This window comes from Ictidomys tridecemlineatus, chromosome 3 (assembly GCF_052094955.1).
Source record: "Ictidomys tridecemlineatus isolate mIctTri1 chromosome 3, mIctTri1.hap1, whole genome shotgun sequence".
NCBI classification, from domain to species: domain Eukaryota; kingdom Metazoa; phylum Chordata; class Mammalia; order Rodentia; family Sciuridae; genus Ictidomys; species Ictidomys tridecemlineatus.
Window position 1 is genome coordinate 157,320,278 of NC_135479.1, and position 217,578 is coordinate 157,537,855.

A 217,578-nucleotide genomic window follows, 5' to 3' on the forward strand; every position below is an offset into this window, starting at 1 on the left:
CTCTACCTAAAATGGCAATCCCAATTCTATTTACCTAACTAGTGTAAATTCATCTTTCAAGGCTTGGTTCCAATTTCATTACAACTTTAAAGCACCTCTCTGCTTGAAGCCCGACTTCTCTCAAAGGACCTATAACACCGTAATGCACTAATTGATGTCTTAAAAAAGCCCATCAGTGTGGAAGAAATTGCGTATTGCCTCCCTTAGTCTCCTTGCACTTTCTCTCTGATCTGATTAGAGAGATTGAAAAGCTAGAAACTGCATTTGGATGCCTTAGTAGCATCTAAATCCTATCAATTATGGTTGTACCAACTTCTGTGAGAAGACATTGGATGCATTTTCCCCTTTTCCTTTACTTCAGTGCTCTCTCTCCTTCTCTTTCTTTTTTTGGTGCTTTGCTGCCCACATGCAGGACACAGAAACGAGTGTTGAAAGGCAATGGGCAAATTTTGCTGTCCATCACCGAGAAGCTTCCTCCCCAGGAAGTGAAGAAGCTCCAGCAGTGGTATCAGCAGACTGCTGCCTTTTACTCTGCTGCTTCCTGATGGGAGTCTGAGTTCAACTGTCCAGTGGTGCGTCCCTCATTTGGGCGCTTATTCCATCCCAGAGGTTTTGTGCTTCCCTGTATTTTATCTCTTTGCACCTTACACACTTACAATGTTTTTTTTTTTCCTACACTGAATCCTGATATGATTTGTTTCTATTAAACTATAACTGCTTTGAAAGTAAGAACAAGGTGTTTCTATTTTTAAATTCTTGTGGACATAGTGGACTTTCTTCAAATAAATGACTGATTCACTGAATGAGCCAATAATGACTGTAAATTATGTATCACACTAAACATGAAATTCACCCTGAGACACAAATCCCTTTTCTAACACTCTTATTCTTTCCTGGCCAACCTGGTCTCAGGCTGTCCTGTAATTCAGTCTGATGATTCTAGTTGTTACACTTTGTGCAACTATGTTTTGTATCGTTCTCTACCTTCTTGTTCTGATGGCTGCTCCTGTCTACAATATCTTCCTTCCTCTCTGCCACCACACATTCACCAGTATGGGAAAGAGAATACCTAAACATCACACTCCATAATAAATACTCCTCTGCTGATGTCAGAATTAATGGAAAGAAAGTATGTTTTTTTTGGGGGGGAATGATGGTTTGCCTCTCTCAGTTAGAAATAGTTTGGGCTGTAGGTACAGGAAAATACAATTCTAATGACTTAAATAAGGATTAATTTTAAATATTGTTTCATTACGAAAAACCAGGAACTTTGGGTTAGTAATTCAGAAAGGTTTGGGATGCCTTCATATGACTCTCTTGACTTTTCCCTCATGGATGCAAATGACAACCAAAGATCCAGGCATTGTGCTTGTTTTCAAGATAGAAAGAAGGGACTTGGAGCCAGCCCTGTGTGTGCCTTTATCAGGAGAGCAAAGGCCTTCCTACAAGCCATTTAGTAAATGAGTTTGCTTCTATTTCATTTATGATATTCTAGTGGCCATCCCTTACCACGAAAGTCCAGGAATATAAGTTTTCAGCAAGTTTTCCTTTGTGAAGGAGAGAAAAGAGTTGGGAATGACTGTTGGATTATCTAACTGGAAGGCAACCATATTTTCAAAATCATGTAGTACTTTTAGCATTCTTTTGGAAAGCTCTAGGCCTCATATTTTCCAAGTCTCCAGAGGTACTTATCACTCTGCCGCGTACCTGGGTGTAATGAAAACCTCACCATTGTGGTACATGGAGTAAATTAGAAGAGAGGAAAACACATTACCCACACTCAGTCTTGCATGAGTGCAATAAAATGAGCAGGAAGGTCATATGTTGCTTTCAGAGACATTTTACTCTTCTCAACTGAGCATCACTGGTCTCTTTCAAACATCAACAATTTAATAGCATTCACTTTCTGTGTTTATTACAATATGCTAAGATCATTATTTAATTCTAGTTCTAGGTCTATGGCATACCAGTGCAGATAGTTGGTAGATTCAAACACTAAATTTTCATATTTATAAACTTTATCTCAATTTAAATATGAAGAGTAATGAAATGTTGGTTCATGCTTACGTCAATAAAAGGGAAAGCGTAGTTTGAAAAGTTTAAGCCATTATTTATGACTAGAATGTGTGTGTGTGTTGCAAATCTGAAATGTTTAGTTAGGAAGAACTGAAGAGTCTCTTAACCCAAATTGACTCTCCTTAGAATCAGGATCAACCATATGATGATCAAAGGGCATTCTCATTTTAATTTTCCCTCCCTGTCATTAATGTAGTATTTTTGTCATGAAATAATGTTGAAATGAATCTTGAGGGAGGTGAGTCAAACAAGAAATCCCAGAAGCACATCTTGAAGAGGAGTGAGCTTGTCTTTTTTGGTGGGAGAGTAGCTGAACAGAGCTGAAATAGGGAAGGGGAAAAGGCTTTTGGTGGATTTGTGCAGTGACTCTCCGGCCTCTTTTTTAGTGGATTCTCCTCAGTGTCTGTCAACCAGGCCAACCGGTACTGCCTAGTGCTTTGGGGCTGGCCACAAGCGGTAGGAAGGCTCTGTTCAGATTATTAGAAGGAGTGCTTCTGTTATAATCACATCCTTCCCTTTGGTAGAAATTAGATATTACAACCTCTACTAATTACAGGCTGGTGGCTCTGGTGCCCTCCCAGAAGCAAATTGCTTTGAGATAGCAGCTGGAAACTGGGGTTATAAAATAAATCCAGAAGAGGGCTTGTCAAGCTTTTCTTGCCCATAAAATGAAAATAAAATATCATATTTGTGAAGTTCCATGGGAAAAAAAAATTGGAAAGATAGCTTAAGTTGCTTCGTAAAGAGAATCTTGCTATCAAAACACCACCATAGCAGCCACTGTTAAAAACAAAAATGCAATCAGGAAAATTACTTGAAATGTTTATGTTTACTTCCAGTCTTCAAATTAAAGTAGAACATCATGTTCCTTTGGGTTGCCATTCAAATTCTCTCTTCCTCTCCTGATTCCTATAAATGTAGTAGCTGATAAATTTCTCTCTTTTGAAGTAGAATGACTCCTCCAAATTTAACATTTTTTTTTTCTTTTCTGAGAGCTTTCTTGCCTGTATGATGCCCGAAATCACAAACACATCTAGTTCAAGTTCCCTGTAAAATAAATGCTTCTTTCTGACTTTAAGACTATCCTGTGGGGCTGGGGATGTGGCTCAAGCGGTAGTGTGCTCGCCTGGCATGCGTGTGGCCCAGGTTCGATCCTCAGCACCACATAGAAGCAAAGATGTTGTGTCCGCTGAAAACTAAAAAAAAAAAAAAAAAAAAAAAAAAAAAAAAAAAAAAAAAATTAAAAGTTCTCTCTCTTCTAAAAAAAAAAAGACTATCATGTAAAGTTTTTGCTGAGTATTATTAAGCTATCTTAATTTCCCAATCAAATAGTTATAGACATTGAATCAGAGTTTGACCTCTTTTTAGAGGTTGGCTAGGTCAACTATTTTCCCATCCCAAATAGGAACTTTCCATTTAGCATCTTTGACAAATTCTATTTCAGCTTGGATTTTGGTGACTCAGTGTAGAGTTAAAAAAAAAAATGTGGATAGCTACAAGGTGGAAAGAGGCCTCTCTCCACCTTGCACCTGTCCAGTTATGTCTTTTGGAACATTACTGAATGTCTAATCCTTGAGCCAAGTCAACGCATCAAATAGTTAAATGTCAACCAACAGGTGAAGATTTAGTGACCCATGCAGATGGGAACAGCTGTTCTCATAGAGGGACAGACAAGCCTCCACATTGCAGCTAAGTTCAAATTCTGTTCTCATTGTCTTCAGCTTTTCTTTCAGGTTTATCTCTTTTTTTTTCCTTTTCTTTCTTCCAAATGGCAGAAGCATGATTAAACTCAAAAGGCACAGTAGGGTAAGCCGACTGCACAAGCAAAGAGAAACTGCCTATTTATCCAACAGGAACTCACAAAATTTTAATTTTCTGCAACACAAAGCAGATTCTCTGCGTTCGTGTGTGTGTGTGTATGTGTGTGTGTAATTTCTGATCAAATTTTAATCCCACAATTTCCAACCAGAGAATGACTGAAAGGGACAGCAAGAAGAACAACTGTCTAGGAAGGTTATAGAAATCTCAATTCCTTAAAAGGGACCTAACTCTGATGCCTTATTTTCCAAACAAAGGACTCAAGACCAAGAAACTAAGAACCTGGCCAGATACCTGAATCCACTGCGCAGGGTGAGCTTTGTGCCGCGGCCACAGGGGGCGCTGGTGTTTGCCCACCCGCGGATCCGCGCGTGGGCGTGGGCGTGGGCAAGGGCTTGGCGAACAGCTGCGGTCAGGCGTCGCTGTCCCCTCGGGCTGCGCGGGTCGTGTTCGAGGACATGAGTCACAAGTATGCTACGTTGCGTCGGGCCCAACTCCATCTGGATTTCATCCATGCCAACTCGTGAGTGCCTAGCTGGGGTGGGAGAGGGGTAGGGTCTCCACGCAATGGGGAAAAGTTTTGTCCCCGTCAGAATCAAACACCTGATTGAAAAACCAAAAGAACTTGGTGTGGTTGATTTATGGATTTCTTTATTTATGTTGTATATGTGTTTCTAAATCATTGAGCAAGGGATAAAGATGTTGATATTCTTCAATTAACACCAAGTGGTAGAAAGGCTTCACACTTATCTTTGAAGGAAACTATTTAACTATTGGTCAGCAGGACGCTTAATTCTACCGATTCTGCCTGCTGCAGTCTGACCCCCACCACGATGTAAAGATCCAAGTTACCTTTCAAACACAGTAATTTGCATTCATTGATTTCAACCTCTTTGGTCTCCTGAGGTTTTCAGAAACCTCTCTGAAGATAGGAATCTCACTTTTCATTTGTTATTCTGGCACTTTTTCTGCTCTTTCCAGGCCCAGATGCCTTTTTGGGCTTCTCACCAGGCGTTATTTGGAATACACTGTTCATGGGAGTGCTGTACCAAGGCTCTCTAGTGGATGCCTGAAATTGGGAGTCATACTAAACCGTGATAAATTTATAAATTAGGTACAAAAAGAGATGAACAATCACTAATGATAAAATAGAACAATTTCAGCAACATACTGTAATAAAGGGGAGACGACTCAGTGTTTCATCATGCTGTTCAGAATGGTACACAATTTAAATTATGAATTGTTTATTTCTGGAACTTTCCATGGAATATTTTTGGATGGAGATTGACCAGTAACAACTAAAACCACAGAAAGTGAAACCCTGGATAAGGCGGAACTGCTGTGCTCAGATTGTAGAGGCAGGTGATGGAATATTCCATGTCATTTGTCGGTTCTAGTACTGCAAAGTATAGTGATGAGTGCTGTGTAATTCCCAGTGGTATGTCAGTGTTTGGGAATCTTTTAGTAATTTATGTTTACTAAAAGTAGCAGCTGATAGAATGGATGTATCAAAGTAGAAACCACAGAAATGGAGGAATAAAGAAGGCCAGGGAATGCCAGCCTTGTTATGTGGGACAAACTGTGCAATTTTAAGATAATAGAGTAAAACAAGCAGTATCCAGTAATATTTAGTTTTTATATCTCTTTGGAGAATGACTTCTAGCTGGTGATGGTGGAATAAATACTTAAAAGGTGGCTGGAGTAGAAGAAAAATGAAGAAATAGCAGTTCTGAGTGATTTTAAGAAAAACCATAAGTCCAGGACTGGAATGACTGTGAACTTTATTTTGGGAAAGTTACTCAGTCTCCATTTTGTATCATTTCTGCAGCTATTACTTTCCAGCTTCCCTCTCCTCTGAACCACTCTGTGATACCCACTTCTCCAGCTTTTCTCCTCCTCTTTTTTTTTTTTTCTTTTTTTGAGATACTGGGTATTGAACACAGGGGACATAGTCCTGCCACTGAGCTATGTTCCAGCCCTTTATATATATATTTTGAACTTTGAGACATGGTCTTGCTAAACTGCCTAGGCTGGCCTTCAGCTTGTGATCCTTCTGCCTCAGCCTCCCGAGTTGCTGGAATTGCAGGTATAGACCATGGGCCTCTCCAGCCCCTTTTCAATTGGTGAGTATTAATATTAAAAATAATACCTTTTAAAAAAGACAGCTGCATGAAGCAACAAAAAATCAGGTACAAATTGACATCTTCTCAGCTGTTCAGATAAATGTCGCTTTGAGACTTCCATGTATAAAAGAGAAGTATTTTTAAAATATCTGCTTTGCTTCACTGGGCATTCTGCCTACCAAGGGTATGCTTTCTCTAAATGTGTCTTACATTCATCCATTTCTCTTTGACTCCACTGCCATTGACCTTAGGGGAATCCACCACCATGTCTTCTAGACCACCCTCCATACAACCTTTTTCTTTCTTTTTTTGTTTTAAATTTATTTTTTACTTGTAGTTGGACGCAATACCTTTATTTTATTTACTTATTTTTATGTGGTGCTGAGGATTGAACCTGGGGCCTTGCACGTGCTACCAGGGCCTTGCATCTTTGCAGCTCCTGTTCTTGCTGGAAGGTTTTTACTCTGTCCCTGCAAGAGACCAGGTTCTCATCCTTCAAAGATCAGTTTAAATGTCTTCTATCAAGAGAGGTTTCCCTGGGCACCCTGCCCTCCCCCAGCAATTACTCTGTCCCATTATTGCTGTGAAGAAAGTATTTAACCACCACCTGTGAGGTCATCATTGTGCATTTACTTGTGTTTTTCACATACCCCACCACCTTGATCTCCAAGGTAGCAAAGACCCTACCTGTACAAATGGTTACAAGGTGGGTAGTTACAAAAACTCTTGAATGAACTAATAAAAAAACTCATATGGCATTTTTGGTCTTAGTTATTACAATGACTTTCACAAAGGATATGTATATATCGAATTGTTGTGTACTGAGTCATTCAGTATACAAATTTTAAATTCACTAGAAGGGCTGTGGCTTAAAGTGCTGATTTTATAAAACATGTCACTTATATTCTCTTTGATAGAGTATAAGATTTTTATACCAGCTGTGTGTGTTTGTGTGTGTGTGTGTGTGTGTGTGTGTGTGTGTGTGTGTGAGAGAGAGAGAGAGAGAGAGAGAGAGAGAAGAACATTTTTTAAACAAAAGCATTATTTAGTAATTTCTAGATTTTTTAATAAACTTTAAAGCTGACCATACTCAAGAGACCTTTCATTAGTATCTGTTTAAAGTTTAAAATCCCCCCAAATGAAGACACATGCATGTACAAACACACACACACAGAGAGAGGGGGGGGGAAGAGAGAGAAATGTAATTTTTAAAATAAATTTTAATTTAAGGTGTTGTCTCATGTCCTGAGGTGTCTGGAGATTTAGACATTGCAGTTGATGCTTTCTCTTATACAAATGGTAAATGGGTTTCTTGCTTTTGCAACCTGCTTACTAAACATAAAAAGGAAATTGCAAATATTGAATTTTGAATTTTCCCTTGATGCCGTGATAAGGTTGCTAATTGAAATAGCCACATCAGAAAAGGAAAAGCAAACTTGGAACTGCTGAAAGCAACCTATTCACCCACAGATATCCCTTTAGCCTTCCAAGTGTCATGAGTAGTGCAGGCTGTTCACCATGTTCTTTCACCAAGCAACTGGTACTGAGGGGTACAGGAGCAAGGGACTACAGGTAATCCATAAGGTCATTTAAAGAGTGGGCTTTTCATAGCTGGAAAGCTTCTACAGAGATATGGAGATTGGTAGGGTGAACAGCAGCCTCCTGCCAATTTCTTAGTCAACCAATGGAACCCTATGGTTTTTTAGTAGATTAAGGTCTTGATCAATATTGTTCATTATTTATTTGGTATTAAGTAATACAATTTTAATGAAACTTCTTTAGAAATAGTACTTGGATATGTACTTGTAAAGAAAGTTTAAAACATGAAAGTTTGTTCCTGCAACAGTAAGATCCTCAATAGTCTTCATTATATTAGAAGTAAACAACATACTTTGCAAATGAGATCTTACCTTGGCTTTATAATATAGTATGTCCTTCAGAATCTCGGCCACGCTAAGCACACTGTTTCTGGAAAAAATTCAACATTTGTTGTCTAGAACTGGGGAACGTTTGTGTGTTGAGTGTCTTAAGTTTGCCCTGATTTAACTTCCTGTTTTCCCTTTCTCTCTTCTCATCAGCACAACCCACAGTTTCCTTTTTGGAGCTCTGGCTGAATTGCTGGACAATGCCAGGTAGGTTTGGCTGTTGTTGGAATTCCATGACATAAATCTAGTCCCGTTATCTTTGAAGATAAAGATACACTGTCATTTTCCCCCATTTAGAATGTTTTGCTCGATTTCTGTTTTAGTCAGTTTTTTTTTTTTGCTCTGACTGAGGAACCCCGCCAGAACAATAGTAGAGGATTAAAGGTTTATTTAGAGGCTCGAAATCTCAGAGGTCAATCCACAGCAGCAGGCTCCACTACTCATACATCAAGGTGAGGAAGGATATCATGGCAGAAGACTGTGTCAGAGGGAACCAGCTCACATGATGATCAGAAAGCACAGAGACTCCACTCTCCAAATACAAAATGTACACCCCACAGCCATGCCTCCAATGAACCACTTCCTCCAACCACACCCCACCTGCCTTCAGTTACCACTCAGTTAATTCCCATCAAGGGATTAATTCACTGATTGGATTAAGACTCTCACAACCCAATCATTTCTCCTCTGAACCTTCTTGCATTGTCTCACACGTGAACTTTTGGGGGACACTTCACATGAACAACCATAACAATTTCCAGCATAATCAAAATACTATGGGAAAAAGAACAGATGAAAGAAGGAATTAGTCACCTTTGTTTAATTTGCCTTTATGATTAAACTTGAAATGAAGGCAAACTGGACTTCTGCGTTAGTGTTGATAGCCATGTAATAGTAGACGTTTGGATGTTTCTTCAGTTACAGATCAGTGTACACTTTGTCTTGAGAAATGACATTTGGGTTTAGCCTTTATTGAAGGCTGCCTTGAGGTGAATTGTGTGGTTAGTCAGAAAACAGCTAACTGTTCTCCTCCACCTATGTGAGTGACATGCGCAGTGTTCCCTCATTCGTCCTATGACATCGCGCTGAGGGGGGAATCGTTACCCTAGTTTTACATATGTGGAAATCTGTGCATAGAGAAGTTAGATGTTTTATTCAAAGTTCTATAATTACTCTTTGGTAGAGATAGAGTTCCGATTTGTACCATTTGGCTACAGAACCCCAGTACCCTATTTCACTGTCTCTGACAAAAGGAATGAAGGTTTAAAGAACCTCTTTAATAATTTTAGTTCCACTCAATAATAGATGTGTGGAGAATTGGGAGGGACTCAGTTATCTAGCTAAACTGAATATGGCCTTTGATGGTTTTTATACTTGTACTTCACTGTTGCACAGATTTTTTTTTTTTTGTCCCTTCTCTGCAGAAAGCAAAGTCTATCTAGAAAATAGTGTGCCATTGTTAGATCAGAGATCCCAGTAGGGGCACTTAAATTTCTGCAACTGGTTGGTTTATAGCATATGTTAGTTTTTTGTGTTTGTCCTCCATTTTTGGCTTTCAAAGGGAAATGACCTTTCTGACAGGGTGTGGTCAGTTAACCAGCCATCCACGAATTTCTACCCAGCACTGTGCCCATTGCTAGGTAAAAAAGTTACTAGTTCCTCCTTTTATGAAACACTCTGTAGGGATAATGCAATCACAAAAAGGGAAGGAAAAAGGAGAAAAAAGCATAAAGTTGATTGGTCAGGGAGCCATGAACCCAAGCAAATTAGAAGGAGCTCACAGGGAAAGGGCCTGGGCAGATGAACAGTCATGGTTAGTTTCTTTGTGGGAGATAAGAGTGGCTGCTGTTGTTTCTGAAGCAAGGCTTTCCTACCTTTCCCCAAGTGCTCCTTTTCAGCAACTTGTTCTCAAAGAGCACATTTGTCCACAGCGCCATCTGTCTTCTCCTCTGAAGTTGTTTCGTTCATTCATTCATTCATTCTACCAGGCACAGGAAATCAGCACGTAGTAGAACAATGGGAACACTTTACATGGTTGGGGTGATTGGGTGACTGGGGAAGAAAGATTAACTTTGGACTTGAAGGAAGGAGAGAAATGTGATCAATAAAGCAATTCTTGGGGCAGCATTTGTAAACTGGCAGCCCCTTGACCAGGTTTAGCTTGTCTCATGTTTTTCTCATAGTGAAAGTTTACACAGTGTTCAGAAACAAAAGGAAGAGAAAAGGTAATTGTAAGGTTTAAGACACAAGAGGCACCACATACACAATCGGGTCCCCTATATTTCCTGAAAGATGAGAAGGAGAAGCATCCTTGAGAGTACACTCCTCTGGGATCAGGGCTAGAGGAGGAGTTGGGGCTTTGGTGGGACCAGCCTATGCCTTCAGGTATGTCTCAGGACCAGTGTTACTCCAACAGCTTGAACCTCTCAGTTTTTCTGTCTTCTGTGGATACCTCAGTTCTCTGCCACTGCTTAGATGCTAATATTTGACAGAAAATGAAACTATTTTGCAGACTTATTCAAGATGCTCAGTTGGTCTTATGTGTTATTTTAAGAATTTTCAAATATTATTGTGTTCAAAATTTTGGTGATACCCTGTAGTTGTGAAAATTATAACTGAAAGATATTAAAAATATTGCAGACAGGAGAAAAAATGTGATGGTATAGGAATGGACGATTAGGGGCCTCCTCCTAATACCTTAGCTATTCAAAAAGCAAGTATCTAGGGCTGAAACACAAAGGACATGATAAAGTGTCTTAATATGATAAAAAGGTGAGTCCTTATGTTATGCCTCAACTGTAAAAAGAAACTATTTCTTTATAAACTTTCTTTTCCGTATATTGGCATTTACTGAGCACATACTATACAATGTGGTACTTTGTACAAAGCATAATTTCATAATAGAGATATTGATACATGCATGTCGTGGGATTGTGGTAAGGATTAGAAGAGAATTTTCAAAAAGACTTCATTTAGTGTTTAGTTGAGACGTGAAATGCTCTAGAAATGGCAGTGGTAGCTCTAGAACTTCTGTGTAAGGAGGACTTAGAAGCATCAACTGACTAGAGGAACGATTTATAAAGAACTAACTTCTAGGGTCATAGGGCAAATACAGTGTTACTACTCAAATTTGTTTGGGATAGTTTTAGCTTGGGACTAAAGGAAATTTGGGGAAAGACTCAAGTTTCCCCATCAGAGTTGCACTCATTATCTTACCGAGCTTCCCTTTCTAAAAGGATCTACCATCCTTCCCTTCCATACTTTCTTCCTCATTAGCTATACCTCCTTTATCTCATACCTATGAAACATATCATGAAAACCATTCTATGACTTCTGGATCATTCTTTGGCCAGTTTTTTTAAAAATACAAAATTCATGTTCATTCTAATGAGCTTTTTGTGTAACTACCACTAGATTCCATCTCTTTTTTAAAATGTCTGAGTTTTAGCTTTTGTAATATTCTCAAATCATCAGTGATGATAGTTGTTAGTATATAAATGCACAGTGAAACATTATAGTAATTGATTTTGAAGCAATTTAAGTGGCTTTTTGTATTGTTTGATATCTGACAGTAGGTTATACTTCGCATAAGCAAGTTAGATTAATATAATTTTTTAAACATAATTTCAATTGAAGCTGTGATATTTTTATATTGTTTTCAGAGATTCAGGGGCTGCAAGACTTGATGTGTTTTCAGGTGAGTAGACTTCCTTTCTTCTTTTTTCTTCTTTTTCTAAGGGAAAAGCTTGTAGCTATTTTGCATGTATTTTATTTCATGGAATTGAGTCACATTCTATAGATTTTAATGTAATCTAAGTGCTTTGTGAACGCAGGAACCCTATGGGGAGCCGGGTCGGGAAAAGTACACCCTAAGAGTCAAATTGTTCTTTTATTAGAAGACCCATTTACAAAATTAGGCCTTCCAGAGTTTTGTGAAAGAACCAGAGTGGTTTAGAGCTGTAGATTTGTTTGCTGTGAGAAACAGTTTTCTTTCAAAAAGCAGATTAACTTAATGGTTATTCATAATTAAGCAAACATTATTTTCAACTTATCATAGTTTTAAAATGCACAAGTGAATGTGCAGTATGAATATTTTAGTGCTGCAAAATTCAAACCAAATGTTTTCTTCATTGACTTCATTTTGTAGTTCTAAATTTTTATTGCACTTATTAGTTAATCTCATTTAATATGATGCCAGTGACAGTAGGTTCTGCGATCCTGCCCTGTATGTACTCAGTGCCACCCAGAAAATTGCCCCTAATGCTAACACCGCTTCTCTACCCTGATTCTGTCAGCTGCTCTGTTATATTGGTAATTGATCACAAGTGAGAGGATATTGTCCATGATGTTAATCCACGTCGGCACTGAAAAAGCAACTCAGTTCTGTTTGCTTTTCTGTGCATTTAGGATTCTGAGCCAGATGAGTGCCATGGTTCATGAAGGAGATAGATGTGGATGCCTTGAGGTATCTGAGGAAACAAGAAATGACACTCTTTTCCTTCTTCTACTCTCCAAGTCCTGAAAAGTCTGAGAAATAAATGCAAGAATCATCCTCCATCGCTGATAGATGTTAGGTTGGAGTGTCTGGCTTTCATGACAGAGTGAAGGATCCAGGATGGGGCTGCTCACAGCCGGGGAATCAGCTTCCATCCCAGACTGGTCCACTCTGGGATGAAGGGAGCAGACTTCAGGCTGTCTGTAGGCAGCTCTCTCCCAAGAGGAAAAGGGGTTTGAATTGAGCCTTACCAGGGGTTCTTCCCTCAGGGACCAATAAAAGGAGGGAGTCTATATTGACAGGGGGAAAATGAGTCAAAGAAAGAGTGGGCCTCCTTCATGGGGGAAAACTAGCCTTTCCTTTCATATTCAGTTACAGATGCTCCTTGACTTCCAGTGGAAACCCACTGTAAGTTGAAAATACCATGAGTTAAAAATGCATTTAATGCCTCCAAGCTACTGAACAGCAAAGCTTAGCCACACAGGATTCTGTAGAGTGTTGATTTGTTTTAATCCTGAAATTGGCTGACTGGAGACCGTGGCTTTCTGCTGCTACCCAGTATTGGGAGATAATATTCCAGGATCATTGCTAGCCCAGGAAAAGTTAAAAATTTAAAGTTTAAAGTATAATTTCTACTTTGTTTGTATCATAGAGTCAAAAAGGTTTTAAGTTAGAAACCATCATAAGTTAGGGAACTTTTGTGTATAGCGTAATATAAATATCTCCTGTCTGGGAAAGAATCAGAGTATGGTGGAAACAGAAAGAAGACATTAAGTTCATATTATGGATCTAGAGCTTGAAATATGGAGGTGATTTTTCTCAAATAATCTAGAAAAAGAATCAGAGTATGGTGGAAACAGAAAGAAGACATTAAGTTTATATTATGGATCTAGAGCTTGAAATATGGAGGTGATTTTTCTCAAATAATCTAGAAAAAATATTCTTGTCTGAAGAATTATTTTGAGAAAAAGAATGGAGGTAGAGTAGTTGAGGGATTTATTCATTTATTCAATGACAATTTATTGAGTGTCTGTTATTGTAGGTGCTGGGGATAGAGTATTAAACAAAATGTCCTGTGCTCTCATGGAACAGGCATTCTATTGGGGGAGAGATGGACAATAAAGAAATGAACAAATAAATCATATTCCAGCAATAAGAAGTATTAAAAGGGAAATGACAAGAGCATATTTGGACAATTGAGAGTGATGGGAAGATTATACAGTTTTACACAGGGGGCGGTTCCCTTAATAGGTGAAATACCATTGAAGACCTGCATGATGTGGGAGTGAGGCATGGAGATAAGTGGAGAAAAAGCATTCAGGAAAGAGTGACTAGGCTCCTTGGCTAGAGCTAAGGGTTAGAGACAATTGGATGAGTCTCTTGAATATTCTGCACAGTGTCATTACCCTAAGTAGATGTGTCCTCTTTTCCTCTTTTTAAAGAAAGATACTCCAGTAATAGCATAGAAAGTATTCTGAGGGAATATGAAAGCAGGGATCACAGGGAGTGTGGCTATGAAAATTAAGCAAGATTTCATGAAAATTTGAATTAGGGCAAGGGTCCTGGAAATTTGAGAATAGAGACGAATGTAAGCGACACTTCATTCAGAGCATGTGTAGTATTGGCAAGGGCCAGGAAGACATCCAGAATCACAAAGTACTACAAATTTCATTAGAATGCACATGCTGCACTCTGAGTGTGTGACAGGACTCCAGGAGGGGATGGGAGTGCTGATTTCACTGCACTTTCCTGAGTGCTCAGTATTATCATATGCAAACAAAATAGGATCTAGGCTGATTAGAAATGGAGGTGGTACTCGTTCTTTCTTTAGGTTATGCGGATTTTGTGAGAAACTGAATTTATCATTTTCAGTTTTAAATTACCTATTCATATTGTAACATTTTATATGGCAGCAAACCATCATTCATATCGCTTTCAACCTAGTAAAATTGATTTTTTAAAAGTGAGGGCCAATGCTTAATACTCATAAATAGAATTGTTCTGGGCTTGCATAGTTAATCTAAGATTGGACTAATTTTCAAATGATTTACCGAGGCCTTGAATTACTCCCCAGTTGGTTTCCTTCAAGTAATTTGAGGTCTATAAAATTCAAACTAAATATGTTTCACTGTGGTGTTTAAATGCCTCTGTACATCAATTCTAGTAAAGATGGATATGCATCGAATAGATTTTTTTCAGTGCTCACCAAGTGCCAGGCACTGAGCTAAGTACTGAGTATACACAGTGCTCACTTTTAAGGAGTTGACATCCCTGTACGGAAAATGTACTATATATCTACATGGGTGGAGGATGCATAGATTTTGTCTATCTCTGGGGTAACTGTGATCCTTGAAACTAAAGGAACCATTGATCTGGAAGAGAAGTAAACACCTGAGTAGGTATTTTAACTTTCTATGAAAGTGGGAAAACACAAGTTAGGAAGAGAACATTCATTCTGGGCACACAATGACATTGCAAGATTAAGAAACCTTTCTAGGGGCTGGGGATATAGCTCAGTTGGCAGAGTGCTTGCCTGGCATGTGCAAAGCCCTGGGTTCTATCCCTAGCACCACACACACACACACACACACACACACACACACGCGTGCGCGCGCGCACAAAAGAAATCTTCCTGGGAGAAGTCTTCTATGAACCAGTCCACAGGGACAGTAGGCATCCACCTGTGAAGAAGGCATGGGAAAGATGGGGGCAGTGCCTGTGACGCCTTGACTCTTAGGAGAACTGTGAAAACCTGCGATGTTCAGGATTAGTTCAAGGGAAGTGTTTGTGTGCAAGAGGAGGGTGGCAGCATTGGCTGGTCAGGAATGACAAGAGATGGGCCTGGAGAGGTGAGAGGGCCAGATCATAAGGGGCAAGCATTTGCTAAGTGGTTTGTGTTTTATCCTGAGAGCAACAGGAAGCCATAGAAGGTGTTGGCAGGAGAGTGGCAAAATGCACAGATGACTGCAAACAGGCTGCACCTTTCGATTTAGGGATAGAAGTTAGGGAACAGTTTTCATAATCCAGAAAAAAAAAATGATGTCTTCCTAAACCAAAGCAGAGTACTGGGGATAGAGAAAGTGGTCAAATCAGAGAGGTGGGGTCTACTGGGAGATAGTTAGGTCCTTCGAACCACTGCCCTTGGGAGGATTAATGCTGGGCTCATAGAGTAAGTGAATTCTCACATAAGCGGGTTGTTATAAAAGACTGAGGGGCTTGGGTTGTAGCTCAGTGGTAGAGTGCTTGCCTAGCATGTGTGAGGCACTTGGTTTGATCCTCAGCACCACATAAAAATAAATAAATAAAATAAAGGTATTGTGTTCATCTACAACTAATATATATATATATATAAAATAAATAAATAAAACTGAGTCTGACCCCTAGGTCTCTGGCTTCCTGTTTTTCCATGTGATCACTCTAGCATGTGCTCCCACATGCCTTTTGCCAATGTGACACCATTTACCATAAACCCATCACCAGAGCTGAAGTCCATGGAGGTCTCAAACCTCCAGAATTGTGAGATAAACCTCTTTTCTTCACAAATTATCCAGCCTCAAGTATTTTGCGATAGCAACAGAAAATGGGCTAACACACTTAGATATGACTTTTAGATATTTATTCATAGGCTATTTTAAACATTATTTAATTTTTAAACGTGAGTGAATGAATTTTAGTTAACCTTTCAACAGAAAGATTTGCTTAAATGTATTAGAAAGCACTCCATGGAGACAAAGCAGATTATGGATTGCCTGGGCGTGAGACAAGAGTGAGGGGCCATGAAAGCAGAAGAACGGAGGGAGTACTGAGGGCGAGGAGGAAACATTTGGGGTGATGACTATGTTCACTGCCTTGATTGTGATGATGGGTTACTGATTTGTCAAAATTTATCAAATTATGTACTTTAAACATATGCAGTTTTTTGGCAAAATTTATTTCTTAATAATAGTTATCAAAAAGGAATGTTCTTGAACTCATATATCCAGCTGTTTGAAATTATCTTCAGAGTCAGTTTACAAACTGTGCACTGAAATTATTCTCATTAGTTTTAGTTCCATCTTTAACATTTTTAAAGCCAGAGATTATATTATGTAATTTAATGGTGTCTTTTAATTATCAAAACTGATTTCAGATAACTTAGCCATTTTCAAAAACCCAAATGCATTTTCAAGAGGCAAATATTTGCTGCCACAAAGAAACACTCACAAAAGACTCTTGTGGGAATTAACTACTTAGAAGGGAGCCTGATGAATTTAATAAGAATGTGCTAGATTTATTTTAGAATCAGTGCTTTGGTGGAAGGGCATAAAGGTCGATCAGTTTGACAGAGGGATCCTGGGGTCACATTGCCATCTCCCTTTTTCCTTCCCCTCGGGAAGAAATACCTGAAGTTGAAGGGATTGGTCCAGTTCCAGAGCAGGGTATGTCCTGCTGCACACATAATTCCTTAACATGTAGATGTTTTATGTTAATGTAAAGCCTTTGTTGCATGGTTGTTCTTCCCCTGCAGTTTCTTATGAAGCTGTAGCCAGGACTCCATTCTGAGCTTCCTCATTGTGCCATAACTCTGTCATTCTGTGACTGCAATTGAAAAGGACGAATAATTATGCGAGCAGCATGACTTTCTGACGAACAAATTAAGCCCAATATTTATTAGTAATAACTGCTTTCTCTTACAGTGGATAATGAAAAACTGCAGGGTGGATTCATGTTATGCTTCCTGGATGATGGATGTGGCATGAGCCCTGGTAAGTTAATTATCTAGATACCTAACTGGCTGTTAAAGGGAACAGCCTGAAAACCCATAAAATAAATAAAAATAAATTGAGCTCTCTATTGAAAAACAGGTATGGAGCTATTAGGGAAAATAAAGCCCAGACTTATTGTCAAAGTTTTCAGGTTTAAATATTCCAGCTGGCAGAGTAAATTCATTACAATCATCGAAATCAAGATAAAAAAGTGAAAGTAAATAAATTTTGTCAGAAAAATGAAAGACAAATGGTACTGATTGCAAGACAAAGCATCTTACCTCTAGTATCTGAATGGGCTTTAAGATTGTTTTAGTCTATTCTTTTAGCTATTGTTTGCAAGAGCCCCAAGGCAGTTTCCAGTGCCTGTAGGCTATTTTAAATTTTCCCTGTAACCCTGAAGAAAAGGTCACTTCTCCTTGTCTTTAGTAGTTTGCATGGATTTTTTTTTCCTCTGAATGTTCAAAAGTTTAGTTGTTTCAGATAAATTTTCTCATCATAACAAAGACATCTACAATATATTGTATGACTTATCCTTAGATATTTAATGCTACCACAAAGCCAGCACATAGTAGGTGTGTTCAAATGCTGTGTTGTTGAAGTTATCCCCTCTAATAAAAGCTTTGCATAGTTTTAGTATTCATATTCCTGAATTCTTATAATACTTTGTGTATCACAGGCTACAGTCTTGGCTACTATGCTTAAAAAATGCTGAGAGAGTTGAGATGTATTATGGAAATGTCCTGGTCGGCTGCACATCTGAGGAAAGGGTGATAATCAATGCTGAGCTGATATAAGCTGAGAATACAAAGTAGAGCAATTACCTTCTTCCAAATCTGAAGTCTCCCCTTGGTCTGAATAGTCAAAGAATATTTATTAGAAAGCTTAGAAAACGCTCAACTATCCCACCCAGTTCTTGTTCTGACTTTGTTGTAATAATTTTGATTATCTCAGTTCATTTTGATTAAAGTATTATTGATTCCACAGTGTTTAAATATGAGAAGGTAAAGAGGCTGTAAGAAAATCATGCTGAAAATGTCTTATTTTTCACTACTAGCCTGAATGCTAAGTGTTTTCCTGAATTCTTAAAATAAATGACAGAATATATGTGATATGGTCTAAGGGAATGCTTTACAAAACGAAGCAGTTTTAAAATATAGGTCATGAAGAAATCATTAAAGCACAAACAAATTTTCAGACCTTCAGAAGGAACTCATATCTCAGTAGACATACAGATGGTCCCTGTCTTAGGACCATTTTTTGACTTTACCATGGTACTGCAGGGATATGCATTCAGTAGGAAATGTACTTTGAATTTAGGTCTTTTCTTAGATTAGCAGAGTACAACTGTTAGGCTGTACTAGAGTACTCTTTTGTGATGCTGGTCTATGGTAGGTAGCCAGAGCCCCAAGTCAGCCTCATGATCGTAAGGGGAAAGTAGCACAGTCCAACATGTACTGTGTAGCTGAGGTATTGATAGTGTTAGGAGTATTAAATGAATTTTATACTTTCTGTATTTCAATTTATTATGGATTTAGCAGGGATGGATTTAACCTCATTGAAAATTGAGAAGCATCTGCATGTAGTAGGACAAGCACAGTATTATTGAGAAAGCACTTCTTAATGAATATTGGAAATCAAGTATTAAGTTTGAAGGAAGAGTTTATCTTAGGTGACTGAATATAGAACTTACCAGTTGTTCAAACAAAGCTTGACCCATAGAAGATGACTACAGAAATTTTCAAATTTTGGTTTCTTATTTTCCTCCAGTGTTTCCCATCATGGTCTGTTCCCTATACATCAATCTTTCTTTTTTTTTTTTTTAATACCTTTTTATTTATTTATTTTTATGTGGTGCTGAGAATTGAACCCAGGGCCTTGTACATGCTAGGCGAGTGCTCTACCGCTGAGCCACAACCTCAGCCCTCAACCTTTCTTTAAATATTATATATTTATCCTGTTGAATCAGTGATTTTTCCATTGCATAAGAATAAAATTCAGTAACTCTCCCCAGATTAACTTGTGAGATCTTGCTTATTTGACTCTGCCCACCTTCCTGGGCTTTTCTAGTTCTGCTCATTTCCAAGCTCTGATTACATTCCAGCCATTCCTGGTTGGACCCTCATCATTTGGATCTCTCCCCAGACGTCAACTTTCTGAAAGTGGCCTTACCCCTGAAGACCATACCCCTGTTAAATCTTTAACACATTTTCCTGGTTTTGTTACTTTCACTTAATCCTCTCAAAAATTATCTTATTTTCTATGTATTTCCATTTCTTTCTCCTATAATGACACAATGCAAATCATAATATCTTCCTTGTAGATTTATTATAAATATTAAATAGGAACAATGAATGCCAATTAATCAATATTAATCAATCAATCAATCAATCAATAACAGTGGCTAACATTGTTATCATGGATCCCTTCCTCATAAGGCTCATCCCTGTATAAGAACGTCCAGCACACACCACCTACCAGTTGTCCCTGAACTGTAAACATGTCTGTTCCTGACACAGGGTCCTCAAGACAATTCTAAAACACGTGTCCAGGTAGGCTAACACGAATATTCTTGGTTCTAGAGATCAGAGTATTCTTAAATCCAGAAGATTCCTCTCTAGAACTTGGGGACTTCTGGGAGAGATCAGGAGAATGACTCTGGAGGTCTGAGATGGTTAGCCATTTTCCCCTACCTAGGTGGTGTCGAAGCAGAAGCCATTCTGTCCTGAGTCTCACCTGGGCCTGGATAAGGGCCAAATTTATGACGAAATTATTAGTAGTACAAATAATTATGACACTTATAATCTCTTAATGCTTATCAAGTGCCAAGTTGTGTACCCAGAGTTTCACAGATACGTCTTCTTATTTAATGTGTTTTCTTCATCTTCATCAATAACTGTGATAGAAGTGCTAGCAGTTCTATCGCTTTTTTAAAAATACTTTTTAGCTATTGATGGACCTTTATTTTATTTATTTGTATGTGGTGCCAAGAATCGAACCCAGTATCTCACACATGCTAGGCAAGTGTTCTACCATTGAGCCACAACCCAAGCCCCAGTAGTTCTCTTTTAAAAACAAGGACATCGAGGCTCAGAGTTTTAAACTCTACCCCTACCTGGTGAGGTCACAGGGTATGGTCTGTCTGACCTCCTTCATTACAACTGCTTTAAGATCCTGAAGTACACAATTTGCAGTAGATACATCAATTTAAAAGAGGCTTATATAAAATTAACATAAATTAATCCCAGAAACCCAAACCAAACTTTTTCCATTCCAGTATATTGTTAATGTAATTCTGATATTTTCATAGCACTATAGCATCCATGGAAATCCTTCAATTCAATCACTATAGATATTTGAGGATAAATGTTCAAGATTATTTTCACATTTTTATTATTATGACTAATAAGACAGTGAACAGTCTCATATAGCTATCCATCTCTTTACCTGTGTGAGAATTTTCATGGGATTCATATCTAGAAATGGACTTGCTTTGTCAAATTAAACTTGGGCTTTGAAAACTGAAGAAAAAAAAAGGTTCTTCTCAGAGATTATGGGTCCTGACATGAATCTTCGCCTTTGACTGCCCAAGAGCTGTGGACTTGTCCCAAAGTCCTGTGGTATGTGTGGGGTCCTGACAACTGGGCCTCAGGCTAGTGTCAAAGTGTCTTCTTAAGCACCTTAAAAGATAGTCTTTTGTCAATTACAGAGGAAGCTTCAGACATCATTTACTTCGGCACATCCAAGAAACGTTTATCAACCTTGAAGTTCATTGGACAATATGGCAATGGTCTTAAAAGGTGAGAATTTTCCCCCTTAGGGCATGTGTTATTCATACTGGAAACACAGAATGTAGAGCTTTTAAAAAAAGAGCATAAGTCCTGGGAGGGAGTCTTGTTTTGGAATCTCCAACCCATAACTGACTAGGATCTTTAAAGCATTTAAAAAACTAATTCTCACATATATTAAGATGAGTCTTGCAGGCACTTCCTGAAGCAGTGACTTTGGAGTTTCATGTTCTGTTATTTCTCAACATTCACTTTAGCCAATATGTTGTGTGTCAGCTTTTTCTTAGTTTGCCTCAGTGAGAGGTGAGGACATGGTGCTTACCTGAGTGGTTCCTGCTTCTGGGTTGATCTTTGAACCTTGGATGGAACATTATCCCAGTAGCCATGTCTCAAACATGAGTTGGGGCTGCATCCATTCAAATTCATTGTCTCTGCTTTGAGAAATAATACTTGTGCTCTCTTGGTGATGGGTCCGTAAGACCAGTTGCTAAAAAGAACAAACCCATGCCCACTTATTTCTTCTTTGTTTAGTGTTTGAGATATAAATCATTATGTTATTTATCTTTGATACAGTGGGTCCATGAGAATTGGAAAAGACTTTATTCTTTTTACGAAGAAGGAAGAAACGATGACCTGTGTGTTTTTCTCTCAGACATTTTGTGAAGGAGAAGGTCTTAGTGAGGTAAGATTTGGGGATTTTTCTTCCATTCCCATGGCAATAATGCTGTTTTCATTTATGCTCTCAGGAGGTGAAGTCTGTTATGACTGAAGGTGCCTGTGCACTCTTGGGGGGTCACTGGAAGCCATTGCTGAGATTCCAGGACACAGTCTCACACATGCTAGGCAAGTGCTGTACTTCTGAGCACCATCTCTAGCCCCTGGAAGTCTTTCTTGAGAACTTTATTTTCATTCTCCTTATGTCCAGTTCTCCCAAAATAGAGGTTTCCTTGCATATAAGGAGATTTCTAGAAGAAGCTTGCAAAATCTTTCTACTGCTTGTGGCATAAAAGTATTATTGCTTTTAAAATAAATAAAATATTAGGGGCAAAGACTTAGAAAACAAAATGTAGAAAAAAAATTGAATGCAAAATAGATTTAAAACCATAATTCTTGTGGCCATACTTTTAACTCAGCATTTGCTGACCCGGAAACATTTTATTAATGTCAGTTATGATTCAGAACAACAAATGGGTGCTGGGGAGTGGCTGTGTGCTCAGCACCCTACAGACTGTGATGGGCAGAAAGCCAGCTGAAGACCATGTGACCATCAAAAAGCTTTCAGTCTTGTTTGGAAATAAGGTAGACATGTGATTGGACAAATGACAAAACGAGGCTATATAAAAAGAACATTCGTTGTTGAATAAGTGCGTGTGTGTGTTATGAAATTGTCCAAAACTGTAATAAAAAGAGAGGATGAGAGAGCTTTGAGTGGCCAGTGAGTGTTCTATAGAGAGAGCATGGCTCGAAGCTGGACAGGCTGGTGTGTGGAGAAAAATGGTCCACAGCCAGTCTTGGGCTTGGAGATGCACTGGAAAGCCAGCTAGAGGTGTGAGCCTGCCTCAGGGTGGGGTGGGGCTTGACAACACAGGTGAGGGTCAGCTGTAAGGAGTGGCTTACGGGAGCCTTATAGCAGGAAAAGAGGTGCTGTCAGTGGTTATGTTGAATCCTGTACCTGTGAAGAGCCTGGGGTTTGGGCTAAAGCGCTGAGGTCATAGCTCCCCAAATGGGGCATTTCCCTTTTTATTTATTTATTTATTTATCATTTGATCTTATTATTTTTTTAAAATACAGGACAACAGTGGAATGCATTACAATCCTTATTACACATATAGAGCACAATTTTTCGTAAAAAAAAAAAAAAAACCTTAAAAACACTCATAACTTTTGCATCCACAGAAGCAACTTCTTCCAACCGTGTTAAATGATTTCGTTGAGATCTGCCTGCGTGTCTCTAAGGAGCATGCTTGCACTTGATGTTATTTAGGTGTTCTCCACTAACCTCCTCCTGTGGAAGGGGATTTAAACCTATCTACCTTCTCTTCTGTGCTCCTGTCACCCCTGGACTTCCAGCCCTCCACCTCACTGGCGCCCTACTAACTTTGGTTATGCCAGTGCTCGGTGTGTTCATTTCAGACTGTGTATACACTATTCACAGGAGCTCATGTCATAAACTGTTTTGTTTTTCCTAATGTGCACAACTTTTTATTTCTCTAGAATGACTGACTGCTTTCTTTTCTGGACACTCACCACTGTCACTGAAAACTGCCCTGCTTCTCTGTTACAGGGCGTGGTTAACCCCAGTCTAGCTTGCTCTCCTCAGCTCCAGCTTCCTTATGCACTCTGTTCAGAGCCCTGTCATGTGCTTCAGCTCCCACTCCCGCTCTCCATGGCCGGAGGTCAACAGGCATCCTAGGATCTGCCCTTGCAGTGGTCCTGGGTGTCATCTCTTCTCTGTCAGATCCCAGATCCTAAAGCTCATGTCTTCTTTCACAACTTGTGTAACATAGTCTGCCATTTTATCTTGGGATGGGAAGCAAGATCTTCTTAGACCACCACACTTTAGAATGCTGTTATTCTTCCCCAACACTCAGTTATAGTTTGGGTTGTTATCATCTTTGAGCTGAAATTCATTTTCCTTCAAGATTTTATCTTTATACCTTTTCATTTAGCACAAGTGATTGAACCCTGGGGCGCTTAACCACTGCGCCACATGGCCAGCTCATTTTTATTTTTTGTTTTGAGACAGACTCTCACTGAGTTGCTTAGGGCCTCACTAAGTTACTGGCTTTGAACTCATGATCCTCCTGCATCAGCCTCTTGAGATGCTGGATTACAGGTGTGTACCACTGTTCCTTCAAAATTTACTGAGAAAACTGAAGCCATTTAATTTTATTCCTTCATCTCTACTTTTTGAAGGTCAAAAGCAACTTTGTCCCCAATGTTCTGAATTCAGAATTTTACCTGTCTGATCTATTTATATCCATTGTCCTGGGCACATACAGAATCTTTTCAACCTAGAAATCATATCCTTGTAAATCTGGGGTAACCTCCTGTAACACTGATAAATTTCTCTTCCTCCTTCCCTCCCTCCCTCCCTTCCTTTTCTTATCTTTCTCTCTCACCCATTTCCCTCCCCCTCCCTCCCTGTTTCAGGACTGAGGTCAGGAGTGCTCTATCACTAAACTACATCCCCAGATATTTAAAATTTTTAATTTGAGGGAGGGTCTTGTTAAGTTGCCCAGGCTGGACTTGAACTTGTGATCCTTTTGCCTCAGTCTCTCAAATAGTTGCGATTATAGTTGTATGCCGCTGTGCCCCGCAACACTGATGATTTTCTTTCATCCATATTCTCTTTACTCTCCTTTTGCCACTGTTTTTAGCTCTTGGACTTCTATAAGTGGTTCTTTGATTTTCTTATTTTTCTCTTCTATTTTCTGTCTTTCATAGTTTTGTTTTCTGGGAGATTTTTCAACACTTATTTTCCAATTCTTTCATAAATTCCTTTTATAATTATATTTTTAATTTATAAGAAGTCTTTTTAAAAATTCTCTCAGTGATCTTTTTCCAAAGATATCTGATTCTTATTTCATGGATACAGTATTTTTCTTATAGCACTGAAGATTTTAATAAATTTTTTAAAAAAATCAAAATTGTCATCCTCCTCTTACGGTTTCTATTTCCACTGAGTTGCTTAGTTTCTATTTGTTGACCTGGTTTCTGTTTATCGTATTAGAGGCTTTTCTTAGATGGCTGTTATTCCTAAACATTTAAAAAAGTAGTCCAACAAAATGCTGATTGAGCTGGGTGTGGGAGTTTCAGTGATATGATCTAAACAGGTTGTTTTATTGGGGGATTCTTGATGTCATTTTCTTTAGATCTTTCCTTCTGAGCTGGTCTGATTTGTAAGAGAAGACTCTTGCAGTCTTCTTCCTGGAGGCCTAGCTGCCAGCCTTCTGGGGGCAGATGAGACAAGATGCTGAGATTTTCAACATCCGGCATGTACACTTTGACTCAGTCCCTTAAATCTCAATAGGCTTCCCCTAACAACTCTGTGTCTTCTCATCCAGAAACACATTGTTCCAGTCTTCAGAGAGTGAGCATCCAGGGGCTCTGGGGTTTGGAGGAGCTGTTGCCAGATGGGGATCTAGATGCTGCTTCTGGCTTTCATGATGTCAATCTGAATTGTAAATCAGGCTGACTCTTCTCTTTTCTGGCAAGGGCTGTGGATTGTATTTCTTGGTATGCTGTCATCTGCTTTTCCATTTCTAAAGTGCTGATACTATTGTTTCCTCTGCCATTCCATCCATCTTTCAAAAGGGCATGGAGTTGGCCTCCATCTGTCGGCACATTCCACAAGTATACAAATTTGTTATCTGTCTCTTCTTTATAAAACTAAAATATGGGAGGAAAATAAACTTTTAACTTTGTATTTTATGATTTGTTTGAAGAGTAGAATAAACTAGGATCAGACAAAAAGATGGTGGATCTTGTGTATTTAATAATAAATCAATGTGGGCTGGGGATGTGGCTCAAGCGGTAGCGTGCTCGCCTGGCATGTGCCGGGCGCTGGGTTCAATCCTCAGCACCACATTAAAAAAATATAATAAAGATGTTGTGTCCACCAAAAACTAGAAAGTAAATATTAAAAAATTCTTTCTCTCTCTCTTAAAAAAATAATAAATCAATGTGTATGTGTGTGTGTTTGTTTATTTTTAAACAGGTTGTAGTTCCAATGCCTTCATGGCTGACAAGAACCAGAGACTCTGTCACAGATGATCCACAAAAATTCTCAACAGAATTGTCTATAATTTATAAATACTCCCCATTTAAAAATGAAGCTGAATTAATGCAACAATTTGATGTGATCTATGGAAAATGTGGTAAGATCATCAGAATTCTGAAATTTGATGGAAGTTTTTGTTTTAGTGTCTTATGAAAGTCACTCTACATATGTTTTTATGTTAATAACCTCATGTGAATTATCACATGGGGGCAGCCATTCATTTTAGCCATATGAATTTTGTCTTAAGAGAATTGATACAGGAGTTGCTGTAAATCCCTGGCACAAAGAGGAAGGTTCATTGTGCTTGCAGAGCTTTGTGAAACTGAAGGAGAAGAGGATGATGCAGACCATGACCCAGTCCTTGTACCATGCATCAGAGTTATTTGTTATTTGCACCATGTAGCCAAGATGCTTATTACAACATCTGAGATTATGAGTTACAAGGCTGATAAGACTTACAAATTTATAAAATAATGAATCTATGCTTCTGTGGCTGAGAGTTAGCAAGAGCTTTGTTGCTATTCTTTTGCAGGATTTTCAGATTTTCCCTCATTCTCTCCATCTCCTCCAACTTTCTGCTCAACAGGTAGAATGTACCATCTTTGCTGATGCTTCCCGTGCCAGTCTTTCTCCAGATTCCCATATTTCTCATATCTTGCTTTAAGGAAAACTGTGAAACTCTTTGATTTATGTATTGTTTGTGATGAAATTTTATTAAAATTATTTCAGACTTGATTTGATTTACCTCAAAAATTTCTCCTCTATTCTGTAGCATTTTGTTTAAAAATTATGTTTTAAATCTCTTTGTCTCAGCGGAAAAATAATGGCAATTAAGTTGGTATTCTTTTTATTAATATATACACAATATATTTTAAGAACAGTGATTCACTTCCAATTGTGAAATGCAAACATTAATGAAGAGTTTCTTTTTGAATACTTTCCCAAGTGCTTTCTAAAAATTAAGTTATTTTATTCTCAGAACAACTATATGTGGTAGGTCCCTCGTGATCTCCATTGTATCGAAAAATTAGGGATAATAAGAAATTTACCTGAGATTACTGTACTAGTAAATGGTTCACTCAGTATTTAGACACAGGCAGTTAAGCTTCAAAGTCCACATTCTTAGCCACTATACTCTTTTTATCTCTACCAACAAAAAGTATAATTAGCTTTCTTTTAAAATTTTTCCAACAGCCCGGTTTGTCAGGGATCCAACTTTATAAATGATTTGGACTTCTTTGATATAAAAAGTTACTTAGAGCAGGGGTCAGCAAACTGTGGTGACATACCTGTTTCTCTAAATAAATAGAACACAACTACACTCATTCAGTCATGTCTTCTCTGTGGCTGCTTTCATGCTACAGTGGCAGAGTAGGAGTTATGAGTAGATGTGACAGAGACCATATGGCCTGTAAAGCCTAAAATATTTACTGTCTGTCTCTTTGCAGAAAAAGTTTGCCAATACCAGCAATAGAGTCTAAAAGCAACACTTTGTACAAATTACAAAACTCGCCTTTGTTCTCTTATGCATTGATTTCAAGCTCACCAATGAGAGCTTCGTTTATAATACAAACTTGGCTCAACTTCCTAACACTTTTCATAATGCAAATTATGATGAGTGCTAAAGTTTGAAAGACTTATAATGAATTGAATTAGTAATAAGAAACACCATATTGTAGCAACTCAACATTCTTTGGCAGAGAGTAGAGTTTGCTATAAGATATGAATTTTGGAACATAGTCAAATATATTATTTATTGAAGTGCAAAAGGAAGCTTGGTTATAGCATATTTAATTATTGCAAGGATGAGATGGTAGCACAATACCTAGCATTTAGTATGTTTAAAATACTGGCAAGTCAAACATCTCCTTTTTTTTTTTTTTTTTTTTTTTTTACTAGGTACTTTGCTGGTTATTTATAACTTGAAGCTGCTGCTTAGTGGAGAACCAGAATTGGATGTTAAAACTGACAAAGAAGATATACTGATGGCTGGGGCTGATGAGGAGTGAGTAATGTGTGTGTCTGGAGAATGTCTTTCCACAGTGGCAGTGAGCTACAGTTAGGATACTTTGCATCCGGGTTCCAGGTCTGAGGCCCCTGGGCCTTACAATTGGCACATAAATTTTACACAAATTATAGAAATAAGTGGGCTACACCAGGTTCCAAAACCATGTCTAAGTTTCAAAGGGATCTTAAGGCTTCTCAAAAAATAAAGGATCTTGGGCTTCATCAAGATCTACTAAGTCAGAATATCCAGAAAGCAAGCTTAGAAATCAATACTTTTTAGATATTCCCCAAGTGATTCAGAGATATCAGTGTGTTTGAGGATTACCAGGTTATAAGACTTCTGAAGTTCTATAATACCATAACTCCCTTTTATTTCTTACTTTTATTGGTTATTCTTAGTTATACATGACAATAGAGTCTATTTTGATATAATTATACAAGCATGGAGTATATCTTTTTCTAATTAGGACCACAGTCTTATGGATGTACATGACGGTATATTCTCTGTGGTGTATGCATATATGAACATAGGAAAGTTATGTCAGATTCATTCCACTGTCCTATTCCTATTCCACTTCCCTTTCCTTCATTTCTCTTTGTCTAATTCACTGAACTTCTGTTCTTTTTTTTAATTAACAAAATTATCTTAAGAGTACTTTCGATTTGCATTTCTCTAATTGCTAGTGATTATGAACATTTTTTCATATATTTGTTGATTGATTGTAGATCCTCATCTGAGAAGTGTCTGTTCAGTTCCATGACCCATTTGTTGATTGGGTTATTTGTTTTTTTTTGTTTGTTTGTTTGTTTTTTGGTGCTTAGCTTTTTGATTTCTTTATATACCCTTGAGATTAGTGCTCTATCTGATGTGTGAGGGGTAAAGATTTGCTCCCAAGATGTAGGCTCTCTGTTCACCTCACAGATTGTTTCTTTTGCTGAGAAAAAAACTTTTTAGTTTGAGTTTATCCCATTTATTGATTTTTTATTTTAATTCTTGCACCAAAGGTGTCTTATTAAGGAAGTTGGGGCCTAACCCCACATGACGGAGATTAGGGCCTACTTTTTCTTCTTTTAGATGCAGAGTCTCTGGTTTAATTCCTAGGTTCCTGATCCACTTTGAGTTGAATTTTGCACATGGGGTGAGAGATAGGGGTTTAATTTCATTTTATTGCCTATGGATTTTCAGTTTTTCCATCACCGTTTGTTGAAGAGGCTATCTTTTCTCCAATGCATGTTTTTGGTGCCTTTGTCTAATATAAAATAATTGTAGTTTTATGGATTAATCTGTGTCCTCTATTCTGTACCATTGGTCTACAAGTCTGTTTTGTTGCCAATACATGCTGTTTTTGTTACTATTGCTCTGTAGTATAGTTTAAGGTCTGGTATAATGATGCCACCTGCTTCACTCTTCCTGCTAAGGATTGCTTTAGCTATTCTGGGTCTCTTATTTTTCCAGATGAATTTCATGATTACTTTTTCTATTTCTATGAGGAATGTCATTGGGATTTTGATAAGAATTGCATTAGATTTGTATAGTGCTTTTGGTAGTATGGTCATTTTGATAATATTAATTCTGCCTATCCAAGAGTAAGGTAGATCTTTCCATCTTCTAAGGTTTTCTTTGATTTCTTTCTTTAGAGTTCTGTAATTTTCATTATATAGATCTTTCACCTCTTTTGTTAAGTTGACTCTCAAGTATTTTATTTTATTTTATTTTATTTTGAGGCTATTGTAAATGGGGTAGTTTTCCTGGTTTCCCTTTCTGAGGATTTGTCACTGATATACAGAAATGCCTTTGATTTGTGGGTATTAGTTTAATGTCCTGCTACTTTGATGTATTCATTTACTAGTTCTAGAAGTTTTCTGGTGGAACTTTTAGGGTCTTCTAGGTATAGAAATCATATCATCAGCAAATAGTGCCAATTTGACTTCTTCTTTTCCTATGTGTTTTTCTTTAATTTCTTTCATCTAATTGCTCTGGCCAGTGTTTCAAGAACTATGTTAAATAGAAGTGATGAAAGAGGGCATCCTGTCTTGTTCCAGTTTTTAGAGGGAATGCCTTCAATTTTTCTCCATTTAGAATGAGGTTGGCCTGGAGTTTAGCATAGATAGCCTTTATGATGTTGAGATAGGTTCCTATTATCCCTAATTTTTCTAGTGTTTTGAACATAAAGGGTGCTGTATTTTGTCAAATGCTGTTTCTGTGACTGTTGTGATGATTATATGATTGTTTTTTTTATTGGTTATTCAAAACATTACAAAGATTGCAGAATCACATCGGTTACACATCCACTTTTTTACATAATGCCATAATAGTAACTGTTGTATTCTGCTACCTTTCCTATCTCTACTATCCCCCCTCCCCGATTATATAATTCTTATCTTTGAGTCTATTGATGTGATGAATTATTTTATTGATTTCTGTACGTTGAACTAACCTTGCATTCCTGGGATGAATCCCACTTGATCATGGTGCACGATCTTTTTGATATATTTTTGTATTCAATTTTCCAGAATTTTATTGAGAATTTTTACATCTATGTTCATTAAGATATTGGATGGAAGTTTTCTTACTTTGATGTATCTTTGCCTGGTTTTGGAATCAGGGTGATATTGGCCTCGTAGAATGAGCTTGGAAGTGCTCCTTCTTTTTCTATTTTCTGAAATAAATTGAGGAGTATTGGTATCTGCTGAGATACAAACTGGTCTTCTTTAAAGGTCTTGTGTAACTTGGCTGTGTATCCATCTGGTCCTGGGATTTTTTTTGGTTGGTAGACTTCTGATAGTGTCTCCTATTTTGTCACTTGATATTGATCTGTTTAAATTGTGTAAATCATCTTGATTCAATTTGGGCAAATTATATGACTCTAGAAATTTGTTATTCTATGCCTTTGATATTTTCTACTTTATTGGAGTACAAGTTTTCAAAATAATTTCTAATTATTTTCTTATTTCTGCAGTGTCTGTTGTGATATTTCCTTTTTCATTATGTATGTTAGTAATTTGAGTTCTCTCTCTCCTTCACTTTGTTATCATGGCAAAGGGTCTGTCAATTTTATTTTTTTCAAAGAATCAACTTTTTGTTCTGTCAGTTTTTTCAGTTGTTTCTTTTGTTTCAATTTCATTGATTTGAGCTCTGATTTTAATTATTTCCTGTCTTCTACTGATTTTGTGTTGATTTGTTCTTTTTCTAGGGCTTTGAGATGTAATGTTAAGTCATTTATTTGTTGACTGTTTCTTCTTTTAAGGAATGAATTCTATACAATGAACTTTTTCTCTTAGAATTGCTTTCGTAGTGTCTCAGAGATTTCAATATGTTGTATCTGTGTTCTCATTCACCTCTAAATTTTTTTTTAATCTCCTCCTTGATGTCTTCTGTTCATTCAGTAGCATATTTAGTCTCCAGGTGTTGGAGTAGCTTTTATTTTTTATTTTATCATTGATTTTTAATTTCATTCCATAATGATCTGGTAGAATTCAGGGTAGTATCTCTACTTTTTTTTATATTTGCTAAGAGTTGCTTTGTGGCATAATATATGGTCTATTTTAGAGAAGGATCCATGTGCTGCTGAGAAGAAAGTGTATTCTCTCGTTGAAGGATGAAATATTCTATATATGTCAGTTAAAGTCTAAGTTATTGATTGTATTATTGAGTTCTATATTCTCTTTGTTCAGCTTTTATTTGAAAGATATATCTAGTGATGAAAGAGGTGTGTTAAAGTCCCCTAAAATTATTGTGTTGTGGTCTATTTGACTCTTGAACTTGAGAAGAGTTTGTTTGATGAACATAGACGCTCCATTGTTTGGGGCATATATATTTATAATTGTGAAATCTTATTGGTGTATGGTTCCCTTGAGCAGATGTAATGTCCATCTTTATCCTTTTGACTTTACTTTGAAGTCTACTTTATTTGATATGAGGATAGAAATCCCTGCTTGTTTCCACAGCCTAAGTGAGTGGTATGATTTTCCCCAACCCTTCACATTCAGTCTGTGGATGTCTTTTCCTATAAGTTGAGTCTCTTGAAGGCAGCATATTGTTTGGTCTTTTTTTTTTTTAAATCCAATCTTCTAGTCTATGTCTTTTGACTGCTGAATTTAGGCCTTTAACATTCAGGGTTAGTATTGAGACATGATTTGTATTCCCAGCCATTTTTGTTTAATTTTTGGTATTTAACATGATTTGGTTTCTACTCTGATTAGGTTTTCCTTTAGTGCAATACCTCCCTCTGCTGATTTTCATCATTGTTTTTCATTTCCTCTTTGTGGAATATTTTGCTGAGGATGTCTTGTAGTGCAGGCTTTCTAGTTGTAAATTCTTTAAACATTTGTTTATCATGGAAGGTTTTTATTTTATTATCAAATCTAAAGCTTAGTTTTGCTGGATATAATATTCTTTTTTTAAGAGAATTGGATTTTTAATTTTAATTTTAACTTTTATTATTAGTTGTTCAAAACATTACAAAGCTCTTGACATATCATATTTCATACATTTGATTCAAGTGGGTTATGAACTCCCATTTTTCCCCCGTATACAGATTGCAGAATCACATCGCTTACACATCCATGTTTTTACATACTGCCATACTAGTGACTGTCGTATTCTGTTGCCTTTTCTATCCTCTACTATCCCCCCTCTCCTCCCCTCCCCTCCTATTTTCTCTCTCTACCCCCTCTACTGTAATTCATTTCTCTCCCTTGTTTTTTTCCCTTTCCCCTCACTTCCTCTTGTATGTAATTTTGTATAACCCTGAGGGTCTCCTTCCATTTCCATGCAATTTCCCTTCTCTCTCCCTTTCCCTTCCACCTCTCATCCCTGTTTAATGTTAGTCGTCTTCTCATGCTCTTCCTCCCTGCTCTGTTCTTAGTTGCTCTCATTATATCAAAGAAAACATTTGGCATTTGTTTTTTAGGGATTGGCTAGCTTCACTTAGCATAATCTGCTCTAATGCCATCCATTTCCTTGCAAATGCCATGATTTTGTCATTTTTTAGTGGATATAAGATTCTTGGTTGGCATCCATTTTCTTTCAGAACTTGATATATGTTGTTCCTTGATTTCTTGGCTTTGAGGGTCTGGGTTGAAAAATCTGCTGAGATACAAATTGGTCTCCCCCTATATGTAATCTGATTCTTCTCTCTTGTGGCTTTTAAGATTCTATCCTTATTCTGTATGCTAGGCATTTTCATTATAATGTGCCTTGGTATAGATTTGTTATAATTTTGTACATTTGGTGTCCTGTAAGCCTCTTGTATTTGGTTTTCCAATTCATTTTTCATGCTTGGGAAATTTTCTGATATTATCTCATTGAAGAGATTGTGCATTCCTTTGGTTTGAAACTTTGTGCCTTCCTCTATCCCAATAACTCTTAGATTTGGTCTTTTGATGCTGTCCCATAATTTGTGGATGTTCTGTACATGGTTTCTTACTGTCTTCACTGTGTGATCAACTTTGTCTTCATTATCTGACTTTCTTGCAAGTGATCTAGTCTGTTGATTATGCTTTCTATTGAGTTTTTTATTTGGTTTATTGCATCTTTCATTTTGAGGATTTATGACTGTTTTTTTTTTTCAGAAGCTCTATCTCTCTCCTGAAGTAATCTTTTGCTACCTGTATTTGCTTTCTTATCTCTTTGTTGGAGTGATCAATTTTTGCCTGTATTTGCTCATTTAGGACATTCTTTAATTCACAGATCATTTTAATTATGAACCTTCTGAACTCCTTCTCTGACATTTTATCAATCTCATTGTCCATGGGTTCTGTTATTATAGTATTCTGGTTTGTTTGGGGCACTTTCTTCCCTTGCTTTTTCGTGTTGTCTATGTGTCTTCCTTTCTTGCAGTGTGGACCTGAGATATTACAGTTTCTACCCTACATTCTTGTAGTACTTGTGCAGATTGTCTGTACCTCACCTTGGTGTTGGGTTTCCAGACCCTGCTGGTGTCCCTCAATGTATGCTACTGCATCTAAAGGTGGTGGCAGCAATAACTGAGGTAATTCGAGATAATAGTTGAGCGACCCAAGATGGAAGCAATGCCTTACAGAGATGGGGCTAAAAGAGTGGGCTTTACACTCTCTTTGGGATGCCTGCTCTGAGATGCACATGCTTCTGGGCCCTTTATATTGTCAAAAAGTTAGGGACTACTGTGTGTGGAAGGCTATGGTGGTGACCAGAGTGTCCCAAGATGGAGGTGGTTTAGGCTTAGTCTCCAGGTGGGGAAGGGGGGAAACTCAGACCTACCCTGGACCTATGGGGTGGATCTGGGTCAGGCCTGGGCTCCCATGGCAATTTGCTGTTCAGAAGGGGGAATCCTGTGCCGGAGTCTGGGCTCAAGTAGTTGCCTGCTAGTGGAGGGGATGGACCTGGGCCTACTGTGAGCCTGGGTTCCTGCAGGCTGATGTCTGAACTCCTATTCTTACACTTTCCCCATTATTGTGGGTTAGCTTCTGCACAGGAAAGAAAACATTTGACCTTTATTTTTTGAGGATTGGCTTATTTCACTCTATCCATTTACTGGCAAATGTCATAAGGTCATCTTTTAAGTAGATATGAAAACCTACAGTCCAAAATTTATTGTTCATTACAAATCATCAAAAACAGACATTAGCTTGTATGAGAATTTATCGAGAAATTAAAAGGAATATGACCAAATGGAAATATTTTTATTTTGCCAGGATAGCCTTATGAACTTCCATTTGAAGTTTTCAAATAAATAGACGCATTCATTCTTCTTGACTATTAGAGATCCATGGGAAAAAGAAAGAGAAGGTCCTGAGGGGCCTTTATGACAAAGTTTGGAGAAAGAACCAAAGAGTGACACGAGCCAGGTTTCTCATTAGAGACCTATTAACTTGTGCCTGCTGTTTCTTAATGTCAGACCTGTAGATATAGAAAAGATTTTTAAAGGTAATTTAATTCTCCTCAATTTATTTTATATACTACTGTTTAATAGTAATGTAAGAGCTACAAATAGGAGTGACATACCTAATCTTAAATTTTCTAGTAATCACATTAGGTAAAAGGAAGCAAATGAAATTGATTTTTAATAATGTTTCAATCTAGTATACCCAAAATATTACCATTTCAGTTTCAATATGAAAAATATTAATGAGATCATTTGGGTTCTTTTTTTTCAGTCTCTGAATCCAGTGTGTGTTTTACTCATACAGTACACAGGAATTTGTACTAGCGTCCAATAACCACTTGTTACTATATTAGACAGTGGATCTTTAGACTGAGTTATTGAGAGACCCAAGTGAAGAGACCAAATTACTGGACACCCTCTTTTCTTTTGCCTTTGAAGTGAAATTTAGAACGTCCCTTTGACAGATAATTAAATGTTTGACAACACACCCTTGGATTATTGTTTCTACTTCATTCTGATGTATTTTTCTCATATTCCAACATGTGGATTTCTGAATATACATAGATAGGATGTTTTTGTTCTTTTAGAAAAAAATACATTCAACCTAATTTCTGTTGTAAAAATGCTGGGAACCCTGTTGCCCACAGTAAAATGCCTTATTTCAGGAAGGAGGTTCAAAATTGTTACCGGCACCTCCATTACTGTCTTCTCCTATTCCCACTGCCACTGCCCTCTGCCGAACAGCTGGTTCCAAAACCAATATTTCATGCTATTTAAAAGCTCTGAATACAAAGTCTCTAACAGTTATCTGTCAGAGTGTCTTGGCATTTCAACACCAGTGTCAGAAAACAATGCGTTATTAGAGGAATAATTTGACACAGCTAAGTTTTGAGGAAAGTTTTTGCTGTTTCTAGAGTATTAAATGAAGCCAGAATTTCTCAAGCTATTTAAGCAGTTAATAAGAAAGAAAATGAATCACATCTATGACACATACAGTTTCACTCTGGAAAACTGACTGCTAGAATTTTTTTTTCAACAAAATATTTCATCATTTAGTCACAAGAAAAGTCTTTCCAAGACAGGGATAGGGTTTCGTGAGGAAGGATTGTTATCAATAGGAGACATAATTTCTGTAATAAGGATTCTGTACTTCACGGCTCTGATGTGAGTACTTTCATGGGTCCAAGAAGCCACTGTAGCTTCTTTAGTGGTAGTAAAGCCACTCCTGTTTTCTCTGCTGTCTCCTGCCTGTCGCTCGCAAGCACCTTTCAACTAAGAGCCTGCATATTTTAAATTTATTCACATACAGCAATTTGCTGCATACGGTTACCAATTATGGGCTGATCAGTTGTTTCTGACCCAACTCCTCCTCACTAAAGGACTAGATAAAACATAGCTCTTAGGGCTAAAAGAGTAATTAGTTCTAATCCATTATGGGTCTTTTCCTTGGTCCTCCTCTGTTTATAGCTTCTGATATTTAAGCTTCTAATTAGGTGAAGTTTTCATATTCTCAGTTTTGAGAAGCGGTGGTGTGTAATATAACAAATCCTCTATATTCCTTTTTCTTGTTATCCTGTCTCCTGATAACCACTGGGCAGGACTCTGAATCTGTCCAAAATAGATTTCCAACCTTGAAACTATAATTTTAAGGTTTGGTCTTAAATGGGGGTAGTACTGAGGATTCTGTGAAAATAATTAAATTGTATAGAATTATAAAAATTAAAACTTTTTAAGCTCTTATTGTCCTCAGAGAACAAGTTTTTTTGGGTATTATTTACTTTCCTCCCATTTTTTTATTGTAAAATCTGTGAAAAAATAATATTTTAAAATTTTTTAAAGAAAATGAATTCATGTGTCATAATTGATAATTAATTTTATTATTGCAGTCTAGTGTTTTCAAGTGCCATTTATCATTTTTATTTTTTCACTTACGATTTGCTGCTAAACTGTCTTTTAAATTATTACATAGTTTTGGTAAGTTGAATTTCGTAATGATTTTGTAATAAAAAGCTACTCATAAAGTAGCTTTATAAATAGTCCTTTGAATTGATTTGCCATAATTTACATAACTATTCCTATGTTTTTGGGTAGTAGCATTGGTCCTGATGCTTCACATTCTTCGGATAATATTGAAATAAACATTCATACTGGTAGTTTTTATTTATTCCTTTGGATTATTCTCCTATGACAAATTCCCAGGTAGGAAACTACTGCATCAAAGAGTCTAAATTTCACATAGATCTTATGAATATTTGACATTGATTTTAAATATAGAAATCAAAATCCTTTATCATTCTGCTTTAGGCGAAGGCTCTAGCAGCAGTCATCAGTCAGTGGGAGGCAGAAAGAAGACAGTGTCTTCTTTCACAATGACAGTGACATTATGAAGATTTCCGTAGCGATGATGTTCAAGCACATAATCAGTAGTATTAAATAATTTGGCAATTATCACTCTCAAGATGACCCTGTTTACAATTAAAAATTTTAAAATCTCTTTAGGTAGATAATACTCAGAAGACTTTTAGAATGCACTGACACAGAAGTTTGCATTTTATGTGTGATACACTAAATTGGATTTTGAAACTGAGAATATGGTACCTGGACAAAGCCAGGAAATCACACCTAAGTTCCAGGCTGCAGGTAGAAAATGGATTGTGCTTTCAGTGTTAAGAATCATCTTAAATTGAATGTCAGGTTAAACTTAGACACAGTTCCTTGAGAGGGGAAAAATACATGAAAATGAACTTCATTAAAAAAAATCAAAAGAAAATCAAGAGTTTGAAATGAGAAAGGAAAGTGCTGAGGATATTGAATATTGAAGAAAATAAAAATGCACTGATAGATAACAGAAAAAGAGATGGTGTTTTTGCAGAGCTGCACTGTGTATGTGTATTATTTTTATGTTGTAGTGATTTTTTTGAAACTCTAGACTTAAGCCCCATAGCTCAAACGTTTGTAAACTTTTTTCCCTATCAAGTTGTGCATGTTTCTCCTCTTTTGAAGGAGTTCATTTTCAGAAAACAAAATTTTGAGTGAATCTTTTTCTCCTCTTCTTCCTGGTAGATGTTCGTAACCTTCAATCACAATCACATAGATGATTAAAACTTACAGTCATTTTCAAAGGTCCTGTGTTGATTGGGCACAGTAGGACTGAGAAAATGGAAAATGGATGGCTGGTGGAGGGTTTTAAAATGCGTCTGTGCCATCATTACCTCACGTGTTGTTAGCATGAATTTTCATCTGCAAAATCCACAGGATTGTGATTTTACTTCCACATTCTTGCCAGATATGGAATCACAGTGCTACAATTCAGATGTTTTTAATTTCATTCAAAGGACATAAAACCTTTTATGTGAGTACAGATGTGGAATTATAATTTCGTGGTTTGGATTTGCAATCTCACGTAAGAGATGCCTTTGAATGCTGGATCTAAGCATTGGTTTTCTTTACTCTTACACCTCACTTTCCTCTCCCCTGCTTTCCTGGCTTAGCACCTGTCCCAGGGGCATTAATCTTTGGATCAGAGGTGGAGTGGGAGTGAAGGCATTTATTGAAAAGTATTCCAACTTGCATGAACATAAAGCAATGTAAAAGTGCCTCTTGATTCACTCAGCTCCCTCAACCTCCCTCTCCTAACCATAGAAATTATTCTGCCACCTGAGTTTTAAAATGCATCATCTAGATTTTTCAGTATCTGTCGTTCACGTTAGATTTTACCCACTATTTTTTTTTCTTCTTTTTATTTTGAAATAACTTATTCAAATATTTTATGTCTTTCTTAAGATCATCTTCTTAATAACTCAGTTTCTGGGAGCAGTCTGTTTGGATCTTCTTCAACATTTAGGGCTTGTTCGTATTTCTTGCATTTCTTCTAGTTTTGGCTATTTATATTTCTGAGTCATTAAATTTGTGACTTATATATCATTTGCAGGGAGGATCGGGATGGGGGGGGGTTACTGGAGACTTAACCACTGAACTAAATCCCAAGGTCTTTTTATTTTTTATTTAGAGACAGGGTCTCATTGATTCACTTAGGGTCTCACTGAGTTGCGGAGGTTGGCTTTGAACTTGCCTTCCTCCTGCCTCAGCCTCCTGAGTTATTGGGACCATAAGTGTGCACCATGCCTGGTATAACTTGCATATCATCTTACCTGAATATTTACTAATGTGTAATATCCTTATATGTCCCAGTTAATGTTTCTCCCTTGTTTCCATTTTGCTGAATATTAACCTCTACACTTGCTTTTTTTGGTTAACTTTCCTTACTCTATATGTTGCCCCAACTTTGTTTCCAACAGTGATATTTTGATTTTGGCTTGTCTCTTATAAACAATATTTAAATTTCCTCTCAATTTGAGTGTATTTATATTTTATTTAATTTAATTTACATTTATTATGACAAATGTGTGGTCAGACTCACTCTCTCATATTATGTTTTGTATTCAACTTCTTTTGCTGTTTGTCTTTTCTTGTTTTTCTATGTTTCCATTTTATTTTGTTCTTTATTTTCCCTCTCTTTCTCTTTGTGAGAATGGTTGAACTGTGAATTTTTTTCACATTCCATTGATTTGAAAATTGCTTGTTCCATTGTATTCTTTCAGTGGTTTACTTTTACATTTTTATAAACATGTTTTAACTTGCAATTTTATCAGCGTAAGTTAGTTTTTACTATATTGTCTCACAAATAAAACAACACCTTATTATGCTTTCACTTCTTTAACTCCCCAGTTCCACCATTTTGTATTGGTTTATTTAGAAGTTTAGTTACACATTTTTACACTGTCTCATCATGCAAAAATAACCATTTAGCCTAAATCTTGAGATTTACTATTTCCTCTACTTACTACTCTATCTTCCATCCCATTCTCTTGTTTCTTGAATGTATTGGTTCATTTGCTGGATTATATCCTTGAGTGATTCTTTCAAAATATGTTAGAAATGAACTTCAGGGAACTTTGTATTCTAAGAGTATTTTTATTTTTCTCTTTCATTATGAAATTGTTTAAATGGATATAGAAATATTGGTTCCAAAATACTTTCCTTTAGAACTTATTAATCTTTTGACTTCTTAAATCCATGTTGGTAATGAGAATTCTGATGTAGATGTGCTAATTGAATTTTTATAAATGCCTTGTTTTCCCCTTGAATAGCTTTTTTCTCTTAACCTTTAAGAATCCCCACAGTGTGTGTATCTGTGGGTTTTGTCTATTTATTATTTTTTACATTAAGCCATTGGAGGGCTCTGATGGGCTTTGTTCATATTGGTTCTGCCTTAAAATAGATCCAAATCCAACCATTTATCATCTCTACTGCCACAATCCTGCCACCATCATATCTCACTTACCTGGTGTATTATAGTAGTGCTCCATTGGTACACTGGTCTCTCTGCTTCTACCCTTGGCCCCATCTAAAAACTATTCTGCCATTGCCCCTCAGTAGCAGCCAGAGCAGTCTTCTAAATCCTCTGTGTAGAAAGTCTTCAACGACTTCCTGCTTCACTCTGCGAGAGACTTGAAGTGTTAACAGTGTTCTGCAGCAGGCTGCGTGATACGCTGCCTATCATCTCCTAGACTGGCTTTCCTGGCTCTCACTCCTCTCTAGACTCACAAGTGTCATTAATATTCTTCCTTGGTTGTCACCAGGAGACTAATGTATTCCCACTCTGCCACACTGATTCTGTCTTAATTTTTCAAAACATGTTCCTTTACCTGGTGGCATGGTTTGCCAGCAGAGATGTTAAGATTAATTGAATGGCTGGGGGCTGTTGGTTGTCTAATGTCGCATCATTTACTCTGTGTATAGTAAGGTATGTATAGAATTAGGAAGCAGTAGCACCAGATCCCCATTTGTGGTAACAAGTCGAAGAGACCAGAGTCCTCAGCTTATTGTCTATCAGCGGCTTGAGTTCTGTTGGAAGAGCTGTTTTAGTGACAAGTTACCTATGGTCTCTGAACTTCTCTGGTTTCATCTATAAATTCAGGCAGGAACACTATCTATGGGCTGGGATTGTAGCTCAGTGGTAGAGCACTTGCTTTGCATGAGTGAGGAGGCCCTGGGTTCAATCCTCAGCACCACATAAAAAAATAAACAAAAATAGAACACTATCTACTTCCTAGGAGTGCTATTGAAACAGAATACACACAGTACCCAGCACATAGAAAACCTCAGTGCATTTTACTTCCAGCTCCCTGTAGCCATTCTGCTTTCCCCTACATTTCTTTCTAGCACTTGCTAGAATGTTTCTTAGCTTCTGTAATAGAAAACTAAGTCAGTGCTGGTGCATAGCAAACAATAAATGGACTAACTTCAGGTAAACTGAATGAAGTGTCAATGTCTGGGTGATTTTCTAAGGATATGGCAAATCACTCTCAGTGATGAAATTCGTGTCTTCCATCCCTGAAGATTATTGGTGGTATTTATTAGGCTGGAGAGGGGTAGTTTCAGAAGTTTTGTAAAGTGTTTCTGTCACCTTCAGAATCTCTTTAATCCCAATAGTGTTTTTCCTAATTCCCTTTTTGGGGGTCAAGATCATCTGTCCTTTTCAGCTGGCCAATATAGGCAGGCACACGATTTCCTTGTGCTCTTAGTGCTTTCCGTTACTTAATATCTTCTCAACATTGTAAATATCATCTATACTGAACTTTGTAAAAAACAAAGAAAGTGCAGATTCTAATTAAAAAAAAGAAGCATATTGTAGAATTGGCTGTCATCAGAGGGGCCTGCCATGTCCTTGGAATCCACATGGCTGAGGAACTCAGGCATTTAGAGAGATCGATCCAAACAACAGTTCTGAGACTGATGACATAATACAGATTAATGGAGTTAAAATTTTGCCCTAAGTAATGTTTTGAAATTAGGTGCCACGGCCAACATGTTTCTTAATTGACAGTCATTGGGCAGCATTCCATAATGTCTGTAGTTGTGTCTTAACTGAGCCGGCTGGGAACACCTCGAGTTACAGCCTCAAACTGTCTTACTGTGCTGCGTGCCATACCATAGTTGTCACAAAAAGACTTGCTTTTATTACTTCGAGGAGCTTATAACTTTTCTTTTAGATTACCTTTTTGAGTTGCCATTTTTCTTAGATATAATCTACCCTTAAGATTAAATTTAGATAAACCTTCAAAGTTAAAAAAATTTTAGGTAAAATTCAGAAAACAACTTATATACAGTATTTTTATGAATAAAACAATTTATATACAGTATTTTTGTGAATAAAACTTCTAAGATATTACAAAAGGGACTGTTTCAGTGCCTAGAGTTAGTGTCTCAACTAAGCATCTAATAAGGTGTTTTACTCTGTTTTCTGTTGCTTTAACAAAATATTTGACTTCAGGATATATCATAGAGAATAGTTTTATTCAGTCCATGTGTCTGGAGCCTGGGAGGTCCAAGGTCAAGGCTCTTCTTCTGACAAAGGCCTTTTTGAAATTGGAATTTTCTGTTAATTCCCAAAGCAGCAAAGGACATCAGTAAGAGGGGCCCATGCAAAAGACAAGAGTCAAATGGAGCTTTTTATAATAGACACACACTTGAAATAACCTACCAACTCATTAATCTGTAAGGCTATGAATGCATTATTCCTTTCAGGAGAGCAGAGCTCTTGTGACCTCTTAAAGATCCCACCAGGTCCCTCTTCCTACTGCACAATGGGGGTTAAGTTTTAATTTGAGTTTTGATGGGGACAATCAGACTGTAGAATAGGGGCAGCACAGGTGTTGGGCTGGTTGGGGGTCTGTTGTCTTTGTGTCCAGTGTAGACAAATGTAGAGATGGTATCAGGTCTGAAGACCTGCAAGGTTTTAGGCAACATGCCTTATATAGCACCTATCCTCTAGGTCTGCGGGGCAGTGGTCTGTGAACCTGGTAGAGTTAAAGGAGTCTTATGGGTACTTTTAACAAACTCACATTCTCAACTCTACACACAGAGCATCTGAATCAGTAAAGGAGATGTGACATTGATACAGAGCCTCACCTTCTAGCCCTGCAGCACCAGCCCACCCACCATATGCCATGCATAGAGCAGCATTTTAAACCACAGTATAATAATGTGGAGAAGTTGGGAGAAGAAAGAGACCACACGGAAGGTACAGCCAGAACTGAAGGGTACAGTGGGGAGTGACTTAAGAAACCAAGGCTGAATAGGAACAATAACATTGATTCTACTCTGTCTCCCTTTATTATATTACACAGACTCCAAAGCCACTTACAGCCATAAGATACTCTTCTTTTTTTTTTTTTTATGTCTATCATGTGACTCTGTGTGTCTATCTACATGTTGGGGAGTTTTCCTCTATCTTCTTTTGTTCATTTCTTTGTCATAGACACTTAAGTAGAAAGTAAGAATGATACACATGATAGAGAGGTGTAGATTTCTGGTAAACTGTAATGAGACTGAAAAAGAAAGACACTTAGGCGGAAACAAGACAAGAAAAAGCCCCGAGGAGCATATATTAAGTGGTTCCTTATGAATGGAGAATAACAGTATTATTTTCTTTCATCTTCTGAAGATGTCCTGACTACTGAGCACATTAATTTTTCAGTTTCCCAAGTGAATGGCTTTATTTATAAAGATGATAGTATCATCATTGAAAATGATTTTCCATCAAAAGTCCTATAAAGAAAATTCTCTGCTGTTTTTTTCTGAAAGATTGCCATTCATTCAGCAGATATTAGCCTCACGGAATTTACACCCTGATGGGGAGACACATATACAGGCAGGTGCAATGCTGAGGGGTAGGTGATGCAGGAAAGGAGCCCTGAGGAGAAGGCTTCACCATTCTTGGGAAGTGATGGAGGACTTGGAAAGGAAGTGAGATCTCAAAGCCATATCCTAAAGGGTGGAAAGAGCTAACCAAGAGTGACCAAAGAATTGACTATGCCATGCCTTGGGGCTGAGAAAGCAAGATCCCTTGTCTGGGAACTAAGAGTGGTCCTAAATGGCTCCACTGAAGTAGACAAGAAGAGATGAGGCTGAGAGCCAGATCACGAAGAATCTTATGCATTATCCAAAGCAATTTGAAATGTATACTCCATTCCATATACAGTTTTCTTTTAGAGAGAGAGAGAGAGAGAGAGAGAGAGAGAGAGAGAGAGAGAGAGAGAGAGAATTTTTTAATATTTATTTTTTAGTTTTCGGTGGGCACAACATCTTTATTTTATTTTTATGTGGTGCCGAGGATCGAACCCAGCGCCCCCCGCATGCCAGGCAAGCGCGTTACCGCTTGAGCCACATCCTCAGCCCAACAGTTTTTATATTTAACCTTCTTTTTTTTTTCTTTCTACCACAGACCTCACAAGTTAGAGGCATTACCATTCTGTTTTTCACAAGTAAACAGACACTTGGAGAAGTAGGCATGTGAGCAGAAACATAACTGGTGTCCAGGCTTGCTTGCAAGGTTGGTCCATGGCTAGATTTGGGGAACTTTAATAAGACACCATTCCCAATACGGATATAAAACTTTTCCATACTGAGAAGGGTGGATTTCTATGTCTAGACTGTGCAAACAAGATTACATGCTAGAAATCTACTTTCCTTCTGTGTTCCCGGAACTTTGATACATCCTAAAGCAGAAGATGCCTAAAAAACTTTAGTAATTGAGTCTCTGGGGGTCTTTCCTAGACAGATACATCACACATATGTTGCTGTATTTTTCATAGTTGAGTGGAGAGTGTGTTCTGTGTGATCCTTCTTGAGAGGAATACAACTTAAGAAAGCTGACATATGGATTCCTCCAGTCTCCATGTATTTTTTTCCTCCCATGAACCTCTGCATGTTCTTACTACAACTCTGTGATAAAGCTTAGTCATGAATTCAATTACATAATAAGAAACATGAGTCCTTCCAGGAGTCTTCTAACAGAGCGAGGACATCCAATATGCATGCTATGAATATTTACCTATCAACGTTTATAGAATGAGAAGATAAATTGAGCTTTCAAAAGGTAGAGGTATTATTCAGATATACACACAGGTATACACATATTCTGTAGGTATACACCAAAATTTGTTTAATCAGTTTGATCTCTCACCATATTTCTCAAATTCTCAAACACCACTTTGACTTACTTTTAACTCATCCCTTCAAATTATAGATATTTGCTAGCTTTAGGAGAATATAAAGAAGGAGCCACTCACTCTTAGGGTAATTTCCAATCAGGAGATCCAGAAAGGGCAGAACTCCAAGATATTTTTTAAAATGAAGGTGAATCCATAAGAAATCCAAGGATTTCCTGGTTAGATGTGAGCAGTCCCTCTTAGGTAAGCCTTTGGGATCCTCTCCACCACGTTTGTCTTGCTCTGGTCCAAGGAAGAATTGTGAAAATGATGCATTTACTGGTCCCTGCTCTCTATTTGACCTTGGAGCCCTTCAAATCAGGAGGTCTAGAAAGGGTTTCAACAATGGCACAAGCCCTATGGATGCTTATAACATCCCAGGAAAGCTTTCTTCTTTTATAGGTGAAGAAAGAATTAATTGTACAACTTCTGGTGCTCTAAAAGAAACCACATTATTGTCGTGTGTCACTCTAATGCAGACGATTTTTCTGGTTACATTAAAAAATGCATTAGTGTTGATGAAGTAATAGCCATGGACTAGATTCTTTTATTAATTTATATTGGGAAAATTCTACTCCTGGCTTACTTTAAAAGAATTTCTCTTTAAACAATTAAAAGAAATTCTTGACCTTTTAATTGAACTTTGGATAGCATCTGAAGGAACTTACATTCAATCAGGAAATCTTGGATTTCTTATGGCTTCATTTTCAAAAATACCTTGGAGTTCTGTCCTTTACTGAGAACTGGCAATGGGGTAACCGTATTGAGCAGTCCTTCTTGGGTGGGCCTTTTGGTTCCTTTTCATAGTCGTCTCACTCTGGTCCAAGGAAGAATTGTGAAGCAATGGGTTTACTGCTCCCCACTCTCTATGTGACCTGGAAGCCCTTCATGATAGCCAAGTTCGTCTGCAGTCTGGAAGTAGAGAGCATCACTTCCTAAGTGTGTCTGGGCTGGTTTTTATCTTTATTTCTTGTCTAACTCCTTGTTTGATGTCAGGTCTTGTGTAAGCAAAGAGGACTTACGGTCCGTAAGTGGGCTTTGATACAGAAGTCCCTAGAGCTCGTCTACGTGGTGATTTCCAGCAATGTGCAGCTTCTGAGGGAAGTTTTCTTCCTAAGCCTTTGCACTGTTTCTGCTCCTACTTTGTTGCCTTCCATCTTTCACTTTTCTCTCTTCTCTTCTTTCACTGGTTGCATTGTCAGATGTCTCCCCTCAGCTGGTCATAAATGTTTATCTTCATACTCATTGCACTTGCAAAATGTAGTGTTGTGAGTCTTGCTCATAATTCTAAAAACAAATGAAGCATTTTACTGTATTTACCTCTTTATAGCAGCTTAATAGAAATGCCCTTTATTCATGTGAGCCTAGATTCTTTCAGTCATGTTTGAACAGGGGATTGTTTTGTTTATTTGACTTCATTGTGTCCTTCTGGGTCAGTTGCTGCAAGGAAAGTATATTTCAATTGCTGATACGTACGCCTACCTAGAACCAATTGAATGCCAGTAATAGTTGGGTTCTAACCAAAGTGTAGGTTATGTATGCAGGCCCTTGTGTTCAGGGGATTGATTAATGAAGCGAGTGTTGGGGGATTCATTGTTGCTTATGGCATTGTTAGTTTCAGAAGAAAAATTTCCTGAGGATTCTAGTAGTATAAAATCTGACTTTCTTAATTCTCAAAAAGAAATAGTTATTGTATTATGTACATTGTGGCCTTTTGTATTTTCCTTTTCAGTTTTCCAGAGAGATGGTCCTTCAGAGCCTACACATCTGTTCTATATTTTGACCCCTGGATGAGAATATTCATTCAAGCCAAAAGAGTTCAAACAAAACACCTATGTTATTGCCTCTACCAACCCAGGTAACTCGCCCTCCTTCAATTATATTCCTAGAGCTTTAATTTAGAAAATTGATATACTCCCCCAAATTGTCAAAGTGAGGGCACTAGCTTTGATAGTAAGATTTTTATTTTGTAAGCAAAATTAAAACTGCATTCAGGAAGAATCTCTCTAGCAAAGAGTTTTTGCTACAGAGTGCTCACATATGACAATATTTGTCATTAATTGGAACACACTGAAGTGAGCATTCAAGGTTAGATAATCACCCCAAAGCAGGAAGTTGTTTTTCACTTCAGTGAATCTCATGTGCTTTTATTATGATTGATTCCATCAAGAAATCACAGTTCACTTATAATTTCTCATATAATATATTTGAATTATTAAATAATATGTAGTCTGTGCTCACATAATGATGTTTTGTTCAATGATGGACTGCATGCATGATGGTGGCCCCTTAAGATACATGCCCCATCAGGAAGCAATGATTGAATATATGTATTTACGTATATTATACATATAGAATGAACATCTATTCATACACACTTGGTTTATTTATATTTAATTTACTTTTTTGTGTTTTAGTGTGAAAATTTTTAAATTTATATTTTCTTACCAAAAAATATATTATCCAGCTATTCATTAAGTCAGAATGGTCATGTTTTGTGCAGTTATTCACTTATATGCCAAATAATTATAAAAAATCAGAGAGTCTGATCATCCTCAAAAGAAGAAATACAAATGGCTGACAAATGTATGAAAAATATTCACTATCATTAGCAATTAGGGAGATGCAAATCAAAACCACACTGAGATTTTATCTCATATCAATGAGAACGGCCACCATCAAGAAAACAATAATAAATGCCAGAGAAAATATGAAGGAAAAGAAACACTTTTACACTGTTGGTGGGACTATAAATTAGTACAAGCACTATGGAAATCAGTATGGAGGTTCATCAAAAGACAAGGCATGGAACCCCATATGACCCAGCTATACCACTCCTTGGTATCTATCCTAAAGAATTAAAGTCATCTTAACTACTGTGATACATTCATATCCATGTTTATAGCAGCACAATTCACAATAGCCAAACTGTAGAACCAGCCTGTTTCCATCAATGGATGAATGGATAAGGAAAATGTAGCATATAAACACAATGGAATTTTCTTTAACCATAAAGAAATACAAAATTAAGTCATTTTCAGGAAAATGGATGGAACTAGAGACCATGATGTTAAGTGAAATAAGTCAAACTCAGAAAGTCAAGGGTTATATGTTTTCTCTCATGTGTGGAAGCTAGAGAGGAAAAAGAAAAAGAAAGGTGGGACTGGATCAGTAGAGCAAAGGGACCAAGGTTGGAGAATGAGAGGGAAGGGAGAAGTGCTGGAGAGTGATAGTGGCCAGATTATATTGTTCTATTGTGTGCACGTATGAATATGTAGCAACACATCCTATCATTATGTCAACTACAATGCACCAATAAAAATGTGGGGGAAAAAGAAAAAAAATCTGTATGAGATTGTACTCTACAAAGCATAAAAAAGACAGGGTTAATTCTAATTCTAAGGAGTTTAATATCTACTAGGAGAGACATTTACTTGCACACTGTCTATATATGTGTCTTTGTACCTGCATTAGCCTTTGATTTCTTCAGTGATCCTGTGGATTGGTTTTCAATCACCATTTTAGACATCAAGACAAGAACTCAAATAATCTGGCTCCAGTTCTTTATCTTTCCAAATTTGATGCTCCTTTTCCTCTATCACATTCACTCTTTATAGTAGACCAACATTTTTCATGTTGTCTTATTTTCATGAAAAAACATTTGCTGACCTGGAGCTTTGCAACCATTAGTGTAAGTATTAAAATAAAAAAAAATAGACCTCTGTGTTTTCCTCATGACAGTTTTACTGATTCCTCAACTGTTTTACTTTTTGTTTCTAATTATACCAAAGATCATCTTTTGAAATTAAAGTATACACAGCTGAACTTTCCCTGTACACCCGTTTCTGTGTTCCTTAGCAAATATCAAAGCAATGTTTCCTTTCAGTCTCATTCTTCTGGAAGGGACCCAGGATCTCTTGGATCATTCAGGAGAGCTGATTTTTTCAAATTAATCATTCTTCTCTTAGAGGACATAGGTAAAAAATAGCTTAAACCAGTAGAAAATGTGAATTTGTCTCTTTCCAAGGGAATTTTAGTAAATTGAGTTTCATCCAGCAAAATTACTTCCCTCAAGTGATAGGTGTTTCCAATTCTAGTATGTTTTTTATTCTCCTTTCAAAGTAATATTCTTAGATATATAGTACCATGAATAGAAACTATGATGTACATATATATGTATGTTTGTATGTATTTGTTTGTTTTCATAAAAGAAATTCAAAGAGGCTTAAATCTTTGCCAAGTTTTATTTAGAGTGCTGATGAACTGTTAAATCTGATATTTGTTATCTACCTTGTAGAAGGATGTATTTTGTGACCTTATACCTTAGGGTTTGCCTCTCTATTTGCTTGCCATCTTTACTTATATATAATTTCCATCAGATTCTCTGGTGGCAGAAGTCTTGCATAAGAAATATGTGGAATTCCCTAATGGGACAACCCCTATTTTTCTCTTTTCTAAAAGACACTGTAGCTCCAATGTCTGCATTAAAATATAATAAGAGCTGGGATTGTCCCTGTTTGACCAAAGTAGAGGCATTTAAAGGGTATTAAAAAGTGATTGCTCTGTCCACTTGGCCATTTCTGGAAATGAAATGGGAAACCAAGGTTGCCCCTAAAAGAACTCTGTCATCCTGAAGTTTTATTTACAAGAATATGTGACTACTCTTCATGATCAATTATTCTTCTACACTTTTGTAATAAGCAGGAAAATGTCTGGATCCATATGGGTCTGTAGTTGCTTTATCAGTAGCCCTCAAATATGCTTAACAAGTTCAGAGGAGGACTGGAGGGGAATTTCTGATGTCATGTCATTGGTTTCCTTCCATATTCTGTTCAGTATTTTTATTAGTGACTTGGATAAAAAACAAATTTGTGTGCTTCTTGAATTTGTAGTTGACCCTGATCTAAGAGGAATGTCTTTTATCAGGTATAACAGAAAGAATATGTGCAAGAGTTGAAGTCCAATAGATATGTGTGATATAGACAATGTATAGATCAGAATTATTATGTGAATAGATTTGACAATGATTTACATGAAAAATTGCATGCACACTTTAATTGACCACAAGGTCACTACTAGCTGATAGTGTTTCGGGGTTGCTAAAACATGGTTTTGGAATACCAATAGGATAGAATACCAATCCACCGTGTTGTGCTTACACTATGTTTAGAGGGAGATGCCTAGACAGGAATCCTTCAAGAGGGACACAGACTTACTAAAAAGTTTCTAGCTCATAGGAAAGTAACTATCTGGTGAGAGAATAGCGATGGAACTGAGGCTTATCCATGGAAGAGAGAGAGTTTACAGCTGAGTGGAAACATGAAATGCTATCATGTGATAGTTGGAATTCCAGAAGGCAGAACTTGAAAGCTAAATGAAAGTAGAAGACAGTTACAAATGGCTCCTCATGGAGTGTTAGGCTGTTTTTACAAGGAAGAGACAAATGGATTTCCTTTTTCCATTGGTGTTTAATATAAAGATAGTCCTAGGAGTCATGCAGTAGGGAGTGTTAAAACTGCCTCACCGTCAACATTGACTCAGTGTTTCAATGCCTGTGATGTTCTGGAGAACAGAAATGATAGACCAGTGTTGCTCAGGATATATGTTAGTTCCACGGACCTCTTTGCTGAGTATACGCAGCATTTGGTCCTCTCAGGGAGTTTTCAACCATAAAATTCAAAGCTTCTCCATTGGGTTGAATTTGGGGACCAGTCACTTGAGAAGGGCTTTACTGCTCATATGGCTTCCTTAGGTTGAGCATGCGTCCCTAGTCTATTTAGCAGATTAGGGATTCAACTACTAAATCTAGTGTGTCCAGGATAGCAGATTAATTTCTGTGGACACCCATGGCACAGGGTATAGCAACTCATAGAGGGCTATGAATGTAGCATGAGATCAATGAAATGCCTCATGCCCTCCAGCACTAGAATAAAGTCCCACCCCAAAAGAGCAGTAGATATTTGTCTTTTGAGGGATCTAGATTGTGGAGGGGATTATTAGCTTAGGAAGAATTTTAGCAAGATGATTTCTAGCATCCCTTTTAACTTACAATTTTATAGACCTCTAATTCCTCTTTTATAAACCTCTACTTAAATAATACAGAGAGGTTCAGAAGTTCAGAACTGTACTTGTCTTGTAATCTTTTTAAACTTAAATTTTAAAAAATATTTTCTACTAGCCAAATTTTTTGGACAAATGTATAGCTATACAAATTAAATGTCAATAAATTTTAAATTTCTGCAAGTTGTTTTGATCAATCAGTCAGTCAGAATGATGTATCATGCTGTACTCCACTTTGCCAACAAAAAGCCTTAAAAGTTACTCAATGTTTCTTTCTATTTTTAAATTCTCTTGTGGGAGAGAGTTATGTTTTGTTCTTAAAATAGTAAAATGAATAAAATTTCAAAAGTAAAGAATTAGTTATGGGGGAAAAAAACTCAAGTAACAAAGAGCTTCCTTTATAAACACATTTATTCTGTGTTCTAACAATCCATTATCTCTCCAAAAGGAGAACCTCTGCTACGAGTTTACTAAATACGATTGCAGATTATTTTCTACACATTAGCATGCATACTCAGTCCTTTTATTAAAAAAATACAGCCTACTATTTTCACTTAAAATTAATCTTGGAGATCTTTGCCATCATTAAATATGTCATAGTATTCTGTGGCTTAATTATTTTCTTATTGATGTACATTAAGAATTTTTAGGGTTTACTCTGTTATAAACAAGGCTAAAATGGACACGCTTAGGCGTCTTTGAACATATGTATTTATGGTCATATGCAGTTATTTCTGTAGAACAGATTATAGAAGTGAATTTCTGGATCAGAAGGAATACATACCATTAATCTTGATGGCTGCTATTAATTTATCCTCTAAGAACTGGGAATCACTTTGTTCTTATACCAACAGTGGGTAAGACTGCCCTTTGTCTCATTTCAAATCAACACTTAACAGCCAGACATGGTGGCGTACACCTGTAATCCTAGAGTTTAGGGAGGCTGAGGCAGGAGGATTGAAAGTTCAAAGCCAGTCTCAGCAAAAATGAGGCACCAAGCAACTCAATGAGACCCTATTTCTACATAAAATACAAAAAAAAAAATTAGGGCTGGGATGGCATGGCTCAGTGGTTGAGTGCTCCTGAATTCAATCCCTGGTACCCACCGCATCCCCACTCTCCCCTCAAAAATCAACACTTAATATTAACAGTGTTTTCTTTTTTCATATGTGCTTTATCCAAGGAGCAAAATTTTTTTATATTGTTTTAGTTTTTATTCTCTTCAATATTTTTCATTAACCATGTTTTCTAGGTCTTTGGAAAGAAAATATTGAATATGCTGTTTTATGCTAAAAGCAAACATAACCAAAATATTTAAATTCAGTTTCACTGGTGGAAAACAGAAGGTGAAATATATGAGATGAAAAAGAGTGGAGGCCTGAGATATGCCCAAAGACACGGAATTTATAGAGAGATGATAGAAAGATGGAGGCAGAGGCTGCGAGCTGGCTTTATGGACAGAGAGGCAAGTAAATGCAGAGGGTGGACACATGATGAGTTTGAAGAAAAGTCCAGCCACTGAGGCACGGAAGGCCTGTCCTGGAGAGGACACACTTCCCTTCCCCTCCACTGCAAAGACTGAAGAGTTGAGAGCTGACTGGGTTCTCTTCGTTCTCCTCCATGGATGCCTCACACTGGCCTTTTATCTTCAAGAGTCCAGTTGTAGGAAAAATAGAGGAAGTGCCAAGTTTACGCAGGCTCCCAATTCTGGATGTAGATTTCAACAAACATTCTTTCATTTATAAGAGGCAGATTCGTTACTCTGGAATTATAGAAGTGAGTGAGTACATACACTTAATTAGCTTGTGTGAATGGTAGTGAGCAATTGTAAAATTCAAATTGCACACGGGCATGCAGATCATCTGGGATCAGGCCACCTCACTGACGGACATGGGAGACAGCACATTTTGGGGACTTTGCTATTTAAAATTAAGCACTAATACAGAGTTGGCACCTTTTGTGCCTCCTTTCCTTTCTATAAAAAAATACTTAAATAGGTTAACTCACATCATTTTGAAGAATTACCTCATTGTTCAGTCTCCTCTTGATTTCCTCCTGATTCTGAAAAAAATGATTTGATCTAAATTAAATGATTCAAACCAGATAAAGCATGAGATTTGAATGTGTTTTCTTTTTAAATGATAATTCTACTATGTAGTAACTAAATTTTTTTTATATTTAAACTTAAGTTTTACTGTTTTCTTAATGTAATAGAGACTAATTTGGAATACACATAGGATATTACTTAACTGAATAATGTTCATTGTAAAAGAAAACCAAGGAAATAAATTGATAATTATTTTACGTTAGACTTTATGGGTATTTCTTTCCTGTAGTTACCCATATAATCATCTCTGAAATGGTCTTAAATTTAGCAATAACAAAAACAAAGTTATTATAACTTGCTTTATTAAGCCACTGAAGTAGATGACTATAGGATGATACGTAAGGTTTTTTTGTTGTTGTTGTTGTTTTATTTTGGGTTTCGGGAGTAAACTCAGGGGCACTTGACCACTGGGACACATCCCCAGCCCTAGTTTGTATTTTTATTTAGAAATAGGGTCTCACTGAGTTGCTTAGCGCCTTGGTTTTGCTGGCTGTGAACTCGTGATCCTTCTGCTTCAGCCTCTAGAGTCGCTGGGATTATAGGCATGCGCCACCATGCTTGGCTATAGTTATTTTTTAACATTAGCCTTTCTATGTTTTAACTCAGCAAATTTCTGTAAGTCCTTCCAACTCTTAGAAGAAAAACAATTCATCCACTGACTCATTTCATTTTCCCATCCGCAGTGCACTTCTCCAAAACACTTATAGGGGAAATTAGATAATAATGAGGTATAATGAGCTCTTACTGTGAACCAGCTTTGTTCTAAGTTCTCTAGCTGTATTGACAGCTTTGCTTCTCATAACAGCCCTGAAGATAGGCACCATTGTTATCACCCACTCAGAGATCAGGAAGTAGAATCATTGGAAATACCATCTTACACTACAGTAAGGGGTACACCTCACCTTGAACCCAGGTAGATGGACTCCAGACAGTTCTACTTTTAACATCTAATCATGAAGTGTTTTCTGTCTAGAGTATATCTTTACTGTTTCTGTTGAGATAATGGAAGAAATTCTTAAACTATAAACAGATTCTAGCTAAGAAACATTTAAATTATGTGTGACCTGTTTGATCAGCAATCAGCGAAACATTTGCATTACTGCTTACATTGTTTAAAAGTCAGATCATATAAAGGCAATTCTAAATCGAGCTATCATTTAACAGCGATTACTATTAACATAGATTCCAGAGGTTGGCAAACCTTTTCTGTAATAGGCCTGATAGTAAATATATGTGTGCATTCAGTCCTCTTACATAATTTTATTTTTTTGTCCTTTACTTTTAGAACCATTGAAAAATGAAAAGCCGATATAGGTCTGAGGCTGAACCAAGAGAAGTCAGTGGCTCAGTTTGGCTCATAAGCTGGTATAAATTTATTGGTACATATGGGTTTAGACTCCTGCATCTGCCTGAGCACACACCTGTTTTATACATCTTAAAACATTTTGGCTTCAAGAAAGATCTATAGGTCTTTACCTGCCTCTTGCTGAAATGTTGATATCTTTATTAGGGTTCTCCAGAGAAACAGAACCAATAGCATATAGTCAGTGACTTTATTGTGGGAATTCTCCCTCAGGATTATGGAGGTTGTGAAGTCCCACAGTCTGCAGTTTGCACACCAGCAGACCAGGAAAAACCGGTGGTACAGTTCAGCCTGAATCCAAAGGCCTGAGAAGGTGGTGCAGCTTTCATTCTGAGACTAAAGGCACAGGAACTAGGCAGGGAGAGATGCTGATGTAAAACCTGGAGTTCAAAGGCCTGAGAACCTAAATTTATGATGTCCTGGGTCAGGAGAAGATGTATGTCCCAGTTCAAACAGAGATTACCTTATCCTTCCTTTTTTCTATTTTGGCCTTCAGTAGATTGGATGATGCCAATCACATTGATGAGGGAGGACATTCTTAAGCGACTTACTCAGAGGCTAGTCTCTTACAGACATCCCCAGAATGTTTTACCAGCTATCTGAGCATCCCTCAGCCCAGTCAGGTTGACACATAAAGCTAACCATCATATGCCTTGTAAACATTGAAGATGTCAGAGAATTATGCACTGCTGACATTCCCAGAGTTTGAGAGTGAACGCCGCTGCTTTAGGAGTTGCAAGGGACTAGACTGGGCCACAGGTTCCACAATGCCACTTTAAGGGACTAGCAGAGGTGAAGACAAGAAGGAGCCTTCAGCAGTGTGGCTGCACCGAGGAACTGAGAAAGGTCGATGGATCTAAGATCTGTGTTCCAGGGGCTGACAAGTACTTTGAGGCTACAGAAAAAGGGAACAAAAGGAAGGGTGGATGTGTTGCATAGCTGGGATTTTTCATAGCAGGCAAAACAGACACTGTTGATCAGACAGTTATCAGATTGATCATTATCTCAGGACTGGTTCCATAAAACTCCAGGGAAGTCAGCATCCCCTGAGAGGCCAATTTGGTTCCCACTGTGAGATGATTGCTCTTGCTTAAGGGAACAGCCTTGGTTTCCCTCATGGAGTGACTGCCCCTGCTTAGGGGGTGAAGTCATCATGGGGTGATCTTTCTTCAAGGCTTGCTGCTGCTTTGGGGTCATTTTGGTTCCTTGTCATAAAGATGCTTATATAGAGATCTGTTGTTCCTGGATCCAAGCTAAAGAACAGCAGAAGAACTCAGGAGGAAAAAAAAAAATGTCAAAAAGGCAATACAAAACCAGGGATGGACAAGATGGAGCTAGTTAAGTCAGTGCCTGGACCTTCCTTCACTGAGTCCGCAAAACAAATATTATTCCGGAATGTTTCTTTCCATGATGGTTTAAACAAATATTTAGAAGCCTAGTTCCAAGAAAAGTCCTCTATAACAGATTCAGATAGTGTCAACTGTGTTCATGGAGCCTCTGTTCTGCAGAACTCTTCTAACTCACACTTTGTTCTCTTGTGTTTATAGAAATATACATTTTTCTTTTTCCTTGATTGCTCTAGAGCTCTTTGCTGTCACTAAAACAATGGACCTTGAAAATAGGTTTTTTGAGCAATAATGTAGAAAATGTGCTCTTAGTAGCTTTAAGATGATATGAATGTATGTTTCTGCGCAATTCAGTTAGAGATAATTGTTTGGAGACTGGGAGAAGAATTTTATCCAGTGCCAATGATGATCTGAGCAAGAGGGCTGTGCATATTAACCAGAAACTTTGACAATGGAGCACTAGCATAATTTTTTTTCTATTTAAGAAAATGACCATTTTATATGTACAAGTGAACATGTGTGGGGGCAGAGATTTTCTTACCTTGTTCCTGAAGTTCCCTTACAAAAGTACCATTACCAAGTATTAAAAGGCAAGGGATTACTTCTTAGGTATAAAGTTTGCTAATTTACCAGCTGGATGTAACTTACTTGATGAATCTTCCTTAATAATTGCCTATCTCTGGAGTATGTAGTAAGTTAAGGAATATTCCCTTATTCTCTTACATTACTTTAAAATGACATTATGACTTGATTAGGTTCTTTTTTTTTTCTTTCCAGAAAGTATCTGTATGTCACGTGTTCTTTTAAAGGAACACTTAAAAATGAAGTAAAAAAGGCAGAAGAAGCAGTAAAGATCGGTATGTGGTTACCTGTGGCCCACGACACTACTGTTCATTCACTCAGCAAATGTTAATCAGGCACTTATGAGACATTCGCTGCTGTAGGTGATGCTGGAATTGAATGTCATTCCTACCTCTGAGAAACTTCATAACACATTCCTTTATCTTTATCCCTTTATCTCTGGGTTTGTTTAATTGTGATCTGATTTGTTATTTTAAGCATGATCCTGATTATACTTGGAACTCGTTGAAAACCTGGTGGTCGTGATGCTGTGTTAGATCACAAGTGAGACCAGCATCACATCTACTTTAAAAAGGCTCTTCTGCACATTCAGTCCTCCCACAGCAAGGACAAAGCCATGCTTCCCCTGTCATCTTGGGGTAGAAATAGCTCTCCATCATATTTCATAGATTTTAGAGCATTTTCAGTCAGCCAAAGGTTGACACATACTTTTGAATTTATGTGTAAACTTAGGTTCTATAAATTGTCATGCCTAAGAAGAAGCCCAATAGAAGAGATTTAAAAGGCGTATGAGCTATGAAAGGTTTTCTGAGATTATAATCAGTATGCCATCATCTCTGGTCATGACTGTGTGTATAGAAAACGCTCACTTAAAAATTGCTTGTAAGAATCTCACTGTATTATAACTAACTATTAAGCTTCTGCTTGTAGCTGAACTTTCACTGAAAGAAGCACAAATCAAAGTAAACCAGCCCGACATAACTTCTTCATCCTCTGCCAAGGTATGATGTGGAAAGAGTGATCTTAAATGGCAAACAACACCACTTGCTTTTTCCTGGGCATAGATGTATGTCCCTTATCATTTACTTCCTAAACTCTTAAACACAGATGAGCTCCAAAGATTAAGTTGATTTAAACACATACAGAAAAGTTGAATTCAGAGAAAAAAGAGACCCAGCACATAGGGGGATGGCTGAGACAGCAAAGATGAACGAAATGTGGGTGAATTTGATATTTGGGGAAGAGCAACTTATTTAAAAGGAAAGTAATAACAAGAAAAGGAGAAAATAATGAAAAGCTAGCAGGAAAAAACTAGCCTATCCAGTCTCCTTGAAAATATCTATTCAACTTTCAGCTCTCCATGGACCCAAATAAATGGGGAAAGCAAGAAGAGGACTAATAAGCAGTCCTTCTTTCTAGTGCTAGGAATTATATCCCATAATTATGAATATTAATAACAATGCTTCCAGCTTACAAAGCTCTTTTCTTATGAGTTGCTTTGCACAGTTCATAAACATTCTTTGTAATCCTTGCAATATGCCCATGAGTAAGATAAGTTATAAAGAACTATTATTATTAATTATAGTATATTGCAGCTAAGAGAAAAGGAATATTGCTGCAGGATATGTATTGTAATCTTGCTAACTTTTACAAAAATTATGGTACAAAGCTTTCCTCACTATGACTCATTGAGCAGAATATCTATTTGCTTGAATACAAAGGGATGAGCAGGAATATGGGGGTTGGGGGCGGGGAATGCTTTTCTTCACCACCTTTTTCTTCCACTGGCTAAATGTCTGAACCTTTTCAATGACTTGCCCTTAAGCTTTCAAGGGCCAGGGTCGGATCTGAAAAAGCTCCCTCCTAGCTAAGGGCTGGGAGTAAGGGATCAAATCAAAGAGCTGTGCTTGGTAATGCCTCCAAGCTAAATCTATCTAGGTTTTCTCAAGATTCTCTTACCTTTTCTTTTCTTTCTTTCTTTCTTTTTTTTTAAGTTAAAGGTAAACCTATCTTATTGTTATTGATTTTTTCATAGTTTAAGCTTTTTTAATTTTGTATCTAAGAAATCGATTCCCTTTGCTTTCTGTCGTTGAGAGTAGAGAGAAACAGATTCTAATAGGCCAGACCCTTGCTTTGCTGCCTCTGCCTGCTTCTTCTCACCACCCCTTTGCTCTGTGCTGATACCAGGAAGGGTGGGGATGTCTTTGACTAGTTTGCTTTGTTGCTCTGAGGTGCCCTGGTTACTTTTAATGCAGAGAAGGGAGCAAAGCAGAATGACCTGAATTTTTGACCTTTTAAATACTTCCAGGCAGTTGAATTTGAAATGAAATACTTACCAACCATTTTTCATTGTCTTACTTGAAAGACAAGGAAAATAGTATCTGTAGGTGGTATAGCCATCAAAAGAGATATCCATCTTTTACTTCTGGTGAATGAAACTCATTAGAAGTCATTTCCTATTTGTGAGAATGGTAGTGACCTGTTTTTTTTTTTTTTTCTTTTTCTGCCTGGGTTACAGCATACTTGAGATAGGGTACTGAAGTAGCCAGTATATGAAATCACTGGCATTAGAGCAGTCTGAAAGGGAGAAAGCCTTCAGATGGGGTATTCTACACAGGGAAATTTGGGGAGTATTTTTCAAAGGTATCTAACTTGATAGGAAGGAGACATTTTCTTCTGGCTATTAGCAACATTTATTAATAACTACATTTTCTGTTCCCCAAAGCCAGAGCCTAGATACAAGAAATAACTTACCCACGTTTTTCATGAAGTTTATGACAGAGGCATTGTGGCACTATGGGGTGTACAGATTCTTTCTCTTTCGAGAGAGGACATCTGAATATGTACAAAAAGAGACAAGTGGGTTAGGACTGGTTTTATGTTTAAGCTATTGGAACTTGAGGGTTTCTCAAATATCTACTGAGTATCTACCATGGTAAATTGCATTAAGCAGGGTGATTAACCTTGAGATATTTGGATAATAGGATAATAGTACTCACCTTTCTTTAATTTAATGGCTTTATATTCTTTCCCAACCAAATGTACTTCTCTAGGATATATTACAGAAAGCTTTGGAAGATGTAGAAGCCAAGCGTAAGAATCTTAAAGAGAAACAGAGGTAAGACATGAGTTTTTCTGTTTGAAAGAACCCTCTATGTTGTGTTAAAACAAAATCTGATTTCTAAGTGGACAGACTTGGTGGTTATTGTAACAATTTCTCTTTTTCAGCTTGTGATATCTTAGTATATTCATCCTAATATGATCAGCATTCCCCAACCAAGATAAAAACAGTGTAAAATATCTGTAACTATGCATTGGTGTGTGTACATATGTATCTACATAATGTTCAAACTTCTGAAAAATAGTGAGAAACGAGTTCAGCATTGGTAGTTGAATCTGCCATTATGTCGGGATAAAGAAGTGCACTGCCCAAGAGATCCACAGCTTTCCTGTCCCTCTGTTCTTTTTACTTAACTCTGGAGGGTTGGTCCCCATTACTTCCTTTGTCTAGTGGACTGAAACTTAGATAGGAAATAATGTTTCAAGTAAGTGTATCATTTATATGTGCCTAAAGTAAAATTAACAAGATTATGTAAAAAAGAAGTAAAATATTTACATTTGTAAGGCTGACTGTAGCACAAATACTGATCAAATTAATTTGGGTAAAGCCACTGCCACCCAAGTAAGGTCAGATTTTGAAAATTGATATTTTTGGGAAACCCATTTTTTTAGGAAAAAATGATTCATTTTGGTTTTCAACATTATTTTTTGGTGAATCAGCCACTGTCGTATAACTATAATCTTCTTCAAAACTTAAATTTGAAATGTTACTTATGCATTTATAAGATTAATTAAAGCAATGTCATAGAAATTTTAATTGAAAGGCAACACTTTCTCTAAAGTCTTCAGAGTGAGAAACCTTGTGGATGACTTGTTTATAATCATAGTGTAATTTATAAAAAGTGAATGTCTATATTTCACTACTAATTATGCCAATTTTCTTGAACTTGTTTATGTAGAAAAAATGATACTTCAAAAAAAAACTTGAACATAATCAATTTGTCACTTACTACAGAGTGATATATCATGTCTTCTTTTGGAGTCCCTTAAACAGTCAGTACTCTTGTTTAGAGTTCTGATCTCCTAGTTGAGTAAAGATTTTTGAGAAAAAGTTCAATCCCTGTTTACCTAAGATGTACATGCATTTAATAAATGCATGGTATGTTGACCATGCCTACAACTTCTCATTGAGTCTGTGGTACTCTGTGATACCTTATTCACAGAGGTGGGCAGATGGAACTTCATTATTTCCTTGAATTATCCCAGTAGGTCTGTCGTGTCTGTTGTAATAGTACATGGTCATGAACCTGGAGAGAACAGCTATATTTGTGGAGGGAGGGAGGCTATAGAGGGAGTACAAGGAAAGAATTCTACTAGTTGTCATTCTTGGTTAGAAAAGGAAAAAAATATTTCTTATGTACTTCATTTGTTTCAGATTAATATTTTAAAATTATCTTCTTTAGTCCTCATGACATCCCAAGGGACTAAGGGATGTGCTATTCCCATAATTTTGGTGAGATGGAATGTTTTAGTAGTTCCTCTGTAGTTGCCCAGTTGTTACAATGGTAAACTTGTGTTTGAAGTCAAGTCCACCGCTTCATATGACACAAACTTTTGATAGTTCGCAGCAACCTCCTCAGACTGTAGTTTTTTTTTGTCACATTCTTCTATTTCTCAATTTCTGAGAAACATATATATATTATATATATATAATATATAATATATATATATTATATGTACATATATAATATATATATAATACTTTTAATAGAAAAATCACACAAAACAGAGTGCAGGACAGAAAAATAGGAGCTCATATCTGTTGCTCTTGTAAACTTGCCTTATTAACTTTTATTTACCTTTGATATTTAGAAAAGGTTAGAGAGAAAGCTAAAGAACATCTTTTGGCACATTCTGATCTGTATCAGATATTTGGAGACTTGAGAACAGTCTGAAAGTTAGAAGTGACATCCAGTGTAAGAAATAGCTAAAATTTTGAAAAAAGTCAAATTAACATTTTCCAAAAATGCTAAAATGTACATATCTGATCAGTTAACATTTCAGAACTCTTTTGGCTTTTTCTGGCTTTTCTAAGTTTAAATTAACAGGTTTGTTTTTGAATCAAAAAATACTTATGTTATTTGCATCATATGTATGCAGAAAACTTGGCTATACAGATACTGAGTATACCCACCAGGTTTTGCAAAATATCTGGAAATGTTATATATCATTCCTTTTATGTGTACCTTCTGAGTTTAACTATTAGCAGTTTTGTAAACTGTGTATTTTATTTAATAAAAAAACTTTTCTACATATAACTCTAGAGAATTAAAAAAAGCAAGAACGCTCTTCCTGTTCTTTGGAGTGAACATAGAAAACCGAAGCCGAGCTGGCATGTTCATTTACAGTAATAACCGTTTGATCAAAATGCATGAGAAAGTGGGGCCACAGTTGAAACTGAAGTCCTTGTAAGTATGGTTTTGTTTTCAGATGCACAAGCAGGAAAAGGGAGGTTGTATTAAGGGTTTGTGGAATGAGATGAGTGATTAATCCTAATGGGGGCAGGTGTCATATTCTCTGTTCACCCTTCCTGTCAATGGGCAGGCATTAATTTGCCTAATTTATATTACCAGTGAAGCTGTGTCTTGTCTAAAGCAAAAACACACTTTTGGAAACATTTTTTTTTTCAATGCATTTCTTAAACAGCTTGATGTTTTAACCATACCTCGAGCCATCTCTTTGGGTTTTTAATGTTTCACCAATTTAAAAATAATACAGACGCATTAAAGAAATTTTAGAAGAGAAAGAGAAGAAATATCCACAGGCTTGGAGAGCAACCATGTTTAACATTCCGTACAGCCCCTACGTGTGTGAGGTCTTGCCAGTGACCTTCATGAGCACATGTTTTTTGAAGACTCCAGCCCCTTTAAATTCCAGAGTATTACATTCTGTTGTTTTCCAATGGTCTGTACTTCACAGGCGGCTTTCATCAGTCATGTAGAGGCCTGAAGAGACACCATACAAAAGGACAGAGTCAGACAGAATATCCACGCAGAGTAGAAAGGGTCAGGAGAGCACTTATCACCTTCCTCTTGAGGAATTAGCAATTCATTTATTATTCATGCATTATTATTCCTGTTTATGTGCCAGGCACTGTACTCAGCTTTGAGGACAAAATGCTCAAGAAGCAATATCTTTTGCTAAAGAACATGTAGTCCAGGGAAAGAGACAAGCATTTGAATATGCTTTTTTTTTTCTTTTTTGATGCAAGCAAGCACTCTACCTACTGTGCTATGTCTCTAGCCCTTCAAATATGCATTTTTTTAAAACAGCAGTAATGAACTTTAAAACCTGAAATAATTGATTCTTTTGCTTAAAACCCCAGAGCTGTTTGTAGAAATGCCTACTACATCTACCAGGGATCTGGCCTCTGCCTGGCTGTGAGCCCTACTCCTTTGCCCATCCCCAAACTCTTTGCATTCTGTTCCTCCCATCACCTAAGCTCATTTCTGCTTCAGGGTCTAGGCATTTGCCCTTCCCTGGACCTTGAGATATGTGTCCTATTAGACCTTCCTACTGTTGGTCCTAGTATGTCATTCAGAGCTCTAAAGTTCCCTCTGTAGGAAGGTCTTTCTTCATTGAATAAGTAACTCAGCTGCTGCTGTCACCTTTACCTGCCACTGTTTGCATATTACAGCACCTACTGTATTTTCCTCATACCACTTATCACCATCTGAAATGACCTTGTTCACTTATCTTTTTTTAGAATCATACCAGTCACCCTTTAGTAGATGGGAGAACCTTCCTAACCAGGACCTTGTCTTTCTTGTTATTAACTATATTCCTAGTTCCTGGAATAGGGCCACGTATGTTGCTTGAATGAATGAATGATGGAGTAAATGAATGAGTACTCTGTTAGAGGTGAACATCAACTACAATAAAAAGCATTTAGGAGAGGCAGTAAACCAAACTGGGGGAAGTCAGGTCAGGACTCCTGGATGAAGCGATGCCCACATTTAGACTTATAGTATGAATAGTGAAGGGAAGGCAGGTGGAAGAGCAAGTGATGAGAAGCACAACAGACAGGCTCATTGGTCTGGGAAAGTGACATTTGTGTTCCAGGGTTGGGCAATGGGGAGCCTCCAAAAGTGCTAGACAACCAAAGCTTTTTCCCAGAACAAATATGACTGGCAAAGTACCCCAGGTATTTACAGTCTGTGCCACTAAAAAAGTGGAGCAAGCAAACCCCAAAACCCTCTGTTCTGACAGTCAGATTCTGTTGCCCTTTGGGATAATGAAACTCTCTGTTCCCTAGTAGAATTCACTGAGCACCCCACGGGACTCTGCAAGGAGTAGAAATTCAGCCTGACACATGAAATGGGGACAAAGAAAGTGATTTTCTGCCCGTATCATTCAAAGGATCATGCTGGTTTGTTCAGTAAGGTCCTCCATCACTGGTGTTTATGCTAAAAGGCTTCTTCCAACCAGCCCTTACTGTCCATGTAAGGAGATAGATTTGGAAGAAGAGTTGCATTGATTCAATAATGATGTGCTGAAGGGATTTCATATGATGTGACGTCTGGGATAACCATTGATTAATGATAATAAAATACAATCATAAGATAACTTGTTTGACATGGTCTAAATCAAGAGAATGAATTTATTATTTTTTTAAAGTTGATTGCACCCAATAACCCCATCATAAGTTGAATGTGTCATAAATAAAAAATGCATCTAACACACCTAACCTATCAAACATCATGGCCTAGCTGACCGGCGTTCTGTAGAATGGGGATTATTTTCTAATTGGGAGCTGTGGCTTGCTGCCCGCTGCCCATTGTCACAACAGAGTACCATACTGCATGTCACTAGTTCAGGAAAAGATCAAAATTCACAATTTAAAGCAGTTTGTTTCCTTCCTTCCTCCCATCAGCCCACCCGTCCTTCCTTTCCAGTACTGGGACTGGAACACAGGCTTGTCAAAGGCTTTACTACTGAACTACGTCCCCAGCCCCGTTTCTGTTGCATCTGAACAACTTCTACACTATCAAAAAGTTGGAAAATTATAAAATTCAAGCTATCATAATTCAGAGACTGTGCAGAATATGTTTGGTCTTTGTACTTCATTCCTAACACAAAGCCCCTAAAATTTATAATTTCCTGAGAGTTAGGAGTATCTCTTGATCCAGTAATGTGACTCTTGGCAGGATGGGTGTTGGTCACTAGAAAGACAGCACCTTGAATCCAAACCTAGTATTTTCAGTACTACCACCCCTGAGGGAATAGAAGACAGGAGAGAAGCCAGAGACAAGTCAATCACGAATGAGCTTCTGGGCTCATGAATGCATCCACATGTGGGGAGGGTGGCACACCCCAACTCCGCAGGACAGAAGTGATCCTTCCAGACTTTACCAATGTACCTGTTCATCTGGCTCTTCATTTGTATCTTTGATAAAATCCTTTATATTAAATTGGTAATCATAAAAAAAGTTGATTGCAAATGACCAGCATATATTTGATATTTCTTTTTGTGCAGCTAAATTTCATAAAATTTATATGTGTGTTTATTCCATCAGACTTGGTGCAGGCGTAGTTGGAATTGTTAACATACCCTTGGAGATCATGGAACCATCCCACAATAAACAAGAATTTCTCAATGTCCAAGAGTATAATCATCTACTGAAAGTCATGGGACAGTACTTGGTTCAGTACTGTAAGGACACTGGGCTCAGTGAGTATTCAATGCTTACAGTAAGAGATGCTTAAAAGGGTTCAAACTGTGTGATTTCTTTAAGCTGAAATGATTATATAAGTATCCAGTAACTTAAAGCCCCAAAATAGTTCCAACTTTAAAAACAGAGAGAGAAGGGATGGGGCATAGCTCAGTGATGGAGTTTTTGCCCAGCATGCTCCAGACTCTCGGTTTCCCCCAAACACTGTAGAAAAGAAAGAGAGAAGAAAAAAAAAAGGTGAGAGAGGAACTAGTTTTAGAACTTTTAGCAGAATATCATGTGAAAAACAAATCAGCAGACTCGAAATTATAAGAGGGCAGCCAGAGAGCGGAGTGTGGTTGTGTCTAACTATGAGGAGGGAGACAGAAGGTCTCCAAACACATTGAGAAGCCACCAGAGGACACTGAGACTCCACAGTGCAGAAACACATGAGCCTGCACAGGCCCTCATAGACCTTAGTAGCTCTTAGAGCATTCCTACATCACACCATACAATAGTAATTATTGTCCCTGGGTGGTACGTTAAACACTATTATGTATATTTAACATTGATTACGAATGTCAATTCCAGAAAGATTTCACAAAATCAGTATGTTTAGAAACTTTGAAGATAAACTTTAGTTGTCTGGAGAATTTGACCAACCCAGGTCACCTCATTCCTCAGTGATACTTAAACATTTAGGTGGTGTGCTGCTTATTAAAAATGCACCTAACACATTTAACCTATCAAATATCGTGGCTTAGCTGACCAGTCAAATAGACACTTGTTTTTAACTTACTCAGATGTAGGACTTCATTTATGGAAAGAAATTGACAAGCTACTGTGTATTTGTTATGAATTTGCTCAGTGATTTACATGAAGTATGTATAATTCATTTGTGTCCAAAAAAAAAAAAAGTCTCTCCTTGAAACAACTAAAAATCTTATTGCTAGGCTTAATGTTGGAAGTTTAGAATATTTTTTTTTCTTTTGTACCCACCCTATTTGGATCTAAAATTTTCTCACCAGTGAACCAGAGGGAAGAGTACAGGAACTCAGGGGGAAAGTTAAAACGGGGAATGAGATTACATGGCCTAAAACCTGCTAAGTGTGTGATCTGTGCCTCAGCAGGCATTTGTCCACTTGGAGGTTGTTAGAAAGCAGAATGAATTTGAAGCTCCACTTGAGACCTACTGATTTAAAATCTACATTTTCACATGATCTCAAAGTGGCTTCTCTGCACGTTCAAGTTTGAAAAGCACTGCTCTGAAGAGCACACTCATGAAATTTTTCTTTGGGTAGACATACTTTTTTCACATGTGCTTTTTTTTTTTTCCCTCAGAGAGATGTTTGAAATTCCAATATAGGAATGACTCTATTGTTTGATAGTGTTTGTTTAAAGCTGTGGAAAATGTAAGACAATATAAATGTAAAATATAAATATAAACAGGGAAATATAAATCACACATCCATGTCCTGGTTTTTAAAGGGTGTCATGACATGGTACTAAAGGAAAACACTATGCATTGGAAAATTGTCTAACTCCCCATTATTTTCATATCTTCACTATGATCCCATCCTTGTCTTCCTCACGAAGATGAAGGTATTGAATATAAGGTCAGAGGAGTCATCTCCATCCAGCACACACTTAGGAGAGGTATCCTCCACCCTTTTCATGGGTGGACCTCTCATCCCCTTTCCCTGTGTCTAGGTACAAACCCTGAAGTTGTCTCTCCAATCTGGGTATCACATGCCAGCCTCTCTACACCAGCTCTATGTAACTCCTTGTCCTGATCCTATCTATTTTTTTTCCAAACACATCTCAAGGGACATAATAGAGTTCAAAATAAATATATTTATATTTTTATTGTTACTCATTTATAACATCTTATTTTCCTGTTTCTATAATTGTCTACAAGTTGATTTAGGGCTAGCAGATTCTCTCACAAAACTGTTCCTCTAGAAGGAAGGCAGAGAATGGAACAGGGATAGCAAATAGCAAGCATGTGTAGTTGTTCATACGTCTCACAACTTCATTCCCAAACTTCATTATCAACCTGAAACAAATCATGAAGGTCAGGATTGATAGTCTCAGTAACTTCTGAGGAGCTCCGTCTTCAAGGTCTTTGCTTATCAATTCCTACAGGGGTGCGGGACAGAAGTCATATAATGCTTGACTAATACTCTGAAAGCTAGTATTACAGGGCACACACTTTTAATGAAAAGTATTTGGGTAGGTTTTTTGCCTTATAAATAAAAGATGCAATCTTTGTATTTGCTGTAAATCTGATCTGATTCTGTGGAAAATTGGGCTCTTGTAAAAATCGAATCAGCAGAAAGGGAAATGGAGAGGTAATGACTTTGTGTCATTTATCAAATCTGCATTTACTTTTGGCACAGTGGATGCTAAGAATCTCAGAAATATTTTTCTTGACTCTGAATCTGACCTCAGCTCGCTGTCTGCTACTGTTTTCTAAAGCTTTATGCTTCGTTGCAATAAGATGGAATTATTATTTCAGCTTTGGGGAATAGGGAGAGAAGAAGACAGAAAAGATGGGGAGAAACAGCAAATGAAGTTTGGGTTAGAACAGAAGCAATTATGTAGAAATGTGTTACTAAACTTTTCCAAAATGGATCAGAATTGAGCTGATGTGTTAAAATGAAATCTGTGGTATAAAATTATAATATATTTTTTCTAGCAGAATTCAAATCATAGGTCCTCAGTTTACAAAGAGGCTAAATTACATTTACCCAATCACTCTAATCCCCTGCACCTCACAGTCATTAAAGCCTGAGCAAGAAGGGCTTCCCATAAGGAAAATCGCTACCTCTTGAGACGGGCCATGAATCTTGGCACCACTCAGAGGCCACCCTGTCTGGGAACTTCCAGTTCACAGGACATGGTGGTCTTGAGTGCTTGCATTTGCACAAACTGATAAGTTGAAATTCTTCTAAGAGGATGGTTTTGCTAGGAGATACCTTTGGGATAAGTCATGAGAGCAGAGGCCCCCTGATTGGGATTGGTGCCATTGTGAAGGAGACACAGGGAGGCTCCTCACCATTGCACCAAAGTGAGGTCAAAGGGAGACATAACTCTGTGAACCTGGAAGTGAGCACTCACCAGTCTCTAAATCGACCAGGACCTTGATCTTGGGTGCCCATCCTCCAGAATTATAAGAAATAAATTCTATTGTTTATAAGCCACCCAGTCTAGGGTATTTTGTTAGAGCAATACAGATGGACTAAGATGACTTGACAATTAGAAATAGGATAGGTTCCTAACAGAGAAGAATGAAGCCGGAAGCCAGTTTCTGGGAAGCAATGAGTTGTTAGCCAAGCCAACTTGATCCTTCCCTTTTGGGGCCCCGGGATATATGCCTAAAGCCTTTCCAGAGGACAGCCCGTCAGGTATTTAAAGACAAGCTGATCTCCCTCTTCAGTCTTGTTTTATCCTGAATAATATTTCTTTTTTTTCATTTTTAAAATTTTAATTTCTTACATGTGACAGCAGAATGCATTACAATTCACAATACACATATAGAGCACAATTTTTCACGTCTCTGGTTGTACACAAAGCAGCGTCACACCATTCATGTCTTTATACATGTACTTAGGGTAATGATGTCCATCTCATATCCTAATAGTTCTACGTCTTATTATTGTTCTTCATTTGACATGGAATTGAATATATTTGCTATTCTAGCATTACAATAAGTTTATTGCCTAGAAACAAAATGGTCCCAGTGAAACCTGGACATCCTCAAGTGAAATGGTCTCATCATTTTTCTTCTGAGATTTTGTAATGTTGATGGTGTAGCCTAATCATATACTAACTCTCAGTAAGCACATTATTTGACCCTTAGTGTCTTTATTACCAAAAAATTTCAACAAAATTTCTACTGCGTGTTCCTATAAAGCTACACTTCTCTCTACACTTCTCTGCACTTCTCTCTGCTTATAATTTTCCAGTTAGTGTTTTTGGGCCTTACTGTACCATGATGCACTTTTCCTTATTAAATTTTATCACCTTATTTGGTTTCATTCATTCAAATTGTTAGGACTTTTCTTTGAATCTAGTGCTGACGTATAACTAACGTATTGTTTTCCCATATTTGTGCAAGGCCTGGCTAGCATTTTCTCTGTGATTTCACATAAATCCTATTGCATAGAGAAAGAAACACAAGCTCTGTGATCTCTCCTGATATAGAAATGGGCACATAGTACATGATTGAGGACAGTGAACCAATTATAGGTTTTCCTAGTGATGCTGTCATCTAACTCTTGTCAATTTCCCAGTTTATGCACAATATTCGTAAGATGAATATTTCTGTTAAGATAATGTCTAATCCTGGATATAGCTAGCTTCTCACAACAAAATTTTCTTTCATTATGTATTTAGTCTCTAAGATCTCAAAAGTACACTGTCAGAAAATGAAATATGGGCTAGGGGTGTGGTTTAGTGATAGAGTGCTCACCTAGCACTGGGTTCAATCCTCAGCACCACATAAAAATAAATAAGTAAAAGTTTTGTGTCCAACTACAACTAAAAAAAAAATATTAGAAAAAACTGAAATACAACTTCTCGGCTGGGGATATATGTTGAGTAGAAGAGCTATATAAATATTAAAAGGCGAAAACATGAGACAAGTTTAAGATATAGGCTGAGAAACAATTGATGTCTTGTTAATTTCGTTTTCCAAGCTATAGGTTTTTTGTATTTATTTTACTTTGTCTTAAAGCATTGTGTTACAAATACTATATTCTATGGTTTATCTAGATTTTTGTATGGTGTTCTGGGTAGAATCATGTCCCTCTCAAATGCATATCTTGAGGCCCTACTTCCAGTACTTTAGAATGTGGCTGCATTCCAGATGGGCCCTTTAAGTAGTATTTAAGTTAAAATGGGCTCTAATCCCCACTGACTGGAGTGTAAAGGGAAGAAATTTAGATACACAAAGAGATACCAGGGATGGGTTGAACAGAGAAAAGATCATGTGAGGCTGCAGCAAGAAGATTGGGACCCTCAGAAGAGACTCTGCCTGCCATTATCTTGATCTTGGACTTCCAGCCTCTGGAACAGAAAATAAATTCCTATTGTTTAAGCCACCCACTCTGTGGCATCTTGTTATGGTAGCCTTAGTAAACTAATCAATATGGGAATTTCAAAATTAGAAATAAAGAGAATGTTGTACAGAAGCCATATAAACCCATCATCTAGTTTCAACACTTATCAATTCATAGTGAAGCTGATTTCATCTATATTTCTCACCTCAATGAAGAAGACAATTCCAAAATTATTTCTGAGATTTTAGCACATATTTCTAAAAAAGTAAGTGCTCTTTGAAAACCACAGTACAAATATCACACCTAAAAATTGTCAATACCTCTTCAGTTTAATAAAGTACCCAATTGTTATTGTTCCTATTTCTAATGATCTCCTGTCATAGTGTAATACATAGGCCCCTCCCTCCCTTCTGACCTCTTCGTCCCCACTTGCTTATACTTCCTGTTAATTTGTGGGGCTGATTGTCCTATGGTTTCCACACAGTCTAGATTATCCTGCAGTATGGCACATTCTACCAGTCTGTTTATTATTTTTTTTTTGTAAATTGGTAGATTATGGACTAGCAGTTTGATCAACTTCAGGTGTAGCTTTGTGTGGAGTCATATATGATCCAATCATCTCTCTTTTAATGATATTAGAGAAATTAACCATCAATGCTCAAAATCCATAGAAGTTAAAAAAAAAACTTGTAACACATTTTATTATTTCACTAGCTCTAATACTTCTATCAAGAAAAACTTTCTTACATATACTATTTGGTTATACATATTAGTTGGTAATTTGACTATGTAACAAAAGCAACAGAACTATATTGCTAAAAACTTGCTTTGAATAAAAGCTTAATGTAAGAGGAGTTAGAGACAATTAAAACATTAAGACACGATTGACTCCAGTTGTTTGTACGGGATCAATGTATGCTTTAAAACCACTATTTCATGTCAGCTCCCAGCAAATAACAGGATGATTCAGAAGTTTATCAGATTGATTTTTCTTGGGGGGAAAATCACATTTTCAGATTTGATCCATTTACATTGCTTTCACCTGGTAATTGGAATTATCACCATTGATAGCACTTATGCTTCCTATTCTTTCTGACTACACTTGTATTATAATGATAAATGACATTTTTTACATCTACAGTCAAGTTTCTTGCTAAAATATCTCATAGGATCTCACCCATGTTGCAAGTAAAATAGTAAAAAGTCTAGCACTCTTATTTTGTCTGGGAATTTGATACCATTTGATTCTCACAGTTCAGTTTCCCTCTCCAGTTTTGAGCAAGACTTCAAAACTCTCTTCACCAGTTGGCTAATGTATACCTTAGTAAAGAAGAGTAAGTTATATTCAACTACTCTGAACTTAATGCAACCAGCAATCTAATATACATCATAAAGACTATAGGGAATAAAATTGTACTATATATAGATTCATGCTAAATGAGTATATTTTATCAGCTATTGCCAAAAAGACAAAGAAAAAAAGTAACTGTGAGATGATGGATAAGTTCAACGGTGTCACTATATATAAAGTAACCTTTATATTAACTATACGTGTCACATAAAGTCTTGTATACCTTAAATAGGTAGCACAGTAAAATTTATTTGAAAATATTCTTCCTATTCATGAAAAATAAAGCGATGAATCAGAATTGAATATAAATTGTATTAATGGGAAGATCAAATATGAATCTTTAGCATTTTAAGAACATTAACTAATTCAGCAGGCTTCCTATATGCCTGAGTAATGTAAGGAGAGTCCTTGTAGAAAGTTAATCTGTCCAGATAGTAGGGAGACACATATCTGACTAGGCTATTATCCTCGATAGCACAGAACTCTAAGAATGTGTTTTTGATTATTAAATTAAGTTTTGATTTTCACATTTTAGAGAGAATAAGAGAATGAATGTATCCAAAGGAAAACAGTGATAGTACTCAATAGAAATATAGCCTAAGTACAGAAGGTAAAAGTTTTTTCTTCCTGAGAAAAGAACCAGAGGAAGCACAGCTTTCCTCAGTCTTGCTTTTGAGGGTTAACAAGGAGGTCTCTAGACCTTCTCCTGTACTTTCCATACCCATGTGGTTGTCATTTGGGAGCCAAGTGGCCCTGGGGAACCTGGAAGTATACTAGGCAGTTCTTGAGTAACTTGGTCTGCCAGTTATTGTCTAAAACGGCATTATACATCATTCAAAAATATGCTACAGATGTTCAAGCATATGTAGATGTAGTTGGGGGTAGTAAAATATAAACTTTCTCATAAGTGTTATTAAAAATGGTGCTGAGAAAACTGGATGTTATTTGTAGAAAATGGAAATTTGACCTCTGTCCCTCACCCTATACAAAAATCAACTCAAAATAGATTAAATACCTAAAAGTAAGATCTAAAACTACAAGAAGAAAAGAGAGAACACACTTTTAGACATTGATTCGAGAAGTGACTTTTCTGGATGCGGCCTCTACAGCATACCAAACAAAATTAAAATAGTCAAGTAGAATTACAGATAATCTGTCAAACGGAAGAAAGTATTTGCCAACTGTTAATCAAACAAAGGACTAATATCTAGAATATAAAAAGAACTCAAAAAGGTTAACAACAACAACAACAAAACCCCCAAATAATCCAATAAAAATGGGCAAATAATCTGAATAGACACTTCACAAAAGAAGTACAAATGGCTAACAAATACATGAAAAAATGCTCAGTGTCATTAGCTATGAGGGAATACAAATCAAAACTTCAATAATATATCATCTCACCCCAGTTAGAATGACTATTATCAAAACAATAATAAATGCTGGTGAGAACCTGGAGCAAAAGCAGCTTTCATACACTGTTAGGGATGTAAATCAGTGCAACCATTATGGGAACAGTAGGGAGGGTCCTCAGAAAAATAAAAATAGATTTGCCATATGACCCAGCTGTCCCACTTCTAGGTATATATCTAAAGGGAATGAAATAAGTATAGCAAAGAGATACTGTATGTTTACTGTGGCACTGTTCACAATAGCTAAACTATGGAATCAACCTCAGTGCTCATCAACAGACAAATGGATAAATAAAATTTTATATATATGCATATATATATACACATATATATACATGCACACAACAGAATATTATTCAGCCATAAAGAATAATGAAATCCTATCATTTGCAACAAAAATGGATGGAATAGGAAGATTAATGTTAAGTAAAATAAGCAGGACATAGAAAAACAACTACTACGTGTTCTCTCATATGGGGAAGCTAATGTGTTGTCCTGAACATAGAGTGATTATTAGAGGTTGGGAAGGGTAGAGGGATGAATAAGGGAAGGCTGCATTTGTCAAAAGATCACATTTCATTAGTATGTAAAATTTATGCATATTAATAAAAATAAAGCACTAGAAAGTTATTAAATTCATAGTTTGTATCATGTATTTTCTTAGGTTGGGGGAATGGTTCTGAATATTTTTGCAGCTTTAAGAAGTCCTCATATTTAAGGTGGGTAACCACTGGTAAGGAGCTGTAGAGTGACAGTTCCCTTTCAGCTCCCTTGCCAGGTGAAATGATGTGCGCTGGTAACAGAGTGCGCTGGGCCAACTCTGCAGATGCCTGGAGATTTGCTCTGCAGCATACTGTGCTACAGTACACTGTGTAATGGAAAAGCAACTACCACATGCTTCTACCACTGACTGTACCCATACTACCTGACTACCAAACCCCACTCGGCCAAACCCAAGATCCAAGAGAAAGAATGGGAAGGGGGACTGTGGCACTTCACCACCACATTTCTTGCCTTGCTTCTCTTCCATTCAAGTAGACTGATGTAGAAAGTGAAAAACAAGGGGAACAAACCTGCCTCAGATCTCGGGAGCTTTCTCGTATCACATGAACCATATCTAAGCCATCACAGTGTTTCCTCCTGAGGCAGCAATACCCTGGTGGCTCTTCTGAAGAGTGGTCCAGGCATCATCATCAATGGACCGGAGTTGGCATTATTCTCTGAAACCACTTTGGCCTCTCTGATCCAGAGTTTCCATTAAGAATATAGAGGATAATCAATCACATCTTGGACATAAATAAGAAGGGTCAAGCGTCTGCCCATTATATTAGCCAAAAGTGAGAGTGGCAAGAAAAACAGGACTGTATCCACCAGAGGAGGAACTGTGATTGAACAGTGCCCTGAGAAGAGAGATAATTTCTATCCCAGGAGAACCTCAAAAACAGAATATCATTGTTGACTTAGATGCAGCACCACCTGAAGGCATCACCTGAAGGCAGGAACCCGATTTAAACAGCTTCCCTGGTTTATGATTTTCCTGGTGCCTTGAGTTTATAAACTGTTATAGGCTCTTTATTTTGATGGAGACCATCAGAGCTTCGCTTAGTAGTTTACTATTGACTTTTATTATTATTGTTTTTCTCCTGACTGATTGATTCCCTGGATGTCACTGTACACCTATAAATGAATATGAAGCTCATGTGCTGGAGGATGTTGCATTTATCCTATTTTTTTTTAAGAGACAGAAATTAACTGTGTGAACTACTCGTTTAGTTACTGAATTTTGGTAAAATTTGAGTAAGTTATTGCAGTATTTTTGATTATTTTTTCCTGTTCTAAAAGGCTCCTGAAAAATTAATCAGATTAATTTAAGCATTAAGAATCCTCTGAATAAAGTATTCCAAACATAGCTAGCAGTAAATTAACCTTTCACAGTTTTTCTCAAATACTTATTCTAGAAATTGAGACTTTAATTCTGTGTGCATTAATCCCAGATTATCCCATTAATTTAATGAGTTTGTCGAGTTTTAAAACAAAAGTTTCAAGATACAGATTATTTTATAATTCTAAATATTAGCTGTGTTTGCTTTCATCTGTTTGCACTGTACAATAGTAAACTGAATTTTTTTAATCAGCCTACCTCAAGGATGCCAAAATAATTGGGAGTCAATAAATTGTGGATTAGCTGCATGGCTTGTTTCATAGGTGCCCTGATATATTTAACACATTTTAGAAAGTCAATTACTCTTTGAGTTTTGAAATTTAGCTCTTGATTTTTTTATTCACATTGAGGTGAAAGGGCAATTTTAAAACCTTTGTTAAGACACATTAACACGAATATCAGATATTAAAGCCCAATGTTAAAAACATCAATAATTACATTCCACTGTATTTGTGAAGGCCAACCTCAAACTAAGAATAATTATTGTTATTCGTTTTGTTATTTCTTGCAAGAGAAGGTCAGACAAGAATTTTTATAAATGTAAACTCTCAGCCTGTTTCCTGAAAATACAGTCTGGAGAATTTCAGTAAGTATACACCTTCCAACGTCAGTCATCACTATCATTTTGTAATATGTGGATTTTGAAGAAAACAAAGAGTGGTGCTATAAAACTGCGTAGACTGAGCACTGCATAAACGAAAAGAGAAACGATGTGATACTTTTCCTTCCACTGCCATCCCTCTGCCTTCTTACCTATCTGCTTGCTGAAGCACCTCCCTAAACCTCCAGAATCCACCCCATGGAAAACTTGTTTTAATATCACAATAAGCACAAATGCAAGTTGTGCATTTTGGAGTCATCTTTATTCGAAGGAAAATAGTTGAGTTTCCATGGCTACTTGTCAAAAACTATTTCTAAACTCTGCCCCCCAATAACTTGATTTCTTTACCCTGGCAACTGCCTCAAGTTACTAATATTAATATTAATATTGTCAAGTCTTTTATTAGACCTCGTCTTCAGATGTTTGGCTAGTGAATTTTCCATTTCTGCCTTTCATAGGCAACACTTCTTCAAGAGTATTTACTCCCTTAAGAAAATGGGACTGTGAGCCAGCTACTATAAATAAGATGCGATGAATAACCCCTGTCTTCAAGGATTTCACTATTCAGAGGGGAAAATAGAGAGTAAATAAGAGCATAATGTGTAAGTATTTAAGGGTGGTGTGATCACAGAGCAGGAAGGAGAAGATCACTGTGCCCTTGAGGAACACATGCTTATGTTTTTAACAACCTACTAGTTTTACCACTCTTAAACTGTTTGTGTTGGGATCACAGTGGATGTTCATCTTGCAAGTTAGCTGTGTTGTATTAACTGTTTTAATGTTTCTGATGTTTTTCTGGGAGAAAGATTATGACACTTTATTTTACCACAAACAACAAATTATCAAGGAATTTTGTCAAGAATAGCAACAGTAACATTTTTTGAGGGCCTTTGAGGCGCAAGATGCTGAGCTCTGTGTGGAAGATGCACCAACAAGAAATCATGGCTCTTCCTTTGGAAAGGTGTGGTCTTCCTGAGGAAGTGATGTTTAGAAAGGGGACAAATACAATACAGCAGCAAGTTAAATTTCTGCAGGGTTCTATTCTATCCCCCCCTATTTTTTTTTATTGTGGTAAAATCCACACCACACAACATTGACCATCTTCACATAGTGTATAATCCTTTCTATTATGCTGATTGAACTCAGTTTGCTAGTATTTTGTTGAGAATTTTTGCATTATTCTCATAAGGAATGTTGATTTGTAGTTTTCTTTTGTTGTAGTGGTTTTTTGTTTATTTGTTTGCTTCTGACACTGACATAGGAGTAACGCCAGCTTCATAGAATGAGTTAAGGAGGAAGATTTCTTCCTCTTCCATTTTTTCTTCTTGTTGATTTTAAAGTTTGAGAAGAATTGACATTACTTTTATCGAACATTTGGTAGAATTCACTGGTGAAGCCATCAGTCCAGGACATTTTTGCTGGGAAATTTTTGATTACTGGCTTAATGTTCTCATTAGTTACAGGTCTATTCAGAGTTCGTATTTATTCATAGTTTAGCCCTGGTAGGTTCTGATTCTAGGAATTTGGCTGTTTCATCTAAGTCATCCAGTTTGTAGTGTGTAATTGCTCACAGTACTGTCTGTCCCGAAGTCCTTTATTTATATAAAATTGGTGGTAATGTTCCCAGTTTCATTTCTGGTTTTGGTAATTTGAATCTCCTCTTTTTTTCCTAGTCCATCAGCAAAGGTTTATCAATTTTTTTCGTCTTTTTGAAAAACTAAATTTTGACTTTGTCATTTTACCCTATTATTTGTTTATTCTCTATTTATTTCTTCTCCAATTTTGTGTGTCTGTGGTACTGGGGAATGAACGAAGGGCTTTGTGCATGCTAGCAATTGCTGAGTCTCTAAGCTACATATCTCAAAGCCTTTTAATTTTTTTTAAAGATTTTGAGACATGATTTTGGTTAAATTGTGCAGGCTGGCCTTGAACTTGCATTCCTCCTGCCTGAGCCTCCCAAGTAGCTGCGATTATAGGCCTGCACCTCCACACCTGACTGCTGCTCTATCCTTTATTTTTTTTCTTTCTGAAAGCTTTGCATTTGTTCTTTTGTTTGCTTGTTTCTTACAGTGTAAAGTTAGATTTTTAAATTTGAGGCCTTCTCTTTCTTTATTTTTTTTAATTATAGCATTTGTAGACATAAATGCCCCTGGAAGCACTGCTTTTGATGTGTCCCATAAGTTATTCATGTGGTGTGTTTTTGTTTTCTTTCATCTTTAAGTATTTTCAGTTTCCAATTGTGATATCTTCCTTGATTCTTTAGGCTGTTTTTAATAGTACATTGTATAATTTAAATCTGTGAATTTTCCTATATTTCTTTCTTTTATTTGTTTATTCATTTATTTTTTTTTCCTCAAGATGGTTTCTGGTTTTGTTGTCCAGATGGGTCTCAAACTTCTGGGCTCAAGAGATCTTACTGCATCAGCCTTCCTAGTTCTGGGACTACATTTTACTGTGATCAGAGAAGATGCTTTCTATTTTATCTGTTGTTTATTCTGAATTAGATGGTTTATTATGTTTAAATCTGAGAGAGTTTCTGTAGCTGAGCATAACAGGCCAAAAGACAGCCATGAAATGAATTGGGAAACAAGGGTGGAGACTAGACAAGAGAAACCTTGAATGCCTTGTTAGGGGATTGCATTTCATTCTTCATATTGTGGGAAGTCATTAGAAGGGTTAAAGGAATTATTTAATCATATTATTTAACCATGTTACTGTCATGTCTGCGTGAAAGTGGACTGTGAAGAGGCAAGAAGGAAAGCATGTCCAGGGGATTATTTACAGGTAGAGATGTCAAATGCGATGTATTAGGTTAGGCTGTTGTAGTCTGGTTGACTTAAACAATAGACATAATTTTCTGGCAGTTCTAGAGGTTGAAGAATCCAAGATCAAAGTGTTAAGATTTTTAACTATCTCCAGTCAGAATGGAAATTATCAAGAATACAAACAACAATAAGTGATAGCAAAGATGTCGGGGGAAAATGTGTACTTATTTATACATTGCTGGTGGGACTGAAAATTGGTGTCACCACTCTGGAAAGCATTATGGGATTCTTTAGAAAACTTGGAAAGGTACCCACCATTTCACCCAGCTATCCCACTCCTCAGATTATACCCAAATCACTTAAAATCAACCAGCATACTACAGTGATGCAGCCATGTCAATGTTTATAGCAGCTCAATTCACAGTAGCTAAACTATGGAACCAACCTAGATGCCCTTCAATAGATGAATGGATAAAGAATCTGTGGTCTACACACAGTGGAATATTATTCAGCTTTAAAAGGCAATAAAATTATGACATTTGCAGGAAATTCATGGAGTTGGAGAATATCATGCTAAGTGAAATAAGCTAATCCCTAAAAAACCAAAAGTGAAATATTTTCTCTGATATGTGGATGCTGATTCATAATGGTGAGGGGACGGGCAAGGGAAGGGAAGAATGAACTTTGGATTGGGTGGAGGGGAATCAGTGGAGTGGAGGGGGCATAGTGGTGGGAAAGATGGTGGAATAAGAGAACATCCTTATCCTAAGTACATATATGATTGCACAAATGGTGCGACTCTATATCAGGTACAACCAGAGAAATGAAAAGTTGTGCTCCAGTTGTGTACAATGAATTGAAACGTATTCTATTGTCATGTACAACTAATTAGAACAAATAAAATTTTTAAAAAGATGCTGGCAAGGTAGAATTCACTCTGAGGCCTCTTTTGGAAGTTTGTAGCTACTCTCAGGAGCTGTTTTTTTGTACACATACATGTAGGGGAAGAGAGAGAGAGTGCAACTGCACACGCCCACAAACTTGCTGGTGTTGCTTCTCAAGATTTTGAAAATAATATTTTCAACAATAAAATTAGTAACCAATTGAATTTTTATTTTGCTACATGAAAACTGACAAAGTGATTTATCAGAGGAGATTCATTTTTTAGACATAACATTAATATTAACATTAATGCAGGCTTTTTATATATTTTTAAATCTATCAACTCTTAACTTTTAGATCTGGTCAGTTCATTGTCCTGTTTAATTCCCCTGTCTTCTTACTCTTACCTATTTTCTGTCTTACTTTTCTAATCATATTGAGAGTAAGTTATTGAAATCTCTATTTACTATTTTAAAACTGTTTCTCACTCCAGTTTTGTCAAATTTTTCTTCCTAGGTATATAAACATTTATATTTGTTTGATCTTCTTGCTATACTGAACCTTTGATTAAATATAACATCCTTCATTGTCTCTTATAATGATTTTTTATTTGAAGTTTGTCTTGCCTGTTATTAGCATAGCCCCCCTACCCTTGTTGTATTTCAGTTACTTTTTGCAAGAAATACCTTGTTTCATCATCTCATTTGCAAATAATTTGTGCCTAGACAGCATATACTGGGATCACTTTTAATCCATTCTGCTAATCTACCTTTTGAATGGTGAGTTCATTCCATTTATATTCAAAATAATTACAGATAAGCACTTTGGTCATGTTACTAATTGTTTTCTATGTGCTTTACAGTTTTTTTGTTTCTCTTTTCCTGCATTACTGTTTCTTTTGTGTCTAGTTGATTTTTTTTGTAGCAAAACATTTAAATTCCCTTTTCATCTCTTATTGTATCTATTCTTCAGCCATTTCTTTTGTGGGTATCACATTTAACACACTAAAGTTAGAACTTCTAATTTGAATTTATATCAGCTTAACTTCAATAACATAAAAAGGTCTCCTTGAAAAGCTCTTCTACCCTTTTTGGTTGTGTCACAAAATGATACATTTATACTCTGTCTATAAAAAAACATGAAATAATAATCTTTTAATGCATTAGTCTTTTAAATTCTGTAGAGGAAAAAAGTGTAGTTTTACACAATTGCAACAATACTACTATTGTGTTTACCATGTATTTACCTTTAATTATATCTGTATTTCTTTATACAGTTTCTAATTATTATCATGTATCCTTTCATTTCAACCTGCAGGACTCTCAGTAGCTCCCATTAGCATTTCTTGTAGGACAGGTATAGTGGTAATAAAGTCTCTCAGCTTTTGTTTATCTATTTATGAATGCCTTAATTTCTCTCTCACTTTTGAAGGATTTTTTTTTTTTTTGCCAGAAATAGGATTCTTTTTTGGATGTTTAATTTGTTTGAGCAACTTTGAATACTGGATCACTGCTTTCTGACCTCTAAGGTTTCTGATGAGAAATCTGCTGATAACCTAATGGAGCATCTCCTGTATGGAATGAATTATTTTTCTCTATGTTTTCAAAATTCTTTTTCTCTTCACCTTTCAACTGTTTAATTATAATGTGTCTTGATCTGAGTCTCTTTGACTTTATCATACTTGGAGTTGTTTAAGTTACTTGAATGTTTATGTTTTTAATCAAATGTGGTACATTTCAACCATTGTTTAAGTAATCTCTGTCTCTTAATTTTCTCTCTTCTCCTTTGGTGGTTATTGAGACAAGGCATATGTTGGTTCCCTTGATAAAATCTTCTTGGTCCCTTAGACTCTGTTCTCTTTTCTTCAGTTGTTCTTTTTATTATATTTTCTTCAAATTTATTGGTTCTTTTGCCTATTCAAATATGCATTTGAATCCTGTCAGTGAATTTTTTTTCATTTCATTTATTGTATTTTTTTTTGCTCCAGAATTTCTTTTTGATTTTTTAAGTCTTCTATTTCTTTATTGGTATTCTACTCTCTCTCTCTCTCTCTCTGTGTGTGTATACACACACACACACACACACACACACACACACTACACACATACATTTACCATGATTTTCTCTGGTTCTTTTTTTCTTTTTCTTTTTTCTTTTCTTTTTAAATTTTCTAACATTTTTAAGATTATTGTTTTAAAGACTTTGTGTGGTAGATCTGCCATTATTTCTTTTTCAGAGACAGTTTCTGTTGGTTTTATTTTTTTTCTTTTGAATGAACTCTATTGCCCTCAAATATCTTGTGTGTTTTTTGCTGTTATTTGTAAGCTGTACTTTGAATCTGATAAGTTGTAACTCTGGAAATCAGATTCTCACTATTCCATACTAATGTTTGCTTTTTTGTTGTTATTAAAAAAAATTATTATAGACAATCTCTGTGTAGCTTGAGATGTAAACTCCAGAATTCCAAAACAGTTATATTAAGTTCTGTTCATTCACTTTTTGTCTAGGTGGTGAAACACATTTCTGGTGTCTCTTACTCCCAGAATCCTAGAGGTTCTGTTTTTTAAAGTGCCTTCATATTTAGTCTATAATGATGTTGATCCTGTAAGTCAAGTTCTTGTCATCACTCACTCTATGGGTAATAAAACTTGGTGGCTTGCCCACTACAACTAATGTGTGACAGAGCCAACACTCATTTCCATATGTCTTTTAACTCGGTAGAACCCCTGCCTTGATGTAGTAAAGACCAAGGGTTAATATGGAAGTCAGGGAAGCAGAGCCTCAGATTCCAGAGTAGTGCACCAGCATCTGCTGTGCAGAGAGGGGAAGTGTGAGGTGGACTAAAACCAAATACGGAGCCAAGAGCTGAAACTGAGAGTTGGAACTGAAAGCAGAAAAAGCAGAATACAAAGGAGAATTTGGGGCCAAGAGCAGCTTGGAATTCTCTAAGGAGACAAGACCAGAAGAAATTTGTGAGGTTTGTTTTCAGTCCAGACCAACAAGTATGTCCATTTTGAAAGCTGAGATTTTCCTCTACTGGTCTTAAAAGTACATAGCATTCTGGGCCTGAATTTTAGCAGGAATAGGAAGGTCACTTATTTGTGTTTTTCATGAATTACACAGTCATATATCAAAGTATTTCAATGGTGACACAATTTTATGTATTTCTAGGTTTGCCTTTCAGAACACACTTTTGAAATTTGGACATTGATGAAAATGATCTGTATCTATCACATTTCAAGAGCTCGGTAGCCACATGGCTTTGTGGTTAGTGGTTACCATATTGGATAGATCAGCAAAGATGGATTCTCTTTGTCTAAAAAAAAGAGGGGAGGGAAGCTTTTTCAAGTAATACATGCACGTGTAAAATTACTGAAAATATTCAAAAAAGTGAAAAATAAAAGTGTTTTCCCTTGACTTCTCTTAGCTTCTTTTTTTTTCTCTAATGATATCTACTATTAAAACTTTCTTTTGTATATCAGGTGCATACATGACTGTGTAACAATGAATTCCACTATCAGGTATAGTTAATGCACTAATAAAAGAAACTTTTTTTGCATCTCTTTAGGAAAGTATATTCATAACAATTTTTTATGTATATGCTTTATCTATGTGTGTGTATGTACACACACACACACACACACACACACACACACACACACACACACGGGATTGAATCCATGGGTGCTTTACCACAGAAGGACATCCCAGCACTTATTTTTTATTTTGAGACAGGGTTTCACTAGTTGCCCAGACTGGCCTCAAACTTGGGATCCTTCTGCCTCAGCCTCCCAAGTTGCTGGGATTACAGGCGTGCACCACCTTACTCAGTTTGTATATGCTTTCCATGAGTTAAAAAAGTTTATTATGTTGGGAATAGTGTTTTATATCTTGTTTTAAAAAATTTAAACTGTATCTGGAAGCTTTTGGTGCAGTACTACACATATTGTATCTTCCTCTTATTAAAGGGTGCCCAGTGTTCCATTGTTTGGAAATGGAACGTATCAGTTCTCTATTCATAGGCTTTTATAATATTTCTAGTTTTTCCCCAAACAATGCTGTAATATATTCCTAACTGTAAACTTGTTAGATCAAAGGATAAGAGCACAGCTTCTCAAAGAAGTCTCTACAATGGTCTTGTAAAGTGTGATGTTTCTAAGCAAGGAGGGTATATAGAGTTTGGGACTAGGGTAGGGCACAAATAATGAAAACTGGAAAGAAAAGGAACCAGAGTTAATAAAAGATAAAGAAACTCTGGCTCTGTGTGGGAATAATAAATATTTGTATCAATAATTTTAAAAGTGGCCCTTAAAATTTAATTAGTACATTCCTTCCTAGGAATGACTAAGAATAATACTTTAAATGTCAATATGCTGAATTGTAATTCAGTAAAAAAATTGTAACTGCTATTGTCTTTAGTTTTATTGTAAAGACAGTGTACATTCCTTGTAAGTAATTTGAAAAATTCAAAAAAGTATAAATTAGAAAACATTTCATCTATAACATCACCACTTAGAGAACCACTATTAGTATATGATATTTTTGCCTGTGTATGTTTTCACAAAGCTGAGATCATATGTGTTTATATCCAAACATCTTGATAATGTTGATTTTATTTTCTTTCGTTATTCTTTGCCTGCTTTCATTGTTTTAGGTAACAGAAATCTAACATCATTTTGGAATGAATTTGGATACCAACGTAGCAAGGACATGGAGACATCTTTAGATTCTCTTCAATATCAAAGAAGACAAGCCATGGCCATCCCATTCATGGTACAGTGTGGTATGTATTTAATTCCATTCTAGTTAGCAAATACTAATGAATATCTAAATACGCAAGTCATGGTGTTAAGAAATGGTGGATTAGGGAGACGAAGATGGGTAAGCCATGGTCTTTGCTCTCAGGGAGGTTACAGTCTAGAAGAGAGGTTAAAATAATTGTAGTAGGGGAAAAGTAAGTTGGACAGTTGGGTCTTAAACCTCAACTAAATCAAGCTAGACAATACCAGTGCCTTGCTGGCCTCAGCTCCAAGACTTCTCCCTGGTTGGGTACTTCCTCCTTCACCATAGACAGGAATTAGTATCAGGTATACATTTCATCTTGAATATTTATGGTGGAGTCATAGAAACAGCCATTTTTCTATTTTTAATATGTAGTACTCAGTCTAATTCACAACAAGGACTACTTTGTAATTGTCAGCTAGATGCATAAATAATGACTAAATAATCAAAGACAAAAATATTATGTTGGATAGTATGTTATAGGGCCTTGAATTCTAGGATGTTTTAATTTTGATAAGTAATAAGGAAGTATTGGGCATTTTTCAATGGAATAATTGAATTTTCAATGGAAGAATTTTTCACTGAGCACTTGGTCTGCTTTCTAGCTATGAACAAAGTGTTATGGAATTGAGGACAGTATATATTCTTTGGCAAACAGTTCGATAAAGAAAATAGACAAGCAAACACTAAAGACCCCGATAGCATGTAAAACTTCATAGAAGTCTTGGCACAGTGCCAGGGGCACCTCCCCCAAATCCTTTGCCTGGGTGGACCCATCTAGCAAGGTGGAACTTGTGTGTAAGTCACCTCGGTAAAGGGTGATTTGTGGAGGGTCAGACAAAGGGAAGAGTCACATCTCTGAGGATCTTTTGTAATCTAAGATCCATATGAGAAATTGTAAATGTATGAATAAGACTTTAGAGGAACACATGAAACAGATATTTAGAAGGGTCTGACTGAGGAAATCAATGAAAGTATCTGACAACCTATCAGATGATAATAATGGCTAACAATTACTTTATATAGTTTTGATGTGTCAGGTACTGTTAGAATTTTACTGTAGTACCTGAGGGCTGGATGCAACAGGGAAAATATTTGTCCTCTCAAAGGCTCAGTTTCTTCATTTATAGAATGAGACTAGTACTTGTAGTTCCATTTTGGAGGTGTTGTGAGAATAATATGCATTAATAAGTGTGAAGTTTCGTAACCCTTAGGAAGGTCTTTAGCAATGTCAATTTTTATCATCAACATCATTATGCCATTTAACCTTTAATAACCTTTTTGGATAGGTGCTAATGTTAATCCTTTTCACAGACCACCATACTGAACATAGAGAAGTTAAGCCATTTGTCCAAGATCATAGAAATAGTAAGAGCTGGAGCTATTCAGGTTTTAAACCACCATGCAAACTGTCCCTGCTGTAGATGAACAAATACAGGTTATTAATCCAATAGCAAGTAGCACTGTGTCAAGAGGGAATCCAGGTAGATTTAAGTGTAACCTAGAGAGAGTGATGTACCCTGGCCTACAGGCCAACAGGGTCTGTTAGGGGATATGGAGAATCAGAAACTTCATACTGAGACTGGAATAAGAACAAAGGAAAGTACAGAAGAAGAAAATGCATAAATGACTTAGAGGCCTTGATTTTCCTTTGTTAGTCTTGTGGTTGGCTACAGCAAGTGGTGGTGTCAACAAATGGGGAAGAGGCCGGAGGAAATGGGAGAGTCAGGGTCACTGGGATTCGTAATGTGGTTTAAGAAGAGGTAGAGTGGAATCTATTAAGGTTCTTCTGGCTAAAAGTAGCAGAATCCAACTGGAAAGAACTGAAGCCATAGTATTAATAGTAATAACGACAGTTCTTGATAGAAGCTTAAAGTAACTCATAGAATTCATCAAGCAAAGTGATGTGAGATGAGGGATTCTCTACTTTGGTGGATGTAAACTTGACAGATTTCTGTGACAGATTCATTTCTGATATGGTCTCTTGTGTGTGTGTGATTTTGTTTTGCTTATCAGATCTTTGCCTTAAATGGAGAGTCTTGCCTTCCTCTATGAATTATCAGGAAAAAGAATTTCATGACATGTGGATTTGTGCTAATAATCCTAACCTCTTGGAAAACAGGTAGTTTTTTTTAAAAAAGTTCTTTGTCCCTGTTTATTTCCTGAAGTCCATATTATGAAACTGGAAAATGTCAGTGATAGATTTTAGCTTAGAAGCTGGTCTCTCGTTGAACTCTTTCTAGCCCCTAGCTACTTGTGAAAAGATTATTTTGTTAAGTGTGCTTTTCTACTGGATGAAAGCGATCTGGATGTGGCAATCTGTACATGTCGGGCATGCAGTTCTGCACTTCCACAGGCAGAGGCTGCAGGCTCCTGAGTTCTGCCTTCCAGTTCATTTCCCACACAGCATACAACCTGATCGCACAGGAGTCTGACCCAGGGTGTGTATCCAGGGACATTAAACTGATAGACCATGTGCCTTTCCTATTTAAGTCGTATATTGATTTCATTGCTTCATGCTCTTAGAGAAAGAAGTTTAGACTAAAACAGGAAAAAGACTGATTAAATATTGATGAATGTCAATGTTATTACAAGCCCTTTTAGATTAATATTCTTTCCCTAGGGGAGAAAAGAACTAGTACTCCCCTTTAACAAAGGCACCCCTAACTCAAACATTGCTTCCACACAATCTAAGTCCACATAAGTGGATCAATATTGCTAATATAGACATTAGGGTAATAATTCCTGTGTGGTTATTTTTATCCAGCTCTGAAAAAAAGAGCAAATGTTTTTTTTAAAAAAATAGTACATATCTAGTAACTTCTGTTAAACCCTTTCTGCCTAGAGTCTCCTGGTTCGTCATGTTTATAGAATGAAGGAAAATGTCAGGGGGTACAAGGGCTTTTATATTTCACATGACCTGGAAGTTTTTCACTCTCCCTTTCTTGTTTTGAAAATTGACCTTTGTTTTCCCAAGTAAAATTTGTCACAGAACTGAAATACATACAACAGATAGATGCAGAACTAGTTGAATGGGAGGCTGGAAACTGAGGACCAGAGGTAGCCACTTCCCATTTCTGTCCCCTACTCTCTACAGAAGGCTGAGTGCTCCAGGGAACATGACTCTGAGACACACATCTAGTTTCACTTCTTCATTGAGAAACTTCAGAATCAAAGCCCAGACTTGTGCCTAAGACAGCTGTTCATGTGCCCTGACCAGGATCCTTTGACTATTATTCTACTCTGAGTGTGCATCCCCCTAAGGAAGGTGACCAGGATCACCATCAACTTGACCATCAACTTGACTCCATCCCTAACTTGACACTTAAATGTCTCCTAATAACAACACAGCATTGGCTCAGTTTCAATATTTAGAATAATTAATGATATTAATCACTTGCCATGAGCTAAGAACTTTTCACAGAGCCTACGATTATATTTAGAGTCCAAACTCTGGGGCCAGACTGCCCAGGGTTCGACTCCCAGCTCCACCGGCTCATGAAACCTGATCAAATAAAATAAGGAACCTCTCTTTATCTTGGCTTCCTCTTTCTTAGAATGGGATATAATAAAGAATCTCAGTGCATTTTCTCCAAGTCCTGTGATTCACTTATCAGGACAATCTACTGAACCTGGCCTTTTGCAGGGGACTCGGAGAGGGGCTTGATAACAGACGGCCAGGATTGAGGCTGCTCCCACAGATTTAACCCCGTAGCTGTGACTTTGACCAATCTGGGGTGTTGCCAGCCTCACCGAACAGTCCTTTACAGCTTCCTTTATTTACAGTTTACCATGGTCCCTGAATTGGCTCATTCTCATCCTCTTCTTTGAAATATAGGAATGCCACTGCAGAACTTTGTAGAATAAGTTTCAAAGCTACATTAATCGTCTCTTACACATCAGAATAACGCCACTTGTGAAGAGAGAGGCAAGACAAATTTAGTTGTGTTGACAGAAAACTAACAGACTTTAAAATATATAAAATGCAAAAGTGTTTATAATTTTTAAAGTTCTTGTTTCTTTAAATACACCAACATAATATTGACCATCTGTATTTCATTTCCACTGAAGATTGTGATAAAAATATTCATAAAGTGGCAGAAGAGATTTAGGGGAGATGTAAAGAAAAACTGATTCGATTCCATTGTATTCATTCAAAGATTCGGGGATATAATGAAATTTTAGTATACAATACAACCCATACATATTTTTAAATATCTTTTTCAAAATTACTTTTGAAGTTAATTGAGAGCACTTAAATGTCTCCTGGGGAGAAAAGAATTAGTCTGGTGCCCTCAGTCAGTCCTCTATTTCAATATGGTAGACTGGGCCTTGCTTCTGCTAAGGTATGCCTTGAAATATTCCCTGAGTCATATGTACCATTAGATTTAAATAGGTAATGTAAAATAAGTGCATTAAATTGATGAGGAGTGAAGTAAAGCTGTTTATTAGACAACATTGTATGAGTACAGGAACAGAGTAATGAGGTGAAAAGTGGCATTGTCTGTATTTACAGAAAATATAGCTTGTTGTCAGTAGTTAATTGCCACTCGTCACAGGCTCGGTGGGAATAAAGAGCATTTGTTTTTTTTTTTTAAGCAATACAAAAAGTTTATTAAATAATAATAAAGAGCATTTGAATAAACAACGTCCATGTTGTTGGAACAGAACTTGGATCAGAAACAGAATAAGTTCTTTTATAAGTCTATGAACTTTCTCAGAGAAGAAAACAGGTGTGCTGAGAAAGGTTCAGTGCCTGGCCCAGGATTCCTCTTTAGCGCTGGACTGGAAGCCAACGTTCCGATGCAGAATCTATATATACTCTTTCTGCCTTACCAGTCTCTCTCAGAAAGCATCCTTTTACATTTCAGGAAGCCCAGTTCCATTTAAATACTTTCTAGTGACCAAAATACACCATTTTTACAAGTGGTAGTATTCAGGGTCAATAACCTGGACAGGGTAAAACGGAGACATTCTTTTTCAAACCACCAAAGCCTCATTTTGTTTTCTACTTTGAGCACAGAGCAAGGCTGGGTATTGTTATCACAGTGCCTGAGAAATAGGTATCAGTACACTTTCATTACGTTCATGCTATGCATTTATTTGCATTGAAAATAGGAATCATTTTACCAGCAGGGTAAAAATGATGCCTTTTATTTGGCTGAACCAAAAAAAAAAGTCTCATTTTTGAAAAGGATGTTAAAAAACATCTGTGGGTTGTATTGCATATCCCAAATTATATTATTTTCAAAAATAAATTTTAAATGAAGACAATTGAATGGGCTTAATTTTAATAAAATACTTGAGTTTTTCTTTTATGAATTAAAACTTACTGTTGCTGCAAGTTTCTTTTCTCAAATGAAATAGAAGTTTATGTAAGTACCACCCCACAGATGTCTTCAAATCCACACTATGGGTGGCCGTATATATAGTAGTTGTCCCTAGAATTTGTTTACCTAGCACCTTTCTTTGAAAGTAACAATAATAGCAAACACCATATGTGGGTGAACTAAGTGTTTGGTTTTTTTTTTTCACAGTAGTACGTGAATTTGATTGTCATTTCTCACTCTTCTCAGTTGGTAGAGGGCAAGAAAAATATATGCTGTAGCCCCGAAAAACAGAGAAATGGCAGTTTTCATTTGCTGAAAGGCCTTCTTCCTGTTCTCACCATCTTCTTTCCTAGCACAACATACATGCATTTTTCTACAAACTTTGACCTTTCCTCCTCTTTTTGGTAACCAAGTGAACCTCCCACCACCTCTCACCTATCAATAATAGAAAACTCCTTAACCTAGAATTTGACCAAGACCTGACCTCAGCATTTTACCCTCCTCCTGCTCATCCCCTGCTATGCCCTGTGTCCAGTGGGAAATGAACTTGCTGTCCATGTCAAGCCTTGGTACCAAGGTGAACAAAATAAAGCCTCTTGAACAGTTTGGCTAATTCAGTTTCCCAGAATATAGTCACAAAAGCAAAGGTAAGGAGGAAAAATGGCCTCAAACCTCCCAAACATATGTCTCTCTCTCTCTCTCTCTCTCTCTCTCTCTCTCTGTCTGTCTCTCTCTCTCTGTCTGTCTCTCTCTCTCTCTCTTTTGTAACCATAATGAGGAAAGTACTTACACACAGAATGCTACCTGAATCTAGTACAGAGGCTGGGAGGTAGGGTGACTACCAAGTGCAGACACTGACAGCAGCAGAGTGTTAGAGTGTTAGGGAAGCATGCTGTACCCAGGCCATCGGAACCATTTGGTGACAGGTCTGAAGTCTCAGGACACCCCCACACCCTGCCCTGCCCAGACTAACATCTCATACTGCGTCACAGGTCTTCTCAGTGATCCTGAGTCACCAAACAAAGGATTCGTGTGTTTCATAGGCAGAATTAATTGATATATTTTAGAGAGAGATATATATTTCTACCCTCGATTTTTTGCGGGGGTGGAGGAAGTGTTTGGCAGTAATGAGATAAAGCTCAATGATCCAAAAAACATTTTTGTAAAAGCCCTCATTTCATAATAATGTGGGATAAGTGAAGCATTAGCAAAATAATGAATAGTCTCCCATCTTCCTAAATATATGCTACCCTCCTCCTTTTCCATTTAGCTTTTTTCCATGTGAATTGGGAATATAAGGTCCTATGTTACCTAAAGTCATCAATATAGTGATCTTTGTTTGCATTTGATCTTTGAAGACATGACAGAAAATATAATTCCTTGCTGAAGTAAACCATCTTTCATAGACAATAGAGAGCTTTGCATTTTCTCCTGATGTTAATTTTTTACTTGTTGATTCTGAAGTTGTCGGCAGGTAGAACGTCTGCCTTGCATCCCCCTGGGCACCATGAGCACAGTATTACCATCAAAAAATGAGAAAGAGAAGCAACTTAGAGAGTCGGTCCTAAGGTATCAAAATAAACTGGCAGAACAGCAGTCACAGGTGAGCTGTAATGAACTCTTTACAAATTCAAGTGTGACTCTTGAGCTGTTGGTTTCATATGTGCAAATTGACTAGTGTGGTTTATTCAAGAAAAATGTGTAGGCTCTTTTTTTCTTCCTTTTGTTATTTTCTTTTAATTTTTGATCTAAGAACTATTCCAGAGAGTGAGCCCAAAGAAAGGTAGAGAGTTCTATAAAAAAAAAAAAAAAGAAACAACTTTGCACATGTGATACCTAAGCTTCTCTATGCAACAACAATGCCTGTGAGGAGCAGGAACATTTATTTTTACTTTGTAGCTGCAGGTGAAGTTTCATAGAGTTCAGCCAGCATGTCCAAGGTCACCTGGTCAAGATGGGGACATGAATCTGTATGATTCCAAAGGTTAGGCTATTTCTGTTTCACTAAGATTCTTTCCTGAGGGTGGACATTTTTAGGTAAAGAGCTCTTTTAAACAATATTAGCCTATTAACACAGAAAGACAAGGTCATATTTATTTGTTAAGAAATCTCAATAAATAAAACATTAGTATTAATAAACATGGGTAAGTGTAATAGTTTCTGGTGACATGTAGAAAAATTGTTTTGTTTTCTTAATAAAGTAATTATGTCTCTGTTTATTTTATAGAGTTAGCATCCAAATTCAGTGTTTTCAACTTTATTATGTATAGCCTGTCAGCTTTTTCAAATAGCACTTGAGCTGGTCAGCAGCATATGTCCAAACGTGTAGACTCCTCTGCAGAGGTCAGGAAATAAAAGGCTCATTAGAATAGAAAATTCTGTGATGGAGCTGGAGTCAAGGCCCCCAGTCTTTCTGGACTCTTCCAAGGTAAAGAGTTCTACCTTCATATCTCTTACACCTGGTGAGAGATCTGAGGTGCAGGTCAGACACACCTGACCCTCCTTTAGCAGGGATCTTGGTCTGTCTTGGAAAGATCCTGAGAACCTCTTTGGAAACATTTTCTGAGCACTCCCACATCCAGACAATAGCTAAACTTTCTATACGAAGTGGACATTGGTTTGGTAACAGAAGTCAGAGGTAAAGTTATTACAGCCTGAGATTATTGTAATAAAAAGGCAAGTAGCTCAATTCAGATCTTCCCATTCTGGAACATCTTACTTATGTGTAGTTTCTTGTGTGGCTTAGCACTCCTTGCAGCTTTGTAAAGGCATGCAGCCTATCCAGAATTGATTTTACCTTTTGGCTGTCTCTGGATTTTGTTTTTTCCTTTCCTCAAGAGGTCAGAGCGGACCCTTGGATATTAATAGTGTCAATCACGAAGTCTTAATTAGCTTGTTTGTTAAGGTTTGAATGTTTTATTCATCATTGAGGTAGAAATTTTGATGGCAGCTGATGGAATAACAGATTTGGGCCTTCAGTTCCACTCAATCTTTCTTGATAGTTGATTTTTCAGTAAAAATGTAAGCCAAGGTTATAGATTCAGTTTGTTTCAAATGTAACAGTTCAGTTCAAATGTAACAGTTCAGTTACATATCAGTTATGTCCTAGTTCAGAGGACATAAGAATCCTCACTATCCTTCCTTTTCCTTTTGTGAATAAAAAATTTCACAAAATCCATTTGTGAAGATAGCCCTAAAATCTTTAAATACTTTCTCATAATCATTGCCCATAAGTAACCTACCCATAGGCAATCAACTAATTTTGAGGTGGTCACTGATTACAAACTTGTCCTTGTTCCAGGAAAGGCATTGTGGGGAATTCAGAGTAACCCTAATATCAGATTGTACCTTGAGAACAGGGATAGTCTCACCTATACTTACTGAGACTCTGTGTTACCTAAAACAATGCCTGGCACATAGGTAAAACACACATCGGGACAATATACCATCCTCAAAGAAGTTTAAAAATGAGCAATCGCTAATAAGGCAATCTTAGTTCCATACTTGTCTGGTCATACCCGACACTGTAATAGGAATTTGTTATAAGATAGTAAGGGTGCTGTCAAAGAAAGTTCCATAGAGGAGATGGACAGGAACTTATGCCTATTTAGGGTATTTAGGGTAAATAGTCTATTTAGGGTAAATAGAGGGAAACAGACTGAGCTTTCCAGTTGACAACAACATAAAGAAAATCTTGGAAATGAGCACTGATTTTTTTCCTTCATGGAACCAACCTTTCAAATTACCTGCCAAGCTTAAGTGTTTTAAAAATAAACCCAGTACTTATGTGGTGGATCAATCTTTTTAAAACAATGCAATTCTTTATTAAATATGGTCGTTGCTGTATAGGAGATTCTGAAAGGTCACCTTAGTTCCCCTTCACCAAATCTATCAAACTGTTCAAAAACTCTATTTTGATGCTCTCCGCCTGATGCTAGCAAGAGGACTCACAATTATCTGATGCCGTGTGTGGATTTACCATGTTTCTGACTGTCATTCAGGAGAAGTGTTCTTAGGATGTGATATAAGAACAAGTGGGGACGCCAAAAACGTAGAGCTCTGGTTCCGTTCAGGTGCGGTGTAGACAGGTTCAAGTATGGACGAGATGCCTCTGGAAGATCAACCTAGCTCATCACTGTGATCCACTGTGTTTATTGCCCATTCTCTCAAATCAGGAGACCATAAGTTTATGCCATGTATGTTTTGCCCACCTCCACTTCTCTCTTCCTGACTCCCACTACCAGTGACCGCTGGGGAGCGAGCAACAGAAATGACTTAAACCTGCTCACTTTATTGCATACCCTCTTACATTTCAGCTCTGATGGCAGCTGGCATCCTGATTTGGAAAATAAAGGTGGGGTTAGGTAAATCCAAGGTCTTTCTGGATCTCAGGCTTTGTGCTTCTAGGTGTTGTGTCACCAATGCTCGAGAGAGTAGAGTGATGAGAGGAATGGTACTATGGTAATGGGAGTCCCAGCTTGCACACACCTTACCCAGGTGTAGGGATAAAGTCTGACTTCCAGCAGTACCCCCTAAACGCAAATTTAGGATTTGCTTCCCCCCCCCTTTTTTTTGCCTCATTCCAGCCCAATTTGTTCCTAGTCTCACAGGATAAATTCAGACAAAAGGACATAAGAACGTTTACAAAGCAACAAACTAATTTATTGCAAATTGTATTTGTTAAAGGAAATAGCCAAGTTCAGTAAACCTAACAGGAGAGGGCAAACTCAAGAGCTATCACCTGTAGTGCATTTCATAGAGTAAAGGGCTGCCCTCATGCAATTGATAAGCTGTGTCGACAAGTCAAGACCCTCATTATGGGTTGTGCTGCTGAACGACACATTCCAATCTTTCTTTTTCTGAATAGATGACGGAGTAATCTGTGCCTGACTCCACTCGGCTACATTCCTCATTACAAGCCGTTTCTATACTGAGTGACAAGTGCCACCTGCTGGCCAAATAAAGCGTTTCCCTTTTCACTGCGTCACTTGATTGCCTGGCTACTAATTGGCAAATTAACTGGATAATTGTTATTCTGTTTTTCAGTGTATCCAGACAATAACTTAAAAACCTTACAGTGAGTTATAAAACCAACACCTGTGCATTTGAGGACTTTCTCAGTTTTGAGTCACAATTAAGATTTCTCTTCTGCCTTCCATTGTATGACGAGGATGACTGTGCACACAGATTGCAGTTTTAGTCACATTTCATTCAGGATTTTTTTGGTACTACTTAAAATGCATTCGATACTCCTCATCCCAATGAAAAGACCGATCATAACTTCATTTCCTGAATTAAATTACACTATATTGACCCCCATTGAATCTAGGTGATGTTACTAAGTATATATTTGTATAATCAGTCAGTTTGTGCAGAGAATACCTTATTGCTTAGGTATCCCCTAGGCCTTTCTGAGTTAATAGTTCCTAATTAATATTAAGTTGTTATTCCAGTGTTCAGCTCTAATCTGACACACCTTGCCTTTCTAGCTTCACTTTCTTCCACTCTGCATGGTGCTTTTCTGAGCTGCTTTGTGTCCACACACCCCCACACCCCCACCCCACTCCCACCCCGTGATCTCCACTTCTACTCTGAGTGCCTTTGTCCCCACCATTCTTGTCTGTCCTGGCTTCTGGTCCTCCCCAGTCCCTCAAGATCCAAAACCAAAATGCCAAACCCTTACGAAATCTTCTATTTTCCTGTCTGAAAAAACATTTCCTTCTTTTCAATTCTCTTCGTCCTGTGTATGCCCTTCTTAGAGCATGTGTTTACCTTCTACCTGGTATATTATGGCTACTTATGTATCCAGTCCATCTCCTACATTAGACTATAATGGCCCTTTCTTTGAAAATAAAGAATGATTTGGTGGGGGGTGGTGTACTGGGGATTGAACTCAGGGACACTGGGTCAGTGAGCCCTATTTTGTATTTTACTTAGAGACAGGGTCTCACTGAGTTGCTTAGTGCCTCACTTTTGCTGAGGCTGGCTTTGAACTGAGATCCTCCTGCCTTAAACTCCCGAGCCACTGGGATTATGGATGTGTGCTATTGTGCCTGACAAGAATGATTTTTTGTTCATCTGGGTTTTCTCATCAGAATATAGGCCAGGATTTTTCATGTAATACGATTGACCAAACAATGAATGAAGGGTGGAAGGAACAATTTGGTTCATAAAAAATTTGCTTCACAAGACAAACAATTTTTACTTGATCAGATTGGCTGACTACAGGTTAAAACTTACTGACTTTTGCATATATTATTGGAAACCAAAATGTTCTTACATTTGTTCACAATAAAAGAGTTATGTTTGGGATTACAGAGGCTGAATTTGGATTTCATTTGTTATGTTCCCAGCCTTCCCATCAAACGAATATCCCTCATAAAATCCCATGCCTATGGAAAAGGAACTTCAGCAATAGCATCTGATTCTTTTACAGTGCTTATATGGACTCACAAAAAGAAAAATGAAATGGTATAATCTAGCAATTCCCATGTCGGTTGTTTTAGCAGTAAAATGTAGAGCAAAGGCGGCTTGCTGAACTTTTAGCTGTGTGTTTCAAATTGAAATTGCATATTGAGTACAACTTTGTAATGAAGAATGTGAACACATTTTTCCATTTTAGAGTTTAATCTTTTTAATGCGTCATTATTGTGCAGGATGCCGAGATCTCCAATCTGTGTAACTATAGTGACAGATGCCTTTGAAAACATATTTATTCATCCAGAGTACTTTTCAGCCTCCTTACATAAACTGCCATGATCTAAAATTTATGACACCAAAAGACCCTTGTCTAGCAACAGGCTATTATACTCATTGATAGTTGAAATATTTTACTTTATTATTCTTGCTACAAAGATCTCATTCCTCTGTGGTGATACATTGCTTTCCCAAGAGGGATAATGCCTCGTGTGTTCACACTTGTGGGCCCTGGGTTCACGGCATACCAGTTGAGATGGTAAAAGAATTGATGATGATTAATGAGTCCAGAAATCCCCCGAAGGCAAGCATCAGGTGCTGCTCCTCTGCTCTGTGCTTCCCTCCACATCTGGCTCCGCACTGGGCAAGTAAGTACCTAGCAGAAGCTGTTCCACTTCTCAGTTCGAATTGCTTGTCTACATTCTTTCTTACTCATCCCTTCTCAAGTAGTTGATGTCACACTTCCTTGACAGAAGAGCATTTTTAGTTCACTAAAAGAAACCCAGACAGCCCCAGTGTTAGTGGGACGTCACAGCAGCCTGGCTTTTGTGGCATGGTGTGGTTCAGGGAGCCCAAGATATTCTGTCTCTGGTTTCATAAGTCACCTTTTTATCCTGGAGGTGGGGACTGAGGAATACTGTTCACTGTCTGCTCCTGCCTTTCATGGAAGTGACTGAACACTGCTGCTCAAGGCCAAAATGAGTCTGAGTCCAGAGGGGACACAGCCTTTTTCTGAGAAGGTCAGAAACAGCTTTGACAGGGGCCAGCAGTCATGCCACAGTACATCCCTGTCTGCATGCCTCGCATTCCTGCTCACATCAACAGAGACAGAGAGGGGGAGAGAGGTTCCAGTATGTTGCCTGAAATTGTTTTCACTGGAGAGAATATTGATTTGGATTTTAATGCAAATACACCTGTTTGATCTCTGCCCCACAAAAACTCCTGGAGCACCTGAACTATGTGTCCAACCAATTCTCAGCGAGTGTGCATGCCAAGCAAGGAATCTCAGGCTCCCTGGTATCCTGGACGTACTTCAGGGCCTGTTTTCTGACTGCTGAGTAAAATACAGGTATTTGGCTTCCTTCCAAAGCAAGCTACTCCCCAGCATGCCTATGTCCTCCCGCTCTGAGCTTGAATCTTTTTTTTGGGGGGGGTATTAATATTTTTTTTATTGGTTGTTCAAAACATTACAAAGCTCTTGACATATCATATTTCATACATTAGATTCAAGTGGGTTATGAACTCCCATTTTTACCCCAAATACAGATTGCAGAATCACATCGGTTACACATCCATTTTTACATAATGCCCAATTAGTAACTGTTGTATTCTGCTACCTTTCTTGTCCTCTACTATCCCCCCTCCCCTCCCCTCCCATCTTCTCTCTCTACCCCATCTACTGTAATTCATTTCTCTCCTTGTTTTTTTCCCATTTCCCTCACAACCTCTTATATGTAATTTTGTATAACAATGAGGGTCTCCTTCCATTTCTATGCAATTTCCCTTTTCTCTCCCTTTCCCTCCCACCTCATGTCTCTGTTTAATGTTAATCTTTTCCTCCTGCTCTTCCTCCCTGTTCTGCTCTTAGTTGCTCTCATTATATCAAAGAAGACATTTGGCATTTGTTTTTTAGGGATTGGCTAGCTTCACTTAGCATAATCTGCTCTAGTGCCATCCATTTCCCTGCAAATTCCATGATTTTGTCATTTTTTAGTGCTGTGTAGTACTCCATTGTGTATAAATGCCACATTTTTTTATCCATTCATCTATTGAAGGGCATCTGGGTTGGTTCCACAGTCTAGCTATTGTGTGAGCTTGAATCTTGTTTGTCCTAATTTCTCCTCTTACTCAGGACCCAGCTTTGCATTTTGAATTCATTTCAGGAAAGTGGACTTCATGGTTTCTGTTTCAGTTTTGAACTTAAACCCCTTACATCACATCCCTGACTTACCATTGTTAAATCTTTGTCTCCTGGTAATATATGGTTCCTTCCTCTGGCCCAACTCTATAGGACTAAGTGAAATTCAAAACTCAGGTCCTATTTTCCACCTTGAATTTTGCTGATGTGTGTTTAAGACTCCCATTCCTTTGGCTGGTCTTCCCTGACCAGCTCCAGCCTCCTGTGCAGGTGGGAAGACTTCGGACAAATGAGAGGTTTTCATACACCCCTAGAGAATAGGCCAGTGTTCGTCCATGACCTTTGCTCTACAGTGGTCTAGAATCATCTTTCTCCTGTTCAATAGAATCTCAAGAAGGCCCTCTAGATATGAGCTAAGACCACTGTTAATAATTCCTAGCATTTGAAGATAACTAAGTATTGTTTAAATACTTCAGAACCAGGGCAAATCTAAGTCTGGTTTTTGTAGTCTTTTTTATCATCTTGGGGACCACTATTTAAAAAAAAAGAAAACATAGCATTATAAATACAAAGTTGTGATAGGATCATGAAAGAAGTTCGTCTAGGGGAGGGGTACTGAAGTTTAGCTTCATTTGCTTTATGTCGCATCTGCCATTTGTTTCTAAATATGCAATACAATTTGGTTGCCGTGGGATATTTTAATGTACAAAGCAAAGACTTATCGTAATTCTAATTCCCTTTCTTCTTTCCAGTTTCTCCCTCAAGATTTCCATAATTCTGTATATTTCTGGTGAATTCTAAAACTACCTGAATGATTATTATCACTCGACATGTCACATAGATGGAGGAGCTTAAATGAGAAGGCTGAATGGAAGCATTAAATACTAGCACTTAGAATGTGACTCTGTAAAAGGTGCTCTAAGTGTACTGCCTTATTTTATCCTGATGATGGTCATATGGTCGTTTGATTCCTGTTTTATAAATGAGGAAGCTGAGATACAGGGAAGTAATTTGCCAAAGATAAAGTTAGGAACTGCAGAGCCCTGATTTCAACAAGTGCACTCTGACTCCAGACCCAGCCCTCCTGCACTAAACTCTATTTCCTCTCTGGATCAGGTCACATAAACAACTCGGAATAAAGGTAGATTTTACACAGATGATTAATTTTAATTCGCAGCTGTTTAAACTACTGTGTTCTTCTTTGTTCACTTCAGATTGATACTTTTTCTGGGTAGGGAAAGTTGAAAACAGCTAATACTAATCACAATTTTTTTTGAGGAACTCTGTGAATAGTAGGCAGCTTTGGAGAGCAGAGTGGTCACTTTGGAAAGCTGTGCAGAAGGAGTGATGCTCAGGAGCTCGTTGAAGGAGGAAGAAGTTGCAGAAGGCAGAGACAGCATTGGCCTGGTGTCAGGGTACCTGGTTTCAGGTCCTGACTGTGTAGTGTATGAGTTGAGTGACCTCAGGTCTGTCTAAAGTGTCTAGTCCTCCATCATTAAATCACCCCCACCCCCAGGTCTGTAGAAAAAAAGAGGATTAGGCTAGACACTTGCAAGGACCCACCCAAATTTTAGAACCTATGAGCACTGGTTACGCATATCCTATCCTAAGCTATTATTTTAAAAATATCTATAGTTATTAGTATTATTTTGAATGCAAATGTGAGAATAATGGAGCAGGGCAGATCGTTATTTAATTATAGTACATAACTATGTGGATTCCCCTTTGCTCTAATTCTTACCTCTAGGGTAAAGGATGCATGGAAGTAAAACCAGATGTTCTCCTGCATATGTACTGGAGTTTGTATTATAGGCAAGGAATTCTGAAAGAAAAAGAAAATTGAACCTGGGCAATTACATGGGACAGTGGCAGCCATTGTGCTCACACTATTTTGCTCTTTGGGAAGGAGCCTGGGCTTTTACTCTTATGATTTGGAGTAAAAATAAGTTTTTTCCCAGGGTGAGATAAGACCAGCTTCTGCAGCTTTACAGCAAAGGTGCATCTCTATGGTCCCGGATCCCATCCCTCCCTTAGAATGTAAGCACACCCTCTAGAGACCACTGTCCCCAGGGAAGTCCCCCAGGGGCTGTCTCACTGATAATCAGTCATTCATTGAGTTCCAGGATTCACTCCTTTTAGCCCAGGTCTCAAGTTCAGTAAAACGGAATCAGAAAGTATTAACTGCAGAAACACAAAAGTATTCTCTCTCTAGTCCCACACAGCAAGGGTATAGAATTAGAAAGGAGAATCTCCAAGGCTGTGAATCCAGGATTATTGGACCTTCTGTTTAAGAACAACTTCACATGTTTGTAGAAAAGCAGATTCCTGGATCTACACCACATGGACAGAACAAAGACCTCTAGAGCTGCAATTTCAAAATCCGGATTTCTGCCTCTTTCTCTAAATCGTTCACCACAGATATTTCCCTTTCATTCCTGGCTAAAGGATTCCTCAGTTTTTCCTGCTCCAGAGACAGTTCAGTTTATGCAGCTTTCACTGATTCAGTTTGAGATTTATAGGTCTTTTTGAACCTGTAAAGAAATGTAATAGTTTTGGTAAAAGAGTTTATGACAGTCATTTAAAAATAACAGTGATATTTGCAAAATTTCCAGGGTAATTATTCTTTTTTGATATCTGAAAAGATGATGATGATGATAAAAAAGACACTATCATTAGTAAACAGCTACTCATTAAGTATCTGAGACAGAATTTGAAGTAGATTAACTGTTGACAGATTTCTATTTTGCAAAATGCAATCAAAGATGTAAAAATGCATTCCTCAAATTTAAAAATGTGATTTTTTTTAAAAAAACTGCATGTTAAAAATTATAGGCCAACCCCCAAACCGATGCTGAATATCATCATCTATTAGCAGAAATATACTTTAGACGAAAACTCCATTTCTAATTGGAATCAAAGAGCAAATTTTTAGGTAAACTTTTTAACTTTTTTTTAAATTAAGGTCAACTTCATACACTACACTTAACATGCAAATTTATTTTAGTGCACTAATTGTGTATGTATTCCTATGTCCTATGTCAACAGAAGGTGTTTCAATTTAAAAAAAAACTTTTTTTTTTTTTAAATTTTGCTTTGGTCTGTTGTCTTCCGTTCTGCTGCATTATTTAGTTAAGTATGCAAATATGTTTTTACTATTAATATCTGGGCTTTGTGCTAAATCCATTTGGGTTTTATAACTTAAAGGTTCTCATTTAGACCACTTAAACATAAATTTTAGTACTGGTAAATACTGAGAAGTATCGTATTATCTGATCAGACAGTGGAAGAAAAATGTATAGTCATTAGGAAAAATAAAAAAAGGAAAATGTAATCTATCATTACCACCCAGCTAATCCATTCAAGTGGATTGGTTCACTGATTGTGTTAAGGCTCTCATAACCCAATCGTTTCACCTCTGAACTCTCTTGCATTGTCTCACACTTGAGTTTTGGGAGGACACCTTATATCTAAACCATAACAAAGGGTATGAAGAAGCTCTATAAGTTCTAAAAGAGAAAGAATGCTAGGAAAAATCTTTAAGTGAAAAAGTAGGGTGTCGACTGTGTACATAATACACTATCATTTTTCCCTACCCCCAAAGTGGGGAAATTTACATGTAAGTACACATATAAGTATATAATGTATAAACAAATCTCTGGAAAGATAAACTAGAAAGTGGTAGCAGTGGTTATGTGTTGGTGGACTATGAGCTGGGTAAATGCAAAACACAGTGGTAAGGAAATTTCTTTTTAATGTACTTTTAAAATGTTGTCCCAATGTAAATATGTTATCTACATAAACATCTAAAAAGGAAAAATGGCATGAGGGCATAGATGATAAACAGTTAATTCTCTCTTGGGCAACTGGGGTAAGTACTTGGGGTGGATAATTTTTAAACTGAGATTTAAAGAGCAAGTGGAATTTGGCAAGAGGACAGGCTTGTTAAGACCAACCCAGGACGAGGAAATAGATTATCCAGAGGCAGGACAGCATGAAAGTGGACTGTGAAAATGTAATTGGGCCATCAGTGCATGAGGGCAACATGGTGGAGGTGGATGGGCTCAGAAGAGGATTTCGAAAGCCCACCTGCAACTGTTTGAAAACAGTTCGTGTGTTATGCCAGGTGCTGTTAGTCCCACTCAGTAACCCTGCACTGACTGTGTATGCCACTCCTTGTACTATAGAGCAAGTCTCTACCCTCCAGGCTTGTGGTACTCCATCCCAACTGTACATTAGAATCCTTTGGAGAATATGTGAAAGGACTGAGCCAGGCCCCACCCCACATGATTAAATGAAAGTTTCTGATTGTAAGGACATGGCATTGTTTTTCTTTTTTTAAAGGCTTATCAGATGATTCTAATAACATGCATCCAATTTTGAGAATGCTGCTCTTCTCCGCCATTCTCCATCTTCTCTCCCATCCTCTTTATTTTAATGAAAGGAATAACATGGTATATAAAATGGTTGTGGCATGGGGCTAGAGAAATCACTGAACTGGTAGCAGGAAAGGAGGTGATAGGCCTTTAGAAAGGGTGTTGACTTGAGGTCACTGAAAGATTTTGAATTTATAAAAGACTTAAGTGCCGAAATTCACTGATTAGGTATGGGGTGTTGTCTTGATGGACCAAGACAAACTGGGGCCTCTAGTGTGGTTGTCTCAGTGTTTGGTGATGCTGTTAATCAAGAGGGAAGTCAAATTAGGAAGTACTGATTGGGGTGAGTGCATATGCAGAGGTGATATAATGAATTCAGTTTGGAAGTATTGCCTTGAAGCTACCTGCAGGTGTAAGGTACCACTAAGAGGCATTTGAATCTAAGAACACAGAAAAAGACACCATTTCAAAATCTATACAGGCAAACTGCATCAGAAAATTTTTCAACAGAGCATATCCAAACCTTAATTAGAACTAGGACTCCAATTTATGAGGTAAGGTACTTACAAGAGGAGGTAAATGGTCTCTCCTGGAGAATCTGGACATGGAGCTGGACACCACGATGAAGTCTGTGGCCCAGGAAAGGACAAGGGGCATGTCAGAAAGGAAGTACAAGCAGACACCTAACTAGAATCTCACAAGAGCAGAGGACCTGGGCCCAGAGGGCAGGGTCTGCACTACTCCTAAAGGATCTTCTGTGTGTTTTATTAATATCTGATCATCTTAGGGCCATGATGATCACATCCAAATATTTAAAAGGAGTTCCTTTTTTGGAGAGGGCAACTACCTGCCTGTTCCCTAGCTGTGCTTCAGAGTACAGGGCAAACAATGGATGTTGAAGATACAGCAGCATTTCTGTTAGTAGGAAAACAGGTAGAGTCAGTTTACCCTCCGGAGTCCACTGAATCTCAGATCCAGATCTCTGAGCCAGAGAGAGCCGCTGTCAGAGGTCAGGAGTCACTACAGACCCTGGGTCCTACAGGTGGGGAACAGAGGGTCTCAACAGAAGGAAGACAAGGGATGCAGAGGCTGGACAGAGGGAGAGTTTCACACAGATACCCCAAAGTTACTCACAAGACATTTAACCTTCAATGTTTGAACAAACCATCTGATTGTTTTATAATAGTCATTACTAATCAGGACAGCGTTGCAGTACATCTAAAATGTTACAGGTGGGGTGTGTATCTTGACACTTCTTTCACGAATAGAAATACTGAATTACTATAATAAGCCAATTGAAAGTTATTTTTACTTAAATCTGTCTTATTGATTTTTTTCCCCATAAAAGCTTAGATTTATACCAGCGAGTAGGATTGCTGAGTTCACTCCCACCTGCCTTACTTCAACACTTAAGGTGAGTACTTAAAGTAGGTGAGAGCCACTTTTTGTCATATTTTCCTTGTGAAAGATGAGTCTTATCAAGGGCCAAATGTTATGGTTTATGAGATTCAGAGAGTGAAGCACTTAGATTTAATGCCATTGTTTGTTTTTTTTAAAGAGTGATATCTGTTTATTAGGGGAAACTTACAAAATAAAACATAAACAAAATTTAAGTCACCAATAATTTTACTGCCTGACATGATGACCATTTTAAATATTTTAATGCATTTCTTTTCAAGAATGTGTGTGTATGTGTGCATGCGGGGGTGGGGGGGGAGAGAGAGAGAGAGAGAGAGAGAGAGAGAGAGAGAGAGAGAGAGAGAGAGAGAGAGAGAGAGAGACGGGGGTGGTAGGAGGAGGAGAAAGAGATTCAGTCCATGGATGTACATTTGTTTAGAAATTTGTTGTATATATTGTATGTACAATTCCTGCGTTCTTTCTTGTATTTGCTAAATGTCATATAGTATCATATTTCTCAAATGTCTATTATCTAAAATTTAAAATTCAGAGAACATTTTGAACCTCAGAGCTTCTTTAAGAAAAAACATTTATAAAGTCTTAGAGCCTCTTAGTTTTATCAGCCACACACACACACAAATATACAAAAAACTCTTTGCAATTTTAATTATTAATATTTCTAAATAGGCAGGTGATGAGATTGAGAAGCCCCAGCCAACCTTTAAATAGATAGATAGATAGATGCGAATATTTATGTCTTTGGTTTCTTCACTATTCAAGTTAAAAATTGGAAACTTGTTGCGGAGTGTCTTTTTTTTTTCCGTTTTCTTTATTTGCTTCTTCTGCTTCTGTATCAAGGAGTCAGGAACTGATAGAGTGTTTTAATACAAACTCACAATACAATTCCTTTTATAGGAATTTTCTTAAAATCACTACATAGCTAAATTGCACAACCAGGCTCAGAATCTACTGACTTTACTTATACTAAATTATCATCATAGACTGAGAGTTAGATCAGGAACAGGATTTTCCTGAAGTGGAGAACAGGAAAAATCATTTGCCAGTGACTGGCCATGAGAAATAAGTTCCTAATGTGTTGGCAAAATATTAATAAAAAACCTACATTAATAATATAACTTCATGCCTTAAGATTTTACCTAAATATAAAGAAAGTAGTATATACAGCTGTAATGCGACTTTACCAAGTGTGGGTGGTTTATATGAAGGAAAACGAGAGCTGAACACTTACTTGAGCCCTCCCACTGTTGAGGAGAGGGTGCACTGAGCAGTAGTGGGTCATGACACACTTAGAAACTCTACAGTGTCCCTCGTGCTTCACTCTTTAGTCTTCTACTCGTTACTTTGGGCTTCTTATAGGAGAGAACCAACCCTCAGGAGCAGGCACATATAGACTAGTTCTCTCAGCAAGTGTGTCCTCCATTGGTTGAAGCCACAGCCAGAAGGTACAAGAAGCAGGTTGTGAGATGGAATAGGGATGGGGACCATCTTGCACGCACCAGGCAGCCAACAGCAAGTAAATCTTTGCGGGAGAAAGTCAGAATGTAGTACGCCCTCCATCTGAGGTCTTCTGCAGCCTCCGAATCGGACCTCTTGGCTCAGCCCTGCTCTGCAACTATTTCTGAGTCAAATTCCTAATGAGTCATTACAGCAGTGTACACCTGCTAAAGTTGACTGAGCCTTTGATTTTTAAATGCTTTGTTAGCCACAAGCAATATCACCTACTGTAATATTAGGGAAATGGCAATTGATTATGAAGAAGCTGGCTACCAAAAAAAAAAAAAAAAAAACCATGCTTTTTGTTCTTCAAGGAAAATACCAAGACTCAGAAAATCAGACCTTCAGGTGTTGATTTGAAGCATGAATCTCTTTCACCCATTGAGCTTTCAGTCGGACAAAGAAGCCAAAAAAGAAACACAGAACAAACAGACTGTGATGTGGAGTATGTTTCGGATTATAAAACTATGAAAAGGTCTGTGCCAAAGAAGATGAAACCCCTACTGCAGAGACATACGGTGCCAGAAAACATCCAACTAGCTGAGCGATCTCAGGTGTTTTTTTTTCTTTTTTTCTTATTCATAAAATGGATAACAATTCACTTGTTCTGGAAATAGCATTAGCTAAAGGTTTTTGCTTCATTTTCACATTTTTTTTTTTTTAACGCACTCTAATTATAGGATGTACATTGCAATCTGCGATTTCTGGACAGGGTCCCAATTTCTTTTTTTTTTTTTTTTCCCTCCTGTATTCTCTGTTTTGGGAGAAAAGTCAGGTTGTTAATATCAGCACAATGTCTGGAGAACTCAGCCAAGTGGAGGCCCCCAAAGAATGCCTGGGTAGGCAAAGGATTGTAGATCTCTATTTAAGAAAGAAATATTCATATAGAACAAACCTTAAGTTTTAGGATTTTGCATTCAAAACATTATAGAAAAAATGCTTAGCTAAAACATATAGGTTAAAAAAAAGAAATAAAACATATAGGTTGTTAATCCTGTAGTCTAGGTTCTAGGAAATGCAGTATTACCAGGTACAATAGCATGGGCCTATAATCCCAGCAACTTGAAGAATTTAGGAAGGAGGATTACGGGTTTGAGGCCAACCTGGGCAACCCAGAGAGACTCTGTATCAAAAACTTTTTAAAGAGCTGGAATGTAGCTCTGTGGTTGAATGCCCCTGGGTTCAATCTGAAAGGAAGGAAGGTAGGAAGGAAGGGAGGGAGGGAGGGAGGAAGGGAGGGAGGGAAGGAAGAGAGGAAAGGAGGGAGGGGGAAGGGAGGGAGGGAGAGAGGGTTATAAGGTCAATTTACAACTGTGTTGCTACTGATTTTAACAATTGTACCTCCCCAGAATTCCTCTGTTTTTACATGAGCTTGTTTCTTTTAGAATAATCACAATACATTCATTCTTACAATGTTACTATTATTTAATTCACTTTTGAGAATTTCCCCTAAGAGTCTGCTTATAATAATAATAATGCCTACAATCAAATAGGCATTTACCCTGTGATCTTTCAGTGCTGAAAGATTATAAACATTATTTTACTAATTTTCATTTTGTATCTTTCATAAGCCAAAATTTATTGTCTAGGTTATCTACCTTGTTTATCAATTTTGGCTTCTGATGCCTTTTAACTGTTTCCAGAATTTAAATTCACCCATAAAGGGTGGCTATGGGCCACCAGGGCAGATACATGAATTGCCATAGGTTCTCACAAATTGCCGTAGGCTCTCTGAAAACAGTGTAGATTTATCTGATAAGAAAATATCTACTGAGCTTCTGCCCTGGGTAGACACAGCATTAGGCATGGTGGGAGACAAGATATTTTGGGCATGGTTCTTTCAAAAGGAATTATTTTTGAACAATAGTTACTTTAATATCTCACACATTCCTTTGTACTGTCTTTTGGCAAATAGTGTGCAGACTCTTTTTGAAAATCTTTAGTGAAAATCTTTACCCCCTGAAGAAGTCTTTTCTTATTCTCTTTTTGAGTAGCTCATCCTCTTAAAATATTTGAAATCCATTTCCCTGTAATTTGGAATTTTTGGTCCTTCATCTTTCTTGAAACTATAGGAGCCAAGCTGAACTTGTTTATCTGTAGAATTTTATTTTTTCTGTGACTCTGAATTATCTGTCATATTTGAATATGTGGGTTCATACAGTCAGTAGGTATTTATTTACTCAGTCCTTGCTGTGTTCAAAGTACTACATGTTTATAATAGAAAAGGTGGTTTAATCGTATCTCCTTTAACCTTGAATTCCAGAAAAACTCATTAGCTGTGTATTTAAAGATCTTGGTATTTGGGAGCTTATTTTGTACACATATTGTATGTTTTAAAAACACATAATAGATTGAGAAGTAGAGAGTTTGCCCAAGTATTAAAACAACACACTTTGGACTTTAGATAGAGAGATTAACTTAGTCTAGATGTATGTATACACATACACATATGTAAAACTACACAAAGTAAATACATTTCCACGGTGTATATACATGTATATTTATATACATATTTTGTGTACCTTTATGTATTTATTTATACACACATGTGATCTTATTATGTTCTACTCAGTGTATCACCTTGGAAGAGGGTTCAACTGTAAACAAAGCCACATATAGTTCTGACCCTCATCAAACACAGTCTGATGATAAAGACAAATAATTCCGTAATTATTTGAATTACAAATGTAAATTGCAACTGTGGCAGCAGAATCCCGCACCCTCCCCTCTCCTGCCTCCCCCAGGATAAAGTCCCAGCCTGGCCTCAAACTGCTGGGCTCAAGTGATCCTCTTACCTCAGGTAGCTGGGACTAGAGGCATGTGCCACCATACCTATTTGTGGCAGTTTTTAGGACACCATAGCACACGTGCTAATAATGGGGGATTCAACTGTATCTGACAGGAGAGTGATAGCTTCCCAGAAAAAAAAAAAATTGATTCCTAAGATTTTAGGATTGAATTCCAATTAAATTGGTATCAAAAGAGGAAGAACATTTCCAAACAATGCAAACAGCATTTGTTAAAGAGGGACACCATGATGAATACCAAGTGTTAAGATAGGCAGTGGCAGGACAGAGAGATGGAAAGGGGCTGTGGTAGGAGATGTTTAGGGAATAACTGAAACCATACAAGTCCTGTGGGCCTTGAGAAAGAGGATTTGCATGGATTCCCATAGCAGTGGGAGACCAGGGGGGAGCTTCATGCAGGGGAGTGGTTTTTTGACCATATTTTCCTTCAGAAAAGTTTGCTTTGGCTTAGTTAGGAAGGAAGGTTATTAGAGAGCAGAGGTGTTGAGAAAAGCACTCACATGCCATGCAGTCTTTTGACCCCTGCTTGGCCACCTAATAATAGACCTTAAGCCTGGGGCACTTCCTTACCAAGAGATAAAGAGCCCACACAGTGTGCTTTAGTCTTATCTCCTTGTGTGGGAACATCCTTCTCTGTTGCAAGCCCAATGTATGCTCTGTGTTTAAGTGTTTGTTTCACAAGATCGACCCCACTGCTATATTTATCTTTCTTGGGGAGGAGAAGGGGCTACTGCAGCAAGAAAGGAATTTGTGTAGGCAATTTCCCTGCCTTGGCTACCAGGGTTCCTACTGGCACAGGGAAATGATGCCCACTACTGAAGCTAATTTTGTTCTCTCCTTTCTCCGTAAGTAAGACATTTTTTTTTCCATCCAGAACTTGACTGCATTGTTTCCTTTGGAAATTCCAAAATGGAAAGTATTTACAGTACTCGCAAGAGATTGACAACCAGTGCATGGTATTCTGCTTAAAATTTATGCTTAATAAGAGTCATTAGGGCAGAGCAGCTAGGAGGCCTTAATAGAGAAATAACAGTAGCCCAGCCTAGGATGATGGTTGTTATGCTTTGTATTTGAAATGTCCCCCGAAAAGCTCGTGGGTGAGACAATGCAAGAAGGTATAGAGGACAAGTGACTGGATTATAAGAGCCTTAATCCAATTGGTGAATTAATACCCTGATGGGGATTAACCGAGTGGTAACCAAAGGCAGGTAGGTTGTGACTAGAAGAGGTGGTCCCTGGTTGGTGTGCCCTTGATGTATATAAATTTGTGTCTGGTGAGTCTCTCTCTGCTTCCTGATCATTATGTGAGCTCCTTCCCTCTATCAATTTCTTCCACCATGATGTCCTGCCTCATTTGGGGCTCTGAGGAATGGAGCCAGCTGTCTATGGACTGAGACCTCTGAAACTATGAGCCCTCAGATGAACTTTTCCTCCTCTACAATTGTTCTGATCGGATCTTTTAGTCACAGCCCTGAAAGAGCTGACTAAAACAATGGCGGTGGGTGTGGTTACACTGCCCCCCATCTTGGTGATACATTGGGTATAGAAGGTGAAGCAGAGGAATACGGCAGAAACGATCACAGATTTTTTTTTTTTTTTAGCTCTTTGACCTGCTTGGGTAGTAATTACATCCATCAAAATAGGGATCCTTGAAGGCTTGTAGCTGGGAGCATGAATTCAGCTTACATAGTTTGAGACATCACGTATTTGAATTTGGATGTCAGAGCTGAGGTTTTATTAGAAGGCCTGAACTTATAAGGTACTCAGATACACAAGTATCTGCGTGTGAGCAGGGTTGAAGGGGAAGAAGAAAGAAGGACTAGTCAGAAACTTGGGGACTGGGGGACAGTTGTGCACAGATGGTTTTGGGGAAATCACCTGAGCAGTAAAGGAATTAGGAATTTGTTATATCATTGAAGCCAAGAGGGGAAAATAGTTCAAGGAGAGGCGGTCCAATGGGCTTACTCCTTTAGAGAACCAACTCAGCTGGCCAAAGACCTAAAAAGGGTTGTTTGGCTTAATGACTTAGAAGCAATAAGAATGATTTCAGGAAAAAAATTGTTGTTGATTAGAAACCAGATTAGAGAGCATTGATTAGTAAATGGGAGATGAAGAAACCATTTGCATATCAATTCTTGGAAAGGTAAGCTGACATCACTTCAGAAGACCGTCTATACTTATGAAAATCAAGCAGTGAGGTGGACAAATAAGGAGGCCATGAAATTCTTTATAAGTACTTACGCTAATTTTATCAGGTTAAACTGCAATTGAAGCAATTTTGGATTACTTGAGGATTACTTGCTCATCTCCTGTCCAATAAACACACTAGGTATTTCCCCTAACAGACAGAGGAGGTGCAGGAAATGAAACTTGATTCCTGTATGAGTCTAAGCAGCATGGCATTAGGAAGACATATGTGCTCCAAGTCAATCTTGCCAAGTGCTTCAAAAGTTTGATAAAAATGATTCTGGAATTAGTTAATATTTTGGCTTTTATGTATTACAGTTCAGGTCTATTAAGAGGAGTCATTCATGTGCATGGGCAAAAATGTAACAAGGAATCCTGCAATTATGTATAATTATAATGCACCAGTAAAAATACAGAAAAAAAGACAAGTCATTAATTAGCTTATTGTTCTTCCTGGAGGATTGTTTTTATCACACCCTTGCTTTTCTCAGAAGGTTCCACTTTATTTATCTGAAATGACTTTCTCCCTATTTCATGAAAATAGAACTTTCAATAAAAATAATATGCTTATTGTTCCCTATATCTGCACCTTGTAATTCCTCTGAATTTTTCCCCAAGGCTGTTTGTAAGTTCCCTTCACTCAACAAACATATTAATCATTTTCTCTGAACCAGGTGCTGAAGACTCAGATATTAATCAGACACATCCCCCCACCCCACCCCAAGAAGCCGAGAGTCAACCTCTAGCCATTCTAATTAAGGGAGACCTTTTCCTGCATCATAAGTTTCCAACCTTTTCAAGTATGAAAATACTTTTTCAGTGTCACAAAATGACTACAGACATTCCACGTGATAGTAACCATTGATTAATAGCTATCTAGTCAGAGAAAGCTATCGTAGATACTTTTAAATAAATGCTTAGCTCATTTGTCTTAGCAACATCTACCCAAGTTTGAAAAACAATGTACATCCACACAAGATGTTATTCAGTGTATGATGGTAATTCATGCAGGCCTTGGCAAAATACTGTAGCAACTTTGATTCACTTTTGAACTCTGTGGTCTGTGTGACTCATATTTACCTGATTTGCCTTGTGACATTCTTTTTTTATTGTGTATTGTTAGTGAACTTTACATGTGTTTTTCTAAATTATAGACATTTTAAGTACAAAGATCAGAAATCGAGTCTCTGTTGTATATCCGAGGGATGTCATGAATCATGAGTGAAGGTGGCTTAATGGGTGTCGTTGCTTGATCCTAATCTTTGTACTTTTTCTGTCAATACTTTGCAATAGGCCTCTTCCAGGGAAATGAAAAGGAAACAGAGTCTCAACCTCACACAGGAATGTAAGGTGTTGAGTGAAATTCAAACCAGCGACAGTGATCCAGATATAATCCTGGTGAGATAAAATTTAGTGACTAAATGACACCTTGAAATTTTTTTTACATTCATAAAGATGAGCAGGATCATTAGTGCCTCAAAGTCACCAAAACCTTTAGTTGAATGACCTAATTTTTAGATGAAGAAGTAAAACTCAGAAGAGTTGTTTGTCACTTTCCCGAGGCTGTGTATCTAATCGAGATAACTGGAACTTAGGCCTCCTGACCCCCTTGTCCCTGACCTCCTTTCTTTTCAATTATCATAGTGAGATAGGTTTTTAAAAATTTGTTCTTTTTAGTCACACATGACAGTAGAAACTATTTTGACATATTTATACAACCACGGAGTATATTCTATTCTAACTGGGGTCTCAGTTTTGTGGATGTACACAATGTTGATTCACTGTGGTATATTCATATATATCCGTAGGAAAGTTATGTCAGATTCATTCCACTGTCTTTACTATTCCTGTTTCCCCTCTCTTCCTTTCATTCCCCTTTTTCTAGTAGTCCAATTAACTTCTATTCCCCTCACCTTGTTATGGATTAGCATCCACATAAGGGAACATTCAATCTTTGGTTTTGGAGGCTTGGTTTATTTCACTTAGCTTGAGTATCTCTGGATCCATTCATTTACTGGCAAATGTCATAAAGTCATTCTTCTTTATGGCTGAGTAGTATTCCATTGTGTATATACCACATTTCTTTATACCACAATTTCTTTATCCATATTTCTGTTGAAGGACACCTAGGTTGGTTCTATTACTTAGCTATTGTGAATTGAGCTGCTGTGAACATTAATGTGGTTCTGTCACTGTAGTATGCTGATTTTAATTCCTTTGGCTACATACTGAGGAGTGATATAACTGGGTCATATGGTGGTTCTAATCCTAGTTTTTTGAGGAATCTCCATACTGCTTTCCAGAGTGATTGCACCAATTTACAGTCCCATCAGTAATCTATGTGTACCCTTTCCCCCACATCCTTACCAACATTTATTGTTATTTGCATTGGATATTGATAATTGCCCTTCTGATTGGAGTGAGGTAAAATATCAGTGCAGTTTTAATTTGCATTTCTCTAATTGCTAGACATGCAGATGGTCAACAAATGTATGAAAAATGTTAAACATCTCTAGCAATTAGAGTTTTAATATACATTTGAATTATAAAATTATATAGATGTATATAACTTGAAGGTTATCTCAAAACTTCATACCCTCAAATCCAAACCATACCTTTCTGTAATTCCAGCAAGTATAATTCTAAATTGATTTAAATTAGACCACTACCAAAAGTCCTGATGAGAGAAGTCCATTCAAGAAACATGGGCATGCTTTCCATTTGCTCCTCTAAAGAGTGTGTCCAGATTCTACCCTGATGGTTGATATCAAAGAGCCACATGTCCTGCCTAGTGTAGAGGTGCTGTGGCTTCACTGAGCCGAGGGTGTATAGGGAAAATCCATTCAAGGGCTGACCATATGAGAAGCACTCCACGTGAAGCATGTGTAAGGTATTGTCTGTTGTTACATAGTACCATATGTGTGATGATAAAAACACTAACATGTCTTTACACATTAGAATTTAATGCCAGGAAAGATCTATTTGGTATATTATTTTGTTGGAGCATAAATTTTATTGCTGTATCTTTCTCTTTACCTCAATTGCTAAGAAGCTTACAGCTAAACTTTAACCTAGTGAAAATAGCTACAGTAGCCTAGATGGTTGCTATTTTTGACATAAGTCAAGAGTATTTATGAAAGAGCCTGACATCATTGTGCATGTCTTCAGGTAAGGTACCTCAAGATACTATTTAGAATTATGGATTAGGTTTCACTTACACTTGAGCCAATTAGGAACATATTATTGAACATATTATTTCTTCTGACTAGCCTAATTTCACCAACATCATTGTCACAGGGTACATGATATGACTCTCATGAACATCTTAGTTTTAGAATTTTCCATTGTAGAAAATTATAGACAGCTCTGTTAACTCCCCGTGTTCCCATTCTCCAGGTTCCAACAGTGTTAGGCCCATATTAGTCTCATTTATCCATATTCCCTCCCTGTCCCCATTGCTCCCAAGCACTACATCATGTCATCTGAAAATTGTGATTGTCTTAAGAAGCCACTGGAAGGGATTTTGGAAAGGACTAGAAGTGATATTAACAATAAGAAAAACTATACACAGGATGGTTAGAAAGTAAACACCAAGTATTGCAAAAGGAAAAGAGTCAAGTCTTAATCAGAGGCTAGAGAAGAGGACAACACTGCCACTAGTATTGTAAAAAAGGCCACCGCTTTGAAACAAAGATGTAGTGATACCTGTGAACATTACCAGTCATCCCTTGCATTACAGAATGTTTCAAGTCTCTGAGTATTTTTCATGTTGCCATTACTTTGTCATCCTCTAACCTTTGCACAGAGATTTCAGCAAGTGCTTTTTCATGAATGAGCTGTGACATGTATATTAAAAATATTGTTGTCTTTTTATGTAGCATTTCTGAAGTTCTTAGGTTACTTGTGGGTATGTGTGTGGTATATGATTTATTTATGTCTCTGTGATCTTAGCAGGAAGTCTTGCTTTCAAAATCATGACATCTAATTAATTTGGATAAACATGCATTATCCAGATGTGCATTGATTTCTCTGTAGGTAGAATAATTCAACTAGGAAATAATTACTTTGGAAAACTTATCTGTCTATTAATGGGGGCTATGTCCATTGTCTTATTGAGGGGTCTTCCTCCTGCCCAGAGGATGTAAGCCACCCTAAAACTTAAAGTCTCAGATAATTAGTGAAGAACAAAACACAAATAGAAATGTATTTACAAAAGTGAAGCTCTTGATAAATGTAGTCCACGTGGGTGCTGGAACTAGACAAAGGAAAGGTGGCTCAAAGGTTTATTTAAAGGGGTGCATCAAAGTCAGGGATAAGGTTTCAAGGGTGGAGTCTCACTTTGTGATGTCTTATAGTCAGCAGGTTGATTGAAATCTTGGCAGGTCACACCCATCTCAGCTGCTGTGTGGGATTTTGGGCAGAGCTTGAGCAGGAAGTTCACCTGCATCAGGTGGGCAATCCCTGTGGGGCGGGGGGAGGATGCTACAGGAAGTTCCCAATGCCAGATTTATTTTTTTCCCAATGCCAGATTTATCCCCTCACTAAGCTATGATGAGCAACAGAGTCCACACCCAACCCATGGATGGCTTGTGACAGTTTATACTTTCTTAAACTCAGAAATTTAAAGAGAAAGAGAGAGAGAGAGAAAGTCCTTGGAGTGCATGGAGGGGTGTTCTACTTGCTGCCTGTTAAATTTGAAGAAGGAAGGCACTCAGTGCTAACAGGAGGTTGCCACTTAGGAAGAAAAGTTATCTATAGCACAGAAGACACTCCTCCTACCCTCCAAAGCAATATTTATTATTTTGGTGAATTTACTGGGTTGGAATCCATGTTTTTATTTTTAGGTTTAATAGCCTCAGAAATAAGATGTATTCAGCATACCAAAGAAAGTCCAATTCACAGGGATGATTTTGCATTATCCCAACTCATGATGTATGATAGCATAATGACAGTTTAGCCATTTAAAAGATAAATACAGCCTTCATTCAACTGGGCAGCACATATTGATTTAAGCTATACATTCTTTCCTTTATGCCAACCTTCATGGGCTGCCCAGTTACTCTCTGATGGTATTTGAATACTTAAAAGGCTTCCATCTAAAATAGCCTGTTATGTACCTTTCCAAAAGGGATGAGAGTGATGATGTTACCAAAGCAACTGTAGCCAACAGGGCACTGTCTCAGGGCGCCCTTTTCCCACACCTGCCTGTGCCCCAGTATTGGTCTCACCTTGTCTGGAGAATAACTCCATTCGGATTGATTGGCACAGTTTTTCCTTTATCATGCACTCAATAGTGTCTATAAGTCTGCCCTTTGAAAGATTTTTTTTCCTTTTTTCTTTTTTTTTTTTTTGGTACCAGAGATTGAACTCAGGGGTGCTTGACCACTGAGCCATATCACCTGCCCTATTTTGTATTTTATTTAGAGACAGGGTCTCACTGAGTTGCTAAGTGCCTTACTTTTTTGCTGATGCTGGCTTTGAATTTGCAATACTCCTGTCTCAGCCTCCTGAGCCTCTGGCTGCATCTGGCTGAAAGGTGATTTTGTTGTTGTTGTTGTTTGTTTTTTTCATGTCAGGGTACCTGATTTCCCTCTCTTCCAAGTTCTGAGCAACACCTCACTCTGGCTCTTACACCAACAGTTTATGATTTCAACTGAAATGATAGTCTTGATTACTTTTCAAATTTATATTTAATTTTACCATTGCTGATTATTTCAGCCGAATGATCACTCCTCCAAAATCACCTCCCTGCTATGGCTCAGTGTTATAACAGTCTGATATTATTTCTTCCTCCTCCTCTTCTACCCAATTCTTGATTGAATGATTTTTCTTATGACTTTAACACCAAGGCCTGTGGTCTATTAGAACTATTTTTAAGAACTGTATTCTTCTTTTGTTGCTTCTCTACCCCAAGGGATTATCCTTGTTTTCTGATTATGTTTAATGTCTAGCTCCCTGTTGTCCACCGTGCTTCACATTTAACACATTCTCAAATGAGTCATGAGCTGCTGAGCTCATTTGTTCTATCTTCAGTTGCTTCTGGTCATATAGATTCTTGGTGTCACTTCCTTGGCATTTCTCCTTTTTTATATTAATTTATGCTTGGCCTTTAAGCCAATGCTGGCCATTCATTTCCACAGTCCATGTGATGAGCATGTTCTTGCTAAGACCTTGCACATCATTTGGAGATGTGGAAGTTTCCAACTGGGATTCAGTTAAGGCTTCAGGCATTTTCTAGAGATTAAAAAACTGTCGTGAAAATAATGAGCAGTTTTTTAAAAAGACATCTTAATCCTCTTCAAAACACCCTAGTTAGCCTCCCAGTCAGACCTTTGGAGCATTTGGTGTGGGATTCTCTTGCACTTCAGTGAACCTCTTTTATTACTTTTTACTGTCTTATTAACACAGAGACCATTCTCTCCCCCATTTCAGGACAACTAATATGATCCAGACTTATTATCTGTGACTATGTAAAACTGAATTGTTCTGATACTCTAGGGTGTGTATGTAGGTGTGTACACATGTACAGGTATGTTTTAGTGGAATTAATCATTCCTCCATCACAAAACTCAGGAACTGTACTTCCCATGTATCGTCTCATCAAATCCTCCTAATTAAGAGGCAAGCCTCTTTTCATCCCCATTTTACAGATGAGGAAAATAAAAGTTGCTGAAGTCACACTGCCAGGAGTTGAGTACTTTGAGTCCTAGCTATTCAACCCCCATTTCTTTTATGACTTTTTCCCTTTAATTTTTTACCTCCATAGATGTCCCTATATCAATTCAAGCAGTCCCTTCCACTCGGGTGAGGAGAAGCACACAAACATACATTAAGTGTAATAGTAATGATTTTGGTTTAGGCAACCTTGCAAAGTTCTGTAGATGGACGTCACAAGCCAAGAATCTTCAGTAATTTTAAAAGAGCAACCCATCTTAAAAATGTGGTCTACATGCACAAAGGGATATTTTTCAGCCATGAAAGGATGAAATTCTGTCAGTTGCAACAACATATTTGGAACCAGGGTGGGGGGTAAGGGGGACATTCTATTATGTACAACAAACCAGACCCAGAAAGACAAATACCGCATGTTCTCACTCATTTGTGAAAACTAAAAAAGTTGATCACATAGAAGAGGAGAGTAAAACAGAGATTACTAGAGGATAGGAAGTGGGGGGAGGATAGTGAGGAGGTGGATAGTGGGTATTGAAACATGGGAGTGAAGAAGTTCTAAGGTCATATGACACAACAGGGCAACTACAGTCTACAACAGTTATACATTTCAAACTAACTAGAGGAACGAAGTTTGGAGACTCCCAATACAAAGGAGTGTTAATATTCGAAGAGATGGTAATGCTGATTAGCTTAATTTGGTCGATATACATTATGTACATGGATTAAATTGTAATACTGTTCCCTATAAATAAATACAAATATTAAATGTCAATTTAAAAAATTTTTAAAGACCAACTCATCAAAAACTCCTTGAGTTGGGCTGGGGATATAGCTCAGTTGGTAGAGTCCTTGCCTCACATGCACAAGAGCTTGGGTTTAATCTCCAGCACCACAAAACAAAACAAAACAAAAAACCTTGCCTAGATAAAGCTAACTTCCCTTTAGCCTGTTTCTCCCCTATCCACCCTAAATCTGGCCTATGAAATTTACTTCTTTTCTTCTCAGTACTAGCTCTTGTTCTAGCTAATATAGGGTCCCATAATAACCATCAGATCATCTTCTTAAGGCCTCCTCTACTTTCTGCCTTCTAGAAAAGAGAGTCTTACTTCCATGTCCAAGCTTATCACCCTGGGAATATGATGGTGGTTGTAACCTTAACACTGACCCCTCCCATGAGCCTTACCTCCAGCCAACAGAAAATCCCTGTTATATACTATCTTCTGAGTTAAAAGCACATGTTCTGCCCTCTTTTTTAAAGAATACTTGATATTCTGAACTGCTTTCTCTCAAGCATTTCCAAACTTGTCTGTGAAGTTCAAAATTGCCCCAGTTAATCCCAGATAGGAAGGAAGAAGAAATCATCCTACAGCACCTCTTATAAGTATGTCAGACTCTGTTAGGAGAATCTGTGTGAGTAAATGTTGCTGTAGTTCTGCTGTTACTGAAGGTGCCCTGTACAACCTTGTTGTTTGCTTAAGTCCAATTAAAAACTCCTGCGAGCTGCTGTGTGATAAATTGGCAGGTGAACTTTACTCCAAGCAAAAATTTGACATATGAGCTTTATACCTCCCCAGAATGGGAATTAATGCATTCGGAGTGATACAGTCTGATCAACTGTTAGTACACTATGCTTAATAGAATCAATAAAAATAAAAATGGGATCAGATTGCCGAACATTATTATATCAAAGAGCTAAGTAGGCCATTCATGTTATGTCACAACTTGAGATATAAGAAGCAGCTATAACAGACTAAATATCTTAGGGGATCTCTCTGGCTGGCAACTGGGAAAATCAGTTGCCAGACCACAACAGATGGTTGGAACAGCAAATGATAAGTTTGAAGAAAACTCAATTTGAGAAAAATCCAAATTTGAAGAACTGAGTAGAATTAATGAGCTGAGACTCAGTTTGGAGTGGTAAAGGTACTGACTCCTACTATACATACGCATGCTTTAATTCACCTTGATGGACTCCATGCTCCAACTTGACATTGTACATTTTCTGATCCTGAAATGAAGCAGCATTTAAATTTTTCTTACTGATATTTTCAATTTTTTGTACTTTATAATAACCATCATTCAGTTACTATTCTGAATGTAAGAGATAAACTCAGATTGCTAAAACAAGAAAGATTATCCATGGTGTTGTTACAAAGGTTAGGTTAGACCTGTATAATAGTCAGAAATCATAGAACCTTTTTGATTGCACCAACAACTTAAGCTCTTTTGTCCTCTGTGGCCATTTTTTTGTTTGTTTGTTTTGTTTTGTTTCATTTTGGTTTTGCCTTTCATCTGGCCCTACGAGCAGACTGGCAGATGGATTTATTTCATTTCTCCCAATCTACACACATTTTAAAAAACTTGATGACCAGATCATCCCTACCAGAAAGATTTTAAAGGTTTGATAATGGACTCTCTGGAAATTATTATGAAAAATATTTGTAGTCTCTAGAACAGAGCATAGCATCTTCTGGGGTCCAAGAAAGATATATAAATGAAGGAGTGGATGCAACCATGTCTCCATCTCAGAACTGAGCTACATTATTACCAGTTGTGCCTGGTTGGCTCTTTGGGGAATCCTTCAAAAGAAGCACATTGCAGCTCAGAGAAAGGCATGGGCACACTCTGCATCTCTAGAATCATTGACAGGGCCTCCGTAGCATATAAAAAACGAAGAACAACTGCAAGAGCTGACGAGTTGCCAATGTCTAGGTTTACCAAAACCAGCCACCAACCAACCAAAAAGCAACTACATGTCCCCAGTGTTACAAGATAATGAGAGTGAAAAGGTGACCAAGTAACCCAAAGAAAGAGAAAGAATAGCAAACATCCTGCATAAATGAGTATCTAAATCATCTGCAATTCCCCTAAATACACATTAATTTATTTTACTTTTATTTGTTATTTTCAGTTATACATGACAGTAGAATCTATTTTGATATATTTGTACAAGCATTGGGATCCTAATATTCTAATTAGGATCCCAATCTTGTAGTGTACATGATGTGGAGATTCACTGTGGTGTATTCATATATGTACATAGGAAAGTTATGTCACATCAATTCCACTTTCTTTACTATTCCTATTTTCCCTTTCCTTCATTCCCCTTTATCTAATCCAATGTGCTTCTATTCTTCCTTCCCCCTTCCCTTATTTTATGTTAGCATCCACATACCAGAGAGAAGATTAGACCTTTTAATTTGGGGAGATTGGCTTATTTTACTTAGCATGATAGTCTCCAGAGCCATCCATTTACTGGTAAATGCCATCATCCCATTCTTCTTTATGGCGGAGTAATTTTTCATTGTGTATATAGATCACAATTTCTTTATCCAATCATCTGTTGAAGGGCACTTGGTTGGTCCCATAGCTTAGCTATTGTGAATTGTGCTTCTAAAAACATTGATGAATACAAACGATTTTAAAACTGTATTGGTATTGTAATAACATGTCCTGGATGCTGCAATACATGAGTTCAGATTACTGAAGTTGCCTCAATTTCAAAAGCAGACCATCTGTCAGTCAGCTCTCCTGGCTGATGATCTACCATTGCCTCTTCAAATGCCTCTAAGTGCTGTGATTGTTGCTGACAGTACCAGAAGCTTCATGATCCCAGAATTGCCCCAAGGGCTTTGGAGGAAAAATTACACATACTCAGCCTCCACAGTGTCACTCATCAACTCTCCAACAGACTCTGTAGACAGTCACAAGAGCAATTAGTGAAGCCGTCCCTGACAGAAAGGACATCTTATGGGCGACTTATAATGGTTCTAAATATTAAGGGCCAGTGTGTGAACTACCATGAGCCAATTAATCACAACAAATTTATTGAACAACACCATGTTAGAAATTTTGAAAGACAAAAAAAAAAGGTAATGTATGTGATCTTTGCCCTGAAGGAATAGGAAAATTGGGACAATTTTACAAAATCATGGCGAGTAGCATTATGTTACGGAAAGAAGGCAGCTTGCACTCTGACAGACTGACCCAGTTTCAAATTCAGGGTTTCATGCTGAACTTGATCTTCTTTTACACACCCACACATACACACACACACACACACACACACGAAATAAGAATAATAATATCCCATATTTTTAAAGTTGTTACAAGGATTAATGGGATGATTGATTTGTGATAGAGTGAAAATAATTTTTGTGTGATGAAAAGTGTTTTTTTAAAATCTACCTACTATAGTTCTAAAGCAGGCAGATTCAGCCTTTATTGGGTGATTCAGAATGAGAATGGAAAGTGAGAATGTAAAATTGCTTTGTGACAGAAAGGGGAGAACTAAAGACCTCACATAGGAGATGAGGGGAATAGGTAATCCCAGAAGCAGAAATCCCCAGAGCTCCAGACGGGGAGGCTTGATGGGGAAAGTGTGCAGAAGTGAGGCACTCACAGTGGAAAGCTAAAAAATAGATGCTTAATGGTAATTTTAAATTGATTTTTGCTATATATATATTCATTTCCTCCATTTTCCAGAATGATCTTAAGTAATATTTTGTACAATTGAATTTTTGTGTGTGGGGGGGGATATGCAACCAAGTTTTGAATTCTGCTTTGATGTGACATGGCAAGAATCAAGGTTGCTATGGGAAGTCAGTCTTATTTATCTGAGTTACATAGATAAGATGCTTAGCTATCAGGTGTTTAGTTAATGCCAGTAAATGGTCTGCAACTTACTGTTAATAGTTGTTCAGAAGGAAGAAATCAATATGGGCTAAAGAAAAAATAGGACTATGTTTATCTTTTTAAATTTTTTTTTTTAGTTGTCGGTGGACCTTTATTTCATTTATTTATTTATATGTGGTGCTGAGAATCAAATCCAGTGCCTCACACATGTTAGGCAAGTGCTGTATCACTGAGCCACAACCCCAGCCCAGACTTATGTTTATCTTAAAAAATGTGTGGAACTTTTAAGAAAGAAAGAGGGAAGAGGACATACCAGACAGAACCTCTGCATGGGCAAGGATGTTGAAGTAAGTGTGTGTATGGTAAATCCTGGGAATTCTAAAGACAGCCTTTAAATTGTAGCAGAGGATGTTCCTTAAGAAGTATTAAGCCAGGAACATGGTGCATGCTTATAATCCCAGGGGCTCAGGAGGCTGAAGAAGAAAGATCATGAGTTCAAAGCCAGCTTCAGGAATTCAGAGAGGCCATAAGCAGCTTAATGAGAACCTGCCTCTGAATAAAATATTTTAAAAGGGTTGGGGATGTGGCTTAGTGGTTAAGCACTCCTGGCTTCAGTTCCTGGTGTGTGTGTGTGTGTGTGTGTGTGTGTGTGTGTGTGTGTATAAAATTGTGTCTGAACAAGTTAGAATCACTCTGAGAAGGATTTTGAAAGTCAGACAAAGAGATTCCACTTGAGATAGTAAGTAGGCAGAACTTTCAGGAATAGTTTTTAGAAGGAACATCTAATTATGAGGATTTTGTTTTTAAAAGTAATCAGTTTGTGATAATGTCTTGGACTGGAAAGAGAAGAAACTAAAGAAAAAAAACCGAGAGAGAGAGAGAGAGAGAGAGAGAGAGAGAGAGAGAGAGAGAGAGAAACACCGCACAATAAGGAAAAGAGTATGAAAGACTAAATAGAGCAATGTTGAAATGCCAACCCAGGGGAAAAAAAGGTGTGTATAGGGGATCTCATGAAAATAGAAGACAGACCAGGAGAGTAGAGGAAGGGTCCAGAAAAACAGAGGAGGGAAGGAAGAGGGAAGATACTGAGACTTGATACTGACTGAGTTATATCATCCCATTGTGTGCACATATGAATATGTAACAGTGACTTCTGTTGTTATGTATAATTATAACGCACCCATAAAAATATGAAGAAGAAAAAACAAAGTAGCAATCTGGAAAAAAATGGTGTTATAAATAAGAAGAGAACAAGTGATCAGGGACTGTGACTAAGTGGACAAAAATAAGACTGAAAACCTGAACTTTCAGCAAGATGTCTGAATGTGAGATTCATGAAGATGAGTTGTATGTAGCTTTAGCAAAGGTGAAAAGTTAGGGTTGTTTAATGCCGATAAAGCCATGGTTTACACAATAAAGTACACTAGCTTAACCCCATGAAATTTTAATAAGTCCATTGAGGAATTGAGAGTAGGCAGGAAAGAATAAGTTACCCAGGGAGAGTTAAGACACAGAGGGTTACAGAAATCAAGAGAGCAAAGGATCCAAGCAACATCTTCACACTTCCCTAACTTAATAAATAGCACCACCACTCAGTAACCCAGACCCTAGCATTGGAATCATGCTGAATCTCTCTCCTCCTTTCTCAGCCTGCACTCAACCCACAGCCTGTCTTGTCAATCAGCCTTCACACGTGGAACCTGTCCTCCTGCCTCTGCAGCTACCACCCTGGCCAACTCACCACATCTCTTTCCAGGGACACAATGGCAGCCCTAAAAGTGATCTATTTTGTCCTCCACGAACTTAAAAAGCTGAGTAGTCCATCTGAAGGACAAGTTTTATTATGCCATTCTCCTGCTCTCAATCCCCCAAAGGCTTCTCATTCTTAGAAAAGAATTTGGTTTCCTTGCTGTAGCTCCCAAAGCCCTAGAAGACTGGCCAGATGACTTTACCCCAATGTCTTTGGTGGCCTCACCTCCACCGCTCATCCTTTCTCCAGTCCTCTGGAGCCAAAGGGACTACACCTTGGCTTCCAGCACCCCAAGAGATACCAAATAAATTCAAAGCCCAAAATGTCCTATCACGTTAAGTAACTTAAATTCTATGAATACTGGTAAGGAGAGCAATGTGAACCTAAGTCTTTTCCTTTGTTACTACCTGGTCTCCACTACACACACCATCCCCACCATACTACCAATACCACCCATGTCTTCATGACTTGCTTTTTTACCTTTTATTCTGTGTGTTATCAGTTACTGATCTACATATTGGGAATCCAGCAGGGTAAAGAAAAACAGACAATGCTCCCTATATTCAGGGAGTGTCCATTCTAGTGGGAGGATCAGACAAGAGACAAGATGATTAAGTAAAGCATTTTGCATGACAGATAATTGTAAATGCTAGTCCAGAGGACAGGAGGTATCGGTGCTAGATATGGTGAGTGTTGTAATTTTTGGCAATTTTGGCACAGTGATAAGTTTTGGCACAGGATGCACCAAGGAGGTGCCAGAGGAAAGACTAGAAAAAGCTGAGGGATCAACAAGTCTGTAGTACACAGAGCCTGAGAGCTGGATAGGTGTGTGGCTGGCTGCTTGGTGAGAGAGTGGGGCATGGGGTGAAAACAGCACCACTGGCAGGAACCTTTGTTTTTCTCTCTCTCACCTGTATTATTTTTCTTCAGTGAGTTTGCATCACCTGATATTATATTGCATATTTATCTTTTTATTTGTTTAATGTCTTTCTTCCTTATTAGAAAAATAAGTTCCACAAAGGCAGGACTTTGAATTCTTCACCATGACACTGTCTGACCCATGCTGGGAATTTTATTAATAGATTAATGAGTGAAGGGGAAGGGTCTGGGAAATAATGTTAACCATGGAAGAGTGAAAGCAGAAAGGATTGTTGGATCTGGTGGGAAGACATGTCCTGGTCTGGTGAATAGGGACTGAGGTGGAGAGAGAAGGGCAAGGCAATAGAAGGAAAGAGACAGATAAAGTGACATCCAGTTCTTGAGTTTCCTTTAACAGCAGTTAATGAGATAGGTATTACACAGTTTTCTGAGGTATGTTATTGTTTCGTCTTCTTCATGATTTATTTATCTTCTTAAATAGATATTTTACAAAATGGAAAATGTGGCATTACCCTTATCCTTTGAGTTCCTTGGAGAACTGACAAGTCCCACCCTGCTTGTTGTTAAATTAATTGTAACTAAAGTGTCTTAAATCTCATGTTAAGACTTAACTGTAATCTCATTTACTGTGTGGGAGGTGTTATCTGTTGCATGATTTAGGTAAAAATCTTAGGAAAGAGATATTCCCAAACTGCAGAGTGTGAACCACAGGTAAGCCTGAGCAAATGAAGAACACTTCTCTAACAAAATGAATTCATGTACATGAAAGAGCTCTGTAGGTAAGATAAAAACATATAAATGAAGGCTTTTCAAAGATAGCCACATGCCTTGTCTCACCTTGAAAGCATTCAGATCCTCAACACTACAACTACATGGTACTAAAAGCAGCATCTTATGAAATCAGATATTTATAGTGTTATTAAGATGCCTTAGGCAGTGAATTTATCAAAAAAATGTTTTAAACATTTCTATGCTTTCAAGTTAAAGAATAAAGAACAGACAGAAAGGCAAAATAAATCTCTCCTTCAATAGAAATGGTCAACTTTGTATTCGTACCATCTTTGGAGTGAGGGCAGATACCATCCTCAATGGAAACAGTCCTAGCAAGGCAGAGTTCAAAGGAGAGGAGTCAACAATAGAATGTAAAAATAATTAATTTCATGAAGCTGTGTTAGTAACACTACCAACAGTTGTTCTCTGGTGAAAATAGTAATTAAAAAAGAGTCTTGGATACTTGCATCTTGTTCAAGTTCATCAAGTTCATAAGAAAAAGTCACTAAAGAAAAGTAACACATTGTGAATAAGATCATCATGGGTTATCTCATAAGCTTTTTTTTTTTTTTTTTTGGTGTGTTTGTGTGTGTGTTAACTGTTTTGGAAAATAGTATATACTACTTTAAACTGATCAAAAAATATTTAGTCCAAATTTGGAAACACTTATATCACGTAGATTTCAGCACATTAGAAGAAAACTTTAAATTTTATGTTACATCAGAAATAAGTAAGGCACACATTTTAAAGTCATTTTCAAGATTTTTGCAAAATCAACCTTTAAAAATATGCATTTTGATTATTTCCTGGATCATGCACTTATTTGCATTGTAAGTATAAACATTTTGAATTGGACAACAGTAGCATAAGAGCAGTTTTATTTATTTTCCACTGCCTGGGAGGCTTTTTTTTTCTGTTTGGGTGAAATAGAAAATGGCAATGTTGGAAAGCTACATAGTAACTTCGTTGCTAGGCTACATGTGTGCCCATTTAACCTTCCTGACAGAGAAGTTTCCAGAGTGCTATGTACAAATATGTCATTGTTTCCTGGGGCAGGAAGAGGAGGTAGGTTGACATCTTCTCCATATCATGTTTATTTAGTAGGCTAGAGGGGCTTTAAAGGCAAAGGATACATATTCAATGAATAAACTTAAAAAAAATACCTGACAACTCCGCACTTTACACCAGGTAACAGAGGTGAGGGACACAATTTTGTCTCATTGTGTATTCAGGAGTCTTAGATTAAAGAGCAGACAGGTGGTTTTTTCTTTCTCTGTTCTTTAAAAACTGCCTGCTTTTCTACCTTCTTACAGATTTACAAAATACATAAAGGGAGCATTCTGGGTCTTTTCCCCTGAAGGTCATATAAATTTTTCTCTATCTTTTTTATCTATTTGTCTATTTGTCTCTTTCCCCCATCTCTGTCTCTCTGTCTCATCTGAAGAACTTTAGTACTCTATGTTTGTTTTATGTGAGCCTTGTAAAATGCTTCTTTGAGCATTCCCAAAGTGACGCAGATGTGACTTATGAGTGGCACGCCCTACGTTCCACCTGTGCCCCTCCCACCCTCACCCTTTCTCCACCCGGACTCCCCACATCACACATGCACATCCCCTCACTCCAGGTGCCACTAGCCCTTCTGGATCCTGCATGCAACACATTAAGACTTTCAGGTAGCCTCCCAGAAATTCTACCAGAAGATGAGAGAAAGCACATTCCCCAACATTCCAGGTGAGCTCTCCATCATGCTTTGGTGTCCCCACCTCCTCAAAGTTTTCCTTGCATTGGTGTTGAGTTCCAGCACTATGTCTCCTTTGGAGCAGCTGGGGTTATGATGAGGCTTGAAATGACAGAGGCTTGATGGTTGTTCCTGGTAAATCAAATACTTGATTTATTTGTTGGAGACATAATTACATTCATATAAAATAACAGTTTGTAAATTAGCTATGCAAGAATCAGTAGAAACATGAAAATCCTATTAAAGAAATGGTAACAGTATCCCAGCAGCTCAGGATGCTGAGGCAGAAAGATCACAAGTTCAAAGTCAGCCAAAGCAACAGTGAGGCGCTAAGCAACTCTGTGAGACCTTGTCTCTAAATAAAATACAAAATAGGGCTGGAGATGTGGCTCAGTGGTCGAGTGCTCCCTGAGTTCAATCCCCTGTAGCAAGAAAAAAAGAAAGAAAGAAAAAAAAGGAAAAGAAAGAGAGAAATGGTAACATGGTAACAGTAAACATGAGGTTGGTAATGTGGTCTTCCTGTGGCACAACAGTATTGTTTTCTAGCACATGTATTGTTCTCTCCTCTAAAACCTGTAATAGCTTTACTGTGGTAGCAGTATGATCTCTTTTCTCTGACATGGGCACTGCTCTTCAAGGTATTTTCTTAACCCTGTCATATGTCCTTGTTTTGGGTACAATTTTAAATAACGAGGTTATCTTTCAGGTTTTAGATAAAAGCAGCCCTGATGTTTCATTGAAACAAGAACAAAAGGAAGTTCCACTCATAAACGAAGGTAAAAATAAATCATTTTACAGAGATTAGCTCTAATATTTGAACCACTTTCCATAGGGCTTATGAAACAGCCTGAGATATAATCAGAAGTTTGCCAGAAATTTGGATTTTAAAAAATTAAATTTGTTGTTCCATCCAGAACTAGAAGGAGGGGTGGAGAAAGAATCAAGGGCTAATCTCCCTCGTCTGGGTTGGAACTGGGTTGAGAACCAGGTCTCCCAAACTGCCACACTGCCTGAAATATCCATAGACTTGTGCCACTCTCCACATTGAATTTTATTTAGAATTTTGTCAAGGATTGATGATCAGGTCTATCATTTTTAGAATCTGTTTTGAAAATTGTAATGAAATTCATTATTTTAATTGTTTAGTTCCTTTCCTGCTTTCCAGGATTCCTCTGAAATCCATAAGAGTATTTAAACATATGTATTTATGAGTTCTTTCATCTGTGGGATAGATATGTATATGTATATTTAAAGCATAAACTTGCCCTTGTGATATTTAAGTCAAATTTAATCTCCTCAATTTAAAAATTATTGAAACAAATTGAATTTGGAATATTTTCATTTCTCAGTGTTCATTCGTCATCATTATTATAATTCTTGCATTAGGCATTATATTATTATTATCTAATTCTCTTTTTATTTTAATGTCATCTCATTGGGCCCGGGCAACACATACATTATTTTCATCATTCTTATCTTTATTCTGAAATAAGCTTGAAATCACTTCTTAGACTTTTTAGTGAATCCCTGCTCGGTTGGCTTCATCTTTCCAGCCCTTTTTTGTGCCAATCCATGCCATCATTTTGTGTTCACTTTGGTGGTCAACTCTTCCTTCCTGCACATTCTGTTGCTTAGGTAACCTAATCAGCTATTCATTCACAACTTTATGTTTTCAAGCCCTTTACTGATGTCCCTAAGAAATCAAAATTTTTCTTTTTCATCTTAATTAGGATAATTTGTAATTCCTCAATCAGGATTTCTTTTGTAAGGCTCTCTTAATTCTAAAGCTGATCTTTTGTAGATGTTTCAAACTATTACTGTGCCTTCAAGCATTTCCAGATTGTAATGGAAAAATTGTTACTATAACTTTAATCCTGAAATTAATATTTAATTTTAAATATCCATCCTGGGTTTGGCAGGAACAAATTGTAAAATATTTTTTAAATGACTGTAATTATAGATTAATTGACTGTTGTGTTAAATTTTTTTACTTTGTATGCAAGTCAGAAAGTACAGCCAATGGTGCTTACCCTGTGCTTGGAAAACCTCTGGCCACCTGTTTTCTTTTACGTTTTCCTTGAAGAACTTGGCAGATCCTCCGCATTCTCCCACCATGTAAAACTTTCCTTCTTTGTGTCCTGTTCTCCTTGACCTTCAATATCCCTAAACTTATTGACAGAGGTCTGCTTAATAGAACAAGATATCTGGGTATTTTTTAACAAAGAATTATAGAGAAGAACAGAAGGAGAACAGATTGACTCGTTGCTTACACTGTCTCCAAGACTCCTAGCCAATCCAAAGGAAGCTTATATTTCTACTTACAAAGGACTAGGAACAGATCATCAGCCTGAGGTCCCTTGAGTGAAAAGACTGACATGTGACTCTAGGTCTCTTTCTGCTTTCAAGTTTAGCTCTCTATTGGTGACACATTTTTCATGGGGATCTGTCAGAATAGCTTTGAACTGGAACTCAAAATGAGAGAGAATAAGATAGTAGAGGGCAGACAAGTGTGTATTTTGGCAGAAGTTGGGGAGAGCAGGGACTATCAACAGTCCTGATCAGTCACCCATACACTCATAGTAAACACCATAAAAATATGTATATAAGCAACCCACATAACAGAGACTCTTGAATTATTATTATATATGCAATAGTATTATATATGTATTACATACCTTATTAAAATTATTATAAAATACCTAAAGAACATATTTATAGATTGCCTCAAAATTGGTGCAATTTACAGGTGGATATTTGAATCAGAACTAAATCATATAGTTAATGTAACAGTCAACATTCCTTTGGTTCCGTTTTTTGTGTGATTATCAAAATCGTCTTCATTTTGTCTCTGTCCTTATGAAGAAAAACAGGAGCTGTGCAGTGATACTCCAGCCATAAAAAGAAACTCTTCATTTCCTAACCAGGAAAGGTGAGTGTACTACAATTATAGAAATTCCAAGTAAGTGCAATTATACTGTTGAAAAGTAATTATCAATGTTTCAATACAAGATGAAAGAAAATAGTAGCAACAAAGGCAATTAAGAATAGGACCAAATTTTACAACAGAGACAAGAAAGAATGAAAATCCACCTTTCCCCCAAACCTTCTCATTTCTTTTGTGAGAATTTGGGAATAATAAAATGGAGCAGGATTAGCTTTCTACCCACTGCAAGTAAACAGTTCTGGTTACTATGACGTAGTCAAAGCACTAAAATGTCAACACATATGAGGTATGACTGTGAAACCACAAACTGACTTTTTTTCACGTGTGGGTCATTGACTTACTGCCTGATATGCCTATAATTATTATTATAATTGCATTCTAGACTTTCCTTGACATGAGAATTTTATCACTCATAAAATCAACTGGATATTTTAGATACCCGGTAGAATTAAAAGAATCCTTTCAAAAAAGAAGATTCTTAACTTCTACTACAGATTTATTTAAGTGAGTTTTCAGGTGTTCAGATTCAGTTTCTCTGAATTCAGATGCTGTGCCCCTTACATAACAGCACATTAAATGAAGGGCAAGAAAAGACAGAGGACCTTTCATTTCCCTGTACTTGGTAACAGTAGTTACTCCAACACTAAAATCCAACTCTACTGTTCTATTCAGAAACCTTCAGTTATAGTCAGCTTTTTCACTGCTATGACTAAAGGATCTAACTAGAACAATTTTAAAGGAGAAAAAGTTTATTTGAGGGCTCACAGTTTCAGAGGTCTTACTCCATAGAAGGCTGGCTCCATTCCTCGGGGCTTCAGGTGAGGCAGAACCTCATGATGGAAGAGTGTGGCAGAGGGAAGCAGATCACATGTTGATCAGAAAACAAAGATAGTCCACTGGCCAAATACACATATATTATACCCAAAGCCATGCCCCAATTTCCACCTCCTCTAGCCACACTCTACCACTTTAGTTACCACTCAGTTTATCCCTGTCAGGGGATTAAATCACTAATTGGGTTAAGACTCTTACAACCCAATCATTTCTCCTATGAACCTTCTTGCATTGTCCTCACATGTGAGCTTTTGGGCAACACCTCCCATCCAAACCAGAGCACCTTCCATAGCCTCTGTAGCCCTATCGATTTTAAGGTCAAGTACAGACCTCACTCCTGCCCCTCCTTCTAATCAACACCTTGCTTTCCAGAAGTCCCAAATTACTTATAGTTTATTTTATCACATTATATCATCTGTTTGTCTACACTACTTCCCTTGCTTGCGTGTCCTCTGCAACTGGTGTACCCATCTCCCTTATCCTTTCATTCAAGCCTCAGTTCAAGCCTTTTCTGACTCTCCCAGGAAAACCCAGGAGTTCACAGAGTCACTGCTGCACTGATTAGGTTGCGTCATCATTCCATCAATTTCAATAATTATTTGTTAAACACTAGCTAAGTTTTGACCCACAAGGGTAAGTCAAATAGAATTGTGTGGTCAAATATCCATCTTTGCAGTGCACAGATGCTCCTTAAAGACATATCTTGCCTTCTTTGTAACCCTGAATCTGAGAGGCCTTCCCTGAGAAAAGAAACCTGCCCATGGTGGCAAATCATATTCCCACGATGAAGTCATTCTGTGCTGGGTTTTTCAAAGCACTGATTACTGTTTTAAATTATCTGTTTTACTCATCCATTTATTTTACCACTTTAATTCTAGCTTGATTGTTTTCCACTAGTCACTCATTCACTCCAACGGAACAGAGTCAGTCTTGTATCCAAAATGGCACCTGACTCATAATCAGCAGTATCTGTTGATTGAATGAATGAATGCATTCCCTCCTTCAGAGCGTTGCTAGGCTTTTTCATGGACAATGTTTTAATCTAGAATTATTTATTAAAATTTGAGCTATAATTTAAGATTCATGCAGACATTAAAACATAATTGTGCACGTATTGTTTTCTATCACTTTTAGATATTTATTAAGTTGTGGAGGTTTTTTAAATCATTGTTGACTCAAATACAATATGAATGTCAGAACTACAACCCAACTAAAGCAATCTTAATGGAAGAAATTTATGAAATGTATTACTAATGATAGTGATGATAAGGATGATCATAATAATTATTGGATTCTATTTGACAAGTACTTACTACCAAGCATTGAGATAAAGTCTTTGTATATCCATTTAATCCTCAACACAACTCTGCAAGGTAGGCCCTAGAATTTTTTGACAGAAAAAGGTTGAGAAAGATATACCCTATGATCTGGTGTAGCTTATTTTGCCTTCTGTTCCCAACACCAACATGAATTTCCAGCATCCCTGAAATATTTTTTAAAGGAATATTTCTCTTACTAAATTCTGGTCATTCTCTCTTGCAGAGAGCATGTTGCATTCTTTTTTTGTGTAAAATTCTCTGGGTGCATTTGAATAGTATTCCCCTTCCTCCTTTTACTTGGCTTCTCACACTTTCTGGAGGTAAAACTGACAAAACTGTGAGAATAATGATTACCAGGCATTTTTACAGTGTCAGAGCTGAAACTGGGAGTCACACTCAAATTTTAATAAATTTCTTGTATAATTCCATGACATTTATCAAATGGATTTATATAACTAATTGTTAACCAATTGTCCTGTTTATAAGAAGAGATTTAATTTGATTAAATATTAAAGAAAAAAGTGTCAATAGACAACTTGAAAAAAATATATATTTAGTGACTTAGTAAAAAGCCAAAACAATGTTTTACCTTGAAAAAAAAAATAAATAAAATTTTAGCATAAAAGAAGTTATAATTAATGAACATTTAGACATTGTGTAAATATTCTTTAATAGACAGGCATTCATTTATACAGTATTCTTAATATTTAAAAAAAAGTCAACTGAAGTTAGACAGTATAATTAAAGCCAAAGAACTGTTCACAATAGAAGTACATTCCATTTGATATAAACTATTGTCCAATTCTAAAAGACCCTCTCCATATAAACACATAAACCTCTCAGGAACTGTGTCTGTGTGATAGAATTACAGAAATCTTCTTATTACTTGATACATAAGGCTCTGCATAATCTGACCTCTACCCATCTTCACTTTGCGTATTTTACTACCCTTGGCCTTTTGAATTTTTCTGTTCCCACCATTCCAAATCTTTGGTGTCCATAACATGCTACACTTTTTTGTGCTTCCTTACTGTGATGTAATTTCCATTTTACATCCAGGGGTCCTTTTAAAATTTGTTTCTCATCATCCTGCCTCCATGCCTAAAACCTTCCTAAGCTAGTGCCTTCTGCGTGGAAGGAACACAATTCCCTCTCTGAGGCCACCAACTCTGTCTCACCTCAGCCTTCTCCCTCTGCTTCCTGCTTCCTCCATCCACCAGCTTCGACCTTCTCATTCTTCCTTGAACAGCTCTCTACCCCAGGATCATTACACTTTACCTGGAGCACTCTTCCTCTGGATCTTTGCTAGTTATTTCTCTTAACTGTCTTTATTCTTTTTGCTTTTATGTCAGTGCATTTCTCTGGGTTTAAAACAGAACTTAAGTCTCTTCCTGCAGAGAAGAAACAAGTGTTAAATGTCTAGTGTCATTAAGAATAAATTATCACCAATGCTATTTAGTTGTGGCCAACTCCAAAACTTGACACAATATATGATCAGAATAAATAGTGATGTCTAATTAAGAACTTATTTTATATAATGTCTACATATGTGGAAATTTATGCCCTTTTATTTGTTGTGTATTAAGATTCCATTTGTTTCTGAAACTATTAGTATCTAATGTGGTTTCTACTTTGAAATTATGCACCCCAGCTCTTCCTGTGTGACAATGGAAGATTTAAATCCAATTTCTGGACACGAAGCCAAAGTTTCTGTGAGTGATGGTTGTAAAGTTGCATCTTCACTGGTGACATCTTCTCAAAGCACAATTGTCAAGGAAACGGCAAGAAAACTGATGTCAAATTTAAGGTAAATTCAGGTACCATGTTTTCCCACATGCTTTGTTGAACTTTCTAAACAGTGACAACTGTGTTTTATTTTTTCTGAGTGGTCATATAATGGAGTAAATTCCATGGAGTGACTTTGTGACCTGTCTTCTAACCATACTGAATTAGATATACTACAGGTTGAAATAGAACTACAATCACTAACTGCCTACCATCATATGGCCCCGCAGTATGGTGGACATTGGTCCTCATTTGAATGCAATAAAGAATTTGTACTGAAATTTCTTATAACTTTTTTACTCCCACACAAAACCTCTCAGGATACTTTTAGGCCTTTTAAAATATCTATTTTTATATTAACTTACTGAAGGAAACTGAGCTTTGCCTCGTTGTTTGGTGCAGAATGTTGGCACGTGTTGTCATGGTTAGTGAAGAGGTTAGATAATTAGAGCTCTGTTCTCAACAGATGGAGATATGGAGGAGTAAACCTAGGATTCAGGGGCTCTCCAAATAGGGACTGATGATGTAAGGGGGCTTTATGACCAAGCACCAGACATCTGTGTACAAGAGGGATCTAAATAGGTGTCATGTAGTGGAAGGAGTGTGGGAGCAGGAGTAGCACTGAATTAGCACACCTCCTGGTTTCCTAGGGTTTAGTCTGGGAGGGGCCTCTGTGGGGAGAGGCTCTGGACTAGGAGAGCATGCAGCATGCTCTAGCTCAAGTAGTGATTTTCTTATCAGTGACTGACAGAATCCTCCTGAAGGGGAGAGGAAGGGAGAAAAGGTGGAGGAAGGGCCTGTCTGGAAGTGCTACAGCCTCTCCTAGTGCTCTGGCTTTGGTCATATTTGTGAAAGTAGACCACTGAGCACAGTGGGCACAAACTCACTTCTGCAGCTGCCCAGGGCTTTATGGAAGTCTCTATGGCAGTATTCAGGGCTTCAGGGATACAGGGCTCAATTTAAATGGTATGTATTTACCCCAGCATCCATGCCTAATACCCATCCTGCCCCAGGAGATAGAAAGCACTCTGGCTACAGGTAACAAGAAGAGGTGTTAACTGAGCAATGAAACCAGTGTCCTCATCACTAGGTTCTGACCACCTAGGTTGCCTGGGCTACCCAACTTACACAACCCTGGAAGGGAGACACGAGGAGGACAGACCTTAGCACTGGACAGGTGTCATGAGCTTGTAAAGGCCACTTGTCCAATGATCTGGAATGATATCAGTATTGTACTGCTATGTGCCTCCACAGAATCCTTGAAGAGTCGAAATCTTCAACTAGCTTCTTACCCTGTGTCAGGATTTTTTCCAAAATTAGTATATAAGAACCTAAGTTTTCTGTTGGGTAGTCTTAAATTTAAATACTGGTTGATTATTAACTATTTCTTAGATTTGGGCAAATCCATTGGTCACTAAAGTGTGGTAGTATGCAATAAATTGTGTGTGTGTGTGTGTATGTGTGTGTGTGAAAGAGAGAGAGAGAGAGAGAGAGAGAGAGAGAGAGAGAGAGAGAGAGAGAACAAGAGTGAATGCACACGCACACACAAGCACATGTTGTAAACTCTACTGTTAACCAAATATAAATTGATTAAGTGCGAAAAGTCTCCAAATCACCATTGCCTCTTATATTGAGTCTTTCTTGATGATATTAATCACTACCATTTTGAACCTTTATTTTAGGCATTCATTTAAGAATTAATTAATTCCTTAGTTTGATAAACTTACAAGATTGATATCATATTTTTTCTTTTTTCTTTTCTTTTTTAAATGGATGAGGAAATTGAAGCTTAGAAAAGCTAAATAACACATTGGAAGTCATACCAACAATTACAAAGCTACTAAGAATGGGGCTGGGTGTAAGCCCAGAGTCCTTGATTTGAATGCCCACACTTTTAATCCTAGGCAAACAGGTGTATGTCTTTCCTTGCTCTCCATACTAGGGGACTAGAGAGACCCGAGCATGTTGGCAGCAACTTGGAAACACTTCACTTTTATTTCCAATTGGATAAACTTTCTTTTCCAAATTCATTATTTTCCTTATTTTCACCTAGCTAATTTTTGTTCTTCATATACATTCCTATTTATTTTAATGATTGCATGTGATCAAAAAGGAAGTAATTTCATTCAGTGTATTACAACTTTAAAGATTAGGCATCAGTATAACATTAAAATTACCCACCTACGTCCCCCTCTGAACCTCCTGCCTAATGAACACGCAGGAACCTCCTTATTGCTTAGAATTGTCACACTACCATCACCCCAACACTACCATCACCCCAACATTCTGAAAGCCAAATGTATTAGTATGTCAACTCTATTCTGTGCCAACTTAAATTTTCTCTGGTGATTGATTTATTCAAACCATTCAGTGGGGAAAGTAAAGGTGTGCAGAACACAGGTCCTCACTGGAGCAGAACACTCTCCTCATTTCACCTGTTTTCTTCCTTTAGGAGCATTTACAAAGAAAACAGAGTTCTTGTTTTCTTTGCTAAGTGCTTGTTTTATTTTTTGCACTCCTCTATTTTGTATGTGGTCCACATGTTATATCTTGAGTCAACTAGACTTTACCTCAAGAGGAAAAAATTGTGGCTGGTAGTGTGTGATATGAAGGGGACAGTGCTTTCCCTACCCAAAATTGCTTACCATCTTCACCTTGATTGTCACATGGCAGAGAGCAGTGCCTGACCTTCCTTTGTGAAGAGTCCTGACTCTCCCAGATCTGCTGCCAGCCTCTCTTCCCACACAGCCCCAGTAGGTCTCACCCTCCTCCATTTCATGATGCTAGCTGAATAAATTCATTTAGAAGGTAGCTTTGTTGTCTTTTTCATTACCTGATTATGCTCAGTTTAAAAGTTTTTCTTATGTTATTTTTTGTTCTATATGTATTACTTTAATTCCCAAAAAGAATAAGTTCTTTGAAAATAGATTGGCTTTTTCATATTATGTCTAACATTTATTTGCATGTATTCAAAGAATAAATTAAATAGAAAGGAAAATATCAAAAGTGGATAGTGTTGCTGGATGTTAAAATATTTTCATATAATGGGGTCAGACTAAGTCTTGTTAAGTTAGAGGGAAATAAGCTGAACTAGGATACAGACTATTAAATTTTCCAGGCAGTTCCTAAACATTGGAGTAGTATCAAATTTCAAATCACTTTGAACAGTAATAATAGTAATAGTATTAATATAGATTTGTACATACTTGGTATGTACCAGGCACTATCTGAAGGGCTTTGCATGTGTTAGCTCTCTTAAACTTCACGATGATCTATAACTACATACTTTTATTATTCTAATTAATGGATGAGAAAACTGAGGCATGTACAGGTTAAATAATTTGCATAACACTAAAGTAGCACACCTGGGATTTGAATCTGTCTGTCTGGCCTAACAGTCCTTGCTTTAATTGCTAAATTCTAATACCTTGTTTGGCTTATTATTGTATTTATGAACTTGAAAATATAATTCTTGATTTATTTCAACTCTATAAAAACATGCTCTGTGTTATCTTCAATTTTAAAAATAACAAAAATTCAATTTAAAAAGAAAGCCACTTTTTAAGGTTGATGCCTGTTGCTAAAGTAAAAGAAAAGACCACAAAAATACAACTAGCAGCCAGGTCTGTTAGAAACCATGGCTGGATTCCTGGTTTTAGAAAGTGGAATCGTGTAATTTCCATTGCACCCTGGTCTTTCACTGGGTTGACCAAGAGAGTTTCAATCCACCTCAAGTAGGAGACTTGCTCTTCTTAGCCAGCACTAAGCTGATTAACCAGATTAATGTTTTAAAAGATTGGGTGGATTCAGGTACCTCTACGTGGCCTTGCCCACGTCTGCTTCTGTCTAGAAGAGGAATTCTGTTAATGAAGTCAGAGATTTTTCTTGCCATTTTCACTAAGAAAACACTCATTTGGTTGAGACAGTAGTATGATTATGGAATGAAAGGGAAATGACCTTTAGCAGGAACATTCAAAGCTTGTCCATCATATTTAGAGATAGCTCTGAGTGTTGGCTCCCTCATTGAATCCTGTGACAGCTTCTAGATAGAGATTCTACAGAAATCCAACTGAGATGGGCACCATCACCAAGTCCTGGAAGCAGGTAGGAGCTCTGGAAGAGTTCTTTGGAAGATTTAATTCTTGAGTTCTTAAGGAAAGAAAAAATGTTAAAGATAAATTCCTGGTATTATTGTTAAGTCTGGGTGTAAAACTGTGAATCAGTGCTTCAGGGGAAGAGCTGTTCCTAGGCAAGACAAGAGTCCTGTTGAACAGCAGCATTTGATTCAGGAGTCCCTTAAAATGGACAATATCTTCTTAATTCAGCAAAGGAATGAATGGACACTTGTTTTATTCCTATAATTTTACACTACATGTCTCCTGGCCCATCTCCTTGAAGGGTCCTTATATGTATGATAGGATCATGTGTCCTAAAGAAAGGCTGAAATTTGAGGGCAGAAGAGGTTTGATAAGGTGTACCCTTCAGAACTGAAGGAGTTTTTAAAGAACCGTTCAACATCTACAATGAGATGTTTGGTGATTTTTTCAGTATCTTCCATGTATGATTTTTTATATCTTTACACTTATTATTAATATTAATATTTTTCCTGAATTAATTTGACAGGAAAAGGAGAGGGCCTATATGTTTGTGCTTAGAGATTGCAAGTCACTGGCTGGGTTATCTTTCTCTTTAGTCAGACTTGTGGGACAAAATCCCCAAGGGAGAAGCTACTTAGCAGCAACTCTATTTAGAAGAAAGTAAAGTTGAAATCTTGAGGGGAGAGAGAGAGAGAGAGAGAGAGAGAGAGAGAGAGAGAGAGAGAGAGAGAGAGAGAGAGAGAGAATGAATGAGAATGGTATAGGGAATCTGTGTTGGCCTGAAGGAGTGTGTCCTTCACAGCCAGAAAGCAAGAGAGCTTCCAAATAGGAATCTCTCCTCAAAGTGTTTTCATAAAGATGACATGAAATTATGTGCACAAGACAGCAGTTGTTGGCCTATTTCTGGAACTCTGTAAAGGTAGTTAGATCTGACCAAGTGTCTCAGATCTTTTACCAAAAGAAGATACTCAATTTCCCAATGTTGGGTGCAAATGAAGAATACTTCTTCACATCCCCACCCCCATGTTTGTCTCACTCCAGCTCTTTCTTTGGGGCTCCCAAATATGAGTGAGGGCTTTCACATATAAGCCAGGGCTCCCAAATACATGAGTTAGGGCTCCCAGTAGGAGTCGGGGCCTCTCCTCGGGGCTGTAGTGCCACATGCTCATCCTCCTGGAGCGCTGCCCACATGGTTGTGGAGTGGCCCACTTCCTGGCATTCCACATCATGTTGAATCAGTGCAGAAAACAGTACTGGGATCCTAACATGGAGGGCATGATGCAGGCTCTGTGAGGCTCCACAGAGCAAATGCTGTTTTAGTAGTTTGAAGACAAATTATCTGTGAAATTAATGAGTTTGAGAAAATACAAAACCACAAAAGCTGCAGTGATTTCAGTAAAACCTTCACATGAAGTAGTGTTCAATGGTTAAATTGCATCTATCATCTATCGATTTGTGGAAATAATAGTACATGTGTGAGACACATTCTTCAGGCTATAGATGATGTTTAGGGGGCATTTTGAAGTAGAGACACCACAGATGAGAATTATCCAAAATGAAACTAGAGGGTTTTCTCTCCCTAACCTACCCCTTCACCCCCTTCCATTTCCCTGCAAATACCAGCACCATATATTTGTTTATCTAAGAGTATTTCTTAGATGACTGCTGAATTTGCTCTAAATTTAAATAGCAAAAAATGTATGCTTACCATGCAAAGGGCCCACGTTTAGAAGTGGTTTCAACCCTGTGGTGGGGAAACATGGCAGATCTGGATGGAAGTGGGAATGTTTCGTATGGAAGACTTCTCACCCCTCCTGTCCCACCAAACCAGTCACAAGGCCGACAGGTTCCCTTTCCCAGGGACTCCAGTTGCAGCGTTCTTTCTGTGCCATCGGATTTCTTCTCATCTTAGATCCCTGGAAGCTCATTTGCATCCTATCCCCACCCCATCCATCTTCTAGCCAGGCAAGTCAGTCTGGGGGCTGTGTGTATTACATTTAATATTTGGGCAATGCTGAAACTTTCTGGCTTAAATCTCCTTGAAACTATAAATGCAGATAAAATACTTAAAATACTAGGAATGCATTATAAGAAATTACTGTTTTATGTCTGGTGTACCATATTATTTTACAATGGAAAAGATTTTGTCAATCCTTTAGATAATATGCATGAGCATCTTGGAGCTCATCAACATCAAAACACTATACACTTTTAAGATGTGATGTTTATGAATTTCTATATTTCATATTCTCCCAGAAATGAAATATGTGTCATCTAAGTGATTTATCACAGAAAAGCTGTCACATTAGTAGGGCGGGTGCCACTGCCTTTTGGTAAAGTAAAGCACCTGTCGGAGCAATGGCCACCACTGTTTTGAAAGAGCAGACCAGATATGATTTCTAAGAGTAGTCTCAGATACCCTAATGAAGATAATTGCTCTGCAGAATTAAGCTCTTTGACTTCCTTGGAGAAAAAGTCAATAATCGAGGAGCTGCTTATTTTCCTCCAGGAAGTTTACAATGCTGAGTTCTCTGCAGAAAAGAAAACTCAGGCAGGTGCCCGGCTTCCCTGGACTGGTTCGTGACAAATTGCTAGGTTTGTGAGCTATTTTTTCCCTTCCTGTTCCCATTTTCTTTTCCTTTTTCTTTCTTTGCCTTTCCTTCAATATTTTTTTAAAATTTTTTAAAGAATGTAGATTTGCCTGCTGTTGTTTTAAGAAATGATGCAGAAATCAGATTGTACCCTTCACTCAGTTTCTCCCAGTTGCAACTTCTTGCAAAACTAATCAGAATGTGGATGTTGACACAGTGAAGACACAGAACATTTCCATCACTGCAAGGGTCCCTTCTATTGCCCTTTTATAGCTACATTCATGTCCTTTCCCCCAGCCTGTGCTTCTTAAGAGCACTTTAATGCTAATAGTAACAAAATATTTGGGAGGAGTTAATGTTGATCTTTGCCAGATATTTAATACCCAGGGGACAAAACCAATTCTGACAGGTGCATGCTGCATCTCTTGTCCTGGTATGTTCCTATTTCTGCTCTGCTTGCATTCCTAGGGAGGTCCTTCTGTATTTTTTCCCTGAGTATCAGCTACCATCAGTATTTGACTGCACATCTGCAGAAGAACTCAGAGCAAGTTCTGAGGTAAGTGGTCTTTTAAGAACTCTGAAGGATGACAGAATAGCTTGGATTTAGTCCTCCGTGAAGAAAAATGTAAAATGGTACCAGTGAGAGAACCTAGAATGGCTTAAGGGAGTGAAGATGGGATCTTTATACCGACTTTGTATCAGAATCAACAGTGTCTATGAAATCACATGGGTAGAGCCAGGTGGAGAAGATCTTACAGGTGGAGAACAGTCACAGGGATCAAAAGAAATGGGACATGGTGACTGACTCCCCTCTCCCTGACCCAAAATGGTTTCTGTTCCATAGATGCAATTCCTCGGTGGCTGGTTAGGAGGGGATGAGCCGAGGGTTGGGTAGGCCACCATATCAGGTGCCAAGACCACTAGTCTGTTTAGAATCAATAAAACATCACAAGAGGTGATGAAGATGATTGTATTTTCCAAGCCTCCTTGTGTATGAGTGGAAGGAACTTTGGTCAACCACCTGAAGTGCAAAGGATGAGCCTAGTTGTCATGCCCCCATCAGTAACATCTAGCAGTACTACACATTCCTCCCACCCAGTAGGGCTGAGGGGCTCCAGGGTGGAGGAGACAGCCAGCGCAGCACAGGAGCACAGGAGGCCCCTTCTCCACACCATGCTCAGCATCTCTTGTGGGATTGACAGATATGGAAGGAAAGGCTCTCAGTGAAAAGAGCACAGGTTATTAATTAGACAAAAGTGCCACATGCCCCAACTGAACCTGGGTGAAATTCCTTGTTTTCCACTGTACAGTCTACTTTTTTCACCTTCTCCTTTTACCCTGTACTCTCCATGGAACGTCCAGCTCCATTACCTAACTGGGACCTTCCTCGTCAGTGCCCCCAAGAGCTCTTGGCTGACAAATGCTTAGTCACTTCTCTGTCCTGACTTCCCCAGGCTCTCGACCCAACCATCCCTATTCCCCTTCCTGGAGCACTCTCTCTGCATGGCTTCCCCCCACTACACACTTCTCACTTTCTCCGACTACCTCCCTCTTTAGGGTGATTCCTTCTCTGCTTGGATTCTGAGTGTCATCATGACTGAGGGTGTGTTTCTGAACTGCTTTCTTCTATTAAATGCCATTTCTGGATGACTCTTACACTAACCAGTGACTCCCAGGCTATTTCTCTAACTTTCTCTTTCAAGAAATCCAGACTCCAGTTGCCTTTAGACAGCTCTTTTTCAGTATTTACGATTTTATCATTTAATTTTCTTCCAAGCTTATTTTTTTATTACACATTTTTTAACCATGCTGTATTTATTTATGTAAACCGCTTTAACCCATTTTTTAGTTTTGTTTGCAATGAAGTGAGGTATTAAATTTACTTGATTAATTTATTTGGATCCAAGCTTAAAAGACCAATAGTACCACTGTTGGCTGGTTCTAGGTTTGTTTATACTAGATACTTGCATGATATAACTCTGTTGGAGGCACTGCATTCTCCAAAGTTAATATCTTGTTCTCTTATCACTCATGAAAACAGCTGGATCAATGCCCAGAGCAGACGAACAAAAAGCTGAAAATATGTTTCAACCAGGTAAGTCTGTCTTCAGTGTATTCATTTATATTCTAAATGACCCATGTTCCAAAGGAGAAATAATATAAATTTCCAAATGTTAGTTTGGAAGGAAATCAAATTTGCATTTACTTATCAAGACTGAGATTAATGTGTAGTACATCAGATGTCATAAGGCAACATCTTTTGAATTTTAAAATTCAAATGTTCTCACAACATACAGCTTATGAAGCACTTGGAGTAGAACTGTTTTGAAAGGAAACAGGAAATTCTCAGCCTTTAAGAAATATTTGCCATCAATAAATGGGCAAAAGAACCAAACAGGCATTTCTAAAAAAGAAATACAAACGGACAACAAATACATGATAAAAATGTTTAGTATCCCTAGCAGTCAGGGGAATGCAAATCAAAACTGCATTGAAATTTCATCTTATTCCAGTTGGAATGGCAATCATCAAGAATACAAATAATAATAAATGCTGGTGAGGATGAGGGGGAAAACATACACTCATACATTGTTGATGGAACTGAAAATTAGTACACATTTCTGGAATGCAGTATGGAAATTCCTCAGAAAACTAGGAATGGAACCACTATATGACCCACCTATTCCACTCCTTAGTATTTATCCTAAAGAACTAAAATCATCATACTATTGTGATACAGTTATATCAACGTTTATAGCAGCACAATTCATAATAGCCAAGTTGGGATCCAGCTCAGGTACCCATCAACAAATGAATGGATAACATCTCTTTGAGTTTTTTCCCTTAGTATCTTATCGGTAGTTACTAAGAGTATGATTTTTCCATTTTAAAAGTAATTATTAATAATCTAAAGTAAGAATTTAAAGAAATTTATTCATTGTCCCATATCATCCAAGTTTATTGATTGATGCTAAGTTTTTGGTACTTTATTACAATCTTTCTCTCTCTATATATATATAGATTTTTTAACAGTATCTAGTTTTTAAAGATTTCCTGGGGCATAAAAGAGTGCACAATGTCCATAAGTTTTGTGATAGAAATTGCCCACATGATCATATGCCCTCAATTCCCTTATTTCACACTTTAGGGAACAGGGACTCCAAGATGTGAACTCAGCCAAGCTAACAGGGGGAATTCATGCTGGAGCTGGGATGACCAGTTGTCCTTCAGACATCTCCCTGGTGCCATAAGAGCCTAGAATTTTTCATGGCACAAGATCAATAGTGAGATGTCAGGTCATCATTCACACTTTACCTGTGTTTTCTCAGACCTACACCAGCTCCACCACCAGCACATACATTAGCATCTTCTTCCATGTGCTGGTGCCTATAGCCTTCTTCTGGAAACTACCATAAAAGTGTGCACATGTATAAAGACTAGGAGGTGAATGGCTCCCCTGGAGCTCTTCAAAGCACAGCTGTAAGAAGAGAGCCTCATCTCTCCTCTCTCTCTCTCTCTCTCTCTCTCTCTCTCTCTCTCTCTCTCTCTCTCTCTTTCTCTCTTAAATTCTAGTTATACATGACACTAGAATGCATTTTGACTCATCATACAGAGATGGAGTATACCTTCTCATTCTTCTGGTTGTACATGATATAGAGTTGCACAGGTCGTGTAATAATGTATGCACAAAGGTTAATAATATCTGATTCATTCTACTGTCATTCCTGCCCCCATACTGCCTCCCCTCCCTTCACTCCCCTCTGTCTAATACAAACTACCTCTATTCTTCCCTAGCCTCACCCTTATTGTGAATTAGCATCTACATTTCAGAGAAAACATTCAACCTTTGGTTCTTTGGGATTGGCTTATTTCACTTAGCATGATATTCTCCAGCTCCATCCATTTACTGGCAAATGCCATAATTTCATTCTTTTTTAAGGCTGAGTAATATTCTATTGTGTATATATATATATATATATATATATATATATATATATATATATATATATCTCACAATTTCTTCATTCATTCATCTGTTGAAGAACACCTAGGTTGGTTCCATAGTTTCACTATTGTGAATTGGGCTGCTATAAACATTGAAGCCTCATCTCTTTTATAGAGAATGATGTATACTTGAATATTCATACTTTGAAAGTGAAAAAGAATTGTGAATTCTCAGAAGACATATGACTAGGAAGACTTGAAATGAAAATTAGAACCTAAACCAAATTACTTTTTATAAAGGCACTATCATCATAATATATCCAATTTTTTAGCTTTCCCAAATTTAGCAACTCTTGTTGGTATGTTTGTCTCTAATGTTTCTGACTGAGTGTCTGGTGGACTATGCTAAGCAACTAGGAATGAAAGGAGATTGTACTTAGTTTCTCATTACTGTTCAACTGCAAAGTAAATTTGTTTTCTGAATAATATTTTTAAAAAAACAGTAATTAAACATTTCAGTTTGGAGCTATCTTGTCAGTGTTTCTTATGTAGAATAAAAGACAAAGTTTACTTTCAGTATGTTTTTCCCCCTGTTTCAGCACTAATGTTATTTTAATCAGCTAACATGGAATTGTGATTGATTGAGCCAGATGCTAAAGTCTATTTCTGTATGTTACCTAATGTCACCCTTACAGCTTTGGGAGGCAAGTGCCACTATCTTCATTTTAGCAATGAAGAAATAGAGATTCAGAAAGATAATATCCCAATGTCATGGTGCAAATAGGTATTAGATTTGGGATTTGAATTCAAATTTGTCCTGCTTTGAAGTTCTTTTCATTATACTACTTTTCCCCCATCTTATTCTTATCTAGACTTCAGTGCTTGATCTTTGTGAAAGAATTTTCACGTATTATTGCAATAGTTCTATTACAGTTCCTCAGCAGATTAATATCGAAGAATTGTCTTCAAATTATTGGAGACCTTGACATTATAACATGAGATGTATGTAGTAAAGGTGCTCAAAGTGGAATCGTTAGGTGTAGTGTGTGTGTGTGGTAGTAGGTTGGCTTAGTGACCAGCAGGAGTTGATTTTCCCAAATGTAAGTCTGGCTATGGAGACTGGCATCCTCCCACAGGTTTATATCTAATGATTAGGAACCCTGGTTTATGTACTTACACTGTAAAACTTGGAAATTGGTTAAGAATTAGACTCTCAGCATTGAAGTTTATCCAATTATGTGTTCATTTTCATATGTCTTTACAAGTGATATTTTCCAAGTGTCTACACTGTCAGTAAAGGAGCTAGGTTGTTGGGTCTTGGAGGTCATAATATCAGTGTTAGGGTCAACAGTGTTAGCATATAGGAGGACTAGAATCTTCTTGATATTCAGGACAAGTGAGATTCAAAGGATCAAAGTAAGCTAAACAGTCAAGAAGGCAGGATTTCCTGTTGAAACTGAAATAGGGAACAACTGAAATCATAGCTTTCCTAACAATGAAATTCTGTGGTCTCAAGGACTTTCTAAATAATCAGTGGCTTTAGGCGAATGGTTATAAGAACGATACAAATTTTTTCTTGAAATCCACGTGAAGGACTAATCTATGCCATTTACTTTAGGGTGTGTACCTTTAATAAAGAAAGCCACATAGAATACTCGGTGAAAGTCACCTCATCCCAACTACATCCGTGGTTTTTGTGACTGCTGTTAGAGTGGTAGGTGTTCCTGCCAAGGTGCCCTTGCACCGTCCGACCTGAGCTGCCATCTTTTTTTTTTTTTCTTTCTGCTCAAAAGTCATTTGCTCCATCTAAAATGAACATCTCAACATCACTTCAACTTCCATTACCTGGTCCACCTCTGAGCCTTGCCACATGCTGTCCCCTAGCTTATCCATACTCCCAGGCTACAGTATGGTCCCTTGAAGACCTCCCACTCTATTAGACTTGGTCATGATAATCTTTTACAAAATCACTGCCTTGTCTTGCTATCTGAAATAAATTATGACCTCTCTGTGCTATAAGAGAACCTAAAAAACTTGATTTTATCATTAATTAAAATGTCTACTTTCTATTACAATAATTTCTTGTGTCATTTTCTCCTCAACTAGATTACAAAGTCTTTGAAGTTAGTAATCCTATCTTATCCAAACCTGTATCCTAGCAGCCTTCAGTAGGTACCTTTGCATCTGGATTTTAACATTTATTTAACATTTATTGAATCGTAGTTGATTATTTCTGCTGTAGTGTCTTCCTGTAGAAACACTTACATGAATACCCCCTTTTGTGTGATATAAAAGCTATAGGTCCCACAGGCCTTCCTTGTTTCACAACTTGTTAAGATTGTGGCTCTGCAAAGTTGCTAGAGCCGGACTTTCTGAACTCAAGGCAGAAAATTTAAAATCTTAATTGAATATTCTTTCCTTCGAATCTTAAATCTGCTCTGTGACTCTGCCCTCCTGGGTTGAATCATTTACCGTCCTTGACCTTCAAGCCAGGGGAGAGGACAACCCCTAGGTTTGACTGAAACCTCTGAGAATCTTCTGAGAAGCCTCCTAGAAGTGGTTGTTGCCTTAGTTTTAAGTTATCAACTTTATATAGGATGAATTAAAGATGTTCAAAAGTGGATTCCTTATAGCTAACAACAATGTATTATATATGTACATATAAATTATATATGTATATTACAAGAGACAGTTTGAAACATAATTCATCATAAAGTTACAAGAGAGGATTTTGAATATACTTGTCATAGAGAAATGATGAAAGTTTAAGGTGATGGATATGATATGTTAATTACCCTGCTTTGATCATTGCTCAATATATACATTAATCAAAGCAAAACAAAACAAACAAGCAGATTCCTCTCCAAGATGTTTGCAGCCTGGAAAAGCAGGCTGGCTCCATGTGTTTGAAATTCGCTTGCTGTGATTGCTGCGTATCTGCTCTCTTGACTCCCTGCTACTTAGTGCTATGTTCCAGACCTTGGAAATGTGGAGAGGAATAAAAATAAATCCTTTTTACATGGAGGTTATATGTAAAGAGGGAGGGACAGATAACAAACCCACAAAGGAAAAAGAATTCAGAGGCACACATTGACAGATGATAAACCCATAAGTACGTAATCGTGCAGGGCCAGGGAGTTGACAGCGATGGTGTGTTTGGGAAGAAGGAGGTGATTTTCAGAAACAGTGGGCAAGGGGCATCTCAGACCTGAAGCAGGGAAGGAGCTTTGTGCTGATCTGGGTTGAATTTACTGGACTGAGAAAGCAGCAGAAGCAAGAGGCAGGAATGAGGTTGGTGAATGCTTAGAAGAATGAGTCCTGGAACTCAGGAAACAAGGCGAGAACAGGTGGTCACAGGCCAGGGATTTCAGAGTCTAATTCTTGGTGCCTAACACCAGCTTCCAGGAAGTTTAAGTCACTAAAAATCTAAGATTTCTTTACATAGCCATCTGCAAACCTGAGAATTAGTCTCATCTTTAACATATTATTATCCACACACGCGACCCATGCTTGATGCCAAAATGGAGTGCCGTTTGGTCCCTGCTCCCACATACTCCTCTCCACTAATGGTGGGTGAAGTGTGTACATAGTCGAGGTGAGTTGCTCACATAACCCCAAGTCAAGTACTCCAAGTCAGGATTTCCATGCTCTTTAATTGAATGGAGATTCCTCACCTTTCTATCAACTCTGACAATACCAAGCCTTAACTGGGGACATGGTACCCTTTCTCCCAAAAGATATAAAGTTTGCATACTTGAATTAGCTCATGCTGTCAACTAGAAAGTTCTTGGGGACAAAGACTACCTTACGTATTTTCTATCACCTATAATTAATTCCTCAAATTTACAAAGTACTGATATTTATTAGAATTATAGATAATACAAGAATTTATTTGTTTAAATAATTTCATAGAAAGAAGAGAAACTAGTGAGAGCAAAGTGTGTAATAGTGATGGTGTGGGCAGTGCCTGGGAAAGGTCTACTTGTGTTCATGAAGGTGATGGATGGCGGTGAGCGGGCAGGGCAGGTCCAAGAGATGAATGAGGCAGCTTTAAAATTCTCCTTCGATGGTTAACAGTCCATACTTTTCACAATAGGATAAAGAATGTACACAGAGTGAGGAAACAAAATTCCTCATTCTGTAGCTTCTGTGCTTTACAGTTACTACAAATAACTTGAGTCACAAATAACATATCAACTTTAAGGTGGCCCAAGCACTGGCCATCTGTCATTGTCCATGAGCTGCTGGTGCTGTGGAAAGTGGGCCACAGGAACCTTCCCCCTTTGTGCATTGAATGATTTAACATTGCTATTGGGAGAAGAAATTCAACATTCATGGAGTTCTTCATTCCAAAGCAAGGGTCTCTGAGTCTACCTTGGTGTGCCTCTCCAGTTCTTATAATTACAGGAATATGGTACATATTACCTCCTCTCTCTCCCTTTCCCATCAGAGAGTTACTTCCTTAAGGGTGTCCTCAGTTTGGACCACCTGTCAAACTTAGATGCAGGGTTGATGCTTGGTACATGTGTGCAGTTGGAATATGAAATCACCTCATTTATTAGGGAGAATAGTAATATTTTTAAAATATATTAAGACTGTTTTAAAAACGTTCCCAGATCCAGAATGTTTACATGGTCCAATATGAAAAGAAAATAAAAAGAAAAATGCAGTCCATCATCCATGATGCAAATAGAAGAGGAATTCTTAATGAAATATCTCTGGGACACTGTGAACAAAAAAGAAAATCTACTGAGGATAAACTGAAGAATCTTCGTGTAAAACTGGCAATGTTGTTGCAGACACTTCAGCTGGTGAGTGATGTCATTGTATATGAGTAATAGGAATATGCTCTGTGGCTAGACTCCCCTCCTAACATCATCATTTGCTTACTGACCTGGGACAAGTCACCTAACCCCTGGGCCTTGCTGCCACTTAAAGAATATCAAAATCACCAATAAATGAATTTTGAAAAAATATATAAGAATATTTATAAAATTTCATCCTTTTTTATCTTAAAAAAACCAGATTTTTTAAATTGTTCTCTTACAGTGGTAATAAGAGCAATTAATGCCATTCTATTGGTAAAAGACAATGATCGATCACTTTTGAGTCTCCTCAATAGTATGTGTCCATTAAGAATTTTTTCCCAACTTGGTCAAGAAGCAAAATGTTTTACTTTTATCTTCATACAGAAATAAAAAAAAAACCCTCCTAATCTAAGAGGAGAGGTTAGAGAGGCCAGGAAACATCATGGAAGTGTGAATTACTGTCAGATGACTTTGTATCTTTGTATATTTTAATGCATAAAGAATTGAGTTTCTATGATAGATTGAACTAATGAGGAAGAGCTTAATTTCTGTGACAGCACATAGAAATGCAGTAAAAGTTAAAACGTATTAGGCAAGGTTGAGAAGTATTTCTATAGGTTCTAGAAATAAATTGAAAAATGCAAGCCAGGACAGTGGAGTTTAGGGAGCCCATGACATTTTATCCTCAGATACAGGCCCTGAGGGCCGGGACAGGAGACAGAATCCTCCCAGGAGAGAACTGTGTAAGAGAACTGTGTTCCCTACAGAAAGCCTGGAGGATGGTCCTGGTGAATGAAGCATATACACTTCACAGCTGAACCCACATATAAAACCAAACATGAGCAGTGTTGCCTGCCAACCTCTCTCTGTCTGTCTCTCATTTACTTTTTTGGTGCTGAGGATTGAATCCAGGGCCTTGTACATATGAGGCAAACACTCTACCAACTGAGCTATTTACCCAGCCCCAAAATCTGGAGGATGGATGGGGATGACCTTGCCCATGAATTAGATAGTGGAGAGACTAGGAGACTGGCCACACACTGGTATAAAATGGGACTTTCAAGCCCAGCTGCCTGGGTTTCAGTCCTAGCTGTGAACATTTCAAGGTGAAAGTTTATTTTCCCTTTAAAACATATACATCTTTTAGTTTACATGAAGTTTCTCTTATATTAAGTAGAAATGAAATGCAGAAAATGTTTCTGCTTAATATTTGGTAAATTGCTGAAAGAGAAGTTACTCCCCTTCAGTCATATAGACACAATTAAAATGCTATACTATTAAAATAAAAATGAATGATTAATGCTATGTCTACATTATGGTAACAGTATTCGTGCTTCTATCAACATCACCACTTCAGCCAGTTCTTCAAGTTCATTATTGTTGTGAGAGTGGGATTTAGCAGAGCTCCTTGTGGTCTTGTGGCCATAAATGCTTTTCTGTGTAAATGATTTTATAAATAAAAAGATTGGAATGGAACCTGGGCATGGTAGCGTTTCAGTGACAATTTTGGTTTTAATAACAGTGAACGCTTGAAAGAACAGAGAAATTCTGTATCATAGAAATTGAATACCACTTAATGAGAATCAAAAAAAAAATCTTAAAAATTTTTGGTTCTCAGCATAGAAAATCTGTTTGGCTAGAGAAAAAAATGAAAGAATAATAATTTATTAACTTTTAAAAAAATTATCTTCAATACCAAACCCCTTGGCTGATTACCTTGGCCAGTTTTCCCAGACTAGCCAAGATAATTATATTAGTTAAATTTGCTTTATTCACAAAGTTTAGTAGGGATGTGAGGGACTTTAGTGAGCAGAATAGAAATCTTTTACCTAGTATCAGTGAAAAGATACCCAAAGAGTTCTGACTCAAATATATTACTCTCATTTCACCACTTGAAGTTTCCATCATTACTTTTCTGACTGCTGGAGCAACTGTGGTAAAATAAAACAGAGAACTGAGTTGTGATGGGCCTGAAGCAGATAAGAGTAGGGCAGACACACAAGAAACGGAGTGTAAAATCCACGTAAGGTCCTAAGAGGAAGTTTCATCTGCCAGACAGAGACTAATAGCCAAAGGATTAGACTATACCTAACAGGTAAGTCCTGGCTGTGTTAGCAAGAGCCACAGGGAACTCTTTGTGGTTATTATATATGGAAACTTAGGTAAATATCAATGTCATTGAAACCCTTTTGCAGGAACAGGACCCCAGTCATAAAACTGGAACCCTTGTTAGAAAACTGAGCTAATCTAGAGCAGAAGGAATAAAGCTGAAGCATATTTAAAGGACTGAGAAAAGGGAAGAGGAGATGAAGATGAAGGAGTTGGACACTTGGTGGGACAGTAGTAAAACTGGGATAGTTTTTGGAAGGTCCATCCTAACAGTCTCCTCATCCATCTGCTTAGTTGGAGAGATAGTCGACTTCCTGGTTGGGCCTGAAGGAGAGAGATTTAGCATATCCCATGGATCTGTCCAGGGACCCAGAAGCCCAGGGAAGGAGACTGTGAAATTACACTGAGGTGGAGCTGAGGGGGAGTGGGAAAGGAAGGATAGAGAGACCGAGCAGGGCAGCAAGGCAGAGGCTGGGAGAAAAGAGGCTATAGTAGGAAGAGGAGAAACAGAAGCCAAATTTTTATCTGTCTGGTTTGGCGTAAAAGGCTGAAGATTCATGAATTTTTAAAATAGGAGACGAGAGCCTAAAACCGAGAAGGATGACAGGGGGGTGGGGAGGGGCAAGTGATATGACAAGTAATTTTTAAAAAGGAGGAAAATGTCAGTGGAACTAACCTCCAGTAAAGAAGAAAATATGATATGAATTCCTAGCCCCTTGTGAGCATAAAATGAGATTAAACGAGAAAACATTTGGAAAAGGTTAAAAGCATTATTCAAACACAGGACAGGTTCTGTTGCTCCATGAATCTTAGAGAAGACTGTCAGGAGTCTGCCCAGGAAACGTGAGTAAACTCTTAGCTGCTTTCCCTGGTGTGAGTATCGCTTCTCTCTTCCAGGGTGGTCCAGCAGAAGACCTGGAGCAGATTGACGTTTATTTAGAAGCTTTGCTGAAAGAAGATAATCTCCTTTCTAGACCCCTTAAACAAAGTGTCGCAGGGCATGGTCTCCCTTTAGAGAGCAATGGAAGCACTTCTCAAAACTAAAAGTCAGAAAAGGTATTCCCTTTCACAGAATGCTAATAAGAAAATTGGAAGATTTTTTAAAAATTCCTTTCTTTAATGTTATTGTAAATTATTTTACCTAACAACTTTAAAGAATTGTATACTTTACAGATGGAGACTGATTTGCAATTTATAAATTTGCCAGTCCTATTTCTTATTTTTTCTTGTTCTCTTGGAAATAATTTTTAGAGTTCTCTAATCTTCATGCAAGCTACGAAGACATATGAAAATGTCACTTAAGTTAAATTTTGCTTTTACTAAGATAATTGTAAAAGCTCAAAAACAGTGGATTTCAAAATCAGTATACAAAGGACTGCAGAATCTTGTTCTCTTGAAATGTGTGTTGAAAGACATTGCACCTTTTCTCCACTGCAGCCAATCCTCAGGAAAGCAGAAAGTATAAATCCTCCAAAACACCTTTGAGTTAAAGTTTATATGATTGTTTTACAATTTAATTATAGTTAAATAATAAATCTCTTAAATGATAAATCTCTTAGGCAGAACATATATATAACAGATGTTAAGAATTGTATTTTTATATTTAGACACATGTAAGAAACTGTTTTAACACTTTCCTTAATAACTGATTACGTTGTATGTTCAGAAATGTCTTCAGCTTTGAACAAAACCAATAAAAGCATTAAGACTCATTTGTGGAATTGTACTATCTTAATTTACATAATGCACATAGTACAAAATGTGGAATATGTTCAATATGATATTATGAAAATTCTTCATTCATTTGTGTCCTTAGCCCCTTAATTATTCCTCCCAAGAAGCATGCTCTTACTAGTTTTCTTATTGAAATTCTATATTAGAAATTCTATATTCTTATTGAATTTCTATATTCTATATTAGTTATATTAATTCTATATTCACCAATCACTTGTGAATCCACTCCCAAACACTCAATGTATGTAAAACTATGTTGACCAATATATAACTGAAAATATGATGTAATTGCATCCAAAAGATGATGTTGCATTGTCTCTCTGAATACCATCAAGAACTTTTCAAATCAAGATGGATATATGTAATAATATATAATGTACTAAGAGGTAATGAGATCATATTTTGTTATTTTTAACTAGTCCTCATAATTCCATTCTGTGGAAATTCCCAAATATACTTAACCATTCCCTTATCAATGGATATTTATTAATTTTTTTGTCCTTTGGGATTTGCATGCATATAATTGTGAGTATCCTTGTAATAGTGAATATCCTTGTAATTCACACATTTACAATTTTTTTCTGTCAAACCTAACAAATTATATTACAGAGTGAACGATATATAGATGCTATTACAGTAGACATTGCCTAACAACACTGCATAAAAATTACATTAAAATACCCTCCTCTGTAATGTATGAATACCTATTTCTTCATACCATTGGCTACCCAGTGAATTGTCACACTCTTATCTTGCTTATCAAATAGGTTAAACGTGATATGTCTTTGTTGTTTTAATGTAGGTTAGAAATAAAGAAAGCTTTATTTCCTTCATCCCTCCCTCCTTCCCTTCCTTCCTTCCTTCCTTCCTTCCTTCCTTCCTTCCTCTGGGGATTGAACCCAAGGCCTCAAGCATGCTAGGCAATCACTTTACCACTGGGCTATTTCCCCAATAGAAATCCCATTTTGTTTGTGTATGTGTGTATATATGTTTCCACGTAGCCACAGCATTGTCCTAGAATTATCATGTGGATAATCAATCCTTATTGTATCCAATGCTATCTTTGTATGTTAGATTACTCTTTGTATTTTAAACAAAACAAAAAAACAAAAAGTCCCTCTGCTTTTTCAGTGATTGCTCAGTATTTTTTCATGCCAGACCCATGTTGTTTTGGTAAGGATATTTAATAATTTTATTTTTTATAATTTCTTGTGTATACTTACCTGTTAAATTCTCATTAAAACTTAGAATTGGGCTAAGGCTGTAACTCAATGGTAGAGTGCTTGCCTCACATGTGTGAGGACTAGGTTTGATCCTCAGCACCACATAAAAATAAAAATGAATAGATAAAGATATCGTGTCCATATACAACTAAAGAAAAAAAATTAAAAAAAACCTTAGAATTAACTTTTTCAATAGCTACTACCCCCTAAGTTTTATTTGCATTTTCTTGAGTTTGTGGTTGTAGCATAGAATAATATATAGAGAATAGACTTACTTTTTTTTAAATGAAGCTTTTCTAAATTCAATATCAAAATATACCTTTCTATATGTTCAAGACTTGGTGTCCTAGAGTACCAGTTTACATTTTTCTTCAAGCATTTTTCACATTTATAGTTATATTTATTGTAATTATTTGAATTATTCTTTGATATATTATAAATGAAGATATTTCCCCACTTCCTTATGACTTGTTAATGTTTTATACCAAACAATTCCTGATTTTTGGAAACAGATATTGTATTCAATGTAAGAAATCTCATAGTAGAGATAGTTTAAAACTTTATTTTGCACCAGCAACTCATCTTTATATACACTTTAATATGTGTAATTTATGGGAAGAAACACAGCTTTTGTGTTTCAAGTCCTTAGATTCTTGTATTATCTAAAGTTTTTCTTCCAAAAGGGATGTTCTTGTTCTTCTTCTGCCATCATCGGTATCCATTTTTCCTTCAGTGTAAAAACAGGTGATGAATAGAAGGTAATGGTGATAAGAAGCCAGTCTTCTGGGCATCCTTTTGGCAGACATGTAAGGAATCTGATGAGGAACACCCCAGGAGAATGCTGACAGAATATTCAGCATAGTTCCTACCTGAATCATCCACAGGGCTCAGTCATCCCTGTCTCATCTTCTTTTGACTCGACGTAAGAAACCTCATCTCCTGTAATGGTTTCAAGTAAAACTTCCACCTGAATGAGTTACAAATTACTATGGCTCAGTCGTCCACCTATTATTTAACTCTAGTTGTGAAGTAGAAAATGTTCTACTGAAAGTCTGCACCGATATGTTTGAAACAGAATTAATCATATTCACTTTAACCACTCCCACTTCCTATCAAGACAGTTTATTTCAGGTCTAATAGTTCCAGTTCTTGGGGAACTGGGGATTTATTAAATAGATAATTAGTCTAGGACTAAGGCAGAGATCCATCTATGGTTAGGAGGTGGTAACCAGAATTCAGGATTAACAGAATTACATTCTACCTGGGAATCTGATCCTGCATATGATTGATAGCGAGATGCTTGAGGACCACTTGAGGTGCTTTGTTTCCCTTACTGGACCGTGGATACATTCTTAGGTTCTTTGACTTTGTTCTCAGGTCCATTTTGCAATTGGGACTTGGCCAGGACAAGATTAGATTAGCTTGGGAACTGAAGTGAGACAAAACTAGCAGGAAGAAAGCATACAAAGATACAGACTTAAGAGACAAAAAAGAGGAACAAAGAGAAAAACAAAAACAAAAAAAATAAGGAAGCCAGAAGACACAGCCACGTATGTTCTTTTATCTTCAGACCAGACTCGACTTGCTACTACATCCACACAGCTTGACTTACCACCAATCATCTGGTTTTCTCTAGCCATGATTTCTTTCTTATACGTAGACTTCCTTTTAATTTAACATTACTCCAAACATAAAATTTTCCCTTGAGAAAAATGTTCTTCATCTAAATTTATGTTTAGACTATCAGGCACAAATAGACAGATACTCATATTACAATTTTAGGATGATGAACGATACTTGAGAAGATAATATTTGAATGAAGTTAGTAAGTGATGGGACAGTGTCTAGAACCTATGCTGGACTTTGTTCCACCTCCCCTAATCCACTGAAATATTCCTTAGATTCACAAGTCTCAGTTTCCACATCTGTAAAATAGCAATGAAAAGTTACTGTTTCAAAACACCTGAAAAAATTCCTTCAACTGGACTCACTGTGCTAGTTGATAATGTAGGCAGAGTGGATGACCAACAAGATGACAAAGATTGCACTCACTAAAAAAAAAAAAAAAAAAAAAATCGCCCCTGTCCTTTATAGAAAAATCCTCTGGGATGCTGTAAGCTTATACCATCAGAGGTGAGTGACCTCAGTCTTAAAACTGTACAGATAAGTTAATCTCACTGGCTTTCTGTTCTTATTTAGCCTGAAGCTAGTAAGAGGTTTAGAGTAGCTTTCCAAGAGCATATGTCAGTTTCCAAGAGCATATGTCAGCAGTGAAGAGCGAGAGACTGAATGAAGAGAGAATTTACATGAAAACAACCTGCGAAAGAGGCCACAGATTTCGAATCACCATGGGGAATGAGGAATCCATAGCTGGTGATCAGACAGGAATTCTTGCACAAGACCCCTATGTGTGGTACAGAGCATTTATGATGGAGTATCCATCTGGCCTGCAAACGCTGCATGAGTTTAAGGCACTTTTGGGTCTGCAAGGTCTGAATCAAAAGGCCAATGAACATGTTGATCAAATTTATAACACCTTTGACACCAACAAGGTAGGACTGTTTACTTTTCATTCGGCTTTGATTCTGCATTTTTCCTTTTTTTCTTGTCTCTATAATGTTGCCATGGGTAAAAATGTGTGCACCCCACCAAACAGAGAAGTTTCCAGACAACCCACAGCTTGTAGGTAAGTCAGTCATTTAAACACATTTGGCACAGACGGCATGAAAATAATTGGGAACTAGCCTCTCCACCCTTGGAAATGTTCTGCATGTAGGGAGTTATTTTAAAACCAAATTAAATCTCAGCATGAAATTCTAATGTTATCGCTTAAATAAATCTAATAAGTGTGGATTGATTTACAAAGACTGTTTTCTCAGTATTTAATGCATTGGTGACATTTTATAGAAAAGCGAATTACAGGAATCTGCTTTTAAAATCATGAATGCATCTAAATTAGCAGGTAAAATCAATACAAATTAGCCAACATGTTGTCTGTGCTCAAATAAAAAGTTAGAATGCTTTATATTACTTTTCTTTCATATCTGACCAATTTAGTTTGGGGAAAAAAACAAAACAGTTTACAGTTTTAAATTCAGATGAAGTTTAGTTTCTACAGATTGTTATGCAACTATTAATCTTGAATTGACTTGTCCCTGCGGAGCTGTAGCATCTTTGCTTTTTCCTTTTTTTTTTTCCTTGAAAAAATACAACATGAGAAGAGAAAAGTGAGATGGGAAAGGGAAAAGGAGACAAAGATGTAACAATCTGAAATACAACGTGCACTCTCCACCTGCTTTTCTTGTGCATTATTTTAGCTATAGGTTTGTATCATTCAAAATGTGAAGATGTCATCTAGAATAAAAGGAAGGGGGAAATACTACTAGCAAACAAAAACAGATGACTTTAGGAAGCTGAACCAATGATACCAAGGGAGAAAGAAGGGATCATTAAGTGAATAAAATTAGTAGAACTAATTCTGTGAGGAGTATGGAATGAAGCACAATCCTCGGATCCCTTTTCCAAAGCCATGAAACAAGGGATTTAAAAGGAGTCAACAGGCAGGACCTGGAGAACATTAAACCTATGAGAAATCAGCAGCTATTTCAGTCCTCATATCGATGTGGGGAACAGATTTCTTTTAGGATACTATTGTCTTTTGTGCTTTGCTATCAAACATGAGTTAAATGTTGCCTCTTTAGAGTGGCCGTTTTCCTTCTCATAAATTTTAGTTACTGTAGATGCTAGTGAAAGGAGCTTACAAGTCCATGGGAAAATGGGGGTATTCTGCTTTTGTTCTTAACCTTGAAATGCGTCCCAGATACAGCAAGCACGTAGACATGTCTGTTTCCCTCCTCCCCTACCTCTGGGTCTCTCTCCCTCTCTCCCTCTTAGTGTGTGGTTGCTGCTGTCCCAGAGTGCCTGCCCTAAGCAGCCCAGTTGCTGTTGGATGGCAGGCTGTTGCTCTAGACAGAAGCTTCTCAAGTTCTTAGGGTAATTCCCAGAGATTAGAAGATGAGCTGTCCTGGAGTTCTGCAGTGTTCTCCAGAGGCGATGATGTCGTACCCCATGCAGGTGATCTTGTTGTCAGCCCCGTGAGAGTGAATGAGCTCTGCATGCCCGTGGTGCCTGTGCAAGAGAGGAACGCATGAAAAGGAGGTTAGACTGTGGAACCAACCCAGATGCCCTTCAACAGATGAATGGATAAAAAAATATATGGCATTTATACACAATGGAATATTACTTAGCACTAAAAAATAACAAAATTATGGCATTTGCAGGGAAATGGAGGGCACTAGAGCAGATTATGCTAGGCGAAGTTAGCCAATCCCTAAAAAACAAATGCCGAATGTCTTCTCTAATATAAGGGAGGTGACTCAAAACAGAGTAGGAACGAAGAGCATGAGAAGAAGATTACCACAAAACAAGGAAAAGAGGAGGGAGGGAAAGGGAGGGAGAAGGGGAATTGCACGGAAGATGGAAGGAGACCCTCATGTTTACACAAAATACATTTACGATGGCGTGAGGGGGAAAGGAAGAAAAAAAAGAGAGAAAGAGATAAGTGTCACAGTAGAATGGGTAGAGAATAGTGATGGGAGAGGAGGGGAGAGGAGGGGAGGGGGGATAGGGAGGGCAGCAGAATACAACTGACACTAGGATTGCTGTATGTATACACATGGATGTATAACCAATGTGATCCTGCAATCTGTACACGTGGAAAAACGAGAATTCATACCCTATTTGAATCAAATGTACGATATGTCAAGATCACTGTATTGTCTTGAGCAACTAATAAAAAAAAAGGAGGCTGGGTGGAACCTAGGCCTGCTGTCAAGGAAGCAGAGGCAGAGAGGGATCCAGAGAGGTATCCCAGGTGCGTGCGCCATTGGCATGAGACCCTGTGTGTCCACCCCAGGAATGTCCAGGCCCACCTCAGGAGCTTGCAAGTTCCCTCTGGGTTCTTGATTTGTCGTAGAGATGTTATGTCTGCTGGGAAGAGAGGGGGGCGCTTGAGCAGTGATGACATATGCCACAGGAAAGGTGAGGCTCACAACATGACCTCAGGTTGTGAAATGAGAAGCATAAGGATTGTTCATTACCAAGTGATACTAAGAAATGGCATGTAATTGTGCACAGGGAAACCCCCCCCCCCCAAAAAAAGAAAGTATTTAGACGAATCAATAAAACTATCACTGTCGGAAACCCCTGAGGATTTACAATTTCTATGGAGCTCCTTTGTGATTTTAAGTATTCTGGATGGAAATCACTCAAAATGCCTTTCTTACATTTCTACCTCCTCAAAGTGCTGGTGAAACATTTTCTTGATAAATCAAAGACATGAATATGAACATCAGTGGTTACATTTTGTGTAATACTAGGAGGTACTCATGCCCTGTTTTAAGTTTCTGGGATTGAGTTTCCTAATGTTACAAACCCTGAAAGCATGTGCTTCTGTCATTGTGTTTGGTTTTTATTGGTTTTCTATCTCTTCTGCTATCAAACTCATATTTCACAGCTTTCTGGTTGTTATGATACTCATAAGCTTTTGATCTCTTTTTCAATCTGCTGTTTCTAACCTGGCTTTGGCTTATACTCCAGCTAAACAAGCCTATTAGAACAGTGCTTAACATAAAAGTAAGCAGGTCCTGAAGTTTGGAGTGTAAAATTTACAATGATTCCTTTGGCTAATCACACACTGGAGGGCACTTCAGTAATACTTCTTGAATGTCCAAGATGTGGGGTAAAGGGGTCCCTTGTCCACTGTTGGTGGACATGTAATTGGAACAGTCACTGTGGAGAACAGTACGGAGAAAAATAGTGTGGAGTCTCCTCAAGAAAATGAAAAATACTACCCTAACAAACATATCATCCTGCAGTCCCATTTCTGAGTAGATACCCAAGGAACATGAAATTGGTTTGTTGGAGAGACATCTGAACACATTGTAATGTTACTCACAATAAACAAGGTATAAAATCAAGCTCACTGTCCATCAGTGGATAAATGGATTAAGACACACACACACACACACACACACACACACACACACACACACACACACACACACTGAATACTATTCAGCCTTAAAAAGGAACGAAATCCTGCCACTTGCAACAACTTGAATGAACCTAGAGGACATTATGCTGAGTGAAATAATCTAGGCACTGAATGATCTCACTTATATGTGGAATATAAAAAGTGGAATTCATAGAAGCAGAGAGTAGAGTGGTGGTTGTCAGGGTCTGGGGGTGTTGGGAGTGGAGGGGAATGGGGGGATATTAGTCATTGGGTACAAAGTTCTAGTTGAGCAGGATGAATAAGTGATATGTTAGTAATAATGTACTGAATACCTGGAAATAGTCAAGAGAGAAGATCTTAAACGTTCTCAGCACAAAAATAAGTCTGTGAGGTGATGCACACGTTAAATACTCGATTTAATCATTTTATAGACTATATCAATATATCATGTTATATACTATAAATATATACAATTTTCATTTGTCAATGACACCTTAGTAAAACTCAGTAAACCTCTTTTGGATTACCTGTGAGGGTGCCTGGCATCTTCTAGGCATGTTGCAATGTGAACACATTTGATCATCACAGTAGGGATGGAACCTAATTCACTCAGCAGCCGTGACAGCTGCACCTCAGACATCCTGGGACCATAACGAAGGCTTCGTGTGGGAATCCTTCACTGGGTTTGTGCTGAGCCCAGGATGCCTGACTTAGACTACCATCAGGGATTGATGCTGCAGAAATCCTGAGGCCCATTCATTTCTAGAAGACTCTGGCTCAGGTCAGCGCCCTGGTCTGAGAAGTGCCCCGGCCCTCCCTGACTCTCTTGGTATTTCACTTTACACACGCTTATCTCCGGATAAGATCTCTCCCTTTCTGGGGTTGCATGTAATCCTCAAGAATGTGCCTGAACTTTAACTTCCTAGGGGCTGGGAGCCTCTGTCCACACTGATGCTCACCGAGACACCATCTCCCTTCACCTCCGGATTCATTTAGGGACTGTTATCTCCACACAGCTCACTTCCTAGGTGGAATTTGCTCTCAACTCCTTCGTACTCCGAGACATGGATGCCCCAAGTGATGACCGGGCTTGACTTTACAGAAATGCTTATAGCCCTTTCCTCCAAGCTGTGCTAAGACCATGAATCCCTGGTGCTTCTGCTGGGCCAAACCTGTTGTCCGTTCCCCCTGCTATCTTCTTGGCCCTCTCAAAGCATGCCCATTTCCATGGATGTCTGCCACCCTCTCTTCCCTTCCTCATTCCACCCTCCCCAGCCTCTGGAATCGTTATCTAGTTTGGAAGTAGCTAGGATAAAACAGAAAAACTGCCTCCAAGTCACTTTTTTTTTTTTTTTTTTTTTTTACTGGCACAAATGTTATGCTCTGAAACGTAAACAGTGTTAACCACTGAAACTCAAAGAGCTAAGAATGAACTTCTGATTTCTGCTTTTCTGCTTAGTGACTTATCTCTCTGGAAATGAATTTTTAAAAAATTAACCTGTTATTGCTACATTATAATTATGCATAATAGTGGAATTCATTGTGACATATTTGTACATGAACATAACATAATTTGGTCATTTTCACCCCCAAGTCCCTCAATTTAACTTCCCCTCCTCCCTCCCTCTGGTCCCTCTCCTTTGCTGTACTGATCTCTCTTCTAATTTCATGAGACACCTGGGCACCCCCCCCCTTTCTCTCTAGCTTCCACATATGAGAACAAGCATACAACCCATGACTTTCTGAGTCTGGTTTATTTTGCTTAACATAATACTCTTAGGTTCCATCCATTTTCCTGTAAATGACATAACTTGATTCTTCTTTACAGCTGAATAAAACTCCATTGTGTATCTATCACATTCATCTGTTGATAGACACTTAGGTTGGTTCCATATCTTGGCAATGGTGAATTGTGCTGCTGTACACATGTGCATGTATCACCATAGTATGCTGACTTGAAGTCTTTTGGGTAGATACCGAGGAGTGGTACAGCTGGGTCATATGCTATTTTGAAACTTAGTCTTTGAGGAACCTCCATAATGATTTCCAAGGTAGCTGTGCCAATTTACAATCCCACAACAAAGTATAAGTGTTTCTTTCCTGCCACATCTTTACCAGCATTTGGAAGTGAGAGTTTCGGTGAATGTAGGGAGAGTTGAATAATAGAAGGGATTGTCAGGGGTGAAGTGACATCATGAACACACACTGCATTCTTATCCCATTGCACTCGAAAATACTGAGACTTGGAGGCACCCCCTGGAAGGAAGGTAGACACAAAGGTGAATAGGAATGGGTCTCTGTTACCAGGTGTGTTCACAATCAAGTGGGGAAGATAGATACGTACTCGAAAAATAAAAGGAGGTAAATGAAGAATCCAAGACTAAGGGAGACGAGCTCAAGGCTTGATCTCTGGTTCCACACTATTCAACCAGTCTGTTAATGTGTCTGTCCACCTGGATGGAAGGTATGGCCAGGTGAATGCTTCAGTTCCATCCAGGCAGAGCAGGAAATGGTACAAAAATTGCCCTCACTTTTTTAAGGAAGTGAGGGTGGAAGCAGGTGGGCAAGTAGAAGTCATTATTCTGTGTGTTCCTAAACAGTTCACAGCCTAATTGAGGAGAAGAGTCACATCCAGGGGACTGGCAGTGTAATAAAACAGACGATGGCAGGACTGGCCTAATCAGGGCACTTTTCTTGGGATTGGGAGATGTAACAATGGCTAAACTGGGAAAGGCTGGCTAGAGAAGTTGAGACATTTTCAGATCTTGAAAGAAGTGCAGGACTTGGATTTTTACTAATAAAAGTTAACAATGCACATTCCTGTGCCAGTCACTATATTAAGCATTTGTATTTATTATCTCGTAGAATCCTCTCCACCATATTACAGAGTAAGTACTATTTTTATCATTCCTACTTTGCAGTGGGCACAGAGAGTTTTTTTGCCTAAAACTGCACAGTACAATTGGGAAGCTGGCAGTCTGACTCCAAGGACAGCACCCTAAACTGGTGTGGTATTCCACCTTTAACAAAGGAGTTGGGAATTACAATGAAGATTACCATTCAAATTAAAGTGCATGGTAGGAGGGAGCATGGTTTGTGGGGTATCTAACAGAGACAGAGGGTTTCTACTAGTGCATGCCTGGGGCCATCCATCCCCAGAATCTCACCTGTATCTATTGCTTCCTGTAGATTACCAGCCTTTTGGGGAGATTACACTTGTGTGGTAGCTCAGAGCACTAGGATGCCTGGAGAGTATTAGAACAGAGTCAGCTTTTGGTTCTTGGGGTTTCTGCTCCATGTTCTCATTGCTGTAATAGGTGTGAAGTTAAATGAATGGGCCATACCTATGCATCTGTGTTTTATCTAAATAGAATGACACCATCAGATTTTAAACTATACCAGAACTCCTCTAAAAACAATTCCTTGAAAAATAAATGCAAAGATAAAAAAAAAAAAACAGCAATAACAACAACAAAAAAATCCTGTGTCAGATTAAGGAAGGCAGGGGTGAGGCCTTTTCTCACAGGCAAATTGGGTAATAGCTGCCTGCTTATTGATAATAGGAGAGTTCGGGGAAACCAGTCAAAAAGACTTGTCGAAAGTCTTTGCCTCAACCAGGTGCGGTGATGCACACCTGTAATCCCAGCAGCTTGGGAGGCCAAGGTAGGAAGATGGCAAATTCAAAGCCAGCCTCAACAACTTAGTGAGACCCTGTCTCAGTGCTTGAGTTCCCCTGAGTTCAATCCCCAGTATCAAAAAAAAAAAAAAAAAAAGTATTTGCCTCCTGTGACCTCCAAGGGTCTCACTGAGAGACGTAAATGATTTCATTTATGAGGATTGGAACTCAAAATAGAGGAAGAGTTTAATTGCTATTTTACCTTAGCAGTCCCAGACAAACTCTGGGGATCAGGAATGAGGGAAGGGGTGAATTAGAAATATAGATGGTTAAACCTGTTAGAGAAAGAAGAATAAGAAGTAGCAGCCTGTGGGGTGGTGCATATGGTCATGACAATGTACAGGATAATAATTCACCTAAATCTGTTTTCAAATCAAATCTTAGTTTTGATGTACCAGAAGTCCTTGATGTTACTTTCTAAATGAGCCCCTTAGCAAATCTCTTTATAATATGACTCACAGCCTAACACGGCGACAGTAGAGGCAGAGGGAAGAACCAGGATTCCTGGGCTCCTGTCCCAGCTTGTCCCTTATTTGCTGTGTATAATCTTGAAAAAAAACGCTAATCTCTCTGTGCCTCAAATTCTTCATTTCCAGAACAGGGACTAGACCTATCCTGCCTAAATTGTCATTGAGCTCATGTGACATAATGTAGGTGAAAGAACTTTGAAAAAAAAAAAAAACTAAACAACACAGTTAGAAAGAGATGCCTTGCTTATCAGCAAAATGCAGATAGCGCTGACCTCAGCCCCCTCAGGTTTGATAACAGTTCTGACTAACAGTACTTCTTATCAAGCTTGAATTATATTTCCAAATAAAAGGGTAAGTTTTTATAAATGCAGGTCTTGTTTTCCTGCTTTTCTCATCTTGAATTTACCCTAGTGCTTTGGACATTTATTTGTGTTCTTTGGACAACATTTGCTCCTTACGATGGTTGCCAAATGCATAATGAAATTAATTAAATGGTATTTTGCCTATTTTCTTTGATAGTCCTAAAATGTAAATTCAGTATAATTGACTATTTTTGACCAGGACACATGTGGGGGCCTCAGTTCTACTTGAAATTCATAAGTGACCTTTGGTTATATGAGTTTTAGCTTCTCTCTGCGTAGGAGTGCTTAGCAATTAGAGCAAGAAATCTGTCTTTGAACTTGTATGGTACTTGCAGCTACCTGCAATTAACCCCTGACTGCCTACAACCTATACCTCTGTATCAGGTTGTTTGGTTTACAAGGTGACCATAATTACTGTTGCTCCTCATAAAACATATTTACTAGAAACAAATGACTACCTATTCCACTGCATACTGTTAAGCTGCCATCTCCTAAGGTTAAACCAAGGCTACTCATTCCAAAGCCACTTTTAATAGAACTCTCAAGAAGCATTTATTGTGATAATGAAATACCTCATATTTATTGAGCACTTCATAATTTACAAAGAATTTTCACGTAAATAACCAACTGTCAACATTTTGCCTGAGGTTTTTCTATAATATTCCCTGTTAAAGACATCAGCTTTACCGGCTGACATATATTTAAATGTAAGCTCTAGAAACTCATATATATTTTAATAAAATCTGTTGCATTTGTGGATCTTAATTCTGACTATGAATTCAAAACACATGGGAGCATTATGAAAAATATCAGTGACTGGGCTTCTACCTAAGACCAATTGAATCAAGACAGTAGTTTCCTTTTTAACCTTCCAGGTGATTCTAATGTGCAGTCACAATGAGCACCAGTGCTATCTCATGATGGCCACAATCTGATTGGCAGAAAGTGGTTCAAGGCCCATTTCTGTCACCAAAGAGCTGAGGACCATGAGGAGATAGGTGAGGGGATTCTGGGCTCAAAACTTCTAATTCTGAAGCAATGCTTATGACTCCTGTTTTAGTAACAGTATTGAAAAGTACAACCTTGAGCAAGTGATGTAGTTGTATTAATTTTACCATCAATTCTGCCATTTTCTACATCCTTAACTCACCTCTTCTATTTAGTAAAGAACACAGATCTAGGCTCTTACACAGGAAATAAAAAAACTTTCAGGAGACTGACTGAGTGAATCAGGGTGAAGCTAGGTTTTATTTATTTTCTCTGTTACGAGTTTAGGAAGACAGATGTTTGTAATAGTAAACCCGTATTGGCTACCTGAGGAAATCCCTTGAAAACTACTGCTGTTACTCTAATTGTGGATCTCAAAAAGCTCCTCTAGAGATGATCATTGGGTCATTGTCTTGTCCTCCCCTGTCACATAGACTGATTCCTAGTTCACAGAGGCCCAGACATCTCTAAACTGACTGCATTCTGGAAGCAGATGGTCAGGAATTCCTTATATCCAGGAAACCTGTTAATAATCATATTATGAGAAGGCCTTTGTCTCAAAATCTTGAATTTTGTACAGTCATAGTCAAAATAACTGTGTCTAATCTGCATAAAGATCACATTATAAAACCAATTTACCATATCAGCAGTATATTTTTCATCCTACAGAGGTGAGTCTTTCCTCTGGACATTCTAGCAATTCCATGTCAGATAGAGATGATGTTTAGTGTTAATATTTGTATCCATATGTGAAAATGAGATAGTTCATAAACCGTGAGCATAAAAAACATTTCTCTTGCAGATTTTTTAAATTTATAAAAGGGATTAGGATGTTTTGAATCTGGTTGGGGTAGCCTTTATTTTGTGTACTTTCATTGATATTCCCAACATATAAATTCCACACAATTGGCAATTGTTGATCAATCACATAATGCTGGCTAGTTGGAGTTTTTTTATATCTATTGACTAAATAACCATTTTCAGGCAGATGTTTCAATTCACAGGTTGCTACTAACCTAGCACAGCTGGTAAAATGTCATTGCAACATACCACTTTCTCCCTCTTCTTTTCCTCTGCTCTTCTGATGGAAATAGTTGTAGTCTGGGTCTATATTTGGTAAAATTTTGTTGAAATTGGATTATTTATTTTCCTGAACTACAAGGTATATAGAAATATATGGTCCCTCATTAGTTACTGTACAATAATTTCTATGGTTTGGGGTGGGGTTGTTCTTTTTGGTGGTCTCTGGGCCTTGTTCAAGTCTAGCATGTGCTCTACCACCAAACTACGTCTCCAGGCTCCCTGGACTTAGTGATACTAGAACTCAAACAGCCGTGGTTCTTGGTTAATACTGTATAAGGTCTCATTGGTGTTAAATAAGTTTATATGCACCAAGCACAATGCCTGGCCTTATATGGATGGCAAGTTTACATAATACCAATAATATCACTGTCATCATGATTACTAGTATAATAGTTATTGTTATCCAACCTACCTCCCTTCTGAAAATGAAGGAATGCTTCTAGAATGGAAATTGTAGAACTCACACGTCAATGAGATGAAGCCAAGTTCCCTCAATGACATTATGCAATTTATAAATTCATGCCTCCAACATTCAAAACACATACCTCTGAAATTAGCTTAGACAATATGTCAGTGTAAGTTTCTGGAGTCATTCAGGCAAACAGAAAACCATAGCAGAACCATAGCAAGATCAGATGATCTCTGCAGTGAGACTTCACAGAGTAGGAGTGTGGAGGGATCAGGCGGGTCTGCCATGTAGATATGAAGCCCTGCAGAGGGGGGAGAAATGCTGAGCCAAAGCAAGGAAAAGGTCTGCAGTAAAGGACAACTGTGGATTCCTAGCCAAACATGTAGGTGAAAAACAGGAATGGTATCAATTGAGGAAGGCCCAGGATGGACACACCAGGTCATGGAGGGGCAGCAGAGAACATTTCCTGAGGAAACTATGCTGCAGGCTAAACCCGAGGGTGGTGGAAGTTGGGCTGAAGATTTGAAAATAGGAAAAAAAATTTTTTTTGAAAGATACCAGGGGGCAGGAAGGGGAAGAGGAGAATGAATACCTCTTTTCCTGCTTAGCCAGATGGCACTGGGGTTGGGGTGGAGTTGGAGCTGGAAGTGGTGGCCCTGAGGGCCCTTGGCTTTCAAAGTCTCTCTGAAGCTGAGCTGCTTATTGCACCCATGCCAGGTTTTCCTTGAGCAGCACAGGTGTGTAGGTAGGACAGGCTCCAGGTGCAGCACCTTCAGATTTCTGAGCTATCTCACTTCACACAGTTCTGTCTACACTCACAGCTAACACCCAGGAACCCAGCATAGCCTACTGCATCAGATGCATCCCCACTATGCAAGTCCATGGTGCCTCTTCTAGAAAGAGAATTCCATCTTAATGAGTTCTGAGGGACCTGTTAGGAGCTACATAGAAAAAAGGATTGCAAAGTTTAAATTCATAGTTCACCCACATCCTTTGGCTCACTTGTTTAACCTCTCTGAAAGTCAGTTCTCTACTCTATAAAAATGAGACTAATAAGGCGACCTGCAAGGTTACTGTTAGAATTAGAGATAATGCATTGAAAGAGGCTAGCTTCATGACTTAGAACGTAGACTTTTCTATACTTTTTTTTATACTTTTAAAAAAATTAATGGTAGCTCTTACACCTAGTAATAAATAATAAAAAAGTATTTTAATGTGCACATGTTTTATATATTAACTTCTACTTACACTTCAAATTGATCATACACTGAAAACAGTGATTATGGTAGGTCATAGACATTGCCTAGAGACTGCAGCCCACCTATGGATTTTCTGTTGGGCAGAAGTTCTCAGGATATTATTTTCCTTCTTCTTCTTTTTTTCCCCTTCAATCAGGGATTGAACCCAGTGGCACTTAACCACTGAGCCACATCCTCAGCCCTTTTTACTATTTTTATTTTGAGACAGGGTCTCAGTAAGTTGCTTAGTGCCTTGATAAATTGCTGAGGCTGGCTTTGCACTTGTGATCCTCCTGCCTCAGCCTCCCAAGCTGCTGGACTACAGGCATGTGCCATCATGCCTGGCTTGTTTTCCTTATTTCAAAAGTTACATTGTACTACAAAAATAATGGCAGCAAGTAAATTTTTAAACATATATTTTTAAAGACGATGAGAAAATTTAAATCTGATGTCTTTGTGTGTGTGTGTGTGTGTGTGTGTGTGTGTGTATATATATACACACACATGCTATATATGTCTCCATATATAGAGAGAATATATGTAATATATATTATACATGTTTATAATATATGTTATATTGTATATATTTCCTCTCTTTCTCTCTCTTTCTACTTCCTTCTACAAAATGAAGTCAAACTGGCCTGGGAAGCTGTCATGATTCCATATCCTTATTTCTCATTTAATGCTTCTCTGGAATCCACTCCATCCTAAAAACATGACATATAAATCTATAAACACGTTGGGATTGGAATCATCTTGATATGCATGCTCTCTCCCTCTTCTTTCCTGAGGACTACTTGAAGCAATTATGGCTTTGCATGCTTTTAGCCCCATCCCCTCCCTCAGGTTCAAAGGACGTTCTGCCATCACCAAACTAATTTTTTAGAATTTGTGATGCAGAATTTTGAGAAAAAATTGGTGGGATAAAAGAAAGAAATGTTCTCAGGCTAGGGCTGGCAGTGAGCAAGCCGAGAAGGGAGGCTGCTGAAGATAGAGCAGCAGGGTGTGCGTGGAGAGGCAGATGGGAGAGGAAGTGGGTGTTGTGAAGAAATCCAGAGATGTCTTGCAACTTGTGTTTGTTCCAGAAGGGCAAGTGAAGAACTTTTCATTATTTTGAAATTAATTTTTGATTGTTGGAACATGTTCTTATGAATGTGTCGTTCTGGGACGGAAAGGTGTGAGCCCTATTTTTTTTCCTAACCAGTCTTAATAAAGTTACGCTAATTCACCTTGCAATAGGTCACAATTAAAAAGACCATTGGGAGAGATGGCTGGGATGGCAGAACTAGCTACAAAGTTAAGATATGGATGTGAAAAGCAATTAAGTCTTTGTTTCCCAAATCTTAGGATATATGAGTCCAAATGGGGAGCTTTATAAATGCAGGTTCTTAGAACTACATCTTGAGCAACTTTGTTATTTGATACTGAGTTTTTTGTGTTTTTTTTTTGTCTGTTTTTTGTTTTAGAGATGGGGTAGGAAATCTAGGAATCTGTGTGTTTCATTACCATTCATAGGATTCTAATGGCAGGAATTTATGGATTCCACCTTGGCTCAGGCCACAAGAACCAGACATCTCTAGACAGTTCTGTGGTGTGCCACAGGAGCTTCTGTAGCTCAGCTATGGAAATATGAGGTTCAGAGCGTTCCCTTGGGTTACCCCCCAAAAAGCCATTGGGCATTCTCCCTGCATTCTTTCCAGTCACACTTGTAGGAACATCTCTTCACCTTTTCTGTAATAATTATCTCCATCTCCTGCCCTTGAAATCTACAGATATCTTAAGACAATAATCATTTTTTTCCTCTGATTTACACATAAACATTCACCTAAAACCCTCCAAAATTAACAAAAGCTATTTATCAGAGTAGTGCACATTTCTACAAAATATTAATAGAGGGATAGTTGGAAAGAAGAGTTGGCTGTGGATCATGAGGATTAATTTATCCTGCTGCATAAAAGAATATTGAAAGGAAAATGGAAAGATTTGCTTCCAGAAGTTTTTTAAAGAGAATGTCCTGGTCTAAGAGGAAAGGTTCCCTCACCCCAAATCAGCTCTGGGTTTAGATTATCCAGGCTGCCTGTTTAAAAACGGTTCAGTGGAAAGTACTTATGCTCACGTCCTGGTAGGGTTTGCCCAGAGCTATGGAGCCTGGATTGGAAGGTGTTATGGGCACACAGGCAGTGTGCCTGATAATAAAACAACAAATGTTCTACAGGCAACAATGCTCAATCTAGCCTATTGCCATTCATCATGCAGGTGACACCAAAAGCTGTGATCACTGAGATAGAACTCATAAAGTGAAAGAAACCATCATCAAATAAACTTTTTATAGAAAATCTGGAAAATGACCTTATTAATAAGCCAGGTTTACAGAAAGGATGCTCCTGTGACCTTTGGTAAACTCATCCAGTAACTGCCCAGAGAAGAGCTGTACTAAATGGTCAGATCCAAAGGCCAGAAGAAAGGGCTGGGAGCAGATTAATCCACCGTTGGTTACTGTCTACCCTATTTATTTCCTCTAAATCTCCAGTCTTGTTTCCAAAAAAGTAACTGTCCTGTCCTGCCAAATTTGGATATAAGATGTCATGTTAAATATACCTCAGAGATGTATACCTTTCTTAAGATAGTTCAGCATTTTTGAATGCAGGATTTGAAAATTATGATTCTTAAGAGTGACATAGACTATCTCTGTTTCAACTGAAAATGTTCTTTATCAGTTTAAAACAAGGGGAACTACCTAAGCTGGTAATCCTTAAATAATCTTTTCCAGAATTGACTAATAGAGCATAATCTTTATAGAAAAACAGACTCATAAATTGTGATTCATGTTTTAAATTATGCATTTAAAGAAATTTTCCTAGCCTAGACTAAAGCTTATCTGCCCAAAAATATCAACCAGTTTCTATAAAAAGGTATACAGAATTTATTTGTTAGATATGTTTTCCTTCTATTAAAAATTCTCTGAGGAGAGGACTCAATCTGCAGACACTCAGAAGATACTCCTGAAAAGGGCTCAGGAGTAAGGATTCAGCCTTCTGTCACAATATTTCAAAATTTCATTGGCATAAGAAGTAAAATTTTTTTTAAAAAGGCACTACATCTCCTCTTGGTAAAGAATATTCTCAAAAACCCAACAGCAAGCTTGAAACTTCATGGTGAGAAACCAGAATTTCTCCCAATAATATCAGGAACATGGCAAGGATGTCTATTCTCACTACTCTTCAACATCATATGGCAGTTCTCGATAATGCAATGAGACAAGAAAAAGAAATAAAAGATATACAGATTGGAAAGGAATAATACTGTCTCTGTTTGCAAATGACATAATTGTCTATATATAAAATGCAAAAGAACTGATAGAAAAACCTCCTGCAGTTAATGAAGGAGTATATCACTATTGTAGGAAACAAAGTTACTGTACAAAAGTAAATCATTTTCCAATATACCAGCAATCATGGGGTATGTGAAATCCAAAACACAGTGTCTTTTACAGTAGAACCAAAGAAATGAAGTAGGTATAAATATACAAAATAAGTACAAGGTCTATATGAGGGAAACTACAAATCTCTGGTAAAATAATTCAGATAATTAATAAATGGAGAAATACTCCATATTCGTGAATAGGTAGACTCACTATGGTTGAGATGTTCATTTTCTCAACTTGATCTAATGATTCAATGCAAACTAATCACAGTCTTGGCAAGTTATTTTGTAGATATTGACAAACTGATTATAGAATTTACCTGCAGGGGCAAGACCCAGAAGAGCCAACACAATATTGAAGGAGAGGAGTAAAATTGGAGGACTGACACTACCTGACCTCAAGATATATTATAAGCTGTATCAATTAAGACAGTGTAGTGTAGTCAAGAGAGTAGACAAATAAATCAACATGCAGAATAGAAAGCCCAGAAATAGATCCACATGAATATGTCCAGCTAATATTTGACAAGGAACAAAGGCAAGTCACTGTGAGAAAAGACAATCTTTTCAACAAATGGTTGAAAATAATCAAGACAAAGACCTTATAACCTTCATAAAAATTAACTCAAAATGAATCACACACTTCAACACAAAATGCAAAGCTCTAAAACTCACAGAGAAAACAGAAGAAAATCGAGATGATCTTGAATGTGGTGATGGCTTTTAAAAAACAACACCAAAGGTGTGATCCATGAATGAAAGAATAAGTTGGAGTTCATTAAAAGGAAAATTTTCTGATCTGCAAAAGACACTGTCAAGAGAATGAAAAGATAAGATACAGACTGGGAGAAAATATTTGTCAATGATCTCGCTGATAAAGAACAATTATCCAAAATACACAAAGAACTCTCCTAACTTAGCCATAAAGAAAACAAAAACCTGATTAAGAAATGGACAAAAGAATTCACTGAAGAAGATACATGGGTGGCAAATAAACATGGAAAGATGCTGAATATCATATGTTACTAAGGAATTGGAAATTAAAACAAGGTTATGCCATTACATGCCTTTAGAATGGCCAAAATCCAGGACTCTGAAAACACCAAGTTGGTGAAGACGCAGAGCAACAGGAACTCTCATTTATTGTTGTTGGAAAACAAAATTAAGAGCCACCTTTGAGTTGGTGGTTTCTTAAAAACTGAACAAACCCTTACTATACTACCAAATACCTTGATATTTACCAAGTGGAGATGAACACATATATCCACACAAAAATCTGCACTTGAATATTTTAGCAACTTTATTCATAATTGCCAATGTAGAAGCAATCAAGATGTCAGTAGGTGAAACAATAAACTAAGGGTATATCCAGATAATGGAATATTATTCAGTGCTGAAAAGACATGATCTATTAAACCATGAAAAGACATGGAAGAAATTTAAATGCATATTATTAAGTGAAGAGGTTAATCTGAAGTGACTATGCACTGTACGATTTCAACCTTACGACATTCTGGACAAAGCAAAACTATGGAGACAATAAAAAGATCACAGGTTACCAGAGGTTAAGGAAATCGGAATCAGCAGAGCACAGAGGATTTTTAGGGCAGTAAACTACTGTACATGATGCCATAATCATGGGAATACCTCATTATTCATTGTCCAAACCCAGAGAATTTATAACACTAAGAGTAAACTCTAATATACTGTGAGCTTTGGATAAAAAAAGGTGTGCTGGTGTAGATTCATCAGTTTAAAAAACTGCCCCACTCTTGTAGGAGATGTCAATAATGGGGAAAGTTGTGCATGTGTAGGGACAGGGGACACATAGGAAACCTGTGCACCTTCTGTTGAATTTTGCCGTGAACCCAAAACTACTCTGACAATAATGCAGATTTAAGACATTTAACCATAAAATTAAAGTACTTATTTCTATAAATGGTAGGTTATCTATTATTTTTTTAACAAAATACTAGGGAAGAATTTATGCTGAAATATGTTGGGTTGTATCAACTTGTTCTAAAGGTCCTGCTCATGATTGATGACTTATCAAGTAAAAAAACAATTGTTCTTCTTAAATACTTATTTCCCTTTCTACCTTTCTTTCCATAGGATGGATATATCGACTTTGTAGAGTTTATTGCTGCTGTAAATCTAATGGTACAAGGAAAAATTGAGCAAAAATTAAAATGGTATTTTAAGATGTGTGATTCTGATGGAAATGGTTCTATTGACAAAAAGGAGCTGCGGAACATCTTTGTGGTAAGTGGTAGTGAAGTATCCTTTGCAAGAACAGGTGGGTGACAGCTTCCCATGTAGTTGGATATTCTTGGGATTGACATGTTGAATTGCTGAAGCAATGTGAGTCTCACTTTACCTTTTGGTAACTGAATGTGCAACTGCAAATTAACATTTTTTTTTCTTGGTGCAGTCCACTCTGAGGTTCACAAAATTTTGCAGAGCATTGGGATGAAAAAGGAAATAAATATAAAAAACAAATTTCTAAAGCAACTGGTATTTTTTCTCTGCCTCAGTGCAGAAAGTCTTGCAAGGATCAGTTAAAATACAAGATGGTTTATAAACATATAGCAAGATACATGAACTAAGATTGAAGTACATAAGGGCTAATCTTTCTGGAAATGAACCAATATATTTCTAAGAGCTAAATCAGGGATCTCAGATCCTTTCCAACACTAAAGTTCAATGAGTGCCTTTATAATTCACCCTCCCAACACTGCCCCCAGTAGAGTAGGGGGTAATCATTTTAATGGTATGAAATAAAAAGGATCCAAGAGCAAAAAGTAATTAAGCAGGACACTGTACCCAAATGTAAATAAGAGGTTCAATAAACACTATTAAGGCATTACACTGTCTTGTAACATGGCATGAAAGAGAGTTAAGTATAGTCAAGATGTCTTAGAGATAATCTGGTCCAAATTCACTCTTTTATAGACAATGGAGCTAAGTTATAAACAAAGTATGCAGGAGAAATATCAGCAAAAATGCTAGAAAAAATAAGTGTGTAAAACTATAATTACAATCAAACATCTTAACAAATGGATAAAGCGGATAAAAATGTAAAGCTAAGTGAGAAAAGTAGAGTTAGCCAACATGAAAAGATTTCAATACTGGCATTGTTACTGCTTCAGTCTCACAGAGTTCATTTGCCAACAACAGCAAAAAAAAAAAAAAAAAAGTACTGATGCACTTTGCAATTACACTCTCTAACCATAAAAATTCAGAAATTCTGCATTTATCTTTCATGTTGCACCACAAAATCAGGAATTTAAAGTATCCAATGGAGTCTAATCTCGCATAAATTTAAAAATATACTTTTAAATGAATATACCCTAGGTTATTCTAGAAACAATTAAGATGTAAACAAAGCATAAAAATCTTAGGGAACGCCACCAAAGGATTACTCAGAACAAATTTCCTGGAAATGTGATTGTCTGCATCAAGTAGCTAAAAATCACCCTGAATTTAGAGTCAGTATTACTTACTTTTCATCAGAAAAAGCAATCACAAAGAATAAAAAGAATAGGATAATAAAAATTTATAAGGGAAAATGCTTAAATAAATTAGTGTACCTGGAACATATACTTATTTAAAAAGTGGCCTAAGAACATTCTTTCTATCAGTAGCAACTGGAAAAAATAACAGGGGAAATAATAATAATATTGTATAACCTAAGTTTTCCCTACATACAATAAGGATGTTAAAGTGGAGTTCAGCCAGATGTCAAGAGAGTGGAGGAAGTACTGCACTAGAGCACATTTAGAATTTACAAAAGAGCTTCTTACATCTTAATCTTACTTCCAGGGCATGAAACAGTTGAGAGAAGGGTTTGTGAGAAGGAATTTTGAGAGGAGTTACCAAGTGGGACTCCTGAAGTCAGTAACAAGAGAAACCATTGAGATGCGGCTGCGCTGGGAAACAGGATGTCTCATCTTTGAGTCCTGCGTGAGAAGTCTGAAGATGCAGACCACGAGGGCAAAGGAGAGGGAAACAGTTTCAAATGGAATCATCTGCATTCATAGAATTTGTTGGAACAAAGAATGCCTGAATGTTTTCCGTAGAACCTGTGTAGATCTCTGGAAGAGGAGGCTGGCAGAGTTTTGTTAGATTCTGTCCAAATGGGCCACCAGGAGGAGTAAGGGAGACTCTGGAGACCAGAGGCAGAGTAAACCTAGAGCAGAGGCTCTCACCCAGGAGAATTCCCACCCAGAGGACAGTTAGCAATGTCTGGAGACATTTTGGTTCATGAGAGAGTCAGGGACAGGGTGTTGTTATTGCCATCTATTGGTTAGAGACCAGGGATGCTGCTAAACATTCGACAATGCACAGAACAAGCCCTCACAGGGAAGAATGATCTGTTCCAAAATGTCAGTGGTGTGGAGGTTGAGAAACTGCCCTGGAAAGGGATCGGCTGGAAACAAGATGCATGATTCATGTCTAGGGAATTGCAGAAGAAAGTCTCAATAACGAATGGGGGAGTATCTCAGAGAAAGAGCAAACTTAAAACACCGGATGGTTCCAGGCAGCACTGAAGCTAGCCAGCCATGATAGCACCTACCAAGTAACAATGCTCCTATTTCCCTTCTCTTCCTACTTCCTCCTGCTCAGAGACTGATTAGCAGAGGCGAAAGAGTAGAGATGCTAATGGAGAAGGACAAGAAGAAAGAAAACCCTGTCTCCTTGTCCATCCCCTACTCTGCTTCTCCTATGAGAAAAGGAAAAAAAAAAAAAACAGCAAGATGACAGCTCCTTCCAGAAATATCCCCTTGGGCCTTGTCAACCTCCCAATCAGTATTTCACTCTTGCTTAGGTTATCTGGAAATGAGTCATGGATGAGTCGAGATTTCACAATCCTTATTATAACTGTTATAATACTCTAGTATTGCTTCTAGAGGTGGGGATACTAGACACTTAGCCAAGTTTTCTAGGCTTTGGGGGGGTCTATGCCCTGAACACTGAGAAACCAAAGTTGTATTTAGCCAATTTGATACTACATGTATGTAATGGTCACTTTTAAGTTTTGTCCTGTGTTTAACTGTGAAGTCGGTGAGACCTGGACTCACGAAGGCCAAGGGTGGTGCTTTAGCATGGTTTATAATTATTAATTTTGAAATCAACATTAGTAGCGCTTGGAAAGCAGCAAGAGAGACCGTCATATTTAAGATGGTGACCTCTAAGTGAAATATGTCGCCAGCAAATTTTCTAAAGATTCCTTCCTGCTCAACCAAGATAGCTATGTCCAAATCTCCAGATGACTAATCCTCTTTTATTATGAATTTCTATGTCAAATCTGGGTCATTTAATTTAGTTGCCTTTAGGGAGGGGCTAAATCTTCCTTCTAGGAAGGCTGGAAAATGTCATTTGCTCTGGGTCTCCTGACAACTTTTATGATGAAAAGGTGCTGGTAGAACGTGAGAAAAATTCAGCATTCTCCTAAGGCATATATATCTATCTTTCCAGTCCATCATCCTTCAAAAGGCGCACAAAGACCCAGAATGCCAATGGCAGAAGCCGGAGAGGAAGCCCGACATACTGGCAGACTTCTGTTCATACACTTATGTTCATCAGTAAGATCCAAGTAAATCGATCCAAAATTGAGAACAATACCTCTTTTCAGAATTCTCATAAGTGTGACCACTACATTATTTTCTCCAAGGGTTTTTTTTACATCTTTTGAATGGATCCCTTTATGCTGGGTGAAATTTTAAAAAAAATCAGACTTTCTTCGGTTAATTTAATTTCCAAGCCCCATTACCTAGAACTGACATGCAATCTTTTATCTTTATTTATTTTAAGCAACTGAAACAGGTTGGATAGCAAAACTTACATTAACACATCCTCAAATCCTGTCACACTGGGGAAGAAATGTTACAAAAAAAGAATATATGTGCTTCCAGCAAAGTTGAATTCTCTGATTTAATGTCTTTTTGCAGGCTGTACAAGCCCTCAATGGCCAACATACTATGAGTCCTGAGGAATTCGTCAACTTGGTGCTTCAAAAGGCAGATGCAAACAATGATGGTAAGGGGGCTACTCTCCTCTGACCCATTTTTCTTACAAAATAGAAGATAGGGAATAGGGGTGTCATATAGAAAAAGCAGGAAACTCCTGAGAGAACCCCACTTGTGCCCTGGGTTTCATAACTTGGTGGGTCCAGTGTTCTCCCATCAGTACAATTCAACCAAGCAAATATTTGTTCACCATATTTGTATTCAATGTGTGCTGCTTGACACTTTGGGGTCTATAAAGAGGATAACAGAATGGACTTGGGATAATATGGGATGATTTGCCTTCTGTTTACTCCAGGTCATGCTTTATTAATTATTACCTCCCTAGTGGAGATGTTCCAAAAAAAATTTACAAATAAACTCATGATGTCCCACTGTAGGAAGCCTTCCTTTAACTAAAGTTTCTACAATCTGACTTTTTCCTTTCCTTTGACTATACTTTTCTGTTGGATTATCCATAGTTGTCTTCATATCTGCCTTTTCTGTCCTTTCACATTTATGCTCTTTCTGCTCATTTCTCCCATCTTCTCTTTCTTTCCTGAAATCTGCATTCCTCGTTAGCAGTGCCTTTCTTTTTAGAGGCAGGGGTAGAGAGAGAAGACAGACGTTCCAAGAGACCAGAGAATGCCTATCCTTAGTGGATTTGATCTCAGTAAACGGGTAGGTGAACATTTGACTTGAGATTGAGGCAGAAATCTAGGAATGGTTCTTGAAAATCAAAAAACTTGTCAGTGTGAAAATATAAAGCAATCAGAAAGAGAAAAAGAGGCATGAAGATTCCAGTCATGTTGTCATCCTTCCAAAGGAATCCTTCCATGGAATCAGCCTGCCCACTATAGGTCACTTCTTCCAGTGGACACAAGAGGGCAGTAGAGGCCAATGTTCCTAAGTTGACTGGCATTTGTATAGTCAAAGGTGGCGGCTCTGCGTGGCTGGTGAGGAGGCTGGGAAGAAGTTCAAAGAAAGCCACCACTGAGAAAGAATCTAGCGATGAGACATGAATAGAGTTATGAGAAAACAATTTGGAGTTACATCAATAGTAACAGTCTTGCTCTTCATCCAAGGGCCAAATTCTAGATCTGCCTCTCCCCAGTCTCAAGTCAGTATATTCTCTTAGAACATTGAGGTCAAAGAATAAAATAAGTCCTTGCATGTGAAAGCTTGCAAGAAATAGAGTCAGCCTACTCAGAGGAGATAAGGAGTCTGAGGGAGGCTGGAAACAGATCAGGGAAATGGAGAGAGGAGGGTTTGACAAGGCCAATGAAATCTTATTTGAAATTTGCAACCAAATTTGTTTGATGGAAGCCATCAAACAAGAGACACGCTGTCAGTTTTGTTCTATTTCATTTTAAATTTAATCTAAGAGGTGCTGCAGGATGGCAGAAATCAAGCCCAGAGGAAAAAGCTTTTCAGGCCAGGGCTAACAACATTGGTACAGAAGGATGAGTATTTGGAGGTACGCAGGACCTCGTGAATGTTTAAGACCTTTTACAGTGAATTTCTAAAAGACAAGGCAAGCAGATAGATAACATCCATGAGTACTGCTTCTGGTGCCTGGAGTCAGGGAATAGAAAAGCCACCTCCCTTGGAGAAGTAGGAGGACTTGGGTGTACAGGGGAAAAAAATGAACTTTCTAATAGTTGGAGGACACAGACAATGTGTTCCAGGCAGCAAAAGAAGGATGCAGGACCCTTTCTTTACTAACTAGAGTGATTCCACAGAGGCAAATGTAAGGAACCAATTCAGTGGGGAATGTGGTTAAAAGGGGTCTTGAAATAGAAAGAGCTGGGTCAAAATGAGATGTGAATCCAGAAGAGAGAAGCTGTGTTCAGGCTATAGCTGAGCTTACAGAAACGGGCTCTGCGAGCTGGAAGAATTTGTCAATGACAGAATAGAGCCAGTACAGTATGGTTTCTAGAATAATTTACAAAACTGTATACACTAATTGCTTTCTCTGACAGAAAGTTATATTTTAGGTAAAGAAAAAAAATACACATAAACAAACACATATAATTTAGAATAACAATGAGTTACTGATTCTTAGCAAATGCATATACAAAGTTAAAATTGATAAAATTTGCTGGGTTTTTTGTTTTGTTTTGTTTTTTTATACCAGGGATTAAACCCAGGGCACTTAACCATTGAGCTACATCCCTAGCCTTTTTTTATTTTTTATTTTAAGACAGTGTCTTGCTAAGTTATGCAAGGCCTCACTACATTGCTGAGGCTGACCTCAAAATTGCAATTCTCCTGCCTCAGCCTCTGGAATCACTGGGATTACAGGAATGTGCCACCGTGCCTGGCTAAAATTTGCTTTTATACGAAAAATTACCAAAGGCTTTTCCATCATCTCATCAAGACAGATGGAACATGTCATGTGTCAAGAAAAAGATGTTAAAAATTCTAGTGTTGGACAAAGCCCAGTATAACAGAGGACAAAAAAGAAAAAGTCATAAAAGTAAAAGGATTGGGCCAGTATTTGACAGAGAAGACAAACATAAAACATTTCATTCACATAAAAGGAGGAGTTATTACAAAGGAGACTCTTCACATTTGCATAATAAGTATATATACCTCAATATAAATTTTAATTGCTTATGCCATTATTATCAAAACATCAGTATTGGTAGAAATATAGATGTTCAGTTAAGTGTATCAGGGCATTATTGACTATATGCATACATATTTTTGATCTCTCAAAATAAAAGGCAAAGCACATCATTGGTATCTGGTCATCTAATGAATATTGAAGCCAAAGATAGAGATAATCATGCCGGGCCCAATGGCACATGCCTGTAATCCTAGCAATTTAGGAGGCTGAGGCAGGAGGGTCATGTTAGAGGTTAGTCTCAGCAATTTAGTGAGGCCCTCAGCAACTTAGTGAGACCCTGACTCAAATGAAGAATAAAAAGGGATGGAGATATGGCTTAGAGGTGAAGTGTCCCCAGGTTAAATCTCCAGTACCAAAAAAACCAAACAACAGAAAAGGATAAAGACAATCATAGTATACAAAGACATAACAACAACAACAACAAAACTTTCAAGAACATACATGAGAATCCCAATTTGATTGTAAATTGTTTGCAAAAAAAGTGATCAGCCTCCTCTCTCTCTTGATAGAAAAATGCAAAAGAATTAGGAAGTATTCTACATAAGTATCATAATAGTTAGTATGACAAAATTAAAAGACTAAGTAAAGAGTAATACAGGAATAATTCTAAAAAAAATGAAATGGTAGAAGCTTCATGAAATGGTAGAAGCTTCAAGAACAATTTCTTGTTTATTTGGATATTCCCTGCCCTGGTGCATATTAGGTAACTGCAAAGTGAATGTCTCATAAGAAGAAGACATCCAATGAAAATGAAAGAAGAAACAAACATATGGTGCTATCTGCAGAAAGAAAGACAATTAAAAAATATTTTGGAAATTAATGTATGTATGCCTATGCAAAATGTAACTCCTGATTAGCAGGATTTAATTGACCTATGGAAAGTGGAACTAAGGACCAGAGAAAAGCAAAAGGAGATTCTTTTTCACTACACCTTTCTGTAATGTTTGAATTTTTTTTACATGAGTCTATACTATTGTTTTAATTTAACAAATCAGTTTTATTTTTATGTTATGAACAAAAGCATCAAGAAGGGGAGCTAGAACAGAATCACTACCACAGGACATTGATGCTGAACATTCATATTATTATAAAAATGGAAACAGAAAACAACAAGTCAGGATAATTTTAGCAGGGATTCTACAGGTTTTGCTACCCAAACGATAACAGTCCACGTTCTCCCACTCTCTGGTCAAGAGTTAGTTATTCTTGGCATGATTGAAGGAAGGTTTGCAGATGTTGTTGCAGCATCAAGTGCAAAAAGTGCCTAGGAAAGTTTAACACAGAGCCAAATAGTACAGGAAAAAAGAGGACCTAAGAGGTTCATAATAAAGTGAAAAGGAGAGGCAGAGAGGGTGACCATGGAGCAGATATTTGAGATAAAAGAAAACAGAGACCAGAACATAAAAGGAGATATTCCACCGAGCGGCTGACCAGAAAGATCAGTGTCTTTGGGCTGGAACATTGTGAAAAGCCATCAGGATCCCACAGAACCCAGCTGGGAAACTGAGAACCCCCAGGAGACAAGATGGAACTGAGTTTCCCCACGGAGAAGAAATGGCAGCAGGTGGAACCTTCTACAAAAGGCTGCTAAATGGCTCAGGTGTCTGTCACCTTGTTGATGAACACAAAATTTATATCTCATTGAAACTCTTCACCTGTTTCCTCCCTGGAAAACCTGGTCATCCTCATCTCCACAATCACCCCCACCCCATCTTTGCTAATTTCTCAACCCCAGCCCAATTTTTCATGAAATCATGATAAAGAGGAATGAGAACTGAAACACAGTTTTCTTTCCACTAGACGATTTCTTTTAAAACCAAACTGACTTCTTCAGAGCAAAAATGCTAATGTGGGATATGCACAATCAATTTTGCCTTTTTATTTTATTTTATTTTATTTTGTGAGACAGTGATGTTTTCTTTTATTATAAAAGATTATTTAAGATGTTAGTGAAAAGAAATGAATGATCCAGAATAGCAACAAGATAACCAGATTGCAAAACTAGGACTAAATTAAAAATCTATGAGTAGCTGTCCGATTACTAATGATGCTGCTAAAATTGGATTGGGGGTGAGTGAGAGAGGAATACCTGTATTACTGAACTTTGAGTTTCCTAGTAGAACCTGTTTCTACCAACACAACAAATAGCCTAAATAATGTAAGTATCAGTTACACTATATATATAAAATTACAAAATATATATACATATAAAAATGTACAATTTCTAATTTATGTCCCACAAAAATTGAAACATATCTCTAAATATAAAACAAGATAATAAACCCTCAGTAGCCACCTTAGGTCCCCCTGAGTCCTGTGATCTCAGCTCAAACATCTCTTGCAGGCTTTGGCTCTTTGCTGGTAGATTCTTTGGTGGAAGCCGCTAGATATTCACAGGTGATCCTCTCTAGGGATCATCCTAGAAACCATCCTTTTAATTTGTTTGGGCATAAACCATAGTCAAATTCAAGAGGATTAGGAAGCAATGGAAAGAACAACAGATTAAAAAAGTAATTTGTCAGCATATGCTTTCTGAGCACCCAATGTTTATAGCCCTGAAGTGGGTTGCAGTGGTTATAACCATTTGGTAGTGGAATGGAAATGGTACTTAGGTCTTAATAAATGCTTGATGAATGAATGTTGAGTGCTAGAAGGAAAAATGGGAAAATTTCAAAAGAAGTAGTTTAGATATGGTAAACATTTTAAGCTACTGTAGGTAGCAGTTAATAAGCTGCAAAAGGGATTTATTTTTACTGTAATTGGTTAGGTAACACGGAAAAAAAGTGAATATGTAGAGTTCACAGGTGTTCTGAAGAAAAGGGAAAAGACAGCCATGAAGAATTCTGTCTTTCCCCATTTCCCGTCAGTAACTGCGGTTGCTTTTTGGCTGAGATGGCAACTCTCTCCCAGGACCTTCAGTCACAGCTGCTTCCTTCACCAGCAGTGATAACCAAGCTTAGTAACCCAGCAGTAGGAATAGATGCCAGCACCCCATCTCTGTTCCCACCTCTCTTTTGGCCACGATCCCCCACAAATTTGAATTGTTTGAGGTTGGAAATTTACCAGCCTTGGCTTCCGTTTTCAAAGGTGGTTATACTTTGCTTGCTTATTTATTTATTTTTAAATTTCTCTTTCTTTCTTTATTTTATTTTATTTATTTTTATTATTAGTTGTTCAAAACATTACAAAGCTCTTGACATATCATATTTCATACATTTGATTCAAGCAGATTATGAACTCCCATTTTTACCCCGTATACATATTGCAGATTCACATCCGTTCCACATCCACTTTTTTACATACTGCCATACTAGTGTCTGTTGTATTAGGTCCCTTGCCTCCATCATCAGCACGTACATGGAACTGGCCCACCACACCCTTACCTCTCTTGATTATTTGCAGTCTTCTCTACTTCACTTTGATTTATTCTGTGTTATATTTTCCCTGTGATACACAGGGGGTTCTCCTCACTGCTGTGAGCTGGGGTTCTGGGCAGACTCTGTCATGAATGCTTCGTCAGCTTGACTTCTGATGCAGTTCCTGCTGACTTTCTGTCTGGGGTGCCCTTTCTTTGGCTAAGAACTGCTTCCGACTTGTCCTTGGCTGATCTTTCACCTAGTTACAAACCCCATCAGGGACCATCTCCTTGAGATCAAGAACTACACCTGCACCCCTCATTTTGATCACAATTATAATTCCAATCCAAATGATTTGTGTCAATATGGAATCCCCTGCCCCCCCCAAAATGTTAACAAGTTATCTCATGGATAAGGCTATTGAAAACGTACGGTAGCCAGGACCCAGGAGGATAAGGCGGTGGATTTACAGCACTGCCTGGCCAGCACAGGCAAAGGCTTCGGTCAAAGTGATACAACTGGGCATCAAAAAAAAAAAAAAAAAAAAAACAGAAAAGAAGAAGAGAACTATTGATCAATAATAATATATGGAAAAATTAATGTTTCTACTTCCTCACAGCTTTGAGCAGTCCCTGAAATTATTTCTCAGAAGCACATTGAAAACAGCCTGTTGAACTGTCATCCCCTCCTGACCCTACAAGTCTACAACTTGTCAAGCTCTTATGAGTTGGTCATGTATTCAGGATTCAAGGTCAATTAACCAATATTGTGTAGAGATGCAAAAACATGTGTGCCTTTATTCCATCAGGTACATTTCCTGATATTCTCATATAAAACTAAAAGTATATTGTATTCATCATCTTTAGTTTCACTGGCAATCCCATCATTGAATGCTTTTTTCATATAGAGATCTTAAAGAACTTACAGTCTCGTAGAGGTGAAAGGACACCAAAAGAAGAATATCAATAAATATCAACCATGGTGAATGTATTGCTATGTGCCAATGAGTGGTACGGACAAAGCCTCTTGTTAATTGTTCATTTGTTATTTTCCAGGGGAATTGACTTTAGAAGAATTTATCAATGGCATGGAAAAAGATCGGGATCTCCTGGAGATTGTTTCCAAGAGCTTTGACCTTTCCAATGTGCTGAAAATAATCTGCAATGGGAAGCAGCCAGACGCTGGAGAGACTCCTCCAAACACCCTGACAGGGCTGGTCTAGGGAAGGTGAAAATGAAGTCGCTGTGAGAATCCCTTGCCAGAGTTTAGTGAGCACGAAACTTCCAGTAGAGAAAAAATGAAATCTTCCCTATGTGCATACTGTTGGTTTCAGTCTTTATTATAATTCATATAGGCTTATGAATATAGTATTATTTTAAGCCAGTAGAAACTTCCATGAAGATCCTAACCAGTTGCATTGTTGATATTCTGTTTGTACATTAACGCCCTCTCTGCAGATTCCAAGATGATGATTAAACTGAAGAATTGTCTCCACACCTTTCAGTTCAGAATAGAGCTTGCATGTATGCCCTTGCACACTTAAAATTAATCTGTATCTTGAAATAGATCTGCATTGTCTGGGAAGTATCCCCACATTTTAGCATCCTAAGATTAAACATGCATTTGGCAAATGTGTTCACTGCCTCTTGGCTCTGGTTGTATTTGTATATTATAAATGACTGAGTTCTGGTCTATTTGAGAATTTTTTTTCTGCACTATTTCTCATTCCTTACTCTGAATGCTGTCTTGAATTAGTAATTAATGTTTTGCTCCAAAGCAAAAGTCTTAAGCTATGCAAGAAAAGCAGAAAACTTCAGGCCGGGCAGTGAGAAAGTTTCCATCTGATTTGTTATAAATCTGGATCCAGTTGTGCATGAAAATGTGATGTATCATCTGTAATTATTATGCCAGTTGGTGGTTTGATCAGAACAGCAGACAGCCTGGCTATGCAACAACAAGCACTTGACATTTGAAACGGTCCTGACATTATAGCTCTGACATTTCATTTTTTATATCCTTTCCAAAAAATGAAATGATGAATGGGATTTCTTGATGGGTTAGAACTTTTTAAGTTTTGGGTTCTATATCACAGGCCCATTAGTGTGTCTGTCAATGGATGGCTTTATCGTGGAAACATACTGGAGGTTTCCAAGACCAGATGTGAACCATCTTCGTGTCAAAAAGCTTCCTACTTATGCTTTCATATTCAAATCTGGGTATAAAAACACACAACTGGAAAACTATAAGGGCAGAGTTGGACTGTCCCTGCCTCCCTCATAGTTATGAATGTGGATAAAGGTACAGATGGAGGTAGATGAGGAATAATTGTCAGTAAAATTGAAGTATTAGTGGACCCAGAGAAGAAACCATAGACCAATGTACAGATAAAGATGTCGTTGGAAGTAGAGAGATATCCTGGATAATTTTCCAAACGATTTTGAAAAGATTCACCAAGAGGTATGCAATATAAGATAAAATATGTTGAAATAAATGACATACGTTGTCATTTATAAAAATAAAATATGTTGAAATAAAATGACAGCAGATAAAATAAAGTGAGGGCAGTCATCATAGTCATAATACCATAAAGATCTACTGTTTTGTTAAAGTTGAGCTACCCATTGGATTCTGAACTTCTTAGCTGTGAAAGGGAAAAGGGAAACAGCATTTTAACAGCCAGAATATCCGAAAGTAAACAGTTCCACGGTTATTGCATCATCAGATGGTACAATGTTTTAAACTGTACAGTACTCCATGTATTCTAAAGATTTGCAAATACAAGGTGCTAGAATAATGCAAAAGATATTTCATTTTCTTCGTGGCTTAATCTTTCTCAGGGTGTCTAATCCTTCTTAGGAGAAAGGCAGATGTTTTAAAGCAGCTGCTGCCCCTGCCCCAGCTGACCCCATCTTGGTTTGCCTGAGCATTCTCAGCCAGTTCTCCCTTCCCTGGCTTGCCAATTTTCACTACTGAGGGAAGTATTCTCACCCCAGGCATTGTATCCATGGGCCCCCCTATCTCAGTAGACTGCCTTTGGGACCTTATCATCCTCCTCTTCACCCATCTTTCATGGACACTCAGGGCCCTGATATTCCTCTACCCTAGGAGATGATGCCCACTCCACATACCCCACTCAGAGAAAGGAGCATCGGATGATGGGAGAGCAGAAGGAGGGAAGTCAGACACAGGCAGCGAGCTGGAATCCAAAGAGAAAGACTTGTGCATCAGAAAAACCTGGGTCTGAATCGAGTTCCTGCATCTACTGGGTAACTGTGGGACATGACATGACTTCCTTGAGTCACCAGAAATAAAGTGAGGACAGAAGCAACCTTACCCAGCTATCAGGATTAAGTGAGCCTACTTGGTGCAATTCCAGAAGAAGTCTGAAGAGCATGTAGAAAATGAGGGTGGGCTCCCTACCTCAAACAGTCAGCCGGAGCCCAGCCTCAGTCAGGATCTAGTCAGGGAAGCAGAAATATTAACAGAGAGAATTTAATACAAGGAATTGATACCAAGGACATTGGAGGACTGAGAAAGTAAAGAGAGGACACTGAAGTAACATAGAACTATTGACGGCAGAAAGCAACCACCATCCTAGGCTGAGGGAGCACTGGGAAGAGGTTAGGGGATTTCAGGACAGTTTTGAAAGAGGAGCTGGGAACCAGTTTTCTGTGGAAGGGAGACAGGGTGCCTCAGAGGAAGTGAGAAAAAATTGACATTGACTGTCCCTGCAGGATGGGGCTATTGCTGAGGCACAGAAGACAGGAAAAACTCCTCCCTCTCTCCTCTAGCCTAGAAGACTCACGTATCCACTACAAACTGGCCTGACAAGGAAACAGCAGGAAAAGGAGTTCAATTAGTAGGGCCCTGGTCCAGCACCACAGGACCACTCCTGAGCTGGGAACTAGGAGTTTATTACTTGAGTACCAGCACAGATGGAACAGGTGGGGTGAGCCAACAGACCCTTAGGGACACACTCACCATCCATAGGTACAAATTTAGAGCATCCAAGTTTGCCTTTATCATTGGCCGTCTTCTCACTTTATCCTGTGAACCCTGTAGTTCTCATCTGGCTTCCCCAGGCTCCAGTCACTCTGTTGCCTGGGACCTAAATCCACTAGCTCAGTACATTATCCCCCTTGGAATCCTCAATGGTTTGTGAGGCTTACTCAAATTTGGGTCCACATTTTCCCCGGATGATGCCCCTTGCATTTCTCAGCTCTTTATGCAAGATACCTAAAGCTCACTCCAGGTCTTCCTCTTCTCACACTGATTCCCAGGGTTCCCGGAGGAGAGGTGAAGGTCTCACTTTCCTTTCCAAAGAGCAGCTATTTCCTGTATGTTTGGAGGGCAGGCAGGAAACTGTGTTATGGAGTAGGGAGAATGGGAAATCCTAGTTGTTTATCAAAATAAAGCAAATCACAAAATTGCATGTATTCCATGATTTTCCTAAGGGTGTTCCTAAAGAGGTAAATCTGAAATTCAGGAGGCTAAAAACTTTGGTTGGTCCATGCTTAGCTGACATGGGAACAAAAAGGGAAGACTGGGGAAAAACAAAAGCTGTGTTATTTCTCTCAAATGTCCATCCCTTAAGTTCATATGTCCCAAGTCACACTCCTTCTCCAGGATTCCCTCTGCAATTTAATCATGAGGCTGAGTCCAAAGACAGTGTCCCAATCTACATGTGAAGCCATACATGAGCCAGATATTTTTAAATACATTTCTTCCTTTAGATGATAAGCTTTAAGCAGAGCCTACAACCCACCAACTACATTTGCATTTTAGTGTTATTTAATTAAAACTCTATGAGTTTTCTGCCATATGGTTATACAGAAACATTTTCAACTAAGAGATTCCATGACAAGTGGGCTGGTGTGTGAAGACCTTCAACAATCTTAATTTCTGAGCCTCTTTTTACCAAAGTGGCCCAACCAGAAACATGATACCAACTACAGAAAATCCAGATCCAATGTATTTCCCTTTCTTTCTCCTACAATTCCTTGACACTTTAAAGGGGAAAAAATACTATTTTTAAAAGATAGAAAGATGAAGGGGGGAGATTCTAAAGGGTTAATAATTTTTGCCTTATAAAAATGACTTCCTTGGGGGAAAAGAAGGCTAAAGTTGCGTTACTAAATTCTCTGTATAAAGATGTACCAGGAAGTTTATGGCCTGATTCTTTGGACCAAAATATGGAGAAAGGCGGGAAGAGGGAATGGTCCAGGATGAGGACAAGAGGTCATCTGTTTTCTCTTCCCCAAATCAGTGGCTGACGAGCTCCTTAACTAAGTCTTGGTTCTTTCTGGCACCAACAAAAAAACTTCCATCTAAATAGGTATCTGTCAAAAGCAGAAAGGTGGATTGAGACTGGATTAAGTGGGGTAAATGTTTTCTTCTTTTTTTCCAAAATGCATTGGCATAAAAATAATTGAGGAAGTAAATGAGAAAATACGCTTCACTTAAAATTGAATTGATGGCTGAGAGGCAAATGAAAATATTTTAAAAGCAGGGTTAATGCATTAAAGAAACAAAATGAGCACTAGAGAGAGGCTGCTTGCCTGACTTCCCTCTCCCCGCACTTAAATTAGAATAACCTTTAAAAATGAAAATGAAATATAGGGAAATCCTGACATTTAAAACTAAAACTAGGGTCTTATGCTTGCTGGAGAAATCTAAATTATTAAAACTGAGTGGACAGGGAGTACTCAGAGTTTGTTTCTGGGGACAGCTAGCTATAGGTAGGCAAAATTGGATGTTCAGATTAAACCCAGAGAATACCAAGTTTGACCAGTTGGGTGACTGATGACATTGAGAAGCACAAAGGAGGGCAGAATTGCTTGGTGGAAAGAGCTCTGGACTAAGCATCAACTCTGCACTCTAGCGACCTTTAGCCCCTGAGTCTTGGTCTTCTCTGCTCTGAAGTCACAGGACCAGTTTCCAAGGTCCCTGCCCTCTCTCACACCTATGATTCCAGGAGATGCTTACAATGCAGGGAATGATGCCTCAGTACTTCAAAAAGATTACTTACTTAGAAACAAAATTGAAGAAAAGACTGTACATATTTCACTCAAATTGCAAGCCCAGACTTAAAAACAAAACCTCTTATGGCTAAAAACTCTACTACCTGTGAGTTCTGTCTCAAGTTGCTAGTTTTTATCCCTACACCTAATTCATGAGTTCTTCTCCATCATGCATGCAAGAGTAGATGAGGGAAAAACTATCTACATAGAAGTTACCTGGAAATATTTTGCAAAATAAAAAAAAGTAAGTATATCCCTGGTATTCCTGGTGATTCTTCTTCTTCTTTTTTCTTTTCTTTTCTTTTTTTTTTTTTACAAATTCATATCTTTTTTTAAACTGGTTGTTCAAAACATTACAAAGCTCATGATATATCATCTTTCATACATTTGACTCAATTGGGTTATGAACTCCCATTTTTACCCCAAATACAAATTGCAGAATCACATCGGTTACACACTCACATTTTTACATAATGGCTTATTAGTGACTGTTGTATTCTGCTACCTTTCCTATCCCCTACTATCCCTGTTCCCTTCCCCTCCCATCTTTCCTCTCTACCTCATCTGCTGCTGTTCAATTCTCTTCCTTGTTTTTCCCCCCTTTCCCCTCACAACCTCTTCTATGTAATTTTGTGTAACATTGAGGGTCTCCTACCATTTCCATATGCTTTCCATTCTCTCTCCTTTTCTCTGCCCCCACTCTAATGCACAATCAATTATGGAAATCATACTGGCTCACATGTCTCTATAAGAGCCCATCCCTGCAGTTTTCATGCAAAAGGTTAGATGCCATCCACACTCTATCTCCTAGCATCATCTTTACAGTACTTGAGGACCATGGGTCATGAATATTTCCTTTGTTAAGATACACCAAAAAAAAAGTCACAGACTAACATACCTCCATCACTCACTAAATGGATGACCCTGGATGAGTCATTTTTCCTCATAAGCCAGAGAATTCCCTCTGATAAAATTAGGTTAAAAATACCTGGTGGAGTTTTTATGAGGATGACATATGTAGGCATTTAGCACAAGGCGTGGCCATCATTATGGCTTAATGCATGCTTGTCTCTACAAATTTTAGAATTTTTAATGCCTCAGGTACATGAAGCCAAGGATACTTCTAAGGGGAGTATTTCCTTATCTTGCCAAGAGGTTGGCCATAGACTTGTACCAGATACACTGATCTCTTGGTTCTTGAATCACATTAACTAATTAAATTAAATCACAAATTAATTAATTAACTAATTAATTTTAGTACTAGAGATATAACCCAGTGGTGCTTTACCAATGAACTACATCCACAGTCTTTTTTATTTTATTTTTTATTTTGAGGCAGGGTCTTGCTGAGTTTCTAAGGCCAGCTTCAAATTTGAGATTATCCTGCCTCAGCCTCCCTACCTGCTGGGGTTACAGGTGTACAACACTGCCCTCTATTTGAGTCACAATTAAGGGGCCCTTCCACTGAGGACTGAGCATACAACAATCTATAAACAATCTATAAACTATTATCTCTAGATGAACAATACTTTTCAAATGCCAGCAAGTCCTTTTGGCTCTGAAACTGATAGTTATATAGGTATTAAAGAGTTTCCCTATGCTCTTAAAATGACAATGAGCCCTCACCTGTTTTCAGGGGGAAAATATCTTACAATTAGCATATTTGGCCTCTACTCACACCACTCCTTCTGAGCACAAATTTTCACATTTATGTATCATTTTATACTTTTAAGGAGTATTTAGAGACACATAATATCAAAACTGATAGTCATTCATTAAGATAACATTTGCTTATATGTGGCTATTATACCATCATATAATATACATTATTTAGATCACTACATATGAAAAAATAATGAAAATAAATCCAGAACTTCACCCCTTTCTGTGCCAAGCTAACACCTCTCCTACCACCAGCCAGCTCTAGGCTGCCATTATCTCTCACCTGGATTTTTACAGCAAGGTCCTGGCTAGTTTCCCTGTTCCAACTTTGTCCCTCCATACTTTATTCTCACTAGAGCAGCCAGAGTGGTCCAATTAAAGCAAAGGAAGCTCATGTCATTCACCACCCTAATAGGGTCCTATTCACATTCAAGATAAATGTAGTCGTCCTTGAAGTGACCTTTACAGCTACACACCATCTGCCTCTCTCTCTTCTCACCTTTTTAACCTCCGCTGCTGCAACTCTTGACCCCTTCACTTCTCTTCAGCCACAGTAACCACTTTTCTTTCCCTAAAACACTCTGGGCAGCGCTGTTGCTATTCTCTCTGCCTGGGATGTTTCTCTCCAGATAGCAACGTGGCTTTGTCTCTCCCCTCCTTCAAGCCAAGTTTCCTAAGTTGCCAACTTTCTCTCTCAGTGAAGCCTTCTCTTCTCAGTGGCCATGGATTTAAAATCACACTTTTTATCAAATGCCTTTTCTGCACCTAAAGCCACCATCGTGTAGGTTTTGCTTTTATTCTGTTGATATGCTTTCCCTTCACTATAAAATTTCCAAAAAAAAAAATGATACAGAAGGTAAATATTCCCACAGAATCAAGGCCTTTTGTAACATTAGAATGAATGAGGAGGGAAGGGAGAGAGAAGGGAAATTGCATGGAAATGGAAGGAGACTCTCATTGTCATACAAAATTACATATAAGAGGAAGTGAGGGGAAAGGGAAAAAAACGAGAGAAATGAGTTAAGATAGATGGGGTAGAGAGGGGGAAAGGGAGGGGAGGGGAGGGGGGATAGGAAGAGGATAGGAAAGGCAGCAGAATACAACAGACACTAGTATGGCAGTATGTAAAACATGGATATGTAATCGATGTGATTCTGCAATCTGTATACGGGGTAAAAATGGCAGTTCATAACCCACTTGAATCAAATGTATGAAATATGATATGTCAAGAGCTTTGTAATGTTTTGAACAACTAATAATAATAAAAAAAGCAACTTACAAAAAAAAAAAAGAATGAATGAGGAAAAGCCTAGAGCTTTCTTTGGAAGATTTGGAGCAAGACAAATTTTCCAACTTTCACCACTTTTATTTAACATAGTGCTGGAACTCCCAGCCAGACCAATTAGGCAAGAGAAAGAAAGAAAACCATCCAAATCGGAAAAAAAAAGGAAGTCAATTTTTCACTGTTTGCAGATGACATGATCTTATATATATACCCCCCAAAGACTCCACCAAACACTATTTGAACTGATATATGAATTCAGCAAAGTTACAGGACAAAAGGAGATACACAAATGGCTCACAGATACACACAAAAAAGCTCATCATCACCAGTCACAGGAAATGCACATCCAAACCACAACGAGATATCTCAGACCTCTAAGAATGGCTACCATGAAAATAAACTAGAGATAGCAAGTGCCGATAAGGATATGGAGAAAAGGGAACACTTGCACACTCTTGGTGGGAAGGTAAATTAAAATGACCTTTCTAGAAAACAGCATGGAGTTTTCTCAAAAAAATTAAAAATAGAACTATCCTAAGATCCACCCATCCCACTACTGGGTATATATACAAAGGGAATGAAATCAGTATGTTAAAGAGCCATCTGCTCTCCCATGTTCATTGCAATACTGTTTGCAATAGACAAAAAATCAAAACAACCAAAGTGTCTAGAAATGGATGAATAGATAAAGAAAATACAGTACATCTACACTGAGGAACACTATTCAGTCCTTTAAAGTAATGAAAGTTCTGTCATCTGCAACAACATGGATGGAAGAAGAGATCATTACGTTAAGTGAAATTTGAGTGAAATCATACGTGGAATCTAAAATATATTGATCTTACAGAAAATGAAAGTAGAATGGTGGTTACCAGAAGCTGGGGAGAGGAGAGGGAAGGAGGCTTAAGGGAAGGTTGATGGATGCAGTAGACAATATTAAGATTCAGAAGCTCTGCCATAGGGTGACTGTAGATGACAATAAGCACTACAAGAAAGAATTCTCCAGTTTTTGCCTTAAAGAAATAATAAATGTTTAAGGAGCGAGGTATGTTTACACTGTACTGATTTAAACATCACATGATTTATGCATGTATCAAAACATCACATGATACCCATTAATATAATCTTTATGTTTTTATATACCAGAAAATAATATTAATTTAAATTAAGAAGAAATAAATAATACAAAATGGCAAATGTCTCCTTCTTCCACCCCCACATTCCCCATGCCCCTTCCTTACTTAAACAATTCAAAGGTCCTTATAACCTTTTGATCTACTATATCATTTCTTATTTTGTTTACTTGTTGTTTTGCACAACTGGAATACAGAGTCTATAAGGTAGACTTTTAGTTTATTGACATATTTCCAGCACTCAGGATAAAGTCTGGTACATAGTAGGCACTCAACAAATACATTGAAAGAGAAAATACAAAGCTTGCAAATGATCACATGCCTTCACAGTAGCAGAGCTCACAGGGTCTTCTGATTCTATTTGCAGATTCTTAATTCCATGCCATGTGTCCCTGCCTTATGTCATCAAAGTCAGGATTCGAAAATAATTTTTCCTATTATCCTTCAAATTAATTTCATGGGACCTCATATAATCTAACTGATGCCAGTGTTTTAAAAATGCTTTTTAAAATTGGCTTTTAGGAAGATTCTTGATCACATAAGAAATCACAATATTTTCACATTATCACCCCAGCTGTTAATGATGCTACTTTGGAGAAGTTCATTCTATTACCAAAATGACCTTTATTTATCTGTTTTCTGGTCACCTGACTTGACTACATATGATTTCTGATCCTTTCCGGAATTCACAATACATTCTCAAAAAATAGAAATGATGTGCCACTATTTAGAGCAAATAGTTCTCTACACGGGAACAGATTCTTACAATACTTAATACAAAACTATTGCATCAAAAATTAAAAGATAATTAATGGAATCTACTTGTACACCTGTGGCAAAGAGCAATGCATTTAAATATAAAAGCTCAAGTTTACAAGATTCCAAAGATATGGAAATTATCAGGCTAAAACATGTTCAAGGAAGAAAAGTAAACTGGTTAATAAACAGGAAAAAAAAACCTTAGAAGGTCACAGGTGTAGAGAAAATAGCAATGGAAACTAAAATAAAACAGAAACAACTTCACATGTCAAATTTAAAATTTTTTAAGATCAATCACAAGATGGCAACATCAGGGGGAAGTGGAGTGACGAATATAAAGTATTCTTTGTATTCATTTTTCAACTTTTCTGAAATTGTTTCAAAACCTTAAATGAAAGAATAGATGCTCTGTTTAGTGTCGTGCATCTGTGTATCTATCCCTGCATCAATACTGTGTTCTTTTAATTAGTAGTATTACAGTGTCTTAATATCTAATATGGGCTTTTTTCTTCTTTGTGATTATCTTGACTATTCATGACCCTTGGTATTTTTATATAAAATAAAAAATCAGTTTGTCAATTTCCACAAAATCTCTGCTGGGATTTCTACTAGAATAACATAGATTTATCGGTCATCCTGAAAAGAACAGTGAAAGGTGCTGTAACAACAACAACAAAAAATACTGTTTCTTCCTTTGTTAATGCTCCACATAGGCTGCTCCCCCTACCCACATACCCAGTAAAGCTGGACCTGACCAGAGCTTGGAGCCCTCCAATTTATTGTCTAGTCTGATGGGTGTGCAGTCTATTTTTCTATTAGGAATGTTCCTTTTTCTGATAAAATTTCAATCTGATATGAAATGTAAAAATAAAGCTCACATTTCCTGACTTCTAAACTAAGTCCTTTTTTCACAGGTATGTGTATCCTGGTTTAGAATAAATTGATGACTCGGCTTATACCAGCTTAGGAGTGGAGAATAAGAATGAATTCCTATACAGTGGTCAAAAGCAGAAACATAGATCAAAATGGCTTAAGGAGAAAGGAAAAATCGACTCACATAACTTACACATCTAGACAGCAGGTAACAGGGGCTCAAAGGATGACATTACCAGCTCTCTGGATCTCTCATTTTTGCTTATCTCTCTGTATGTTGCCTTATTCTCATCAAAGTTCTCTGTAGGCACACGAATCTAATCCAATTCTCCATTTCAAAGGAAGAGACTCTTGCCTCATCTCTACATGTATCCAAACTAGGGGAAGACTGATTGGGTTGTTGTCTCCATCTGTCACTGTGGCCAAGAGATTGGAGGGTGTAGCTGGCTTTGCTCACACAACCACCCTCTTTGACTTGGTGTTTATGGGGTTGGGGGATAGATCGTGGAAGGAGCCATTGTCAGCCTCTCCTGAATTTCTACTTCCTGAAGAAAGGTGGGAGAAAGCTGGACAGACAAGAGAACACCTTATGTCACTAGTAAAGGGCTCATTCAAGGTATAGGGCTCATTTCACATCACCTGTGGTAGTTATCAACTGACCTTTAGGGAAAAGAATGATAAAGCAATGCAAAACATCTTTTATTAAATACTGTAGGAACAAAAACCCATGGAACTTATGCAAATTTTAAGCATTCTCTGAAAAAAAAAGTTTTAAAAATGTAAACATAGCCTAAAATACTATAGAGATCCTTTTCTATTTAGAACACCCTCCCCCCAGCTTTACTGAAGTATAATTGACAAGAAAAAATGTATATATTTGAGGTGTACTATGTTATGATTTGATATTATACATTGTGAAATGATTACATTAATGAACACGTTCATTACCTCACAAAACTATAAGATCTACTCTTTTAGTAATTTCTAAGCACATAATTCAGTATTAACTATACTGACCATGCTGTACAGCAGATCTCCAGATCATATTCATTCAGTAACTGAAAGTTGTGCGCTTTCACCAACATCTCTCCACCCCTCACCCCCCTGCAGCTCCTGGCAACCCCCATTCTACTCTCTGCTTCTATGAATTTGAATTTTATTTTTACCTTTCATGCGTAAGAAAATCATGAAGTACTTGTCTTTCTATGTCTGCTTGATTGTACTTAGCATATTTTTCTCCAGTTTTATCCAGATTTTCACATATGGTAGGATTTCTTTCTTTTTTTCTTTGCTAAATAATGGTCTATTTTATTTATCCATTCATCCATCCATGGACATTTCTCTAAATATGCAGCACTTTTTCCATTGCTGACCTAATCCCCATCAGAGTTGAGCACATTCCAACTGCTAGCCAAAGAATATACTCCTAACAGGTTACTAATGACCACTGCTCTAGGCACTGGGCAAACTCCCAATTTCCATTCCTCACTTCAGTGACCACAACCCTGACTGCATATTAGAATCTCTTGGGAAACTTTCACTATCTATTTGGTTCTAATTGAACTGTGTGAAGAAAAGCTTAGTGAAGTTTTCTACTTGAGAGATGAAGAAATTGAAGCTTAGATGATCTTAAAAGATTTTAGTTCATTATGTTCCCAAATCAGGACTTGAGACATGTGCTTTTTACCCTAACTTTCAGACTCTCAATTATAATACACTGTACTTCTCCTCAAAGGCCAATAACAGTTTGAGAGGCATGTTGAAAAGTTGTACTGGGAAATGGGGCTAGAAAACTCAGGGACCTTATGGATGCTGATTATGTGTATAGGGATACCTCAGGCCATTCCTAGACCTGACACCAGTTGCAACTGCCTGGCTTCCATGAAGCAGAGCCCCAAACTCATATATAATTGAGGAAAATACTAAGTAATAATATATAGGTGGGTATTCTAGGGTGGATGAGGCCAAAGGGAAGCCCATGTCTAGCTTTCTCTTTCTCTGTCCTTAAGTTTTGCTTCCATCCGTGTGTTAACGGGGGTGCTCCTGATGCCTATCCTTGGGCATCACAATTATATTACAAAGGGGAGTAGGAAGGGAGAGGACATGCATGACAGCTGAGTCAGTAGCATTTAAAAGGCTTTTCTGAAAGCCTCATGTAATGGCCTTTACTTTCATATCTTGGCCAGAACTGTGACATGCATCATCCCAGCTAGAAAAGGTGACATTTAATCTAGGTATATTGCCACCTTAAATAAAATCAGGAGGAAGGAAGAAGGGAAGAATAGATACTGGACTGAAAAATAGCAATCTTTCCAACAACACTTGCATAACCGTAATTTATTAGGAATGTGCCAGATCCAAAACAATCAGTCTAGGTAGATCTCTAAAAGATTTTGGTGAAAAAAAAATTGCCCCAAGAATGGAAGCAAATGAAAAAGTTATGGAAAAAAACCTACTGTACAATGCCATTTCTACTTTTATGTACATGGGCCCAGATACAAAGAGAAAAGTAAATTGGCACAGAGAGAAGTCTGGAAGGATACAATCAGAAATCCTAAGAATGATTTGTCGGGGTCCTAGTGACTGGGAGTCTCTAGCTCTACCTTGAATTCAAGATGAGGAGGCCATGAAGATATGTTGTTCAAATACGCCTTTAAGGAAGGATTATTGCCTTAGTCACTGAGAATGCTTCCTGAAGACAACCTCCAACTCTCATCCCCTTCTGGATGTGCTTCAGCTGCAGAGAGATGCTTCACCCAAGGTCATGCCCTTGTGGTAGGAGTGAGTGGCCACATTCAATAACCAATCGAGGGCAGAGTGTAAGGGCCAATCATTTAGGGCAATATTGAGCATTCTAATGTTCTAATGACCAGTTTGACTCCAGAGCTACCCAGTGGGGTCAGCTAAGCTGTTCAGTGACTTCTGAATAGTCACCCTTGCAGTGACTTCTCGCCCTGCCTGCTCTCTTCCCATTCCTTCCATGTGTATTGTTCAAGATCCCTCCATGAGAAACATTTGGCACACCAAACTCTGCGCTAAGAATCCATTTCCCAGAGACACCAGCCTGTGCCAGTAATCTCTCTACTATTAAGTGGTATGTGTATTCCTGAAAAGCTAAATATTCTTCAAAATTCCACACTAAAATGAATCAGGCTTATGGGGAAAAATAGAATTAGGGGCAAACACTAAATAAACTTGTGCAATAGTTCAGTAAAACACCAGTTAAATCAACAGCAATTGTCATAAAAATACTAACCAGTTAAATCTCCAACCATAATCACTAGATTCTTGTAGCTTTAACCTCTGATTCCTCAGAATGTGCATCCTCAGAGTATGTTATTACAGTACAGACCAGCCTCATCATAATTAAAAGAAAGGGGTAAACTTCTCTATCAACACTTCTTTAAAAAAAAAAACAGAAGGAAATACTTCTTTCACAGTTTTTTGTTTGTTTTTATTGACTCTCACAGCTTTATGAGATGGCATCATGGGGAGGAAATTGTAGCAGATCAGCCACACTAAAGGAAGGCACTTGGACAGGATTCCCATTTTTTCTGCTAAGGTCTTCATACATTAGCAAGACTTTCTCTTTAATATGAGAAAGCTTGTCCTGATCACTTCACAAGTGTTAATAACATGAAAAATTCCATGTGGGAACTGACACCCCTTATGTGTTTTCCTGACATCAAACCCTAATCTTCATCACAAATGTAAGACACGAAAGAGAGAAGACCGATGCTGTCAGATTTTTTGAAAAGGAGACTCCATTCGCATATTAGCTGCACTAAGATTTAAAATTTTTATCTATATGGAAGAAGAATACTAGAGAAAGGGGAAGAAAGTATAAGACTGATACTTTGGTGTAGTTGGAATAACAGAGTCACAGCAGAATTTCTTCAGTTCCTGGGACTCCTTGGACACTAATCCATATGTACCAAGGATTGTTCTACCTTGTATATTTATTGATATTTATAGGTTTACTGATATGCCATCAACTGAATTAGTCTTTTCCACTGCTATGGTTTAAATGAGTCCCCTCCCATATAGAGGTACGGCCACTGTGCCAGTATTCAGAGGTGGGGCTTTCAGAGGTGACAAAGGCTGCTCCCTCATTAGTGGCTGAGGGTTCTTATAAAAGAGGCTTCTTGGAGCCTTCTATAGTCTGCTCTTCTGCCTCCTGCCATGTGAGGATGAAGCAAGAAGGTCCTAACCATACCAAATGCTAGTGTCTTGATCTTGGACTTCCCAGCCTTCAAAAAGGCAAGAGATGGAATTTCTGTACTTTATAAAGAACCCAGTCTGTGGTACTCTGTGATAGTGGCATCAAGAATGGACAAAGATACCCACTCTTCTTGGATCCTCCTTTCACTTGGTGAGTGACTGTGTTGATACACAGTGAGGACCGCATTCCATTGGGCTTCACACAATTGCCTCTGGGATCCCATATTACAAAATTAAAGGCAATTGTTCGGAACAATAGAAATAACCTTGATTTGAAGTCAAAAGCCTTCATTCTTTCCTCAAGTCTTTCCCTTGCAATATGAGCCCATGGGTGAAGAGAAATAAAGAATAAAATAGTAACAAGATCAATGAATGCCACTTTCTGTCACAATCTAATGGCCAAACCATCTGTACCCCTGAAATGCCAGTTTCACTAGGTATCTTGTCATTTTAATTTCCACAGGTTGATCCCAAGCCTTTTTTCCTAGTAGTTAACTATAAGACAACAAATATTAAAACAGTAGAGATGTACATCAGGAACCAACCAGATATGGACAAGGGGATGTGGGTACCTTCTTTGGGGATGCATTTTAGTTGAAATAGTTCTGACAGCCTGGCTCAGAGGCAGGGGACAGCTTGCCATTCTTCTCTGATGTAAAAGTGACTCCAGTCAATTTCAAAGAGGATCATGTTTAGGCTGTTCTACTCTGGTGAGCAGTTATTAGGTTTGAGATGCCTGAGAGAATTGGGCTATGACTTCAGTGGAAACTTTGTATAAAACAAACAATATCCTTGCTGATTTGGGACAACTAGATGATACTCACCAGGAGAATTCTTAAGTTGATTGGACTCTGTCTGTGTTGTCACTTACTTTTATGTATTTATGCTTTAAATTTATTTTGTGCTCAGATAAGGAGGTTTTCCTCTCCTAAGGAGAATAGATTTTTGTTTTAGCTGGTAAACAAAGTTCTGATTTAACACTACCAGTCTCATATTTGGTATATGTCTCAAAAAGTCAGTCTACAGGACATGGTGGCACTCTACTGCAGCAACTCGAAAGACTGAGGCAGGAGGATCGCAAGTTCAAAGCCAGCCTCAGCCATTCAGCTGTTCGCTAAACAAATTAATGAGACCCTGTCTCAAAATAAAAAAAATTTAAAGGACTGGGAATGTTGCTCAGTGGTTAAGCACCCCTGGGTTCAGTCCTTGTACCAAAAAAAAAAAAAGAAAAAGAAAAAAGAAACCAAAGTCAGGCTATCTGAAAATCCCCAATGCATGTTGCTATAAGCTTTAAGGAGTAGATCTGTAACTCTCAGCTCACACAATTAGGTGTGTAGGGAACGTGACATCGTTTTTCTATAACTGGACTCAAGTTCTATTTTGAGTTTACAATTCTGGGAATGGAAGTGTGATCTCAGTTCAGGAACTCTTTCCCATCTTCTCTTCCCTATCTAGGGAACTCACTAAGTTCTAGTGTAAGGACTATGGTACCTGGTCTTTACTGCCTGATATCCAGATGACTTCTATTGTGATCAGGGGTAATGATCAAAACCTATTTTTAAAATCTCTAAAGTGGCCCCATTGAAAACAATCTGATGTCTGCCATTAAGTAATTAGCTATCACCGTATCCTGAGGCACTTTCTCTCCTTGTCTTCAATTGTTGATTCCCCTAAGACACAACTATATCTTTTAGTCTCCACTAAGAAAACTGTTCAGGTCTCTGTTCCATATCTCAGTGATTCTCAGATGCATCAGTTCCATCATGGTACTCCTTTTGGCCATGAAACCACCTTGTACTCAACTGTTCCCTGGGGCACAGGTAAATCACAGTCCTTGCATCTTCTGGATTCTACTTGGAAATCGGAGGTGACGGTATCAGAGGGTTACCTACTCTTCATTTCCTCATTCTTCTCAAGGTTTAACTTGAGTTTAGACCAGGTTAGAGGTAACAGTCAGGGATTGAAAATAGAGTAAAGATAATTTTCAGAGATATATCTCAATTTATTTTCAATTCTCTTCTCCTTTCCAGCCCCCCACCAAAGAAATCTTTATTTAATACAGAGGACTGTGGGCTGACTTTTCTCATATTTTTCTCAAAGCCATTATTGAGATCAAATCTCTTGAACATTTGTTAAACCCTGACTTTTGAAAATCAAGGATTATTATTATTATGATCATTATCATTTTGTTGTTTTGTTGTTTCAGACCCACTGAGCAACGAAACAGGACAATGTTCATACTTATAATAAAGAATGCCGGGACTGGGGCTGTAGCCCAGTGGCAGAGCACTTGCCTGGCATGTGTGAGGCACTGGGTTTGATCCTTAGCACCACATAAAAATAAAACAAAGTCAAGCTGTCTACCTACAACTACAAAAAAGATTTTAAAAAAAGAATGCCAAGATTGGCAAACATATTGGCTATTGTATATTTCCATGTTTGCCCACTATCTGCACAGGTACCTGACCCACTTATTAAGTCTATACACAAACATCCCCAGCACCAGAGCAGTTTTCCTCCCAGAAATCCCACCCAGTCTCTGGATGACTCTATAGGAACTTATTGGTTACTGAAAGGAAAGTGACCACAACACTCAGAGCAACAAAGAGATCTTTATTACAGCAGTGCAATAGAGGAGAAAAGAGAGAAAGAGAGAGAGAGAGAGAGAGAGAGAGAGAGAGAGAGAGAGAGAGAGCGCGCGCGAGCGCAAGAGAGAAAGAGAGAGCAAGAGAGAAGAGAGGCCCAGCAGGAGGGAGTTTTTATAGCCCAAATCTAATGCGGTCTCTGGGTCTGCAAGCTGCCTTGTTGGCACACAAGGGGGTTAAGTGTTCGGCCTTGAGCGGTGGGCTGACTGTTCAGCTTTGAGCAGGGGGGCAAAGCGCTCAGCCTTGAGCGGGGGCTTGGGCATTTGGGCTTGAAGCAAACAGGTGATAAAGAACCAGACAGAGGGTTTGAGTGGCCAGGTCATCCTGCAGCTAACTTTGTTTGGCAATCCCTGCAGACAGCTTACTCAGCCTGTCCTGCACCTAACAGTCACAATGGTCTGAAATCTGTCTCTGTAAAACTTTCACAGGTACAGACCCGTTTCCTGAGAATATTAAACCAAGGAGAAAGGGAAATGCTCACTCACTCCCATGGTGTGGCTCCTCCTCAGCCCTCCCTCAGGTAACCTCCTCTGTCCACCACTAATAACCACAAAACAGAATTCCAGACTAGTGTGCACAACAGGAAGTCAACTTTTTGGAGTTGCGGTTTTCTACAGCTCTCCTGCCATCCAAAGTATGGCAACCAACTCTTGATCAGTAAGCTTTGCCTTCCAGGGAAGGACGTGTAGCCCAGTGACCATGTTCTAGGAGTTGTACGCTGATGAGTACAATTCAAAACCCTGTGCAGGTCATTAGTAGGAACCTCTGCAGGCTCTGCAGCCTGACTTTGCCTGAATCTCCAGCCTCAGCTCACACTCCACCCTCTCTGTGCCTTTTCCACCCTGCACACCTGCCTTGGACTTCTTTCCATTTCTCATTGTTGTGCAACCTCTTAATGTCGGGCATTTTCTCTGCTATACCATCCTCAGAGATGATTCGGCTTCTCTTTGACTCGCATTACTTTCCTTCAAATGTTACTTCAAATCGTAAGTGCTTGGGGAAGTTCCCCCACATTTCCTTGCAAGATTCCTTGTCTCTCTTATTTAAGGGCCACTGATTTATACTTTTTTGTATGGTTTTTTAATTTCCCCATTCTAACCCTGTGGTTTACCAGAGAGCTGGCAATTGGTAGGAAATGCATAAATACCTGTTGAATGAATAGATGACTAAAAAGATCATACCTGTATGTAAAGCAAGATCCAAGCCTGCTTATTTAGCTTGTCCTTCTCCACTCTCTCCTATCTCTTTTTATCTCTACACTTTCTTTTTCCTCTTTAATCAGTGCCTGCTTCAAGAAGCACTAGAATCAAATGGATAAATGTGAGCAGTTTTCTTTTTTCTCCCTTAAGGCCATGGTGATGATTATCCCATAAAGATATCCAGACCTTGTTTAATGAGCAACATGAATCTGCAGGGAAATACTCTCTCCCAAGATTGGGGTCAAAGATTGCAAAGATGGGCTGCAAAAAAATAAAATAAAATAAAATCACAAAACCAGTGACAGTTTTTTTTCCCCCAAATGCCATTTATTCAGCTTTGTGATATTTACAGCGTATCTTGCCAATGTAATAACACTAATTAATGAAGAAAATGACAACTCATTAGCCAATGAAATAGAATATTCAAGTTGGTTACATGTACTCTAAAGTATATAATCACAACTCTACATTTGTTCATATTCTCTGTATGGAATGTAGGATATCTTCCGATTAGATATCATTATAAATCCTTTGACATACAGTTTCCCTTCAGATTTAGTGTTCTAAAAGCATAAAACATACAAGATATAGCTTCATTTTTCATGGAAATCAGATATGTTAATTTGAACACCTAGACCAGACTTAAACAAATTATTTTTTTTTTAAATGTGGTACTGAGGATGGAACCCAGTGAGTGCCTCACATATGCTAGGCAATCACTCAACCACTGAGCTACAACCCAGCCCCCTGCCACAAATTCTTGATTAAACTTTTGTAAGTGCTGATGTTTTCTCGATACAATTTCTTTTCAACAACACATTCAGAAGCCCTACGAAGAGCAAATATTCAAACTGTATTGTTTATTCTGACCAGTTGCCTCTTCAGAAAGATATTTTAGATATTCTGGTAGCACATTTTAAATGATGATCTTGTTATTTTGATCATAAAAGAAACAAAACAAAAAACAAAACATTTAAGACTGTAAGAGGATGGCAATTTGGACATAAATATTTTACTATTTAACCATTTAACCATTAATGTTCCCACTGTTATAATTAAAACTGGTAAAGTTAAGGTGTAAAATATATTTATAAAGAAATGATATAAAGCTAAAAATCATAATTTGCTTGAAATTAGGTAAAAGCAAAAAAAATGAGCATGTATTTTATTTATGTTGTGAAATTTTGTTTATAACATAATCTGTGTTACCAAGAATCCACATACCAATATTCATATGGAAAAATTCCCTGCAAATAATCCAGTTACACAAAAATGAATTGAAAAAGCATAAAATCACTATCTAAAGCATTGGTCACTCTTAATCTTTGCCCAATAGTATTTATTTGGTAGTTTTAACAAAATGTGAAACTTAATATATTTTAAAAAATGGCAATTTTTCCAGTGATTTTGTTCAGTGATAATTTAAGGATAATATTGCAAATAAAATAATTGGACTTTAAAGTATGATTTCTGTTATTTTGATTTTTCCTAAGGTAATTTGTCTTTACAGATTGTGATCCAACCATGAAATTTGAGGGTCTAAATCCTGCATTTTTCTTTTATTGATTCTCCAATTTATTATGGGTCAGGAAAAAACAGGTAGTCAAAGTTAAAATCAGAGTCAATTTTTTAAGGAGGGTTAATGGGGAGACGAAAGAGGACATTGATAATCAAGTGGGTGCAAAAGTAATGTACTTCTGACACAGAAGCTCTAAATTGTTATTGTTTCTCACTCTTATTTGCTCACAACTTCCACTTTGAAAAAATGTGAAATTTTTGCAGTGAAAGTCCAACATAATTAACATATTACAAGTATTTGGATGACCTCTCTCTGACAAATAATTGGCATCTGCACAATTGAAAATAATAACCTTCTGTATTACCCTCAATTCTCATTAAAGTTGGGAATTTTTTTCTACTACTACTAGGAGAAGTTTGTCTTTGAAACACACTTCCTGTTTGATTTTCATTTTGAAAACTGTTCAGTGCTTTTGTTGAAATGTATTTCTTAGGTAGAAATACATTTCAACAAACAGGTATGGTCCCAGCTATTCTACCTGGTATACTGATTGAATAGCAATTTAAATGATAAGGTTGTGTCAAGTGAAATAAATACTACTTGTGCTTGTTTTGAACTCTGAAACATTAAAATGCAGGTACAACATTGAAGATCGGTTATTTTCTTTATACTTGTTAGACTGACCTTTTGACTGAAGAAGTCATAAAGGAAAATAAACTAAGGGCCTGCCTGATTGCTTAAAGAAAGAAAGTCTCTTATCAAATCTAAATGATATGAACTTGGGTATACATTTTCCACAATTGCATTATTTCCAACTCAGATGATACCAAGTAGTTTTATTTCTTCTTTGTTTTTTTTTTTTTTTTGCCATTTCTAACAGGAATAGGAGACAACAATAACAGTAACTACCCCAGATACAACTGGACACCCCTTAACCTTAAAAACTATGGAGAAAATGCATGCCCATCCCTCCAATCACAGCTCCCATTGAGCCTGCTTAGCAAACTCTCAAGGCGGAATGTAAGACCATGAGCCTCCAGGACAGTGGAACTTTTGGAACAGGTGGGGACAGAGAGTCATTTCTTAATTTGTTATGTAATTCATAAAGAAAAAACTATGCATCCAACTCTGAGATAGAAATTTCTGAGTGATCTGGAAATCACATAGTTTTATAAAGAAATTGCCCTCTTATTTCCCAGGGAGCCTGTACCTTTTCACATTACCAACAGCAATGTGTGTGTAAATGGTCCGGTTTCTCTGCTTCCCTGAAACCATGGGTATTGTCACTAATGTTCATAATATACTATAAAATTAACTAATTAACTTTGTTTGTTTTCTCTCTCCCCATTAAAATATAAACCCATACTTTATTTGAGCATAGAGTTTGTCTGCTGTTTTAATTCTGTATTGACCGCATCAAGAACCATGCCCAACCTACAGTAAGTGCTCAGCATATATTTGCTAAATGAATAAATGACCTAGTTCCAGGCTCCATCAAGGAAGAAATATTTCTTTTTTTCTTTTTTTTTTTTTGAATTGGCAAAATGTGAATTTTATTTTTTTTATTTTTTTTTTATTGATTGTTCAAAACATTACAGAGCTCAAGACATAAGGAAGAAATATTTCATGGCACACTAGTAGCTCTGGTGGTCTGATGACAGCAACTCTAAGAACATAAGATGAACCTATTATGTGTTCCTTTTGAAGCATTTGTACATAGATCCCTGTTCTAATGGTATACTACTCTATTACTTAGATATTCTTTCTTCCTCCACTTCCTTCTGTCTTTCTTGTTCTTGAACTGCTACCAACTGTAAGTATTTTTCCCAGAATCTCCAGATTTTTTAAAGGAGAATCTGATCAATGCAGTGTCTTATCATCAGGGCTTGTCTTGACAAAACCCTTAAAACCAATTATGCCATAGGCTAGTAGTCATAGTTCAGTCATGGGTCAGGTGCTATATAGTCACCTTTGCTAGAAAGACTGCCTAACATGAACCTCTACACAGCAGCTGGTGAACAAGGCAGAAGATCAAAGAAGAATAGATTCTCTTCTAATGTTCTAGACCCATTGTAGATTTGTAAAAAGAAAAAGAAATTATAGATTTAAAAAAATAAAATCTTCAAATATTTCCTTTGACAGTTACATCTACTCAAGCGACAAGCTACTGAGCCCACACCTTAGAAAACAGAAACAGAATCCTGGCTTAGTACTTACCATACAGGATCCTTGTTCTCTCAGACATTCTGGCCAGGAAAGGACTTAGGTCCTTGAAGAAGTTAAGAATTTATGTAGTAAGTTTTCTTAGCAAACAGTTTGATTTAACTCAACTTTCATTTTTTAAATAAAAATGAATTTCAATATAGAACAAGTACAAGGGCTTTCCTCTTGGGTTTAACCGGTTGTCAGAAAAATGACAAAACCTTTTGCTTTGAAGCATATCCTGGAGGGACCTCATGAGACCCTAGAGAGTCCTAGCAGGTGGGGGGATTCTGCCTCAGATCTTAAGGCTCCACTACAGTGCTTTTTTGAGTTTTCTTGGAAGTTTATAAAAACAAAAGAAAAATGTCAGACCAACTGCTGCCCGGCATGACAGGTAAAAGACAGCAGTTCAGAATCAGTGTGGATTTTGGATTTTTGGAAGGAATTATTTTCCTGGCCCTACTCAGGGAAAAGCTGTTTCCAACATACAGGGCAAAATTAAACTCATTGTGTAATCTCACGCTTTTTTTATGACAAGACAAATACATCATAAACAAACTATTCAGTGACAAGCAGCTTTCAAAACATAACAAAAAAGATGAGAAAAATATAATATTAAGCCCATTTTCTTCTCTGGGAAATTTCTATCACATCCAACAGCTGTTTGTTATTACGTTGTTTGGTGAGCTTTTTCCCTCGTCTCAAGAGATGAAAGGGAAAAGTCATTATAAACAAACCATATAAAATGACTGAAGCCCAAAGACCAGTGAAATGATTTAATATGAGTATATTTAATTTTAGAGAAATAGGACCAATTTTAAATTTCAGCCAGCCATTTGGTTTTCATTTTTCTTCAGAATCATTCTCTTTCCCTCATGGAGCACAAAGCATTGATTATTAAAGAAACTTTTTCTACTTTTCATTGCACACTTCTTAGAGTAGAGCCCAAGAGTTTGCCTTTGGTTGGTGACACACAGGCAGGTGCTATTAAGCAAATGCACATGCAAATAGGGAAGCCTTTCCTGTTCTTCTACCTTGTGTAACATTCCTTTATAATTGAGTGAGTTTTTTCATTCCCCTGATTAGAGAACGACATTGCCCAAATTGAAAGACGGTAGCATGTCTGAACTGGATGAATTATCTGCTGATGAGAACAGAATGACAAGCGATTACCAGGCCTTTTTCATCTCCATTTGCCCAATTATCTTACTTGTCTAATTTTCCTGGATAGAAAATTAGGCCAATAAAGTTTTCAAGACAGAAATTTGCATCATTTTAGTGCAGCTAATATGGATAAAACAATAGCCAAGTAAAATAATCAGGACACAATGTCAACATTATTATACTGCTTTGCTCATGTGCTGTGTACTTTCTTCAGAGCTGTGTGAGCCAGGGTGAATCTGGCACAATCATTAATCAAAAGGTTTAAATGAGGTCAGGCCCCATGTTCTTGACTTTCCCCTTCTCTCTGACTCTAATGATACGTCGGGGTCATAAATTCCTGAGAAACGAAACTCCAAGTTGGCCAGCACCAAGCCTCAGAGGAGAATGCAACCCTGTCAAGTGCTGCTAGTGAAGGACCTGAGACTTCTCTGACACAATGCAGCAGTGCAGAGTGGAGGGGTCTGTACTAAACCCAAAGCTTCTTGAGGGCAGAGACTGTGATCATTTTCTCTCCATAACTTTTGTGCCTGCCAACAATTAAATTTTGGCAAAGGTGAAAACATGTGGGAATAAGTTATCTTTCCCACTCCACATATGCAATACTCAGCCTTCCCTTTGATATCTTCCTTCTATCAAGAAATGTTTACTTTACACAGCCAACATCTAACTGGAAGCACCAAATGTAAGTGGAGCACACTACCTGCCCCTTGTAGACACCATCTAACACTCACTATCTCCCCATACTTAAAAAAAGCTAGTGTGCTTGCTCTCTCCATCTCTCCCAATACCTCCCACCATCAAGATTTGCTTTTTCAACTCCCAGCACCAGCTTCCTCTTTATCCCATTTAATTCAACTCCCAAAGAAACAATGAAGACAAGGGATATTCTGGGGGTAGGGGAGAAGGAACTTGAAATTTTTCATTTTCTACTTTGAGGAACAATTTGTCAAAAGTGGGGACTGAATTACGAGTCTTGAAGTGTCCTGTGAACTTTTTGGTGTGAAGGCATGGATTTAAGACTGCCTGGTTGCTATGGTGACTCCCTGTCCACAGGAGGTTCCGTGCCAGCCATGGAGCTAATCAGTTCTTAACCTTGGGTTCAAACATCAGTTGCTCAAGGCTAGAAAGTTATGGGCACAAGCTGATAATCATAATTGGGCTGCTCATACTGGATGTAGAAACTTTCTCACAATAAATCCTTTTGACATTTAAATCTATAAAGTACATGTGCTGAGCTTGTTGTGTGTCACTACCTTCCTACCAGGGTTGTAGTAAATCACCAGGACCCAGCTTTTTCTCTGTTTGTGTGTCTGTTTGTCTTTTCTCTATCTCCTCATTGCCCTGTTTGGTACCTGAATTAATGGCCATCCAGGTTGTGGCAACAAATACCATAATTCAGATTCAGAAGAGAAGTGCTTGACTGGATTTTAGGATAAAGGAGTAAAAATACCTGAATCTCATCATAGTAGCAACAACTAAACATTTAATAAATGATGTATGCATATAAGATGCTGTTACTGTTGAGGCTTAAGATGGGAAACATTTCTTGGTGAGGGTTGCACCAAAGGAGTTCAGCTGTCCAACCATGAAGAAGACTCTCATTGCATGATCTTATTGTCACTTCACCATGACTTGGAGCTTAGCTATTGTCTGTGCAGTTAGGACTTGGATGCTGAATCATACTAAAGAAGACCGCCAGATTCTAACTAAGAAGTCAAAATGTCTACCATTAATTTAAAATTGGAAATATAAGTGGTAACTGGATCAGATACTTATTTGAACCTGACCAGTAAATTCTCTCCCTGTAGACAATCCACCCAGGAGACCAAATGATGTCATCGCCTGAAGAGCATGAGGCTAGATCAAAGTGAGTCCCTTGCTTTTCTTAGCCTTATGCATCAGTTTCAGTAAGAAGGAAACAGTAGTCTTAGAAACTGGCCATACCCTCTAATTTTCATTTCTTTTCTAGGCTTTAGTGCTAATCTACCTCTTTTTCCCCTTTGACTACTACCTTGTATTCATGTGTGTTAGTACATTAAATCTATATGTAATGATGTATATTGGCTCTAGATTATGATTTCTGGTGTATTTTAATGCACCTGTGACAATTTCATCTAAATATTCACAGAATTGACAACTTGGAAATTAATGAGTTAAAGTCAGATGAGCCTTTAATGGTGAGGCTAAAGACAGCTTGCCTACCTTTATCTGTCCATATGATGAAGGGAATTAAGATCTAGACAGACTTTTAACCCTTTCACAGTATAATAGTTTGCCAGAGCACAGCAACTTATGAATTTTGCATAGTCAAGATTATTAACTGTACTTTCTGAATCTTTCTCTCAGTGATTTCTTTGTATATTTATCTATTGATTTAGAAAGAGTTGTGTTAAAGCATGATTTTGGTTAACATTAATATAGCTCTGTAAATCTTATTTAAGGGCATTTGGTTAGCATATTTTTTTCAACTTTTGTATCTTTATGTTTTGGGTATATTGTTTATAGGTAGCATGTTGACAGATATTTTCCTCTACTTTCAAAATATTTATCTTTTAAGTTGAGAACTTAGTTTATTTACATTTGCTGAGGTTATTGAAATATATGAAGCAAATTCTATTGTATTGTTTTCAATTCTTATTACTTTTAAAAATTATTTTATATCCCTTCCTCCCCTTTTCTCCTCCTTACTTGGAAGTTGTTATCCTATTTCTTACAATGATTTTCCTAGGTATTTAACAATCATATTTAAATTAGTTTAAAGATACAAAGTCTATTTTTACTCCTCTTGAATAATATAAAGATTTCAAAACACTTTGATTATCCTTTCCAGATACATATGTTATTTTGGCCTACATTTTCTTTAATCCAGAAAAAAATTTTAATTTTTATAGTTTTATTCAATGCTTATTTTCAATTTATGCATAAATTTACAATTTTCTTTGGTCATATTTTTTTTTACCACCACTCAGACCTTTCTTGAATCAAATTTCTTCTTCCTAGAATTTCTCCTTAAATGTTCATTTTAGTAGTTCTAATAGTTGTAAACTCTATAAATAAAATAAGACTAAATTTTTTTAAGTGACTTTAACCTTATTTTTGAAGACAGTTTAGATAGGTAGAAAATTCTAACTTGTCAAGTATTTTATCTCAGCATTTGTAGGATTTTATTCAATTACCTTCTGGCTTTTGTTGCTGCCTTTGAGGAGTCAACTGTCATAAACTAGTAATTTCTTTAGAATGATCTGACTTTTTTATCTGGCTACTTCTAAGCTTTCCTCTTGGTCTTTGGCATTCTACAGTTTAGTGATAAGATATCAGGTTTGGATTTATTGGACTGAACCTGTGTGTTGGTTTATCCCATTTTGGGAAAATTCTCAGATATTTTGAATGTTGAAATTCTCCCATTATTTGTATTGTCTTCTTCAAGAACTTAAGTTAGATCTGTATAAAAATTCTTATTCTGTCCTCCAGGTCTCTTTAACATTTTCCCCATTTTTTATCTTTGTCTCTTTATACTGCACATCACATGTAATTTCTTCAGTTCCTATTAGCAATTAGCTACTCTAACTTATTTAATCTCAAACATTATATATACTTATTTAATTTAATTTTTAATTTAGTATCTATATATTTATGTTATAAAATATAATTTTTAAACTTGGTTAATTTTGCCAATATATTCTCCCCTCTTCATATTTTTGATACCTTCTTTTATTTGAAAAAAATCAAATAGTTACACTTGCACCTTATGATTATATCTTGTTAGGTCTGTACCAAATTTAAAATAATGAATAAAATAAAACTTCATCTGTTCAATGTTTATAATATACTGGAGATGCAAAAATGATTATGAATAATAAAGTATACAAAGTTGAGAACCAGTTAATGTGATTTTGTAATATATAGGGAGGACAAAGACTTCACAAAATGCTACTGAAGAGCAGATCAAAGGAGATCTCATGACAACCATGATGTTTAAACTAAATCTCAAGGATGGGAATGACTGACCATGTTAGGCAGAGGAAGTTAAATCACAGGGTCTTGAAAACATATTGCATGCTTGGGGAAGACCAGTAGTCCTTGGTGGTGGGTGTGTGGGAGACATTGTGAATGAGTAGAATTTGAAAGGTGTTTGAGATCAGGGCAAGGAACACACAAGATGCTTAGAGAAGTAGTTTGGCTCTTTACATCTAAATAAGTGCTTGTGAAATGATCATTCAAGAATCATGGTATATAAGAATCACCAGAGCTCTTAGAAAAGATTTCTAAACTCTAATAAAAGAAAAAAAACTACTGTCAGAATTATTGGAGTATGTGACTTATATTTGTATTCTTAATCAAAATTTTAGGTGATTGTTAATTATCATTGAAGTTTTTAAAATTAATTAAAAAATTTAAACAAATGGAGCACAACTTTTCAATTCTCTGGTTGTATGTGATGTAGAGTAATACCATTCATGCAATCATACCCGTACATAGGGAATAATGTCCATCTCATTCCACCATCTTCCCTCTGCACACTCCCTCTCCTCTCTTTCCTCCCATCTCCTTCCTCCTCTCTGCCCAATCCAAAGTTACTCCATTATTCCCTTTCCCAACCCCCATAATGGATCAGCATTAGATTAACAGAGAAAACATTCAGCCTTTGCTTTTGGGGGATTGGCTTACTTCACTTAGCATGACATTCTCCAACTCCATCCATTTATCTGCAAATAATTTCATTCTTCATTAAGGCCGAGTAATATTCCATTGTGTATATATACCACCATTTCTTTATCCATTTATCTATTGAAGGGCATCTATGTTGGTTGCACAGTTTATCTATTGTGAATTAAACTGGTATAAACATTGAGGTGGCTGCATCACTGTAGTATGCTGATTTTTAGTCCTTTGGATATAGAAGGATGATGTATATTGGCTCTAGATTATGATTTCTACTGAGGAGTAGGGTAGCTAGGTCAAATGGTGGTTTCACTCCAAGTGTTCTAAGGAGTCTCCATACTGCTTTCCAAAGTGCTTGCACCATTTTGCAATCCCACCAGCAATGAATCAGTGTATCTTTTCCCCACATCCTCACCAGCACTTATTGGTGCTGGAATTCTTGATAATTGCCATTATGATTGAAGTGAGGTAAAATCTTAGAGTAGTTTTGATTTGCATTTCTCTAATTGCTAGAGATGAAGTTTGACAATTAATCCATGCAATGAGAATTAGTCTTTGAAAAGAGTAATGGTCTAATCTGAGCTGTTTTAGACACATTCCTGATAACAAGCAAAAGACTTGAGGAAGAAAGGTCAATTACAAAGATTTTGAAAGACACTGCAAGCCCAGATATGCAGAGAAAGAAAATATGAGATATAGAAATAGAATCCACAGGGCATGGTCCTTTAACTGGATAAGTACCAATGGTGCAGGATGAGAAAGAGGGATTTGTAACAGCCCAAGTATTTTATGTTATTTTCTTCTTCTCCATTCTCACAGTCTGTTGGCTTAATCCTTAAACTAGTACTAAGATGACTGTAGCCATTTTGAGTATCATGTCAGAAGCAAAAATCTCAGAGAAAGAGGAAGATAAATCCTTTCTCTGTAAGAGCCAGGCATGGTGATACATGCCTGTAATCCAAGTGGCTCAGGAGGGTGAGGCAGGAGGTTTGCAAGTTCAAAGTCAGCTTCAGCAAAAGCAAGGTGCTAAACAACTCAGTGAGACCCTGTCTCTAAATAAAATACAAAATAGGGCTGAAGATGTGGCTCAGTGATTAAGTGCCCCTGAGTTCAATCCCCAGTTCTTGATAAATTAACTAGACTCTCAATCTCTTTATTTAAACAAGAAAAGTTGCAGTCATAGTCTTTAACTTTTTTCATCAGATTTGTGAGAGAAGAAAACAGTGCCAGTGAGTCTTTCTGATGTGAGCTAATAATCTTACACATATTTATATTGTTTTAAAACCCTGGGATGTTGATTATAACAACACCAGATCAAGTAAGATGCCAACCAGAATTGTGAATTTTCCTTGTTATTATCATAGAGCATGGCAACAATCTTTAAAGTCTTCAAAGTCTTAGGAAAATCTTTTCTTGCAATGACACTTCCAAGGACAAATTTGTATTAACAGAGAGAACAGAACAAGCTGCTAATAGTTATGAATATTCACACAGGTCTCCTTGTTGCACAGGAAACAAGATTGATATTCTTGTGAATGTTCTCAATTTAATACCTTATCAAATCAGACTATTTGAATTTGTTTTATGATGCAGAAAGCTGTTTCTATCTTGTACTTCAGGAGAGAGGGGACATCTCTTCATCTCTTTTAGACTTCTTTTGTTAATTGTGAAGACTTTCATTTTCTTTAAGGCCAGATTCAGGAACTCCATTACTTGACATAAAAAGTAAAAAGCCAACCTAAGACTCATTTTTATTTGCAGAAATGAAATAAGGCATGAATAGAATTTTATTTGTTAGCAGTGAAAGAAGGGACATATAGCATCAATCTTCCACATTCTGATTTTGCAAATGAGGATTGTGTTATTGTCCCCAAAGTGTCAAAATTGACAAAAGAAAAGTCAACAAGTACAGGTGAAAGTATTTCTTTCTTAATGTATTCAAAGGTTTAAAGACTTAGAGAATGGTGACAATGAAGTGTCCCTGGCAAAAGAGCAATTTTCCCTCTTCTCCAAGTCCTCTAAACAAGAGGCTGCAACTCCTGCCTCCCAGTTAAAGTCTCACTGTCTCACCTCTTCATTTTCTTTCTTTCTTTTTTTGTTGTTTTTTGGGTTTTTATTTTGGTACTGGGGATTGAACCCTGGGGTACTCGACCACTGAGCCACATCCCCAGCTATTTTTTTTTTTATTAGAGACAGGGTCTCACTGAGTTGCTTAGGCCCTTGCTAAACTGCTGAGGTTGGCTTTGAAGTTACAATCCTCCTGCCTTAGCCTAAAGCCACTGGGATCCCAGCCATGCACCTTGCAGGCGGCTCATGGTTCCTTTTCTCTAAGGTGTGCTCAGAGTTGACCTCTATGTATCATATGATTTTCATCTTCGCTGGAACCATGTCTTCCAGGGCCTGCTGGGATTGATCAAATTATTTTGGATCAATAACAGCTTGGTGAATATTCAGTGAGTGATATTATCGTCAATACTTTGATATAAGATTGAGAGACTAGATGAAGTGTTAATAACTAAGCAATTAATTGTTAGTTTTTTAAAAACAAGGTTTTAAAATAGATATTTATTTAAAATCTGTAAATGTCTTACCCAATATTTTCTTCTAAGTGATTTTCTTAAAGTTCAATTTTATCTTTTTGATTGAATTTCCTCTGAACTTGTGAATATAATAATAATAATATACAAATTTAGTTTTCACTGTTATATAAAAATCTAATTTTTAATGTAGAAAAATTATACATTTGTGAGAAATTTTAATATTTATTTTATCAAAACTTCAAAACTGCCTTTCTTTTTTTTTTTTTTTTTTGCTGGGTATGGTGTTGCATGCCTGTAATCCCAGTGGCTCAGGAGGCTGAGGCAGGAGGATCATAAATTCAAAGCCAGCCTCAGTAATTTAGCAAGGCCCCAAGCAACTTAGTGAGACTCTATTTTAAAAAACGGATTAAGGATGTTCTCAGTGGTTAAGCACTACTGAGTTCAATCCCTGATACCAAAAAAAAAAAAAAAAAAAAGAAAGAAAGACTGCCTTTTTTTTTAATATATGAAAAAATTCTGAGTGTCATGGAAGAGAAATACAACAAGGGATCTCAGTTCTGCTGCCTACTAATGTTTGAGTGATATTAAGCAAGTTCATCTTTATTTACTTGGTTTCTTCATCTATAATATTATAATAATATCTATGTTTTAGGGTGATATACTATTTAATTCAGTATGCAGGTAAGCATTTACTGTAGTGTCTTGCACTTAGCAAATTCTTAATAAATATTAGTTGTTCTTGTTATGTTTGTATTTTGCTTAGGCTGATTAGTTATGGAGTCTTCAATTGACTCTCTATCATCTTGTGCTTATTCTTATTTTCTAATCCTTGTAGGTGTGCCTTGCTTTTGAAGGCCCAGATTCTATCTCATAGCATCTTTTTAAATTTGCCCCCACTGATTACTATCCAGGATATTGTGTATGGATGAGCTCATAAGATGAATCTACTGTCCTGATTCAGATACTCATTCCTGATCCCATCATCCATGAATTTCTAGTGTAAGAAGCATCTGCCACAGACATGCAGGGACATTCTGGGACTCACTAAGTTGCTGGTCATAAGGAACAGCAGCCATTGAACTGCTTAGTCATGTCTGCTTGCAATTGATAAACAGCTGTAAGAGGCACGAGCCATAGGCATACTTAGCAATGACTGGTTACAACTGATAGGGAGCACAGCTCCATAGATATGTGCAGAGAACATGCACAGTTGCAATTACATCACCTCACTGGACACAACCAGTGGACATTGACTTTCACTGGGTTTAATCAATCACCAATGTATACCACTTTGCTCCAAGGACATGGGTGAGACTGGCCATTTGCTCTCCGTCCCTGGACTGACTCCATCAATCCCTGACATCCAGTCATCCCTGGAGAGAATCATCAGATAAGGCAACATCTTCTCATTGACTAAGAGAAGTCATGTGACATCGGAGGCATTTTGGGACTCATGGTTGCCCTAGGATTGTGTGACTTGCTTATAGTGTTTAATTAGTGTGCATTAAATTGTTGGGGTGCCCCAGTACACCCAACACTTTTTGCATTATTGTTTATATTTGATGATTGGTGTGATGGAATATATGCTCACATTTAAAGACAATCCACCTCTGAGTAATTATTAATAGCACCACTTGTGATGCTAGTTAGTAGGATTTCGGGGTAGTTGGGGTGGTTTCCCTCAGAAGGGGTTAAAGCAATGACAAACAGAACTGAAGAGTATATCTTTGTTGAATTTATAGTCTTTCTCCCTTCTCTAAAATTTGATGCTCTCTGCTTTTTCTGTCTTAATATAGTTACCTGTATTGTTAATCAGATGAAGACAAAAGCTCAGAGAGATTTAAAGCAGACTGATCATGTGCCTTTAACAGAAATAAGTCATTTCATATCAAAGGGAAGTGAGTTATTGTTCATATCTTGAGATTTGGGGGACTTTAACATTTTCAGTGAAACGCTCAAGATTTTGGAATTTATCTCTTTTCTAGTCATAAATTTTCTATTTTATTTTTCTATGTACATTGTTTTAAAACTGAAATGGAAAAGCTTATGCTCCTTCTGGAACATAAGCTCTGGAATCCAAACTGAGTTTGCAGGTGAAGTACATATTCCCTTAATCATTACATGATGAGCAGTAATTCATAGCTCATTAACATTTCAAAGTGTACTGGTTAGCTTATGAAGTTACACTAAATTCAACTAAAAATATATTGTAGAATTGCAATAAAGTGGACTGAGTTAATAAAGTGACTTCTGCTTCTGGTCAAGATGAAATAACATCTTAGACTTACCCTTTGAATTTGCCCCTACTGATTACTATCCAGGATATTGGAT

General features: G+C 37.6%; 2 protein-coding genes and 2 long non-coding RNA genes across 13 annotated transcripts; 2 read left to right on the top strand and 2 right to left on the bottom strand.

Annotated features, from left to right (window-relative positions):
* Window positions 1-4,212: 4,212 nt before the first annotated feature.
* On the top strand, window positions 4,213-152,461 carry Morc1 (MORC family CW-type zinc finger 1). 2 transcript variants are annotated; one of them, XM_078044264.1, is made up of 27 exons: window positions 4,213-4,417; window positions 8,096-8,149; window positions 11,605-11,639; window positions 17,114-17,182; window positions 20,892-20,982; window positions 21,544-21,652; window positions 25,691-25,850; window positions 27,653-27,758; window positions 46,414-46,539; window positions 56,335-56,414; window positions 57,070-57,140; window positions 59,193-59,257; window positions 61,524-61,667; window positions 64,776-64,930; window positions 83,581-83,709; window positions 85,725-85,830; window positions 90,503-90,641; window positions 103,314-103,379; window positions 105,193-105,432; window positions 111,166-111,270; window positions 127,024-127,093; window positions 129,180-129,246; window positions 133,066-133,221; window positions 140,356-140,443; window positions 141,929-141,982; window positions 148,449-148,643; window positions 151,647-152,461. In XM_078044264.1, exons 1-27 carry the CDS (start codon window positions 4,353-4,355, stop codon window positions 151,791-151,793), a joined length of 2,892 nt encoding a protein of 963 aa, XP_077900390.1. In that variant the 5' UTR covers window positions 4,213-4,352; the 3' UTR covers window positions 151,794-152,461. The 2 variants fall into 2 exon arrangements, with proteins under 2 accessions (XP_077900390.1, XP_077900391.1); XM_078044265.1 differs by lacking the exon at window positions 111,166-111,270.
* On the bottom strand, window positions 95,852-139,221 carry LOC144376417 (uncharacterized). 9 transcript variants are annotated; one of them, XR_013436889.1, is made up of 8 exons: window positions 139,005-139,220; window positions 130,027-137,348; window positions 126,343-126,449; window positions 102,817-102,880; window positions 102,533-102,594; window positions 99,334-99,414; window positions 97,686-98,124; window positions 95,852-96,225 (listed from the first exon to the last, which is right to left on the bottom strand). It is a non-coding gene; the product is annotated as an uncharacterized LOC144376417 (long non-coding RNA). The 9 variants fall into 9 exon arrangements; XR_013436883.1 differs by lacking the exon at window positions 97,686-98,124; XR_013436884.1 differs by lacking the exon at window positions 97,686-98,124 and having other exon boundaries at window positions 102,813-102,880.
* Window positions 152,462-155,911: 3,450 nt separating the features above from the next.
* Guca1c (guanylate cyclase activator 1C) lies at window positions 155,912-185,004 on the top strand. The gene is made up of 4 exons (XM_005335583.5): window positions 155,912-156,258; window positions 173,483-173,632; window positions 177,322-177,409; window positions 184,419-185,004. The coding sequence occupies exons 1-4, from the start codon at window positions 155,968-155,970 to the stop codon at window positions 184,583-184,585; spliced, it is 696 nt and encodes a 231-aa protein (XP_005335640.4). The 5' UTR covers window positions 155,912-155,967; the 3' UTR covers window positions 184,586-185,004.
* LOC144376418 (uncharacterized) lies at window positions 156,008-195,480 on the bottom strand. Its single transcript, XR_013436892.1, has 2 exons — window positions 195,289-195,480; window positions 156,008-157,834 (listed from the first exon to the last, which is right to left on the bottom strand). It is a non-coding gene; the product is annotated as an uncharacterized LOC144376418 (long non-coding RNA).
* Window positions 195,481-217,578: the final 22,098 nt, after the last annotated feature.

Excerpts from the sequence above, each read along its gene's own strand:
- Morc1 (XM_078044264.1), top strand. The coding sequence starts at position 4,353 with ATGAGTCACAAGTATGCTACGTTGCGTCGGGCCCAACTCCATCTGGAT. Across the intron at positions 61,668-64,775 it reads CAGTTGAAACTGAAGTCCTT|ACTTGGTGCAGGCGTAGTTG; the intron begins GTAAGTATGGTT and ends TTATTCCATCAG. Across the intron at positions 105,433-111,165 it reads AACTAGCTGAGCGATCTCAG|GCCTCTTCCAGGGAAATGAA; the intron begins GTGTTTTTTTTT and ends ACTTTGCAATAG.
- Guca1c (XM_005335583.5), top strand. The coding sequence starts at position 155,968 with ATGTCAGCAGTGAAGAGCGAGAGACTGAATGAAGAGAGAATTTACATG. Across the intron at positions 156,259-173,482 it reads ACACCTTTGACACCAACAAG|GATGGATATATCGACTTTGT; the intron begins GTAGGACTGTTT and ends TTCTTTCCATAG. Across the intron at positions 177,410-184,418 it reads GGCAGATGCAAACAATGATG|GGGAATTGACTTTAGAAGAA; the intron begins GTAAGGGGGCTA and ends GTTATTTTCCAG.